Genomic DNA, 288,358 nt, shown 5'->3' on the forward strand with positions numbered 1-288,358 from the left:
CTTTACCAGACTCGGCCTCTTAGGGAGCTGCTGCCACTCGCGTCGGCGTGGGTCGTCCCACGGTCTCCAGATGCCTCCACGACCTCGTCGTGCATTCCATGCCCCATTATCAACAGTACCTGGTCGCGCATCCCCTGCTCCACGACCTCTCCTGGGCTCAGGCATCTCCTTCCCGACGTGGGTTTCTCCACGGACCACGAGTGGGTCGCTGCTCCGCCGAGTACACCCTGGCTGCAGGGGGGCCGCCTGCCATCTCACACCGATTTGCAAGGGAAGCCTCAGCTCCAGTACACCTCCTCCTGCTCCATCTTGGCTGACCCGGTCGTTGTGGTTGTCTTCTCTTAGATATTAATCCTCTCTGGGGAAGCTCGGCCCGGCGGGCACCCCGGGAGCGGGGCGCTTCCCGAGTCCCCCATGCGGCTCCCCCGGCGCCATCTTGAGCACATGGCGCCGGCCCGGGCCCGGGCAGCCGCCCGATCGGGAGCCGGGAGCGAGGGCAGCGCCCTCCTGCTCTCTCCTCGCTCCTGAGCAAAGAGCCCCTTCCCGCCCCTTTGTCTCAACTTAAATAGGGCAATTCGCAGAGGCGCCAATTTGGCTCAACCTCCCCCGGGGGGGATGGGACTCAGATCTGGTGGCACAGGGAGCAAACCCCCTCCCCTGCCACCAGAACACCCCCCCACACATCAAACTATCACATGTGGATTTTCAGCAGATCCACCACCAAAGGGAGATGTTCCAGAGGAACTGGCGAGTGTTAGCCTCCAGCATCTGCAGAGCACCAACTGATGCTTGCTGCTCCTGAAGCTAAGACCACTCTAGGGGAGCAAGAGCAGAGATTTCCTTGACAAAAGCTATTTGATGTCAAGTCAGCTCTTGATCTAATTACTCTTTGGAGAGCTTTGGCACCCGCCGTGGCAGGCACTGGTGCGGGGCGGTGTACGTTGTTGTGTGCAGCTATGACAGTGACATGGGAACACTCGGCCAACAGTCTCTGAAGACAAATCCTATGTGCAAATGGAGAGCAAGCTTAACTCACTTCTTGACTGATGAACTGAACGCGGTGATGTCTTTAAGAACAAAAAAAACCTTTTCTGGCCCTTGTTCCTGCACTTTGGGGAAAAAAGTTTATATCGAGAGATCTCAGAAAAATCCTGTGATGTCTTAAAAGTCTCAGGCTGAGGCCTGTCAGGATATAATTAACAGATGTAGACAGCCACTATCTTGGCATGACTAAGCTAGTTTTACGCCGGATAAGCCCAAATTATATTTATTTTCATTTCACGACATGTTCATAATTTTAATGAACTAGTGTGAGATACGAACAGGAAAACTAGGCACCGTGACCAATCCTCCTCCCTAAGCTGCTGGGTCTGGTATGTTAACGGAGACAGCTAACAAAGCAATTGCACTGCAACGATCTCCCCAACAGATTGAGCAACGTGGCTGGCAGGGAGAGGAGGGGAAGGATGTAAGCAGCTACCGGGGCTGATTCCCTGGGACCAGGTCTGTTATTATCCCTGTATGATCAAATCAAACAATTGTTAACAACAAAATCTTAAGAACACTTCACTTTAATCCAAAAGCATTTGGCCACAGAAACCAAATACTGTAATTAGCCAGAGAAATGTGTATCTCAAGCTGAAACATAAGAAATGTTTTTCACACAGGCCAACACTATGCAAATATGTAGAAAAGTAAGTAGAGACTAAGATGTTTTTTCACAAGAATATACACAGGTAGACAACAGGCCATAATGCAAGTTAGATCTTGTCCAGCTGCGAGGATACAGCTCCTGCTCTTGGAACAGAAACTGCATTTTTCTACCACTGACCACCAACAAGAAGGCTAAGGATGCTCCGCAGTTGTACTTGTGCCTAACATCGCCCCTTTATGGGTTGATACCTGTTCGTGCCAACAGCTGGTCAGATGTTGACTTGCACAGCAAAGGCTTTTCTGTTGCAGCAGTTGTAAACATATACACCTTACTTAAAAAGTGATTATATGGTGTCCTGGGAGTGTAACATTTAAACATCTGAATAGGAAAATTTCTGACGCTGGCTGAAACACAATTCACTTCGCTACACCAAATACTTTGGCAAGGCATTATTTTAACGTCTGGAGGCTGCAGAGAAGATTGAGTGCAGGGTCAGACTCAGCTCTGACCGTAGATGGAAGGACACAACGATCAGATTCGGTGCTGCTCTATGACACAGAGCAGAGCTACACATGTAGGAGATGGGGAGTGAGGAGCACTGAAGAGGTAACAACCTGCCTTCCTCATAAATCTATTAATTGGTTGTAACCCAACATTCCCAAGGTTCATTGCACCACCGGGATGTGTAAGAATTCCCCATTCGCTCTTGCAACCGCTTTACTTCCTAGGCAAGCCATAGAGCATCCTATTAATAAGCTAATTATAACAACAGTTGCTGCAAGCTTAGACCTTAGGTCTACTCAGTTCAGCATCTGTCCCCAACAGCGTCGAGAAGCAGTTGCTTAGAGACACGTAGGAACAAGGTAATACGTTTGATACTTCTCCCCCAGTACTCTCTCAGCCCCCAGACTCTGTTAGCCCAGGGGACCTCCTTGACCAATGTTTGGTGACCCTTTTCCAGAACACTTGACCTGTTTCCTCTTGGAGTTGTGTCAGCTTTTAGCATTCACTCTGTCTTTTGGCAACGAGCTCCAGGGGTTGCATGAAGAGCTGCTTCCTTTTGTTTGTTTTAGTTTGTTTGGTTTGTTTGTCAGTTCTGTAGCTACATTTGAAGCTCCATTACTCACTCCCTCTAGCATTCCTTGCTGTCTCTTGCTACCTTCCAACCCTTTTTGTTTAGGCTGTAGTCCTCTTATATAACCTCTGTGGATGATCAACATCAGAAGTCACTGAAATGTGACCCAGTATTTCTGCTCAGGATTTTGAAAGACCACGAAATGATCCATCAAGATTTTACAGCAAAGGTAGTTTTTGGTTGCACAGGCTTGCAGGTCTTCAGTCAATCCTACATTCAGGGCAGCTGTACTCGATTAAACTCATAGGTGCGCGAGTTTAACTCAGAAGTTATCCAAAGCCCCTAGACATGTTTTTGGCACACTGGATAATTCACAGCGTCCCTCAGCAGAGAGAGCAGGAAGACTTTGAGTACCTTAAACTGCTCCCAATCCTTTAGGATTGGGGCCACTGGTGGTACCACCACCTGCAGCCTAGGCTCTTCTCTCCCGTGAATAAAAAAAACCACCTCCTGTTTTTCAAAACCTGAACCAAAGACTACCCCATTCCTCCAAAGCAACGTTAAGGGAGATCCCTTTTCATACATTACACTAACCATCAGAGCCCTCCCACCTGTAAGGTGCCCCCATGCACTGTCTGTTTTGCTTCTAGTCTCTCATCTTAGCCATGCAGTACCATTTTTATGAACTTTAAAAGGCATGTAGGTCACATCCTTGCTTCTCTGAAGCCTGTGTAAGGTTTGGGGTCGACTGCAGTGAGGTGAGGACTTGAATCACGGACACCCTTAGTAAAACTCTGTCAAGTAATTACATGCTACAATGGAAAGCAATCCATTACAAAACAGCAGAAGTAAAACTCTAGCCAGGGAAATAAACAAAAAGCACCACTGTCACTAGAATTTATTGAGGCATTTTCAAGGCCCTCAAAGAGATTTTATTTTGTGACAGTTTTCTATTCAAATTGTAATCACAAGGCTGGGTGTGGAGTAACTTCTATTTGGCAATGCAGTCCTGGTGAGACGGGAGGATGGGAGGACGAGTGTGTTAACAATCACAAGCAATAAGAGAACAAAGAGCCTCAGACCAGCCCCATTGAGATGTGAACATCAATTTGAACATTTTCCCCTGAGCTGGGAAAGAGAAATCACCATTAAAAAGTAAAAGCTGCCCAGAACGTGCCTGCCTCCACTTTAGCCTGTTTTTTTTTTTTTTTTTTTTTTTTTCTCAAAATTGCTTATGTGTGAGGGAAAGGGAAAGGATATGAAGAAGTTATTGTGAAACCTACATATACCTTTTGGGCAATCAGAGACTGTATCTTTCATTTTTTGGCTTGTGTATTGTCTTGTGGTAGTTAAGTTTCATTTCATCTCATTGTTTTGAGAACTGCTAGTGGTTTTCATGCATGAAACTTCAGTCTTCGGCTGCCTAATTTGGGGACTTTAACTTCAGAGATCTCCCCTCTGCAGGAATCTCGCATCAAGCAAGTCTGCAGGTTTCATAGAGTGGACACCTGCTCTTTAGGAAGGACTTCACCGAACATCACTTCTGTGAATCTTACTGACAGGTCAAGTCATGTCGGCCCTGGTATCATGAAAGCGAGTTTGTCCATGAACTTTGCAACAGGGAATAGCACTAAGTAATGGGGAATGGCACCTGAATCTCCATTTTGGATCTGAGTGAAATCATTAAAAAAAATATCTCTAATCATGCTTGAGTCTTTCCTTTGACTGATCCTACCTCCTCTGGTGGCCTGAATCTCAATCATATGCCTATACACGCCTCTGATTTAAGTTTAATTAAGGAAATGCACCTGCAAAAAGATGCAAAAAGCTGATCTGAGGGCAGATGAACCATCCATTGAAACTGGTGACAGCAACGGGAAAGGTCATCACAGCAGTTCCAGCTGGAGAAAGAAGGCTGCAAAACTAGAAAAATTTTAGCTTGTTCCTCCATAGAAAACTGAAAGCAAAATCAAGATTAAAAAAATAGCAAAAGAACAGCTTATTCTGGGCTTACTGCAGCTTATTATTGGGCTGTTGCAATAAATCATCATCCAGTTTGGCTGCTCAGCTCATCTGAAGTCAAAGGGAAAGACACAACATTCCTGGGATTTGTCATGAGGCGGTTTGTCACATCTTCCCAAAGCTTACGTGAGGAGGAATGAGACAAGCTGCAAGAGGCCAAGCGTTAGGCAGAAACCATTTCATTCCCTCCATCCTTTCACAGCATAAAATATTTCTCACCATAAATCAGCTCTGATTAGTTTATTATGGATGTTTAGGTTAAGCGTCTCAATTGCTCTTTTGTTCTTGGGAATACAATCTTATTTTTATAGATATTTATTAGTACAGCTTCTAGACAGCTGATTTCATTTCCCATCTCTTTGTTTTTGGCTCTGTTGTGGGAAGGATGGAGTCATAAAAATAAAATACCCGTAGACATAAGAAGCAGGACAGAGGCTTTTCTCTCTATTGGCCACACTGACACCACGCTGCATGGTTAACAACGGGAGGACGAGAAGTGGGACTCTCAGCTATTCTTTTCCTGCAGACCTGCCACATTTTTGGAAGAAAAGTAGTTAGCAAGGCAAGCCTTGAACCATCTCTACTGCATCACAGTTGACCTAAGATGGGCTGGGTTGCTGAAAAAATGGTGTGCAGGAACACGTGCTTCTAACTCATGTGTAGGAAAGACTCATAGCATTGTCTATTTTAACTTTTTAAGTTTCCCTGATTTAAAATCACTGTACTGCAATCTCCTCAGTAACTGAGGTGGGGATAGTGTGATCTGAGCAGAAGAGTGGTGCTCTGCATTGCTGAGCTCTCTCCACTTTCATGTGCACAGCTTCATGGACAACTAGGGGTAGACAACTCGCCCATCCTCAGTCACCCGTACTATGTGATGGTTACTACCTGCCTGTTGATGGTTACTACCTGCCTCTTGTGTCAGCTGTAGAGAATAATTTACCAGCAGTCATGGAAGAATCACCACAGGAGAAGTATAGATACGGCAGAGGTTGTTTGCTTCAGTTTTGAACCTTGGTTATTTAATATCAGGGTTCTACTATGCGTGCCAAGTATCTGAGCGCTCAGCTTTACACACCCATTCCCGAGGACCGGTCCCAGTGCTGCACTCACAACGTTTACACCTAATATAATATTCGCACTTAGCTCCCGCCACAGCTGCTGAGAAGAGGATGGGGTGAACTATACTTCAACATGTCTGCTAAAAGTTCCCTGCAGACAATGTCTAACGAGGTTTTGATTTTCCAAAGTAAACTTATGGCAGCTCATATGAATGTGGGATCCTTTCTGCTCCGACCTCTCCCCATGCAGAAGGAGCTTGCACTACCTGCGTGCCAGCCGCCTCGTGGGATGCTCTGCGGGATGCTCCACAGGATGCCTCCATGCGCAGCGGAGAGAGCTGGACGGCGCCACAGCTAATGGGGCTCTGCCTTGCTGAACCCCAAGTGCTAGAGCAGTTGTGCTCGGCGCTGGGAATGCTACCTCCAGGCAGTGTTTCAGTCTAAACATACTCATAAATGCCCTTTGGGTTATAGGGTTTTTGGGATGTGGCTGTGAGACAAAGTCTGGGAGGGATGGAGCAAATGATCAGGGTGCGCTCCAGGGCTGCCAGCGGCCTCTCCAGCAGGTTACTGGAAAGGATAAAGATTAACTTTTTCCCTCTATAGGAGGGGAAATTAACCATATGCTTGCTATGTGGAAATGGTACCAGAGAGCATTGCTAGTACTTGCTTTCCTAAAAGGAAAGTCAAAAGTGGAAAACAAATTCACCCAGATGATGTGGGAAACTCGTACGGCAGGTCTCTGAATTACCCAGAATATCAAGAATCTCAAACAAATTAATCTGTGTCACAGCAGATGGATTTGTGCTTGATCATAGTTTTTCATATTTTACAATATTTTTTTATGACTACTTAATATACTTATTTCTTTGCTTATCTGTCTCCTTAATTGTTTGTGGCATAAAAGCTCTTCCAGTGTCCTTGTAAATAAAAATCTAAAAGTCAGCTTCCTCTTTGAGGTGACTTTGCTTGATATCTGCACGATACAGGAGGAACAAGCAGCAGAGAAGGCATCAGTAGAACGTGCCTTTCCCCAAGTGCTGCATGGGCAGGCCTTGGGGGTCCAGATGTCAGCTGTGCCCAGGTGATACACAAGGGACCAGGTTCAGATTGCCTACAGACACATTGTTGTGCACTGTGACTTCTTTGGCCCATCACCTCGAAAGGGTCTGATAACTCTGTATGTCAAGTACTCTGAACCACTTCATTGCTCTTGGGAGTGCAGAAGCCACAACAATGGTGCCTACACAGCCACTCATGGTGATCTACCCAGCTTCAAGCAGCCACAAGCTTCAATGTTTGCCATCTACGTTCCCTCATTACTCATGGAGAAAGAGAGGGCTATAACCTGGGGGCAAGTCATCTCATTCCAAAGACAGGTAGGCTGAAGATATCCCACTTTTCTTTACTGTCAAAGGCACTGGGGGGACTGTCTTGGGCTGAACATTTTAATAAAGCCCAGATAGTTTTCCACTCACTGATGTCCCTCACGTGCAGCAGCTTCCCACCATTTGGGATACTGTGTTAGGCTGATAGGTTGTGCTCAGCATTCCTGGGCTCACTGCGGGAGACAAAGCCAGCTTGGTCAGGAGGACTCCAGCACGGGGTGGCTGAGCAGCTCCAGCACTGCGGGATGAACTGTGCTCTCTTCCTTCCCAAGCTCCACCCGTGCCTCACCTCTCCAACCAGAGCCTCTGGGTACAGTCTTGTAGTTTTCCCCACGAGTTTGGCAAAAGGGGATGAGGTGACTTAATAGGGTAGGGCTTTTCCATGACACAGGTTTTCCCTTCACACTTCAAAGCATTAGTAACAGCCAAGCACTGAGGAAGCGTTAGCAAAGCTGTGCCTTAGTTGGTTTTCTTTCTTTCTCACTTGACAATGAAAATAGCGTTAAATTTAAGAGGTTCTGGGCAGTGATTTTAATTTCCCTCTGGAATCAACTGTCCATATGGGGCTTCTGAATAGTCCTGTAAATGTATTTTACTACCTTTTCATGTTTTGCGCAGTCTGAGCAGTCTGGAGGTGAGTCTGGAGGACAGCATGCTACTGTCTCCAGTCTTTTCTGCTTAGAACTCTGGCTTTTGCTGAAACCAAGATAGAAGTCAAAGAAGATCTTGTAACAGCCCAGAAAGAAAACCAGAAGCTAACGGGCTACATGAGAAAACTGGAGTAGATTCTTTGATTAAATCCAGGGCTCATGCTCAACCAATGTGAATCAGAACCATGCTCTAGAAATGAGTCAGGACTTCCAAGTGATATTTAATTAAGCAAGAAAAGAGGGACAATGTGATATTGTTTAATTTACTCAGAGCAATGTACACGCTTCATGCTGTAGTGCTGACTGCTACATGAAGAATATTATCACAATAGTAGTTGCATAAAGCCAGATAATTAAATATGAACCTTCATGCCCTTCAGGAAGTACTAGAGTGAATGTCTACCTCTTGACCTAAATTTTCCCATCCGATATTCCTCTCAGTCTCTCTCAAACAAATGAGAGCTCTGTGTGGGAGAGGACCTTCACAAGAAAAGGACAATAAGGACAGGAGTTTCCAGCTTAAATATTAAAATCGTTTAATGTATTTGTTTCCTAATTGTGAAAACTATTCCAGCTAGGACCCACTGGTTTAAGTCTCAGCAGAGGCATAAAACTAAGAGTCAGAACAAAACCTTTGGCACTTGGGGTACATACAAGCACTGAAGACAGAGAGACATTTGCAGTAGGATGAGACTGCAGCATTCATTAGTGGTGCTGCCAGGCGAGTGCAGAAAGCTTCATAAAATCCCAGCAAACAGAGCGATTTACATTCAGAACTATGCTATTTGTATTAAAGCTTATTGGAAGATGCAGATGAAATTTATTCTCTGCTTACCAAATAACAACAGACTGGGCATGGCGTGAGTATTTGCTATGGTTGACACTTCTCTGAGCATCGGACTAGATGATCTTCAGAGTCCCTGTTCCAACATCAACTGTCCCGTGACTCTGTGATATTGTAGGTATGATGGTAAAATCTTCAGTTAAGTATTTCTGAACAAAACAAATAGAGCCATAAAAAAACAAAACAAAGCTATCCTTCCTTCCAGGTCACAAGCCCTGGTCCTCATGGGGGACTTCAACCACCCTGACATCTGTTGGAGAGACAATACGGCAGGGCACAGGCAGTCCAGGAGGTTCCTGGAATGCGTGGATGACAACTTCCTCCTGCAGGTGATAGAGGAGCCGACAAGGAGGGGTGCCATGCTCGACCTTGTTCTCACCAACAGGGAGGGACTGGTGGGTGATGTGAAACTTAAGGACAGCCTTGGCTGCAGTGACCACGACACGGTGGAGTTCAAGATCCATGGGGCAGCAAGGAAACCATTCAGCAAACTCTGTACCCTAGACTTCAAGAAGGCGGACTTCGGCCTCTTCAAGGACTTGATGGGCAAAGTGCCGTGGGAGGCGGCCCTGGAGGGACGAGGGGCCCAGGAAAGTTGGTCCACATTCAAGGAGCACCTCCTCCAAGCTCAGCAGAGGTGCATCCCGATGAAGAACAAGTCGGGCAAAAAGACCAGGAGGCCTGCGTGGATGAGCAAGGAGCTCCTGGACCAACTGAAAATGAAGAGGTTAGCCTACAGAGGGTGGAAGCGGAGACAGATAGCCTGGGAGGAATACAGAGAAGCTGTACGAGTGACCAGGGATCAAGTGAGGAAGGCTAAAGCCCTGAAGGAATTGAATTTGGCAAGGGATATAAAAAGCAATAAGAAAAGCTTCTATAGGTATGTAGGGGACAAAAGGAAGTCCAAGGAGAACGTAGGCCCCCTCCGGAAGGATACTGGTGCTCTGGTCACCCGGGACATAGAGAAGGCTGAGGTACTCAATGAATTTTTTGCCTCAGTCTTCACTGATAAAGCCTCTTGTCTTACCACCCAAGCTGTGGAAAGAACTAGCAGGGACTGTAAGGATGAACCACCGCCCACTGTACTTGAAGAGCAGGTTCGGGAACATCTGAGGAACTTGAAGGTGCACAAGTCCATGGGACCTGATGAGATCCATCCGCGGGTCCTGAAGGAACTGGCGGATGAAGTTGCCAAGCCACTGGCCATTGTATTTGAGAAGTCGTGGCGGTCTGGCGAGGTCCCCGATGACTGGAAGAGAGGGAACATAACCCCCATTTTTAAAAAGGGGAACAAGGAGGACCCGGGCAACTACAGGCCGGTCAGCCTCACCTCTGTGCCTGGCAAGGTCATGGAGCAGATTCTCCTGGGAACCATGCTAAGGCACATGGAGAGCAAGGAGGTGGTGGGTGACAGCCAACATGGCTTCACCAAAGGCAGATTGTGCCTGACCAACTTGGTGGCCTTTTATGATGGGGTGACAACATCGGTGGACAAGGGTTGACCAACGGATGTCATCTACCTGGACTTGTGCAAAGCCTTTGACACTGTCCCGCACGACATTCTTCTCTCTAAACTAGAGAGGCATGGGTTTGATGGATGGACCACTTGATGGATAAGGAATTGGCTCAATGGCCGTACTCAGAGAGTAGTGATCAACGGCTCGATGTCCATGTGGAGACTGGTCACGAGTGGCGTCCCTCAGGGGTCTGTGTTGGGCCCGGCCCTCTTCAACATCTTTGTCGGTGACGTGGACAGTGGCATGGAGTGCACCCTCAGCAAGTTCGCCGATGACACCAAGCTGTGTGGTGCCGTCGACATGCTGGAAGGGAGGGATGCCATCCAGAGGGACCTCGACAGGCTGGAGAGGTGGGCCCGTACCAACCTCATGAAGTTTAACCAGGCCAAGTGCAAGGTCCTACATCTGGGTCATGGCAATCCCAGGCACAATTACAGACTGGGTGGAGAATGGATCGTGAGCAGCCCTGAGGAGAAGGACTTGGGAGTACTGGTGGACGAGAAGCTCAATATGAGCCGGCAATGTGCTCTTGCGGCCCAGAAGGCCAACCGCATCCTGGGCTGCATCAAGAGGAGCGTGGCCAGCAGCTCGAGGGAGGTGATTCTCCCCCTCTACTCTGCCCTCGTGAGACCTCACTTGGAGTATTGCGTCCAGTTCTGGAGTCCCCAACATAAGAAGGACATGGACCAGTTGGAGAGGGTCCAGAGGAGGGCCACGAAGATGATAAGAGGGCTGGAGCACGTTTCCTATGAGGACAGGCTGAAAGAGTTGGGGCTGTTCAGCCTGGAGAAGAGGAGGCTCCGGGGTGACCTTATAGCGGTCTTCCAGTACCTCAAGGGGGCCTACAAGAAAGATGGGGAGAGGCTGTTCAGGAGGGCCTGTTGTGATAGGACAAGGGGTAATGGTTTTAAAATAGAGGGAGGTAGATTCAGGTTGGATATTAGGAAAAAATTTTTTACCATGAGAGTTGTAGAACACTGGAACAGGTTGCCCAGAGAGGTGGTGGATGCTCCATCCCTGGAGATGTTCAAGGCCCGGTTGGATGAGGCCCTGAGCAACCTGATCTAGTTGGAGGTATCCCTGTTCCTTGCAGGGGGGTTGGACTAGATGACCTTTGAAGGTCCCTTCCAGCCCTAACGGTTCTATGATTCTATGATTCTATGATTCCTTCCCAACAAGTAACCTGAAAGTCATTCTTTTTCTCCAGGGCATTAATGAACGACTCACCTCAGATAACATTAAGGCTGCTATAGCCATTTGACAAGGTCTGAAAATTCTGGAAAAAAAAAGCAATTTCTGGTTATTGTTATTCCTTCTGACCAGCAGGATTAGCAGGCAATTCGAGATCAGACAATACCAGGCATCCACCGCAATCCTGTTTCCCAAACAGAATGAATTAAACAGGGTCAAGCATCTCTGCTCAGTCCTCATCCCCCCTTCCCATCAATATTTAGGCCAAAAGTGCTCTCACTTTCTTTTCCTCTCTTTCTTGCCATCTCTCACATGCTCATTCTCAAGCTGGATTCCCAGAGCTTTTCCTGGCCATACTCTTGTTTTTTCACTGCTTTACTGTTTCTTCCCCCCTGTGCTTTTCCCCTCTCTGTACAGGCATAGAAATCTCCACGACACAACACCCACCGGAAACCTGTAATCCCATATGCCTTACTCATGTGTTGTTTAAAGGTGGTGGCTGCCTTTACTTCAAAAAAGAAACAGTTATTTCTCATAAGCCTTCCCAGACACACATCATCAACGGGTTTCATTGGAGTTCCTACTTTTTGTGCCAATGCCACTGATGAAAATGCTGAATGGGATGGGTCCCAAGACTCATCCCTAAGGACCTCCGCAAGTTAGTTGTGGCTGCCCCATCCCTGGAAGTGTTCAAGGCCAGTTTGGATGAGGCTGTGAGCAACCTGGTGTAGTGGAGGGTGTCCCTGCCCATGGTAGGAGGGTGGGAACTAGATGATCTTTGAGGCCCCTTCCAACCCAAACCATTCTATGATTCTATGATTTAATGAAGAAATCTTTTTTCAGCTTGTTATTTTCCTTTTTAGTAGTGTCGGTTTTAGAAATATACAGTGTTTCATTTTCCTTACACTAGCAGATTAACACTGATAGATTTTATGAATTAAATTGATTTTGGAGTGCAATTATAATAGCAGGGAAATAATTTAATGGTTAGAGAAGGATGAAAATTCAGATGTTGACTAATATTACATGGAAAAGAAATGAGACGGAGGATGAAAGATCACCAAAACAAAATTTAGGAAAAAGATTTGATAAGACCTCAGACTTTGTGAAGGGAGTTAGAAGAAAATTAAAGCAGAAAGATATTTAGCAGAAAAGTGGTACTAATCCCTGATGAGAGATTTGATGCATTACTGAGACAAGAGGGAATAAAAGATGGTTTCCAGAAGATGGAAACCCCCTCCTAGCTGCTGCTCTTTCAGTAGGATAACCAGCTCCTAGCACATTTTTTTGTAAATTAGTATTGCTCAGATGTTCAAATATATTACCTTCAGTCTCTAAGCAGCCTGGACATGCTTTTATCGCATTGCTTTCCTACCATTCTTACTTCATTGTTTCCACATTTTATTTTTCCCACAATGAAGATGGTAAACAAACAAAAAAAAAGTAGCTTTACCTTAAGCATTTAGCAGCATCTGAATTCCCATATGTAAAGGCGTTTTCTTTCTTCAAATACCTCCAGGCTGCTAGATCAAACTGCAGAAGTTGTCAAAGCCAGCTAGACTATACTAAGCATTTCCAGGGAATCACGTTTATACACACAATCACTTATATGTTACAGGTACAAAGCAAAGAAGAACAATATATCTAACATACATGTATATACACATCAGTGTCTACTTTTAGGAATAATATTGAGAAGGTAGTTAAAATAGTAATATGTATTGCCAAAACATTATCTCAAAATCAAAATAATACTTTCATCCCAAAGACAATACTTCATACAGCACTTCCTCAAGAAAAAAGGTGGATTTTTTGGTCCAGAACAATTTTTTTCTCTCTTGAAAAAAATACTGTAAATCTTTTGGAACTAAAAGATTTGCTGGATAAACCCAGACCTCAAATGACAAATTGTTATGCATGGAAACATATGTTCTGTTTAAGCAGTTACATTAAAGTACAAAACTCTAGACGAGTCTAAACCTGTAATGAAAGATAGCATGGTTTTCCTCCTGTAAAATGACTACATGTTTTATCTTCCCCAAAAGTACAGTTTAAACTGAAGAAAAAAATTTACCTGGGAAATCATTTGCAGAGTAGTATCAAAGAGAAGTATTAATTAAAGATGACCTTTGAAATTTGATCTGCGTTTCCTAACTTGGCTTAATTTCCTGTCTTGAAAAACCATTTGCGAGTGTGTTTCTCTATGTTGTCTTCTGTCACCACTAAAATATTTTGGACAGGGGAGAAGCAATTGACTGACATCTCATGTCAAGCTACTTCATGTGACAGTTTTACAGGCACGCCTAGAAATCATGGCCTTCCAAAAATTGAGTTAGAAAATCATGCTCACAAACTCTAAGTTTAGTAGCTCTGCTAAATTGAAGGATGAATGGAGTGAGGCTTAAGTCCAGAACTGTTCAATGTTTTCATTAACAGTCTGGATTTTAGCAATGGAGAATGAATTTACTGCGTTCATCCATAATACCACACTGAGAAAGAATGAGCATTCAAAGTCATCTTGACAAACTAGAGAAATCAGCTACAAAAATGGGATGCAAGTCAATATGGTTAAAACCCATAGGGGAAAAGTCAGCTGCACAAACACAGAATGGAGAAAAAAGTTACTGTCCAGTCACTGCATAGAATAATCCAAGGATTATGGTGGGTCGCAGCATGAACATAAACTAGGAGACGTTATGCTATTGTGAAACAGGTGAACGTGCTATTCGATATATGAATAGGTGCACTGTCTATTGACTCTCGAGGGAACCCTTCTGCTCTGCAAGCTTTGGAAAGCCTCTGCAGTCGGAACTCCATTGGCATGGAGGGATAGCAAAGGTCCCAGTTTTCTCAGACTTAACCAAGCAGCACTGAGTTTCATACTCATTTAGTAGATTTAAAAAAAATATGTTATGAAGTGTTATTACTGAGTTCCCTTCCCAAACATCACAGGTAAGTTTGAAACAGATTTTACTTGGCTTGGTCAATGAAGGCCATTGGGTCTACTTCAATGCATTGGGATCAATGTTCTCACTTCTCGTGGACAAATACGCATCATAAAGTTTTACTGAGTTTCTGCAGCTTTTGCAGTACTACCTCTGCTCTCACAAATGATTTGTGCTCATTTCGGTGTGTCTTTCCTCTTCAAAGCTAACTGAAAAATGGAGCCTTATCAGCAGAGAAGCAATAGTTTCTCACATAAATCTTCAGAAAGGAGCATTTCGCCAATGCTTCTTATATGGTTGTTGAGACTGACATATTCTAAGTAGGCTTCGAGGGGAGAGAAGGTGTCCTTGTGTATACAAACAGTCTCAGCTGACTGGGAACAAGCCTCATACCATGGCTACCCTAACTAGATGACACACCTGTGCCTACACAGTCCAATGTATGTATCCACCGTCACATAATTTTCTGCTCAACTTCTGGCTTGATTCTATAAACCTCAAAAAAAGAGAAAAGAATAAACATTCTGACAGACTTCATTACATCTGCCGACTGTGTGTAACGTTTCCTATTTACATAATAACATTTTACTATTAGGAACCAACAGTTTCTTGAAAGCAGAGTTTTGCGGGATGTTCGTCTTCATTTACCTTCATTTTCTGCTGCAGGCACAATTAAACCAAGCTCTTATATTTCAGGTTAAGTCATGGAATATTTTCACATTAAAACTGAAACTATATACAAGCTTTTGCTGAAAGCATTGTCAGATCAGCACTGGAAGATTTTAAATCAGGCAACGTCAATGGATGGGTGTATGAATAGGTCTTTTGTGGTCCTGTCATTTTTCAGGCTACAAAGCCTTTGCAGCCAGCAAAATATTATGGCCATTCATGTTTTTACTGTCTGATTTATAACATTGTCTCGAAGTCCTTTGTGAATTTAAAATGCTGTGACCATGTTTTTCAGAAACGAATGCTTGAATGTAATACTCTTAGATCCTCATGTAGGTTATTAAGTGAGGCCCTGATCCTGCAAATACTGACATGGATGCTTTTAGTTAAATATAGGACTGAATTTTGGCAGAATCAGGGCCTAATTAAGCTGCCATTTCAAAAATATCAAGTAGCTTCCAAGCAAGCACAGAAGCACGACTATGTTGCACGGTCCTGCTGACTTAAATGGGATACTCACATCTTTAAAACCCTGTTGGATCACATTCTTTCTGAGACAGAACGACTGGCTCCCTCTGCCTTAAATGAGAATTGACTCAGGCTCTTAAAATTGCAAAGCAGAAACCTGATGTGTGTCCTTAGTTCTGTATGCTTCCATTTCGACCACGGAAGTTAAATACGTGTTGCTAACCTTTTCTTTGACAAAGACTTAAATCTAAACAAAAGCATCAGCTTTGGGCAGGAAAAGTTCATGCATTAACACACTCTGCTAATTAGTTCCTGCTAACTAACACACTGCTAACTAGTACTCATAGAGTGTCTAAGCAAATAAACCAAAAATTGATGTATTTTTAGAATGCATTTTATTTTTTTAGAAATCACCTTAAGAAAAATGATGAAGTATCAAAAATGACAATTTTAAAGGCTATAGGTTTCTACATAAGGTTAAAATAGAGTCAATATTGACTTTATAAGCACTTTACTCCCAAAAGCAAGAATACTTTATAATGCATAACGTCACAGAGAACCTTTAAGTAAAAAGTGAAAGGACATTTCTTTGGATGCTTCACATAAGAAGACAGAATTATAAACTCATAGTTTAGCTATATCTCATATCAGACTTGGAGATGATCTAGCTAGAGAACGTCTAAGCTGAGCTCCTGAAGAAAGGGGAAGTATATAAGGTAAGTACAGTGGTAGCCTTAATTTTCTTTACATCTGACTTTTTCTCTGGGGACATCTGGAAACCAGTTGATTCTGGATACAATCAGCAGCCAGAGACTGTTAGGATGTAAAATTGCTATGATGGTGCTCTTCTTCCCCACATACAGGTGATAGAAGATCTACACAGAGGCTAAACTGATTTCAAGGCCATCACAAATCAAGCCTAGCAGACCAAGGGTCTACAACCACATGGTGAAGAATGGAGACAAGTGCAGTGCAAGAGGATTAGAGCAATATGTCATTGAATACCACCTCAGAGTAAGATTTGTCTCAGAGTCTATAACAAACTCTTTTAGTTTTATAGCTTATCTCTATCAGAAGCACCAGTGTCTCAGTTTCTCAGCCAACACATAGCTAGATGTCATCAAAGAGGTCCTCTGGCTCGCAACTGTTTTCCAGTGTTTCGAGAGACATCACATCCAGGGAATGCTTGTCCAGTGTCTTCTGTGAGGCCAGATCAGGTCTGGAAATACAAAGCAAAGAGATTTGAAACAAATTTAGATACAGATATAAACAATTTCAACACATACACCGCCAAGGTAACCATTTAATAGTGTATTTTGAGCTTTTTGTTAAGCTTACATGTAAGAGAAAAGTGCTTTTTTGTAAGATCTAATTACTTGCTGAGATGGCAATGGCAAAACAAACAGATGAAATTCAGCTTATAAATGTCAAGGCTTCAGCTATGTCGTACAATTTGTAGGACCCTGAGAGTGACCATTTCACCCACAATTTCCACATGGAGAGCTCAGGAGAGCAGGAAAAATGCAGAAAACATACAAAAGGATCTGCTCTTCTACTACTGCACAGGATGATGGTCTGTTAACCCCTCTTTATTTTTAGCCTGGTGCTAAGCATGTGTCTGTTGCCCATCATTTGACATGGAGGCATACAAAGAATCAGACGGAGCTGTCTCAGAGGTCCACACCCTGAAGGTGCAAGCCTCTCTCCAAACAGTAGAGCAGAAAAAAATCAAGGCAAATGAAGAAAATCCTTCCATAATACATGAATCCAGGAATGTGGGGACTTTAAAATCTCTGCCCTTCCCCTATATTTATGTTCTATTTGCTACAAATGTATGCAAATATAAGCACTCGCCATTCACTGAGATGTGTACGCTGAGGTGCAGGTTTCCCCTCAGATAGCTGGACACCCACGGAGTCCTACCTAAAACCTTCATGCATGAATCAGACATCCATTACATTGAATGACATGCTCCTCTGCACCAATCAGTCCTATTTAGCATTCCTTTGACTGTCCTCATCGAAGTAGATCATTGCTTGGAGAAGAGAAGGCTTTGGGCAGACTTCATAGCAGCCTTTTGGTACCAAAAGGTGGCCTACAAGAAAGTTGGAGAGTGTATTTTTGCAAAGGCATGTAGTAATAGGACAAGGGGCGATGGCTTTAAACTGGAAGAGGGGAGATTTCCATTAGATCTAAGGAAGAAATTCTTCACTCTGAGGGCGGTGAGGCACAGGATCAGGTTGCCCAGAGAAGTTGTGGATGCCCCATCCCTGGAAGTGTTCAAGGCCAGGCTGGATGAGGCTTTGAGCAACCTGGTGCAGTGGAAGGTGTCCCTGCCCATGGCAGAGGGGTTGGGACTTGATGATCTTTGAGGTCGCTTCCAACCCAAATTATTCTATGATTCTATGATTTAATGTCTCCTGCCTATACAAGCTCCTGATGTTTGCCAAAAGCAAACAAGATGTTCACTGTTTTTCCTCTCTCTTCAAGACACCATTCTGGTAAAGACAGCTCTGTGCTTATGCCTGGGAAGGCAAGGTACCTCGTGTTTCCAAAAATGGTGGCATTTGCAACAGCTTCTAATGCCAATAGGAATTAATCTTATATGTAGAGGATGAATTCACAAAAAAAAATCTTTAAATCTTGCACAGACAACTTTACTTTTGTGAGCTTTAAGAGGAGAATTAACGATCACGGATATGGACGTTTTCGGTGGCAAGACATTCTCTATATCACTAGCTGCTTTGAAAATAAGACATTGTAATCTCTCAGTCTTGGCTCAGTATGTTGGAGGGAATCGGTGTAGGAAGCAGGCAGCAGACCCGATGTGCTTGTATTGTAGGATTTTGGACTGCTTGGAGTTTCCTAAGGGTTGATGGCTTCATGCCCAGGTATATTCTACTGGTGTAATCCTGACAGAAGGTGAAAAATTTGTATAATACCAAGGCCAACACATCAGCCACCAGGATGGCAAGAACTAGACAGAAGCGATGGGAGGAGTTTCTCTCAAATGTTGCCATATGAGGGCTTAGTGCAATGAGGCACGCAAAAGCAATCTTAATTTTCAGACTAATTCAAGCATTTGCCTTCAACAGCTCCACGTTGTAGAGCCAATACAGGTAATTAAATTCAGCACTTTTTTTTCCTTTTTAAATTTGATTTCAAACAAATTCAGAACCAAGTTTTCCAGAACTGCTACCTAGAAATCTCTAGGGAGCAGAGGTTTTTATAAAATACTGCACTCTTAAAAATGCAGAGAGCTTCCTAATACCCCAGGCACCGCATGATTCACAGCCTCTCACACTTAAAGTTTGTCAAGCCCTTGGAGGTTCAGAGCTCTCACTATGATGCTTCCTGCTGTGGACCTAGGAAATGATTTTCATTTCGAGATGGAGTGCCCCGTGCTCCTGGGTAATCTGCAAAAGCCCAGTAAAGGCAGAGTCTTGGATGCCGTCACTTTCTAAGAGCTCTCCACTATTTGGAAAGGTTTCCTCATCACTCTATCCATCACTCCAGTTCTGCAAACCACTTTAAATTCAATGTACTGGTATATTCAGATTATGATAATTACTTTCTCTGGGAGTCTAACTAGCTTTCTCTGCAAACTCTTCCCAAGTGCTTTCCATCAGGTCTGAATAAATTGTGTCCAAGCATTTTTTTTCCCTTTGCTATGAAGTGACATCTAAACAGACGTGTCTCATCAAAAGTCCCTTGGACTAATTGTGAAACAAACCTGCCAGAGTCGGACCCTTAGCAACAATGACCTCTGGTCAGCAGGATCAGATCACTCCATGCTGTCCTGATTGCTAGCAATCAAGTTATTTGTGTTCTCAATTTTTTTTTTTTTAAATATAGCTAGCCTACACAGTGTGACACTCAAGTTTACTTATTGAAGGTGTGTTGTTCTTACCTTTCTAGGTCTATCTAAAGCATTAAGTCTCCAGTGAGAACACATGTAAATCGCACAGTGTGGAGCCACACACTGATCGTTTTATTTAATGCTGAAATGTCTCATCAGTAAATAAATTAGGCTGTGAAGACCTCTGTACCACCACAGGCTATTTCAGGTACTGGAAGTTTTTTTTAGAGCATATGGTCCAGGCATATAAGACTAGGAATATAAGACCAAAAGACTTCTGAGACTCCTTATTTGTTGACTTTGAGGCTTCACCTCTTCCAGCATTTTCTGATTTTGAAAAGTAAGCCTGACAGTGCTTAAGCAATGTCAACAACAAATTTATCCTCATTGGCTAAAATAACTGTTTTCAACACTATACATAAGATCACATCTATAAGCCAAATCACTGTTGGGTTTTAACATTACACAGCTAGGATTATTAAGCTTCTGTGTTCTCGTAGCAACATAGTCCTCATTTAATATCCAAAAGCTGTAATACCACACCCGTGAATAAACTCAACTACGCTTGCAAAGTGGAAGCATTAGGCTCTTTACATGAAGTTCATAAGTGACTTAATTTTGGTTTTAAGACTTGATGATTCCTATTTGCTTGGCAATTATTCACTGAATTCCAACAGCTTGCTTTGTGCTGTGAAATTATTTTGAATCTTATCTTGCATTCTCACTGAAGCTGTATTACCATATCCTGACGCATAATTGAGTTAATTTCTTTAAATTGCAGTGAGTTGTATAGTCCTCGCTTGCCAAAAAGCCTGTAAGTAAGGCATTCTTCTTGAAAGTTTATTCTTCTGTTGGATCACTTTTTGAAGTCTTGCCTTTTGGTAAACTTAAACTCCATTAACACATCTGGAGAACTGCTGACTATAAGAGATCATTTCATATTTCCTGACATTTAGTTCAAGCCCTTCATAAATTGAGACAGAAGACCAGATCCACAGCTGGTGTGAATCACTGGAGCACTAATAATGTCAGTGGGGCTCTGCTGACTTACACCAGCTGAGATTCTGGCCCGAGATTTGGAAGAAAGTGGTTAGATTACTCGATATTTCTTTCCACAGCTGACTAAGAGCCATAAGAAACAAAAGACATGCAACAATTTAGTACTTAACTAAACAGCACAGAAACTCAAAGCCATGCAGGGTGATGGTTTTGCATAGCCTGGGAGAAAACACACCACCTTCTTTTCCAGTAGGACATATGGACAATCAATGATGATTGTTTCACCAATGTTTAATGGATGAAACAACAATCCCAGTTGTTTCTTGTGATAAATTACTCCCGAGTTACACAGACCCCAGAGAAGATCTGTACAACACCGTTCCTGTTACAACAGACGGCCAGTTGTATCATCAGAGATGATGTTTGTGAAGCAGTATGAAGTAGAAAATATCCTCCTACGTGACTGCTACAAATGACATAATTAAAAAGAGATTCCTACTGGTAAAAAGATCAAACTCGTCGTTGTGCTGAAGGAAAATCAGGTCAGAGGCTGCAACATCATCACAACTTCTCATCTTGAGGTAACTTTCTGGAAAGATGAAAAGTTCTCGCACTCAGCTATGCTTGTATAGCCAGCTCAACACGTTGTGGTTATGATTTTTCTCAAGTTTTTGTTCTCGTGCAACTCTCATAGGATTTGAACAGAGAAATAACCTTGTGAATTAACATAGCTAAAAAAGTTTCCCAAGAAACTTAAGTAATCTAGGAGGCTTACTTGGAACATTACACTATTTTCCTCATTTTTTTAGTATTTGAAATGATCAGTTCCAATCTAAAGCTGGCATTTTACTAAGAGAGGAGATTTTAGCTCTCCCAGAAGATGTGTAGCAGGGTTTTCGGAAAAGGCTGAATTTCTCAGTGTGTCTATCTTTCCTTAGCTTGGTTTAATGGTTCATTTTTGTCATTAATCTGAGAAAAATGATGGCTTAACACCTTGAGTAGATATTAATACAGGATACAATCTGATCTATACTTTCTTCGGTATGATAAAAATAGGTGGCAGCAGCAGCTCATAAACAGAGAATTGGTAGTCAGTACAGCATTAAGATAAGACCAAAGGTGAGGCACCTCAAACACTAACGTATACTTGCATCATGACTGACAGGGCAAAAGAGAAACTTTTGTGCTCCAGAGATCGTACTTCTAGTTAGTCTACTCTGAGAGAAAAACTTGGACTCTGATTTATCAGCAATCTGCTGTCTTGGCTGTATAAACGTCATATTCACAGAAAGTCCTCAAAAGAAAGGTACTCATCAGCCTTCATTATTAAGGAAGGATTATGAAAGGAACTTTGAGTAAAGCTCATGGCTATAGAATCATGGAATCATAGAATGGTTAGGGCTGGAAGGGACCTTCAAAGGTCATCTAGTCCAACTCCTCTGCAAGGAACAGGGATATCTCCAACTAGATCAGGTTGCTCAGAGACTCGTCCAACCTGGCCTTGAACGTCTCCAGGGATGGAGCACCCATCACCTCTCTGGGCAACCTGTTCCAGTGTTCTACAACTCTCATGGTAAAAAATTTTTTCCTAATATCCAATCTGAATCTACCTTCCTCTATTTTAAAACCATTACCCCTTGTCCTATCACAACAGGCCCTCCTGAACAGCCTCTCCCCATCTTTCTTGTAGGCCCCCCTTGAGGTACTGGAAGACCACTATAAGGTCACCCCGGAGCCTCCTCTTCTCCAGGCTGAACAGCCCCAACTCTTTCAGCCTGTCCTCACAGGAAAGGTGCTCCAGCCCTCTTATCATCTTCGTGGCCCTCCTCTGGACCCTCTCCAACTGGTCCATGTCCTTCTTATGTTGGGGGCTCCAGAACTGCACACACTACTCCAGGTGAGGTCTCACGAGGGCAGAGTAGAGGGGGAGAATCACCTCCCTTGAGCTGCTGGCCACGCTCCTCTTGATGCAGCCCAGGATGCGGTTGGCCTTCTGGGCCGCAAGAGCACATTGCCGGCTCATATTGAGCTTCTCGTCCACCAGTACTCCCAAGTCCTTCTCCTCAGGGCTGCTCTCGATCCATTCACCACCCAGTCTGTATTTGTGCCTGGGATTGCCACGACCCAGATGTAGGACCTTACATTTGGCCTGGTTGAACTTCATGAGGTTGACACAGGCCCATCTCTCCAGCATGTCGAGGTCCCTCTGGATGGCATCCCTCCCTTCCAGCGTGTCGACGGCACCACACAGCTTGGTGTCATCGGCGAACTTGCTGAGGGTGCACTCCATGCCACTGTCCACATCACCGACAAAGATGTTGAAGAGGGCCGGGTCCAACACAGACCCCTGAGGGACGCCACTCGTGACCGGTCTCCACTTGGACATCGAGCTGTTGACCACTACTCTCTGAGTGCGGCCATTGAGCCAATTCCTTATCCACCGAGTGGTCCATCCATCAAACCCATGCCTCTCTAGTTTAGAGAGAAGAATGTTGTGCGGGACAGTGTCAAAAGCTTTGCACAAGTCCAGGTAGATGATATCTGTTGGTCGACCCTTGTCCACCGATGCTGTCACCCCATCATAAAAGGCCACCAAGTTGGTCAGGCACGATCCGCCTTTGGTGAAGCCATGTTACATAAAAATATACATACATATATTTATATATATACACATATATTAAAATATATATACATATATATATAATAATAATATATATATACATATATAAAAATATATACATAAAACCTTGGCCTTGAATAACCAATGCCCTATGGTGTCAGCTCTTGGGAGACATTATATTGACTGCCTATGGCTACTGGCCAAAAAGAAGAAAGTTCAACTGTGAAAAGAAAAAGAAATGGTGTAATGGAGGAGGGGGAAAAGCCTTTTACATGAATAGATGAATCAAGAACACTATCTGCATACAGACCTCTTTAAAGCTGAATATTAAAAATGTAAGTAGACTAATTTGAAACCACATGTGATTAAAAACACGATGATATTCCCCTTTACAGAAATGTGACAATGACTATGATATAAGGTAAATTATAAAGGTATATTTCTTTTTAATTCAGTTTAAAATGGAAAGTGCAACACAATAATTGTTTTAGGTTTTGGCAGTACTATGAGTATTCAACTTCCAGATATAGTCTACTCTGGCATTTATTCCTAGAAATAATAAGAAGGCAAACCCATGCATTTCTAATTGATCTTTCAAAACGTAAATCCCAGCAAGTCATGAAGAACTTGCTGGATACATCCACCTTCATGATCTGAAATTAGAGTTGATAGACTTTTCCCCGAGTTACATTAGTGAAGAAACTGAAATTTTTTCTGCCAGTTTCAATCATCTGAAGAGCAGTGGTGTCAGAGATCATCAGAGCCCAAGCTGTAACTGGCTCCAACACAAATTCACAGAAGACAGAGAAAAATACTCAAGAAACAGCTGAAAAGAGTGGTTTCTAGTTTAAGGGATACTGTCTCCATCCCTCTTAGAGAACCTTCCATGTGTGGCATTTTCTTATGCTCAGTGTATTAAGCAAACAGCCTAGTCTCAGTTAAGGTCAGCAGACAGATGATAAAGATGATGATGATGATGATGATGATGATGATGATAATAATAATAATCTTGTTCAATTACACAGTTAATGAAGGATATTTTCAATGCAGCAACCACAAATTTAATGTTCAGCCAGGGAATCAATGTTCATTAATAAGCTTCTACCTCTGGCTGGAAGCCAAGCTGCAACTGCACCTGCATTCATCACAACCACTGTGCAGCAAGGTAAGTCTGGAATCCCCTCAATAAACAAAAGTTAAAGCAAAACTTCACAAAAACAGGGCAATTGCTAAACACTGTCTTAAGCCCTTGCAAGTGCCATTCTTTGTTCTCTAGAACTAGAAACTATCAAATTGGAGATAATTTTGATTTATGCTTATACAATTTTTTTTTCTTTACATATCGATGGAATACTTCAGAGGAAGAAAACTGAACTGGGAAGCCCTTAAACATCACAGAAATTGATATAGAGATTGCAGCAAGAACAAACCTGCAAACAAGTCTGCTACACTGAGAAGACACTCATATATCTCTTAGTGATACAACTTTTAATATTGATACAACTTTCAATGACTGGTCTAGATCCGTTCTCAAGACTATTAATCATCCCCTCTATTTATTTAGTCCTATGAAACAGATGGTCTAAAGATTCTTAGAAAACCATACGTAATGTCAAAAACGGCTGCACAGACAACATGTCACGTAAATGAACAACGCTGACAGTACTTTTTTAGGGACTTGTATCCGTTCAGTTGCAAATTCTCAATTACTTCAGCTGGCATAGGTGCAGGTCCTTATTTAAAAAGAACATTCTGGTTTAGTAACATAAATACCGTCTTGTAACTTTTCATCTGATCAAACGCACTTGCAGATGCTTACTAACAAAGATCTACTTAAAAATGTAATAATAGATGCCACTTATAAGGAAAAGCCTAAACCATGTTTGTTTTAGACAAGTGGTACACATTTCTGTGGCTCATTTCCACTTAAGCTCCTTCTTGCTTAAATAAACTAGACCACATTCACTTTGAGGAACATACTAGCACCACCGCCTTCACTGGGAAAAACACACAAATCTCTTAATCATAACTACAAGAGTACATAGTAAAGGAAAACTTAGTTTGTTTAGGAATTTTGTCAAGGTCTTTCATAAATCCAGTACATTGCAAATTTATTGGCAAATGCTAGAAGACATTTCTCACAGTCGTTAAGAGCTATTTATCACTTATACATTTATATAACACCAGCACCGGCTAAATTGTGTCATAACCCTTTTCCAGGCTGTCAAACCCTGGAGCTGCTTTCTCTCCCTAACCCTTTCTTATCCTCTTAGGGCGATCGCACAGTAGCCGGAGACCTAAAGGGGCAAAGAAAAACCCCTGTACCAACTTCTCATGTAGGAAACGTGCACCCTCGTGCTCCTCCATCTACTGTCCCTGTGGACAGAAGGGGTCAAGACGGCTCTTGCAGCCATCGCACAGTGCTGGAGTGTGGAGGGACGAGTTCTCATCTGAAAATCAGATGGCAGCGACAACAGCAAAACCAAGTTGAATCAAATCTCAAAAATAAGAGCATTTAATTGGAGGAGAAGCCATCAACCCTAAAACCTAGCTTGTGCTTCAGATCTCCCACATCTTTTCCACTCCTCTCCAGTACCGAGGTTCTATGTGGCTGTTTAAATCCTAATGACTTCAACAGGAACTAAGCACATGCTTAAAGTTAAGCCCGTGCTTACAAACTTTCCTCGACTATGACCTCAGCTTGCAACTCGCTGGGGTCCATCCTTTGCATTGATTGCCACAGAATGAAACCCAAAGCTTCACAAATTAATAACCTTAAAATTATTCTTAAAGAAAATCAAATTAGTCCAGCATTCACATGATGAAAAGTTCCCTCTTGATAATTGACTAGGGTACTATGATACCTTTCCAAAATAACTAGGTAGAGCTAAAAAGATCCTGCTCTCAGGAGGATGTAGGAGAATCCATGGACGTAATCCTAAAAATGATCTTTTAAAAGCTCCTGTGACTGAAATAAACAAATTCTTTCTCCCTGCTGAACAATTTGTAAACTTATTCCTGGGCACCAGCAGAAAGCTATTACTGCCCAGATTACCTATGATCCACAGATCTCCTTGGCAGGTTTTGGATCGGCTTATTGCAGAAAACTGCTTTAGATCACTATAGTATATGGATATGACTCATGTATTTTCTAATGAGAAAATGCACTTAGAGCAGCAGTGAGTTCTTAACAAACCTGGGAGCAGTAAATTGAATAAATTGGGAGTAGGTTTCAATTTACAAGTTAAGGTAGATCAGATAAAGTATAATAAGCTTTTTACCCCTCCTCTCATAGGTGTCTAATAGGTCTCTATTGAACACAAAATTATTATAGTACTGAGAATTCTGTCTTTCTTTCTGCTGTCTCTTAACTCCTATTTAACCTCTCCTGTGCTCCTCCTGGCCCCTCCCCAGATGCAAATCTGAACTCATTCATAGTTTTCTGAAATAAGATCAAATCTTTGATATTTAAGATCACACCCCTGCCTACAGTGACACCTGTGCGAGCTGAAACATGCTCAAACAGCAGTACCGAAAGAAAAAAGGAAGAAGAAAAAGAGAAGGGGGACAGCACATCTAGCTCTCTGAAAACACAAGGAAAGAGTGAAAATAGATATAGCTGGCTGAGACAGAACTGAGCCGGATACTGCAACAGCCAGTGTTTTCTGGCTAAATGAGCAGTTCTCTGCATTTTCATCACACCTTACCCATCCCTGAGACACCTCCCCAGCCCGGGCAGAGAACAGACATCAGCTTTGTCTACCTAATGTCGAGCCGAGCCTATTCCTTACTTTGGGGTGCATAAAGCAAATGAATGTGGGCTGAAGAGCCTTGGTTTGACTTCTGAAATTCTTAGCTTGCTGGTAATACTTCTGTTTACTTTGGACATGTGGTTAAGATGCTTCAATAACCTTCCTTTTAAAGACCTCATGTATCAAAATATCTATTTTGTGGAGTAAAGAAGCCACTTTCAAAACCTATCTTCTGTTATTGTATGGAGAAGGAATCATCTGTGGCTCATGATGCAATTGCTGTAAGACAGTCTGTACAGCAGGCTTCAAAAGTCACCTTTTCTCCTTCAAAACCCCAACTGGTCTCCATCCATCCAAGCTCTCAGGGTCTGCCTAGGCAGCAATATCTGCTCTAAGTATTTTACCAGGAGCGTTTAACAATAGACCAAATAGCCAAGTCATTACTTGTTCGGTAATTTCTGCAAAAGTCTAGACTATAAGATTTTAAGAAAGGTTGTACTACCTCCAAAACCAACAAAACCCCAACTAACCAAAAGGACAGGACTGGCCCTGTGCATTTCCTTCACAAAAATTCTCATTAAAAGGGGGGTTTTCTTCCTAATGAGACTCTCTACTTTTTATTTCCGTAAATGGTCAAATTCACAGAAAGGTTCTTTAGTCCTTAAATTTCAGAGATTTCCTTTCTTGGCAGAATAGTTTGCACACATGTTGTACCAGGATCAAGGGACAGTCTCGGCTGACTCATGCATGCAGGGACCTTCTCCCCTCAGTGTTATGGTAACAAAGGTCAGAGACTCAACTGGTGCTAAACCATCACCAGTCACACCCCAATGGGCTGTGACTCTGCTGGGATCACTGCAGATCTGACCCAAAGGTGGAAGGGAGGGGAGCCCAGAACAGTCACCCGTCAAGACCTCTCTCTCTGCATCAGCAGGCCACCCATCCTGGTTTTGAGAAAGGAACGGAGACAACCATCGGACAGGAGTTACAAGACATGAATTACTGAGCAAGGCAAGTTGAAAGGTAGCAATTGTATTTTAAATGGAAATTTCCAATTACTACCTTTCCACAAATAAAGGCACAGTTTCAGGGAGCCCATGTGCCACGAGTCCCTCTGCCAGATGTTCCTTCTCAGGCACCAGGCTTTCAGAGGCACCTAGTCAATCAGGAGATTAAGAGCAGGGTCTCAGATGGACTTCAGGCTCTTCAGGCTGGACTATCAGGCTCATCGATGCCATGAACCAGATGCATAAATGCAACCCTGAGAACATGCAATGCTGGTGTCGGACAGCCCAGCTCCTCCGGGCTGCCATGCCACCATGCTCACCATTCTGACTTGGAGAGATCACCTTACGCTTTACGTTCCAAGGCTGCTCAGCACCTGCCTTACTTGGCATTAGGCATGGACACCTGCAAGTTTTATTTCACAAGCAGCGTAACTAAAAAACCATTGAGCCATTTGGTCACTGTGACCTGCGTTGGGCTGAAATCAGTGCCTTCCTGCAATGAAGAAACAGGCTACATCAGCCAATCTAAAACAGGTAATGAGAAAGATAATTTACCAGATGTCTACAATGTGGGAACAGCTGCCCTGGGTCAACCTGAGGTAGCCCAGAACCCTGTCTGAAACATGGGCCAAGAGCAGATGCTCTTCAAAGAGTACAAAGTGCTTTTCAGTCTCCAACCATTTGCAGCTTGGAGGCTTCCTAAGCCAGGCTTGACTTCTGTGTATTCAGTAATATTCAGTGAATTTCTCTTTCACAAAATGGCCCTGTCCCCCTATGGGCTCACATAAACTTCTAATGTTCCCAAAATCTTGAAGAAGCTCCATGGGTAATACACAGGAATGGGAAAAATACAGCAGAAAACATATAACAGAATGGATGGAGAGAAAAACACGACAAAATTGATCAAATACCAAAGTACAATAATTTCCTTTACAAAGCTATTTCAGTACCACAGCCTAAGCCACGTTTTATCTTCAGTTGTGATATCTTAGTATAAATCTGAAGTACCTCCATCAAAGTTTTCTTGCACTAGTCTGGTTCAAACCAGCATTTGAACTGCAAACTTTATAAAATTTTAATCTGTAGAGACCCTTTGTAAATTTAGATAGCCTGCCTTTTTGTGAGTTTCAGCACAGTACTCTAAAGGATTTTTTTTTATGTTACAAATGCATTAAGAGAAAAGGGAGCGCCATCCAGGCGGGCAACTGGGACTTTATTAGGAGAAGATAGATGTCAATCAGAGTAAAATAATCATGGCACACATGTGAAACATGTTGCCTGTGTAAAACAACCCAGTGTGCTATACAGAAGAATCACTGAAAATGCAATTACACCTGCATCTTGGGTTATTGGTAACAGGTCCACTTATTGGAAGCCCATCTGGTTTTATCCACGCTACAGTACTTGGAAACAGGAAGAGAGTAATGCACATTTTTCAAGTACACCTGCTCGCCTGATGTCTCCACTTTTCTTTCCAGAGAAAAAATAAGACTTGATAGTAGGTTTATAGTCCAATGTTGTAGGGAAGTCATTGTCCTCTGTTAATTAAAGATATGACAGTTTTTGCATTTTGAATAGTGATTCTGTCTGAAATAGGTATTGTTGCAAAAGAGAGAGAGGGAGAGAAAGTGAGAGCAAGAAGAGAGGAGTTCCCACCTGAAACATAGCATATATCTGCCTCAGTCCTGGCATAAATTCTCATGATCAGAAGGAGCAGTTCAGAATAGTAGGGATGGATGCAAACAAATTAAAAGACCTAGCTGTTTAAAAAGTTTCTGGTTTTTGTTTTTAATAAAAATGGCTGTTTGAAAAGCTTCCCAATAAATCTGGCAGAGAGCATTTCTGGTATCTCTAGGAAAAAAAAATAAATGAATTGAGAATTCAGTCTGCAGCCTGGATTTTCAGTTCGATCTTAGCTTAGCTCTCCTTTTAATAAAATCCGCTTCTTTCAGGGCAGAGTTAGACTAAGTTGTTGGTGCTTGTTAAACAATGGTACATGGAATTATCAAAGCTCTGTAGCTCTGAGGACTCGTTTCAGGGGTGATGAGTTCCCCCTTTCACTCATTCCAGCAACAGCAGAGGGTGAGCTGCAGTTCCTTCCATGACATTGCTGGCACACAGCCCTCCTAATCCCCCAGTGAATCTTCAGAAGAGCTTTATTATTAACAATACGTAGCATAACAATTGACTGTATTGTACATACACATACATACCCTTTCCTATTCAAGATCGTAGGTCTGGTCATACAAGATGGGAGCTATATTTTGCTTTGCGTAGGTTCTTTGTACACAACACACTTATATCAGCCTCCCAGGTCTTAGCAGGAGGTCAGTGGACTGTATTTTTAACCTATTCACTTTCCCCCAGACATGTCCAGACTTACTAGAGAGACAGCTGTCCAAAGTATATGGCTAACTTACTGCTTTTTATCTTTTAAAGCTAATGATGGAACAAAAACCAAACAAGCAAGACAGTCCCAGTTATGTGGGCTACTAGGTTTTGACACAAACCCGAAGCAAGGAAACAAACCCAAAGTACACTCTGCTCAGTGGTTAAGTTTCGATGGTGATAGGTTGTGTGTTCACCTTGTATGTAACTGCCTCTGCTTTGTTATGTCAGGTCCATGGCATTCATTGTAAATGTGTGTCTGAATGTAAGGCATACAACAGAATCAATATAGAAATTAATAGGTGCTGACATATTGACTCCATTCACATTTTTTAAACTATAAGAATATTTTAATGAAACAATAAAATAATTGATATTGATCCCTGCAAAAGTCATGATACAAGATAGATAATTGGTACAAAGCAGCAAACTGGGAAGGCTGTTTAACTGTGAGGCTCTTTAATAACCAACACAGCTTTTAAAATAATTTATCGACCAGGTTTCCACCAGCCGCTATAAGAAGAGAAATCCATTCTACCTCTTCATACTCGGTATTGCTAATTGTAATAAGATATTCAGGCAACAGTAATAAAAGCTCATTCTAAATCTGGTGGGAACCAATGAAGGCAATTACGGTAAGGGCTCAGTACTGTCAAACTGTCAAGTTTCAAGCTTAATGTAATTCTTTAGAGTTTACGCTTTCTCTATTGCAGAAAAAAGACTGCAAGCCATTTTATGTTGAGAATGCAATGAGACCAAGGAAACAGACCACGTAACTGCAGAATGCCGAAACACTATATAAGGCATCAACAAAACTGTATGTCATGCCACAGCAATTTTTCAGGAAGAGACCTGTCTTGAGCTCTTGGATATTACCAGCGAAAAAATATGACATGGGTCTTGAGGTCCTTGGTGGGCTGCAAGAAATTTCAGAGGTATAGGAAGCATATTCTTTTAAATTTTATGGATTATTTCTGTTTTTCTAGGCTAGAGACATGCTCCATTGTGGAGGAAACAATGCAATAATAAAAAAATAATAATGAGCCATTAGATTTAGTCTGAATACCATCATTTATCAGCAGGACATATTCTGCCTGAAATTCTTCCTACAGCTGCTTGTGAAAGCAGCACTGATGCTAACGTCCTACACACACACTTCCAAGTCGCACGAGCTTTGTCATTACAAAAAACGTTGAACTGCCAAAACAAGTTGTATTCTACGCCCTACCTGTATGAAGCTCAAGCATGGCATGGACAGTGGCACTGAAAATACGGCACCTAACGTGTGTCTCCTCTAACGCCCAGTGGAGTTAGTTCCACAGCACCAAGAGACTCTTCAAGAGACACAAGTGTGTCACCAGGTCTATACATCAACTCAGTCTTCATCTCGTCAGCTGAAGCTCCCTGTGATATCATCCGGAGTGACGACTGGATGCACCAGGAGGCAAATGTCTCGCGGAAGACAGATGATGTTACCAGTTCGTTTCAAATATTCCATGGAATAACAACTGTCCATCAAGTGAACCTGAACTTGAGTGGAACTGCTGGCATCAATAATGATGCAGGAAGTCAACTTCAGTGGAAAAAAAAGAAAATCACTTTGATTTGTTTTAATTCTACCTTGAGGGAATTAAGATCTTTTCTTTCACTGTGGGGCCAGGTGCATTAGAACTTTGTGAAAGAGAGTACATCACCGAGCCACACAAGGGACCAAGCTGGCATGATGGAGACCTAGCAGAGATGCATAACCTTGGCAGGAATGACAGCAGAAGGAAACCCCAGTTCTGGACCTAGGAGTGTTAAAGTGCCATCTATACTACCAATGTCACATCTGCTTGACTCCAGCAAAGAGGAGGTGTGGTCAAACTATAAATAAATCATCATGGTGTATGAAGAACAACTGAGACTTTGATAAAACTAGTATTAATGACTTTTGCTAGTGACAATTGCTGCTTTTTTATTTTTTAAAAACAACTTTCCTCTGCTAGCCAAAAAAACCCCAACAAAAAAATCAAGCATTGTGTTAATCTCTTACCTAGGAGACTGTTTAGGGAATGAATTAAAATAAAGATACCCCTGAGCACAAGGGGGAGAATGCAGTAAACATAAAAGCAACTGATGGGCATAGTGTCATTTGCTGCTCAGGGATAAGATGCCTATACCTACAGAAAGGGAGGCTGTTCAGACTTAAACTACTTCTGTTCTTTTTTGCACAACAGATTAATGAACAGACAGGCACATTTAACTGAATCCCTCTTCGTAAGAGGAAGTGCTCAACACACAGAAGAAGAGTTGGTAGACAAGGCATAAAGAATAAAACTCTTATTTGATTACTAAAGCTGCTGCAAAACCAAGGCAGAAAGAAATACTCATGCTCCCAGATAGAATTTGTATAATAAGATGTTATTTTGCTTCCTGTAAGCATCCTAGAGTTGTTCCCAGCAAGACAGAAACAAGCAGATTCAAAAGGCTTGGAACTGGGCTGGAGGCTTATCAAAATCACCCAGCTCTTCTCAAGCCTTTAAACACAGCAGAAAATCATGAAAGCATACACCCCTTGCAAGATGTCTGTATTACTGCTTTTAGAAATGAGAGAGGGGGAACAAACAAATCAGCCATCCCTCTTCTACAGAGTGGGATGAAAAATGGGATAACATGAACACTCAGGACAAGGCTTTTGAAGTGTGGATCAAAAAAGCAATGAAGCCCGGGGGGCAGGGGTAGAGGAAGGAAAGTTACTGCTTTATCATATTGAGTCATTCATCTTCAGCATTTCTGTGTGTTTACTACATGTCGGCAATCACAAATTAGACAACAAAAGCGTGATAAAACTAGCCATTCCTAGAAAGCACTTCTTACAGACGATGCTTAATTAAAAGGTGTGGGTTTTTTTCTTTTAATTGTTGGCTGAAAGGACAAAAACTCTAGTGAAACTGTCTGGCAAGCAGTTCAGATCAATATGAGGTAAATAGCAAGAAGTAAATCAATAAAGGGAAGAATGAATCCAAAGACACTTCTCTTTAAAGCAAAAAACCCCATGTGACTCAAACTCCCTCACAGATACTGCCCAGCCTCATTGGAGCTGACTGGCCTCCACAAGGCTTAAAGCTGATCAACCACTGTGCTGCTAAAATGTCTTAGAAAAAAAAAAAAGGAAAATAATCCTGTGCAGTATTGCATCATTGTGTGAACAGCCTTCGGGGCTCCCCCCTCTCTCCATCCCATGATCTGGAGAAGGTAAAAGCAGCTGCAGAGGCACACAAGCCACAGGGCTACCCCTTAGGAGACCCACAGGATGCCCTCCACCCCAAGGCTCACCAGCAGATACCACCAGGACACTGCTCTGTGTCACCACACAATGGCACTTGGCTGCTCCATGGACTCTGTTAGTTCTTGCCTGCACCACCAACATAATACCCATCCCTACTTCAACGCTAGTATGTACGAAGATTAAAAATTGAAGTGTAATAAACCCTGTGAGGGGTGAGGCAGAGAAACGTATGGGTCTCCTGAGGACCACTCAAAGTAATATGAGTTTGGACAAAAATCACATTAATAGAGAGGCTGTCACTGGCAGAGTCAAAGTGGCTGCTGGACAGAGGTGTGCCGATGTCATACTACGTAGTAAAAGCAAGTTGTTATTGTCATGGGTTTGGAATAGTCACATTGCACATGTGTGTCTAAGCCGTGGTGCCTTATGAAGCCTGTCCCAAATGAGTGCCAAAACCACCTATTTCCCACCGTGCCTCGGCTGGTGGGAATGCATTTCATTTATTGCTTCCACCCTCATCGTACAGCAGGCCAAATGGCAAAATCCAAGCGCTGCCTCTGATGGGAACAGGATCACGGTAGCTGGCTGGCATAGACTCAGTATGGGTACAAATCAGGAGAAGCTGAGTCTGGGCCAGCTACAGAATAGGCAGCTTTTGGTGGCAGGAACAGTTTTCAAAGGTTATGTACACCACACTCTAGCAGAACCTCCAATGGATGATGTATTGCTACCCTTTCCAAACGTGAACTCCCTTAATGGAGAAGCGAGTCCCAGAATCACTAAAGGGTTTGCTGAGTTAATGTGTTAATAGTGCTTCTTTGTGCTATAGGAAATTAAGAGAATCTTCTGAAAAAAAAAATAATATCAAAAAGCCAATCCTGGGAATAAACACACCCAGCAAGGAGTATGGCAACCCTAGCACAAAAATTTGTCAAGACGTCTGTTGAAAAGTCGACTAGGAAAAATCATATAGAGAAGAGTCCTGGTGTGACTGTTATTGCAAAAAACCACCGTGATCAATAATGTATGCTGCACTAACAACTATTTTGCAAGTCCAGATTTCAACCCTACCATTCAAGGGAAAAATAGAACAACCTTAAACAGGAGATTTGGAAACAAGCTCTTCCAACACATCTTGAAGTCGGTTTGCTAAGTAACTGCTCAGCCACCCTTGCAGCCTCTCAGCTCCAGCAGTCGTCGCATCTTGCAATATCCTACCTCCACGAGAAGTCAAGGGAAATAACTGTGGCCCACCGACCCCCTGAACTTGTGCCCTACGTGACAGCTGTTCAGGGAGCTCTGTAGCACCAAAGGTGTATTTCAAAGCCTGACAGTCTCACGGTATCTGAAATTGGAGATTATTGAGCAACTTCCATAAGGATATGTTCTTGCCAAGACTCCCTGGAATAATCTACATCTATGAAGCTATTTAGATGTATAGCCAGTTGGGAATTTTCTGGCTATGTTTTTCAGCCAAATCAAAGATACGCACTAAATATACATCCATGTTAATTTTAAGAAACATTGGGAAACTAAAGCTTGGGTTCATAAACCAATGACCTAATTATACTCGCCCACATACAGCATTTTTCTTATTTGTGACAGATAAAATAGCTAGCATCCTTTACTGAAAATTTGTTGTGCAATGTCACTGTTGCCAGTGGTACTCTGGTCTTTCTTAGACATGACTATTTCAGAAACTAAACCACATACATCACCAGGAAGTCGTTAAGTTCTCCCTCAAATTTAACTCTCTAGTTTTTGGAAGGAGATGTTAAAAAAGGCTTACAAGCTAGAATGGTATGTGGCACTGTTCAGCGTAAGTCTTACATTCAATATTAATGAACATTGCAACATACTGCACCTGGGCCAGACAGGGTCTAATCTGCAGAGGATAGACAAAAGAACCCAGGCAGGACTTAGTCTGATGAAGCACCTGCATCTTGCTTGGCACAGCTCTGAAGTTGTTACTAGAACTCAACACCACCCCCCTTGTCTCCTGTGCCGTGCAGGTGAGTGTCTCGGTGGGTCTCAAGACCATCTGGAAGAATACAACAGCAGCTAACCATTTCTAGTAAAATGAACGTTTAAAGCTTTTAATTTGGCATTATCAGAAAGTGAAATGCAGATTACACTCTCTTTTGCACCCAAGCTTTTAAAAGTGTCCTCCCCATCGTGGAACAAAGCCGTTAATATTTCCTTTTAAAATATACCAGATATATCACTGTATAGTGGGAACTGTCTTAACACGTGAAGGGAAGACAGACATTTATTTTACATGTTGGCCAGACAAAAAAATACAGATAGTAAAGGCCAATTTAAATTCGTTTTTGAAGAGTCTTGTCAGAGAAGTGAACAGACGAGTTGTTCTGTTTGCTGCTGTGACAGGACAGTCTTTTTTCCTCAGCTTTTTCAGCTTCTGTCATACAGTTGAACTCGTATTTCTGGGTGAATACACTAAAGAGAGTCTAGAGGTAAATATTAAACCAATAACTGGAAGGTTAATATAAAAGCCTTTTCTGAGACCATCTTTTACTTAAAGCTAATTAAGGCTTGAATTTCTGTGCTGCTGGAGAAGAATCTAACAAAACCAAATGATCAGACATGCCTTTCTCTATATATTTGTATGTTAAAGAAGCATGTAATGAATATCACTTGGAGCAAGTCCTCCGATCTGGACAGCCATGGCTTTAAGTTTAATGGACATTTCCAACAGAACTACAGTTACCTCAACAAAAGACATGTGAAAATAACTTTGCATATGTTTATCATAGCAGTGCATCCTTACATGCTATTTTTCAACCCAAACGGTTAATTTAGAACAGAGAGAAGTGTGTCTTGGTTTCTGTCACGATAAACACTTGTGACATATAGTGCATAGAAAATAATCCAAAATGACAAAATTGATTTTGGAAAATGACATTCACTAACACAGCTAGTGGTGAGTAATTCCAGGTTGGGATTTACCAGATTTGATTTGAACCATAAACTATTTCTTGGTTTACAGCTCTACGGAATAATACTTTTATGCAACTGTGGCAGATTTCCCATACAAAAAACTCATTCTAAAGACATAATTATTTCCTTAGACTAGTAAACAGTATCCCATTGTACTGATGACATTGTAAGAAATGCATTGGCTTTTGATGAAGGGGATTATCATTGAAATAAAGACAGATCACATTTTAAACTCAGTTGGATTAGTTGGCGTTAATTTTCCATACAGGTATCACGTTGGTTGTATTTCCTATGGCTTGATTTTTTACAGATGCGTTTCACAGAGTAATTAGGATCTCCCGCTGACAGACAATCCTCCACTTCTGTGTTCCCCTCCCTACACGCACTCTGGGTACAGCATGTGGATGACTGCAAACATCACAGGCAGCAACGGGCAGGAAGCGCCTTCAGAAACGCGTCTGCCTTTACCACCAGTCCAAGGACCGAATGGTTTCGCCTCCTTTCCATCCACGCTCTCCAGGCACAGCTGAAATCCAATGCTGTCAGTCTGCACCAACATTCATTTTTCAGCACCTTTCATGGAACGATCGATCAACTGATTTTATAAGGATTCCAATGAACGAAAAAGCCACCTTCCTTATTCTTTCTGGTTTTGGTCCACGTACTCCATTTTCTACTGGCCTCCCCTTTGATACTGTTCTCGATGTTACAGTCCCTTACTGTCGGTGCACGAAGAGCTGAGCCAGGATTACAAACTCCTCTGACTTTGGACTCTGCCAAGAGTGTGAGAGCCCAGCATGAAGAAGCAGTTCAGTGATCCAAAGTTCCTGTTGCCTAATCAGTCCTTTCACCCTAGCCAGGAGGGAGTCATGCCTCTGCTGTGGTTTTGCAAAAGCCCATGAATTATATAGCAGTACAATGAGCTATCAATTACTGACCCAATTTGCAATGCTGGGAATCAAATCCCAAAGAATCTAAATGATCAAAGAAGAATCGTAGGTTGCAAATTTTATTGCTGTGTTTTTACTGGAACATAGTTTACTCCTCCTAAAATCATCCGCATTAACACAATACTTGCATGGTCTGGAGCTGTTTAAACAAAACCTCATTCCACAATTCAACATTTCAAGGAAATTAGCCAAGTACTAAGACAAAGCATTTTCTTAAGAGTATTAGAAAAAGTAGGAAAAGTTTTGAACATTTAACTTTTGTCCCTGAAGCCTCAAACTCTGGAAATCAACTATATAGCTTATCTTTCCTAGACGAAGAAAGATATTTGTAATGAATTTTACAATTCAATGAATTAAAATTGCTATACAGTCTGTTAGGGATTACCAAACCAGTGCAAAGAATTCACTGTTACGTCAAACCTACCACTAAATTTCTTGTGCATTTACCCACAGGCATTAGAGAAGAAATAACATTTTAAGCTGAACGAAAACCACTCATTCCAAAGATAAGGACTTAATTTAACCATCAGAGCAATATGTGAAGGTAATAAATCAGCTAAGGGGATGCATATAGAATAATGCATATGCAGCAATGAAAACAGCACTTGGTTTTCATTGTTACTTTCCACTCTACACGCTGTTGATGCATTGTTAAAATCACTGGAAGCAGACAAAGCACAAACTTGCACTCATGTTGGCACAAGTGAGGTTTAAATGGATGAATTTACAGAATTTTTTGCTGCCACCAGCCACAGCTTTCATAGAAGGAGCTTCAGAAAGGAAAGAATCTTTGGTCATTTTCCAATGAATTTAAATCTGCAGGAGAAATTTAGGCAATACCAGACCATAATTGCAAAACAACACCTCCTGTGAATTCTGACAAGGCTTTGCCTTCAAGCATCACACCAAGCAATGTCTCTGACCCATAACAGCGGGGACGGTATGAAAAACGACCTGTTCTGAAGAAGGCCAGGACAGGTATGTCTCAGCAGCAAGACGGTCGAAGTTTTCAGGTTGGTGTTTTATTTTTTTGATTTTTGTGTGTGTGTGTGGTTTGTTTTTTTTTCTGTAGTGAATGGACAAAAATTTTGCTCTTTTTCTTCTCTTATAATAGTTTATTCTTCTTGGTGTTGTCAGTAGGGTCCTTCACAGTAATGGGTCTCAAACTTATTAGCCTTCTCTGAGAACACTTGCTTCAAGTTGCATGAGGCCTCAAGCTTTTTGCTGTAATTCTGCACACTAGGATCTTGCGCATTGATGAAAAAGGAAGGGACTTTGGATGAAATTCCACTCCACTAGTCTTAACTTGGCTGCCATAATCCTACTGAAAGCAACGCTCCTGGAAGCGGGAACCTGCAGTAAGATTCAAAGAGGTGAAACTCCTTCAAACATGCAGAGAATGCACTTCTGCTCAGTCCAGACAAAAAAAGGACACAATGGATTTAACTCATGATTTGAGAACACAAAAGGAGTCAGAAAAAAATATGAAATTGAACAGATGGATGCATATACCAAAGCACAGTAAGTTCTGTAGGATGTGGTAAGGCCAACGAGTAGGCTATTCTACTGTACGCCAGCCACAAAGATCTAACTAATGGCTTTAAACAGTTACATAGGGATCTGAACATAAGGACTAAGACAAGGTTCCCATCTTTGGCCAGCGACCAGTGTCAGACAGACTTACACATACTTTTATAGTCCAGAACGTTGGGTTCTTTGCCCCTTGAGCCCTTGTGCTTTCGCATCTCCTGCATCCCTAAAAGTAAAAAGACCCTTAGCTTCACCTGGCTGACTACTGTTAGTGTGTGGTGCAAGAGAGAGAGACAGCAACCCCAGAAAGCCACTATTACAAAGAATTGCAAATACAGTTCACAAGAGCTGGAAATCTGACTCCACAGAGGATGTGGCTAAAAACCTGAAGAATAAATTCAACAAAATGCTCAAATTAAAAGACATAAGCAGACTTTTTACAAAATACACTCAACTGTACTGATCTTACAAAAGACACATAAATGCTAAGAAATGCTATGGTTGAAACTGAAAAAAAATCCTATAGCACTATTGTCTGTGCGCTGCTGCTAAGACAGAGACACGATTACTCTCTTGATTATAGTTCAACTAGTTGAAGAGCCCTACTCCCACTTGCCCCTGATGGAAGGAGAAGCAGCGCAGAAAGTCAGATATGTTCTTTCCTACTGCCCATTTTAAATAGGTTTACAAACTTGTTCATGCATCATGCTTACAGGATCACTCTACCTGCATGATCTAGCCACGCTTTCAGACTCACTAAAAGATAACAGAGCTGTGTTCCTAAGTGTCTAAACCATGAGATTTACGTTCTCCAGTGTTTTCAGTGCTTCAGAAAACTGTATCCTTTCCTTGCAACAGACCCATACATTAGCATCACTTGAAATTTGCACAGACATATGCAGATGAACCATGTACTGAAAATACTGCAGAGTTCTTTCTACACAGACCAAAGACGAGTTTTTCAATCACAGTAACTCATTTCAGCAGAGCGTACTCCTTAATGCAGATGGAGACACGACCCAGCAAAATAGGTATCATTTGAACTGTCCGCCCTTAGTGAAATCTCAACTTATATCATGTTCTGCTCATCTGATCTCAAAACATTAAAGTGTGATTGCAAGAAGCACAGACAGGGAAAATGAGGTAACACCAATGGAGAACACAATTTTTATTTATATAAATAATTTCTAAGAAAACAATGTGTATGACAAGGAAGCAGGATGTCTGACAACTAAAACAGAACTTTGCCAGACTTCAGTGCTTGCATCCATCTCTGTATACAAATCTAGAGCTGTACTGGCCTTCCTGCATGCACAAGCTAATTCACCTCTCTATTTACAACGCTTTTCCAGAGTATAGTATTAGATGATGGGTCTTTATTTATCTGTAATTCCTTACGAAAGACTGAGGAGAACCAAGCTCTCTGTTCTTCTGCCACAGAAGAACAGTTCCTCATCACTAGCATTTTTGCAGTACAGTTTTAAATGAAGCAAGAGATGCTGCTTCATTTTTCTCTGGAAATGCTGTATTGCAAGCCAATAGATATGACTGACAATTTCTTAATATATTGTCCAAAAGCTCTTTTTCATTTCAAGTCATTTTTCTTAATCCCATTTCTCATATTACAGTTTCTGCTTCGTGTTGATACCCTTCAAGTGCTATCAAATGTTTCCTTTGTTGTCCTTTAGCCAGCCTGTATGTTTTTAACCTAAAACCATGCTCCAAATACATTTCCTCTGTATGCTGTTCTTCTCTTCATCTCTCCAGCTGTCAATATCTGTCTGCTAACGAGGCTTCAGCATCCCAAGTGACAGCAGATTTCTGCTTATTAGACTAACATTGAATTGGTCTTTATCGCTGTCAAATCAGTATTCTAAATTCATGCGTAATGTGCTGTCAGCTGCTACTTTAAAGTCTCTTTTGGCATTACTGCTTTCCAAGGTTTCTCTCACTCATAGGAATCTGTGTCTCAGATTATTTTTGCCTTGATAGGCTTGCACTAATTAATGTTTCTAAAATGCTTTTAAAATGGAAAGCGCTATATAAATATTAAGTATTCTTATCTGTAATAGGAAACATGCTCCACTACCATTGTCACATAAACTTCACATCAACAGACTTTACGCATAGTCCTTGGTCATGGGCACTTGATTTCCTAAAAAGCATTACAAACTGAATACTTTAACCAGAAATATTTATGTGTAGGCTATGTACGAGAGCTAGGGCACGAATTGTATGTGTTACACACACAAAATATAGCTCAAAGAACTGTATTGTTTATATATTTAATGTAAACAAACTTAGTTCAGTTTGCAATTTTGCATATGTATTTTATACCGATATTCACTGTATAAACACTGTCTTACTGAATTATTGACTGCCTAGCAATGTCTGGTGCAGGGAATTGTTCAATACTGAATGAACTGATGTTTGGCAAGTTTAGAAGCTTAGGTATTAATTATTCCAAAACCAAACAAAAAGCCCCTTGTACTTTTGCTACCTAGCATTTCATGTATTTGAGTTTAACGTGTGTCATTTCAAATGCTCTGCCCCACAAAGAAATGGAAAATATCTCTAGCACCTTTAAACCACAGGTAATTAAGGAGACTGCAAACTGCCGTTATCGCAGAAGATATCGTGCAGCATCCATTCTCACCCCAGGAGCTGGTGTCTCATGGTGCCTTCAGGGACTCACAGTTCATAGCTTGTGGGTTTATAACACAAAGCATACGCCCAAGGGGTCGATGAGTGTTGGGGAGACAAAGGAAGGAAATTGACCCAGATAATTTGTTAAAGCAGGCATTAAATATGTTGGCGAGGTTTGTTCTTCCAAGATGCTGCGTTCTTGGTCCCGGTCCAATAAATCACTTACCATAGAAGTCGATGGAATTATTCAGAGATTGGAAAGTTAAATTTGTGTTTACATGTTTTGTTTGGTTGGGATCGGCACAGTCAGCACCCTCCTGGATTGGCCTACCGTTTAGCTCAGGATTTTTTTGAGTCCACCAACTTTTGACTCAGAAAGCTCTGTAACAAATTTTCTGCAAGCCTCACTTCAAAGGGAGGTGCATGGCATATCTTCCCTTCCACCTGTATTTTTTTCCAACAAACCTATTTACTACGGGTCATATTCCCTCTTTTTCTGGACTAGTGTCTCTTTCCAAAGTTCAGACCAAAGAAGAAAAACCGGCACTTAATCTTCTTGAAGACTATAAGAAAGCCATTCTATCCAACCATCGAATGTTTTTGTATGACAGCTTATACTTGTTGAAATATAAATGGTGATCCTGAGTTACTGAGTGAAAGGTGTGTTCTTACTATTCCTTTCCACAGGTGGAGGCTGATACACCTGGGTCATATTCGCTAAACCATAGTTTCAGATAAACAGCCAGCAGATTGCTTATTTTGGAGATTGTTTAGGCAGAACAGCACACAGCCAATGCACCCGTCACACTACCACAGGACCAAAAAAGGTGTGTTTGCCTCCCTTATAAAACACAGAAGGGAGCCCTAAACTCGTATAAAATGTCTAGACTCTGGATAAACAGTCACGAAAGCCAGTGCTGTTGCTAGTTACTGAATTGCCACGAAGACGAAGCTGTACGTTAGCAGTACAACGGTCACGTTCAAGGATGAGAAGCAGGTTTAAGATAATCTTTGCCCGCCAGAGATCTGCATGGTCACCTACAGTCCTCAAGATGCAGCCACAGGACTCGTTCCCCGGGCTCCACTCACCAGAGATCTTTGCAGCCAACCCGCAGGTGATCCTCAACCCAGTTCACTTCTTGACTCAAGCATGTATCACCTCGTAGGACTCAGCTGGAGTAGACAAGGATTTGCAATACCTCTTATCAGCATTATTATTATTTATAACGGTCAATACCAGCCTCCTCAGTGGCACGACAAAATGCAGCTCATCAAGTTGCAAGGCATCCCCTTGCAGTTACAGTGTGCTCATGTAATTCACGTAACGTCTTTATGAATTCAAGACAGTCTGCACAGACACAAGGGAAATTTAAGATGAATCTATAAAATGTAAAGGAAAAGGGCATACTTTACTGGATACAGATAGTGTATTTCAGTAGTACAGTATACTTGATAGTTTCACTCTGTTAACTCAATCATACAAGTTCAACCTGTTTTATTTTCTACAAATTGATACAAAATTTTTAGTTGAATATTAGCCTTTATACATTTTAGTGCGTTAAAATGGCTTCGGATTTTGTTTCCTGGCACAAAGTATATAAACTATGACAACGTGGCTTTGGAAAAAAGTTTCCTGTGTTCTCATGATTACACAAACAAAAAGCACAAACAATTTTTACTTATACTACTATTTATAGTAAATGAGAACTACGAAGACGCTAAGGACTACCACAGTTGGTTTGCAACGGGTTTCTGTGAAAGGGATGTTTGAGGTGATCATAGCATCCTCAGCAAACACACATGGAAACTCATAGCCACTTAAAAAATGATACTGCTACAGAAAACAAATCAGTAGTAATTACCTTCACAGGTAAGGTCCACCTCCTACTTTCTGTACTGCAGGACATACTTATAAAAAAAGCCAACCCTAACACGAAAGAAAAGCACCTGCTGCTGTTTCCACAAGCAGCAGGTTTAAAAGACCTAGAAACTGGGACAGATTTGAAACAATTTTCCAAGATTTCGTCCAGGAATGTCTGTTCTCTGGCTGAAAACCAGCTGGGCTCCTTGCTTGTAAATGTCTGAGCAATCTTTAACCAAATTGTCTGGTGGGCATCTGTGACAGAGGGAAATATTCAGAAGAACTAGGAAAACAAAATCAGATTCATATACACCAGTGACCAGAGCAGAAGCTGGAACTGAGATTTAAAGACATAAAAAGTGAACAAATGCACAGTTTCATTCTGCTCATATTCCAAGTTACAGAGGCATAAACAGATAAACGCAGCAGGAAAATCAGTTTGCTTTTACTGCACAGTAAGCTCTTATGAATGACCACTTCTCCCCACCACATTTTTTAAAGAATAATTTGTTCCTAGTCAAAAAGCCTATATGCCAAGTTTCAGCACAGAATAAAATTTTTTACAGTGGAGTTATAAATTTTTGAAAAGTAGGTTCTATGTACTCACAAACACTTAACCGTTGCAAGGGCAGCAGGTGTCACTATAGCAAATGATGTAAAGTTCAATTTAAACATCAGAGAACATACTGAAATACTTTGTAAATTGCCACAGGTCACTAACATTTTATATGAAAGAAAAAAAAAAAGAAAAGAAAAACCAAACTCCTCTCTGTAACATTTAATTTTTCTCCCCACAAGGCAAAGTAAAGAAAACACAGACACAGATTCTTTGTAATTAACAGCACTGTGGTTTTACGGCTAAACATGGGCCAAGAAGTGAAAAGTTAACAAATCATTAGACAACATACATTGCGCTGTATGAGAACTGTAGCAATCTGCAAAATAGCTTGGGATACATGACCATGAGGTCAACTGTTTTCAGTAGATAATTGTACATATAAGCATCTTTACCTCACGGACAAGGCACGCAATGTAACACAGGAATATTCTGGCAGTTTCGAAACAATTATATTTGCCTTCTATGTTATTTAAACAAACAAGGTCGCTAATCACAGTTATGATTTAAACATTAAAAAAAAAATTGCGTGTGTTTTCTCTCCTCCTCTCCTTCCATTTTTGTAAAAGTCACCATAGTTTCCATAGCAGCTGCACTGTTTACAACACAATGGCCTCTTTCCCCTCCTTGCTAAGACTCCTTGACGTTACAAAGCACTTTAACACCTACTTAACTTTAAAGCTAGAGGGCTCCTATGGGAGTGCTGGTACTCCATGCAGATGTTTTGCTCAATTTAGGGACAAAGAGAGAAGACACCATGTAACCTGAAGGAAAAGGAGAAAAGGCAACTATGTGTTTGCTGAAGGATAGTTCTCCTTTCCCAGACTGCCCTTCTACTAAAGTGCTCAATTTTCAGTATTGCCTCCAGGTTTCACATGGAAATCCCCGCTCCTCCCGATCCAGCCTTTGTTTAGGTTGTACCTGGTAGTGCTCGAGCCCTATGGATACTGCACACTGATGAACATTTTACTCTATGTGTTGTCGCCATCGAAAGCTCAGCTGAATAATTTACAGCAAAAGCAAGTTTCACCTCCAGCATGAGGCACCCTCTGAAGTTTATAGGAGCAAACTCAAGAAAAAGAAAAATATAGTCTGTGGGGAGACTGGGTGTGGGACGGGAAGCGGGCAGCAGCTGTGAGTAAAGTCCATTGCTTTTTTTCCTTGATCCTTCCTTGGTTCACCCAGGGCTGCCAAGTACCCCCAGGAGCCAAAGACCTCTGTCTCAGGCAGCTTCACCATCCACAGCAGTAGCTGTTGCTCCTGGTAGCTTGACCTCTCAGTTCAGCCAGGATCTGCAGGGAATCGCCCGGTCAAGTTGCAAACACTGCTGGAATAATCAATCTCATCTCTTCTGTACTAGGAAAAGCAAGCAATCCATAGCTTTCAACAGCGATGCCCGAAGCAAGCCGCCTGCTCCACCTGTGCCTGAAGCTGATACTTAAGCTCTTCCTCTTCTCAAAATGAACATTTTAATCTGAGAAATATGAATATTATCTGTTAGGCTTTTTTTTTGTGGGTTTTTTCCTTCATTATAACAAGTCTGGCCCTGATTCAACAATGCACTTAAGCATGTGCTTAATTTTAAGTAGATGAATAGGCCTGTTGAAAAACTGCTCCAGTTAAGCATAAAATTGATAATGTACTTCAGTGTTTTGGATTACGCTTTAATTGCAGGAAAAGTTTAAAGCCATATTGTATAGCACTTAAACATCCACCCACAAGCAAGTTTATGCTTTTTCTTAAAAAAAAAAGTTATACTACTGCTCCCTACAAGAATCAAAGTATAGTGTTAAAGATCCCTAGGATGAAACCAGTATTATCTTGCGATGTGATAGATGTACTGTAAAAAATGACCTGTGATTTTTCTGCTAATCTTTGCTGTCACAGACAAAAGAGATTTTTTTCATCAGTCTTGATAAGTCAGATTATATAGTTTACAAATACCAGTACCGTTAGGGTCCTTTTTTGCTAACTTGTTCTGTTTTCAAATCCCGAATGCAGTAAATCATGTAACCACAATTCCAGACCACTCTGATGTCAGCACCTCTCACATGCCTTACAGCAGACTTAATTTTTTTTAAAGTGGGAAATTATAATTCCTTGTATCACTATCCTCCACAGCCTACTTTGAACAAGAAAACAGTATTTTAGTTTTATTGTGAAATATCCTGAATAAATATCTTAAATGGCAAACAAACAGCACAAACATGAACATGGAATACGCATGACTCTTCCCTCCCTGTGAAGGAAGCATCTATCCAGACAAATTTGGCAAGAAAGGAGATGAGTTCTGGTCTGAGAAGTACCATCCCATTCAATGTTAAAGCCTACCATGGTGAATTTCATCTATCCTTGTGAAATGACAGACAACAGTCTTGCAGAAATCTTAAGCCAAATCTGGAAATCTGAAGCGCTTTAGCGTATTAGGGAAACGTCACACAATAAGACAAGCCCAGAGACGTGCAGAAAAGAGACATCTTCGCAAGGAATTCTTTCTAGATATGAAGACAACTGTAATGTGGATCAGGAATAAGTACAAATACAAACTGTTCACGACAAAGGACAAACTTTGGTACTAGCATGAATAAATATGAATTGGTCATGAAACATCAAGCATATGACTGAAATCAGAGAACAGGAGGGATCATGAAGTTCTCAAATTAAGGAAGATGATTGCTATTCAGACCTAGCCTCCAGCTGCCTTAAAGTCACCACTTCTCTTTTAGTGCAGATTAAAATAATGTGTCTCACTGCTGATGAGGTCCTGAGTAAGGCGCATCATCTGTGCTGGTTACAGGAAAATATTTATGGGGTAGTTGATAGGAAAAGCACACAGCAAGAGAAAGGGATAAAAAGGCCAGAAGACATTTCTCTCTGCAGCTGTCAGTAGGAGGCTGCACACCAAAAAACTGCTCCAAGAAGTTTTTGCAGCGCTTTTTTCTCAAGAGACATGGATACAATGATACCTATTCAGTAGTCTGAGCCTCAGAAAAACAGAGAATTATACTTCTCTACTTCTATGTGCAGTTCTCTGCTCACATACATTGTCAAACGGCAAACGAGACAGAGAAAGAATAGTGTTTCTTTAACAAAAAAGAATTATATCTACTGGGACTCTCAACACGTTAGAAATGCCAAACTTTTATTCATAGCATCTATGTAGTAAGACTTCTCAAAAGATAAAGAAAAATATTTTATCAGCCTGAGTCAATACTGGACTTTCTCATCAAACACTGTACCATTTTATTCCTACAGGGTTGCCTGAGAACTATCGTTTGAAACCACTGCCATCACATAAATAACTTTTTAAATTATTAATAACAAGAATTTTCTTGGCAGTTGGAGTGGGAACAGTGTTTACATATTGATCCCTCCTAAAGCAGTTCCACTACAGTAAGGTAACTACCATATGTTGCCATCTTCACAAACAAGTTCCCACGAGTTATAAAAACCCCCACATTTCTGCTCATGGGCTGTGCCTCTCAACTATCTGATCTCTCTCTCCTGCATTACAAAAGACTTTTTCGTGACACTTCTGTATGGGAGGCATGCAACTATGCTAGTTTTCTTTTATTTGCACCAGTCCATTAGATGCTTCCAAACTAAGCTGCACAGTACAAATACTGCCCAGGGTAAGAGAGAATCAACATATCAAGACTTGATAGTAAGTGATAAAAAGATTTTTAAGTGGATGTAAGGTAAAAGATATTGATGGTAAGACTGCAAAATAACATCATCCATTGATTGTTTTAAAATTCAAGCAGGTGTAATTTTTTTCCCTCAAAAAAACACAGTAACAAACCCAGTAAGACTTCAGGGAGCAAAGGTATTACCATGTAGGTACCATTCAGAAAAAAAGTCCCAATAGGACATTTCAATAACATTTCTACTCAATTATTTTTGTCTCTTTTGAACTGCACATGCTTCATACCAGATGCAGTTGTATCAGTATCTTCCTTAGACGATGTCAAATTGACAAGCTATTGCAGTCAGAAAGCAATGAAGAAGAGATCCCATTATTTTCTGTGCTCATGAAGCAACAGAAAATAGCATGGGTTTTGATACATGCACATGGTTGGGTGACTTAGATTCGAACCATGAAGAGTATCATTTCTGACACTGCTTTAGGTGCCACAGCAAAGCATAGTCATTGTAGAACGAGACCACTACGGCTGGCTCTTTTGCTCGACTGAGTATAAAATCAGTGAGTGGCGACAAAGGGAAGCACGATAAATTAGAGTGATGTTATTAGTCACAGTCTCGTATTTCATTAATTTTATGGCTTGCATGGCTGAGTAATTTTCATGCAAATGGGAAGGACTAACATCTTAATTTCATTCTGAATCAAGTCATTGATTTATCTTACATTGGTATCCTTCCACCAGTCTCTTCAATAAACTGTATATGTGGGAGTGGGGAAAAGCAACTGTAATAGGAGTTGGCTCACACAATGTAGAACATTATTTCCTCTGATTTAGGCCAAAGTAATGTACAATGCAATGATCAGACATAACAACACTTATGCATGCTAACCCTGAAAGTAACAGAAAAGTAGCACGAATATTCAATGCAACTGCAAAAAGCCAAGACATTTACATGTAGTAATCTGCATTGCAACCAAAAGACTTACCCTACTGTATGACTTAACCGTTATTATTCAGAAGATGCTTCAACTGTTTCCTCATCATTCTACAGCCAAATGGAAATAATAGATGCTAGAGCGTAATCACATCTGGCAATTGATAAGAATTTTGAAAACGCTCTTTTTTACACTCTCATTTGATAAACAAATAGATTTTCACCTTTGGATATAAACCAGACTGTATTAATAAAGTAAATTCTGTGCAAAATTGTTTGCTTGTCTTTGGAATTGACAGGTATTTCAAAATTTGAAAGCCACATGGCTTTTAGTGTACAAAGCACCTTGTAAATACTCCAAAAACTTTTTTTTCAGCTAAGCGACACAACTACAAAAAATACCCTAGCAATTTTTGCTACATAACCATTCTAAGCAAACATTGAGGCAGGTCTAACTCACTTTTCCCTTCGGCAATATCTGAAAGAAAACGAAGTGGTACATATTTGAAAGATGAATGCCTTAAACTGACAGTCTTTTTATATAGTTGCAGTTCACTGAGATGCAATAATGAGCTGAGTTTTCCATACTTGATGGCAGTGATATTAAGACGCTCGATTGTGAAATGGGAAATTGCATGAAATACAGAAAGATTCATCAGTATCTACTTTGAGGTGGAGTTCTCTTTCATTATGAATACTGTGCCACGGACATGTAATCGCACCAGCTCAATTGTACATCCTACACCAACAAAAACACTTTGCAGCACTGCTATAATTTTCTTGTTGATTTACAAACTGACTGGATTTACATGAAGTCAGATTTAAAAATTCTTTTGTCCAAATAGGCTGTTTTTTATAGTTCTGTAGTGGTACAATAGTCTTCTCTTACTTGGCAATGACATTGTGCTTCTTTTCTCACCATTTTTGTCCTTGGGCATTGAGTTCACTGTGGTTTGAAGTTTTGCGTTGTTTACACCTAAAAGCTCTCCATCTCACAGTGAAGTCCAGTGTCTTAATTCCTCTGAACTGTAACACATAAGTGCCTCTGAGATGAATTCATCTGTTCTCTGAAGACTTCACTGAAACTTTAATTCTCCTGTCTTTGGCTCTGTGTAGTTGTTTTCACTTGTTTAGTTTTTGTGGTAAATCAAGCAGCTTTAGTTGCAACACTTTTGTGGTTAGTATGGAAAGACTTCACTGAGGAGGAAGATTATGTGGTAGTTACAGAAGTTCTTATCCTCTACACTATACTGTCTTCTCTCACAAATTTATTGCAGCACTGTTACTGCATAACAACTACCCAAAAGTGAGAGCTTCTAGAATAAAGGAATGAAACATTTTCTTATATTTTTTTTTCTGATACATAGAAAACCAGTAGGAAGATATTTCCAAATTCATTTACAATTACTGAGAAAGTAGTATTAATATGAAGGTAATAAGATAGCTGACATTTTAAGAATACAAATAACTGAGACATCTACATTGAGTTAAGATAGTATCATTCTGTAAAGTGACTCGGTAGGATAGGTAGTAAAATATAGGATGCAAATTTCAAAAGGCATCAATCTCTGCATTACATGAAGTAAAAAACCAGCAAAGTCCAAAATAGCCTTTCCTGTACATAAGGAATTTCACCCCTTATACTACTATTTAATGTTTATAAATGTAAACTGAGTTAAAATGATGAAATATAATTTCAAAGGACATTATAATTTCTCTCATCCTTCTCCTTCCTGTGTTGTAGTCTATACCTCTCCGTACACATCTTAATTCAATGCAGAATCTTGCAAATGTTTACTCCTAGGTGTAACTCTTAGTATACCGAGGAGTCCCACTGAAGTCTGAGGAGACTGCTAAAGAAAGGAGTATCCCAGGAGACCAGTTTAGACTGAAGAATGTAGACAGGGTGTTTAGAGGGTGCTGCACAGTGAATACAAAAACTGCCTGATATTTACGTTGGTTTTGTAGAGTATTCCCTAGCAGTAAAGATAGATTTCATGAACTGAGGGGCAAATTCAATTTTAGTTCAAAATGCGTCAGCCTGCTTCAGAAATCTCAGCTCTACATGTTTAAGAGTAAAATGTAAATGATTATCATTATTGTTTTCCCATGAAGTCTACCGTTTACACACTCTTTAATACAGATCTGTTACTTATGCAACTTCTATTATACTCTTCTTTCAAATCAACACTACATTTTTGAAGCACAGATTTCAGATGGTCAGGTGAGAAAATATGAGGGTTTTATTTTCAAATGCATGGCACCCACCATGAACCCAGTTTAACCAACAACCCGAGAACAATAAAAATGGTCTCAACTTCCACTGGAATCTTCAGTAGGACCCGGTTTTCAGAAGGTTTCTTTCAGAAAGTTCAGAAGATCTGTCATGGTACTCTGTCACGAGAATTGCTTCTGTTGACATTTCAGTGGGTGACAAACTTTGTAAAATACGGGTTTGTTTACATATACTGAAGTTTTAAAGTAGCTGGCTGTGAGTCTTCACAGCAGAGATTTATATTAGCAACACATCTTCCACTACGTTCAGCATTCCCTGTGCTATTTGAGAAAATAATGGCAGAGTGGAAACACATTTTAAACGGAGATGAGACTAGAACAAAGAATCACCTCACTCGTTTGCTAGAAGTGATGGAGGAGGAATATGTGGTCATCATAACCCCGGCTATGGTGGGTGCTAAGAGGCAGCTGAGAGCTTCCCATACAAACGCTGTCTTTCTTCCATCTGATAAACCAACATTGTGCCACTGAGAGCGCAAGAGCTACCTACGCAACATCCAAGGTCGTGTTACACCCACACCAAACAAGTGAGGGGAGTTAAGTACTCACATTGTATAAAATACATGTTTAACCAGATGACTCACTGTATCCTACAGAGGATAGTAGGTGAACAAAGTTTCTCTATGCTTGATAGCTTGTAGGAAAAACAAGCAAGTAAATCACGAAGGGAAAAAGAAGTTGTAGTGTTCAGATAATGAAACAATTACCCACTTCAAAATAATGAGAAAAGCACCTTCCACTAGGAAGGAAACTAGGGAGTTTCTTTTATTTTTTTTTTCTTTTTTTTTTTTTTTTTTTTCTCCCCTGGAAATATGTTACAGCCTATATTTCTTTTATTCTTTCCATTAGTTATTTTAAGGGCTACAGATGATTCTTCTGTGAAACAAAACGAAGATACATGTGTATTTTACACAGTGAATCAGAAAAGACAGTTTAAAAAATGCATGGCCTTATGCCTTGAGCCTCTACAAACACTCTTAAACAAGCAATTCAATGCTTTTCATGTCAATCATATACAGAGGTCTCCAGTGTCTCTGAATTTTATGAGCTGTTGCTCATTCCAGTCCCAAAGGCATCCCTACTAAATACAAGCTTAATGATCCTAGAAAGTATGGTTGAAAATTTCTGCTTTACAAAAATGTAAATTTAAAGCACAACAGTAATAGAAACTAAAGAAGAAAAAAATCTGGCAGTTTCTCATTAAATGACATTTTTATGCCCTTAGATATGGGTAGTCTTTGTAAATACTGAAATACACACTTTGGTCTTGGATGGATGAAAACGATGCTCAAAGACATCTGCAGACAGTAAGTGACATCCCCTTAAGCCAATGATGATTACAGAGTACCTGGATTGTTTTATTCCCACTCTACTCCCTTACAACACATAATGTCTCCAATTTCACTGTATTTGAAGCCATGATAAACAAGAAAAATTTCTGTTATCGGTCAAATTTTACATACTAGCTCATATTAAGTTTCCAAAAACTAACCCTACGGCAGACTTGGAATTTAAGTTGCATTTTCCCGTTATATTAAAGATGGGGATAATCCACAAAATTTGTGCGCTGCCCTGAAACTCAGTGCGCATGTATAAGCTGTTTCACTGAGAAAAAGATACCACTAAGAAGCCAAGTTAAATCACAGATATTGACTCTACCTTTTTTTCAAGGGACTCAGAGGGTGAGGAAATGAAATATTAATAATGCTTTGGAGGGCAATGATCAAAGAAACACAATAGATCAGCAGAAAAAGAGAGAGAGCAAATGGCTATATCTATTGTGTTACAGAGCCTGGCATCAGAAAGCTAATTTGGTACCAGGTCTGTAACATTGTGAAGAACTTATGTCTCCATTTGCCATGACTAGCACTAGACCTGTTTGAAATAAAGTTAAAATGGCCTTTAAAATGTGTTATCCGCTTGCCTCATTCTCATTCTTGCCTTAGCTGTTTTTTAAAATTTATTTGGAAGATTTGGGTCAGAGTATTCAGCTGATACAAATTACTACACTCCTCAAATTCAGTGATTTACATAAACTAAAGTATCAGATCTAACGAGGAAGCAGAAATAAACCAAAGAGATTTAACCTTTTTTAAAAAAAATAAAAACAAAACATTCTGTGTTACCAGCATGGCAACTCTAAAAATCAAATGACCTATACCAACTGACTTGAAGTTGTCAGCACTTGCATTTCACCTTTTAAGGCACTCTATCCTACTTTTCATCTGATATACAAACATAAAATACTAGCATGGATCATCATTCTTATAGTACTCCTTAATACTTCACATGTAAAAGCATTGTTAGGATGGTACAAAGATATTTAAAATTCTTATACGCTCATAAAAATATTTTTATTACAAAACTGAGAAGTAATCTACTTTTGCAGAAGTTTCAACTAATACAACCTATTAGAAAAATAGGTATAATTGACAACCAAATCAGAACTATAGCAGCTGATACGGTTCCTAATATTATGAAAATATATCCCCTAATGTTGATGCACATAATATTACACCAGACAAGTGGAAGAACTAGAGCTATGAAGAGTCACTTCCTGGCATAAACAGAATAGGAAACCTTTGATATTAAGATTTCTTGCCTACTGAGACATGTAATAAAAAGTACTAACCAAGAACTTCACTTTCACAAAACCAATCAAATTTGCAATTGCAATACCAAATTCTTCTTAGCTGTAAGTAGTAAAAGTAAGATTCTTTGTGGTGTTCCGCAAAAGACTTGGTCGCCCCAACTACAGACCAATGTGGTGGGTATTTGTATAACATGGTCATCATTGCAACTGCTGTTTCACAGACTTCTTGGCAACCTCAGCAGAGGACAGTGCAGCATTTAGTGTGTCAGACCAGTCTGCAGAAGAAATTTAATCCTGAATATAATTTAATTTTAATCTATACTTCCCATCCTTTCTTAAGTTAATTTTATTTCATCAAAGCAGCTCAAATAAAGAAAATATTTAGAGGTCAACTCTGTTGATCATATATGCAAGTGCATTTTTCGGTTTGGGTGCATGCTGTAATTTAATTATTATAGACAGCCTTATTAATTAAACAGTGAATGTGCAGGAAGCCTATCCTCTAACAAATCCACCAGATTAGTAGAAGTCTTACTGCTTTTTTTGGTATTCTTAGATTGGTCTCACTATATCCTAGCGATCTCCTGATAAGTAAATTTTATCCTTTTTCATTTTGTTTTCCTTATCCCATTCCTCCTCCCTAACCTAAAATAGAGCTCTGCATATCTTAGGAAGTATGTGAAATATGGCATAAAAAAATACAGGTCCGAAAAAAGTTACTCTTTCAGATTTCCTGTTCTCTCAACCTCATTGTAGACTTTCAGACAATGTGAATTGAATAGGTACAGGCTTTAGCCACAAAGATACCACTTGCTCTCACTTCAGTCTTCTGATTTTGATACAAAAAGAGAACAAAAAAAAATATCTTGTGTCTGTTTTACACTTTTATGGACTGGGAAAGCATGTTCTTCTTAAGTTTTGAATATGGAACATGGCTCTGAGGAATGATCCAGCTAAGAATTAAGGGAAAAGTACCAATAACCTCTAGGGTGTTTCTGCAGAGACTTTACTGATACCACCATAAAGAATAAAAATACCTCAGGGTAAGCATATGGCTTGTAAGCGCATGTCTGCTAAGATATGTTGTTTCTCTAGGTACTGTATTTGTATCGCAAAATTCTGAAACAAATGAACACAAAAATAGTCCTTATCTTTACAATACATGTCTTTCCCGAACAATATCCAACCAGTATCACAACAGCACAATCAAAGTTTGTTTAAACTCAGAAATATGAATTAAACAGCATCTCCAGGTCCTTATTAACATACACAATCAATTCCCTACCCAAACTCTTCAGTTTAGTTGTTAATGTTTCGAGTTTTAAAAAATCTGCAATTAATTTTTCAACAAAGATCCCTGCAAGCTAAAGCTGCCATGTGAAAAAGAAACAGACGTAAGGGAGGGAGATGGATGGACAGGGTCCAGAGTTTCAGCTATTCAGATTTTGAAAATGGAGTTAGCATTGGTGTTGAGAGCAGAAAGGAAAGGATGCTCTCAGCTCCATCAGGAGCTGAAGGACTGAGATGCGACTTGTGATACACAGTTCTGCCTTTCCTTCCATACAGCTCCTTTGCAGGCAAGCTATTTCATAAATACTGACTTAAAAAACAAACAAACAAACAAAAAAACCCAAACAAAACCAAGCCATTTTCCTCACCAAAACTGAAATCCAGTCACTGTTGGCACAACACCTTGGGACAGAGAAACAAATGCTATTTATAACATCTAGCAGTAACCTCATATAATCATGTATCCAAATATATGTCTTCAGCTACAGCCTTTCCCTAAAGCGTTCAATCCTTTTAAAGACCCATTTTTTGTGGTAGCAGTTAAAAAATGTTCCTTCTACCTGATTAAGAGAACTGTTTCATTCCCTAAAGGTATCAGATGTTACCTGTCAGGAACAGAGACAAGAATTGAGCCTTGTTTCACAGAAGAAATATTAAAAACACTAGACAAAATCAGTGTCTCTGCAATAAGTTGATGAAATACAGCATTTGGGAAACAGAGCTTTGGTTGAAAGCTGTTGGCTAAGACTTAATCCAGGAAACAGTAAAACCAACGCACACACGCATTAAAAAAAAAAAAAAAAACAAAAAAAAACAAACCAACAAAGAAAAAAACCCCAGCAAGCTGCTTGGAAAGGCTTTTAGAAGTTGATAAAGGCTATCAGCAAAGGCTTGTGTTCTTTCACAACTGAAGAAGTAGACAGACTGGGAGTCACTGTGTCTAACCTCTCCAAACAGAACAACGCTGTTGTTTTTGAGTGCTGACACAAGGTGAGGGCTGTAGCAGAAGCGACCTTCTGTACAGACTAAGGGAAGAAACAAAGCTGTTTATAATTACTATTTTTATGAGACCAGTAATTTTATGCCTGATAAGTAATTAAGAAAAAAATCAAGGGAAGGAGTGAGGAATTCTATATCTCCTGTGCTGTAGGTCTGGAGCTTCTGAGGGGGTGAAGGATGAGTCAGACCATGACTCAAGGAGCTGTCATGCCAGCACAGGGGAAATTGCAAGCCACCTTCTGTCCTGCCCTCAAAGTGGGTGATCTAGTCTCAGCAGCGCTGTAATGTTAGTCATCCGATGGCAATAAATTTGCGGAACGTTAAACACTCTTTGCGATAAACGCACAAAGCCGTAGAAATAGAGAAAGGATAAAAGAGCAAAGAAGGAGCAGCCATGTGGATGCTTTTGCATGACACGGACCTTTTCAAAGGTTGTTTGGCCATCCACATGTAAGAACAGTGGACAGGAAGCACCTCCACACCTGATCACAGCCTTTGAACCAGACATGGATTACGTTTCAGCCTGGGTCTGGACACACCAGACCTATAACCTCACACCTAATGATCTTCATTAATTTTAAAAATAAGATTGCTTCTGTGACTTCATGTTTCCAAGTAAGGTAAAGAACTGCAGAAGGGTGGAGAAACTGTATTCCAGCCACAAAGCACAGCTCAAAGGCATTAAAAAAATTGATCAGAAATTCACATGTTCACAAGGATAAGACCAGAGAAACGGAGCAGTATTACAAAATGGCCTGTTGCAGCCCCAGGGCTTGTCTGCTGTGAATAATTTCTGGATTTTGGCAGGAACACATGCTAGTTTAATTTGCTTCTGCAAAACTTTGTTTACTTGCAATTCCTTCTTACCAATCAACAAGCTGTTTTGAGCCACCACTTCCAACATTGTTAAAACATACACGCGAACCTGGAAAGGATTTAGTGTATGGCTGCTCCATGGTTTTCCTCTTGAGGGTATATACAAAACAAAGGCTTTACAGATCATAAATATATCTAATATGAAATTCCAGATTGAGAGCTATCTGTCTAAAAACACGGTCAGGAAAACAATGAAACAAATGAAAAGCTTTAAACTTTACACCATTACCACGAGAGGAAAAGAGCCCTTATGCTAGGACTAAATCAAACGAGTCGATCTAAACTATATGCAAATAAATTTTTGCCAGGGACAAAGATTTAAATTCATCAGTTCTAGAGTTATTTGAAACACTGAAAAAAATTCCCACATACAGTTTCTAGGAAAAAAAGTCCCAGAATGGGTATCTAACTGTGGCAGTAAGATAAGACTGCGAACAAACGTACAGCTGCAGAGTGAAACTTACAAATTTAATTATGCATGATTGCTAAGGACTGGGTTTGCTGTTAGAGTAGTATCATTATTACTAATAAGTGGAGCAACCGTATATCTAATTTTATGGCACCTGTAACAATAAAATTCTTTGATGTACGGCATGGTTTTAAGAAAAAAATAATCATTCATTATGAAAGAAAAAAATTATACTTTCCAGAATATCTTCTGGTTTCAGAAACATATCCAGTTGTGACTTTCTCTTCTCTATTCTCCATCTGTTTTTTTTCTTAATCCAGTAAAATACACCAGAACCTTCTAACACTCAAACTTGAAGTAGATTAAAAAAAATGTGTAGTAAACAAAATGAAATTACTAAATTTTCCATCCAGGATATACAAGATGCTTTAGTCTGTGTCAGTTACAAAGGAATGTAAAAAGTAATGTGAGAAAACCTTTTATATTGTTCTTTTTTAAAAGGTAGCCTTTGTTTCCCAAACGGGCAAAACCCCCAAAAACCTAATCACCTGGAAAAGATAAAAAACATAAGGATTTCTACTGCCCACAACTTTAGATGAAGCTCTATTGAGAGTGCTTAACCAGCAAAAGGAAAGGAAGGGCAATGCAAAAGCCGGAAAAAAGGAAATAGTGTGTTATCAAAGGACTATTAATTGCTCCCAAAGTAAGAGCCAGTGATGATCTTCTTCCTTTATTTACTTGGACCTTCAGCTGTCTAATCAAAGAAACGTTGTGTTGGTTGTGCTGAAAGAAAACTGTACCTTTTGTTTCTGTTATTGCCCACTAGACCTTTAGGGCTTTCATCGGATTGGTTTTATAGCTCACTACTGCACTTTAGAGAAGAAAACGAGCAGCAGACAGCTCCCAGTGTCAGCTTATATGGGTAGTAAACAGGAACAGGGCTACAGAGCATCACTCAGCCCACTGAAGTTTTGCGGCTGTTATTACTTGGTTGGTCCTTCCTCCAAAGCTGAAATTTCTAGTTAGAGTAAATTTACTGCATTTGGAAATCTGACTTTCTAATTACAATTAGCTTTAATATTCAAGCCAACAGACCAAAAAGCTAAACCAAAACATCTTTCCACATGGAAGATTTAGATTAGGGGTTTTAAGTTCTTGCATTCCCTGCTCAAAGCAAAGCAGTTTGGTATGAACTACATTTCCAGTGGCTCTCTTGCAGCTAGTACCTGGCTAAGTAAATAAAAAAATGGTTTTACTGCCCTGCAGACCTCAATGTATTAGATTTTTGTCTTCAACTCTAAAACCTGGAAGAAGAAAAGATGGAAACACATCTCCTCCTTTTGTCCTTTGCTCCCTACATCCCTCTTGTACAATCTGCTTACCAAAGTGTGCCCTACCAAAGTCATGAAAGTATAAAAGTATCATGTCCCCCTTCTATCCAGAGCAGTAAGTTTTACAATTTGCCTGCAGGCAGAATAGGAACAAGCAGCTTTTCAAGGTTTTTAAGGCATAAAAGAATTCTTAAACCAGCAAAATAATTTTGGAAGAAAATTTCTAACTCCTGCTGGAGAGAGTAAAGACGTTCCAGATGATCTGTAAATAATATATAATGTATGCTGATTTTTTCCCCTAAATTTGCTCTATTATGCCTATTTAAGGCTTTCTCAACACTGAAAACAGAGCCTATTTCTAATAACAGATGCCATTAAAGAATGCACGTGCACTGGCTGAAAACAACCGCAAGCACGTTTCTCTGGGCCTGTAAGACTTCATAGTTATTTCTGTCCAAGATGAGGCCTACAGGAGTGAAGAAAACTTACAATATTTTGTACCAAAATTTTTTATTCAAGATGTTTACTGGACTGCAGATGTTACAGGTTTATTTCTTTCCTTAAATGACAACTGAACACAGCAAACGGTTCCCCCAGGAGTTTGCGAGCCAAGGCACATACGAGTATCCCAGTAAACGTCTGCCTGCATCCATAGGAATCCAGATACTATTAAAAAAATCCAGTCTTAAGGGGCTGACGAAGCTCACGCTTTACTGGACCTGACCAGAATCCTGGCAACTCAGCAGAAAACGGGCATATAGAAAAAACACTTAAAAACCAGGCAATGTAGGAAAAAGCTTGAAGGCGACAGCATCAGCTCCGGGTCAAAACACCTTTTACCCCAATTGAAGAGCAGAGCAGTGAGATGAAAGAGGGGCAGTTGGGTGCACTGGAAGCACTGAAGGAGCAGCGACAAGTCAGGAATATTAGAAAATAGAGAATATTAGAAAATAGAGAATATTAGAAAATAGAGAATATTAGAAAATAGAGAATATTAGAAAATAGAGATCAGACAGCTGAATGCCAAACATAGTACTTGCACACACACAAAACAGATAACTTTATCATGTTACCCAGGCGTGGAAATAAAGCAAATTTTAAACCAGATTCCTTTAGTTCATTTGGCTCCAAACAAGCAAAATGCTTAGGTTTCTCAGCTCCAGAGACTTTTTAAAAAGCTGATCAGGCTGAACTATCCCTCTTGGTAAGCTTATAGAGCAGGACATCTACTTGATAAAATAACATTTTTCAAAGGTCTGGAAACAGTCAGGATTTTCTACTGCTGAAACACCCAGGAAGAGCAATGGGAGAACAATTCCACAGGTGGAGACTCTTGTGCTGTAAGACTACCTTTCCCAGGTCCAGCTTTGTCTCCTCTGAAGCTGGGGAAAGGTGGAGCACAATAAGGGGCAATTGTAGAGTAAGAGTGTCATTCAGGGACTTATGCAACACCACTGCTCTTTAAATTCACTTATTAAATGAACGGCTTATTTTGCAATAATTTATCTGTGTAATCAAGCTTATAGCAATGCCTAGAACACAAGGACTGTTAGTACCAGGGTGACTAAGCCGTCCACTTACAAAAGCCAAAGAGAGAAAGGGGATAAAACCTGTGTCTGAGGAGGGGAAACGTTCCACGCTGAGAGCACGGAATGGCCTTTTTCTGAAGAATGATGAGTGCTCTGCAGCTGCCCTGACCTCATTATATTCACTCTGCTGAAATTCAAACTTCCTAATCTGACACTTTCTTAGGAAGGTGAAGGAAGAGGTTTTTAAACTCACCAGTCACGGATGATTAGAGCTCTTCCTTCCACTGATAATTAAGGGGAGTTAGACGCCTAAATAACACTCATGCTCTCTAAACCCTCACTCCTAGGAATGCAGCTTCTGGCAAGCGGTTTTTATGTTGAATAATTTCACCTGCTCATTTTCACTCACCACCCCTCTGAGCTTCAACAGCTACAGTTCAAAATGAGAGATCACCTCTGGCAAGCCTGAAACAGATTAGTGATAAATTGCTTCTCCTCCTATTAAGCAATTTTCAGCACATTATTCGGTCAATTCAGTAGGTGACCATTCTCCCTAGGAAGGCATGGGGACCTGAGGGAATTAAGATGAAAGTTTTTTTTCTCCATAGATAAACATGGTACATTTTTAATGCATTAAGATCCTCATCTAACTCTAAAAAAGCCAGATTGCTCACAACGCTCTTTTAATGGGAATCATAATGGTTTACCAGCAAGTACAAATTCAAAGATAATCCATATTTGAGAATTTAGTACTTATCCACAGCTGTATTGAAAGTATTGTCTGCCTGCCATCAGCATTTTTGAGCATTGTATTGTATTGTTGTTGTATTATTATGCTTCCACTAACTTAAACTCACTAAGGGCAAATCCTCACTAAGGGCAAATCCTGCCTGACTAATTTGGTGACCTTCTATGATGAGGTTACAGCATTGATGAATAGGGGAAGAGCAACTGACATCATCTACCTGGACTTATCCAAAGCATTTGATACTGTCCCACACAACATCCTTGTCTCTAAACTGGAAAGACATGGTTTTGATGCACGGACCACTCGGTGCATAAGGAATTGGCTGGATGGTCGCACTCAAAGAGTTGTTGTCAATGGTTCAATGTCCACGTGGAGGCCTGTGACGAGTGGTGTTCCTCAGGGATCAGTACTGGGGCCAGTGCTATTTAACATCTTTGTTGGAGACATGGACAGTGGGATCGAGTGCACCCTCAGCAAGTTTGCAGATGACACCAAGTTGTGTGGTGTAGTGCACATGCTGGAGGGAAGGGATGCCATCCAGAGGGACCTTGACAGGTTGGAGAGGTGGGCTGTGAGAACTTCATGAAGTTCAACAAGGCCAAGTGCAAGGTCCTGCACATGGGTCAGGGCAATCCCAAGCAGAAGTACAGGCTGGGAGGAGAATGGATTGAGAGCAGCACAGAGGAAAAGGACTTGGGAGTACTGTTGGATGAGAAGCTCAATGTGAGCCGGCAATGTGCACTGGCAACCCAGAAAGCCAACCGTATCCTGGGCTGCATCAAAAGGAGCGTGGCCAGCAGGTCGAGGGAGGGGATTCTGCCCCTCTACTCTGCTCTCGTGAGACCCCACATGGAATACTGTGTTCAGCTCTGGAGTCCTCAGCACAAGAAGGATATGGAGCTGCTGGAGCGGGTCCAGAGGAGGGCCACGAAGACGATCCAAGGGCTGGAGCACCTCTGCTATGAAGACAGGCTGAGAGAGTTGGGGCTGTTCAGCCTGGAGAAGAAAAAGCTCCGGGGTGATCTTATTGTAGCCTTCCAGTACTTAAAAGGGGCCTACAGGAAAGCTGGAGAGGGCCTTTTTACAAGGGCATGTAGTGATAGGACAAGGGGAAGTGGCTTTAAACTTAAAGAGGGCAGATTTAGATTAGATATAGGAAGAAATTTTTCACTCAGAGGGTGGTGAGGCACAGGAACAGGTTGCCCAGATAAGTTGTAGATGCCCCATCCCTGGAAGCGTTCAAGGCCAGGCTGGATGAGGCTTTGGGCAACCTGGTGTAGTGGAGGGTTTCCCTGCCCATGGCAGGGGGGTTGGAACTAGATGATCTTTGAGGTCCCTTCCAACTCTAACCATTCTATGATTCTATGATTCTATAAAGTAGCAATGTAAATATTTATGCCCAGTGCAGTTCAAACTGGTGGTTTCAGTGGGACATCACACGGGTGATGATTGCTTCACCACGCACCAGCTTGAAGCATCACATTCCAGCATCCTGTTCTTGATGTCACTGCCACTGTTCCCATTCACACCAAGAGTGCAACCTACGCTTTAAAATTCTGCCATAAAAACCCTTCCCTTAGAAAGGAGACGCATTCCCTTCCAAATCAACAGTGGCTTCCTGAGAAGGTGGGGTTTCTCAGAAGAGCAAGCTCCAGAGACATGATGGACCTCTGCTACACAACTGTATACAAGACCTACTGTTCTCGCATCCACTGTCCCTGGATTCTTGCAGTCTTTCAGGGAGCCACAGGATGCAGAGGCTTCCTATCTTCACTTGTTTCCGTCCACTTCAAGGGATGTCATAGGCTAAATTCTAAATCAGGATGGAATTAGGTTGTTGCCACTGACTTTTGGGTTGACTTTAAGCTTTTGCAGATTGCCTCTTATGAAGTTATCTTTTGATGAAAGTCCTAATGGTTTGTGTGACCACAGGAAGAGAGATCAGTAATTATATTTTCCATCCTTTTTCTTTCACGTTGGAGAATAGAATGCCTTTTTGTTTCCCCCAAAAAAAACCTTCACACTGTGTGTAAGAAATACGGATGAAATTTTGCTTAGATCCAAAAAAGAACTGTCTTTGCCAAAGCCCTGCAGGTTATACATTATGAAAATAATTCCTGTGAAATACATAATACAAAATTTAAATTTTAATCCACCAAAGTCAAAATCTAGCAGTTTACTCCAGCTCCATGTAGTTTTGGCACTGTCCAAGACAAAAGCTGCATTATGAAACAACAGAGGAGTCAGTCCTCCAGAATTAATATTTTTACACTCACCTTCTTTCTGGCTAAAAATCTCAGAAGGGCATACACACGATGACACGGAATGATTAAAAAAAGAGGAAACCAGAGGCCCTACAAAAGTATTCTAGGAGGTAAGCCCACTGCAGCAGCTCAGTATGCACCTGACGGATGTGTTTATAAATAAACCATTCAAAGGCTAAAAGCAGGTCCACCTCCAAATGATTTTTACAACTGATGAGACAAAGTGAGGAGGCTGAGTCCATACATCAAAGGAAAAATATTTTTTTCAGACTTGATAAGTATCTATACTCATCCATTTAATTACACTATATTGATCATGTGTTTGCTATGAAGAATTTTTTCCCTAATCTAAGTGATCTTCTTTCTATAGGCTCATTCTCTTCTGCTCAGTACTCTGTTAAGTATATTATTTTTTTGCAAACAATGAGCTGCATGTAATTTTTTCATTACTAGAACAGCAAATGGATGCGTAAGAAATCTTCAGTCGCTTTCTAGTTAGGGCTGCAAAGGCACCAAAACATCTGTATAGTAGTTCTGCATCATTTAATGTCATGAATAGTTGTACAGTGTACTAGAATACACGGTACAATAAAATTAGTCTAAGATATCTCCGGTGCATTCAAAGAGAAAATATTTGTGTTTTCTGAATGTAAAGAAAGAACTGTAAACTGAAAACAGTTAACCTTCTGTGTTGATTAATAAGTCTAGGGACCACATGCCATGCATGCAATATTTATTATTCTCTTCTTTGTATTTCAGAGGTAAGTATATAAAATACCTGAAACACTATAGCAATTGTCAGACTGGGCTTGGAGATTATGTAAAAGACAACTCCATTGACAGGAAAGAGACTATAAATAAAAACACGTAATTGATTTCATTGATCTGCCGCCCTCTGAACACATAACTCATCAAGGTGTTTGAGAACATTTAGATGCCTTGTTTGAAAAGCAATCCACGTCTGTCAGTAATTTGAATTTCAAATTTTTGCATTAGCTTCAGGGAAAATCAGTGGGTGTACTCAGCCAGCCAGAGGCATGAGGAAGAAGAGATAAGAAACATTAAAATAGAAAAGCAAGAAAAAGTGTCTATTTCAAAGTGTGTACTGTTAATAGGTTATGAGACAAAAAGAACATGCATAAATATTCCAATGATAGGGTTCACAGTTTAAAAATAAATTTAACTCAGAATTCAAAACAACTTTAGCAGACTTTTTGTTCTAGCAAATACCTGTTTTTTCAGTTCATGAAGTATTTTTCCCTGATTTTTTAATGCAGACAAAATACACTTTATTTAAGATTTAATATTTTGTTAGTAAAATCCATACTTATTTGGCTAATTATCAGTTGCTGGCCAATGACAACAACCAACAGATTATGCCTGAAATGCACAGAATATACTTATTTGTTCTGAGATAGGCTTGAGCCTACAGTAATTGCAGAAAGGTACTCAGGTATTTTGACACTGTCTCGCATGACATCCTTGTCTCTAAACTGGAGAGACATGGATTTGACGGATGGACCACTCAGTGGATAAGGAATTGGCTGGATAGTTGCACTCGAAGAGTTGTGGTCAACGGCTCGATGTCCATGTGGAGGCCAGTGACGAGTGGTGTTCCTTAGGGATCAGTACTGGGGCCAGTGCTGTTTAATATCTTTGTTGGTGACATGGACAGTGGGATTGAGTGCACCCTCAGCAAGTTTGCAGATGACATCAAGCTGTGTGGTGTGTACACGCTAGAGGGAAGGGATGCAATCCAGAGGGACCTTGACAGGCTGGAGAGGTGGGCTGTGAGAACCTCATGAAGTTCAACAAGGCCAAGTGCAAGGTCCTGCAAGTGGGTCGGGGCAATCCCATGCACAAGTACAGGCTGGGCGGAGAATGGATTGAGAGCAGCCCTGAGGAAAAGGACTTGGGAGTGCTGGTGGATGAGAAGCTCAATATGAGCCGGCAATGTGCGCTGGCAGCCCAGAAAGCCAACCGTATCCTGGGCTGCCTACAAAGAAGTGTGGCCAGCAGGTCGAGGGAGGGGATTCTGCCCCTCTACTCTGCTCTCGTGAGACCCCACCTGGAATACTGCGTTCAGCTCTGGAGTCTCCAACACAAGAAGGACATGGAGCTGCTGGAGCGAGTCCAGAGGAGGGCCACGAAGACGATCCGAGGGCTGGAGCACCTCTGCTATGAAGACAGGCTGAGAGAGTTGGGGCTGTTGAGCCTGGAGAAGAGAAGGCTCCGGGGTGATCTTATTGTAGCCTTCCAGTACCTAAAGGGAGCCTACAGGAAAGCTGGAGAGGGGCTTTTTACAAGGGTGTGTAGTGATAGGACAAGAGGCAACGGCTTTAAACTGAAAGAGGGGAGATTTAGATTAGATCCAAGGAAGAAATTCTTCACTCTGAGGGTGGTGAGGCACTTGATCAGGTTGCCCAGAGAAGCTGTGGCTGCCCCATCCCTGGAAGTGTTCAAGGAGAGCTTGGATGAGGCTTTGAGCAACCAGATGTAATGGAAGGTTTCCCTGCCCATGTCAGGAGGGTTGGAGTAGATGATCTTTGAGGTCCCTTCCAACCCTAATCTTTCTATGATTCCATGATTCGAAGTAGATGTATGCATCAATGTACCATGGTGAGATAAATGCCTGACTGATCAGATTTGATGAGGGATCCTACAGGCACTGACTTGTGATGCAGCTAATGCAGTGCTGCGCGGTCCTTGGTTCGACCAGGAAATATCTTGTTCCATGGATTTCTAAAGGCTCCAGGAGGTCTTATACCTACAACGGTTCACTTATTCACAGCTGGTAAGAAGAGGTTCTTTATTCTTAATCAGATCTGTACAATGATAAGCAAGGAAAACTTCTGCCCCACTACAACCAGTTTGGGAAGTGTCTAATGCATGGGAAGTATACAAGTAGCTTTCGAATCTAGGTATGAGATTAAAGGGATGCAATGTAAATTGTAAATTTTGAGCCAGCTTCTCTAGCAGAGGATAACCATGTATTGTACATCCTATTTATTTGTCACACACAGAAAATGCTTCCCCAGTTGAATGGATGGAGGATTTGACTAGCCTAAGTAAAAGACACAGATGGACTGGATTGTTCCCCTACAGTTGCCACTACCTCCTTAAATCATCCCATCATGAATATAAGTAGGAAGATAGATAAGCCATAGCTCAGCTGAGACCTCATCTGTTTTCTTCCTTCAACCAGAGAAAGCTCAGTAACCTAACTGCAGTAAAGGAAGGCACACCAAAATATTCTGTAGGACAGTCTGTAGTTTATATAGGATAGCCACCTGCCTGAAGTAGGAAGGAGCAAGAAGGAATTTTCCTAGGAGGAGGAGGCTGGACTAGGTTTTCTACTGTTTTCACAGCATCGGAAAAAAATGAAGTTGCACAAGATGGATATTATTGAAATTTTGTCATAATTTGTTACTTTGGAAATCTCCTAACAGTTAAAGTCTAGTGTGGCCGAACAGCCATCTCTCTAATGTGGAACATATGACAGAAGCTGGTGTGCCTAAAGAAATGGTCAGGTCCAGCCAGCAACAGGACACAATTTGAGCTTTGAGAAAGGAGGAGGAAACTGTTAGGCTCTACAGCTCCAGGCTCCTAGCAGGTTGCTTAATGCAGTCTCTAAGCAGACCAAGAATTCTTCTGTCCCCTATCTATATCCATGCACTGCTTATGCCTAATTAGCATAATTATGCCTAAAACATAATTATGTTTTCTTCAGAAGTGCTTTTTAATAAAATTGAAGCCTGCTGCTTAAGCCCTTGTCACACATCTGTGCCATCCTGGTGATGTCCGTTCATTTATAATTAAACACTAGAGAGCTTTATGATCTGTCAGTCATCATTGATCTAGTAGGTTGTCCTGTTTATCCAATCAAACAGGTATACATTTTCAACATATTATATTTTTTCTTGAATACTTGCCTGGTGCTGAAGCCCTGTACACACTAAATTTAATTACATTTATGTAATTAATGTGTACGTTTAATTTACACACTAAAACCTAGAACAAAATACTTCTGAAATCAAGAAGCGTTATAATAAAAACAGTACCTTCAGAGTTGGTATTATCTATGAGTTCTCATGTAAGCTTCATATACAGATTGAATATGGAATTGCTATTGTTTACTTTAATGTGGCTTAGTCCTTTAGTTCCCTTTTGAGTTAATATAAATTTTATTGTAATTTATCTGACAGCTTGGTTACTGGCAGGAGAATTCATTTTGCTGAAAGATGAAGAAAAGTGAGAAAATAAAAGAAGTACTGTATTAAAAATAATATAAAATAAGGAAGGAGAATGAAATAGTATGAATTTAAATATTCTTGTTTCTAAGAAGAAAAAGACATCTAGGGAGATATCTTGCTCATGCATTTATAATAAAACTTTAATTTGTAAATTATACCACTAATATCCTGTCCTGCAGCACAGATTCTTTCTCTGGCTAACCAAAAATTAATTTTGCATAGTGCAAAATGGTCTTTTGAAAAAATAATCTCTAAAAACAACAACCCATCTTCTTCTCTAAGGCTTGCAAATTCTCCTCTGCCAATAGATCCATGATAACACTACTGGAGAATTGACATGTTAATAATGTCTATAAGAACAAGATGCTATTCCAAGATGCTACTGACAAGGTTACAAGCTGCATCAAGAAAAAAACTTGGAGCTGTGGATCTTATATTTGTGTTTCTGTCTTGTACATCTAAATGTTAAGGTGTAACTGCTCAGAAAAGCAATCTGACTTCTCTTTTCCTTCACGTATACTAAGGCCGTCACATTTTGCTCTAGCAGACAATAGAGACTGTGTTACAGGAGACAACATGCTTTTGTAAGAACATACAATGGAAGAATAATATTTGGAGATGTCAGGTGATGGCAAGTTAACCTATACACAGGTGCACCTTTATGCAGACAGTGTTAGGCTCCACTTCAGTTCATTTTCTGAATTCCATGTCAAATTGACTAAGTCTAACAACTGGAAAGTTTTCAAGGTGAAAAGCACTTGTCAACATGACTCAGCCAAGGAACATATTTAAAAGCAGAGAACTCAATTACATTTGGAATGTCTGTGCCCTGCTAAGGACAGCAATTTTAGGTGTGACAGAAATTTTAATGATAATGATTTTGAAGTCCTAAGACTCAACTCTTTAATGCTCAGGTAACAGCACTAAAAGAAATCCCAGAAGAATGCTTTAAAAATAAATACAATGCTTAAATATGACTCAGGACAGGAATATATAGTAAAAAAGTGAAGATTTGAAACAAAAACGTAACAAGCCAGCTTAGATTCAGGAAGATTCAAGTCATTTGAAAAGCTTGCACAGACTATGCAAACTTACCTGGCCAACAGCATTCACGCCTGTTTACCATTTATAAAAACTGACAGAGAACTTTACTAATACAAACGTTTCTCAAATAGCATTTTCTTTCACTAACATATTTCTCTATTGAATAGAAATACAACTTTTGGTTGATATACCATGAAGCTCAAATGGTGTTTGGAAAATTCTTCTCAAGCACTCAGTGTGTCTCAACTTTGTTCTTAAAGGAGATCTGCTGCTGATTTGAAAGTTGGGCTAACTTTCAAGGCATTTGAAAACTGAAATTTCAAGGGTCTAAAAAAGCAGGTCATTTTGCAGTCATTTTTATCTTGTTGGCTGTAAAAATTCTAACAAATGCTAACATCAGAAGATAATACAGGCCAATGACACATATCATATTCAATATGACCTATCTACATATGAGCTGTTTTGTTAAAGGGACCTGAGTAACAGAAAAGTTATAACTAATGAAAAAATAAGTTGTATCTTTTTAGCTTGGAAAAAGGAGAACATGTCAGGACATAGGAATCAGAGCAGAACTGGGAATGGTATGCAAGAAACCATGAAAAAGAGGAGTGTCTGGCTAATACTGTCTTAGGGTACCATGAAACACTGACATTTTCGTAAATCTAGCCTAAGAAAAGATTATAACAGCATCAGAAAAATCTCAGCCTTGCAAATCACTTCATTAGAGACACTGTCAACTTGGGATTGTGGTCTCTGGCAACGTACTGCACCAAGTCATACTGAATAAACAGTCTGAGAAGCATTCATACTTCTGTCCTAAGATGTGATGGTTGATTTGGTATTATTTAGAGCAGAAAAGGTGCAGATGCATATCAGGCATGCAGAGGCCATTGTTACATGTTTCTCAAGTGTTACGCCGGATAGGAGAAAGTAGGAAGACAAACAGAAGACCAAGAGGTCTTAAACAAAAGAGTGGATAAAGACTCAGTTGAGCAATACTGTATTCCTCTAACACTAAATCCCGTGCCACTACAACGTCTCCAGCTCTTACGATCCTATCCCTGTTTATTTCAGTGCCTTGACATAATTTTTCCAAGTCTCCTGCTATACAGATAAATGTTTCTAATTTCCTCACCCTCCTACGGCAAAAGAACCATGACCCTCACCTCCCCTCCAGCGTGCCCTCAGCTACCACCCAACCAAAAGTGCTCACCGGCAAAACTGATGCGGTGTGACCATGGGTACATCATGAGAGCTGTGGCCACGCTGTTTGTCGGGCCAGTGGTGGTACACCTGACCCCATGGGCAGTCAGACCAGTAAGTATTATCTGTGTTCAGATGCATCAGCCGTCACCTGCTTGCAAAGGGGCAAAGAGGACGTCGCTCCTCAGTGGCTTGTTGGCCCAACCACCCACTGTTGCTCCCAGCTTTGGGAATTACAACACATACCCTGACGGTAAGTTGCACAAACTTGATATATACTGTAGAAAGACTGTTTTGCTCCCTTCTGCTCCTATTCTTTCCCTTGCTTCTCTCCCACACCACGGTCACTGGTTGGGGGATACTGGTTTGGAAGTTTTCCTTATACTAGCTCCGGGATCGCTCTGAGTAACATTGATAAAAAGCTGATGTTTTTGGCTCTTTTTAAAATTTTGAATGTGGAGCTCATAAAGTATTTTGAATCCTTTGAAGAGTCAACAGGGAACTCATCATATCCTGATGATACTTTATTTTTATTTGGAGAACTTCTGTTTGTGTTTTCAAATCTGTTTCTACTTTACCTGATATAGCTGTTCAGATTCTATCACTTTAGATTTTGCCAGCACACTGGGTATAATCTGTTTTTCTTCTCATTGAACATCTTCAGGCAATGCTGTAGCTACCCAGCTATAACTAAAGGGGAGTATTTACATACCGAGGGCTTCTTTCTTAACATTATGTTTCAGTACAGCTTGACAGTGATACAGTACCTGAGCACAAAAATAATTCTGTATTTGTGACGAATGGCAAATCCAGTAGGTATACTCTTTGTAGAAATATTCTATTATTTAGTGGTATATTTTAGTCTAAAGGCTTGAGGAGTTTCTTTACAAAAATATATAATTTTTCAGGATACTTTAAAAAAAGTAGATTTTTTTTTTTTTTCACGTAGTTTAATAGTTACCCAGAAAGCAACTCTAGAGAGGCAAAAGCAGTAATAGTCTGGATGGTTCACATCACCACTAGAAACTAAATTACATGATTTATCATCACTTTACTTCAGTTTTACACTCGTGCAACTTCAAGGTTTAGCAAGTTGCACTGGAACATTGAAGTGATGAATAATCTACCATACTCCTCTCTGAGCAAAAAATGACCCCTGTGAAAAGATTCTCAAGTGTTGCTTAGGAATCTAGGGAGTGGAGCAGGGCAGATCACAATGTGAATTATGTGTTTATAACAGTTTTCTTCCCGTGGCCAAATAATAATTCATAACCTGATAATTTCAAATAGTACGTGGTTAACTTCTCAATATGGAAAAAAAGCTATTTTCTAAACTTTTGTTAAATTCAGTGAAGCACTCTGAAATAGATGTTCTAAAACTCAAACTAAATTTCTTTCAATCTTCTTCTAAAATTACCACCTTCTTCAACAATCTTCTCACAAATTGTTTTCTGAAGTTAAATAACCTTCATCTTTTCTATAGAAACACAAGGCTAGAGGTACCATTTTTTAATTTAACAGATGCGTTTCTTACTTTGATGCCAAATTCTCTTTCTGATATCCACAGAAATGGTAGAAGTAGTACACAAAATATTTCTATGCTCTTGCATAGTTATCACCTTTTGAAAAAGTGCTTTAGAAATCTCATCTATTTCTAGAATGAAACCTAGAATGAAACTTACCTTCATTAAACAGTGGTGTTTATATGCACATTTGGCCCTTTTCCTCAGTTTTAATCATTATTACTGTGTCCATTCGAACATACAGGATGAAATATTGATGTCAATGGCTAGACTATTGTCAGATTTGAATTCACCTTTGTGCTTCTACATCTTTTGAAACATTGAGCTCATTTTGAAAGGAGCCTTTTATCTCAATTCTGCTATTTAACGTGCATTACAACACGGACTCTTTTGCTGATCATTTTTGAATATTGATCATTTCCCTTCACTTTTATACCAAGTCCAGTTATAATAGTTGCTATACAGTTAACAATCTGAAGAGAATACAAGCATGTAATTAATTTTCAGATTACTGTTCATATGTACAAGCTTGAATGATGCAATAGCTACCTGATAATTGTTATGAATAGAAAATAATTAATAAATGAATAAAATAAGGGATTTTTTAAAGTGTTATTAAGTAATTAAGGAAATCTTCCAGCAGTATTCTATGTAAACAAGGACTGTATTAATCTAATTCTGTACCTCCTGCAGCTTCTAATAAGCTCTTGTTTTTATTTATGTTCAAGGAGGTTGAAAGGGTAGTTAAATTATTTTAAGAGAGACATAATGTGAAATTTGTCCAACTCATTTCTCGCATTCTACAAGTTTTTAGACTGATGCATAAGAATGTGCTATATACCCTCACACAGATGGCAGAACTCATCAAAAAGGATACTGATTAATGTCATGCTGAACCCTGATACAAGGTGACAGAAACAGATTGAGTCCTCTCAGCCGACCATGAAAGCGCATTTGCTCCTACCATATCTATTAGTCGCAGTGTATAAATTTATGAAAATTTATCCATACAGATCAGATCTGGGGATCTAAATATTATTGAAAATCCATTCACATGGTCTTAAAGTGCTTAATGTACTGCTTTGGGGAAACATATATATGTTACAAACAGGAAAACAAATGCACAACTCAGTGTGTCTCACCAAGTTCTCTCTCATCTGTCTGCTCAGTAATGTGCCAAGTGTCATCTCTCACCCTTTTCCGTACTCCTATCTAGAGCTTCCCTTGCTCCTTCTCCAAGTCATTTTGAAAGATCAGCCTGCCTTGTGAGGCAGAAGGTACAGGATTAAAACAAAACTCAGCACAAGTCTCCCTACTTGGAGCCCTTTTTCCCTTGGTTTTCCTATGTTCTTGCATTAGATTTCAAGCACTCTGGAATAGGAAATGTCTTGTTATCTGCATCTCACTCAGTTTCAACAGCATCCCTGCCAACTATGAAACACTGAGTCTAATGAACCTGCCACAAAAGACATAAAAGGAGATGGGAGAGAAAGACACAGAAAACGTTACTGAATGTGCCGCATATTATACGTTATACACAGAAGGTCTAGAAGGTCATCTAAGTCTAATGTAATATTTCTCACTGGCTGGATGTAGGTCTTCACAGTCAACAGTAATCATTGAAATTAAACAGGTGAAAAACAAACACGCAATCTAGATATAGCCTTCACTGGAGGAGTCTGGGGCTGCAAAGTCACTGTTGGAAAAGTAAGTAAAAGGATTTAGTTCTGTGGATTTTATACACTTATTTTAAAATAAAGAAATTGAAAAGTGTAGCTAATTCTAAATGGTAGCTTTTTAGCTCTGTTTTTCTTTTTCTTTCTTTTTCTTTTTCTTTTTCTTTTTCTTTTTCTTTTTCTTTTTCTTTTTCTTTTTCTTTTTCTTTTTCTTTTTCTTTTTCTTTTTCTTTTTCTTTTTCTTTTTCTTTTTCTTCGTGGGGGATTTTCTCCAGAATGTTTCCTGGGGTCCATAACGAGTTAAGGGATTACTGGTCTTCACAGACAGTCGTGTTATATGAAATACTCTAGTTTAATCCAGTAAAGAAGACACATTTCATGATCAGTCTAATGAACAATAAAAACAGATATTTGAGGCAGCTTTATCTCATTAATATAGCCAAGCTTTCATCTCATTCTCTTCCATGCTATCTTTGACATCAGGACTGAGCTGGCAAGCATGGTTACTTAGGCTTGCCATCAGTCTAGTCTTAATCTCCTGCCAATGTGGATAGTCAAAATCTTAGGCATCTGCATTACAGGCTTCTTCCTATTAAAAGTAATGTGAAAATAATTCTGCCTGTAGAGCTGGTTTAGGAAGTGGAGGTTTAATTGACAACATTGTCAAGAGCCCTTTACAGAAGTGTTCATAAAGAGAGTGTCCACGTTTGCTGCTGTACATTAATCACAAGGATGTACAAGAAATTTTAAATATTGCCTTTTTTATTGTTTTAATGCAATCTCCTTTTCTTACTTCACAGCCTTCCCCCTAAAAGACTGAAAATATTGTAGCTTGGTCTACATCAAAAGCCAACAAACATTCCAGCACTGCTGGTTAGCTCAACCACACACAGTCTTTCCTCCTTCTTACTGTAATTTACTCCTGAGGAGCAATTCTTTTGCCTCCCACATTAAAATACCCCAGCCGGGATCAGAGTATTTAACAAAATAACCCGCAGCGCGATGAATTAAATTATACCAACCCACAACCTACCTATGAGAGGCTTAAAATATAAAATTTAGTTCAAACACCATTCCAATATAAATCTTTGTTAAAAAGGCAAGAGAAAAAAAAACACCAAAGCTAATGGAAGAAGATATTGTTTCCATTTTTTAAGCTATCCTCTTATAATCTCACAGTTACCAGTTTCACTGAAATACATTACAGATGAATCATTTGAGACATATATCTCACTGGATTTGTCACAGCAATAAAATCCTGCTCTAAAGAACATGCCCTGAGAAAACACAGGGTAGAGTCCTGTCAGTCTTACTGAGTAATAACTTCTCCATCAGCAGTCAATTATTAGGCTATTACTAGTGACAAAAATCGGTGAGATGTGCTACAAACCAGAGAGCTGAGCGACTTTGCTCAGGAGAAATTGCAGCCTCGGAGGTCAGCAGATAATGTTCATTTTTCCCTGCCCTCGGGTTTTCAGTCTTCATATTTTCCCGTCTTTCTCTGGGGAGTCAGGAGAAATGGTGAGTGCAGATACCAATTCCTTGCACTTTCCATGGAAATAAATCATCCCTTCCCACACGGATGGTGGAAGCCTAATTATCTACTGCTCAGTTAAAACAAACTCAGTGCACAGAAAGTCAGGGTGACAGCAAGAGAAAAGCAGCTTTACTGTGTTGTATTTATTTCTGCCTTAGTCATTCCAGTTGAATATGGAATTAATCTAGATTTTTGCAACTTTTTTTTTCAAATATTGCTATGCATTGTAACTAAAGGCTTCTATCCCTTTTTCCTCTGACGACACCTTGTTTTTGTACAGCCACGAGTCACATAACACAGGCACTAAACAAGCTCTTCTTTCTGCTCCAGCCTTATGCAACCTTAAATATTCACAGGTGATTGTTCAGAAGAGGAGTATCACTTATCAAAGCTCCCATCGGGCCACACAAAGTTACAGCACAATTTTCAGTATTTGCACAGGTGAGTCAAAACAGTCTGTCTGGTGTGACCAGTGACCGACTGCTGCTGCCAATGTCATGCCAAAAATGGAAAGAAAGAAACCATTCCAAGTGTAAGAAAATGCTGAGCGTGACTGAAACACAAAAAGGACTTAATTCAGCTATTTAAAAATTTTTGCTTTGATTCTTATATTAGAGTCTCAAATGAACCTGACTGTCCACTTCTAAGAGACTTAACCTGTTCACATTTCAGCCTGAATGAGTTAATGATAAAAAACTTTCTATACTCTGCATTCCATAAATTTATTATGGCAGGAATGAACTTAACACTCCTGTACACGGACACTACATTGACTCACTGACATACTAGTGATCATGGTGCTTTGCCACATCATGCAAGGCTCCGCAAGTTCCCTCCAATTGCATTAAATAAATACACTTAGTGAATAAAAAATTGACATGTCAACATGAGCTCTCAAATATATCTTTTTTTAAAAGAAGGTAACTGTGGTGTAAACTTTATACCCCCTCTGGACCATGGAAGGTTATGGTATTACTTCCAGTGGAATCCAAATTTCACTTTGTTAAATCTTTATGAGAAAGGATTACTTGTTGTATGAGACAGTAATACTGATGTCTATGTGTAACCCTCTGAGAACGCCACATTCCAGGACAAACCTATGTTTTTGCTACCTGAATCACTGGTGGTGGCAAACCACATTTTAAATAAACCCTGCATTAGGACTTATAAAAATGTGAACCGCAAGCAATAAATTAAACAAATGCAGAGAGATGATCCCTGGGGGATTCCTGGCACACCACAGGCTCCGAGTGCTTTTAAAGGGGTGGGAGGTTATCAAAAGAAAGACAAGTCCAGCTTATTACAGTAGTGGAATATAACGCTAAGAGCTTTTTTTTTCAAATAAATGATCTATACTTATGAAGACTGTAAAAACCTTTTGAAGGTACAGAAAGAGATAAGAGTGTGAAAACAAAACCCCCCACATTTATCATTAACCAGTTAACCAAAACTACGCAGCTGATCCTACCTACAATCACACGCGTGAGTAACTGTAATCAGACCCTTAAGTCAGGAACAAACACTGAGTGTGAGGACCGTAACAATCGTATTTGAAGTAAAAATGACATTCTCCCTTTGGCCTCTTCTGATGGAGCAGGTGATGGCATTTCAGGTGGCACAAAACCCCCCCGGCAACTCCTGGCACTTCCAAACACCCAGTCAGCAATCTGAATATGTTTTTTCACTTCATATGGATGCTTCTGAGGAACCCTACGTATATATGGAACACTTCGAGCTCTCTGAAAAAGCACTGATATGTAAAAAAGAAAGATTTAAAATAGTGGTGGCAAAGATCCTATCGAATTCAGTGGGGCTATGACTGCATCTCGATACTTCAGCAAAACCAAACATACTGAAGTCAAGGGAAAGCATCTCTTGTCTTCATTTTAAACATAGGGCTGATTCTGCCAGTCACTCAGTTTTATTAATCAAACAAGAAGTATCAAGCCAGCAGAAGTAAAATTTCAATTAAAAAAAACCCCAGAATGTACAAAAATAGACTTATATATACGAAACTGAAATTTTTGACAAGCAGAATAACTAATAAATCAGAATCACAGTGCTTGGAGCAAACATGTATTTCTTTACAGAAGAGGCAAGTAAATACCTGGTTTTGCTCAGTCAATTGAATTAAAAGTATTTCTTAACACTTGCTTCTCAATTATGAAGCATTTTCTCTGTAATAACATTTTTAGGTTGTCTCAACTCTCACTCTCAGGAGAATCCAGCATATTTGCATCCATAATAAGGTTCTTCCTGTATTTAAGATGCTTTCCCCCAAACCACTTCTGAAATTGTACATATCCTCAACAGTATTTACACATTCAATAGCAAAGAAATTATAAACACTATACAACAGATGGAATGCATTACATTTTGAAACCTACAGAATAAATTAAAAGAAATTTTTGAGTCTTATCCAGTAAAACCTTCCTCCTAGGAAGCCCATCTGTGAACGAGGACCATAAAACTAGATCCTTTATTAGTAGGAAATAAGAGACAGAAAAAAAAAATTTGCTTTTCTAACCTCTTAAAAAACCCTAATTTTGATAAACCAAAGCAGAAAGATAAATTTTTACTTGTGGAAGCAAAGTAGTAATTGTAAGCTATACTAGAAAAGGAATCTCTTTCCTGATTTACTTTTGTAGTAGTTAACAGAGACTCCAGCACTGGTTGGGTTTCACTGTACTCTGTGACTATAGATTGTACAAGCTACACAAAGTATTCTGCATTCAATGACAATTCTTAATTTATGAAATTATATTTAAAAAAATTATGATCTTCAGTAGGTACTATCTTCTCTCAAATAGGTTTCAATACTTTCAAAGTGAAACTATTATAGAAACATCCAATTATTTATAGGATTAAAGCTGACAGGCCATACACTTAAGCCTCTATATTGAATGCATATTTTGCATAGCTGATAGTGTTATTCACATGCAGTCCCCTGAGAGATTTGGGTAATGCATCAATAAGCATAATTTCTAACTGTGGATTGAGAGTGCTCTTATTAATTTCTCTCCTCCGAGTATGAAATGCAAATTGTGAAAAGGAGAATTTGCATCTTAACTTGGCTTACATATTATCTCTGCTTTGCACCTGAGGAAATATCCAGATACTAAGTTACAGTTAGAGCTTCACCAATACCATCACTGTTTACTGGAATCAGAGTTATTTTATTTTATGTCCTGACTCAATCATGTTTTCAACTTTAAGAACTACCCTTTGTCACATTTTAAAAATGTGTAAATTGCGAGCTATAGTTTGACTGTTACCAACTATAAGCAATATCCGTCTGCCCAAAGAAGCATTACCTTTCATTGGGTATCTCAGATTTGAAAAACAACCTGCTAGAGAGCTGGATAAACCCGAGTCTTGGCAATTCACTGATCAACTAATTATTCCAAATTTCTGCTTTATCCTAAAGAACATCTTTATCTCAGCAAACAATTAAACAGCTCATTATAAACCTTGTCTCACAAATCCTAGTTCAGTTCTTTGCTGATCTCATGTCTATACTACTTTTGCTAAGCTTAATATTATCCAAAGCATATTTCCAAGTTTCATTAAAAACATCGATTTAGTCCTTGAATAAATCGTCATAGTAATACTAGATGTCTATATAGATACACGCTATTCAACTCCTTTTCCTGCCACTGCACCCACACATAAACCACGAGAAAGGCAGTACTCCTTTTGCTCTAATTTCTATGTTAAACAGATTTTTATTTGCATTCTTCTCAGTATTCTTGGTCATATCTAAGAACATATTTTCATTCCAAAGGACTACAGAATTGCTACATAACTAGCCTCAACATCCATAAATCTAAAATATTTGCAGAAATATAATCCTTTCTTTTTTCATGACTCAGTATTAACTTTAGATGTTCTTAACTTAAAACATAAACAGTATTTTCTTACCATACTTTAAAATCTTAGGAGAAATACATAAAAGATATCATTCCTATTATGTGATAACAACGACTGTGTTGAAAAACACTACTTTCAAAAAACAATCTGAAAGCCAAGAAGAAAAAAAAAAACTTGGATGCTCTCCTTTAAGTAAAGAAGTACTTCATCTGATTTAGGATCTCGTATCAACTGACTTACGATGCAACAATATAAAGGCAGCATTATGCTCTTGATGTTTGGTTTCTAACCGCCTTTTCATTGCCTGGCAAACATGAAACAAGCACTGACGATGTCAGCAAAACTTGAAAATGGAAAATAATTCTAAATAAGCTTTAGTTTGTTAAAGCAAGAACTGTGAGAAACGATTTTATGTGATAGCACCTTAAAGTATTTACATTACGAGTAAAGAGTCAAATCTTTCTGCAGGTCTGTGCAAGAGGACTCAGAAATAAGGATTCATTCGTGCATTTACAAATGTGATCACAATCTGTCATTTGATCCTCCTGCCAAACAGAAAACCATAACATGCTTCCAAGGGCTGTACATCTTCCATATTTGTGATGGAGCATTTCCAAAGGTGAAGGAATTTGGAGGTTAACTTCCCGCCTCCCCGTCGCCCCAGCAGGCTGGGGTGGTTTGCTTGGATTAGTAATTTTTTGCTAAGTGACACAATACTGGAAAACATTTTGGGCAGGACCCCAATGTACCACCGGTTTAAGATACAACCTTTTGCACCATGTAGGTTCCAGCCTTCCGTCAGCACAAATTACCGAGGAGGTTTCATAAAAAGAAACATCTCTATTTTTGAACTGGATTATGATACTAATTCTACATCTCCCTACTTTTGACAGGCTGAAGAGAAGTGAAAATTATTAGCCAAGAAAATTGACTGAAAGTTTGATTAGCAGCTGGCAAAAGACTTAAGACGAAGTTCAAAACCCAAGAACTAAGCAGGAACACTGAGAAAAATAATCAGCAAAATCAAAATGATTACAGGTTGGCTTTTGTAATGTTCCAGGTAAATGGAGAGATCTAATATCTTCTTATCTAATCAAAGAATTAGCATTGCCACTGTATTTTTAAGTACAGAAAGGATTAAAAAATTGATTCCAGTATCAAGCAATATCACATTTGATTTCTGAAGTCACCACGAGATCATAGAGAAACACAGATCTTCCATTGTTAGATACACCTTCACGGTACTGGAAGGTAAGTCACACGCCAAGCAATGTTGTAATCTGTAGGGCAAAGCCACTGTTTAAAAGGAATTCATACATACTTAATGCAAAAAGAAAAGCAGGGATGCAGACTGACAGAATGGATTTTTCATATAGTAAGCCTTAAAATTTAACTAATTATGTTACAGCCAAGAAGAGTCACACTTCAGACTCAGCTCCGACTTGATTCTGTAAGCATGTTAGAAATGGTTTGCACAGTATGAAAAACATAATGTTGCTCTGATTTTTCTAAAATTTGCCTTACTTAAAGGAATTAAAAATATCAATATCCTCCCAGTCTTTCCCTTACACACAGGACTCAGATATTCATACGCTGAGGATTACTCAGCCCAAGGCCTCTATATTCTCCTTTGCAATCATTTGGCTTTGTAGGTTTTCCTTCCACAATCAATATTAAAAGGGGTGAAATTGTATTTCAGGCAAAACCAGCCAGACTCTCAAAATCAAACTGACTACAAACAATGGGGAAAAGCATTGTTCATTGTAATATACTAGACTCTAAAAGAACACAAGAATTTGACATTTTTCTAGAGTGTTATAAAAATATATATATATTTTTTTACTAATAAAACAGGATTGTAAGTTTAAACATTTCTTGCTGGCATCAAGCCACAACCTTCTATGTTAAAATGAGATAATTCTCTTGCTGATTTAAACAGAAATCTTTTTAATCATGGGAAATGTCTTTGTAGTCTTCTTGTGACTGTGTATTTAAACAGTTTATTATCCATTGGAAACGACAGATAAAAAGGGAAAAATAGTTATTTTCAAATCTAACCATAGGTCTTAAAAAGAAAGATCAGTTTCTGAAGAAAATGCCACCATCACATGGCAGCTCTGAGGTAATTCTATGCATAACTAAGCACCTCTCAGATCATGTGAAAAAGTTTTCAAAAGTCAAGAATGACAAGAAGACAAAGACTTTTATTAAGTGTTATAAATTCAGACCCCCTTCTGTTTAAGAGAGACTTCTTTTTTATTGCCACTGATCTTATTTTCAAAAGAAATCTACTCTGTCTATTAAAAACAGTATTGTCAATTAGTTTCCACTGAAATTAAAAAGACAGAATCACAGGATGATGAGGCTGGAAGGGATCTCTGAAGATTGCCTAGCCCAACCTCCCTCCTCAACGACAGCAGGACCATGCCCAGTCGGGTTTTGAATCCTTCCACAGATGGAGGCTCCACAACCTCTCTGGGCAACCTGTTCCTGTGTTTGACCACTCTTACTGTGAAAAAAGACACTCATAATGCTACTACTTTCTGTGACACTACTTAGATGAAGCTGTTCATCTTAGTTTGACACGTGCTATAAACGCATCCTCTTTGCCTGCAGGGTTATACAGTAACCTACAGAACATCGTTTCAGTAGGCTTCAGCCTATTTGCTTAAAGTTATCCAAGTTGATTAAAGAAAAGAATTTTACGACTGTCACTTTAAAGGTGTATTAAAATCAGTAAATCATTGGGCCTGACAATTTAATCATTCACATCTATTCAGAGTTGGGTAAAATCACTGTAAATGACTATACAGAATGCAACACAACAGTACTCAGCCTGAAATATAAAACTGCACACAAAAACACAAAATAACCAAACCACAAACCTTCCAACATTGGTAGGTATGAGAACATTTCAATACATTTGAAAACTGCTTACTTTTCCTCGGCTGGCAGTTCAGTCTCGTAAGTAGCCATCTTAGCTCCTGTCCCAGCAGGCTTTGCTGTCCTTTGTCTTCGCTTTCTTCTTGGAGCCGTATCGATGACATCTGGGCTGCTCAGAAAGGAATCCTTTCGTTCTGGTGCTGCCAAAAGGAAAAGGGCCAAAACTGAAGAGAACTTTACCAGACAATTCATAAAATATTTTTTGGTTATTTTTATTAAAATCTCTATACAGCTAAGATAGGCTCAGATTTGACAGCAGCTGTTGTCAAAACAGATGACATAAAGGGAAATTCCAAAAGACCAAACAAACTAGAAAGATAAGCTTCCCTCAAAAACTTTGTTGTCAATGGAGAGAAAGATGGGCAGTTATAAACCACAAGTATATTGATGATCTTCTCATTCCTCCTTGTAGAGTCTACAGTAACAGAACAGGTAGCCTATAGAGCCCAGTTTCACCTACCTTAACTGAGGTAGTTAACCCAGTCTTTTTCACCTACTGAATAACTGAGGAAGATGTGCACGTGGCACAGGGAAAGGAGCTTGAGTGTTCTGCTTACTGAATGGCTTTGTTCAGATTCTTGGTTTGCAGTGTGAAAAGCAAGACACACCCAGAACAAAAAATAAATAAATAATTTTCAATGCTGATTAGCATAAACCCTTGAGAGAAGCTTTATTGCTGTGATCAAGCACTGTATTTTGTAACGTACTAGTCATTCTGCTACCACGGACCTCCGGGCAATAAATCCTTACAGGTTCTGCTGGAGACTCCCTAGAACAACAGGCAGAAAGACTGATGGACAGCCTGATGTCTGTTCAGTGAGTCAAGACATTATCCCTCTGGAGCAAACCCAAGCATAAAAAGTGTTAACATCACCTTACTGCTCTGCCCATGGAGCAGGTGCCTCGAGTTCAGACTAAACCTCTCAAAGTCACAAAGAGTAGCTGCAATCCGAAAGGAAGACAGTGAGAATTCCTAACACCTCGCAAGCCAAAACTGGATAACCTGTCTAGGTTTCCAATGACTCCTCTGCTCAAGGTAAGTAAAGTAAGCTCTGTCCAGGTTCGTTGACTTACAATTTTAATTCCCATCATTACTGCATAAACTATTTCATGCCTGGTTCACATTTATATTATCATGTAAATTCATAAAAGATGCATTATCTACACTTAAAAACCAGTCCCCTCTCTGCTTTGACAGTTATCGACTTGAAGCTCAAATTTTGAGACAACTGGATTCTTCCTTAAGCTAAACCCCTCCCTTCCCTTGCTATTAATGCACTCAGAAGATACGTAGATATTGTTATTCCAGCTATCAACATTCTATAGCACGCTTTTAGTTGGTATGCCTGCTTTAAAATAAAATCTTTAATTACTTTGAATTTTCAAGATAATGACATCCAGAACAGCACACGTTTCAACCGAAATATATTAAGTAATAATGTGGTGACTGAGGCTGATGCTACTACGGTAACTTCCCTGATTAATACTTTCTGTGTGTTTTAGGAAGGTTTAATCTTCACATGGATGAAAGACACCATAATTTGAGTCTCAATACCGAGGGTTTCCACAGAAAGTAAATAATGGGTCCTATTTCTTCATTCTTTTCGCAGTTGTTATCTACGTCTACTGAAAATGAAACAGGAAGAAAATATGCAATCCACAAGTAACATTTACACTGTTTCTCAAAAAAAAAGTGTTTCTGACCAAGAACAGTGCTAAATTAAACATGTTAATAGAGGCTCCCTAGAGCCAGTGCAACCACCGCTCACAATGAAGCATATGCTTAAATATCAGAACCTCTTAGCTTTTACCAACATGCACTACATACTACTTCACAGACTTACAGATCTTTTTAGGGTGACAATAGGTATTAGCTGACATGTTTCCAAGGCACAAGCTAATTAAAAAGGTTCAAAGTCCAGTACAGGCGAGATACATTGCCTATAATGAATGCTGAAAAGGGTTAAATTACAGCCTAATTCTCCACACTAAACTTTAACTAGCTATGCATACTTTTCCAGTGCTAAACATTGAAAATATGTTCCTGAATGTTAGATACTATTTACTGGCAACATGTTCAGGGTAGTATATCCAACATTTACACTAGTACTATCTTATATATTCCAACATCACTTCCTAAAGTCAGTCCTCTCTTAATTAATTCACATAAAATAATTTATTGTCAAGAACCAAACTTGAATAATTTTGCTATCATGGCTCTTACCTTTCCTTGTTGCTGTTCTCCTCCCACACTCTCTGCTTGTGCCAAAAAGTGGATCCAGAAGTTAGCTACATATACAAAACCTACATAACGCAGATGTTAAATAAATAATGTCTCGGTGGTTTTACTTGCGTAATATGCAATATTGCTCATGGCTTTCAGGCTCAGCATTGTTTACTGTTTAGACAGAAATCCCGTTTGTCTTCTACAACAGTCCCACTGGTGCTCAAGTGAGAAAAATGGAAAAGAAATATTCGTTTTTGCGGCATACTGCATTTGTGCTAACTTCAGGCTGGGAAAGGGTCTCAGTTTTCTACTAAATGTCTCAATCTAAGCTTTCCCATGAAAATAAATTTTGTTCTTGTGACCTATTAAAACCAAGCAGAATAAAAAAAAAACACCACTAAATTATTCAAGTAAATCCCTGCAATAAGTTAACCATTTCAATTGTGAGAATGTTTTTTAATAATACCAAGAAGGTGGCTTCTCATTCAGACAGCCTAGAACGATGCCTTACAAAAAGTAGTAGACTGGCTCATAGATAATCATTGATCACCATAGGCTTGATGTGGGTTATTTTGGTTTTTGTTTGTTTCTTTTAAGTCAGACTACCTCTTAGGTTAGAACTGCTATTCATTTATAGTACTTGACTGCAAGCCAAAGAAAGCTTCAGTAAAATATTATTCATTGCTTGTCACAAAATCATTCCCTTGCTTAAGGATCTTGCCATTTTCTCTAGGATGGTTTCTCTGGGAAACAACCAGGATGCACATGCAATTACTGTCTCTCCTGCTTCTGCCCTTGCAGAGCATTGCTGGCAGATAAACTAGACTGAAAGAGGACAAAGTGGTCACAAAAAAACGACCTAAAGAGCATCAGGACTGCTTGTGACAGCTGCTCCTCAAGCCACGAAAGAAAAAAAAAAAAAAAAGAGAAGGAGCAGAATTCATCACTTTAATCCTTGACTATAGTGTAACTTCAGTAATTATGTGGTTTCTCAATCTCAGCCTAATTCCTAAGGGTTCACCATAGCTGATAATAATTAGCATCTCTTTGACATTCTCAGCAGAGAGTCTCCTAAATGAATGGGTATGGAAATGAATGTGTCTCACTGATGTAGGCAATTCCTGCAAAGTAGGATTAAGTCATTCTTGACAGGCAATTTAGGAAACATCACTTCTACCTATACTAAAGTTATCCTGTATATACACATTCTGGCCATAACTAGAGATTTTTCATAGGAAATAGATCCATTTAGATCGCTCAGAGATCCAAAATTAAACATCGGTTCATGCATATGCTTCAGAGAAAGTAACAGGAATGTGTCACTATTTTAATTTTAGGAAAACAGTGAGAACCATTCTCCATTCCCTTTGTTCTGTTCTACTTTGCATTTCATTCTTTGTATAAATTTGGGTTTACTGTATCATAATCCTCCTGAGGCCTAAAGGCGGTTAAGACTGCAGTTCTATAAATTCTCTGTCAGTTAGTTATTAACGTTTATTTTTATAAAGAGTATCTCCATGGGAAGTGTTTATGAAGACACATTTTAAAACAACTCCAACAAAAAGTTTAGATCCAGCTATATAAAATTTATAAATTGTATCCAGTTCAGTAAGGAAGTTTACATTTCACCCTGCTAGACTGTATTACCACTAACAAAGCATCCTGAGTCTTAACATGTAGACTTTTCTATTTGCAAAGCCTGTTCTTTTCCTGATGTCATTCTTTTTCAAAAGCTTTTAAAATACAACTCTTTTCTTTAATTAAAAAAGCTTATTTCAAACCCACGGGAAAACATCAAGTTATAATAAAAATCTGGTTGACATACGGTTTCCTTCTCAATGCTTATTTATTGGAGACAACTCAGGTGCTCATCTGTTACCACTTCACATTGTCTTGAAGATGGCCAAAAAAATCAGGGTAAATTTGACAAGCAAATAATAAGCTTGGTCAGGAAGCATGAAAAAGTCTATTTTCATATATCAAAATATCAGAAGGGGAAAAAAAGAATGTGCTTTTACAAATATCTGCAGAGACTCTGAAGGGGCTCGTTAACTTTAATAATAAAAGCCATGATCGCTAATAGAAATCCCTCTTTTAAAAATACTCTGATATGGGATATTTCAATAAACCATACGTACTTCATCAGATGAGATACTAATTTCCAGTAATTCAAAACAACGTGTGTTACTAAAAATACTTTAGCAATGCCATAATTCGAAGAAAGTCACTCGTTATAAACATTGTCAAAACTTACGATTTATCAGTAACCCAGCAATCTCGAACATCCTCGCAGTATACAGCTGTATACGATACATGTGTAGTGTTACCAGCCCCTAAAAACTAACACCTGCCTTATAATACAAACAGAAAGCTTCATAATCTGCTCAAATCTTTCCTGACATGGGTCAGGTAGAGGCTCCATTATGAAAAGGTGAGGCTACGAGATGCAATTTTGATATATGAAACCTACTGACAGATACGGTTGCTTTCCCTGCTTTATTTTTTTTACAGAAGCAACGGCAATGTTGGCCACTCACATGCTGCGGTGGTTTTTGACTAGCCAAAGGCTGTTTGGTGATGAGTTAGGCTGCTCAGCAACAGCATGCTCCAGCTTTCCAATGGTCTACTGAAAGTTCAGGTTTCTTACGCACAGTAGAAATCCTTTTCCATCTCTGACTCTCGAATCTTTTTGAAACTCTTTATTAATGCTGCTCGATGAGGCTAATTTTTGTGTACCATGGTCAGATGCGCTATCGTCTAGCAAAGCAGCACATCTGAGTTCAGGCAAAATAATTTAAAATGTTGTCGTCTGAGAAGGTTTAGATGAGCTCACTGTCCCGGGTGTGACTGTCTGCTGGAGTCATTCTCTGGACTCCTTCTATGTCCTTTTTGGATCATCTGTACCACCCAGGGTGGAGGTAGGAGGCTTCTGAACAGTGTCCCCAGGAGACATTAAACAGCATGCAGGTCAAGTAAACAAAACAACATATCAGACAGACAGAAGAATTAAAAACATGAAGCTAAGAAGAGCATTGGAAAAAATTTCTGGGCTGTCATCTTCTGATTCAACATGAGGTAGTGGAGACCAAAGTCATTTCTCACCAGCCATGTGAAACATACACCTCATGCCTGGAATTCCAACCGGCATCGTTTTTGCTCTAGTAGATTTTTCTGGTGTCTACAGCTCATGTTGCTAAGCCTGCCCAACTGATCCAGGTCCTGGCACTGACAGTGGTGAGCTTCCAAGTATCACCTCCAAGGTTACCCCATATGTTCAACAATACTTACTATTATGCCTAACCCCTGGCTGCGTGGATGTGGAGCCTGATATTTGAAAGCCAGTCCTAAAGGAGACTTTGAATAATGGTAATTAAATTACTTACCGATTTCAAATCAGTAAGAGATTATTTTGTTAACCTTGATGTAAAATGGTGACCCGTAATGCTATTTAGAATGTGAAGATGAAGTAGCATAGCTATTTATGAGCACTTTGAAACAGGTCTTCTGAATTAATACTATGAGTAAGTCTCAAATCCCTCAGGCACGCATTTGTAAGAACTATAGCTACTCCTGTGCTAACTTCTTCACTCAATACCAGTATCTCTTGGATCATGAAATATGTAACAGTGACTGAAAAGATCTGTAAACAATAAAGCCTTTTGCCTTTTTTAATTCATTTTTTATTTCTTTGGATATAGCGCTGTGTTGCTCTTGTGCTTGAATAGTCCTCAGATTAGCTAGTCTGTCTCCTGGAAATGTACCTAAAAGCTAGCTGGTTTAGAACATCACCATCTTGACACACATATTTTATTCACTAAGAACCCTGCAAAGATCATGAGGCCAGAGAGATCTGCCTCTGTGTACTGAAGGTAGTCTTGAAAAACAAGTGAGTTGCACTTGGGCCATAAACTACCCAGTGCCCTGAAGTTGCACCACAGTGCTTTGAAATAGCTGGATCTTAGGCTCTTATGCCATGAGAATGATTTCTTTTCCCATTAAACAATTTTTGAGAAAATCAATACAACTCAAGGGAAGCCACAGGCTGCAATAACTCTGGAAAATGTATGTTTTCATAATGATGGCATTTTATGGTGGACAAATTACTAACCTCTACCAATAACTTTATTGTGTGGTATATTCTAAGGTGCCTTAAGATTTTTTTAAATTCCATGATACATTCCATTTTTTGAGGTATAGATATGTCTACTTTAGGTTGAGCAAACATTTCAGTTGGAAAAATCTAAAATAAAACTACTTAAACAGGACCTTTGCCTGCCTATATTTCACTAGATATTAGTAAAGAAGTACAATAATCTTTAAACAAACACTACATTCAGATTAGAAGCTATTTTGTTACTTTTATTATTTATAGAGCAACATAAATATGTGGTCCTATCTGGGTTTTTTGAGAGACAAAAAGACAGATTTCAAGCTTTAAGTCATTTACTCTAAAATTTAGTGACACAAGCACTATCTCCCTTCATAAAGATACACAATTTTAACCTTGGAACACAAAACAGCTACATTAAAACTGTCCTAACATGTAAGCACACATAACTAATGACTGGATAGAGCATAATCATTCAAAATTTCATCATCAAAGGAAAAACGTTGAGAAAGCACTAAATGCTTAAAAGGAAACGGAGCATCTCCTGCAGTTTATACAGCGGTTCTACATTAATAACAATAGCGTTGGAAGCAGCCACGGGTGGCTGCTTACTCCCAAAGTTATTAACATGCTTTTTACCTCTGGTATCCCAAATCTAATTCTGTCTACGGTCGTGTTAGTTAGAGATGACCATTACTAGTGGCTGCTTTGTAGTTAGGGTGAAATGATTTGAATTTATCACACTCCTAGGGAATGTTTGTTACGTGCCTATATTTGAGCAAGACTTGTGTACTCAAGCACGGATAAAATCTTCCAGAATCAGAAGGTAAGTTTAACCATTTTTTCCCAACTCCACAATCTTCTGGCATCCCATACTACAAATAATTTTCTAAGTTTCAAAATTATTCAACACGAGGTCCCGCACTGCATTCAGGGGGACACAGGATCTGTTCCTGATCCTACCACTGCCCTTGATGAATATCCACACTTTGGTTCCTTATGTGTAAACCATGAGTAACGTTTACTTGACTTTATAAAATATCTTGACACTGAGGAATGAAAAGGATCACACAAGCAAGGTCCAAAGGACAGAGGCTCCTCTGTAAACGTAAGAGAAGCTAAGAAGTATTATTATTCCTGCAGACCCGAATTATGTGCATGCATGTAGGGAGAGTAGGGAGGCTAATCTTCTGTGGAGGAAACAGTGAGTTTTAGGGTGGGTAGGCATGAGGAAAGGTCCAGTTATGTCAGCCAAGGCTCAGTCACAAATAAGCTTGGGATCTAACAGGCCAGCAAGCCATTCTGATGGCCAATATGACTCTTCAGCATCTGCAAGATTATGAAGTGTTATTACAATCTTCCAACTAATGTTGACAGAAAACAGTCAAAACAATAAAGCCTAATTAATACAACCGGACAGTACTACTGTTCAGTACTACTACAAGATCAAAGATCATGTCAATATTACAAACCGTGTAATTAAGAAAATAGATTTAGACACTCATGGATCAAAACTGTGGCGTTTTTGTTGGGTTGTTAATGGGTTTATTTTTATTTAAAGTACCTCTTTTAAAGAGTAAACCACTGCCCAAAGTATCCAATGTCTCAAATACCAAAGTTAAAAACTAGGAATTTAGACGTGCCTCTGGGAGACATCCTCAGAAAAGCCCATGCTTTGCTCCAGCATCCTCTGGGCTTCAGTGATGACTATCAAAAATTTTGGGTGAAGTCTATAAGACTTAGTACTGCCTTCTTTCCCATCTAATCCCCTTTCCTCTTTCTGCCTTTAGCAATATTTGAGACAAACTGAGTGTATTGTGGTGACTGGTAAAAGGAGGTCATTGACAAGAAAGCGGCTATACAAGGTCCCTGACAGAATTACAACAAAATCCAAACTCCTTCCTTCTGAAAGCTTGTTTCATGAGAAGCTCCTGCCCTTCCTGAATAATCTTGCTACAGAAGAGATTTTTAGAATATTTGTATTCTGCTTTTTGTATGTATATACCCTTTTTTCAAATCTAAATTGCTTTAGATCTTACCTTTCTATTCTGTATTTTTTAAATTTTGTATAACCAACTGACACATTTCCAAACTCTAACATGCATTTTCTTATGTTTTCTGTGAAAGCAAACTGACCTGAGGTCTCAAATGTCATTCACGAGCAATAAAGTTCTATTTACACCAACAGCTTTCTTGATTCATTTGTTTCTATTTAAATTAATATAAAACCTCCACTAAATAAAAGATATACCATGAATATTATCCACAAATTGCTCTTAGCTACCTGCTTTCTTAACACAGTGTTTCTAAAAGGCTTTTCATGCTGTGAATTTAAAGACAGCATTTAAGATGTCATTATGGCATGTCTTTATATACAGCTGCCATTAAGGTCTTTATAATGGATTCAGAAATGATGAACACAGAAGGTGCATGTGTCTCAGTCAGACAGGACATTAACGTTTTTATGGCAGATGCACTGGCACAATTTCAATCAACATCACAGGATAATTTTGCTGTGGAAAATGCTACAGGTAATTTTGGTTACTCTAAGAGGTTCTGAGAATATATTTAAAGAAATTTAAAGATCTCAATAAGTACTTTCGAGAGCAGCAATACATTAATATTTATTATAACATTTACTGAGCAATGAACATGAAATCTGATCATGTATAAGACATTACTATACAACGAACAGAAAATTATCAATTAACATGTCTCAATCAGAATCAAGAGGTTGGTTTAATCCATAACAACTTCTATTTAGATGCTTTTAAATATTTACAATGCAGTCCCTAAGACACATACATAGCAGAATTTTACCTTTTATTCATCATTTATTATTCATTGTGAATAGATTAGAAAACTTATGGTAGGACTCAGGACCTGTGTTTACATTCTGACCTCGGCTGTTTTTCTTCATCAGGTCCCTGGACATCTGCATGGCTCTCCTGATCTGGCTGGGCTGTACACACGTGCGAAAGTCAGCACAAACAGACCATGGCTGAAGATGTAGTTAGAAAGGAGCTCAGCTTCAGAAGCTTTAACCTACATCATGAAACCATCCATGAAACACATTGTTATTGACAAGCTGGAAGATATTCAGGGAAATTTTAAAGGGTAATGGTGAAAATGAACGGCACAGGACTGTGGCAAATAGCCTGGCCCCAAGTTAATCAGACAATAGAGATGCACAGCCAGGGTGCAAGATGAAGTAATTGTGTGGTGTGATGGTAAAAGTCACAGCCAGACTCGTTATACAGAACTGGCTCTGCTCCCCTGGGATTCACTTACTCTGGGATAGTCTTTCCATATGGCAAAAACTCCACTCCTCAGTAAGCAAAAACAGGATCACGCCCTGAGTTGTGCTAATGTTCCATGTATCCTTCCCCAGCCAGGGTCCCTACGAGTCACCACGGCCAAGAGGCACCACACTAATTCCTTATTAAAATGGGAAGCACAGGTTTTCTGGTTATCTAAATCACCAAACCCACTCGATAACACAAAACAGTATGTGCTTAGGCCGAGGAAAGACACTATTTTTTTCTGATAAAGAATCTTACTACCTAGCCTTTCTGATATTCAGACCAGCCTTTTGCAGTGTGCAGCAATCTGAGAAATTAATTAAGGGCAGTACACAGCTTGGACTGGCAAGGCTTCATCAATTCCTCTACCTCTGCATCAACATGCAGTGATTCTTAAAAAAAAAATAAAAATCTATATTTAGGGTTGCTTAGTATTTTATGCAAGCTCAATATATCTATATGGAAGAAGAAAATACTTTTCTATATTTAATGTATTTTGTAATTTCATTACATCAGGAAATTCTCATGCACCTTAACCACCAAAAATTCATTTAAATGATTAAGGCCCTGTGGAGATTTAAACACTTCCTGACATTCCTCCAAAACAACAGTCACTGTAATGGTAAGGTGGTTTCATGATAAAAAGTAATACAGTTTCCCTATAACTACAGAAAGCTTAAAGAAAATGGGTTTTAAATACAAGGGTGTAAATACATGCTGCTTTCCTCACCACAACACAGCTCAAGCCTAAACTACAAACACTGAATTTATCCGAATAGCACTCCAGAAGATGAGTGAAGGATGGAGGCCAAAAATGCCTCCTTTACGCAGGGAAAAAACAGAAACATGTATGCAGGTCATTCAATGTAAGCGCAGAGAAATGCATGGAGATTAATTATTTCACCTATTCTATTCTGTCTGCAAGAAAAAGTAACTTTGATAATCTGTGAAATAAAAGAGGTGGGGAAAAGACAGCATGGCAACATTGATCTTACAAGAGAACTGCAAAACGTCCAGAAAATGAATTCACCAAATGGCAATGGCAGATTAAAAACTTTTGCATATTTAATGGTTCCAAAACCTGCTCCCAACACTTTTAAAGAAACAGGAAAAGAAAAAATCACTATGCTAGAACCAGTAACAATTTAACAAACTGATTTAGACTGAAAAGATTTTTTCCTCTGGCACCTTGCTGCAGGAATAATATAAAGGGATGACCACTGTGATATAAACCACATACTAAATTCTAGTGATGAAATATTATAAAAACATTCAAAGAAAGAATGTTAGTGGGTTATTTCCAGCAAAAATTGATGAAGATGTTAGAAAGCCTGCATGATTTTATAATGATAATTTCTAAAGAACCAAGAGAAAAAGAAGTGTTTCAGACTACAAAGACTTAACAGAATTACATTCACGAACAGTAAAATCAGAGTAAGGTCACTAGGTTAAGTGGCTGATGTGTGGGATGACAGAAAGACATAATGAGGTTCTATAAGCAGAAAACACTGTATCGTTTCAGTTTTGATTCCTTCCAAGAAAAAAAGAAATGTACAACAGAGAATCTTGGTATGATATTTTCTTACATTACAGACTACATCTTACAAGCACTCCAGCTATCCTAAATAGTACTATATTTGACAGCTTGATCCTTAGAAATAATAATGTTGATATTATTTAATGCTTGCACTTTTGCCTGTAACTAATATTGTTTCTAACCATCAAAATACTTGTCTAAAAAGACATTTCAGAACCTGTAATTTTCTTTTACAGGAATGGATTAATCATTATTATACTGGGATGGCTGACTTAAGAGAAAATTTAAAATCACACAGAGTTCCAAATCAGACATTTGAAAAAAACCAAAACATTTTCTTTCCTTGTCTGCTCAAATTTAAGCAAGGAAGTCTTCACAGTACTGCTCTCAGTCCCATGGTCTCTGGTACTGACTTATTTTGGCAGCATGCCTCCCAGAAAGACCAGCTCTGATTAGACTCCTCGTGGAGGAGAATACTATGCAGAAGAGTAAAAATGTCAGAATAAGGTTCAAAAGCAGAGAAAGATAGATCTAATCTTTGCCTATGTATGCCCCGTTGTGCACAACACCCTCTTTGTTGACCAACAAAAAACACAGTAAAACATCCAGGACTGGGCACAAAATACTAATGTGAATAACGGCTGTTAAGATGACTAACACTTTTATTACATATTCAGAATTGAACACTCTGGCCAGAAACTGAGCCAGAATAAACCAGAGTAGCCTCTCTGGAAGTTAATGGAACTATAATGAATTACACCAATTGAGAATTCAGAGTATTATTCTGGGATAGCTTGCTGGTGAAATACACAAAACAAAGCAAAAGACTAATTGCATGCTGTGCATGAACACAGCCATTTTAAATTGTATTTCCTGAAAAGGCAGCTGAATAACATCATTACCTGAGAAACACCTGGAATCCTTCACCATTTTTTTCCTATAGTAAATGCTGTACATAGTAATTTTGTACCTTTTTTTGAAATTAGACAAAAGGGCTTACAGTTGATTCCTCTTTTTCTTCCCCACAAGCTCTGAATTAGCAAGGAAAAAAGCATCAAGACTATTCTGTAAAACATACAGTTTTAACTCATTAGTGCACCACACCTATCCCAGAATATGAAATTCCATTTGATACAATAAATTTTTCCCAACCTTGGAAAAGTCAAACAGAGTCACATGGCCAGACCACTTTGAAAAGGACATTCCCGGATGCCTCGATGGGCTCCCAGCCTTGCAGCTGGCTGGTCCCTGGACCGCTGTGAGACTTCATGGTCACTCATCAAGGCAGCCGTTTCGGAGCCTCTTGTTTTGGTGGTACAAACAGGGAAATGCTATGCACCTTCACGATTTCCTCTCAGTACACTTTACTACAAGATACCTGTTATTTACTCTAAACTTGTTTTTACTAATAACAAGAACCATGTTGATCTTGTTATCCAAGGATATGTAAGGAAAATAAAGCCACCTCCTCTTTACCAGAAACGGCGTCCAGAATCCTTCCTACCATAAATCACCGTGTGAGCTCAGCGGTTCAAAGTGCTGATTTCTCCCAGACAGGGATTTTAAAGTTCCTCAGATCCATGTGCAACAAGGGGATGATTTATTCGTAGATGCGGCTGTGAACTGAAGTGTCAGTGTATTTCTGAACGGCAACAGCAGCAGCAGGGATCCAGCCTGAGGAATCGGGAGACACGGGTGGTTCAACTCTGAGGCACCAGACTGCTGGAAGGAAGGGTTTGGGTTTTGGTTTGCCTTCTAATTTCCTGCCCTAGATACAGGATACAGACATAAGCACAGGTCAGGGTTAATACACCGTCACCGAGATAAGGGTTAAGACTGACAGACCCAGTGGCTCCTGTTAACAAAATCTCTCCAGTTAACTTCTCTCCAGTACCACAGTATTTTAGCAAGTTACTGTGAAGAGGAAGAAGTGGGAAATAGCTTACACCCACCAAAAAGCAGTGCCACTTATTCCAATCTGACATCCCATTTTGTAAAAAAAATTAAATGCAAATGAAATTGATCTGTCCTTTACTTCATGACAGGGAGGTTGGATTAGATGATCTCTGAGGTCCCTTCCAGCCTATGCCATTCTATGATTCTATGATTCTCCTACTCCTCGCTGCAGAACGATGGGGCAGCACAGAGTGAAACAGGCACGGTTCCTTCCTTTGAGCTCATAAAAGAGCTGCAAAATCCCTAATCTGTACCACAGATTTATTACCTTGCCTCCCGCCAGGAGACAGGAACTGTGGGTTCTACCCTGGCCCCGCTAAGGCACATATGCCCCAGATGCTGCAGTCTCCCTGTGCCCACTCCTCTCCTTCCAGCGGAACAGGGACTTGCTGACAGACAGTCTCCTGCCCAGGGGGAATTTACCAGCGAGTTATTTTAAGGCAACTTTGCATTATTCATGCAGAATAAATTCTCCTCAGTAGGCCAGAGACACAACCCTACTAGGGCTTTAGATTTAGAAAACTATTTAATGTATTTTACTCACAAAATATAAACATCTCCTGAAAGTGCCTGCTTATCTGGATGCTCAGTACAGCTCTTCAATGTCTATGCCACTTTAAACAGAGGAACTTTCGCAGAGTTGGTCTTTCTCTGTGCATAGAAGTAACTTTAACCCCCCAAACATCAGCCAAATCTCACAAGCAAGGCATACACTGAGGGATGATATACTACCTACAATGGGATGACTGTATTTCTTCTATCCTTAGTTATCCTGTCATGGGAGATAAGCAGGGAAGCAATAAATCACCTCCTCTCCTTAGCTTTCCAAAGCTTAATGACCTCCAAGGTCCAGCATGAAGTGGACAACACTCTCCTCCTCTCAGGATGCAGTGAGAATGATGCTTATTGCAGGAAAGTTGGACTACATGACCTTGAAAGGTCCCTTCCAACCCAAACTGTTCTATGATTTTGTGCTTGTTCTCAAAGTAATGTGTGATTTTCCGCCTATTATTTTCCTAGATTACCAAAATGTAATTACGCTACAAAGCCAGTTAGGAAGTCCTCAGATATTTAAACATCTTTTTGATGTTCACATACCTAGAAAGAAGGTTGTTTTTTTTTTTTTTTTTTTTCACTAGGCAATTTCTGAACGAAGTGTTGTAACAGAGTAAAGAATAAACCTTCAGTAAGCAGTTTAATAGCCTAGCAAGTAATATAATTTACTCACACAAGTACACAAATGCAAGGCCAATCCCAGTTTTAACCTTGCTGATGCTTTGTGAAAAATGACTGACATCAATCTTATGGTCCAAATATCCTAAGGATAGCTTGAAAGCATTCATAGCCCTTAAAAATTCTCCAGTGACAATCTTCTAATCTCCGCCTTCTTTCACAGGCGAGAGACTCCTGACATGGTAGGTTACATGAGAGAGATTTGATTTTACCCTTGGTCTGATGTAGTCAATGTCATCAGCCTGCAATAATTGGGGTCAGCTGCTCAGTGTAATAGTTAGCTGTGCAACACCTTTCATTTCTTTCTCAAAAAAATCAGTTTAGATGCAGGCAGGTGGGAAATCGAAGATCACATTTCCATCATTTACAACCCACCTCCACCTCTGATTACAGTAAAAAGACAGATGTATTAATGTCACAAGTGCCAAAAATCTTTATCAAGTCCTTGGTGGCCAGAAGCACTTTTTACATCTCCCTAAAAGCTATAAGCCTCAACTATTTCTTGGAAATACAAACCAGAAATTCCAGAAAGAAAACAGCTCTCTGTTCCCCACTTTGATGAAAAGATAAAACATGCTCATGTGAGAAGTTTTGCAAAAGCTAAGTGCACAGGAGGAGCTTATCCCTCCTGCGCACCCAGAGAGGATGTGTATATAATTTTCTTCTGTATCTTCATGGCAGCTTGTGCTTGTTCAGTGGTTTGTTAATATTGTCAGAGCTTACAAACACTTGGCAGAACACAGTACTAAATGTCACTGGTTAATGCAATGGTTTTAAACATGGAGGGACACACAAAATAACAAGACAAAAATAGGGCACATCATATGAGAATGAATGACAGTGCAGTGTAGCAACCGAAAATTCATTTAATCTAAAGGTCCATCTGCATTTTACATCTATGTAAAAATTCCCAAGTTTCTCATCTTCTCTATAATTCAATGTCAGAAGCGGAGCTGCTCTCTCACTAAGTTTCAGTTCAGCTTTCTACACAGACTCCAAGTCTTAGATATCAAACAGTTCAATATAAAAGCAGCTTTAATTATATTTTTCCAATTGATTGTATTTCAACAGCCATAATTACCAAAAAGCTAAGCAGATGTTTGCCTAACTTACCATCACACTTCCCCTGCCATTAAATCAACAGCCAAGGGCATTCAATTAGATCAGCAGTAAAGTCACTTCTGTTCCTGTGCCATTTCCTCAAAAATTGACCATTCATACTCCTTTCTCCTCTGTTTTCCCCCAGATCTTTCGACTTTCTTGCATGGAGGATACTCGTCAGTGCTGTTCCTCCTCTGCTTGCGAGGCATGTGTTGTATCTCCTCTGACACCTGTGGCTGCGGACTCACGTTGATTTCCAGTAAGCCAACTGGCCACATCAGTAATATTCCTGAAAATCCACCACTTAGTTCTTATGTGCTACTCTAGCACAGGCAAGACAAGAGCCTTATAAGTCAGTAATAAATCACCACTCAGCGACCTGAGTATCTGTCTGTAATAATTCAGTCAGACTCCTAACACTGATGGTTAAGTTGGGAGCTATATCCTCACAATAACTTGCCTCTAAACAGTATAAATTTCTTTAAAGGAATAGGGCTAAGCTATGCCAGTGAGAATTTTCTTTTTAAAATCAAGGTAGGTGACAATATCTGAGCTGACCTTTTTGCTGAACAGAAACAACACGAAATCAGGTGTCATTCATAAGCACCTTCAACTGGAGGACAAATATCAACATGTTTTTCACCTCCCACATAAAGGCTCATTTCTCACGGAGCAGCCACACAAACAAGCAGCAGTGTTTTGCAGGGAGGTTTATTAAGCACACCTTGCTACACGGTTTAAAACAAGTGAGCACTGGGAATTGTGACTCAGATTTGCTGTTGTTCAAGTGAGGAAATCAGGAGTCTTCAGGCAGCCTACAATCAGTCTCAGTTAAAGCAAACTGTAAGTGACAGGAACAAGTAATGCTAATTTGAAGCAGTCTTTGGATGCAGATGAAAGCTGATGCCAAGCAATTAATGTAAGTGATGTTTCACAGAAAAAGGCGAGGCAGGTGATTTTTGTCTAACAAAAGCCCTTGTTACTAAGCTTTGTTTAACACTAGGACTAAACACAAAGGGAACTGTTCTATGCTGTGTTGCAATTACACACCAAGAAAAGCAGTCAGGTAAAAACCATACACACTGGAGATCCAGACACAATTCTGTTTTGCAGATTTTGTGGGATTTTTTTGAAAAGAAATTGGGCAAGAAAATTACTTACTGCCAAGCATCCTGTTCATATGGTATATCCATTTTTTTTTCTTTCTCCTATCAATACGGTGTTTCTGGAAATCCCAACAAAAAAATGCTGCAAACCTTTCACATTTAGAAAACAGGAGTCATTGGAAGAACAAAGTATCTCAATTAACAAGGGACATCCAGCAGTCCACAATATGCAACTGCTTTGGAAAAACAGCGTTTCCATGAGATTTTCCCAAGGTTGCCTTTGGGGTTCTCCCCTTTGAACGCTCTTTCTTGCTGCACACAACCTAGCAGTTAGATTCTCTGTCATACAGTGGAATGTATGCTGTCTCAAGTACAAAGGCATGCATTTTGCTATTTGCTTCATTTACGTTCCCCTTAATATACACTGATGCAAGAAGGCAGTGTCTCATGTCTCAGACATGTGTCCCAAATCTTCTCCCTTTTGCTGTGAGATGTACTCCTTCCATGTCTCCTGAGCCACAGGGCAACTTCAGGGAATTGACTAAGTGTTTTTATAACGTGTTTTCTCTCTTCACCTCTTAAAGCAAAGAAGAGAGCAGTGAGGCATTCACCTTCATGAACATTCTGAAAGTCTTGTTTGAATTTAAAGATTGCACATAAAATGTTCTGATGCTTTCAGCAGAACTGATGAGCTACTAGTGAGCCATATCGTTAATGATACTGTTCCTAAAACAGGCTAAGTTTTATGTGTAACTAAATAAGTTAATATTTGGCGAGGTGTAATGAAGTAAACTACTTTTGAGTAGTGAATAGACAATAACTTTATTTTGCATTTAAGGTTTTGCATTTTTTCTTTTAAATTACATTAATTTCTTCAGCAAATGAACTACATTCACAAAACACAGAAATGGTAGAACAAAACTAAAATAACGTCAAGCAACTGAGAAGAGCCGGAATGCCAACATCACCCTTATGCAAGAATTCCTGGAGGTTACAAACAGGTTAACCCCTTTGTTTCGCATAGTGTTTCTCAACTCCTACTCCAAAGCCTTCCGATTGCCTGTCTCCTATGTTTCCCAGGAAAGGTCGTAAGGAAATTGCTGGCAATCAGATACTTATGACCCGGCCCTTCTCTCCCAGGAACCTGAGTAATGAGTATCCTTGTGAGAATTCAACTCACGGCTATAGGTTAAAGAGCTATTTTTTCATGACTGAGACAACAGGTCACAGTATGGCTGATTCCAAACAAGCACTGCTTTTGCCTTATTGGAGACAGTTGCAGTCTGCAGGATCAGCAGATGGAAATTAGCACCGTATAAGCAAAACCAATAGTTTAGCCAGGTAAACAGACCTGGAAGTTCCAAAGTCTCAGCTGCTAGAGCAGAGCTGGCACTGCTGGGAGGTGTTCTCCTACAAGTTGAATTTATTTCTCCATTTGAAATAAACAGGTTCCTTATAAGAGACAAAAATTAATTTACTGCCATGAATGGGTTAACTAATGACAAGGCTGTAGGCAAAAGAAGGTGCATGGTGAGAGGAGGATAAGAAAGAAAAATTAATGTGGTGGCAGGTATCAAAATGACACAAAATGCCCCTGATTTGCAAAAAGGAGGTGGTGGTGGTGGTGGTGAATACAAACCACTATTTTCCTGTCAAAAGCATATGTAACAGGGATTTGTGCAGTATCGGGAGTTTTACCTAGCAATCTACAGACCTCAGATCTGAAGAAGCAAAGTTACACCAACATAAAAGTTGATGTGACATGCAGCTTTATATTAAGTTTAGTCTCTCCTTTTTTCCTGCATTCAACGTTTTTCCAGCCAGTTCCTCCTCTCCAATGCGCATTTACTGTTGTTTTCACTCAGGCCATACGGTTCCCTGAAGATGGCCAAAACTGAACACAACAGCTGCTCTGCAGAAGTTTGAGTATAAGAGATTTGAGTTTATTGGTCTTGCTTGAATTGGTTGCATGCAATAACTTTCCAAGCTATTGATTGATTAATTAATGGAAGTTACTTTGGTCATTCTTGAAACTTGAGATTATTAGCTACCTGCACAGTGCCAAAGATTCACTTTTGTGCTAAGACAGTTTAGTATTTTTACTAAATAAAAAATAAATTGTCCTCTCAAACTAAACAAAGGAGTGCCTTGGCAGTAAAGTGGAAGGCATTTGAAATCGGCATAGTAAACTGATTTTCTGCCATGGATATCAATACTGAAGACTTATTTGTTTTGCTTTCCAAATGACTGAGGCAGTTATTTGGTTAAGAAATTCTATTATGGAATAACTAGCAATTTTTAATTTTTGTTATATTCTTGATATATTCCAAAATACTGGTACATATAAACATATGCTAATGTACCTTTTTCATTTTAATTACGCTGATTTTGGACACAATATCTACACAAAGGGCTAAGACCTATGTTTTAATCTACATTTCTTAAAAAAAGACTGTTAAAAATGGGTACCGATTTTAATTTCTATTTACATGTCCAATTGCATTCACAAATTTCTAGAACCATGGGTACCAAACAGCTCACTGAGGATTCAAATTCTGTTTGTATGAAAAGTGTGATGTTGTGACTCTGTACATTCTGACAGAATTGCTAATGAGTTATAAATGAGTTATTAATGACATTTTTATAAGCTAGAAGGGAATAAAAGGATAGCAGCTTGACTACAGGGATACCTTCTTGGGAAAGGTGAATTACTAGGTTCAAATTTGTGAAGAATACAAAAGAAGGCCCAGTGATTTCAGTATGATGATTAGTCCCAGGTGATTGAGATTATATTGACTGTTGTCTCACAGGAATACCAGAAAAGCAGTCATTAGGTAAAGACTTGTGAACTGAGGTTGAAAAATGCAGAAACATTAATCCATCTCTGACCATGCTTTTATTTAAATCCACCCTTTTTAAAGAAAAGTTAGATCTTTAGCTTCTAAGACAGAGGAGTCATATTCAGGATGCACAGACCCACATCATAATTTTATCTGAACATACAGCTTTAAGATAGATATTTAATTTAAGTACAGTAAAAATGATCGTGGTTTAGAACACACACTGCAAAATACTAGAAAGTGTTTTGCATCTGTCTCCCTCCAGAGGAGGGCCACGAAGATGATCCAAGGGCTGGAGCACCTCTGCTATGAAGACAGACTTAGAGAGTTGGGGCTGTTCAGCCTGGAGAAGAGAAGGCTCCGGGGTGATCGTATTGCAGCCTTCCAGTACTTAAAGGGGGCCTACAGGAAAGCTGGAGAGGGACTTTTTACAAGGGCATGTAGTGACAGGACAAGGGTCAATGGCTTTAAACTGAAAGAGAGGAGATTTAGGTTGGATATAAGGAAGAAATTTTTTACTCAGAGGGTGGTGAAGCACTGGAACAGGTTGCCCAGAGAAACTGTAGATGCCCCATTCCTGGAAGTGTTCAAGGCCAGGTTGGATGAGGCTTTGGGCAACCTGGTGTAGTGGAGGGTTTCCCTGCCCATGGCAGAGGGGTTGGAACTAGATGATCTTTAAGGTCCCTTCCAACCCTAACCGTTCTATGATTCTATGATTCTATATATATGTAAAGCTTTGAACCTCAAGAATTGCCATTTTGCTTTTTACAGTGTTAGCAGTTGTGATGTTATATACGTCATACCAGAGTAAAATAAAGCAAATGTATGAACAACTATGCAAATAAAATGAGGCATTTGTAAGCATGAGGAAACACATTCTCTGTCTGTTTCAGGTATGCTGGGTTCCAATCTCCGCTTAAAACCAGCAAAAGACAGAGTTTACAATACTTTTGATTTGGCATTGTATCTTTTGTTCCCTTTAATTTATACAGTAAGTCAAAAAACTACTAAGATGCTGCTGACAGCTCCAGTTTTGACAATGTCTCTCCTCCATCAGGTCACATGTGAGGAAACTGTCTTTCAGAGTGTGCAACGTAATGTGTGATCTCCTTGAACACAGGCTTTGTTACTGATAGTTTCTTTATGAGATCATTTGGCCCTTCCCTTTTCCCTTTCCCCTTCCCTTTCCCTATAAATGCCTAATATTCTACATAAAACTTGTATATGCGATGAATGTAGTGTTACGCAGATTGAGGAAAAGAGTCCTAGAGGACAGCCTTTCAACCTAAAGATGAAAAAGAACTTCTCAGCTTTCCAGTAAAATGCTTAACAAAAAACTGCTTTCCAAGAAATCTGGCCGGATGACAAATTATTTCCGTGGAATTTGTGTATCAATTAGAGCTATCATTTAGGGTTGCTATTAAGTAAAGCAAATTTTTCTAACACAGTTTTATCAGCTTACCTTCAATATCTTTTAGATTCATCTATGTGCTATTTTAAGAATAAAAGCTAAAGGACAAACAGCAAAGCGATTTTACGACAGCACCTATTACTTGTGATGGACATAAATAACAAAAATACCCAGTAAAACACGCAGGATTGTAGTGGAGAGAAGGAGGGAATTAGTGAAAAAAAAACCAAAACAACCAAAAACCCAAACACAAAAAGTTTAGGGAAGTATTACATCCATGACTTTTAGCTCACAGAGCAAAGATGTTTCCTTCTTAATCAAAGGCTCTTTAAAGGATTAAAAGAGAAACCAAATGCTTTTATACTCTTATTTTACATTGTATAAAGATTTTGACTTTTTCTTTAGATGTAAACTATATTTCCAATCAAGTATTCACTGGGTTTGAAGAAACAAAGGGCTACAGGAAGCAAACTCAAACAGGTAAACCAACTCTTAAATCTAGCAAAGATCTACCAGACTCAGTGTGAAGTTTAGGTGGGAGACTGCAATTTAAAAACAAGGATATATGCTATAACCTGGAAAAGTAATAAATCAAGGAAACAACCATAGGTTATAGTGCAATCTTCAGCAACCCAGCTTTCAATCAAGATAGGCTGTTTGCTTGAATGAGACGTTGTAATACAGACAGGAAGTAATTAAGAGAATTATTACAATGCATGTTACACAGCTGGCCAGAGTAAAGGTCTTCCCAGCATTTTGTCAGAAAGCCACATTCAAAATTCAGAAGTGGAAGTTTGTTGCTGCGCAAAAAAAATCAGTGTGGGTAAACAGCAGTGGAAACTTCCAATCGCTTGAGTCACTATCAGCCATGACAAAACACACATGAAACATGGAATTTAAGAAGATGACCTACAAAATATTAGTCTTCAAGTGAGAATTGCTATAAAGTGTGCAACAGCCTAAGGTTTCAAGTCATAGCAGCAAACTTAGCTTGAATGTGCTGCTCACTGAACACAAAACTCTGTGGTCTGCAAGAATCCGCAGTATCCGGGCTTTGTTGGTTGCCACTGATATGCAGCCTATTCAACAGCTGAAGATAAGGGCTTTATCCTAATGTTCAGGATTATAGAGACTTGCTATCAGCATCCTTGCAGGAACCATTTTTTCTCAAGAACCAATACTTCTCTCTGATGAAAGGATTCTTCTCCAAGAGCTGATACTGCTAAACCCAAGATCAACTCTTCTTAAGTACATCTGTATTTCCAAGAGGGAAGGGAATACAAATGCATTGCGTTATTTGCATGTGAATTGCTTTATTTGTTTTCAGTATACCATGAAGTATACTTAAATATTTTTGACGCCTTTTCCTCCTTTCTGATTTACATGTCTATGTAGAACCATTCAGACACCAAGAGCAACACCTAGCTTTGTAAACACACACATGAAAATTGTCATAATAAATGATGTGAACACAAAATTTAAAACTGCCATTAAATTAGACCTGATTATTAATTACACTAAAAGCAGTTAAACCATAATGTGATAAAGTAAAACATCCTTTATTCTCGCAAAAAAAAAAAAAAAAGAAGGGGGGAGGGGAAGTGTCTAGCTCAGTTTTACCTTTCAAAAATAACCCCCAGGAAAGGCAAACTTCTGACTGTACCTTCTGGTGAAACAAATTATGACCTGCAACTCAAAGAAGAACTGTTTAGAGCAGGCATGTGGCATGAAGTTCATACTGAAAACCGCGTGGCAGAGCGGTTTCATTGGCAGGTTTGCATAGATGAAAATAAAGCAGTCTTGTCACTGTACATTGCATTTGGTAATTTTCACGGTCCATAATAGATGTATTGAAGCATATTTTGGTACAAGAATAACAATTATTGCTAGTTCTTTTCATTACAAGAGATGCCAAAAGGGCCATTACACTGCATACTAAACAAATACACACACAGTTTGTGACATAAAAGCACAAGAACAAACAAAAGTGTTAGAACAGGGATTACTCCAGGCAGGTTATTGATGACTGGCAGAAGTTTCCTATTTACTTGATAAGCGGTTATTCTTTAGCTATTTATTGAAGGAGGATGAAACAGAGCGGGGCTGTTTGTGGCACCACTCCAGCACCACTAATGCTACAGTTTCACAACTGATGAATTACAGTCTCAACCCGCGGGTGTGGAAATAGGTCTTCAGTAGTTCATGAAGAAGAGAAAACAAAGAAAGGGTCCCACTGAATTAGTGCTGTCTTATAGATGGTCGAGTTACAGGATTTTGTAAAGGAAACAAGTATCAGAATGTGCACGCTCACTGCAAAAGTGCCTTGACTCACAGAATTTATGTCCTGCTCTACTCTAATTACAGCCTGTTGGGTACACGTCAAATTGGTGTGAAATACGAGCAAGAACAGAAGGAGGCTCTGCATTTCCTTTATGTGTCCCATAGGAACATGTTGGTACTCCACACAAACACAATGAGGATTTGTTATCTCTGTCTCATGCTGCTTAATACTTTCAGGCTCTTAAGCCATAGTAAAGTACAATACATTTTGAAGAGAAGTAGAGGGAATATTAGAACTCCAGCAAGCTGAGTACAAACTTATAGATGGCTTGCTTCCTTTCAGGGAAAACCTGTTTATTCATGGAAGAAGATAAAATTTATAAAGGTACTGTTTCATTAATGGATTTGATTCTGATTTTTTTTTTTTTTTTGAATGACTGGAACTTCATGTTATGTGTTCCTCTTTGCACGGATATATCAAACCTAAAGAAAAAACACAAAATAATTCCACCTCTGTTTGAAATGTTTGTTGCTGAACTGTTTAAACTAGCTTTGTTGTTAAGTGGAGGAATAACCCCCCCCAGTATACATGGAAGTGCATTAAGTTTTGAATTTCCAGCTTGGACTGAAAACGATTCTAAAATCAGTCTTGCATTTTAACTTAAACCTGATAAAGACAGTTCTTTTTATGATTTAAGCAGAGCTTTAATTACACTTAAATATGAAGTTCCTTCATATGTAACATTTAATAACATGCGGATAATATATCAACAAACATTTTTAAATCTTATATTAGTCAATGCTGTTGTATGTAAACTGCAGTGGTCATGACGTACTCTACTTTTTTTGATCAATCTCTAAATTTAGTAATCTGCAACAATTTTACCAAAGCTTAAATTCATTACAATTATATCAGTGTTATTATATCACCCCAATGAATAAACAATGATTAAATTAGAGGCAATCACATTCAGCTACATCACTTTATATACCGAAGCACATACAATAAGAAGGTATATGCAGATGTATAAGTAGTTTTGATAATTTTCATTGTAATATTTGAAAGTAATACCTTGTTACTCCCTCTTATAACAGGATTTTAAAAGGGACATATACTGATATTTGTGCTGTAAACGTTGTTTTTTTTTTTTTACCATGGCACTTGGTATAACACAGAGTGAAAGCAGTTTGTCAACTATAAATGTTTTACAGGCACAAAATCATCAGGTTATGGGGAAAAAAAAAGAAAGGATCAATATCAAGTTTCAGAAAAAAGGTATCCGCAGCTTTAAGGGAAAGGGAAATTAGATTATTCCTTGGGATGAACCATTTCCAATTATAGATGTACAAAAATATAAAATAATAATTTAAGCCTGAAGTCAATTAAAATGGTCAAGTTCTAAAACTCCTTAAAACAGGCTTTAAAAGAGAAGATTTCATAGATAGCACTTTAACTGCACAACACGGTCGGGTGCTGTTATAATAGGCAATATTTTTTAATAACTTTGATCAAAGCTTATTAACCTGCAGCATCAAACCATCAGTGGTTTGGACTTCATAGGAGAACTAATTAAATTTAAAGGGCCATAGCCTCCTGAAGGCATAACATGCAATCCCAAGGCAGGAACTTGAGTGAAGGAGATGAGAACATTTGCATAGTAAAACAGTGGAAAATGGCAAGGTGCTTACTCTTATTTATTTTGGGCATTAGAGCGACTTTATTGGAACCAATTTTGAATCTCTCCTCATCATCAAACACGTAGAAAAATATGAGCACTGAAAGTCTGAGGATTCACTTAATATGGAATATTTCCATATATGTCCAGAGGGACCTTGACAGGCTGGAGAGATGGGCCTGTGAGAACCTCATGAAGTTCAACAAGGCCAAGTGCAAGGTTCTGCACGTGGGTTGGGGCAATCCCAAGCACAAGCACAAGCTGGGCAGAGAATGGATTGAGAGCAGCCCTGAGGAGAAGGACTTGGGAGTGCTGGTAGATGAGAAGCTCAACATGAGCTGACAATGTGCGCTGGCAGCCCAGAAAGCAAATCGTATGCTGGGCTGCATCAAAAGAAGTGTGGTCAGCAGGTCGAGGGAAGTGTTTCTGCCCCTCTACTCAGCTCTCGTGAGACCCCACCTAGAAAACTGTGTGCAGCTCTGGAGTCCCCAACACAAGAAGGACATGGAGCTACTAAAGCGAGTTCAGAGGAGGGCCACGAAGATGATCCGAGGGCTGGAGCACCTCTGCTATGAAGACAGGCTGAGAGAATTGGGGCTGTTCAGCCTGGAGAAGAGAAGGCTCTGGAGAGACCTTCTAGCAGCCTTCCAAGTACTTAAACAGGGCCTACAGGAAAGCTGGAGAGAGACTTTTTACAAGGGTGTGTAGCGATAGGACAAGGGGCAATGGATTTAAACTGAAAGAGTGGAGATTTAGATTAGATATAAGGAAGAAATTTTTTACATAGAGGGTAGTGAGGCACTGGAACAGGTTGCCTAGAGAAGTTGTAGATGTCCCATCCCTGGAAGCGTTCAAGGCCAGGTTGGATGAGGCTTTGGGCAACCTGGTGTAGTGGAGGGTTTCCCTGCCCATGGCAGGGGCGTTAGAACTAGATGATCTTTAAGGTCCCTTCCAACCCTAACCATTCTACGATTCTATGATTCTGTGTGGCAAGAAACACAGAACATTAAATTTCATTTAATCCAACAGATTAAAGGATCATGAGATCCTTCCTTATCCCAAGAAGCAGTAACTTCCACTGATTTCAATGTGAAATATGACTAAGGAATTCATGTACAAGACAAAATAAAATAGAGAGAAAGCAAGTTAAATGCAAATTGGTGCCCAGTAGCCTTGTTTTGTCTATAGGCAGCTACATATAATAGCATTTTAACTGAAAATAACAGCAATAAATTGTAAGTAAAATACTTTCTTCCATTGCTTATTTCCCATCTGCTATAGTATCCTTCATATTCATTATAGATTTCAGTATATAACATCTTTCTCAGCAGCTGTCAAACACCCGGGAAACGAATAACCTTCTCTTCTCTGGTCATCTTCCAAACACTGTGAAGAGGGAAACTATTACCCTTCATCTACCTTTCAGGCTCCTGGGAAGGAAGTAGAAAGGGGCAATGTTTATTCAATCCTAACTCCTGTTTAAAAAGCTTTCTGACATATGGACCTCTAAAGTATTTTTTAGTTAATAAAAGGCCTTCATTTATGTCACAAAGACATGAATGCTAATCATGACATCAAATGATGTCTTCTTAGTTTGATAATCTTTCTGTCATTTTAGGTCCCCTAGGAGAAAGGACTCAATAGCTAGAGTAAATAATAATAGTAAAATTTAGCACTGAGCAGAAGAAAGTGGAATCAGTATCAGCTGCGTAGTGTTTTGGATTGTCCTTAATTGCAGTAAGGATTTCTGCATTCTAAAATGAAGAAACTTCTTGCATTAGTGTGGTGGCATCATGCTGAGTCACCAAGTTGCTCTTGTGAGCTAAGAGAAATGATGACTGGTAATTTCCAGCCTTTTTTTTTTTTTTAATTTTAAAGAAAAGAACACACACATACAAAAATAGGTCCTGTTGGCAACAGGATACGAAAAGAACTACAGTCTTAGTCCAATCAACATCTCTCTGTAATCTTTCCAAATGTGCTCTAGGTGCTTTCCATCTGTATGTATCATTCTTTCTACTATGGCAGGACCTAGTGGTCCCAACCAAAAATGATGACCCAGTCAAACGACAGAAAATAGGAGATATTTGATTAAAGAGTTGAAGTGAAAGACTAGATATAACATGTGAGGGAGGAGTGAAACAATGAGACAGCACATCAGCAGTCTCAAGTGAGAGGCACCTGCACAGTTCCTGGAATTTTGTTGAAGTACCAATAGTGAAAGCAACAACTATACCTGGTTTAGGTGGCTCAACTAGAATCTTACCAACTCTGGAGTAAAATACATAACTAAAAAATCCAAAACCAACCTCCCTGCGCTCCCAAGAAATAGTCACACCTCCCCATTCATGAAGAACTGCTTAATAGTAGGAGGATTTCCTTCCTGTCCTCCTTCCAGAGCAGAAACACTCTCAAATAAAAGCTCATAGGGACCTGGCACATCATATAGAGCAGCTGTTTAAGTACTTATTAAACTGAAGTGGAAGCAAGAGTTGTGTGTCTTTTTCAGTCTCACAGTCACAATCCTAACCAATATGTCAAATATATTTACCCCATGTTCATGGCATGATGGGCAAAGCTGTTGTATAGGAAGGCATACAGTATTATTTATAAATGTTGTACTCTGTCTAAAAGTTGTGCTTCTCATATACATAAGTTGTTTTCCTGATTGCTTTACAATAAAATACCTACTAATTCAATTTAAATTTGTTCTTTTACAGTACAAAGCATTAACTACATCAGTGTGTAGATTAGAGACAAAAACTACCATGTTCCAGTTGATTTTGGCTTTAAGCTATGAAGTAGAAACTGCTACCAAAAAGCAAACCATAAATCATTTTGAAGGAAAAGAACTCGGGAGTGCTGGCTGATGAAAAGCTCAACATGAGCTGACAATGTGCACTAGCAGCCCAGAAAGTTAACCGTATTCTGGGCTGCATCAGAAGGAGCGTGGCCAGCAGGTCAAGGGAGGGGATTCTGCCCTCTACTCTGCTCTCGTGAGATCCCACCTGCAGTACTGCATTCAGCTCTGGAGTCTCCAACACATGAAGGACATGGAGCTGCTGGAGCAAGTCTAGAGGAGGGCCACGAAAATGATCCGAGGGCTGGAGCACCTCTGCTATGAAGACAGGCTGAGAGAGTTGGGTCTGTTCAGCCTGGAGAAGACAAGGCTCCAAGGAGACCCTCGAGCAGCCTTCCAGTACCTAAAAGGGCTACAAGAAAGCTGAAGAGGGACTTTTTACAAGGGTGTGTAGTGATAAGACAAGGGGAAATGGCTTTTAACAGAAAGAGGGCAGATTTCAATTAGATCTAAGGAAGAAATTTTTTACATTGAGGGTGGTGAGGCACTGGAACAGGTTGCCTAGAGAAGTTGTGGCTGCCCCATCCCTGGAAGTGTTCAAGGCCAGGTTGGATGAGGCTTTGGGCAACCTGGTGTAGTGGAGGGTTTCCCTGCCCATGGCAGGGGGGTTGGAACTAGATGATCTTTAAGGTCCCTTCCAACCCTAACTGTTCTATGATCATACCTACAAATGGTAGTGTGAGCACCCAAACCCTAAATTTTTAGGTAAAATTTTAGGTTACAGTTTAACTGCTATTGTAGGGAAAAGACCTCTACACAAAATTTATCTGAAATGGAACAAAAAAATGTAACTGCCTGCTGCGCAGGCATTGAAAACCTACCTGATAGCCTTGCTGAGTATTCATGCATGAGTAAACTCATTTTTGTAGAAGACACAAGAAATGGTTTTATTCTGTGATTTATCTGCTGTTATAGAGGAAAAGCTGTCATAGTACAGCCGTTGCAATGCCCAGCATAACACAGGTTGTGTACTCCAAGTTCATGCTTCTTTGAACAAACTCTTGTCTTTTAACAAAAAGTATACCATCGTCATTTCAACACTGGCAGTGATGGATAGAATCCATCATAACTCACTTCAACTGTTCCGACAGTTAATTATCCTGTCAGGACTGGTGTCCCACTTTTGTCTTTTTCTAATATTAAGTTTCAGTTATTCAAGTTCATTAAACATCTATACCTGCTGGAGAGAAAGACAATTTACATTGACATCCTTTTGTAATGTAATTTCTTTTAGACCATGAAAACAATGATTGTTTAAGATACTTCTCAGCATTTCATTTAAATAATTTGCTTATCCCTCCACTCTTACGACAATGTTATTCTCTCCAACTTCCTAACACATTTTTCTTCAAATCTAGATGTCCAAACTTGACATAGCACTCCATCAAGGAGCCAAATCTTATCTTGACTCAAAATCCCACAGTTCCTTTTGCCATAAACGTGCAAATCTGGTTATTTTCACACTTAATGTCTTCTTTGATTTCTTTTTTTTTTTTTTTTAATATTTAAAAATCATTGTTTCTTAAGGCAACAGTGTCTATATGTTCTTTGATTTCCAAAGTAGCCTTATGCTAGACCAGTAGTTGCCTATCAGGTCAGGCAAGTAGCACTGGGCAGTTACAACCTGATGAGAGGTCAGGCAGACACCAACAGAAGTAATGTGGCCCACGCTGGTTCCTGCAATGCCAGGCGGGACAGTGCAACCGCCCCCAAGAAGAGGAGACATATAGAGCAGTGCGCAAATGTTGTCCAAGTAGCTCTTGGCTTAGATAGGTGGGTCCACCTAGGGAAGACTATGGCAATCCCTGGAGGTACCCAACTTTATGCAGCAGAAGGAGCCAGACAAAGCAAATCCTGAGAGACATTGTTGGTTTTCTCAAGTGAAGCGTAGCTGTCAAAGGACTGGAAATCATGGCATTATGCTGCTTTAGAATGCATATATTTTGTTTATAGTTGGTGTATCACAAAATGCAAATTGGTTTATACAAGTTATCTTCAATTTCTTACTCCACGGACACAAGGACTGATAACTTTCCATTTTTATCTTGAAATAGACATACTACCTTATTTGAGAACACACTTAGGTGTTAATTTCCATGTTATAATTTCTTGAATAAAATGTGGTGCAGCATGATATCTTACGGAAGTCAGTCTATTGCTTTATTAATTTTACCTTCATCAGCCAGCTGGTAATCTCACCACAGAAGACATGAGTACCTAGTTTTCAACCTCTGGTTTCTGCACCTCTACAAAGACTGTGATTAACCATTCTTACTCTTTTTCTTAACATTTTTCTTCATTGAGTCTTGTTCCAATATTTGCATAAGATCAACACCAGACTGATACACTCATAACTGAATTTGTCAGTTCATTTCCTTTTTCTTGCAGTAATTATTGCAAGCTTTTTTCTAAATCCTCTATAATGCCCTCAGTGCCTTGAAAATTCTAGAAGAAAAACAGTTAAGAAAAATCCTCGGCCACCTTTTTAAACTCTGCAGTTCAACATATCCTGAGTGGCCAATTTTAAAATGCCTAGACTTCACAGCTGCTGATTCAGGTCCCCCTTAGTTTCTAGAATAGAATTAAGTTACTTTGCAACTACATCTAGTTCTCCCTTCTAAACACAAATCAAAAGCTCTTATATCGTTGCACTAACAGGCCAATAACAGCTGTATACATGTTCTCAACTGACTTGAAGACTGTTTGTTGGCCTTCTACCTCCTGGCCTCAGATTCTTTGCCTTTATATCATGTGGTTTTCTTCAGTCATCTCCTGCAGTTGCTACTTTTCATTTATGACAACCAGCATCAGCTTTCCACTTTTTAAATTTTGGACATGTACATACACAAATGCACACTTATTATGTGCATATGGGCACATATACACACCTGCCTTCACTTTCCTTGAAAGTAGTTTTAAATTATGATCTTCTCTCTTGATAATAGCTTTCACCAATATCTACTAAAACATTCTCGAAGATCTTCTAACTTTCACTGACTCCCACAGCCAATGACCCAATGACATTCCAAATCCAAAGGAAAATAGATGTAATGTTGGACTAAGGGATAGGAAAACTAAGATAAACAGAAAATTTTGAAACATTATCTGTATTATCTTTTATGCCTTACAGCCCTTGATGCTTGATGTAGCTATTGGCTTCATTATCGTGCTCATGTCACTCCAGCCTCAATTGCTGTCTTCTTAATAGAGACAGTCTGCCTCAGACCTCTTTTTACATGTGAAAATCCTAGACCACACTAAGATATTCAGTTCCTATCTGTGCTTTTCTATTGTTCAAGGAAAGAGAAAGCAGTATATACAGGAAGAGTATCAACTCATATAAGTGATACTCATTGTGCAGGTTCAAGAATGCCACTACCATGAAACATGTGAGTGTGTTACTCGAAGGAATAAGTTTATAGTCTTCATATTATTTGCAAATGTTGCAGTCGGAAGAACTCCCTAGTCATGATCAAAATTGTAGCCCTCAAAGGCAACAGAAAGCACAATTCTGTTTACAACTTAAATAAAAATACAGTTGCTATTTTTTCGCTATAACATTCATCAGTTCAGTCTCTCTTGACTGCCTGAGTAGGGCAATGGGTGTTTGTTTTCATTTGTAAATACATACGACTATGTTAAAACTTTCACTGAGCTAGTTAAGCCCTGCTGAATCTAGCAAAAGAATCAACACTTTCCACTTTTCCTTGCCTTTTTACTACAGTATTTCCCACCACGTAATTTGAACTGACCAAATATCACTTGCAAGCAAAGATGTCTGAACTGAAGAGCATAGTACAACATAAAATTATTTCTTTCCATGATTGCAACTTTCTCCATTTGTCTGAAACTCTGCCTACTTTATATTACATCAGAAAGTCCTCAACAGAGAGGCTCATATGAGCTACAAAGCTGAATACCACTGGTATCAGGGTCTTGAACAATTCCGGCTCTCAGTATGCACAGTAAACTGTTGTTACAAGTTGTTGTCTTGATTACCTTTACCTATGGTGGAAATAGAAAGCTCCAGTGAGAGAATCCATAGCAAACTTGCAGAACTGAAGGGAAGTTTATAAATATATATAAAACCATATGGCAAGTATCAATGCAGTTTCAAATAGCATTTGTCCTGTATATCTCCACTAGTTTGCCAAAATATGCCAAAATTTCTTATAATTCACAGTGATATCTTGTATTGTAGAACGGGCAATTGCTGTACCCTATATGCTTTACAAATCTCTAGTCCTGGAAAAATTAGTCAAATTAAGTTTCACGAGTATCTTCATGAGGCCAAAAATTCACTGACAAACTAAAATTAATTCTGCTATAAATACATTTTTTCCATTTATGCACATAGCTATTTTTATAGCTGTTAAACCTCCTCTCTTTCCACTTTTTAAATACTGTTGAAACTGTCAGGAACTACATTTTACATTTTAGCAGTCATTGCACACACATCATGATTCCTAGAATTTAAAATGGAATTGTTGATGGTTCAGATACTGTTAGACTGTCATTAGCTCTGGAAAGTACATAATTTGTCATTTTGGAAGAAATGACAGTACCTTCACTTGTACAACATGCTTTTAAACTTCCTCTCTCTAATTTGAAAATGCCAGTATTATACTCTACTTCAAGAGAGATATTTTTAAGGCTTGCAGGTTGACTTGTCACAGAGCAATTTGTCAGGTAGCATTTTGTCTTCGTTAGAGTATATTCACATAAAGTGACTGGCCTGTCCGTGACACATTCTGACTTACCTGATGGTAATGAGGCCTGTGTTAAATTTTCACTTTCCTCATCAGTGCTGCCATCATAGTCATTTTCTCTCCCTGTAGCTGTCTGAGTGGTAGCTATACTATCCCTAGGAAAAAAAAAAAGCACATCTTTGACATCTATTATCCCTACAAAGAGTTTATAATTATTAGGCAATGAGGCAATGCAAGCTAATAGACATCAACATAAAGTCCCCATGTGGAACAGCTTAGCATATTCACATACAAGGACAGATAATAAAAGGTAAGTTATGATATAAAATAGCAAACAATTTAAGGTGTGTTGTAGTATTAGAATGATTCATCTTCTCTGGATATTTTTGAAATAAAAAGTACATAAAACCATTTAGATTTAGATATTTTTGTTTCCCAAAGGACAAAAGGAATCAAATAATTCAGGGAGAATGCATATGAAAGTATCACCTATGGAAACAGCAGAGACATACTCTGACTGGAAAATCAACTGCAATCTAACAGAAAAAAAGGATAGATTAATAGAATATTTAGTTCTTGCCTACAGTATCCAAAGCAATATGCTGCTATTTGCAGTGACGCCACAAAGAATCCTTGGCTTTCTTGAGTGTTAGTGTTGTTTTGGATAACCAAGCACTTCGCCAGGAAGAACTGTCACCCACTGTTAGAGCCAAAGAAATGGAAACTAAACTGAACTAAACTACGCAACAGGTATAATATCATACAACTTGGGAAAATTAAGAAATACCTTGTGCATTTGGCATCTGCTGCAGATTCTCTAGCTTCGTTCAACAACTTCTGTAAGTTTCTTATCTTTGCCTTCTTTTCATTCAGCACCAAAATAAACCGGTTATAGAGATCTGCCTCTAGTTCTTCTTTAGCTTCCACACATTTTTCCAGCCTACAATGTAAAATTAACTGTTACATTATTTCTTTTTAAAAGTCTGTGTTTCCTGGAAGAAAATTCTGTAGTGAGGCCAGCCTTTCTACCACAGGAATCCCCATACCAAACCACGCGTGACTAGTCCAGCATCTTGTGTCTGAAATAGGTGAGAAGCAACTTTTTTTTTTTCACAGAAAAATACAATGAATTTTGGTACCAAAGGGAAAGTTTCCAGGGGGAAAATTTTCTCTTCATGCTCTTTTTGATAGGTTCTTGCATCTGAGACAACTAAAACTTAAATAGGCAAGTGTTCTTTAGTTTCAATTCTGAAGTTTCTATGCTTCACCATAGCAGGCATACCTTAGCAGGATATACATAATGAGATTACAAACAGATACGATTAAGTTTGGCAGGTCCCAAATCTGGACCACACACTCCAACTGGAAATATATTTGAACAGGGGAAAAAAAAAAAAAGAAACAAGAAATAGGCAACTCCCCTCCAATATGGGCTGAGATGACCACCAATACCTTGGGCAAACGAGACAGCTCCAGAACTCCTTCCTTACCAGGATTCCCCAGGCAGAAGTGAGTGGGTGATACAGACCTTTGCCTGAGAGTTTTCCATCAACAGCCTTGCATATCTTGTTCTGGTGAGCGAAACCAGTTCCTGGCAAAACTCAACAGGACACTGCAGCAACACCTGATGGCAACTGTAATCCCTTACAGGCATTCAGACAAATAACAATGCTAATAACTCCAGTGCTGCAGACTCCGGTTCAAATTACACAGATACAGAGCTGAGATCTCAGTACACTCACAGCCATCACTAGGCAGATTTTTGGTTTGATTGTTTGGTTTTGTTTTTTGTTTTGTTTTTTTTTTCCCCTGAACAGATCACAGTTACTTGGTAGAGGACTAAACATTTACAATATATATAAAAATGTTTTAAAAGCTTTTATTTCACATCTTCAGAGTAAAATATTATTCATGTTTTTAAAGGTTTAATGTGCACCTGTAGGAACACCAATGTCGGTAAAATGAAGCACAATGGAAATATAAAATTAAGAATATGGATGTCTACTGTCTCATGAGCAAAGCAAACCTGAAGTATAAGCAAACACGAGCACAATAAATGAAGTGACTTATAGCAAATGCGATCCTATATTTACTTATTGTATTTCATAACTTTCCAGCCCTTGGGTTGAACGGCAAACATTTTGATAGTTGTGTTCATAACAAGCTAATAAACACCTTGATAATCTTACTGATCATGTGAACGACAGTATTACAGCAAATACCCATAACTTAAAAACAACATTAACTTCATCAACCTGTGCAAGGTTGGTAAAAAAGTTTAGAAGGCTTCCTTTGTTATTAAACCCAAACATATAACAGATTTAAAAAATATTAATTTATAAGGTAAGAAACTTCAACAGACTTCCTATATAAATAGCGATCATTTTGTTCATAGATCAAAACCATACATGATGTAAGAAGAAAGACAATAGAAAATAATCTCATGAAGTATTAAGTCTACTGTGCAATGCTTTAGGGATATGCTTGATAGTTGATAAATAATTCATCTAATTTAAATGCAAATAGCAGAACATCATTACCATATAGATCGGTTCAATAATTCCTAAATGAAAGATCATATGTACTAATCAAGTACCAGGAGAGTTTCCACCTACAAAAGGCAAGTTAACTGTTTAGTGGGGAACAAATAGACAATTCACAAAGAATCATAAACCTTAACACAGGGTCCAGAGCGTCTTGATCAGCTCATAGAAGGAGAAAGGTAAGGACAGAAATTGCTTTCCACTTATCAAGTAGAATTCAGCCATTAAAAATAAGACTAAAAAGAATTATATTACAGCTGTTGGGTAAATCGTCATTTACATGCTTGAAATTAATTATGTCTGTATACATGAAAGTGGAACACAAGGTTTTTGTGCAAAAATGGTAATCCTGTCTGTAACAAATCTTACAGAGAAGGCCCCTCTCCCACACACAAAACAATACTAACTAAGGAAAGTGCTTAGTACTGTGCCTTTACTTTGCCAATGGACTGGTTTGTGTCAGAGCAGCTGAAGTTGGTTTAAATAGTAACATCAAGACATTTTGCTGACGTGGCCAAAAAGGTGTCATACGAGATCACTTCAGTGAGGCCCTTGAATCCTGCAAAGACATCCACTGACAAAAATCCACATCGCTGTAAACTCCGAATGAAGTAAAGTTGATGCTCTCTGGATGTTAAGCAGCACAGTACAGGAACCCATTGCAAGACTAGCCAATTTCTTCAGCCTTTGAAGCAAAATATTAGCATCTCAAAATACAAATACTGACTATATGCATAGATTAGAACATTAACTCTTTCCTGTACAGGAAATCAACTAGTAGTATGCCATCAGTTAATCTTATATGATTGTTTTCAATTACATGAACACCTTTTTTGATTTTTTCCTGTTGTTTAAAGTAATACATATATAAATACATTCTCCAGACATAGATATGATAGCGATTTGGCATAACAGTCAATCAGTGCAAAACAGTATCAAAATAATGCTATATTTGCTAATTATATGCCTTTAAAAATACACTATTATAAGGCACATGATGATACTTAAAAACTGAATAGTAAAAAGCAACAGTCCTCTGCTGCTTGGGAACAGGGATTCATTAATTATGCAGAACATATGTGTGTGGGGGGTGGCTCTGGCTGTAACTCTGCATAGCCTTTAGGATTCACTCAAGCATGCATTACCTGAATTACGTGACCACTAAGCAAAGCTGGCTGGGTTTCATTCCAATACCTCATCGGTTACAAATACAAACTTTAATTGCAATTCATCACATGCTTGTGCCTGTATGTGATTTGTCTCACTAAAATACCATCTCTCTAGGCCCAATAAAGAAGCTGCTCATCTCAAAGACAACTTTCAAGTACAATGAAAATAAACGGAAGTTAATGGCTAGAGCGGTGCAAGTCTTAAGTGCATGTGCTTTCCAACTTCTATATTCCTGGATCTTTCTGTTTCGTTAGCGTAATGCTTTTATTGTGCCAGGCACACCCAGGTTCACAGCCATCAAAAAGCTTGCACAACCTACTGAAAGCAGCTAGTATTAGGAATAGTTACGATTAGCAACTGAGAAAATAAGGTAACTGTCCAGTTCTAAGTGCTGCCTAAATGCAGAGCAATTGCACATGCTTCACTCACAGAGGTTAATATGAACTATGCAACTTAATGTCATTTATGTATTTTCCACACTCCAATCCTAGAAAGAAAAAATTCGACGTCTCTGCTATTTATCCTTGTCCTCACTGCTCTAAAATGGTCTTGCAGCACCACTCTATTACATTTCAGATTACCCTTTCCCCCAGCACTGGCAATGGTATTGAATCTTGATGAGCTACTGCTGAAGAGTCAGTTTCAAGCACCAAACTACCTAGCCTGCATTTATATCAACTGTCTGTTGTTTAAATATACTGCCACTATAGTTGAACCCAATATAAATTAGCAGCTATTTTGATTTTGGCTTGTTGATACTCATTTTAGACGTTTGATGCAAATTACACACCGCACCCAAACAAGAAATTTAACTTGTGTTTTATTGGCCAAGGAATTATTTTGCTACAGATTATTATTACTTTACATTTACCATCTTAATTATTCATATGAAATAAAAACAACAGCTATTCTGTCTGATAGTTTAACTCACTGATCCCTGAGGTGTGCAAACACGCTTGCTCCCAGAGACTCACTTCTAGCATTTTCAAGATAATTCTTTTGAAAATTTCCATAGTCTCTCTATTTAGATCTTGCCAGATAGTGTCTTGGTAGTTTTGATTTTATGTTTTTAGATCAAGTGCTGAACAATCTAGCTAGCCAATAACTCTCACACTGAGGTCACCTACGTATAGGTCATTTCCTAAAAGCAGGGAAATGTTCAGACAGGTAAAATCCTACACTTAGGTCATCACAACAAGCAAGACAAGGAAAATTAAGGGAATTACAGCTTCAATCAGAAACACTCCTAACACCTTAGACGCTGTACAGCTTAGACTAAAGTGCGTAAGTAATTTAACAATTTGATCATGCAGGGGATTTCTCTTCAAAGGTATTTTTGGATGGCTCCTGCCTTTCGCCTTTATGAGAACCTGAATTGCAGCGGGAAGCGGCAGAAGCCATTTCTGTACCTGCCAGCACCCAGCTGTTTGCAGCTGGGTGGATTCGCTCATGTACATTGAGGCAATTGCCAGCAGCAGATCGGGGCTGGTATTCAGCCCATGGATTGCTCACTAGGCAGATTTACGCTGCTGAATGAAACTTGCTTGCCATTTTACAGACCGAACGGAAAGCAGAACAAGTTTACACCTCAAGAGACCCCAGATTGCTTCAGGGCAAAGCTGCTGAGCTGAGCTCACAGAACCTTCACAATGGTCAAGAAAATTAGACTAGGGAAATGGAAATGGGATGATTGAATTATTCCATCCAGTGTCCCATGCTTAAACTGAACACACATAGCTCTTGGAAGTCTGTCTGCAAGCTATGTTTTAATTCTAATGAGGTCTTGAAGAAAGAGATTTTAAGGAAAGGGAACGGCAGGGTCTGAAACTCTGAAGCTGATGTGCCTTAGCTGCAGGCGAAGAGGGAGCACAATTCACCACATCACATGCTTTTTATTTGGTATTTTACCACTCAACACCGCTAGTGATACAGAATGCAAAGCCTGAAATTCTGTCTACTGAACAAAGACAGCCCAAGCTTTTCTTCTGCTCCAAGAAACTTACACCACTAGGTCCAGCATTTGGAGCCAAAAGAGCAAAGAGAGACAGCAGGGTAGACTGGGCTGTGACAAAAAAAATGTAAAAAAAAAAACACAAAAAAAACCCTAAACAAAAAACCCAACGCTGTTTGAATAGAAATTATTTTTATTCTTCATCTAGCAGACATGGACGAAGTTTGGTGACCATACAACTTTCAGCATTTATTTTGAAAAATCATGTTTCAGCTAGTCAGAATATAAACATACTGAAGAAAACCAACAGCTTGAATACACTGCTTCCGAGAGCATGGGCTGTCAGGCAACTGTGATTTTTTTTTTTCTCTTTGGGGTTACTCTTTAAAAGTGCCACACCACCATGGAAATTGATACAATCACTAATGCCTATTACACATTAGCGTGTAATGCAGTGCAGCATACTGGTTATACAATACGCTATTGTTCAATAAACTGTTAAGCAGTAAAACACTACTTAGAAAGGCCATATGCTTGTCAGGCAGATTGTCAGGAGAAATTGTTACTCATTTTAATGAGAGGGAAACAAAACCAACTCCTCCCAAAAGTTAGCTCTCTTTTTCAAGGTAAATTAACGCCAATTAGCTGCATTCTTTCATCAATCTTCTTAAATGTGTTTTTTTCAGATAAAGCTATAGAAAAACAAGATAAATCTCTGACTTGCATGTGCTAAGTGCTTTGTGCTAACTGAAATAAGCATAGATTACTTCAGACAGTGTGTAATGGCAGACAATTCAGATCATAAACACAATGGCAATTATAAAAATCTCTTGCAAAATAACAGTACTTTTCCCTATAACAACACAGTCATTTTCCAATTCTGCTGCTGCTTTGACATGGCAAACAGATTAGAGGAATGGCAACTTATTTCCTACTCAAAAATGTAAATAATTTAAACTGCTAGTCCTAATAAGCAGGAAATGGAAAGGAAATAATAGAAAGGAAAAGGCTTCCTGAAGAAAGTGGAGAGGATTCTACAGAAAAGAGATAATATTTCTTCTACGTCGTAATGCTAAAACCAGCTTTAATTGCCAAGTTTGTAATACTGCTTGCATCTTTGAGACAGGAGGGAGACCCACAACTACATGGACTGCAGATAACTGAGCTCAAAACACTTGTCAAGAGAAGAAAAATTTGTGTACTCCTTTCTGTATGTGACTTCAAAAGCGCTCATCAGTGAAGCCTGCACTGACAGCGTAAGTATTTGTGAATTTCTCAAGTATCACCTGTGAAGCACTTTTAAACTTACCGCTTCTCCACATCACTCCAGTTGCTGAAAAGCCTTTCATTTTCTTTTTGTAGATGCTCGTTTTTTGCCTGCAGTCTTCCCAGGCAGTCCAGACAGTAACCAATCAGCTCCTTAACCACCTCCACCGGACTCGAAACTTTCTGTAGCTTCAGAGATCCAAGTCTAAACTAGGATACAAAGAAAGAATTAATTACATCATTAGTTCTAGAAAGATCACAAAACCTCGCTCCCAATAAACTTGAATATATACTTAACAAGTATAACAAATACTTTACCGTCCTCCAGTCCAAAGTGATGTAATAAATTTGTCGCAAGAAGATTTGTGGAATATGTGGAATAATCTCCACATCCAATATTTATGCAGCGAAGATGTCTTAATGGTCACCTGTCATTCGATAGGCACAGAACGTAAGCACTGACATACTTTCTAAAGGGCAGGAAAACAGATGCCACGCAGCAGATGTAACGTGATATAACAACAACCTGCTTTTCTATAGATCAGAGGAGGTCAGTAGTATAAAGGTGCAGCCACAGGTTTTATATAAAACGCATTTTTGCCTCAGGAACTGAAAACTTCATGGTATCACTAACATGTTCTTGCCATCTGCCCTATGAACTAGCTGAAGTAACTTGCTGCCTAGTCTGGTACCCACAGCAGCAATACAACCACATAAACATTACTGATAAAACAAATGAACGTTAATTACCTTTGATTTAAAGTAGCACTACAAATGCCTCTCTATAATACTTGCATCCACCTGATGGATGAAAACTAGTCCAAGAGTTTTCCCCTTCAGGGCTCAGACAGCAAGTTCTTAATAATAAAAGGAGTCCTTCAATTAAATAGGTAGCCTGAATAATTCAATGACATTAAAGGATAGGATCTATAATGAATAGTTGTATTTATTCAGTAATACGGATGTTATACAGAATATACAAAAGGTCTGAACAGATTTGTTCTGCCTGATCTGGCAGAAACAACAGAAAACTGTTGTTTCTATTATTTTAAGGGGAATGGTTCAGCCATTCATACAAGAGTATCAGCTAAGCTATAACCGTGCAAAGCTGGATGAAGACACAAAAATATTCAGCACAATAGTTTGAAGCAATTGATGAAGAATACTAAGGCTGCTTGAAATGGGTTGCACACATTATCTTAAGAGAAGCAAATCTGAAATGAAGGAACTGACATTGGTGCTCTGCAATGGGTAGATGATGGGGAATCTGAACTACCTTAAGGTACACTTCTCCAGCTGATAGAGCCTACAGAAGTCATAGAGATCTTTTCTGATACCTCTCCACGTCTAGAAGCATCATCATTTGCCTGGCTTGACAAAAAATTAGCTGAGGGAGCAGATCCAGAGAAAAGCAGAGTGGGCTGGATGACACAATCCAGACTTTGGCGAGTTTAAACTACAGCAGAAGCAGATCTTTCAGGAAAGAAGCATCAAGATAACTTGGCTTTGCTTGGAAATGCCTACAGAAACATCGAATTGGCGAGAGGTATGTGGAAGGAGAAGGGGTCTTCTCTCACATCTTGCAATTATTAAAAGGATTGACATAACCCTTGTGGCATTTCCCTGTGAATAGAACTATTACTCATCTTTTCAACTTGAATACACAGCAATAACATCTTAAAAAATAAATACATGTAAGTGGTACATGCTAGGGAAGAGTTCAGTCTGTGTCATGGCACCTCACCTATTAAAATCAGAAATGCCATTTTATTCATTTTTTGCCTCACTTCAGTTCATTTTACTTGCGAGGGTATGGAAAATAACTAAATAAAATACATTTGCGAAAAAAATGTGTAACGTTTTTAACACTTTTTAAAAAGTCAAGTTTTCTACTATTATACATAAGGTTTTGCTGAAAAAGGCCTGTAAAAATTGCTCATAAAGATTTTAAAGGCATTGTTTGCAACAAGTAACAGTCCTTGAACATTTTATCTGTGGAAGTCTCTGCAACAACACGTGATACCATCATGAGCTTCTCCAGTAAGGTTAATTTATCAGAAAATGCAGTAAACCCAAAGGTTTAATTTCAAATTAACCACTGATCTTTCTTCTAAATTCATATGCACTGTCCCTAACATGTTGTTTTTCTTTAGCTTACATACATCTGATGGCTATAGATTAAAAGATGCATATAAGTTATTTTTGGAAATTAGATTACATTATCAGTAATCCACAGAGTGACGTGTATTCCTTGGATATCACACTTGTTGTTTGACAGCATTAACAAAGACGGACATTCACGTAAAGGAAACTGTTTTTCATCACTTGCAAGCCACCACCATGCTATACGGATAAAGAATTCATGCCACACTTGAATACTAGCTGCAGAGATAGAGAAGCACAGTAGCACAGATAAATTGCAACACAATCTTCTACTTATACTGTGGAGGAAATAACAAGAAGAGTACATCTTTTTGTCTTATATTTTTAACATAATTGAGATAAAGTAATAGGTAAATATGTTTAACAGCATTGTCCAACTTTTAGTTTACTCAGCATAAAAGAATAAAATAAGAATAACCCTAAAACAGGTTAGAGTGAGTAACAATAGATTTCAGCTGAAAGCCTGGTTCCACTCACAATCAAGATCACACCAAACACACAGCAGATATTTCAATAGCAATTTTGTAATTATAAACAAACACCAGTTCAGCCTCTTACTTAAACATACTACATAAACCAATACTGCTAGTGCAATGCGGAGTTTTGAAATTGCAAAATACATCCTCATCTTCATGGACTTCTGCCATGAAAGGATTTTTGAAAAATTTGCAAGAACAAACAATGTCCTTATTTTTGTAAAAGCTGATACACTGGAAGAAATCAAACCAGGTTTTTGGGCATGCCACCTTTTTTGATGAATTCTCAAAACAGAGAGAGGGAGAGGTCATGCTGCAAAGAACGGAGCAAGAAATAGATGTCAGCCTGATGAGCTTTTGCTGACGTTGAGAGTCAATCAAGAGGAGGTGCGGGACAGATTTGCCACACTGCCATAGGGACACAATGAATTAGGCTGGCCATCTTTTTAGGTGTTCATTTCAAAGTCCAACATAGCAACAGTTAGTCTTTAATTCAGTCTTTATACAAAGCGATTGACTATGACGTACTTTCTTACATTAATCTTCACTGTACTGTTTGTGTGTCTTATACACTGTGATCTGCAGATCATTTCTAGGAGGCCCACACAAGGCAAGCAAAGCATGGCCATTTGCAGGAGGCTTAAATTTATTAGGCAGGTGCTCACATATTAACCAAAAAAAAAAAAAAAAAATTACAAGGCTTCTGCAGAACAAGTATTCTTCTGTATCTTTTCCCCTCCCTCTGTTGTCTAATCTTAACTTAGGACAGTTGTAGGAGCGAATGCACTGCAGCTATCTTCAGCACCTCAGTGCAGAAAAACACGGGATGTTTAGACACAGTCCTAATTAAGACAAAAATAACGTGATACTGGATATGCTGTTTTGTTTTGCCTCCTTCACACCCAACGTTATACAAAGCCTACCACAAAGCCTTCTTAGGCTGTTTCTTCAACACGAAATTATTCGTTACAACGAGCTATTACACCGCCTATTTTACATACAGAAACGTTGGCACTAACAATAGTAACATTGTTATCTGAGCAAATTACAACTGATTGGCATTTCCCCCTGTAAAGAGTCCAGTGCTGAGACACTGATAAGCCGCAAAGGCAGCCAGATCCATCTCATTTCCAAGGCACCAAGGCAAAGCATGAGCCATTTGTGAAACTGTGAAGAAAATGAAATCTCAGGACAGTTTTGCTCTGAAGCCCTGTTGGCACCCCAAATTGGAAAGCAATCTGGTAAAGGAGCAGATTTATAAAATAGCACAATTTCAGATCCAAGCATTCTAAATTTGGGACAGACATGTAATTTGCAGCACTGATTAAGACAGAATTCTGTTAAAACTGAATGTCGGGGGTGGGGGAACATAAAAACAGGAGGCATTAGTTTTTCCACATATTACTTAGTTTTTGCTTGTAACGAAACCAAGAAATCTTCCAGTTATTTGTCCTTTATCACACCAAAACCACAGTAGTGAAACTGGAAACGATTCTAGAAAGATTCAGTAGAAGTGGGTAAAGATCAGGATACCATAAGAAACAGTAAACTGGGTGGGATATCAAGATAAGTAGATCTTGCTTACTGCACGAGTGAAAGCTTAACATTAACACTTAGCTAAAGTAATTTTACATGTAACATGTCTGTGATTTGGATCACGTTCCCAAGATGAGCCTCATTTTGTAAATTCCTGCACATTGCTGCTCTCTAGATCAATTTATATTTCTTGCCATTCTTCCAGCTGCTGTAGCTTTAGCTTTGTATCATCTGCAGATGTAATTAATGTGCTTTCTACTTCCTGTTTCAGATCATTCAAGAAAACATGTAAAACAGTGAAGCACTAAACACTTAATTTACACAGAGAATGAGCAGATCTGCTAGAGATCCCAGTGGACAACAGATTGACTGTGACTGATATACTGCTCCTCTTCAAAATCTGTTTTATTGTTTGTTGGGATTTTTTTTACATTTTTGTTTTTTAAAGACACATGAAGATGACTATAGAACCATTTAGAAAGTTGTGTTTTTAATCAGAAATCACATTCATCACTTATCCATTAGACCATATTTTAAGCTTAGAAATAAAACTAAGAATGGCTTATGACAAAACTGTCATTTTCCCATCACCTCTCACCCTGCCCACTGTTTGGTTCTACAGATGAGGAAAGAAGTGATCTCGACCATAAGACAGAAAATGTTTTGGAAGTAAACCAAAAAGCTTCTCAAGTAATTTTTCTTCTAGTTATTGATGTTTACAGTAAGATGCTTCATATAGGAAAAAAAAGTCACTAAAATATGAGCCAACACTTTTTTTTCCACGGAAAATTCTGAAGTTATATGAAAATTACTTTATTCTATAGAGATGGTGGATTTTAATTTTGCATTCAAAATCTATCTATATACACACTATATAATCCTTGCACTATTACATTGCACTAGAAATGAGAGTTATCACATCTAAGGCAGTAAGTATCAAGAAGCCACTTACACAGCAATGCCTGCAAGCTCTCTCTTCTGAGGCAGAATCTGAAGCTATATACTAACAGTGAGCTAATTTCCAGTAACAACGATTTTTCATTATGACATGCTAGTCTGTAAGAAAAGAAAACATTTAGGCTGGAAACTCATTGCATCTGTATTGCGGACCATGAGTTCTCTCTATATTACTGAAGTATCCTGACAATCCTTTATAACAGTATTTGTTATCCAAAATATATTTAAGGAATTCCATACTTCCACAAGCTAGAAAAAAAATATTTATTCAGACAGACAGATTTTGTCTTTTCTTGTCCTGACAGACTACAGCAGCTATATAGTGGTTCTCCGTCTCTCTTCTATGTCATGCACTTAAATCTTAACCTATAATACTTTCCTTTTTCCTTCTCTATTTTGAAAAGGATTTAAAAAATCATTTTTACAGAGAGTACACTTACAGATACTTAGGTCTGATTTTGAAATGAAAATATTCCTAGTGTGTAAACGAATTGATGGTGTTTTAATTACACAAGTCAATCTACAGCCTGTAACAGACTCATCTCTAACTCTCCTCACTCATCTTCCAGTTTTCTTATACCACCAGAGTAGGACTGCGACATTCTTGTGTTTTGCTTCTAATCATAGTTATTTCAAACTCTTAACAATCAGCTGGGTTAGCATAGTTAGTAACATCTACATCCTTGCAGACAGATGCTGAATCCTGCAAGGTATTGTCTAAGTAAATGTCCTTTCACCAGGGAAATATTATCAAAGAATTTGAGGAGGGGAAAAAAATTCCACAGCAGCCCACCAGCACAGAGCAGCTGTGCAGTCCCTTTCTGTCTTTATCAAGACCTGCAGTTTGTAATAGCAGATGTGACCCCTGTGCTGAAGCAGGAAAGCCCTGCAGACCCATATAACAACGGATTCTTTTGTCATTCTCCCATCCTGAGCATCTCTCAACGCCTTTCCTACACTAGAAAGGAGCTGCACTGGGAGCTCTATTTCTACGATAGAGCTCGGTCTCACTAGAGCTTAGTCTATCCATGCCACCTATTAATTTCAGTTCAGCTGGGTCTTTGGGAAACTAGGGAGGATGGAGGAGCAATCAGGGTGGTTTTTATTAATAAAAATCCCACAGTCTGAAACCATATGTTTTCAATACTCAAAACGCCATCTCAATAATCTCAAAAGCCAAACTAAAACAAATGCTTTACTCACTTATTTTTCAACACTTGCACAAATTTATACCTAGAAAATATTGCTAAGACAAGATATTAAAAACTACCAGCTAAAATATCCTGGTCACCTACTGATGACCTTGCCTATGGCTGGTACTGAAAGTAAATTCCTTACCACAGAGTTAGAGATTAGCCATAACATACAGGACATCATTGAATGTTGCATGAATTCAAAAGCAATACGTCTCTTACAAGCTTGCATTACAATAGGTAGTGTAAGATACAGCTGCTTTCTTTTCTCAGTTGAGAGCTGGAACTCTTGCAAGACAGACAGGCTGTGATTTCCAAAATCAGCCTTGCTACTGCCGGTTAAATATCAGCTACCTCTTCTACTCCACATACACACAGACTCTGAACTAAGATAGAACCAATACTCTAGATAAAAGTAAGTTTTCAACTATGAAAATACCTATGAATTTAAAAGAGGAAAATGTTAATGAAAATTCATGTACAGGGTAAAAGAATATGACCTACAAATGAACGATGCTGACGCTTAGCTGCCTATACAAAGAAAGTATTGTTACAAGCTTGAATCTGGAAAGCATTATACCATTTTTATTTCTTAAGTCAATCACTGAGAGGTCTTGATTTTTTAAAGCTGTGCCACTATTATCTCCAGGGAAATCATTCAACAGTAACCATGACATCCCTGGGTGTGGTAATAAAACAAGTACACTAGACTTGCAAAACACAGTGATGACAACATGAAAGTAGAAGTTGCTTTTGTAACAGCAAACTCTAGGAAGCTAGAAAAATTACAAAGTACCATGGAAGCCAAGAAATCTTGCCGTTACATCAGTCACTATAAAAATACGATCACCAATTACAAAAATCAAGTTCAAGATAAAAATCCTGCCTTTCTCCACTCTTGCCTTTCCCTCCTGAAATGTTATTTATGAGAAAAGCATTACTTCATCCTCAAAAAATAGTATCTTCCTTCTCGACGAAGGCATTATATCTATTCCAGAGCAAAACAGCTGACATAAGCGATCACTGTCTTTCTCAGGTTTTTACTACACGCTGCAGAAACCTTCCACATAAATTGCCATCATATTAGCTCCACATCAACTGATGAAATTCCATCTGGTTTCACTATTTTGTATGGCAGGGCTTCCCAAATATTTTGGAGAGTGCTTTGCCGCTTCTCACACCCTCAAACCCACACAGTCATGGCACTGAGGCCCTCTTAGCAACTGGAGTGCAAGGAGGCCACATCTGTACAGTAAACTCAGCAGAAATTGGGAACATCGCCAGGTACTAGTATTTATATACGTCTAATCACTAGAATGGCTGAAGCGTGTCCCTGGCTCATGCCAGTGACCACCTCACCACTCTTGTAGGCACATCACAGGAGTTGGAGCATCCCAGGGACCACTCCCAAAGAGGCAGTTTACATGCAGTTATCCTCTTCTGGAGGCTGAAAGAGTTTAATAGCATGGACATAGACTGTTTCCCATCAGTTGGCCTCTGAAACCAGGATAGCGTCTGGGAACATTCCCAGGAAATTTTAATTTACTGGTGCAGAGGCAACCACAGCAGTCCCTGGAACACTGCTCTATCAGCTTTGCAGCAGAAGCCACTGTATTTTACTAGATTAAGAAGGACCAAGGCACACTGCAGAAGGAGGTCTCAGGTTTCCCTTTTGATGGAATATCTGGATCCTGGGGAAGAAGGCAAAAATAAGGTTGACGAAGGCTCTGCCTCTTACAAGTTATTCCATCTACTCTCATCAAGATGTACACTGCAGCATTGGCCAGACTGGAAGCAGATTGCTACCCTCAAAGTTCTTCACAGAGTCATTGACTGGAACGGACCTTTGGAGGTCTCCAATCTAACCTCCTGCCCAAATCAGGGCCAGCTCAGAGGTCAGACCAGGTTGCTCAAGGCTTTATCCAGTTGGGTCTTGGAAATGTCCAAGCATTGAGACCCCACAACCTCTCCAAACAACCTGTCTCAACACTTTACTGGTCTACTAGTGAAAAACATTTCCAGTATATCCCATTGGAAACTATGGCTTGGATTTATGTCTGCTGTCTCTCATCCTCCTAACATGCGTCACTGCAAACTGCATGGCTCTGTCTTCTCAATAACTTCCTTCGAGTTACTGAGAGGCCACACCTGAAGCCAACTCTTCCCCATGCTAAAGCAGCCCTGGTCCCACAGCCTCTCCTCATAGGGCAAGTGCTCCAGTCCCTCATCACTTGGACAGCCCTCCATTGGATTCATTCCAGCTGATCAGTGTCCTCCTTGTGCTGGGAACCTGAAACTAGATGCTGTATCAAACTAACGCCAATTTAAAAGGGATAGCCCCTTCACACGGTCTGCTAATTGTGCTCTTGTTGATATGGCCCAGGATGCCTCCACTGCTGCCAGGGCCCAGACTCAACTCACTGCCCACCAGGACCCATGTCTTTACCTTCAGACCTGTTCCCCAGCCCCATCACCCCCAGCCCATCCCTTTGAAGGAGCTCTCTTGGCCCTGGGCAGGGCTTTGCATTTGTCTCCTGACTTTCATATGGCTCCTGTCGGCCCATTGCCTCAGTCTTGTCTCTCTGGGTGGCAGCCCTGCCCTTGAGGGCAGCCACTGGTCCACTAGTCACTCCAGTTTGATGTTAACTGGAAACTCAATGGACATGTACACTATCACTCCTCCAAGTTACTATTAAAGATATGAAACAGGGTAGGTCCCAAGAGGGACTACTGTTGCTCTCCACTTGTTACTAGCCTCCAGGCCCACACAACCCACTAAGCACTGTCCTCTACGTCCCATCATTCAAAAAGTTTTCGATGCATTTAGTTCTCCACCCATTCAGACCATAACAGGCCAATCTGGACACAACACTGTGGGAGACAGTGCTGAAAGCCTTGTCACAGTCCATACAAATGGCATCCTCTGGTCTCCTTTCAGGCATAAATCCAGTTGTTTTATCACAAAAGGCATGGTAGATGTAGACACAGTCTGCATGGTCCAGCATGACTACATTTGGTAAATCCATAACAACAGCTCCCGACCACCACCTTGTCTTTCATGCGGACAGAAATATGGTCTGAGAGGTGTTGCTCCATGACTTTCCCAGGAATCAAAGTGAACCTGAACAACCTGTAGTTTTTCTGAATATCTGTCTAGTGTTTTTGGAAGACTGGTGGAAAGTCTGCCATTCTCCAGTTGTTCGGGACCTCTCCCAATCTCTGCGAGCTTTCAAATTTGATAAGGAGCAGTCTCATACAGGCCAGCTCTCTAAGCATCCTTGGATACAGTGCATCCAGTCCAATAGACTTGGATAAGCTGTTATGGTAGAGAAAACAGTAACACAAAAAGCCAGCTCTGATCAGCAGTCTAAATTTCTTATTCTTACTTGTATTTTCCCAAAATTCATTATAGTCCTTGGAAGCACTGCATCTTGACTCTCCGGAGTATTTGAGATCATTCTCGCAAGAAGCTCTCAACACAAAATCCCACTGCTTTTTTCAGAAGAAAGAGGAGGAGGACTTCTTTGAAGACTTAGATATTGTATCAAAATCTGAACATCATCTTCCTGAGACCTCACTAAGGCCAGCTTGCAATCACAGGAAGCACTATCACATAAACACTCTCAAAAAGGAATCAAAGTTTTTAAAAGAGTTTCTTAATCTCACCAGTCTAGCCGGTAAGCTGTTTGGGACATTTTTTTCTAATTTGCCTCCTAAACACACACATGCCCAACTTGTATCCATTTGCCCTTAGACAGACACTGCTCCCTAGCTTATAGCATTCTTCTCCTTCTTATAGATAATTATTTTTGTCTGTCAGTATGTTGAACTAAAGCTCAGCGTTGTAGTTTCGGCTACGTAGAAGTTAGGTTCTCTGTTCCTCATATCATACAAGCTTCCTCCCAACTTCAATTTGCATTTCTTGACTGTGGATGACCTGAACCATACACGTAATTCTGAATATATATATCATGATTAAGTAGACCATGCAAATACACAGAAAATAGACATAGAACTTATGTGACATTTGCAGATCATCAATATTCAGTCTATTCGCACGTTTCATTTCTTTCTTTCACCCTGCCACATTTACCTTGTAAGACTCACCAGGATATGAGGATTATCTATATTTCAGGAGACCTGCTTCTTCAGAGAGTTTTGGGATAAAAAACAGTAAAAGAAAATAGTAAGCGTATCAGATATGGCTTAAATACCCCCTTTTTTAAAAAAGAAAAAAATAGAGAAGAAGAAAAATGTAAGTCATGTAGTAGGTAAGAGTAGTTGTGTGGGTGCCAGGATGACACCTACTGAGCAAGAAACTAATTGATTTCTTTCATGAATAACATTATATCTACATGTCTTTCTTTAAAGCTTTTGGAAAATGTCCTTGTTTAATCTTCGCATTCATCAGAAACATCATGTTTCACATATCTATACAATCAGTTGCTTCTGTGAAGCTTAATCCTACCCATGCTGAAACGGTCTTTAGCTACAAAATTTTGACAGCTGTGACATGGTCTGGTCAAGATCTATCCAGGCTATGATTCACTACCATAAAGTGCTCTGTAATCAAAACTTTTCCCAAAACTTACTCTAAAAACTGTTGCTCATAAGAACACTTCCTCCTCCAACCTTAAACCCGTATATATCAATGATAACCAAATCATATCTTTGTAAGAAATGAGACACATTTCAAAAAAGCCATGAACTGAGTAAAGTTACAGAGCATTTGCACTAAAGCAACATTAATATCTCAAGGTGCTAAGCTACAGAAAGCTGCTACTAATTTTCCCCTCAATTTGCTGGACCACTATGCAACTGAATCCCTTAAAATTAGAAATACACTCAATACTAAAATGCACTGCAGTGATAATAATCAGAACTGGTAATATTAGGTATTTCTTCCAATTCTTCCTCAGTGGTAATCAGATACAATATTCCCCTTTATTCAAAAAATCTGAGCAATTAGAGTGAAAAGGCCAAAGGCAAAGCTCCAGAAAGATCAGGTGAGCTATTTATTAGAATACTAAATATGGAACGGGCAACTATATATTATAGTTCCACAAACAGTGATAACAGAGTTGTGATTACGTAAAGAACAAACAATTCAAGCAGTTTATTGAATTCGGGATGAAATTACTACTTCAGTATGCAAAAACTGGCAGGTTTGCATTTTGTACATACATCCAAGTGCTTTATCTTCCTTTATGCTTCTTCTCTTTTATCATTCCCTTCTATACTTCAGGCAATACTGTCCATTCAATTCTCTACTACCAGTCTGCCTCTGAAGTGAGTTTACAAAGACAAGTGAAGCAGGACATCCTTAAAACATCATTTTTTCATCTTTTTCCACATTAATTCAATGGCTCCAGGAATAATCAGATACGTTCCTACCTCACTGAGTAGCAAGCAGGTCTGTGAGCAATGGAACTACTGAAGGCTGGTTTCCCAGGGTTTTGACTCTTGTGCTAGATCCCCTAATGTTTAAGAAGGTGAGAAATCCAGTCAAAGTGAATTTTCCCTTATTTAGTGCATTCATAACTTCTCTTTCCCATGAGGATTTGCTAGTGTCTAATAATACAGTTGATCTCATTCCACAGTTTTTTCCACAGCAGACATATGAATAGGGTCTCTCTTCTCCATCCAGTCACCTATTTCCATGAAACCAGTAGGAACCTGATATCTTTGAGACCTTTACTCCTGTCAAATCTGTTTGAAATTGGCCAGTGGTTTCAAAAGTTATTGAGGGGAAGGGGGAGGAGGTAAGAGACGGGCAGTCAGCAGAGGCACACAGCATGATCCCATAAGCTTTGTTTCCTTAGGAGGCAGGGGAAAGCACTTGCATGTTTTATTATTTTAAAAACTGCTCTAAACGAATTAGGAAATGAGCTTCACTTGGAGATCTAACTTGTTTTCTTCCTTGTTTTTTATGAAATTTATAGTGTGACAATAGACTCTACATAGAACATCTGGATTCAGGGCTTAAATACATGAACAGTTCACAACCATGTTGATTTAGATTTCAGAGAAAAAGCCTAATAAGATAGCTTAAATCAGAATGCATTTCCCACAGGCTAAGAACAGAACATGGGCCATTACCATAAATCAACTGACACACAAACTCATCACATAGCAACTTACTTGTGTTTGAGGCTTGAGTCTCCCAATAGTACGAAAGGATGGCTGCCAGAGATTTTTAATTTAATCTGCTGGTATTTTTTGACAAATATTCTGCATTTATGTTCACGCTTCCAACTCAAAAATTATTTGAGAACAAAGTTCATTGAAGGAAAATCTTTCCAGTAGGAGTGTGCTCTTTTTCTGAATAGTTAATCACAAAGTATACATAGCATGAACACATAACACTGAAAAATCCTCATGCAAACCTTTTGACAACCTCCAGAAAAGTTTCTACCAACGTTATAAAAAGTAGATCTAGATAAATGTGCTTTTAGCAAAATCTCCAAAATAAATGCAAGGCTTGCAGGAGTGCTTGTGATATTACTGTCAGTAAAAGTTTCAAGGTAACAAAATATGAATGATTAATATTTCCAAGATTAAAAAACCACCACCACATTAGGCTTTAGCTGCTGCATAATGGGAGTATTTTAAAACTACCTGTCAACTGATCATATTCTTACATGTGAAACCCAGACTGCAACTTTCTTTAAAAACTTTAATAAAACATAACTGAAATGTCTGGAGTAATAACTGTCAGATATGAAGACAACTTGTCTTGGGAGCTACTTCCCTTCAAACATTGACCTTTACGTTTGGGAAGTAATGGAAACTATAAAGTGCTTCTTGAATACACCCTTGGAACTAACATGCCAACATTTCACAGTAATTTAAGTCTGACTCCCCTGAATATGCTTGTACTCTGACGGTTAACAGTCAACCATTGCACATGATTTTTTTGCTTGGAAAGTAAATGTATAACCACGTGAGTAAGCATGAGATAATGCCTAGACCGAGGCAAAATATAAAAGTGTTCCCAACTAAGTACTACAAACAATTTTCCAGTGTGAGTAATAACACAGGATTCGTTTAGAACAACCATTGACTGTTTCAGGGTGGATTTTTACCCTTTGTTTACAACATCCTTTCAGAATGTTGACAGGCACTTGCTGAAAACCTTTCAGATTCAAACATCTGACTAAATAAAAACTTCATTGAATGGAGTTATTTTATCCCATTCAAGAAAACAAAAGATTGAAGATTTTCCTCTATAGTACTAAACTCACCTATCTGAGCTATGTGGTGAACATTTGTGTACACTGTGCCCCACCCACAAACATGGAAATACTCAATGCATCAGAAGATGTATGCAGTGAATATGAGAAATCTCAAGTAAAGCCAAAATTCCAAGCAGTGTTAAGTACACAGATGGACATAAACATTTCTATAAATTATCAAGATATGAATAGCATATTTCTTTCCATCCAAGAGTCTAACAGAGATAAACAAAAAAGTCAAACTCCTATTTTCATACAAGAAGAAAGAAGCATCAGCTTGGATTCAGGAGTGAAATGCATGTGAAATAAACTTTACTGAGTTACATCTGTCTACACTTATATTCCTTTTGTTACTGTTCGATTTCATCATCAGCAAGAGACTTCCCCCATGCCCTTTAAGACTTAAATCACTCCACAGATATGCAGAGAGTGAGATCCTACACACAGAAGCTAAGACCTTCTAGGCCTCCTCAACAAACACCTCTTCTACCTTTGTGCAGCCATCTACACTGTTTTAACTGCCTTCATGACATCTTTATTTTATGTAAGCATTTAAAAAAACTCCAAAACCAAAGAAGTATTAAAAAAAAAAAAAAAAATCGAGGAGTATTTGTCTGAATTTCCTTGTAAAACACTGTCAGAGATGCAGAAATTTGACAACCAAAACTTGTTCTAGACTTTATGGACATAAAATGCTCTAGTAAGAGCAGGACATAATTTTTTACAGCTATCAGATTCTTGCTTGGTTGAGTGGGAGTTGTGTGCTTTTTTTTTTCCCCTTTCTTTTGTCACAAGAATACTCCCTCCAACAACAGCAAAGTGTTCGCGACCACAGAGCCAGATGGCACTATCCTAACAAGGACTCACCAAGCAAACCCAACTCACTCATGAAGTTATAACACAAGGAAGACAGTTCAAGCTTGAATGATTTACAGGTTCAGTAGCAGCAGCAGCACATCTTTAAGTCCAAACAGAGGGAACACCTATCATCCTTTGAGTCATTTTTCTCAAAATGTCTGCAGGAACCAATGTATGACTCCATTCAGAACTACAAGTCCCAGAACAAAATTCCTCGCCTTCCACTCAACTTCCTTTTGATATATGCATCTAAACAGAGGGAAATAATGAAACAGCAGCTGCAAATGACTTGGGAAGTTAGGGAATTAAGATGTCATTATTAAAAGTAATTTTTAACTGCTCTAGGCCAGTAGCAGTTTAACATCTAATATTTATGTACAGGAATGACTTGGGAAAACCTTGTATTTCGTATTATCCAGGCTAAGTAGCAGCTCACAACATGGTTTTGGCCTTCAAGGAGGATCTACAGACATTGAAGTGCTGCAGCGTGTCCAAAGAACAGCAGCAAACCTGGTGAAGGGTCTAGAGAAGAAGTCTGATGAGGAGCAGCTAAGGGAAACGGAGCTGTTTAGCATGGACAAAAGGAGGCTGAGGAGAAACCTTATGGCTCTCTACAACTATCTGAAAACAGGTTGTAGTGAGGTAGGTGTCAGTCTCTTCTCCCAAGTAGCAAGTGATAGAATGAGAGGAAACGGCCTCAGGTTGTACGAGGGGAGGTTTAGATTGGATATCAGGAAAAATTTCTTCACCAAAAGGGTTGTCAAGCATTGCAACAGGCTGCCCAGGGAAGTGGTTAAGTCATCATCCCTGGAGGCATTTAAAAGACGTGTAGATGTGGCACTTAGGGACATGCTTTAGTGGTGGACCTGCCAGTGTTAGGGTAACAGTTGAACTCGACGATCTTAAAGGTCTTTTCCAACTTAAACGATTCTATGATTCTACAGCATCACTACACTTCATTCCGGGATGCTAGTATTCAACTCTTCTTACTACATAGATACTGCTTTGCTCCCGGGCTCCTTAAAAGAACAAATTAATGCACAGAAAAAAAAAAGATAGTTTATTTCTCAGAGGTTTCTTTACAGTCAGAACAAAAGGGAATTTACTGCAATCTTGTTTGTCTTGTTTATACTCTGGGCATGAAATTAAGGTTTCCCTTCTCAAGCCTAGCATTACTCAGACTCATTATGATAAGAGGAAGATTTAAGACTAAGTACTACTGCTAAAAATATTGTGTTACACATTCTACCGTGTAAGAATAATTAAAATATGACATTTTTATTCCATGGGTAAAGGTCATTTCAGAGGACTGACTGATCACACATCATTTATGACTGATCAAATGACGTTTTATACACTGAATGATTCAAGGTAATTACTAAGTTGATACGTCAGATCCATTCATTGGCACTACAAACTCAACTCTTGCAAGTAATATTTCCATATGGATTCTTATCATGATAAAAGGTGTAAAAAGTTTTGAATTCAAGAAAGTCACATTAAATGCTTATAAAGATCAAATAAAAATTGATTTTTGTCTGAAAATTCAAATCCACTGATTGACATATATTTACGTACATATACAAAGATAAAAAAATCCCTTATCTACAAACAACTTAATGCTTCAAATAGATGCAATTATAATGTGTGTCTTTTTATAAAGGAAGTTTTTACTGAGATAAAAAAGTTGGATTGGATTCAATTAGAAAATATTCTCCCTGAAATCTTATAGATTCTCATCTGCAAAATAAATACAGTCTAACATGTTTATCTGTTAACAAAAGTAGTTGCTAGCAATAAAACAAAACATTAACTTTTTTCCACATAATACTATTTTTAAAAATTGTCGTCACAAAGTATTTAGAGAATTAATGTTTTCGGAAACCAGGACAATCCTGGAAGAAAGAAGGTATTTCTTTCTCACATTCAGAATTCTATACAGCATGACCGACTACTTCAAGTGACGACATTTTACAACACTTTAATATACAGTATTTAAATTCAGTAGGATCTGAATTCCTGAATCAGTCCTACACAAGCTCTGCACACTACTCGGTTCAGAAAGTCGTTTCTATTTTTCAGATGAGTCAGTGAATTAAGTTCCTTCATTATACTTGCAGCAAAAGATATGGTGAATATATTTTGTACCTGGACTGATACATCATCACTACGATGGTTACAAACCATTAGAAACAAATGGCAGTAGTAAAAGTAATCAAGCCAATTACTAACGTTTCAAGCAACAGTGCTATGAAAGAACAGGGCAGACCACCTGCTCTTCCCACCCTGTGTGGCTGGATTCGTGCACAGCTTACCCTGATGGCACGTTTTTCTCCCCGATGACTGCTCAGGCAGGTGGCAAGATACGTTGCAGCTGCTGGTTAGACTACGAGCTCAGATGAAGCATCATGAAGCCACAACACCTGGATCCACAGGTCGCAGTCACATCAAATTATTTGCACAACACAACAGAGGCAAAAAACTTTCAGGAACCCAGGGAAAAGAGTGAAGGCTCCTTTATATTACAGTGCAATAAAAAGCATGAGCTTTACGCATTCAAACCTGGAGGCATGGAAGGAGTTCCTCTGGACAGCCCCAGCAGCTTGTCAGACATTTCAGAGGCCAACAGCAGTACGCTCTATTTATCGCAGACATAGCTAAATGTGGGAAAGAACTAAAGAATTTTGTTTCACCTTTACCGCAATTTCAGTAGAGGGAATCAGCATTTCTCATGTCTGTTATATTTCTGTATTTTATTTTCGTTATTTTTACATGTCAGCAAAATAGTGCAAAAGGGAGACTCCATTGATTTTCTGAAATCCCAAACTCTATAATAGTAACAGTAGAAGAACTAAAACTTTCTTATGAATCAGAAATTGGTGGATTTATTTGGTTTTTGTTTGGTTTAGGGCAGGGGGATGGTTTGAAGGTTTTTGTTTTGGTTTGTGGGTTTGGTTTTTTTTGGTTTTAAACATTCACATTATCTTTTTCCAGAATCATAAAATACTAGCAGTGGAGTACCTTAAAGAAATTGCAATTGAGCCAGTGTTGTTTAACATGACTAACAAACAAAGCAACAAAAAACAGTGCATATAGTGAGGTGGCAAACAAGGCAAAACTCGATAAACTCAACATATTTCAGGTAGAAATGAACTGGAAAAGAACACACACAGCAGTAAATACAAGCAATATTCAAATACATAGAGACAATTTTTGCCTTAAAGCTCAAAACATCTCTTAATATCACGTTAACCATCAGTTATCAGCATTAAAACCCGGTATGCTAATATGGGTAAAACAAAACGTATGGAGACACTGTGTCTGTGAAGAATCACTGTACTACTGAAAACTCAATAATTTTTCAAGGTAGGGTTCTGGTTCTGGTGACTTGGTGATCTGTGTTCTACCCAGGAAGCTGTGATGAAATAAGTGACTCAAAGACCACCTTACATAGACAAATGCCCAACCTAGAAGACTATACACAGAGCAGTAAAATGCGTAATTTTGTATTTTTTATTTTATATCAGTATTCCACTGTCAGAGGGACATTGCTCAGTGAGACAATGGAATGTCCTGAGCTAATCAGGATCCATTATGTTCATGTAGGTTCTTTTTTGACAAGGATAAAAGAAGTACTTACATGGTCTGAACTCTCATTGGGCAAGTAGTTAATCTCCATGTTGCCAAACATAACTTCGTCAAGGTTCCCAGCAGTCTGGTTCACTGCATGGTCAGTTAAAAATCTGCAAAAACTTGTTGGCTCCAAATAAAATCTACATCTATTCCTCACTAAGGAAATAACAAAGAAAAGATCCACCACTATTTCTGAAACTACCAAATCACTAAAATTGCTTCCCTTTAGAGTAACACAATGATTTTCTTAGGTATGTACATGGAAGACCCATGAAACTGCTCCTTTAAGCAAATCCAGTCTTGTGCATGCAAAGCACATGGATATACCTGAAAAAAACTTTTGAAAAGAAGCCATATCACATTCTGGGACAGCTAGTTTAAACACATAAGACGTGATTATTTATTCTGAGATGTAAGCTTAAGGAAGTAGTGCTTTCAAGCTCTATGTAGCTGAACTGGAACGACTAGTAGCATGAAATAGCCCAGACTACGAAGAAAAAAGTGTAAAGCGACTATACCAGCCCACACAAACACAAGTGAGAGATGAACCAGAGCAGCAACACAGCAGACTGGAACAGCTCTTCACTGCCAAATCTCAAAGCTGAAGAACTTGTACTTAAAAAAAAAATTAAAAAAAAGCAGAGGCGGGAAGTCAACATCTTGCTCCTGTCTTGCAAAGTGAAGACTATTATTTCATGTTTCACAAGACTAGTATCTTATACTCAGTAGTCAATACCACTCAGACCAACCTCAGAGCTTGCTAGATTTTTTGGCAGACCAAGATTTAAACAATTATTAAAATAAATAAAACTTAAGTAAAGATGCTCTACACTGCTAAATAATTTATTTCCCCTTACTTTAAGCCAGCTGAAAGCAATGGTGGTAATCACAGCTAATGTTGCTTGAATAACAAGGAGCAAAAGAACATAGGTAACTGCTATCCATATTTCTGTTATAATATTAAATATGTCAGAGCGTGCTGAGACTTGCAAAAGCAGCACGTTTATTCTTTCTATATTTTGGTTTTATCTACTGAAGTGTTATGATTCAAATATGTTGGAAATCAAAGTGAGAATGGTACAATACTAACTGAAGGTGGAGATGAAATTTCCAAGAAGGAAAAAAACTGATAATCATGAATGACTTTTCTATGATGAAATCCACCTAAAAGTAGTCTTCCATAGCAAATGAAGGAAGCTTCACTGTTCAAATAAATTGGACATACTTAGTCTTCATAATCCACAAGTATAACTTCACAAACACCTGCCAATCTTAACTCAGGTTCTATAGAGACAGTAAGTGGACTAGTCCAAAATACCAAATGCCTACATCAAGAGCTACAAATTACTTTCAAAACAAGTTCAAACAGAGAAAAGGTGTTAAAAAAGTTACCAGAAATTGTACCAAAGTGCAAAACGAACATTGCTTCTCCCAAGTTTTCACACTCTCATCAGCAAGACTGCATCTAACAGATCTGAGCACTTCTATTTGGAAGACTTCGCAAAGGGCCAAAAGAAATAACAGCAAGTTGTAAATTTGCTCCGGAGAGCAAATGAAGCTATTGCCAGCATTTCTCTAAGGGATAGTGAAGCAACTGTACACTTGCAAAAAGATCCTAAATTGCATTATATGATTTACAATAATTTTTCTGAACCTTTTAAACTATTTAAATATGAAATATTTAAGTTTTAACTCTGTAACAGAAAATGGTCTTCTAATCATGGTAGCAGCACTATCCATCTCTTTGGCATTTTTTAAGGTTCCATCATCTCAGTGTGCACCTGCTCATATCTGTGTCTAATATCTAGAACCATGTTCAACTTTCAATGATACCATCCACAACAGGAGAATAACTGCTACCAAAATAAATCTGAGCAGGATCTCAAGAGCACCTGCTCTCTCCAAAAACAACATCCATGTGTACAGAATCATCTCTTGTGTACAGAATTAAGTAGTTACTGCACACGGCATCCTCAATTCGTCTTTCTAAAGCCTAACCCCAAAAGATCATAGCCATGAGCACCTGTGTCACGTCTGAACAAGACTCATGCAGCTGCTTCCAAGCAAGAAATGATAATACCAACTGAATAAAGCCTCTGTAGCTGTAAAGATTACAGAGTATAATGAGTATATCCAAGACAAGAAATAAAGCTGTTGTTTTCATCTAAAAGTTTGAGGAATTAACTGAGATCTTATATGAAAGTAAGTTTCACTGACTTATACTTTCACTAAGACTAATACTTTAGGGTAGTATTCTATGAAAATCATAGAATTGCCCCTAAAATTGTGAATTGCAAAAGTGGTTTTAGGGACATTATTCTCTTTCCCCTACATTATGAGGCAGCTCTCATCAACAGAGAACAAAACATTTTTGTCATTTGCCTCCCAGGAGAAAAGACAGCCCTTTGCAGAAGAACTGCAAGATAATTCATGTCAAAACTAGAAGAAATCATAGCTACTATGAAAACAAATACTGTATTTCAAAACCTACTGGGAGGATCCTATTGTGCAAGAGGTCAGAATAGTTAGTGCTTTTCTACTTAAGTTCAGTAACTGTAGCTAAGGATCGATTTATTTATAAAAATGAGAAAACTTCTCTATCATACCATGATTATTTCCCTTTTCTTTTGTAAACCAGTAATGTAAGTCTTATATACACGTTTCTTTTTCCTTCCCACTGGTTCTCAGTTAAAAAATAGTAATTGAAAAGTAAAATCCAAAGAAGATGATTCTTTTCATTTTTCTCCTAGGAGAAAGTATTGCTCCTATTAGGAGCAATATTGAAATATAACATATTTAAATAAGCTGTAAGTAAAACAAACATAACACAAAACAAATGCTTAACCATAATGGTCAACTTGTTCAGAAAGCAGTCACTTTCCGACACAGAAGTTAGGAAGCTGAAGTGCTACAGAAGGAGAGGAAACAATTCCTCCCAGCCCTGGAAAAGCATGTATCATAAGGACTGTATGGTCAAGCTCTATGGAGCTGCGAAAAATAAGCCACAGGCATATAGTAAGGGCAAATATCTGATAAGCTGGGTAGAAAACTTGGGCCTGGTTCAGGCAGCTTAAGCCCTCACGTCTACTGTTTCACTCAGTCAGACGCCGTGGATTCAGAACCAGGCAGCAGGCGTGGGATTTTGGCTGAAACCAGGCTGCTGAAATCAGATCTTCAGAGCTCGCCACACATCATCCTGCACTGCTAACATAAGTATTTGAGCTCTGCAGTTGTATTTCTACTGAAAAAGAAAACAATTCTTAGTTCAAAGGAAGATGTGATACCGCTAAACTCTTTTTTTTTTTTCCTTAAATTGGATTCATATTATTTAAGACTGTGATTTTGGAAAAGACATCTGGATGGTTGAAACATGGAATCTCACCAGTCTTTAATGCTGTTCTAAACTGATAGGATGCCTGCCCACATACAATACATTGTGAAGTCAGATGCTAGACAGAGTCTCATAGAGTAAAAACCTACGAATACTGGGACCGGATTACAGCTCTAGCCCTCCTTGCAGTTCACACTGACTCAGCAGCACCAGTGCCCATTTTGAATGCTGGGTTATCACTTGATGATGTTCACAGGTAAGCGCTGCTCAGGTGTAGGAAGCTAGTGTTTCACAGGAGGAATAAGCCTTGGATTCCTTCAAAGCTCATGCTCCAAGAGCAAGCCCCTTGTCCCTTTGTCCTGGTTTCAGCTGGGACAGAGTTAGTTCTTCATTTAGCAGTGAGAAGACCTCTGTGTTTTGGTTTGGGACTTGCTCTGAGAAGAATGCTGACAGCACACTGATGTTTATAGTTGGCACTGAGATCTCAAGGACTTTTCAGTTCCCGTGTTCTTGCCAGTGTGCAGGAGCACAACAGGATAGGGGGCAGCATGGCCGGAACAGAGGGTCCACAACTCCCCTTATGACTTGAATTTAGACTTAGGATTGAGGGCCAAATTGGACAATTAGTATTCCATATCATGCAGCGTCATGCCCAGTATAAAAACAAGGGTCAGTTGGAAAGAAGGGCTTTTGCTCTTCCAGGGCTCTCATTCTCGGAGTGCTCTACTTTCGGGCCTCTCGCTCCTCCAGGATTGCAGTGTCGGGACTTATTTGTTTTGAGATCATTAGTCCAGGACAGGACGGGCCTCGGTCAAAGGGTGGTGAGCAATTACACCGTACATCACTCGTTTGTATATATTTATCATTGTACATATGTATATACTCATATATTATTAGTAGTAGTAGTGTTAAATTGTTCTTATCTCAACCCACGGGTCTCTTTCCATTGCCCGCTTTAATTGTCTTCCCCATTCCCTGGGGCTGGGGGAGGTTGAACGAGCGGCTGGGTGGCTGTTACTTGCCACCTGGCCCAAACCACTTGCCACCTGGCCCAAACCACAACATCCTTGCATTTCCTCACACTGCCAAGGAGACAGCTGTCTCTGCAACATAACCTGTGGTTTTGTACAACCTAATTCAACCTTGTTCTGAACTTGCTCCTTTTCCTCCTTGATGCTTCCTTACACTTCACAATAGCTCACAGCAACTTATCAATCTTATCATAAGAAGGCTTTAAGTTCAAAATCAGAAACTGTACGTAACTTTCTGGAAGTCTTGATCCAGACCATCACGTTTTGCCTACTTGTGACTGCTGATGTTTCCAGCAACTGAAATTACTGCTTGAAGTCAGACATAAAGAAACAACAGCTATTTAACAATTCCTGCCAGAAGGTACTTACTTCATGGCGTCAGTAAATAAAACAGACTAATCATTTTGACCATTGTCGAACAATATTGCTGACAGGGGCCTGTGGTGTTCATCTGGTCCAAAGTTTGTTGCTTATTTACATCTTATCACCTATATCATCTTATGGAGTACACAGGAGTTTCCTAGATACTGTCTGTCCAAATACTAAGCCTACTAATGCTATTTGGCCCTACTCGGGTTGTAAGAAATTAAGAGGATTACAATTTTGTGGCATTAATATTTTAAGTGCTGGCATCACCACGATTTCAGGGAAGGTATCACATAACTTCTGGGAAATGCTTAGAATTATGACAACAAGCTTCTCTGCCACTCCATCATCTCATAGAATACTCGATGCACAGGCAACCCCCTAAAAACCAACAAAAAAACCCATCAAAAGACTAATGCAACTTTGTTTAATATTAATCATATTCCAGAGCATATGGGTTTAGAGTTCCATTTTCCATAACATCAACCAGTTTGTAGTTATAATGGACTCAGCCCTATTTCAGAACAAACGCATGTTTACAATGTCTTACAATAATATGCCAGTCATGGAAGGGTTTTTGATGTCAAGGACTCCATTATATGTTTGGGTGCAAGTTCAACAACAACAGCTGCTCTAGATTTAATGAAGGTAGTACTCAAGGGACAGACATTTCCTGGATTTATTTATGGGGGCTTACAGAAAATGTTCAATATGTACCAAAATATACATTGTTCAGAGAGTTTCATGCTTGAGAGTGAAAATCTCAATGTTTGATTCATAATGGTTATTTCACAAGGGCTTACAGGAAATAAAACTGTTTGTTTTAGTTGCATATGGCAAAATGTTAGAAAAGGAAGATTTATGTTCTCCAGCGACAGTGAATGTTTTGGGCTAATGTGTCATGGTTACCGTGGACAGAAAATAAAGGAATATTATTCACGCACTACTCTAATTCACAGACATCTTAAAGTCTAGTATCAGCAAATACGGGCAGTAATGTGAGATGTCTTTTTAATCTTTCATGTACTCTTACATCACCTTTTAAATATAGGATATACCACCTATGTAATTTTATCATTTCACCTTTATTGCTGTTTTCAATTAGTAGGTAATATGAACAAACAGCCAAGACATCTGCTTCTACACTAGACTCAGAGTAAACCAATAAAATGTAAGGTGATACTATATCAGAGTATTTTCAATATGTTTATATGCACGTTATTTTTAATATTATTAAAATAACATGTGTCCACCACGGTATACTCACAAAATTATTTTCTGTTTCTGCCTTTCGCTTCTCCCCTTACTGTGCGTATCATCAGACCCAGAGAAATTACTCAGGAAGTTTTGTATTTTGATTTGAGACCCTTGAGTTAAACAGCACTTTAACAGCAGTTACACAATACTTAAGAAGCTACATGATCTCTAATTGTCTCAGTGCAGTTTTCCACCCCAGCTTATGCTTTTTATTCTTGCTAGCCTGTAATGACACATTCTTTTGAAACAACAACAACAAAAAAATTAGAGCATCTTCCCTTTTCACTTGCATATTCTTCAACAAAAGAATAAGACTGACTGAAGTAACAAATGGAAAACAATGGAGCTGCCTATGTATTACTAAAAGGTCAGAGAAATTAGTAATATGGGGAACTTTGAGAAAGACGAACTTCCGAAATTTGATTACAGTGCCTCTTATGTAAACAGAAGTCAAAATGCAAATTTTAAAAATATTTTAACTTTTGTTTTCTTTTAAGATTTCAATACCTTTCCATACGTGCATTGGTCAATGCTTTGAAAAGCGGCACTACTATCTATGGGTGCATACCTAGTCTGTCAAAGTGTTAGTTTTTCACTATTTTGGCTTATCTTTTCTGAATTTATGGACATAATAATATCTGATCACACATTACCGGTTGCTATTGTGTTTCATTACATGCTGTTTCAGCTATTAGGGTGTTAACTGGAAAGATGACTGAGCAGAAATAAATGTCAGAATACTACAAATGCATTTTGTCTGGCTGTTGAAATTCTTCAGTTTCAGCATCATAGTGCCTATTCCAAAACCCTTTCCTCCCATACTCCAGGCTGCCAACTCTGTCTTCAGGAAAAAGAAAACAGAAAATACCCCGCACACACCCTGTCATCGCAGCAAAGGATGAACTCCAATACAATTCCAATGAGCATAACTATCTTGTGACAGTTAAAACTCCAGGAAAGCTACAGTCCTTCAGCTGTTTCTTAGGCCTCACAAAGCATTAGAAAACACTGATATGTGTATGCAAGCATGTCCTTCATTGTCTTATTTGCCACGAACCACTTTAACCGTGAACTATGAGACTCAAAAACTAGATGTTTGTCTTTCACTTTTTCTTTCCAATATTCCACTCTTTTTCACCCTTCCTCCAAAACTTAATTGAAACACTGCTTTTGCCATAAACTATTTCCCTCTCACATTTTCTTTCAAGTTTCTTTATCAGTACAGATGAGTATTTTCCAAATTGAAAGTAGTCTTTTAAAATTGCTTAAGAATCCTTGCCATTTCACTTTTTTAAAAAAAATAAACTTAGAAATAGAATTTAATTCAAAACAAATGTTGTTCTCAACTTGTTTCTCTTCTAACATTTGAATTTAAAAAGTGACAACACACGCAAGATATTTCATGTCAACCTGAAACTGAAATTTTTGCAGTTTACAGTTGACTGAGAAATCAGCTATCTGCAACATTTACATTTCCATAGTTATAGAAATTATTATTATTTACCTTGAAGTTAACTGAACAAGCATCTTCTGTGAAAAGATGGTCTAAAACCCGCATGCATTCAAATTTCCCTCCAACACCACAAATTTGGATTAGAGATTCTTAGATGTCACCGAGAAGGCATATTAACAAAGCACAACATTCATTTCCTCATGCTCTTTGGCAGCACCAATGAGCACGTCTCCTGCCTTTACTCACAGTCTCCTCAGTTTGGACTCAAACACGTCTTCAGTTGTCCACCTGTCTTTTTCCTTTTTTGGGGATTTGTCCTTTCTCATTTAAACACTTCAAATCATTGTAATTCAGAAATAGGCATGAAGGAAGGAGTTAGCAGTGGAACTGGAAGGATAAAAATACTGTTCACTTTTTTTCACATTAAACTTTAACATTAATAACCCACCAAAAAGATCCTAAGACATCTTCTTTGTGATACCCAAATCATAATATCAGTCTCAAATGAAAACTTTCTGAAACAAGTGTTAACTTCAATTTTTTTTCTACATTTTTGAGCTTTTAAAATTTGTGTTTATCCATAACTTTCATGATGAGGACTCTCAAAACAAATAAAGGTAAAATTCTTACTCAGCTAGCCAGCTGTGGGAGCTGGGCTCTAAATAAACAAACAAACAAATCAGTAAAAATGTACATGCTTCCCCTTCAAGTCCTGTGTATTACTGTTTAGGTTGGATATTTCTCATACCAATAATTCTTTTTCTTTAAGACATGATCTGAAAAAGGGGTCTAGATGTCACAGTAATGCACGCAAACTTCATAGAAAAAAATAATTAAGCTTAATTAAAAACTTTATTCTTAGGTCAACACATACAGGAAGTAGACTATAATGTCTAGCTAAGCCCTGTGATTTTTTGGTTTTTTTACAGGTTTCTTTCTTCTCTGTAGCACTTAATTCTAGAACAATTATCCACACCAAGAATCCTATGCAAACCCAAGAAACTTAACATTGTCCCTATAATCCTTATAATAGTCTGAATCTATTTTTCATGTATAATAATTCAGTTACCTACATCAGAAAGCTAGTCCAAAGTCTATTAATTGACTTTGCACTTCAGTTTCCTGAGAAGCAACAGAAAAGGGCAGAAGACAGCAGCTTTACTCCAATTTGTAAATAACATCAGTAAAAAAAAAAAAAAGTTAAATTATTTTTCTTTAATATTACTGCTCAGCTTGAATTATTCTCTGCATTTAGTAGGGATAAATGAAAAGTAGGAGTTACTAGTGGCCATTAACTAATTTTTGCCCTTTTTTGGAGCTGGCTCGTATCACTGGATGCTACACCGCCTAGTGCGGAGTGACTCAGGGCATCAGGCAGCATCAGTGAATCACTGGATTTTTAGTGGAACTTTTATGATGCAGCTGAGACTTTTCCTCAGGTTTTTCTGCCACTCCCAGTAGGTCTCTCCTCCCTGACAAGGCAGAAACACTCTTCTCAGAGATTATCTTCTGTCAGTAGGGTTGTGGCAGAATTCTTGGCCTACTTAGATCCAGACTCCTAATTAAGCGTCAGGCACTTGTTATTTTATTCTGCAATGCTCATCTTACCATTTGATTATCGCTACTGAGATTATAACTCAATCTTGCAGAGACAACAAAATAATTGCTTACCTGAAGTTCTGGGTATGTGTAAAAAAAATCCTCAATTCACAGGTATCAGACTTTCTTTTCAAGTTGGATTGTCCCTCCTGTCAAAGGGTGTATGTCAAAGGATGAACGAGAATAGCTCATATGCTAATACCATCGTTTTCCACAAAGAGGTTATCAGATCACTCCACTCAAGGGCCACTAATCCATCAAAGCTTTCTCACTATCCCATCACAGCCTGAAGGCGATGGAAGATTTCTCCAGGATTACTGAAAGGTAATTCATATTGTTCCCAGTTTTGCAGCTCATGGAGCACAAAGAACCACGAGTGTGGCCCTAAATGTTACAGTGCTTCATACAAGCAGGACCGCGGCTAAAGAGCTCTGCACGCCCCAGTCACCTTCACTGAGCAGAGTTATCATCAGAGCAGTTCAAGCACAAACCTTCAACAAGCACTACTCTGGAACCGCTCTGAATGGAAACACAATCTTAACCCATGTAACTGAAGCGAGCTCAGAAGATGTGTATGTCTCATATTGAGCTATATACAACCATCACTGTGATGTTTCTCCTTCCAAAAATCATGCCCTTAATGCAGTGTTTTGCTTTTAAGTTGATGTAAATTCCCCTATTCATTCAGAACTAGCCATTGGTTTCTACTGCACCATTTATTTACAGCAGTCGGGTTTGAGAAGGAGTTGCACTACATTTCGGCCCCGCTGAGGCTCAGAGCACAGTGGTCTCTCTACAGTTCTTCAGCCAAGCCAAGAAAGAAAGAAAACGTAAGTTCTTATGAGCCTTAGGAACGAAGTTGAGAGGAACTTCTTTCAAAGACTGATACTTATATTCAGTAAGACTGCTAGCCTGCAACTGAGAGTCAGAGGCAAAGGCTTTAAGGCAACTGCATTTAAAAACTATGTTAAGGGTACACATCCCGAGATACCATTAAAATTTAAACCAGCTGCTTTCCTGCAGATCAAAAGACTGTGCACCTTCTCCTGTCGTACAAGTCAAGCAGCAGAAAACAGCCTAGGTATGGGAGTCAAGATTACTTTACAATTACTCAGTGTCCAGATACCCCTAAATTAACTGCATGTTTACAGTGAGTGGCTCAAAAGGCAACAGGGCACACTCCGTATCTGGCTACCACTTTATTGAGAAACACCAGCATCTGGCCATCTGCAGTACATGGCTGTCTTAGGTGTTGCTGTGCTTTTCTTCATAAATAATACAGCTGCTGTATATAGGACCCGAGGAACATACAAGGTTTTCCTCTTCAGTACCCAGACCAGGAGGAACTAGATCCGTTCAGGTTAATGGACATAGCCTGGACACAGACATGAAAAGTCGGATGAATGCAGCATCTGGGCTGTGTAAAGATATGCTAGGAAAGTTACAAATACAGAAGAAATTCTTTTTAAAGATTAGCATGGAGCATTTCCGAAGTAGCCCACATTAGAACACTACAATTACCTCAACATACCAATGCAAGTTTCAAAACCAACTTAAATGATATACAATAAAAGCGTGGAAAGAGCAGTCATTCAGTATTTGATGGCCTATAACCAGAGCTAAATAGAAGTCCTTCATAACTCAGGAACTTGGTGAAGAGAGCACTGCTGCAAGCTTTTCCACTGCTATTGTCCAGTGGGTGAGTAACCAACAGGAACCACCCTGTCTTGGACCAGGCGCTCGCTTCCCCGCCTGCCAGCTCAGCCTTGCCTCAGCAGCAGCAAGCATTTTTAAGGTACATATGGTCGACTAAAGACCCAGCTTAACTTCTTTTGTTTGTTTGTTCATGAACTTGGAGTCTGGAGGGGAAAAAAAACCCAAAACTAAACACGACAACATTTTCAGTTAAGTTTCTAAGATCATCAGAGCCATCCTCTTGCTCTTTTTTTTCTTTAATTATGCAATCGCCTTAAATCTTCACACAATCTTTCTTACGTATACTGAAATATAAACTTGTATGAATAAAAGGCAGATGGGGAAATATCAGACATCTTACACAAATATTTAGTGCTGCTGCAAACCAGTGATCATACTCTGTAGAAGATAATCTCGTTAAATGAACTAACTGCTCACATATTGTGAATTTAAGAGAGAGTGTATTTTTTCACTTGTTTATTGTCTGGTTGCCACAGCAATACACAGCCTGTTTGTTTTACATGGAGACTACATTTGTTAAAGGCACTTTTTTCTCAGCTTTATACTGTACATGCACTGATGATTTCAGGCCAAAGAGGACGCAGGACTCCGAACGCACAAAACCCAAAAGAATCCAAAATGAACTTTAGCCAATCCCAGTTTTAGAGCACCAAAATGTCAAACTACAGCTGCTCTGCCTTGAAGGGATGTACTGCCCAGCTTAACCCAGTCCTTGTCTCTGTCTTCCGCAGAGGAAAGCTGATGACCTAATGTCAGTTTATCTCACTAATGTATGTATCTCAAGAAGTATCCTGCTTTACGTCCTCCTTTTGTCACTTGAATCTCTGACTTGCACACGAATACAATCCACTTCAGGAATAAAAAAAAAGGTGTTTACACAATTTTTGAAGACTTTGAAAAATATTTACTATTTCAGTATGTAAATCAGAAAGCCTAAAAAAGTAAATATTTTTTTAAATAAACCACAAAAACATACACTATATGAAGCAACATATAATTTTTTGCATGGATGTAATATAATCTAAGTTTTTTAAAAAACTCATACTAAGCAATAAAAATACTCCATAAATTTAAAAGATAATTGTGACCCTACATTGACAAAAAATCACCCATTCTTGTTCTGCTTATGAAATAAATGCAACACACAATTTCCCATGCAAAATACTTTAATGCCAAGCAAACTGCAACTGACATTAGCTATTGTAGTTTTCCACAAATCTTAGATTCATTCCAATGGAGCTACCTGTGCACTAGAGAACATCACAGCTGATCTTTTGAAACTTTTGTCTTATACTACTTACACTGATGACAATGTTATTTAATACTTGCCTTTCTATACTTAATGGCAGTATGTCACTATGTTCCCATCTGATTTTTGAAGCATGGCAGTCTGTGTTCACCATACTCAATCTAACTCAAAGGTTTCACAACTGCATTCCTTCTGTAATCCTACTTCATCATGGGATTACTGAGAATGCATAACTAAATGATTGAATTGCTTTTTCTTAATAAAACATAACATTTAATATCAGAATTTTCATTAAAAACCATACTAAAATATTATCTTTTAAATTCTTTAGAGATTAAATTGTAAATATATTTTTTAAATGCATTTATTCTTCCCATAGAACACAGGAGAGGGTACTTGCACGCATTCACTTAAAAATCATCTTAGCAATGGCATGAAATTCATTGCTATTCTAGCAAAGCAATGAATAGCATGATCTGTGTTACGGACAATATTTACAGATGCAAATCATAATGATACGTAAGCTTTAGACGGCAATTCTGGCTAATAGTCTGGAAGTGAAACTATTAAAATAACAGAAAATTTTGACAGCGCAGTCCTCTATGCCATTAAATTTCATTATTAAAAAAATAGCCTTTTTTTTTTTTTTAAAAGTGACTGTAAAAGCCAAAAATATATACAGAGAAATATTGTTTATTGTTTGAATCAATGCATTTAGGAAAAAATACAGTCAATCTTCAGAGATAAAGAACTGTGTACCTGAAATGCTATGCTGCAGGGTTCCCAACTACACAAAACTTAATTAGCAAAAGATTATTTTTCCCTAAACTTCAAATCATCTGTATTATAAACTATCACAGCTACAACTGAACTACTTTAAATGCACATATTCATTAATAGTTCTGCCACCACCAAAAGCTTATTGGGACAAAGCAATAATTTGCTTTTCTAAACGTCAAAAAGCAACTTCAAAATACAAGTATCAAGACAGAAAAACCTATCAATTCCACTTCTTAAATCTAACTTTTGCCCTTCACTCAAATCACTCTCTGTTATCCAACACCAGAAGATTGCTCAAACACAGGCAAAAGCTACAAGCCCAAACTCCCCCTCAATCCCTTTCAATAGGGCTCCTCTAAGGAAACTTATTAAAATATTTCCCCTACACTGAGCATCTTTTTCTGCTAAATTCTAAAGTTGCTCAGGTGTCTTGGTTTTTCTTGAAGAGATCACATCATTCAGCTTACTTTTGTCATAACATCAAGAAACTGCCTAGTTTCCTCACGATAACCTACTGCCATTTCCACCATTTGCGGAATGCACTTACACACTCCTATTTGTTCTCCATGTCAGTCTAAGTGATACTGCATTTCTTCACTATGCAGATGATAAGCCTTAAAAGAGATACACGAATGAAGAGCTGTATCACTTCCTAGCACATTTTAAAATGTTTGGTTTCTGATACAGTTTTCATGTCTTCATTTCATTCTGTCTTATCTAATTCACTAAAAGGCTGCGGTTTTTAGGTGGTTAAGAAAAAAGAGAAAGAACAATCCATAAGGCTGTGACTTTTGAAGAATGTTGTGGGAGGGGAAAAAAACACTAAATTACTATGAATGAATAGTTTACGCTGAAAATAGAGGATACACTACTTGTTTCTCTATTACTTGCTGTAGGTAAACTTACCTAGGTTCAGCTTCCAGCCATAGTTCTTTCCTGTGACTTACTACGCTTCATTGAAAAGGCCATTGTGGCTTCTTGCCATATATACAATGTTTTTAGAATTATGCTGAAAAACACTGAGGCAATAAAACAGAACACAATATCCTAGCACAAGTCTAAAGTGCTCCATATAATAAACTATCGAACTCCCAACTCTTACTTATACAGCTATGCAAAAGATGGATCTTTTCAACTCAGGATCAGAGTGGGGGGTCTTTTTAAGCTGTTTGCCCCCTGAGATCCCAAAAATCTTTTTCAGAGCTGCTACTTCTAGCATAATCATCCATTCCTTATTGCTGCATCCTTTGTTTTACAAATGCTTTTACAATGCTCATACCTGAACACTTCCTATCTACAGTAGTGTCTTTAGAAATGAACTACGTACAATACTTATTTCAGACTTCATGTATGGCACAAAAGTAAGAACCACAGCTATTACTTGTTTCACTGAGTCTTAAATCCTCAGATATTTTGTGGCAATAATTAAAACCAGCTTTCACGTAAAAAATGGAAAACTCTAGTATGTTACCTCAGAAAAGTCTACTGCAAGATCCTTCATTCAGAGATTTCCTTAACAATTCTTTCCTCACTTTTTGGTCAGTCTAAGTGATCTTGACTTTCTTTTCTTTGTAAACGACTAACTACAGGAATGTAAAACTTGATCCTCTCCTAAGGCATTGTGAGATGCAGGGTTTTTTTATAAAGGAAATTTACCAGCAACAATTACATTTTCATTCTGTAATCTGTTACTGTTTTCGCAGACATGTCTATTACTTTAATTCCAGACAGACTACAGCATAGGCAGCTTTAGATTTCAACATGGACAAGTGGGACAGGATACCCATTGTATGCTGACAGAACAGTAGCACATTTTCAAGTCTTCCATAACTTCCCAAGGATTTAGCATTAAAACCTTACTTGAGCAAGCCAGAAATCAGTTCAGCCAATTCTTTTTGCTCTCTTGGACACAAATTATTTGAGGAGGACGATAATTTAAATGTGCTCATCTATGTAATATCTTCCTTAGTAACTAATGGATTGTCTTTGTGACACATAAATATTTTTGCTTTTCAGATTCAGAAGAGAAATACTAATGGAACATCTTGGCCTGTTCTGAAGCAATGGTAACAATTTTTTCATCATTATTCAGTAATAGAAATACAATAAATCTAACAAGAACATAGGCCTAGTACGATTCACAGAAAATTAAAAAAACCCAAACATTTTTTCTCTTAATTCTATTGGTTGCAGATCTTTCCCTTATATCATTCTTACCCTGATTTTTTTTTTTAATTCACTTTTTTTCCATTTGTTCGTTCATATATTTAAACTCCCACTTGACCAAGAAAAGTCTCATTTAAATGTGGTTTCTTAAGAAAAAAATTTGACCATCTAAATGTTCTTAAACTGGTTGATATAGATCTGTGTTCTTCATTCAACCCTCTGCATGGTCATTACTACCCTTCCTGAAAGCAATACAGGATGAATCAAGTGAATCAATCATCAATCAGCCTTTACATCTGTGTACAGGAAATCCACCATAACCAGTACATACAAAACACACAGCTAAAGAAAAGAACTCAAAGGTATTTGTTTTGTTATTAAAAAAATGCACCTTCCTTCCCATCATACCAAATTATTAATTCAATCTCCTTGCTTCTGTAACATTTTAATAGCTCATTTCATGGCAGCCATGTAAAGAAGGACAAGAGTTTCGTAACTTCTAGAGCGATGGGAAGACAGATACGAGGTTAGCTCTAAACTCAAAGAACTCCCATGCCGCAGCCAAGCATGCTGCCAAAAGACCACAGATGTATACCATATGAGCAGTTCAAACCGTGATACTGAAGGGAAGCAATGAAAATTCTTTGTTTATAATGCACTCATGTAATTCTAAGGTGTAACATGCATCAACTTGATATTTTAGTTGTTTTGGTTTTTAGTTTGGTAATTTTATAGCTATACTAAGAAATAAACTTCAAGAAAATAACTCTAGAAGCAAGATAATAGAAAACTAGAAAGTAAAAACAATGCAGAAGGAATGAAAATTATAAACAGACCATGAAAGATAGAATCAGTTTTGAGCTGATTCCTCTGTGAACAGCAGTTAGTGAGAAAATATAATTACATTTTTATTTACTAAATCCAGACACTAATTTTATCACAGTGATTTTTTTGAAAGGGAAGAGACAGACTTGCTTTCTCTTGTTTAGAATAAAGTTCCCAAGTTACAAGCTATATGCGAATTAAGACCTTTTGCCTTTTGATAATTGAAACTATCTGCAGACAGAGCCAAGAAATAGCTTCTCTAATACTGCTAAATTGCATATGACTAATCCAGGGGAGTGGGGTGGAAAAGGAGATGGAAATCTGCCTGGGCTGAGTCATTGTGAAGACATAGTAAAGAATGATTGCCGAATAAGTCCAAAGCTGTTGAGACATAAATTGGCTGACCTAGTGGCCAGTTTTAAGGCTCAGCACAAATATGAGAACCAAGCCCTCCCTTGATATCTTGCACTTCCCCTTTCAACAAATGAAACCTTTGAGTTGCATTAGTTTTGTACCGAGGCATAATTTTCAACTGATGAGGAAGCCACATAGCTGAAGTGATCAAAATTTAGAAACTTCAACTGAAAAGCTGCTACTTCAGCTGACTGTGAATGTTTGTTTCAACAGGATCCAACTAATGGACTGAACAATAAATAGTATTTGTGAAACCCAAACTCAGATGTAATTGTGTTTGACAAATAAGTTAAAAGTTCCAGGTTCTTTTTCTTGGCGATCTATTCTACTGCTGTCTTAACTACCGCACATCACTCTCACTTATGTGAACTTTCTCATGGAAAGTTTGGAATAAGCAAACAATTAACTAAAAACACAGACTGAGATTTTTCAGAATATGTTCACAAAGTCTCCCCAAAGACAAGCAGGACAACATGCAACTTGATCAGTTTTAAGAGTCATCGTGTAGAGAACTAAGAGAAATTAATTTCAGAAAAAAAAAAACCACAGTATTTTTTTAGTGTTATTTCTAGCGGAACTTTCAACAAAAAGCTATTTCATTTGTAGACAAAAAATGTCCAAACTGAACTGTCTACAAGTAACAGCTGTAAAACTATCTAGTGTCTTAGTATGCCACTGCCTGCAACTGTTGCCATGTCTATCAATTACAACATTGCATGAACTAAAAGAAGAGAATACTGGCATGTGGCTTAAAACGCTCTGAAATAATCAGTCCAATTGTTTATCTACCAGGTCTTCTAAATTTAGTTTCCATGCCCATGGGAAAGAACTGATGGAAACTCAGGATCTCGCCTATCTTCCATAGGTGTCAAGTTGATAATGAATGGAAAATTTAGGACCTGTGAAACAGCTGCGCATCTAGTCTGACCAAAAGATAATCCTTGAAAACAAACACTGAAGAAAACCAGATCCTATCTTTTAAACAACCCTCCTTAGGCCTATGAATACTTAGTTTTCTTCACTGAAGCAAGCAGCTGGAATCTGTAACAGAATGATCTCCCAACTTAAATGCCCAACTTCAGTGGAAATCAAGAGTTTATTCATTACAGACAGCACTTGGGAAATTCTTAATTGTTGCAAAAAACCAGTATGGGCTCGACCATTTAAACCTTCATGTTTTAATGGCACTTTTATCTTCTGTATTTTAAAATAAGGCTTATAAGGAAGGGGAGAAGAAAAGAGAAGAGAAGAAAGGCCACCACACATATTAAAAAAACATTTTAGTGAAATTGAGAGGACTAGCTGGACGACAATCCTCTCTTCTCCTCTCCCTTACTTTAAGGATTGTGCTGAAGGGAAGATCGTGTGGAGAATCCCTCTAACCCTACACCTGGCACCTTCTAGAGGGTCTTGATTTGATCAACAAAGAACTTGCCCGGTGTATCTGCTGAAGAGATTATTTTGCTTAGACTCTGCTTCAGCCTGCTACACAAAATGCATACTGAAATTTTAACATGTGCAGATACTATAGTATACCACTGAGGCAGGGGGTAAGCTTTCCTGCAGGAAAAGAGGAGGGGAACTTAGAACAGATTGTGATGTTATCATCAAGTGTTTACTCTTTCTTCACTTATATACTCTTCCACTGCTAATTTAAGGTGTCCACTTACACAAACGGATTATAAAATAGATTAAAAAATTGATTATCCAAGGTAACTTATAAAAACATACATTCTTTTAGAAACAATTGCATTTGAGATAGTTGCACAAGGTTTTCTGCAGAGTTAAATCAAAGAAAAAGTGAAGTAATTTGCTTCAGAAATCTAATCAAAACAAGAAGGTTGTAACAGTGCTTATTAAAGACATCCATCACTCAAGAGGTAGATAAAATCTCCCACAAATCTATACCTTTCAGGTTTTTTTGAGTCTGCCCTCTCCCCCTGCAAAGCAATACAGACTTAGTCAATGCCTCTCTCCATTTTTTTTTTTTTAAAAACGTCATAGTATACTTGTGATTTACAGAGACAAGTGCCTCAAGTGTGCCCTTGGTGTAGCATCTTCGGTCTGACCAACAAGCAATGACAACACCGTATCCAGTGCATTGCCCCAAAATATTATATCCCCATTTAAATGAAAGAGGTGTGCCATTTGCCTGGATCTCAGGATTCTGCCTACCTTCAGTTTGATGAACAGGAGAGAAACAACTGGGTAGCTATAAATTTAGAAGACTATCTCTTATAACAAATGTTCATGAAAATGCTTGATATATGAAAGAGCTTGCAATACTTCAAATTAAGAAGCCTTACCAGTCTTGTTTTTCAACACTTATTTTTCTACCCTTGTGAGATTGTAGCTAGACTGTCCTGTAAGAAATATTCTGGAATTCAGACAATATATCATCCGCAAGATGACCAGCAGATGAAATACAAAAACTTGAGTCTACCTAGTATTTTTAAAAATAACATATATACCATAGCTAAGACAAGTATCTCCTTATCAAACCAGGTTTACTGGGGCCTTACCAAAGTAACATCTCCCACTGTCTTGTTTTATAAAGCAAAAATATATGTACACTTTTTAAAAGGTATGCTCCTTCAAAAAAGACCACATAAGTTGCTTAAGAGGTTAAATATAGCTTCACAACAGTAATTACAACTTGTGCAAGCTTCCAGTGGAGCTTCTCAAGAAACGCCAGACCATTTCAACTAAGACAACCATCGCATAATCCAAGCTGTGTTAATGTAAGAGACAGGATTAGTTTCTAAACTGGCAAATGTTTATAGCTTGGGTGTTAACAACAGTCAATTTATGTTACTTGTCAGCTATAAGCTGTTTTTGAGCACTACCCAAAAGCTTTACTAATAAATACAAGCAGAATGTGGGTCTGCATCTTGAGTTGCACAATATTTTGAAAACAATAATTACAAGACATTCATTAAGGATTCAAGCATCCGTTAGAGAGTCCTACCATATAAATGTTAGTTTTCCACTATAAATTTATTTTTCTGAATTCTAAAAAACAGCAAAAACACTTCTGTAATCTTTAGCTTATTTCCACTATTTGTTGAAACTTCTTAAAATTTATGCAAGCAATCCTTCTAAATTCAAAAGACTACTAACCTGCAACTAGGCCAAAATTACTTAAATGACTCACAAATTGTTTCTCTTAAACAAGAGGGAAGAAATTTTATTTAGTTTCAGCACGATACTACTGAAAATCTATAATTTACACCAGTAATAAAGGATATGGATTCATGTATATCAAGGAAATAGAAAACTTACGCTTAGAGTCTTAGTTGAATCAGTACTACTTGTCTATCCAATAAAACTATTTCCCACAATGTATCTCAACACTTAAAAAAATAATTTCAGAATCTTATATATTTTTTCCTCAGTTGTTACTTTAACCTTAGAGCAAAATATGTATTTCCTTCTCAAAATCAATGCATATTGCTGCCATCCTGAATTAAGCCCACGGAGAGCTCAACAGCCTGGTCTATCTGGGGTTTCCATCACATACCAATAAGTTGTATCATTCTAGCTCTCAAAAAGAAAGAGTGTATACTATAAAGACAACTTTGTCTTACTAACCATTTTCCCTTTGGAGGCATTGAAAACAAAAAGGCACAGAGGTTGTACGTCACCCACCAGACTACCGAAGCGTTAACAGTTTTATGCCTTAGTTATGGAGAAACTCACAAGAATTTTTTTAACAAATATTAATAAATTCTTTACCATATGGAAGTATATTTCTTTCCAAAGTCACGGTCCAGATTATGTTCAAAGTTGCAGCTGAAAAGAAAATGCTCGTATGTTGTGGAATCTATGTGTTATTTTCCTAAGCCACAAAATCTGACATCTAGGGACTTTTTTTTTTTTTTTTTTAATTAAAGTAGCTGCCGTTTGTTGAATTACATCACTTTCCATGCTCAAGTACACAAGCTTCTCATTTTGTAATTTGTTTCAATTTCTTTTGTATTCTTCCTTGTATGGTTAGAGAGTTACAATTTAGGTAGTAATACTCCAACTGAACAGTCTACAGCAGTTACACTTCAAGTCACACGCTTGAACTTGTAAGGTAAGCTCCTTCTTGTCATAGTCCAGAAACCACTGCAGGGGAAAAAAGCTATCACCCAGGAAAAACTTAATGTATCTAGAAAAACATTAAGGATGGAATTGTGGATTCAAGCTCATCTTATGCTGAAGAAATGCAATCAAAATTGAAGCATATGTTCCACGGGCGGCATATTCAGTATTGGAAAAACTCGGCCAGATGATGAAATGTGCCCCTGCCTCCCCATACAAAGTACTGCACTGGGCGAAAGAAAAGTCCACCCTTCTTTGAAAAAGTCAGCATAGAGGCCAGTACCAAGACTGGCTACGTACAACACCAAACTGTCACTGAACCTTAAATGCACAAGCTACCAAGTTGAGTCACTCATACACCACAAAATACAAGTATTTCTTTCTGTAAAAGTACAGAGAACTAAAAACTAATTAACTAAAATCCCAGACTGACATATAACTGATAAACATTTGATTGCACCTACATTTTCATAAAGTTCTGAGATGAACTGAAAAGAAGCATGTCTTCTGGTCCATCCAGAGGGACCTCAACAGGCTGGAGAGGTGGGCCCGTACCAACCTCATGAAGTTCAACCAGGCCAAATGCAAGGTCCTACATCTGGGTCGTGGCAATCCCAGGCACAAATACAGACTGGGTGGTGAATGGATCGAGAGCAGCCCTGAGGAGAAGGACTTGGGTGGACAAGAAGCTCAATATGAGCCGGCAATGTGCTCTTGCGGCCCAGAAGGCCAACCGCATCCTGGGCTGCATCAAGAGCAGCGTGGCCAGCAGGTCGAGGGAGGTGATTCTCCCCCTCTACTCTGCCCTCCTGAGACCTCACTTGGAGTATTGCGTCCAGTTCTGGAGCCCCCAACATAAGAAGGACATGGACCAGTTGGAGAGGGTCCAGAGGAGGGCCACGAAGATGATAAGAGGGCTGGAGCACCTTTCCTATGAGGACAGGCTGAAAGAGTTGGGGCTGTTCAGCCTGGAGAAGAGGAGGCTCCGGGGTGACCTTATAGCGGTCTTCCAGTACCTCAAGGGGGCCTACAAGAAAGATGGGGAGAGGCTGTTCAGGAGGGCCAGCTGTGATAGGACAAGGGGTAATGGTTTTAAAATAGAGGGAGGCAAATTCAGGTTGGATATTAGGAAAAAATTTTTTACCATGAGAGTTGTAGAACACTGGAACAGGTGGCCCAGAAAGGTGGTGGATGCTCCATCCCTGGAGACGTTCAAGGCCAGGTTGGACGAGGCCCTGAGCAACCTGATCTAGTTGGAGATATCCCTGTTCCTTACAGGGGGGTTGGACTAGATGATCTTTGAAGGTCCCTTCCAGCCCTAACCATTCTATGATTCTATGATTCTATGTCAGCTGTGGTAAATTTAACAAGAAGCATGTAACACAAGTACTTTCTGTCAACCTCTGTACCAGACGTGCAATCACACAAAGAACCTCCACTCACTTAAACATGGTGGTATCATGAAATTGTAAGTCTATCTATGAAGGTCCAGAAGCTCTCTGACAGGCAGACAAACCTGTCACTAAGTCAATTTCAAGCTCCTCTTTTTCTCTTTCAACAAAGAAAATCTTAAGACTCCTTAGACAGCTGTATGATAAACTGTGAATATGTGTCTGGATTGATTCACAATTAGACATCCTGATTTTAACCAGTCTAAAGTCTTAAAATTGCAATCAGAAAAAAAAAAAAAAAATCAGCTTCTAAAAAAACCTGCTTTTAAGGCAGAAAGATCCAGGGCAGTTCTCTCAACTGGGTCTAGGAATACTGGGATTAACTACCTCAGCTTTATCAAGCACTACCAGAAAATCTGATGAGATATTTCATTTCCGCCTCCACTACTGACTTTCATAGGGAAAATAAACCACAAAACACAAACCCACAACAAGAAATAAGCTTGTCAATACAAGAGGTATTGCTAAGACAAAATATCTTTATTCAGCATAAAAAATTACTAGAAATTAACAGAAACACTCTGAGCATCATAAATGCAAAAGATAAACTCCAGTAATTATGTCATTCAACCAACATTGTATCAGTTTTACACCTGCTTCTTGAATATCATCTGCGATCGCACACATTTTCAGAATGCTACCAGGCACACTTCAGTTCCTGGCTCCTACTAAATGATTTAACACTCAAACGTGTTTTCATTCTCTATGTGTTCTTTTAGTACCAAGTGCAAAAAGCTAGTGGAGCTTTAACACAATCCAGAAATTGTTCCAAAAACATGTGGCGCAAAAAGCTCGTGCTTCTGTAATATGAAGGAAGGAGCACAACAGATGCGAAATGCTTTAGTGGAAGTTTCTGTTGAGACAGACTTGCAAAAATGGAGTTTCCTAACAAATAAAAGATAGCAGGCAATTCCTCTAGGCTTGCAATTCTCCATGATGACTCCTGATTTGTGATCATTACCCTGAAGCTCTTTAAATGATCTGGACTCTGAATACTATACACAGAAGTAAGACAGATCATGGATAAAGGTACTAGTTCCAGAGATGCGGTACCGTCTGGAAGCTTGTTACCCTGAACGCAACATGATAGAGCTAGGAAAAATATATGTGTAATTTTAATTTTGGCATCTTACTGATTACGTATACTACTCTTTCTAGCCTTTCGCTAATAGTGGTCTTGATTAAAGACCATTGTTCAGGAAAGGAAGCACATGCATTTCCAGATGGCATAAACATGCTGCAATGACTAAACAACATTTGACGAACACATGCAGCTCTGGCAGCGCACCAGAAAGAAACCACTGCATTCATGTTATATAAGTACTGTCTAACAAACTTGAGATAAACCACACAGCTACATTAGGATGGGTAAAACGTGGGAATACATCGCCTTCCAACTCCAAGGTTTAAAATCAGTTAGTAATAAAGGTGAAAAAAAAAAAGTCACATCATCAATTTTAGATATCAGCTTGTCCAAGAAAAGTTAAAACCAAAATAAGTTAATTTTCCCTCCACTTGAGAAGTGGGTTTATTTTCCTCTTGAGAAATTCAGATATCAAGGATGTGTATCTGTTTTCTTTATTGTCATGTTTGGGTTTTCGGGTGGAGTGGTGCCCACTTTTCATGTTTGTGCCACAGAACCTACAGACCTCCCACCCCGACCAAAGAATATAGTGGCAAGAAAATAAAAAGTGGTATGTGCCCCAATTTTTTTTTCCATAAATCAAGATATTTAGTCAGAGAATGGTCTCAGTCTTACCCTGTGGTAAATACTATGTAACTTAACATCTTTCTGGCATTCTAGCCACAAAGAAAAAAGATGCTTTAGCAAAACGGATTTAAAAATTCTCAAGGACCACAGACAAAAAGGAAAGTGAAATTAGTACGGTAAATCAAATGTACTTCCAATATACACAGTCAGGCCTTCATCAAGATTTCAGAGGTGACATGTACGAGGTTCTTGTGAAAGCTGTTGAGCCCAAGTGTTCACCTCATTGTTCTCACTCTCAAAAGCAGCGTTCTCATCCATTTCTAATGCCCCTTGAATCTGTTCTGACACGTAAAAATCAAGGTGCTGCCTGTCTAAGAGTTAACAGACAAGTCCTGTCCACCCACCCCTCCCACACACAATCTGGTGGAATTACTTTTATCACAAATTAAGAATACCTTTACCTTGAATAATTTGCACTCTTTGGTACCCTCAATCATCAACTTGTTCAAGCACTATCTGGTTATATGTACTTCTTTATGTTGTTAGATATTATTAAAGTTGGACATGAACACTGATTTTCTAACAAGATATAAAGCGATAGAGCTTAGGATAAACTGCTAAAATCGATGAAAATTACGCTATTGCAAGATATATTGTATGCTTGCAGAGAAAGCAGAGAAACAAACTTTTCATTACTAACCAAGTAATTTTGGAGGCAACAGTGGAACAGCTTTTGTTGGTTTGCGTCTTTTACTCATCCTCTTTCAAGATAAACGATTGGTACATGAAATTTGTTTTCCAGAGAACGGATGTTCTTTTTGCAATCATGCTGTTCTTATCCTCAGATTATATCACTTAAACAAGAATTTTTAAACTGTAACTATGTCAGGTAGCTAATACGAATAACATACCCACTTCCACTGGTTAGCACAATACTCTTACCACGTGTCCAAATAACAGCCCTATTAAAATATCCTTTTCCCAAATACATTGAATAATTCGCTCATACCTTGCAAGGACTCTTGAAAGCATAACATCTTAGTTATGTAGTTTACAGTTTTTTCAAGCTAACTCACAAGTGTACCAGCAGGCTAATTCTTCTCTTGAACAAGAGAATTCACATTTAGTTATTTAAAGCCAATGAAAACATGATTTTGACCCTCATCATAGCTAACAAAACCTTCAACTGGGTCTCTCAGAAATATAACTAGTTTGTTGTACACCAACTAGTGTGTATAAAAATAAAATATATACTAAATATTTTAAGGCAGTTATTTAAAAATAAAAAGTACTGACAGAACACAAACACAGACAGATCTCAAAAGTCAAAATTTTCTTTATAGGTAATCCTAAAAAATCCGCAAATGTGCCTAAGCACTTGAGTTTTTTTTGTTGCTGACATGCCATGAGAACCACTTTTGGAAATATAGCAGTTGTTTTCTGGACATCTCCACACTAGGACAAGTAGGGATGGGAGTGACCAGAGAGAGATGTTTCTTCTCTACCTTCAGTCATGGACTTTGTTCCAGCATGCTCACTGTAGAAGCACAGGTAAAGTCTCAGTGAAAGGGAACCAGAGAGGAGACAGTTATGCTATCTTATGGCGAGCAAGATCTAGAAGATTAAGACAAGATCCAGACAGACAGTTGCTTTACAATAAGCACCAAACCTCATGACTGCCTTCTAGTTAACTGTTTTCAGGTTGCAGACAACTGTCATTATTAATAAACAATATTACTAACTTTCCTACAGTTTGGGGGGAAGGGTGACTTTACAGAAATCTTCCTTGTTCAACAGACGAGAAGCAAGCTACCATTTCAGTGGGTTCAATAATTTCCATTGACGCAGGCCAAAATTTTCATCTTTGATTATAATTAACACGTGTGTATATTTGAAATAACCCTTTAAACACCCTTTCATTTGCTTTTCATTGGTATTTGCATTCTTGTTTAATGTTCTCAGTTTTGACCTATGTCCTAGACAACATCTCATTATTTCTTAATGAGGTTAAAACTGCATTGCTTAATGTCTGTCAGTATACAATCTCAGTAACACAAAACCAAAAACCTGAAGTGAATGCCTGATTTAGAACACCAGTTTCTCAAAGCAGGTACCAAGACTACACTGTTTTAACTCCTTTGTGAGCACAGGGAAATAAAAGATGACAGTAAATTCTTCTATTTTCAGTTGTTAGCCAAAAAAAAAATTAAAAAAAAAATTATCGGTTGTGTCTGGGTTATTTAAAAGAAGACACGTTCTCATGATACGCATGGTTGTTCAACAGAATTTTTGTTTAGTTTAAACAGTAGTTTAAATTGTGAATAAAACAGTACTTGTAAAGGCTAGATAAGCTCACAATTTTTCTCCATGTAACTTCAGACTTCCAAGTTCACCACATTACCTCAGGCTTAGACCTCTCATCTGGACTAGAACTTTTACTTGTGCTGTAACTGCCAAGCAATAGCTCAAGTCAGTAAGTCTCTAAAAGCTACGTTAGATGGTGCATAAACCTTTTTTTTTTTTTCCTTTCCCTAAGAGTAATTCAGTTCAGAGGAGAAAGGTAGAGAGTCAGGCTAGAGCAAAAGAGTATGGTCATGATTTTTCCAAATAAATAGCAAAAGCCATCCATCTAATCTTTCTAGGATGGACTAGCTATACATAGAGTAACAAATTCTCATTCTAGTTAAAACTGAACAGCTACAGAACGCAACTGCAAAGTAACAAGTTCAGTATGAAGCCATGAAAATCTATTTCCTATTGCTTTGTGAGTTGTATAGCAATCAACCAAGTGCACAAAGAACTAGTATAAAATATAACAAGTAACTGAAAATTCCACGATGTTGGTAATTAGAGTTCTGCATTAAGCCATTTTAGCTAAGTTAGAATTTTATCGCAAGCTAAACTGTAAATATATTAAGCATATTTGTTGGTGACATGGACAGTGGGATCGAGTGCAACCTCAAACACCAAGTTGTGTGGTGTTGTGGACACGCTGGAGGGAAGGGATGCCATCCAGAGGGACCTTGACAGGCTAGAGAGGTGGGCCTGTGAGAACCTCACGAAGTTCAACAAGGCCAAGTGCAAGGTCCTGCACATGGGTCAGAGCAATCCCAAGCACAAGTACAGGCTGGGTGGAAAACGAATTGAGAGCAGCCCTGAGGAAAAGGACTTGGGAGTGCTGGTGGATCAGAAGCTCAACATGAGCCGGCAATGTGCACTGGCAGCCCAGAGAGCCAACCATATCCTGGACTGCATCAAAAGGAGCGTGGCCAGCAGGTCGAGGGAGGGGATTCTGCCCCTCTACTCTGCTCTCCTGAGACCCCACCTGGAGTCCCCAGCACAGGAAGGACATGGAGCTGCTGGAGCGGGGCCAGAGGAGGGCCACAAAGATGATCTGAGGGCTGGAGCACCTCTGCTATGAAGACAGGCTGAGAGAGTTGAGGTTGTTCAGCCTGGAGAAGAGAAGGCTCCAGGGTGATCTTATAGCGGCTTTCCAGTACTTAAAGGGGGCCTACAGGAAAGCTGAAGAGGGACTTTTTACAAGGGCATGTAGTGATAGGACAAAGGGCAATGGATTTAAACTGAAAGAGGGGAGATTTAGATTGGATATAAGGAAGAAATTTTTCACTCAGAGGGTGGCGAGTCTCTGGAACAGGTTGCCTAGAGAAGTTGTGGATGCCCCATCCCTGCAAGTGTTGAAGGCCAGGCTGGATGAGGCTTTGGGCAACCTGATGTAGTGGAGGGTTTCCCTGCCCATGGCAGGGGCGTTGGAACTAGATGATCTTTGAGGTCTCTTCCAACTCTAACCATTTTATGATTCTATGATCATCCAATAGTGAAGAGTATATTTCATACACTATTTTCTAGTAAGAAAAAAAAGGGCACAACGACCTATAAACCTGTCAGTTTATATGTATACACACACAATTATACAGCTTGTACCTGATAATGCACATCATTGATAAACAGCTTATATGAAGTAAATATAGGAATGTAGAGACGCAAGAAAAAACTAAAATTATATATTTATGTTTTTTGATAGAAACTACTACTGAAAAGCATAACTTTGCAAAGCAGAGGACCTTCTCTCACCTAAGAGGTTCCCTTCTAAGCCCCACGCTGTATGTAGGAGACTAAATCTGATGATATTTACACAGCTGATTTCAATGTGATGGATGTTATTTGCTAATACAGGCCACGACAGCAGTTCCTGAATTGGAGAATGCAGTTTATTATTGGAGAAGATGAGGACAGATGTGTGTAATTTTTCTTCTCCTACTGATATCTCAGTGTTGGAGGGTTTTATCCCCACTCCCTCCCAATATTGAAATCAGGTTAAAAGATTTAGAATAATGTAATGTTACAATAATCCGTATCGAATGAGAAGGAAAAAACCTGACAGTTTCCATATTCCACTTTTTGGTACCTCTGCAGCGCCTAAGGCATTAGTAAGGTTCAGTTACCACAAATCAGCATATGCTTACATATTTATATTATACTAATAACCTACAGGTATCAATTATGCACCAAGAAGACAACATGAAGACAATATGCACTGAGAAGACAATGTGCTTGTATGAACAGAACAAAAATCTGTATCTCAAAAAACCCCAAAACTTAGATTTGTCAGAGAACAGATGCAGAAAACCAGGATTTGTATTCTGAAAACCCCCAAAAAACAAACTAGTACCAGTTACATTTTATAACCAGCAAACCAACTAAAACTAAATTTTAAATGAAACATAAAACACTTTGCAGGAGCCTCTGAGAGGAATAATAATTAAAAAAAAAGACAAGATGACAAATCATCTTATATGGAAGAGCTTTTCCACAGAATGATACTATCCAGAAAATTACTCTTGAAATTGTATGCTGTATTTACCTCTCTGGGAGACATATTTCTGTAAGAGAACCACATTCAAGATCTGAAAAGCAGAGAACCTACCTTAAAAAGGGTTTTCCAGTGATATTATATTTTAGAACAATGCTAAATGAATGTTTGACTCACCAAAAATTTCAAATATATAGGTAATTTGGCTTTCAATTTTAAATCTCAAATCAAAGAACCCTAGACTTTGTCCTCCATGATAAAAACTCCAGATGCTCTCTGACATCTTAACAGTCAGTAATTAGCATTCTGTAAAATTCTAAGGTCAGACGCAACAGTTTACAGTATTTATAGCAAAGGAGCAAAATTACAATAGTACTGTTTCACCAGGAAACAGTTGACCTTGCTCTGCTTATTGGACAATGACATTTGGAACTTGTTCTCACTTTTCAGAGCAAAGTTCATTTCTATGTCAGAATCACTAACATACAGTGACTCCATAAGATAAGTGAACAAGCAAAGATACATGTATAACAAACTGCTGCAACTTAAGCGAAGAAAACAACAGGAAGTGTAACACCTTCCTCACTTCAAATCCTACAGTACCTTATTTCTGTATCACACTACACAAAGATACTTCTGTATTTTCTGGGTTTTTTTTAAATGCTAGACATCTCAAATTGGCTCTTTTCTTACATTTCAAGACAATTTCCGTATGTAACTACAGCAGAACTAGTACATGTGTTGAAATCAACTGGAAGCATTTACTCGAACCTTTGAGGGTTACAACATACACATTCAATATTTTATACTGGTAAAGGTTCTATTTTAGTGAACACAAAATTTAACAAAACATTATTATCCTGAGCTTGAGGGTCTTCCTATGTCTTTGCAGGTAGAAAGACAAAAGCTTCCTATGGAGCTGCAAAAGCATTTCTGAAACATAGGTGAGATTCTTGCTGTTCTTCAGGCTCTGACTGTTGTTCATTCTTACAGAGAATATGGGATTAGAATCCTGTAGTGAAGTTTTAAAACACACACAGTAATCTTTTTTCCAGACCATCTACTGTCCTCTTTGTTTTTCTTGGGAAACGAAGACTTGTCAATATGCCATGATTTAAAGATTTTCCTCTTAAAATGAAAGCATTTGTACTCAGCTGTACAAGTAAAAGTAAGCCTTGATGTCTACACAGAGATTTGAAATGCACAGCAGGTATGCCAAAAGGGAAAATCTGAAAGAATTGAGAGGAAGAGAGGGGAGACAATGCAATAACATCAGGAGGGGGAAAGGACAACTGACAATCTTTCTTTTATAAATCAAATCAGTATCTGTTATTTCACCATTTTAAGAACATTTTACAGCTATTTTAACATATCTAGACCATCATTGTGCTGGTGAAATTAGAAAATGCCATTTATAGTGTCATTTATAATAGGCTTTAAAGCAGTTAAACTACTATTTTTGTTCAACTGGATAATTTCAGTTAAATCTGCAAATCCTAACAGGTAGAGAGAAACTGAAGGAGTATTTATTCATTGCAACCTTTGGTTCTTCCTTTTTCAACAATCCTTCATTTTCAAAGGGATATACTACTGGTGTTTTAAATGTACTTCCCACCAATACGTCTTCAAATCAAGAAAAATCTTACAATCACATAGCTAAACAAGGAAAATAGCATAACTTAATTCTCCAGGACTTTTGTCAAATATTGTACACATTATTAACGTTTGAGGGGGGAAAGGACTTTTTTTTTAAAAAAAGCTTTTCTTACCTCAAAGCTACAGAAGTGATCCACTGCATTTAAAGTGTACCTACAAGACCTGAAGAGTTTATAAAGGTACACATCAGGTGAGATGGGGAAAATCATGCAGCACTTGGAAGTCTGAGATTACACAAATGATAACATTTGATGTTTTTATTATATAAGGCACATTAGTAAACTATTTTTACACAAGGCTTCTGAGAAACTCATTAAGTGTACACTCTTAAATCCTGAAGTACATAGACACAAATGATACAGAAGAGTCATTGCCTTTACACTGACCTAAAAATTAATCATTTCATCCTTCTGTCTTCTCAGTTGAGCAGTTAGTCGAATTGCCTGGGAAACAATTTGAACTCTCAGTGACCTTTGTTATCCAAACAACACATCCTCAGTGGTTTAGAGCAAAGTAACTATTCAAACCTTGAACTGAGACAGTTTGGACAGCATAAAGAGCTCTACCAATTCTATTTCGCTCGTTTAGCACGCTGTGTAAAGTTTTGGTTAGCATGACTTTCTCCAACTATTTTTAACTTGTAGTAAACTCATGATGAACTCACAGAATCGACCACGGAAAAGCAGCCACAGGAAACGGAAAACACAAGTAACAGCATCTCTTCCATCAGCCTAATTAGCAATAGTACTGTATCTAAGGTGGAATTTCTGAAGCTCACATCCTCCCTGTTTATAAATTTACACAAAAGGCAAGAAAAAGAACAGAGCCTGTCACATTACTGTAAAAAAAGACGACTGCTAGCACTCAAATAATTGTTTATCAAAGGATATTTAATCAATTTAATTGCCAGGACAAAAAAAAAACCTCTTGCCGGATTTCCATTATTTATTATATGTGTAGTGACTCGCAAAAGTACTTGGAAAGATTTACTTCCAAGTGGTCACCTACTTAGATCAAGCGCTAAATCACTGACTCTGTGCTGGTGTTTGTTTAGGTGGCAGCAGTTTAGCTGGCCCAGCCTCAATGGCCCCTTACTGAGATCTCTGTGTGTGTGGCCCATTTTGCACTGCAGCTGGCTTGACACACAAGTCCCACTGTATACCAAAGCCATTGTTATTTTAATGTGACTCTTAACAGTCTACTTTGCCCTCACCACCCTAAAAACAGCTCCTAGCGGCAGAGTGCTGAACGCCCTACGGCAAAGCCACCTGTCATAAGGAAGATAAATCAAAAAACACATTGGAATTTTTAAAGGTGTAATATTTTAGGCTCAGCTACATCAGGCTGAGATACAGCTGGAACAAGTATTTATAAAACTCAGACAGCATTTTATCTTTTTTGGTCACTATTTCAAGAAGATGAGTAAGAAAGTACTAAAATCCTTATGGGCTTCCCTTCATTCAGATGATGATTCTTATTCTGATACTTTTAAAATTACCTGCAACTATGACACTGCAATATAAACATGTTACATAGATATCACCTCCAAATCAGATATGAATTATTTGTGACTTGGGGAAGTTTTTCATCCATTCAAAAAAACCCATCAGCATCTAAGTAAACACATTCATTACATAAATCTTTCATATACATCATTACTATATATTAATCATTATAAACACTTCTAAAAGGATCTTGAGAGAAAGGTTTGGTTTCATCCAACTAGAACAGTGATGGAGTAGTTGTAAGCATTTACTTTTAAGCATCTAGCTTTGTGGTAGACATCAGTTCATGGAAGGAACTTACCTGTTCATTAACTAAACAACAGGTGAATTAAGACTGTACTGTAGTCTTCCGTATATTACACAGATGCTGTAAATGACTCCCCTGATCTTTACTTATGCTGGTGGTAAAAGCTATACAAAAAACTGTCAAAGTGATTTCGCATCTGGATGCAGCCTGCCTTCTTACACCCTCCTAAGTTGTGACAGGTCTCCTTGGCCTTCAAAGCAGGCTCTGGCTAATAAGCGTTAAGTTCAGCCTTCATGAGCCAGTACAAAAGAGGGGGAAATAATTTAGAGGAACCACAGACAACTTATTTATTTCCATAAGTAAATAAGGGATAATTATTCTTCCCTATCAGCTAGGAAAGGAAAACCAAACTGATTTTCAAGGGCTTGTTTGTAAGCCTACCTCAATGAGATGTTTACAATGCCAATTTTCATTGCTACAGTGGAGAATCATCTGTCAGACTTACCACTGTCAAATGTTCCATCTAGACTACAAAAGACACAATAAACTTTGAACAATCAACCTGTGGCACCTAATGAGGGATGACAAACCTCTTCTCATGAGGCAACTTGCAAAAGCTACATACTCCACCCTATCACTCTTCAACTTGTGTGTGTCTGTTTGTAAACACGAGTTCCTTAGTGAAGGTATTTATTGCACCATAGACCAATGGAGCTCACATATACAGTAGTCTGGGCAGGAAAGCAGAGATTCACAGGTTTTTGGGATGGACACCGCCTATTAAGTCATCTAATGTGCTATACTACTAATGCGGGATAGCTACTTACAGTGCATATTCCTTTCCTTTGTCCAGTCAGTTTTGAAGTGACTGACGCAATGGGGCTGCTACCGCTTCCTCTGGCAAACACTTCAGCAGTAAAACAAATTTCAACATCAGAAAATATTTCCCAATAGTATGTCTACATTTTCCTTCGCTTAACATCACTTCATTATTTTTATTTGCACTCCTATATACCACCCAATACAGTTTTGACACATCATAATATTTTAGGGAAGCAGAACTTTACCAAGCTGCTCCAAAGAAGGTAAAAATTATTTCAAAGACCACAGTTTAGTACAGTTATGGAAACAAAAATTCAGTATCTAACACATTTTATCATCATCAAGTGACTATTATCATTCACTAGTCCAACATCACCTACAGATACTCTCTACTAGAAGACTGAAAAACAAATATGCCAGTGCACAATTAAAAAGAAAGAAAAACATTTAGAAAAACAGACTATTGAAAACAGAGTATTTCAGATTCACATATTCACTAAGTCCTTGAAAATTACATGTGTCTATAAATTATATAATATATATACATATAGTATTACAACGTTAGTAATTACCAAGCTGAAAATTATGCTCATCAAGAGAAAAATCAAGCAACACTGGTGACACAGATAACTTTACTTCACATCAGTCAATAATGATTACATTACTGATTTGTAACACTAAACAATGCTTTTTAAGGCTTACAATTTTAAAGACTAACTTCTGATGCACTACCATATGAAAACTTTTGTTATTTATCACAAATTAGATCTGCTTACCAAGTTCCTAGTCTATATGAAGCATGCTAATCATGTACAGAGTATGCTTCACATGTGCAAGAAACAAGCATGAACAAATATACCAAGATGGTGTACTCGGATGCAGCAGTATACTTCTCCCACACGGATGCAATATACTAAAAAATAAGTTGTAGTTAACTTCTCTTTTTCAGCTTCCTCAGACACATTTTCTTTGTTAATTAAAGTAACAAAAATTAGTATATACCATACTATTATTAACTAGTGTGAATTATAAATGTATTGAGAAAGATATTTGAGATTATTCATGTAAACTAAGATATCTAAAAATAAATATGAATTTTCTTAACAACAAGAAAGAATAAGAAGTAACTTGTCTTACAAGCTGCAAGAATTTACCACTGTGAATTCTTTAAGATGCTTTTAAAATGCTCATTCCGTTTGGAGTATACCCATCGTGTACCTAAACCTCACAGACTTTTCAGCCAGCAAATATTTATAAACTGTGTAGACATCATTTGCACATAAGGGCCCAAATTCAACTGAATCTATGATGTATTCAGAAGAAAAAAGGCAAATTATTTTGTAGAAATGCTACTTCTCGTTTCCGGTAGGAATTAGTGGTTTATACAGACTGGATGGAGAACAATGGCAGAGCACCGCACCGGACATTACTGGTTGAGATGGACATAGGTGACTGACTACTGGCGATCAACATCATGCTGTAGGTAGGTTTCACTAAAATTAATTAAAATAATCAAGCTTGTGTATACAGGCATGCATATACACCTAACAAAAGGCATATTGTTTTTCCAAGAGTATAAAACTTATTCTTAGGCACCTGTGCACTCACTGGGTGAAAAAAAATGCCGTAATAGATGGCTGCATGAATTAATAATCATTTTATAGCTTACAAAGTATAACAATGCATTTCAGAAGCTTTGGGGTTTTTTAAATAATGTGGTTAACACTTTTCAGTTAAGATAAAGCAAAAAATTCAGTATTCAAACAAAACCAATCACATCTTCATGAATACTTTTCTGGAATGTCTTCTTTTGTTATATATAAAATGACAAAAACACTGGTTTAAGAATAGCAATCTTCTAATTGTTCCTGATAAACAAATGGACTTTTCTCACAATGGTGATTAACAATATAATGAGGTAGGAGAAGTGAAGTAGGAAACTTGAAAGTAGTACTATGTACACTACTGTCAAAATTGGAAATTATGTTCCTTTTCCTTTATCCCCACACTTTTAAACAAAAATATGAAGACTAATTACACCTCTCAGTTTGACTGAAGGTAGCACATCTAACAAAAGAAATGCAGTACAGTTTAACCAAAAGCTCCCCTCTCTCCACACACACATTGCCATCGTCATCCCGTCCTGTCCCGCTCTGCCCCACAACGCTCTTCCCAAGACTGGGAAGACTGTAAATTGTGTATACATACAGTTGCTGAAATAAGAAAAGGGAAAGAGAAAATATTCATAACTACTAAACAAAAGACATAAAGACAAATACTCAGTAAGAAAAATAAGTACTGTTCAGAGATAAACACCGAACTTAAGTCATGTTTAAATTGCAGAGTAGTTTCTCTAGGCTCCCTCTGCGGTAAACGTACGTTTAGCTGAACTTCAGTCCTCTGGATGTACAGAGCCCAGAAAGATTAATTTCCTAATCTGATGGTGAAAGACATACATCATGGATACTTCCACAGAAAATTTGCAAAACGATTGAAATATATTCTCTTACAGACCTGAAAGCTATCTGTAATTCTGACAAAGGCTTTGGCAATTGTATTTGTAGGCATTAGTTTAGTACAGAAGGAAAAAAAGGTGCATTTTCACCCACGAAATTACATCTTTTCTAAAAACACTCTTTTGACACCCAAAGCTAAAAGCATGCATAGCACTCAAGACACTTTGTATTTTCAATTTCTTTGGCCAGATTATTATTTTCCCAAATTGACATAAAGATGTTTTCATATGAATTAAATTTCTCGTAAGCCTTAATTGATGGAAACCTATATTAGATGGGCCCATATATATGAAGATATTTTCCTTCAATAAAAAAAATATTATGTATTTCATCTGTCTGGTATTTAGAATATATTATGTGTGACACAGACAAGAAAAACAGGATTCTTAAAATTACTGCTCTGATTTTCTAAGTAAAATCTGGTCCCAACCTTGCAATCCTGATGTAATATAGTACTTTTGACCTAGACCCTTTATGAACAGCACTGAGCCCTGTGTGCTCCCAAGAAGTGTCCAGAAGAGGGTATAGAGCCTGTAAGGCCTTGGGTAAATACACAGAAATATTGATAATGCCAATTGCAAAACTTACATTACCTAACTTTTGGCACTTCAACCAAATTGTGGTGAAATTTCCTATACCACACAAGGAAAAAGGCCTATAATGAAGTACTCGTAAGGAGCTGAACTTCATTCTACTGAATCTCTCTTCCTCTGCTTACTAAAATGAAGCCAAGACTCTGACTATAACCATGTAAGTGAGCTGCTACTGATTAGGTAATATAAATGCTCCTCCTCTTTAAAGTGAATTTTTCCCCATCTCATCTAAGAGATACATGTACATGAAATATATACATATTCCCATTTCAGGTTTGTGACCAATTGCTATCCTGCATTCTTTGTCTATTTCCAATTTAGAGGACAAAAGTATTTCCACTGACACATCCCAGAGAAGGTAGTTTCTTTGGTTTGTTTTTTTGTTACAAGTCAGACATCTCTGCTAGTTTCTTACAAGGTGATACCTGCCAAAATTAACCAAATGAGGTGCAAAACACAGGCCAATGGTCTGAAGCAGAAATCTTTTTAAATGAAGCAGGTAGGACAATCCCTAGATACTTTGCTCCCAGATACAACTCCATGCTAGATTTTTTCCCCAGGTGAAAAAAAAGATATGGCCAAAGACACTCCTACTCTTCTGTGTCTGCAATCTCATCTCCATGCTCTATCTGCAATTTTCTTCCCCTCAATAATGCCAGAGAAACTGATTGCAGAACTGTGCCCTGAACTAAATCAGTGCAATTTACATCAGTGCAATTTTAAAGTAGTGCTTTTTAAATCCACATTATTTCACTAATGTAACTGAGTGGTCAGTCAGCCCAACTACTATCCTAGCATAACTGAAGCTGTGACAAACCTTGGGAAAGGCAGAGTATTAATTTTTAGGGAGTTCAGGGTGGCAGGAAGAGTACAAGTAAGGATGATTACCTTAAATCAGCTTCTTTCCCAGAAAAGTTTTAACACCAAACCACAACCTTAAATAGACAGAAGTGTCTACAGATACAGATTATACTGGTTTCTTTCTTGCTTTAAGACAGTCCTTTCCTTTGCAGCCAAGAAACCAACACGGAATCACATCCCCAGTTGTAATTTAATTCACTTCAAAGCAAGAAACAATTTCACTGTTAGCTTCCAAAAATCTTTAAATTAATAGAAAAGCTCATTTTAAAAGTATATTTTAGCATTTAAAAATAATCTTACTTAAAATTTAATATTTTTCCTTATTTAGGTGAGTATAGAGAGAGAAGAAAGAAGAAACAAGCAAAGAACAAATCCATTGAAGGCTGGAATTTAAAAAGGAAACATACTTCCTAAGTTAGGGACTGAAAACAAAGTTACAGCTTATGAAACATAGCAGCTTAATACTAAACTACAGCTCCAAAACATAGGCATACCCTGCTTAAACAAACACCAAAACATAAATCATAGAATGGTTAGGGTTGGAAAGGTCCTTACGATCACTTAGTTCCAACCCCCCTGCCACGCACAGGGTCACCTTCCACTACACCAGGTTGCTCAAAGCCTCATCCAACCTGGCCTTGAACACTTCCAGCGATGGGACAGCCACAGCTCCTCTGGGCAGCCTGTTCTAGTGCCTCACCACCCTCAGAGGGAAGAGCTTCTCTATGTCCAATCTAAATCTACCCTCTTTCAGTTTAAAACTATTACGCCTTGTCCTATCACTACACTAAGCCAAAACTTTAAATAGAGAAGTAACACTCTTATCCAGTAGCATTTAAAAAAGTAACACAGAAATAGTTCTATTGATACCAGGTTTTCATAGGAAACCACAAACCTCATTCTAGTTTGGCCCATGGCAGAGTTCACAATATTCATTCAATCCGAAATGTGTATCACAGGTCTATTTGATTTTAAATAACGTAATAAAACATAGAAATGCATCAAGAAGGTCCTTCTCATACTTTAACAGACAAATTTAAACATTTAACTATACTTACAGAGCCATCTTTCAGATTTCTTTCATAGGAGAAGTGGCACTCCATGTTTTCATCATCTCTTGAAACAGCAAAGTTATATTTGCCAGCTGATTCTTCTCCAGCTATCAATGCTTTCTTCAGTTCTTCCACATACTTTTCTCTATTCATTTCCATGTCAGCAGCCTCCCTAGAAATTTCAGCTTCAGGCACTATCAGAAAGAAACGTGAGAAATAAATAGTCATATGTGTGTGAACATGTATATATACTTATATGCACATACAGAGATACTCACACACCTTAAGGGACAGACAAATATTAAGACGCTATTCTTTCCTTGACATATATCAGTGTTCCAGACGCTAATGGAAATGTAGAAGGAATTTTGTGTTTTTTCCTAAAAATTAAGTTCTGTTCCCTTTTTTTCCTGTCTGAAAATGATTTATTGCTACTAGTCCACAATTTTACCTGCCTGAAGTTATTGACAATAACACTACCTTTACAACAAAGAGTAGAATGTTTTAACTATGACTTACTGTGCCCTCTCAGTTCTCTTTGAAAGCAGGTAATCTAAATACTGTAAGACAACAGATGCAACTGTCTCCTCACATACTCTTGATCCAGTTTTCAGAGTTTGTAACTTACAACCTCAAAATAAAATAAACTGTTGAGTTACAAATGAAGCTACATCTAGAGACTTGAGAAACCATGTTTTACCATTCACATTCAGGGACCACTAAACGGGGGATGTGTCTCCAGTTTTCATTGCATCAGGTCTATGAAGAAAATTTTATTCCATTCCTTTGAAAATGAAGAATGGCTGAATATGGTCTAGAATAGGTCTATATAGAAGTACTCATTAAGAATCATGATAGCCTGTCTGCTTCTGATCATTTCTTTCTTCCTAAATCTTCTTTTCATTAACCATCAAACCGAAACTGCAGCTTACCAAGACTAGGAGTAGCAAGAAATAGTTCTTAGTTTTATCATGTAGGCTCCTAGTTTTTTTCCTTTATTTTATTTTACATAGTGTTTCCTCAGTACTTTTAGAGATCAAATGTTAATCAGAATAATGACCTCAGTGAGGAGTGCAAAATTTCTTGCACAGACAGATATAAGCAAAGACTCAAAATTAAAGTTAACATAGGATGAGTATAATGTAATGCAGGCTTTAATGTGCATCCCACCAATACAGTATTTTAGACTGTTTACTTAATCAACAGAAGTGATCCTTTTCTTCTGACCAGTCTTCTGAAGAAGACTGCTCTAGATTGTCATTTACCCCTGCCTGTTCTTAGACTCTTCTAGCATTTGACCAGCATTTGAGGGCAAGATATGCAAAAGGACACCAGTTTGTAACAGTCTGAAAAAAAAAATTTCACAAGAAAACCTCAAACCAAGACCATCAAAAATCAATCCAAAAACCCCAAAAAAACCCCACCAAAACATCCTTCACAGAACTGCAAGTGACTTAAAAAAGTATCCCACTTAAAATCCCTACTAATAACCATATTTCCTCTCTATACAAATGCCTTTGAAGATAGTTTCATATTGAGACATAAGCCGGCACATGTATTGAAATCACACTGATAGAAATAGAACAGCATTTCAATCAAAAACGAGCCTGTTCAAATTGCCTCATTTTTCTCCAATCTTCTTGACAAAGTAGCTAACCTCATACTGCAAAGGAGGCAGTTAAGTATCAAATCAACCCATCATATAAAAATACAGCAAAGCAGTAAATGTAGAATGATTTGCTATGTATAGTTATATCCTTACACACTTCAGGATTTCTGGATTCTGCCCCTTCAGTAGTTTTAGCTTATTTTCACAGACTGAAGAGTGGTTGAGGTTGGAAGGGACCTACTGGCAACACTCTTCCTAACGCAGCCCAGGAGGCTGTTGGCTGCCTTTGCCATAAGGCCACATTGCTAGCCCATGTTCAACTTCTTGTCTACCAGGACGCACAGATCTTTTTCAACAAGGGACCTGCTTTAAGCCAGTCTCTCAAGACACCAGTACAGGCTGCAGCTTATTCCTCCCCTGGTACACAGTTTCATGTTTCCCTTTATTGAATTTCATGAGAAACCTGTCAGCCCATTTCTCCAGCCTGTCCAGCCAACCCAATCCTCTATCAATCCCTCCCCTCAGTTTTGCGTCATCTGTTAACTTGGTGAGGATGTACTGCATCATCATCCAAGTGATTAATGAAGATGTCAACAGTACTGGACCCAGTACTGACCTCTGTGGTGTATGACAACTAGTAACCGGCCTCCAGCCTAGACTTCACGCCACTAATCATAACCCTCTGAATCTGGTTGAACTCGCTGAGCTCAGTCCATTTTACTGTTCACCTGTTCATTCAACTAGCCCATACTTTACCAATTTTTCTCTGAGGATGTTAAAGGACACAGTGTTTAATGTCTTGCTAGCTAAAGCCAAAATAAACAACATCCACTGCCCTCTCCTCATGCCACAAACTAGTAATTTCATCAGAGAAGATTATCGGGTCAGTCAGACACGATTTCCCCTTTCTAAATACATACTGACTACTCACCATCTTGTCCTTAATATTTTTTGAAATGGTTTCCAGAATTATTCCTCCAACATCTTCTGGTTGACCAGCCTCCAGTCACCTAGATCCATCCCTTTATCCTTTCCAAAGATGGGAGAGACATTTATTCCAGTCATTAAAAACATTCCGTGATGACTATTACCTTCCGAAAATAATCAAGTGGTGTCACAATGACAAGGGCCAGATCCCTCAGCACTCCAGTCAGGTCCTATGGACTTAGGTACATCTTCTTAAGATAGTCTCTAACCTGACCCTCCTCCAAGGGTAAGCCTCCTTTGGTCCTGACCCGCCTACTGATTCCAGAGGCTTGGGATTTCTGCAGACAAATCTTAACCAGCAAAGACTAAAGCAAAGAAGGCACTGAATAGTACCTCAGCCTTTTCCATGTCCTTTGTCACCAGTTCCCCTGCCCCATTCCATAGCAGGCCCACATTCTCCCTCACGTTCCCTTTTGCTGCTGATTAGCCTGCAGAAGTCCTAGTTGCCCTTCACATTCCTTGCCAGATACTATTCCAGGTGGTGTCTGGCTTTCCTAACCCATTCCTGCATGCTTGGTCAGTGTCTCTATATTTCTCCCTGGTCACCTTACCCTGGCTCCCACCTCTTGTACACTTTCTTTTTACATGTGAGTTTAGCCAGGAGCTGGTTGTTCATCCACGCAGGCCTCCTGCCACCTTTGATTGATTTCCTGTTCCAGTGAGATGAACCATTTTTGAGCTTAGAGGAGGTGATCCTTGAAAAATCAACCATCTCTCCTGGACCCCTCCACTCCAGAGCCATATCCCATGGGATTCTTTTAAAGAGATCCTGGAAGAGGTCAGAGTCTGCTCTCTTGAGATCTATGGTTGTTATCCTGCTTTTTACTCTGTTCTCTCCTCTCACAATCCACCTTACAATCCTCTCACAATTCCACCAACTCAACAGTCAGCAAAGGCTGTCTCCAGCTTTGACCTACCCAACCAGCTCCTCCTTGCTCATAAGCAATAGCTTTTGTAGCCTTCCTCTCTATACATCTTAAAATATAGAAAACGTGATCTTAGACTTAACTGAAGGAGTTCTTGTTGGGTTTTTTGGTTGGGAATTTTGTGCTTTTTTTCACTTTTCTAATAACAGATCACAATAATATATTAGGTCATCCATTCACAAATACATCAGCTATTCATGCACACAAAAGAGAAGTACTACCTTGCTAATTACCTTAAGTGATTACCATATGTCTGCAAAATCTGATAAGGCAGGTCAGACTAATATCCCATTCCATTACTCTGTTTATAAGACACAGGCAAACAGGTAGGCGAAAAAGAAGATGCAGATGGCAAGAAAGAGCCACAACGTCCCCACTGCAAGGAAACAAACAGTTGACACAAGGACAAACTAGCCTTTTCTGTGGAAAATCTGAGCCTGCAGATACACTCAATTAAAAGGACAAACTAGTGGGTCACTATCGCATTAGTTATCCCCTAGCACTAGGCATTTTTTCCTAAGCAGATTCAAATATATTAGGTTCTTTTAAAGGCTAGAAAGCAATGAGATGCAAGAGAACTGAACTGCTTTGGACCTAGTGATAAGAGGGGGGAAAAAAAGAAAAAAAAAAAAAAAAGACTATAATTAGGCTCAACAAATATCAGCAAGTCAGTCTTTATGAAATGTCAGGCCTATGGCAGTCTGAAGTCTGCCACAAAGTTTCCCATGTTCTCTTTAAGAGACAATGCTTAAAATTGAGCATTCTCTGCTCCCCTCTTCCGTTAAAGATACAAGAGGAAACCTGTCATACTCATACTAGCTTAACATAAAGTAAACGGACAAGGCACGACACACAGCATTTTTTCAGATCTGCAACATTCAGCAGATGTCAGAATTGCAGAAATGTCATTATACATTAAAAAGAACACAGCAGTGCTGTGGAGTATGCATTAGAATAAACCAGAAATAAAGTAGCTTCCTAATCAGTATTCCTAGATTGGAGAAGATGCTTCTATCCTCACATTTTAAGTTGAATTATCTATGCTGCAGAGAAGGAAAAAAAGTGCAGGAGGATGGAAAAAGAGGCCAGGGAGAAGCGTGGCATAGTATAACTGTATGTCCCTATGGATTTGCAAACTCAAGATATGTGCTCTTTGTAAAAGCTCTTTGGAAACTATTCTGCTGTCCATTACAGCAGATGTAATAGACAATCACACATAGATGTTTTTGTAAACAGCCTAATCTGATGAGCTTTAGGGTACTGAAATACTCTGAGACACCTAATTCAAAACATTTATATTTTAGTATCACCATTTGCAGAAGAAGTTACACTCTTCAAATTTATTCCTGCAATCCAACAAGACACATCTAAGCAGAGCAAAACGTAAGCAGCAGCCTTCTTAGAATCACAGAATGGTTAGAGTTGGAAGGGACCTCAAAGATCATCTAGTTCCAACCCCCCTGCCATGGGCAGGGAAATTGTCCACTACACCAGGTTGCCCAAAGCCTCATCCAGCCTGGCCTTGAACACTTCCAGGGATGGGGCATCTACAACTTCTCTGGGCAACCTGTTCCAGTGCCTCATCACCCTCTGAGTGAAAAATTTCTTCCTTATATCTAATCTAAATCTGCCCTCTTTCAGTTTAAAGCCATTGCCCCTTGTCCTGTCACTACATGCCCTTGTAAAAAGTCTTCTTAACTAAGTGGAGTTTAAAAAGCTTCTTGAAAGGGAACACAGGACACAAAGAGAGATAGAGCACAATGGATAAAGGTGTAACAATACTTTTTGTCACTGCATGGACATCACAACCATCTTTTTTCTAGTATGCAAAACCCTTTCCTAATTCATGAAGGGAGAGGGGCTAAGACAGAGGGTCGTGTATATAGCCAGCTAGTACTTGTCTTACAAAGAAGACTTTGAGTGCAAAGCCACGCTATCTCGCTGCAATGCTGCATCACTGCCTCCTTCCCTATGCACCAGACACATCTGCAACTGGCATACAGGGACAGGAACAAGAGCAAAGCAGCACTGCAAAGATGAAAAGACCTACAAACAAGCAACTGGTAAGGCAAAGTCAGTTGTGCATTAGTCCTCACACATTAAGACTGACAGGTATGAATTTCAGAACAGGACTTGGTACCGTTGCAAACAGTGCTGCAAAGCTGGAGGCTGTAAACTTACTCTAGGCATTACTCGGGCTATCAGCTCTTCCCTGCCTCATTGCAAGCCAAGTCGAGCGTTCAACCCTCAGCCTCAACGTAACTGAACTCATTTAAGTATCTCAAATGAAGTAGTAAAAGTATTTCCTAAAATTTTTAAAACTTATTTGAAGCATGAAACGGATGTTATGAGAAAGGCTTAAGACTTCAACAATTGCCAGCTGCAGCATTTCTAATGTTCATACAAAGAACGATACAGTGGAACTACTGTCAGGAAAAAAAGTTAAGCTTACAAGCCAGTGAAGAATTGGGGCTACAGTGCTGATCAACATTCACCTTGAAGAGCTAACAATTCCCTACAAATAGCAAGAACTAACTGGGAAAGGCAGGCAAGAAATTTACCATCGAAACATTTATATTTTACAAGCTACAACTACCAATCGTTTCCTCATTAGCTAGCTTATTTCTTATACAGGACACTAGACAGAGTTGAGAGAGAAAAGGCAACTAGTACATCAGCAAGCCCCTTAAGTCCCCCAAAACAGTACAGACAGAAATGCATAATCCCTTGCAATATGAGGCAAAGGGAGGTAGAAAAAAGTATGTCAGAAATACTTGCAAAAATAAGTGTCTGTCTAGAACAATGATTTCAACACAGAGAACAATTAGATAAACTTTTAACAAAAATAAGAAAGCTAAAAAACCAAAGACACTAATATACTGTAATAGAGCACTGTGGGTTTTTTCTTCTGTGGTGTCTGCACATGTTGCATGTTCCTTTATCTTATTAAAATAGTAGAACTGATCAATCTTTAGAGAAACATGAAATGTATAAATTCATATATCTGTAGTTCTTTAATCCAATATCAAGTGAATACGTTAGATCATATTGCATATTTGCGCACTTCTCCTCCTCCCAAGATTTGAATTTTTTTTTTTTCCTCCTTAAATAAGACTCCCAACACTCTTCATCATCACACTAAATATACAAAACCCTTAGAAGACAACTCCATCAGCAACTCTCATTCACTTCTTGGTAGGTCTTGCCAAGCAAAATAATCCACAGTATGAGAGGGATTTCCCAAAGTAAGAATTTTCTGACCACTGCTTTCCCTCCTCCCAGGTTTTGAATTTAGAATCTAAGCAGTCTCAAACATGATGTAATAACTTAGAAAAAGTGATTAAAACCAATGTTGACTCTATAAAAATACAGATCTGTGCAGTAGAAAAGCCTCATGCACAAGAACTTCAACTCCTAATGGAATTATTCAAAGGAGTAAAAATTCAATAGGGATTCCTTAGAAAGGGATCAGATTCTTGCAGAAGAAATAGAAGCTCTCTTCTTTGGATGAGTACCCAGTGCTCATGCTAAACTGTTGTGGGTTTCTTTCTTTCTTTCTTCCCTTTTAATACAGTGAGGTCATCTTGCTTTCACTGGTCCTCTGTTTAGGGAAATGATCATTCAGCCATTCTGCCAGATGCAGGAAGTTAACAAAATGAGAACTGTGTTTACGTATTTTTTCTATACTCTACCAGTTATAGTAACATATGTTTTCCTTCAGAAAATAAAACATTTAAAAGAATCAGCTTTTCGTGAATTTTAAGCTGAGGATTTTAAAAGTCAAAGAACAACCATAAAAGCTTTTAAACAGAAAAACTAGTGTGTTCTATTAGTTAAGTATTTATCAATGTTAACATCCTTTTTGTTATTTTGAAAATGTATAGTTTGACTATCCTCCTGTCATATCACAAAAGAAAAACCTTAAGCCCAGGAAAAAATATTTTATTGTCCCTTCTCCTTCTGAAAAATTCACCTGAGTACATACAGCTACCTTTAATTATTAAGATTTTATCAAACCATTAAAAACACATCTGCAATTAAATGCTTCTTGAACTATAATTTGCAAATGGAATTTGCACAACGTATTTGTTCAAGGATCTGGAGAAGACACATAAGTGGTACTCCAATATCATTGCAAAAAATTATATTCTTGAGAAAGAAGAAAACATTGCATATCCATATGCTAAATGAATTAGTATTAGGTTTGACACACAATCTTTCCAGATTTGAAAGATCTCTAAACACATCCCAGAAGATGATGAACCTTACCTCCTCCATCACTGGGGAGAGGTGATACTCGTAAAAAGCTTTTGATGCAAGTTGTAGGTCACAGTTTAGGAAGTGTTTTAAAAAAAATAATGAAAAACAGTAACAATTTAAAATATGTTTTTTAGTTTCCATTATTACCTGTCCCAGTCCATGCACATTGACCATCACTAAGTATTATACCAAAGCCAGTGCCTAAATCTTTTTCCCATGATACTTGTAGAAAATAGGTTGCTTCTGGATCAGAAACTGGATGAATCCTGTTCAAAGTCTTCTCCATTTTCCAGACACCTGTTTAGGAAGTAAGATAATCTTGTTATAACCCATGACTTATTTTCCAGAAGTGCTTAGCAGTTTTACATAACTAGCTTCGGGAAAAAAAAAAAAAAAGATTCAAGTATAAGAATACTTAGGATTTTATTTTATTTTACTTTCCTCCACAAATTCTGTTTTTCAGAGAACTGATGATATTTCCAAACAGAAAAATGGATTAAAATAAGTAAGGTTTAAAAGAACAGCCAACAATCAGATACATTTGAATAGCCACAAATTAAGAAACTAAGTGTCAGGAAGCTGGGGAACAGAAAATTACAACACATAAGCACTTCCTCATGGCTATGTTTTTAACTTACTGTCCACTACCACCCAACATACAGCACATGGGAACATAATTCAAAATAATCAACATTAATCTGGAAGACTTGTCATGTGAAAGCATGCTACTAAGCTTAACCGCAAAGCAGACGTTGTAGTGAATGCCAGCAAAAACCAAAGAAATTATTTAGAAAAGTGGATGCCGCGGAGAACAAAATTTATGACACTACAGCGAATTTTTTGCTAAATATCAAAGCCCCTTGGCAATGTAAACTTAATGCCTTCTAAAGAATCCCACATATTTATACATAGTCTAACCTGACAAAAATGAATCCTCACAATACTCAAGAACTACAAACCTCCATTTGGCAATTTGCTCCACAGAAATAATGAAGAAACAGTCAATTCTGAAGTTAACATTAATATACAGTATTTTCATTAAGAATGCTTCATTTTGTCCAGTACTTAAAGAGCTTGTTTTGAGCTTTTAGATTTTTTTTTTTTTAGAAGAATGAAGTGAATGAAAAACGGGTACATTGAATAAAGAATTTTTATCACTAACTTTTATCACTAAGTTGCAAACCAACCATAATATAAAAGAGAACTAACGGAATGGTTAGGCTTGCAAAACAAACGAACATGGAAAAAGATTACACAAGGAACCGCAGCCAGCAAGAACAAAGGACTATATATATATTTAACTTCTTAACCTCCTGATCGTAAGACTTAGGTAATAACCAGATTGAGAAACAATTGTGAGACCACCGCAGAAACACCAAATACACAGGCACAAAAACTGAGGTCAACTCACGGGCATCAAGAGGAAGACTACTTACTTCCTCCCTCAACCACCAGACGACCACCAAAACTTCCAGAGAGGCTGGACTGCGCATGCAGGCAAATATGTAAAATAGTTATCGGAGATGACATGAAAACGTATATCGATTTTCAGAAATGTAATGAATATGCATAACCTCATGTAACGTGTTGTAATCCCGCCTTCAACCGGGGCTCCCTGGTGTTGAGAAACCCAGGATAGCCCAGTGCTGTAAAAAAAAAATACCTGCTTCCTAACTCCGTAAAACACGTCTTAGGAAGTTATTCTTGATATTTCGAGTATCGACATGTTCACTCATACACTAAAAATAACACGTAAAACGCAACTGAGGCATTTAAACTACATTCACTGAGCCCAAAGATGCTTGGACAGATTAGGTATGAAAAGCTCTAAGTTTTCCATCTAGAGTGTAGCAGTAAGTAATCATCATCAGCCACCGTTCAGTCCCTGCGAGGACTCTTGTTCTTTAGGTGGAAGTAGAGGGAAGCTCTTTCTTTGCTCACAGACGTTGAGAGGCAAATCTAGATACAGATTTATCTACCATTGGCCCCTCAAAAAGCTGGCATTTTCCGATTAGAAGGAACAGTGTTAACTGCCACTGAATGCATGGTGTTTCACCTTTGCTCAACTATGCACCCAGCAACACTTGAAAATGCCTTTCCCTTGTTCAGACAAGGACAGAGTATTCAAAAGCAGCAAAATATATGAATATAAGACTTGTTTTTCAAGCATAAAGCTGAATTAACAGGTAGACAACAGCTGCATTGTCAATAATACAAACATTTATTATAAATATCAATAAAGTTAATGAAACAACACATTAACTCCTTCCAACGGCTAATTAAATCACAACAGAGATCAGTATGGACTAACAAACAGCATTTCTAAACAATAAGAGGAACATCAGGTAAAGTGCCTGCTATGAATTCCAAGCAGAACTTTGGCTAAAATGTGTCACCAGGCACTTCCAGCATTTCTGACTATCCATTACATTTTGATCACCAAATACTCGAAGTGCTAACTTTATTTTTCAGCTTAAAGCTTAAGTACAGATAAGCACCATAACATTTCCCTCTTCAGAATATTATTCCAGAGTTCAGGATTCAACAGCTGTGTTAGGAGTAGAAGGAGGTTAATTATGTACCTACAGCTAAGCACCATAAATTCTCACCAACAACAGTAATAGAGACGACTTTACTGTTTATATGTATAAACCACCACTGCTTATACTATTACAGATGTTATACGCTGCACTTCTAGTCACAGAAAATGTACAAGAAACTAAAACGTTACTTAAAAGCAATATTGAAAAATTAGTTTTAGTCCAAAAATATGTCTTCTAGGTCCATCACCAATCAACCAGCCATTTCTGAAAAAGTACAGTATGTCTGTGCACCTGCAAGCAAGAACAGAAGATGAAATATTTGTGGCATGGTGGCCTGGAACAAGGCCTCTGCAATGAGTGGTTATAGAACTAAAGCCATTTTAAAGACTTGTAGTGTACCAACTGCCTGGTCACGGGTCAATAAAGAGCACAGAACAGGAAGCACAGGTAACATGTAGTATGTTTAAGCACACGGGCAGATTCCCTTTTGCTCTGGAAAAAATAGGGAGTCTCTTCTGAAATACTTTCATGGAAGTCCCTCTCAGGAAAACAATGTTTTTAAAAAGACTTTAATTACTCTTTTTCACTTAAAGATTGTGAAACTGTTGCATACAATCCAGAGAGCCAGCATACAAGGTACTGATGCATATACATAGTTCAACAGGGAGTTTTTGCTTGTTACCTTTGCTTCTTATCACAAAGCAGAGCAGCATTCAGTGAAAGTCACCTGCACCAGAGGCTTACTTTCTAATGTAGACTGTTTATAACACAAAGCAAAGCAAGAGAGTTGGATCTTCTATTATATGAAGATAATGAAGCGTCAGTCCTCAGTCAGAAAAAGCAATTTCAAGAGTCACAGGAAAGGAAATTTATTTATTTAAAGATGCACTAACAAGGTCTCTAAGGCCTGAGATGAAGTTCACCTATCTAATACTCTGCTTCTCAGAACTATCTTCACACATTATGGTTTCACTGAAGTGATGTGGAACAGATTAAAATGGAGATTCTGTTTAGACACCATTCTTAAGCGGTCAGTTGCCAGCACAAGGGATGAGCCAGTTGGCAGAACTGAGAAAGCTTCCCCATAATTTGTTTACCTGTGGTAAAACACAACTTAAATAAAACCAAACATGCTGAGGAGATACAACACAGAAGAATGTTCTGTATTTCATAATAAAATGCAAAATACAGTTGTCAAGCTTTTCCTCACTTTATTGTGCATCTTTGAAAAAACAGTTTTATTAGAGAGCATAAAATGAAAATACCTTTTCTCCCAGCTTTTATCTCCTCCATTGTGCTCGCTGACCTTTTGAGAGGACTATTAGCTATTACTACATGTTCAGAAACTGCCTTACAAAGCAGAGCTCAGCCTTGCTTGAGATCTCCTCAACTGTTTCAACCCATAAGCAAAAGCTCAAGAATTCTTGGCTGTATATACTGGCTGTTACTTACTTCTCTTCAAGAGGAACAACCTTTATTCGTGAAAATTAGTCTTACCTACACAGCATGTACAAACATCACTGCAAACAAAAATATTGTACCTTACTGCTTTTTGAAATCCCGTTTGTAAAAAACAAACAAACAAACAAAAAACCTCACAAATTCCCCTTTCCAAAATTCTCTCAAAAACACAACTCTTCCAGGCTTTAGTGTAACGTTGAGTAAACGGATAAACCAAACAGAGGTGAAGTGTGAATACAGCAAAAAATAGCAAAGGAGTTACTTAACTATTTAGCAACTAGCAATTACACACACACAAAAAAAAAAACCCAAAACAGAAACTAAATCAGAGCATTTTCCTTATTCATTTACTATAAGGTGAGTGCATGCATCCCATCCACTCTAAATGCAAAACTTGATAATGTATGTACACTAGCGTATTTCCAAAATAAGAATTTCAGGGAGAGGCTACTAACGAGTGTTCTCTGCAGGAATGCAGAAGATTGAGAAGACATCTCCAAGAAATTTGACTGATCTACACTTCTTTTGTCACTTCCACAGGAGAAGATGTCATACACACAAATTGGAGCTATCGTACCATCAAGGCTGCAACAAGTTTGGTCTCACTGTACCTGTTGACATCGTTATCTCCCAAACTCTAAACGTAGATTCCATACGTGAAAAATTTATGTACATTTCAATCTAGTATCTAAGCAACGCTTTAAAAAGGGTAATTATTTAACAGGATAATTCATTGTCATAACCACCACACATGCAAAATTCCAGCCCACAGTCCTGCATGTGCTTGTCTAAGAATCTACCTTTTCACTTTCAAAAAGTAGTCCCAGTAGAAATACTATTAGTAAATTTTTTAATTAATAGCAAACTATTTCTCTGTTGTGGCTATTGTCTCAAATAATCCCCTAACACTACACTTACCCACTGAAGCATGAAGAGTCACAGCTCTTTCAAGTATTCTGGGCCAGACACTCAGCCAGAAAACTGAAGCGTTAGTTTCACTTTTCACATCTTTGGGTGGAAAGATACGGACCTAGTAAGGCTATATTAATGTTTCAAATGGATAAAACAGCGAGCTGAATTTTGGCACTCGCTATTCTATAGTCCAGCTAATGCTGAAGCTTATAAAAAAAAAAAATCATTGTATAAAACAAGATTATTTTTATAGCTATCGAACAAACTAAATGACTGAAATCAGACCCTCACAATTGCAGTCTAAAAAGCACCTCTGAGTCTATTAGACCGGAGAAGTACCTTTGAGTGCTGTTCAATATTCAGCAACGCTGTCTCTGTAGGCTCTTTCCATTCACTGTCTCAATAAAATGAGAGCAGTCAGTACTTTCTTCCTCCCTTAATTATGATAAAGAAAAGCTGCAGAGAAACTGATTGATTAGGGCCATAAGAAAGCCAGTGTTTTTCTCCTTAAGGGCACAGGAGGTCACATCACATATCAGCACCTCACCGCGTTAGAGCCGAGGATCTGAGACAAGCTTGCAGGTGGGAACAGTTGAGTCCCACCCCAAATCTGTAAATCAGAGGCTTTATTGAGGCCTTCGAACAGTTGAGGATTGAGCTGTTTATCTTTAGCACTTTGTCCCTTTGGTCTTTGGCTTCTATGATCTATATTAGGCAATGTTTCTTTCTACGGAAAAATCAGCTGTTGGCTGGGGTGCAATTGACTGGAGTCTACTCTCTGAACAAACAGCGTACACAGTTGCTTCTGAATAAACAAGACACTTTTAAAATTGAGTTACAAAGAATTTTATATGTTGTTTTGGATAGCACTAGGCATAGACCAAAAGCCAAATCTTTTAAAAGCATCATTGATAATATTTTGAACTTCAGCACTTTATTTTTTTTTCCATGCAGACTAATGGCTTTTCTTCAAATTGCTTGGGCTGCAGGTGTTCCAAACTTCAGCAGCTATGCATGGAAGGCTACTTACAGATCAGAAAGAGCTACTATGTCCTTCTAACAGAGCAATTAACTTAAGTGCTTTCTTGTTGAGAAAAACAGGGAGCTATCCACAGTGAGTTCAGAAGAGAAGACCAGCACAAACAGCACACTGCTATTGAAGTCTATAATTTGATACCTTCTGTCATTGCTTGACCACAACATACACTACGAATCAAAATCTAATAATCAGAAGAAAGTGAATGGTTAACCTATAATCAGAGAACAGGTACTATTCAGGAGATGCTGTACGTACTTATAAATGCATTATTTGAGATTTAACCAGTCAAGAACAACTCAGATTGCTCTTAAAGATTAAAAGTAGCTATTATCACATTTTCTAACAGAAGGAAATAAGATAATATCTATATTTATTAATATTTCTAGAGATATATTTCATACAAATTGATATTATCTCAGGTAATTTAAAATTCCATTAACTCCAATACTTCAAGAGGAAGAGCATTAAAATATCTGACAAAAACTTCAACTATGACTCAGTTAATCTAAGATCTGCTATTGACCTAATAAGAACTTCCTCTTTTTTTTTTCTTTTTGGAAGAACATGACTGGGCCAACAAACATCAGGAAAAGAATACAGCATTTTTCCTATCTCACAATAAGCCTCCCATTCCCTTGGCCACAATATTTGTTTGACACCGAAGAAAGATCCAAAAATAACCTTCAGCTGGAACGTAAAGATACATCCGAAGACCAAAGAATACAAAAATTTTCAAAAATCTTTGTTTCCTAATGAAATTCAGGGGGTTAACATACTATTATATTACATGCAACCTAAATTGTATGTAGTTATTCTTTTGTTTAACCTTGTTCTGTATTAAAAGCACAAGGATGACAATTTTGTCAATAATGTAACTTTGTCTTGCACATAAAGGAAACGAATCAGAAATTGGCAGTGGATATGAAGAAGTGATTGAATGACTTTATAACTTTTTGCAGACGGCGAATGGTCCATTTTAAAAATTCAGTCCTGCATGACAACATTTGATCAAGAGATTGACTTCAAGACAGCTGCAATCAGTATTTGGTCCTCATGGACCCAACTGCAGAAGCAAGACTCACATGGTTAACGTTTGCACTGCTTGCTTCCCACTGTTCCGTGGCAGCCACAAAAGGATTGGAAACATGCGCATACTTTTTGTGCAATTGTCCAAAAACAAGCGGTCTTGAGCTTGTCAGACTCCATGGGCCAACAGGATATGCAAGATTTGTCACAAAAGATCTGGAATCTACGATAAGGAGCAACCCTTGTCAGACTTATTTACTACAGTCACTAGCTGAAAAATGAGGAGAAACAGAAGGAAGCAGACAGTCAACAACCTTTATAGTAGGAATCTTACTAACAAGCTTTGATCTTAATTGTAGCCTGGAGCAAAGCCCACCCTGGTGTCTTTCATCCTCTTGAAGTCTCAGACCTAACCCACTACCAACTCCAGGCATCCAGGCTTGCCAAGCTTACTTATAAGCATCTATATAGGCAGACAATTTAAGCTACAACAAGGTTGAGAGAAGAAAAAAAAAAAAAAAGGCCTTCATATATTAAAACAAACACCCAAGTGGGCAATTATACTAGTATATACTAGCAAGCAAGGAAGTATCTGGATAGCACTCCAAAAAGAACAAACCTTTCTTCTTCACCTTTTTGTACAAAATCTTTCCAACACTAACAGTTCAGTGTTGGAACTGACAAATCTTCACTTTCCATAATCCACCAGAATAATCTTATGGCTTCCCTAGATAAATCAGGATACACTAACTGAATATTATAAACCTGTAAAAAATAAAATTAAGTCATACAACTGAAATATTTCCTGACGAAAAAGTTAATTTTAGTACTGAAGTTACTAAAAAGTGTGTATAGAGCTAAGCGAAGATCAAAGAAAACCACCAGACCAGCTTCAAGTGGGCAGATCTGAGACGGAAAGTCAGCAGGAGTGCCTAAGAAAACCAGACTCACTACCTTTGTTGCCTCTGAGAGATGCGCGCCCCAACAAACATTTGTAACTCTCCTTTAGCAGTAGGACATCCTGGCTTTCCAAGGCCCTACCGAAGTCAATGGTGGCACAGAGGCACACCTGTTTTGCCTTCCCTTGAAAAATGTAACCTTAGACTATTTATTAAGAAAGATAATTCACTTTCTCAAAAAAAAAAAATCATATTCTAAATATACATCAGTTTCCCCATAATCCCTCTGAAAAGACAGCACTAAAATAGTTATGTTTTGCAGATAAAAGTCAGAAAAAGGAAACAAATCTGTACAATCCTGTCAGACAGAACTTTTGAGCCTGCACATGATACATATACAATCAGTAAGAACCAAGATTCAGGAATTCCTGGTATCTCAGTCATATTTCCAAAAGTGTCTCTGCAGTTTTCAGCAACTTAGTAGTACCCAGTTGAGTAAAATGTAAAAAAAAAAAAAAGAAAAAAAAAAGAAAAAAAAAGAAAAAAAAAAAAGAAAAAAGAAAAAAACCCCAATTTTTAACTGCCCTTCACCCATCCAAAAATACTCAGATACATATGTCTTTTTGATATATGTTTGGATAACGTAGTAGTCTGGTTGAGGTATCATCTGTTTTCCAAAACACTGCCTTTTTTAGGATTAAGTATGATTAGGAGATTCAACACAAAACAAATCTGTCCTACAGATTTCCTTTGTTTTCCATTCGTCAGTCCCCATATAGACCTATTATAATCCTACTCAGTTTGTCATGTTTCTGTAAATGTTTGACTTAACATCACCGAGCAATGGATTCCACTAAACAGACTGCTTTTTTTTTTTTTGAATTTGAAATAAAGTCAAATTCAGTACTCATTGAATCCACAATAGCTCCATAGGCAAAAGTAACAAACCTAAAACATGGATAAATGAAACAAAGAAACCGGTGTCAGTCAGATATGGATAGACGTAATTCTATATGTAAAATTTCTGAAGAGCTTTGAAAAATTGAGCCCAGTAACCTGGAAAAACAAGTTTCACCAAATGTAGCCACTTCAGTGGGACAAGAACACATATAAATATGAAGGCTTACATATCCTCCTCTCCTCCCACCTCTACACCCAAGGTTTTTCAAAGAGATGGATTATTTTAATTTCACATCCCTGTCAAATTAATAATAAAAAATAGGCTTAGACTCCAAATTGCTTTATCTTGCTAAACAGTTTCCTAAGGCTTTTTCTTTGAAGAAAATTCCTGCATAACCCTGTCTTCACTGAACAAAAGTTTTATTATGTTTTTCTTTCCATTTGCTATTTATCTACTGGAAAAGACAACATTGATCTCCTTGAAAACAAAGAGTTCATGCTACTTTAATTTATGAATTTAAATATTGTAATTCATTTTCTTTCATCTGTCCCCCACAGAAAAATAATTCATAAGACATTTTCAATGAACTGGGATATTCACTTTCAGTGCACTTAAATTTCAGTTTTGCAGCTCTTTATTTAGCCATGTTAAACACTTTGCATTGAAAATTAATAAGGTTTTTTGATGGATTAGGCTGAGCAATCAGAGTTTGATGATAATGCAAAGAGACGTTTGTCCATTTCTATCTACACTGAACATCAATTTCAACTGTTTCCACAGATGGGCACAGCTTCAGCTTCGGTTCTTTAATCTGCCTTGAATGCCAAGCCATGAGATTTGATGGATCAGGTAATAAGACAGGCACATATACACAGGGTTATATGATGCTAGTGCCCCATGGTATAGCACCTTCAAAAGAGGCAAGACACCCACAGAAAAGTGAGGCACCAGTTTAGCTGAGGCTTTGTGATAATGCACATTGGACAAACCAAAACAGGAGAGAAGCACCTGGGCGACTGACATGCCAGTATTTTAGCAAGGAGGGGGCCTAGCGCACAAGTCCCACAACCTCACCGAGCTCTGAGCAAACAAGAGCCTTTGTGTTTTTTTTTTAAAAAAAAAAAAACAGATAAAATAAATAAGGACACAGCTCCACTAAACAGATAGGAAATTCAGTGGCCACTGACACTACACCCTACGCAATCACTTACACACCTATCAGCTTGCGCTCAGTCAGCACTGTGTCTACACACCACATTCAGAAAGGAAAGAGGACATAAAGACCTTCACAAGAGTCACTTTTCCTTTTACATGTAAGTCTTATACGCAAAAATATAAAGCTTTTCAAGACATATCAGCTCACTGCTTTTCTTAGTTTTCTTGACACTTTCATGCGGTGATTTTTTTTTTCCTTACTATGGGCTAGTAAAAAAAAAAAAAAAACACACAAAAAAAATCAAAACACCAAACCAAAAACCCTACTTCAAAAATTAAACCCTTACCCAAGACACTTGATGCCAAGCAGGAGGTCTACTTAAGGAAGCCAGCTTTTCAACATTAGTTTTCCCCCACAATTACTACAGAATGTTAGCTTGCATTGGAGTGAAAAGAAATTTGCAGACTAGTATGAGGACACTGCAGGGGCACACCAGTGGAAAAACACCATTGGGACCTGAACTAAGAGGGCAATTAGGTACTCATTAGGAATATAGTATGAAAGTGCTTTGATACTGCACCAGTTAGACACAGTTTTGAGATCTTAAAGTGTAAATTATTACAAGGAAAACGTGGAGCATCGGTGTAGAGGTCTCAAAAGTTTTGGTTTAAGATTGTAAGTCACTGCTTTCCCAGGTAAGCTAAATCATTTCTTACAGAATGACGACATAAAAAATTGGAGGATGGGGCAGAAATTGAAATAGAATAAAAGAGAAAAATATTTTTAAAATAAGAATCAGTTAAGCTTAGGCTTAACTGCATGTTGAGTCACGCTTCATGTTGCTGCTGGGCTTTCTGACTCCCAACTGCAGAAGCTAAACAGAACCACTATGGCATATCACCATCTGAAACGAAACAGTGAACGAACGAACAGAGTGACTCTGAACTAACGCAGGTAACGAGCATAAAAAAACCCAGCCCCTTGTGCAGAAGAGTCAATTCTCCACAGCTCCAACAAACTGTTTCAGTACAGTTTTAGACACAGTACACACACTGCTTTTTCTCCCCTTTCAAAATTGCAAGTACACTTACTTGTTTTACATCATCAAGTACCAGAATCACAACATGAACCTTGAATTAACAGTACATACTAAAAAATTCCTCCTCTACCTCATTATTTAAAGAAGAGGAAAAAAAAAAAAAAGGTATTTTTAGGACCGTCAAGGTTAATAAAACAAATCCCCGGAACAGACAAGATTAAAGAAAGATTATAAAATATAAAGGACAATTTTCACCTATATACTTCCCCGACCAAGACAGAGGAAAAAAAACCTCTTCTCTCTAATACTGCCTTCAGGAGATTATGAAACAAGTCAAGTAGGTTCATTACCAAGACACACACAAGAATGCTTCAACTAGTTCCTTACCTCTTATCTTGAAAAATAATTACCCTCTATGATAGCAATGTCTAGATTTCACTGAAATTAACATTTCTGCCCAATCTCCATTATACTTATGGCCACTGTATGCTGTATTCTCTAAATTAACATTTAAGTTTCACAGCTGGAGAAGTTTAGTATAAGCCCACACAATACAGTTTGCTGCCTCCAACTAAGCTTCCCTCACTGGCTCAACACAAATCTCGTCAGGTTTTTGTGAAGTTTCTACCATAAGCTTGACACAGCTGACGGCATTTGGAAAGCCCCATGTTCTCTCTTTCCTGTCCAGCTACTGTGCTGAAAAGGGTGGCCTCTAAGATCCTTTTGTAGACCTGTAAACAAACAATCCCTTTCATAATCATCTGAATCATTTCTAAAAACAAATGCAGCCTGTGATAGGATATATAGCCTCACTCTTCCTCTACTTGCATTAATTTTTCCACCCTAAGATGGCAAGCAATTTGGCTGATGTCTAGATCAAGAACACAAAGTTCTCAGTCTGTGCACATAAGATCAGTCTCCCTTTTTTACTATTTTTTTTACAATCTCTGCTCTATCTGCCTGATCTGTTGGAGGACACCTCTTCCCACTAAATTTACCTAGATTTACCTAGAAGTCTGCAAAACAGATGCAGAAATATTCCAGTAATTTTCCACATTTTGGAAATTTGGAATTAGTGTGCCTTAGAATACAGTTAACACCAAAGTCTCTTGCTTAAGTACAGTCATAATGATTTTTCTTTTAATTTGGAACTTTTCCTGTAAGAGATATTCTTTATGTTGACTGGATTTAGCTGGGTTAGATTAGCAAACAACAGTAATTTGTTTAGTAATTCTCTTCTAAATTTCGCCTTAGCTTCTGTCAACATGGTACCATATATAATCCATTAAGTCTTTTATATCTTGACATATCTTGTACAGCATTACTGTTACATTATCTGATACTAAGTTCCACTAATGATCTTCAAATTCGCAGGAGCCTTTTGCCAACTTTCCTTTTTTTTCATTTCATGTAAGAGACAAAAGAGGTGAGGAAGACTAAAATCCACAAGGACATCCCGATTACAATCAGTAGGAGGTGAAGGATATTGTTCTTAACCCAGAAAAGGGACACTGCTTAAGGCAGCAGAGGAACCAGGGATGGAACTAGAGCAAACCCTACTTTTAGTGCAAAAAATTTCATTTAATGAACTATTTAATGGTACTTTGCAATAGCTTTCTAAATTAGATTCTTTGTTACTTAGTGAAGTTAGTCCAGATCTAACTTAAATGTATGTGCATATTATTTTATTTTTTCCCCACAATAACAGCAAGCACTACACACTTTTTGCCAAATACAACAGGGAAGAAATCACCCCTGCATCCTATTAACCTTGAAGACATAAATAATGGTTTGAGACCTTGAAAATCTCACACTAAACTCCTGGCGATTCCACCTACTCTTCAAGGATGTGTGGTGCTTTTTCATTTGGGACTCCTGAGCTCCACCATAATCCCTTAAAAACATTCTCCACCTACTGCTAAACCATAGGCGACAAGAGGTAAGGATTAAAATTTCTCATCTTCAAGTGGCACTGAAAGATAAAAGGGCATCAGAAGTAAGTACTGAGACAACACAGCAAGTGATCCTGTAAGGCTCGCTGCACATGAAGCATGTAATATGTAATACAGTGAAGCCGACATGCAGTACAGCAAACCATTTTAAATTATCTCATCCACACTGCAGTGGAAGTTTCTTGGTCAAATCAGACCACCATAAGCTATCCAGCGTTCTCGCAAATTTGGTGGCAGGATAAGACACCAGCATCAGCAACACAAAGATTGTGTATGTCAGAAGACAGGCTAGGGTCACCTGCGTCATGCACAACACAACTATTTCTACAGCAAGGCCATGACACCATTTTATTTTTACAACAAGCTGGAGTGCCTTGCTAAATTGTGCAGTAACCCTGGCATCAACCCATTAGTTGTTGGCAACTTCATTTTTTTTTTCCTTTTTAAATAATACTTAATGGAAAAGCTTTGTTTTGCGAGTTGCAAGTAATGATTTACATGTACTTGTTTTAGTCCAGATAAAAACTTGAAATCAATGGAATTTAAATGTTGAGCCGATTTTGAAAATCCTTTATGCACCTGTGTATACAATAATAGTGTTTAAAATCTAACTTGCTAGGTTTAGTTCTTAAGTCCTTCATCAACAGATACATTAGAATCATCTTGCAGATCCAAGATGCTGCTATTCTGTTTATTTCACTGTCAATGTCAAAATAACTCCTGAAGCGCCTGTAATGCCACAGCTTCATATAGCAAATCATTCTAAACACTCTGTATAACAGTAGTCGAAAACATTGAACATATAAAGTAAAAGGCAAGTGCTTTCTCTCTACAAGCTGGACAACATAGCCATCATCATCGGATCCAACAAATGAAGGCATCCCAGACCCCAGACTACAAGTACCAGCATCTGCATGTCCCACACCAAGTATCATATAAAAGCCTCACAGACTTTCAAGACTCTAGTCACCTCCTATAAAACAACAGCCTGCACAACTCAGAGTTTTATCATACTGATAGAGGACAGCAACTTGCATGAAACCTGCCATGAAAAGCAGAAATTTTAAGGTATAGGTATTCCCCTCATTATATGAATACATTCCTTATCATACATCACGTGACACAGTTAAGTTTCTATAAAATGTATGGCTACAGTACGAGGTTAAAGCACTCCTCCCAAGCACCTCTGATGGGAAGACTGAGGACTTTTATTCTTGCTCGGAATAGCTGCAACCTTCAAGCATTTCACAGCTATTGTGGTTCATCCTACTGTAGTGAATACAGCACACAATTTTGCTAGGTAGCAGAGGGAGGCAGGAAACTAAAAGTAGGAGGAGACATACCTAAGCGTAGATAGCTTTTTTGCAAAATGATATTAGCAAACAAAATGCCATGTTCCAATATCATTGCCAGCACACAGAACACTCCCTGCTCACTACATGTCTGCCTGAATAATGCATATCCCTCATGTTCCACTGCTTCCATATTCCAGTGGGAGAGCTAAACGACTTTGCAGCTGTAGCAACTATGCAAATAAGTTTTTATGCATTCCTGCTTATAGTTGAAGATAGTAGGAACAACAGAAGTGGATATGACGTAAAAGCAAAAAAAGAGCATTATCAGCTTTTGCCAATCATGCAAAAAAATGGCATTTCTCAGAAAAAAAAGCCCTACATTTATATCTTATTTGCAAATTGTTTTTTTCACTTCATACATGCACATTTGTTACGCACAAAAACATGTTTATATAGATATACCTGTCATGTCAGTCAACCGTCTGTGATATTTTTAAACTATCTCCTTCGATCCTCCTACTTCTTATGAAAACTAAGAGACACGAGAAGCTAAATACTCAGCCCCTCACAGGCAAGTTGACATTGGTTGGCTATAATTCTTTCTGCATTTGAAAACAACCTAGAAGCTTAGTCTTTGAAGCCACCTTATTTACCTTTCATTATACACAAACTCCTTCGTATGGCCTACTGCTTAAACACTCAAGGAACAGTAGGCAATATTCTCACTGGCAAAACACAGCACTAAAAAATTTCTTAACATATATGTACTACAAAGCAGAGCCAATACCATTAAACCTCCTTTAAAAAAAAAAACAAAACACATGAAAACACAAAACCAACACAGAAAACCAGTATTCATCATATGGTTTCATTTATCTGTTTGAATACCGCTAAATAGATCAATATCATAGAATCATAGAATCACAGAATGGTTAGGGTTGGAAAGGACCTTAAAGATCATCTAGTTCCAACCCCCCCGCCATGGGCAGGGAAACCCTCCACTACACCAGGTTGCCCAAAGCCTCATCCAACCTGGCCTTGAACACTTCCAGGGATGGGACACCCACAACTTCTCTGGGCAACATGTTCCAGTGCCTCACCACTCTCAGAGTGAAAAATTTCTCTATCTAACCTAAATCTGCGCTCTTTCAGTTTAAATCCATTGCCCATTGTCCTATCACTACACACCCTTGTAAAAAGTCCCTCTCCAGCTTTCCTGTAGGCCCCCTTTAGGTACTGGAAAGCTGCTATAAGATCACCCCGGAGCCTTCTCTTCTCCAGGCTGAACAGCCCCAACTCTCTCAGCCTGTCTTCATAGCAGAGGTGCTCCAGCCCTCGGATCATCTTTGTGGCCCTCCTCTGGACTCGTTCCAGTAGCTCCATGTCCTTCTTGTGTTGGGGACTACAGAGCTGAACACAGTATTCCAGGTGGGGTCTCACGAGAGTTTAGAGGAGCAGAATCACTTCCCTCGACCTGCTGGCCACGCTCCTTTTCATAGATTCATAGATTTCTAGGTTGGAAAAGACCTTAGAGATCATCCAGTCCAACCATCCCTAATCCCCATTAAACCATATCCTCAAGTAGATCATCCACCCTATTCTTAAACACATCCAGGGATGGGGACTCAACCACCTGCCTGGGAAGCCTATTCCAGTGGCTGACAACCCTTTCAGAGAAGAAATACTTCCTAACATCCAACCTGAATCTCCCCTGACTAAGCTTATACCCATTTCCTCTTGTTCTATCACCCAACACTAATGTAAAGAGCCCTTCCCCCACCTCCCCGCCATCTTTTCTCAAGTATTTGTAGGCTGTAATCAGGTCTCCCCTCAGCCTCCTCTTCTCCAGGCTAAACAGCCCCAACTCCCTCAGCCACTGCTCATAAGTTTTATTTTCCAGCCCCTTGACCAATTTAGTTGCCCTTCTTTGGACTCGCTCCAGGAGCTCAATATCTCTCTTAAAGCGAGGGGCCCAAAACTGGACACAATATTTTGATACAGCCCAGGATACAGTTGGCTTTCTGGGCTGCCAGCGCACATTGTCGCCTCATGTTGAGCTTCTCATCCACCAGCACTCCCAAGTCCTTTTCCTCAGGGCTGCTCTCAATCCATTTTCCACCCAGCCTGTACTTGTGCATGGGATTGCCCCGACCCACATGCAGGACCTTGCACTTGGCCTTGTTGAACTTCATGAGGTTCTCACAGGCCCATCTCTCCAGCCTGTCAAGGTCCCTCTGGATGGCATCCCTTCCGTCCAGCGTGTCCACAACACCACACAACTTGGTGTCATCTGCAAACTTGCTGAGGGTGCACTCAATCCCACTGTCCGTGTCACTAACAAAGATGTTAAATAGCACTCGTCCCAGTACTGACTCCTGAGGAACACCACTCGTCACTGGCCTCCACGTGGACATTGAACCATTGACCACAACTCTTTGAGTGCGACCATCCAGTTTAGAGATAAGGATGTCGTGTGGGACAGTATCAAATGCTTTGGATAAGTCCAGGGAGAATGTCAGTTGCTCTTCCCCTATCCATCAATGCCGTAACCTCATCATAGAAGGCCACCAAACTAGTCAGGCAGGATTTGCCCTTAGTGAAGCCATGTTGGCTGTCACCAATCACCTCCTTATTTTCTATGTGCCTTAGCATAGTCGCCAGGAGGATCTGCTCCATGACCTTGCCGGGCACAGAGGTGAGACTGACTGGCCTGTAGTTCCCTGGGTCTTCTTTTTTCCCCTTTTTAAAGATAGGGGCTATGTTTCCCTTTTTCCAGTCATTGGGAACTTCACCAGATTGCCACGACTTCTGAAATATGATGGATAGTGGCTTAGCAACTTCATCTGCCAGTTTCCTCAGGACCTGTGGATGCACCTCATCAGGTCCCATGGACTTGTCCACCTTCAGGTTCTTTAGATGGTCTCGAACCTGGTCTTCTCCTACAGTGGGCGGTTCTTCATTCTCCCAGTCCCTGCCCTTGCCTTCCGTGACTTGGGCCATGCCACTAGAGCTCTTGCCAGTGAAGACTGAAGCAAGGAAGTCATTGAGAACCTCAGCCTTCTCCATAGCCTGGGTGGCCAGGTCCCCCGTTACCTTCCGGAGAGGGCCTACATTTTCCCTAGATCTCTTTTTATCACTGACATATCTATAGAAGCCTTTCTTTTTGCCCTTGATGTCCCTGGCCAAATTTAACTCTAAACAATTATATTAGGAAAGCCAAAGCCCTGATAAACTCCTGCTTTATTATTACTCAACACACAAGAATGCATTTCCAGCCAATTCCTGTAGATACTACCAACGGAGCTATCTCAGCCACCTGTAGTTGATTTTCCATGACATATATTAATTAGGAGAAAAAAATACAAGGGAAACTGGAGTACCATCATGTGAAATCTTATATTTCGATCAATATCCTATGTGCATCACAGTTGTATCCCAAAAGACATTGTCATGCTAGGTATACTACCTTTGAAATGATGACACTAAGGCTCCCACAAGATAATTAATGATCAAATTGCATTTTTCCCACAAAAGCAAAATATGCCTAAAGCATTTTAATACAGCATGTAATCCATGAAAATTCTTCTTCAAATAGTTGAGACTGTTGAAAACTTCACTTGAAAATTACATTTCTAGGATAAATAAAAAAAACATTTTTGCAATGATCTGCGATGGATTTCATATGTGGGATTATCAGAAATAATCCAAGTATATAACAGTACACAAGAATCATTATATAGGGCATGTTTGCAAGCAAAGCTACTGATCTAGAGAAAGCCACCTGACCACCTGGAAGCAGGCTTGACTACAATGCGATTGAGAACAAACAGCTGCAGTCTCCTCTGCAGCTACAGAATTAGTTTTTCAATGTCAGTAACTAATCCTTATTGAGAAACCAAAAGTGAAACCAAAAAAGAAAACCAAACTAGTTTTCTTTTTCCATCTCAGAGACACGTAACCAATTTCAAAAGTACTATTACCTCTAAAATCTAGGGACATGGTAACCATTAGAGGTTGAACTGTTTGTTGCTTACAGTTGGAAGTTCTTTCACTTTACAAATCTACCTTAATATGACATTGATTAAAGACTTAAACATCAGGTTACACTATGTAATAAGGCTGTTCTCAGAATTGTCTTTCTGCATTCTAATTGAATTCCACTTGTCATCCAAAACCTTGATACGTTAATAAAAGAAATTGACCCAGTGCATATAATGCACTAACAAAACAGAAGTAAGAAGTATGAACACGTTATGACAAAATGACCACACATCTTGCTCATTACCTATCAATAGATTAATTTGCAAATTAACGAACCTTCATAGTTACTAGATTTACACAATCTCCAGAAAAATAAGAACAAATCTAAAATCAATGATACCTGAAATCGAGACAATAGAAAAACAAGTTGTACAAGAAAACTCATCTTAAATTCTACACCTGCTTATGTTGAAAAACATTCAATTTGCGTTTTGTGATTGCGCGTCTGAAATGGTAATTTCACAGAGAACTCAAAATTGTAACTACCAAAGTTACTACTGCAAACGAAGTTGGTCTTTAGAAGATAGTAACAGCATTGTAAGCGGATTCTGTATGCGTGATTCAGTTGCCTTAAGTACCTTGCTTTAGTAGAATACTGCCTTCACTGCACTATAAAAACATGTTTTATACCCCTACTCTCATTAACCTGCAGCCTCCTACAGCAGCTCTGGAAGTATGTTAAATATTATCTTCTTCTGGTAGGATGTGAAATCCGCTTCCCCTTACCAGCGGAAAAAGCAAAACCTGTCCTGCACTCAACAGACAAGCAAATACAAGCTGGCCCCAGTACTGAAAGATACAGACTGACAGACATCTCAAAACAAAGCCATCACCTTTGAAAGGATTAATGCTTTTCAAGTTCTGGAAGACAAAGTGTACTTATAAAAGGAGGAACACATTGTTAATAGAACTTAAGAACAGAGGTTTGTTGTGACAGCAACACCTAGGTACTTTACCCTAAATACAAAATAATCACAATAAAGTTCTTCCACAGAACTGGTCAGAACACATGTAGTCTTCACTTCAGTGTCTCATGGGATCAAAGGTAATTCTTTAAAAAAATTATAGTAATCTCCTTGTTTAAAAAACAAATGCCACATCTTTTTTATAGCAAGCCAAAGTGAAGGCCTATCCCTTTCATACGGCTTGATGGCAGAGCAGGTGCTGTCAAAAACAGATGCCAAATGCAAAGAGTAACCATGGATTTTAGTAGCCCACCTTCTCTTATACCTGAGTATAAGAGGTCAGCCATGTAGAACGTTTAGCTCTTTTAACAATTTTGTGTCTTCATTTACACGAAAATAGACTGTGGCCATGCCAAGGAAATGCACTACCTTTACCCAAGCATTTTCAACTTGATGTGTTAAATGCAGTTACAGAAAACGCAAGATGATGAGAACTTCTACGAGGAGAAAATAAAGAAAGAAAGCAAAAATATAGAGACTAGACTGGAGCAGAAACACCGGGCTCTGCTTGATCCATTCCCTCTCAGCTATCTCCCAAAGAGAAGCCAGTCTGGATTTTGCCCTAAGGAAGAACAGGACCTTGACAACACAAGGAGATGCAACTTATTTTAAAAAAGCCCCATTAAGACGTTATTTATGTTGTTTACGTTTCACTACCAAGGGGCTCATCCCCACGTCTCCGCCCGCAGGGACCGGGAGCACTGAGCTCCACCCGGAGCCAGGACCGCGGCCTCGCCGCCATGCCCAGGGGCTCCCTCAGACACGCATCCCCCCCCGGCCCCCGCCCAGACCACCGGCAAACGGCGGCCGGGGCACAGAAGCCCACGCATCACCCGCTGGAAATCGACGGCACGAATTCAAAGAAAAAAAAAAACAACAAAAAAAAACACTTTTTCGTCAACAGGCGGGGGCCGACCGGCCGCGTTGCCCTGGGCCTGGCGCTGGCGCCGTTACGCGCCCGGCGTGGCGGGGCCGGGCCCCACCGAGCGGCCTGTGGCTGATACCGGGTCAACGCAGGGGCCGGAGCCCCGTGACCCAGAGCTTAGGCACCGGTGACAGCCGATGGCCCCGCGCTCGCCGCCGCCGACACGGCGGAGGGGGCGGGGCGGGGCGCCGCGACCTACCTCCTCCTCCGCCTCCCGCCGCCGCTTCCGCCTGCCCGAAAGGGCCGCGCGCCTGGCGGCCGCGCCGTAACCAATGAAAAATGCTCTTGCCCTTCCGTCCCGCCTCCCTCCGGAGGCTCTGGCCAATCAGAGTCCCTCGCATCGGCACTGACCAATCCCGACAGTGGCCCCGCCTGTGCCGTCTCAGGGGGCGCCCCACGGTCGCGCTTCCGCCCCGCCCCTGCCGGCCGGAAGTGTGATGTGGCTGAGAGCGGGTCGCCATGGTAAGCGCGGGGCGGTGGGCGGGGGACCCCTGCTCCGCTCCGCTCCGCTGCGGGGTCGTTGTGTGGGACCGGCCCTGGCCCCGGTCCCGGCCGCCTGCCCCACCCTCCTCCCCCACCCGCCGGCACCGCGGCCTTCCGCGCCTCTGCCGAGCGGCGCTTCCCGGGCCCGGTGGCGCCCCAGAGGCCCCTCACATCCCGTCCTTTGAGCCCCCTCTGAGGCCGAGGCCCTCGCCCGGCCGCGGGGCAGCGAGCCCGCGCGAACGGAGCCGTTCAGTCCCACTGTAAAGCCTTGCTTAGCGCCTGGCCGAGCAGTAGCGCGTACCGGCCATGTCCGCGCCCCTCGGTCCGTTTCCCGCCTCCAGCCTGATAAGTTTTCCATCCGTACCGGCCTAGCCCGCTGTGTCCGTGGGGCAGCAGACCTGGCTCTGACCTGCGGTGCGTTGTCGGGACAGTATTTCTGTCTCTTCTGACCCTCTGACTTAATGGGCATGTTGTTTGACGCCTTGCTGCTTGAGCAGTAAAAGCTGAATCCTGACATTGCTCTTCTCGTTTTTCAGGAATAGCCTCAGAGCCCTAGGTGCGTTTACTAATGAGAAGTATGAGTGATGTATATGGAGTTGACTTAAAAGCGTATTAGTGTTGCCATTTATGTTTGCTATGGTTTCTGCCTCTTTTTCATTCTATGTACAGAGAATATAAACGAAGTGTTTGTATTCGGGTTAGACGTAGAGCTGTTGTGTGAAATAATCTTTCTCAACTAAAGCAAAGATCTTTCTATGAGCAGTGCAGGTACATGATTTTAAAATTGAAAGGTAAGACAAAGGAATAGGTAAGAGAGTAAATAAAAGGTTTTCCTGTACAAATAAAGGTTGTACATAACTTTGACTTCAACACAGGATAATGTTAAGATGAGCATTTTCAAATTTTTTGGGGGATCACAGAATCGTTTGGGTTGGAAGAGACCTTTTAAGATCACCTAGTCAACCCCCACTGCCATGACTAGGGTCATCTTCTGCTAGATTAGGTTGCTCAAAGCCACATCCAGCCTGACCTTGACAAATTATGCATCATCAGTGATGTATGCTGTACAACTTCCACTGAATCTTTTTGTACTTCCCACGTATTTATTAAAAGATTAATATCTCTTGAACTTTCTTATGGTATAGTTCAAAAAAAGTTCCTAGGCTCCAGATCTTGTCACTAACAGGAAATTGCTGGAAGTCGCTCATCTGAGCATTCCTTGACAGATCTTTCAGATGAACCTGTTATAATCTGTGGCTTCAAGCAGTGAGCGAAGAGTTTTCATGATAAGAGGCATAAATTATTATAAGATCTAAAACGCACATATAGAAAACAAGAGACAAAAGAGGAGTATCTCACTTCTAATCATTGCCTTGAAAAGGCAGATACTACAGAAGTATGTCACCACGCTGTCCTTCATAGTACTTAAAAGGATTTGAGATTGTAGAAAAAAGGTGAGAGAACCTTGATGATCAGTGAGACAAGCACGTTGCTCAGTTTTGCACTGAACTGTAACACAAATGTTTAGCAAAAAGAATATGGAAAGCATATGAGATCTTGTGCGAATTGTTTTCTTTGCTTTTCCATGTTGCTTGTTATAAGTTATTGTGTGTATTTCAAGGAACCTGAAGTAAGGTAGAATCTTTCATTGAGATTTTTCTCATGGTTTTGTGTCAGAGGAGATGAAAATAAGATTCCTCGGTCTTGTGGTGTTTGAATTTCTTCAGGGAAAACAATAAGTGTCGTGGCATGTCCAGGACGTTAGATTCTCTGTGATGCTACCACTGATGTCATGGCTCTTTGCAAAAAAAAGTTGTTGTCTTGTGGGATTAGCAATCATGAGCTGTCATTAATGATGCCTTCTTTTGAGCTCACACTTGACTGGGCGGTAAGAAACAGCTGCTCCATTTGTGTATCATCAAATGGAAGAGAGTAGAGCTACACTTCCAATTATTCTTTCCCTAAAAAAAATGAGCTGCAACTGTGGCAAGCGAGTAGCTCTGTGAAGAGCTTAATTTTTGAAGTATAATTTCTGAAGGACTTTATCCCTTGGAACTTTCTATCCCATTGTCTGCTGGGCTCCCTTACCACATCCTTACTAAGCAGGTCAAAACTTGTGCTGGGTGAATGGCCAGCTGCTGCCAAACAGAATATGTATATGAGCTGGCTTCTACCTTCTACCTTTACATGGGAAGCACAGTTTATGTTTATTTTTTTCCTGTTCACTGCCAGTGGGTAGAAAAAAAAATACTATTTTGACTTAAACTGACTTTGAAAGTAGGTGGAAGCTGCCTGATGGATTAAAAACTTACTGGAAACAGAAGGGATGCAGTATAATGGCACAACTGCTTAATTTATTTAGAAGCAGAATATGTATTGTTTACTTTCACAAGTCGTGTCAGTTTATTGTGTCAACTTTTGAAATTTTTTGTCTGAAAACTCAACGAAGCTTTTCCTAGTGGAGTTGAAAAATTTTTCGTGTGGTGGATGGAAAAAGAGAAGCAGCCTGAAGTAACATTAAAATTAATAATGAGCCTCTCACCTGCTGAAGGGTGGTCTTCACTTTCCTTTGTAGGAAAAATGTGCAATTGCAGCCAGATGTGAGTACGCATACAAGAGACATTTTAATAGGTATGTTTCATGTCTGTGATTGCACTTCGGTGATGAAGAAAATAAAAGAATTGCAGAAAACTTCACAAAGATGGCTTGTTTCCCATCACCCTCTAGTTAGGACTGACCTCGAGCCCCACAGTACTGCAGAAAAGTTGATTTGGGAACTTTCCATGAGGACAAACATTTCTGTCACAACCTTTGTTACTGTCTTAGAATGGTGTTTATAGAAGGAAGGGAAATTGCTCGTATAACCAATTGTAAAAACATTCATTAGTAAATATTGATCCAAACCAAGCCCTTGGATATAAACATACCAGAATCTGAGACACAGTTCTGCAAAAGAGCTTTCAGGAGTCTTCAAGTACAAAGTTTTGTGTTTGACTTACTCAAAGTTAAAAGGAAGAACCAATCCGGATTCAGATTTGCTAATAGCTTTGCTTTTATCGTGGCCTAAAGGCAGAAAGGATTAAAAGCATCTAGTTCATTTTACACTCTGAAGGTGTCTTTGTGTTGTGAATTTTTTTTGGAATAATGATGGACAACTTTGTGCATGTTAGTATTACAATGTCATCAGACATTGAATTTTTTGAATAAGAAGCAATTAGAATTTCAGGGAGTTACAGATGCAGTAACAAATTTTTCATCTGATAAAGCCTTTGCTACCTAGCTAATCTGATTTTGCTCGGAATCTGAGGATTTTACTCTTACGCCAAAGCTGTAATGCAAAAGATGCTAGGACCTCCCTTGCCACCGATCGTGCAAGAGCTGAGTTGCGTCCCTGCACCGAATACTTATTGACCCCCATGGCAGCTCTGGCATGCCCCTAGCAGTAGGAGCAAACGCCGCTAATTGAGGAGAAAGCAAGAAGGATCTGCTCTCCATGCACCTTTCCTCTTATCAGGATAACAAGATCGTTAGAGATTTGAAAAGGAGAAAGGAAAGGACAAACAGGAGATGCAGTGTGGCTAGGTAGAGACAGTGAAGTATGTTGTTTACTCTACTACGCTGATAATTGCTGCTTAGTAAATCTCGTACCATCTGTAACTGTACTTGCAAATAGTAATGCTACTGTGGAGTAGACGTGTTGTGAGTTACTACTTAAAGTGTTCAGTATAGATACTTCTGTGTCAGTTTAAAAGAAGATATGAAAATATATTATCAGTATTAAACTATTCCTTCTGCCATTGTAAGATGTATCTCGTGATCTGATTTGGGAAGAGTAGGATTCAATGAGTCTACTTTTAGAAATTTCACCACACACCTGAACAGTTCAGGAATGACACTAGTTGTGGGAAGCCATTTCCTTGCTGAGTGCTGAGCAGTTCTTTTTAAGCATCCTTGGCATTCTGTCTACTATTCAACATCTTAATTTTGTTCAGTAATAGCAAGAGAAGTGGTGATCACGTTTTTCCGCAGGCCATTTCAAATTAGTAATAGGCTGATTATACATTGTAGATTTTCCACTCATCATCCAAACTCTAAGCTGAACAAAAAAGGAAATTATCATAACATAGTCAACGTCACAATTTTGATTTTTTGATTGGCTGCAGCATTGCACACCTGCACATCCACTGTAATAGCTACAGTGTTGAATGCGTTTTCCTGCTGATGCACAGACACTTGTTGGTGTTCAAACTCAACAAAAGCTTTCATTTTCAACTTTGCAACCAGGGAAAGAAGGTGGAAACAGCTGGTGTCTTGCTAAAAATGTTACCCATCTTACAGATGCTGAGAATCCAAACCATGTACCTGAACTTTGCCAAACAAGAGACCAACAGAGCTGCTGAAGGCCTCAGTGCTGTGGGACATCAGAGACTTAGCAGAGCTTTTCATTATTTCTTGAATAACCAAATATATTTTTTCTGATAGAAAAGTATTTATTTTTCTTGTTAAAAAGAGATGGTTCTTCTATTAATGAACAAAAAAAAAAAAGTATATACTGTATACATAAACTTTTTTTTTTAATTTTTAGGGAAATTAGAAGATAAGCTTTTTGTGCAGCCTTTAGAACAGACAGAAAATACTATCTCTCTACTGAATGCGGCAGCTTCTTAGACTTTTTGTAAGGATGTTCAGGAATACAGTTCAGCCTTGAATTGCACAGGCTTTCTGTGGGGATAAGAAACAATCAGAGAAATAGAAGGCATGTGTATTTTTCCTTTTGTGCTATGGAGCCAAGCTCTAGTTAGTTTTTGATTCTTGCTTGTGAGTTTGGGATAATAGTAGAACTTTCTTTCACTGTAACATTTTCTGAAATTTGTTGAACACTGGCAGATAGAATGTTAGCTGTATTGCAAATTTCAAAGTAAACAAAGCAAAAATACTTCAGTATCTTCCTTTTGAGAACCTAGATTTTCTTCTGTGTCAACATTCAAATTCCTGTAGCACCTTCTATTATAAACTCATGCTTTTTGTGTGCGGCTTTTATTTGAGTAAGCATAGCATCTGATCCAAACTGTGCTGGCATGTTAAAATTACTCTTAACCTCTTCCATTCACACACTCAGTTTTTAATGTTTCTTAATATTCTCTAGTAAATTTGAGGCAAACAAACTAAAGAGTGTGGTGCGCAACTTCAGAAGGGAGAGTAAGCTAATTTGACAGAAACCATGCTGCTCAGTTATGAAAAATAAACAAAATGGTACAAGTTTATAATTAGGCATAGTTCTTCAATGAACAGCAAGAAATCAGAAATTATTATGGGAGAAGAAGTGTTTTTATTTACGTGGATAATTTTTCTCCTTCTGTTCGACTAGCTCTTGAAATCTCTAGTGTACAGATTTTTAGGGCAAGAGAGACAAAAGAGCTACAAATCAAGATTTATGTCCTTTTAGAGAGCTCTGTGGCAGTGGCCAAATATCACCTACTCTGTTCATAATTCCAGAAACTACTGTTAGGTTCCCTATTACTCTGGAGAACATACTTAACTTCAGCGTCCTGCAAAGAGGCTTATATAAATTATTCCTGTTATGTAATGGGGAAGAAAGCAGAGAGAAAAACCTCTGTAAATTTGCAAACTATATAATCTGCAAAGAAGACATGGAGGAATAGCTATCTTAAGCTTTTACTGCCACGTCTAACATAGATTCATGTTTGTTGAGTAAATATATGGACATACACACCTATATATTACAGTAACCTTGATAAAAAAGCTTAATATTGTAACTTTGGTTTTTATTGTAAGATTTTTTGGTGAAATGCCACATCTGCTAGCTGCTTACACCAAAAATTCATTTTTGAAACTTTTGTCTAAGTAGTGGGTCAAAGAAGGAGGAACTGAAGTAGGCACGCAATTCCAACATCGTCACCTTGAGGTGTCTTTTCAGTCTTGGTCTGTGGATTTGAATTGCAGTAAAAAAACTGTGTTAAAGTCAAGAGGGCTTTTGTAAGGGAGGACAACTGTTTCCATCTGTTAATTCATTGTCTAATTGTTTAAAGAGATTGGTTTTAAACAGATGTGTTAGTCTTCAGTTGACTGAAAAGCTTGCCATTTAAATTAGACAACATACTTCAACAAATGTCTAGGGGAAGGATTCCCTATTACTCTATTCAAGCCTTAGCCTAAATTTATGCATGCAAAAACATATATTTTAGTCAGAACTTTTACTGGTTTAGACAGAAATGTGATTGAGCATCAAATATTTTGCTTAAATTCCTTGGAAACTAAATACTGGGGTGAATATGCAATAAACTGCAGAAAACCCTAGTCATGTTGGAGCGGCCAGTAACTGCTAACTGGACAGTATTTGGATACTTATTAAGCACAAACGAGTTTTATCTGAAAACCTCTTGCTTAGTTCTTTAGTGTAGTTTTGCCAATAAACTCTTCAAATTTAACTGATTTGCAAGTTTTGTATTTTTCTGCAAGTTCGAATTAGCATGCTACGTTTAAAAATGCTTATTTTCCATTCGTTTTTTATGAGAGTACATTTGGCAGCAGTTGGAAAACGAATTATTTCAGAATAAACTGGAAAATAGTATACTGTCCATGTTTTAATTAATTTTTAGCAATTGCTTTGACCTTCAGGTTGGGAGTAGTCCTACATGGTTTACTTCTTACTATTGTTTTCAGTATTATAGTCCTAAAAATTAGATTTAGACTGAGGAAATAAGAATTGCAGTACCTAATGCAAACCTTAGATAATACAAGCATTTTTTCTTTCAGCTTTTTAAGGACCTCTTCATTAAAATTTCATGTAGACTGATTTCACTTTTCTATGATGGGGTTTGAAGCCTACATTACTATTTTAATATAGGCTTTTATATTTTTATTGGCTCTTGCTTAACCACAGTTTAGCTATAGTGCAAGCTCTTGCTCACATTTTAATATGAGAAAGGCAGCTAAACAATTGAATGTCAGCTTTTTTCTTTGATTCCAGAGAACATAATCATCCATCAATTTTATAGTATTGAGGAGGATAAAAGAAAATAAAACTGTTTTAGAAAGAATTCTACATTCTACAGCATATTACACAAATGCGGTTTTCATTTCTTTAGAATATTCCAATAATTTATCTGTGTTTTCCTGTGTAAATTGATTATGATAATAGTAACCGTGGGGCAAAGTTTAACAACTTGCTGGCACTATGATGGCCTCTCTTTTTATAGCACACACAGATGAAATCATGGTCATGCTGTAATCAGAGATAGAGTAATCATTTTGTAAATACTTAAACTCTAGAGAAGATTAAACCTTGGTTTCAGTGTTAAGTCTGTTGAGATAAACTGGGAGAGCTTTTGTTTTAGGCTTTCTACCAAGCCAGGGGGACAACAGTATGGGGTTTATGCTCTCCTCCTTCATGTTTTTTTTCTCCTTAGGCCTGTGTTACCAGGTGTTTTATCTTAAATGAAAATCTCTGAGGCAAGAGGAAATTCAGCAGGTCCTTCCATGACACATATAGTTGCATCAAAACTTAGAATGTAATTTATTATAGTGCTCCTCAAGGTTTGCATCATTAAGTGTTTCATAATTCTGTGGTGCTGTCTGCAAACACGTGGAACAAAATAGTATCTGAATCAGAGAATGTAGGAGAGATGAAGCAAATAAGGACAGAGATAGATACCATATGAAGTCGTTGTCTATGGCTGTTATTTTCACTGTAGAAACAAGTTCAGGATCAGTGCATCTGTTATGGCTATGTCTGCTTAGGCTGAATACACATTTCCCAGTGATCACTAAAACTTTAGGCAATCATCTGAGTGCTGAGTGTGCCTTTCCTTTCAGCACATTGAATTAAATACTCTTATAAAAGTGCAAAAGTTGTTGATAACCAAAACTCTGAGTTGTCCTTTTTTTTTTTTTCCCCTCTCTCTTCTGCCCACGTATAGTAAATTTAATGCTGACTAAATTGCAGGAGAGAACGTTGTCTATAATCAGGTTGACAGGGGCTGAGCAAATGTTATGGCCTATCAGGATTCCCTTTCTCGACTCACAGGAAATTTTTCACTCTACATCAATACTTATTAAAGTTTATTAAACACTTAAATTACGACCTACTATTCCATAGATTTCTTTTTACTCTGACTGCAAGCTCCTTCTTCCCTCTTTCCTCAGCCCAGAGAAAGGAGCTGTCACACCATCTCCTGCTCCAGTGTTGTTGTAGACTCACTGATGGTGTCTTCCAGAGGCAACTGGAGACCGTTTCTTTCCTTATAACTCCCTGTTTTGCCCCGCTGTCTTCTGTCCTGACAGCTACACTGTTCTGATAGGAAAATATTAAAATGTTTCTAGCTATAACGTTTGTCTTCTAACTACCAAATAGTTGCATGAGTATTTCTAACGCATACCACTACTGCTAATCTGAACACAAGAAAACTTTAAAGGGTGTTCATTCTTTATTTCTATGGTGTAGTATATGAAATTATTTTTATTAATATATGATATGATCAGGGAAATAATATTGAGGCTTTTTTTAAGATTTAATTTTGAGAAGTATTTGAAAGAGCCTTTGGGCATGTAGCTCTCAAAGCGAAAATCTTAAATTTCTAAAGACTTATGAAAAAACTTGCTGTTGCAAGTTCTGCTGAATATAATACCTCCGTAGTGCTGCAGGTGATGTGATAGTGCTCCACAACTACCTGGAGACAGCACAGAGGAGGAGGGGGAAAGAAAGTGTAATTACCCAAGTAACACAGAATGTAACTACTAAGGTGTTTCCACCATGTCAGAAATGTGCCAGATGCAGATGTAGAAAATTTCAGCATGTATAATTAAAACCACAGCTTGCACTGTCTAAACCAAGAATAAAATACCAGTCCTGATTCTTTTCTGCATTTGTAATCTGAGCTTGGGGTAGTTAGTTGTCTTTTCGTCAGAATGTGGACACAGTCTAAAAGATAGCATCAATTTCTCCATGTGCTGAAATTTCTTTATCATGGGAATGAGGCTCATAGGATCGAGACTAAGGCAGTCAACCCGTTTGAAAAATTCCAGTTAATTACTTTTGCAACAGAGGGACCCAATTTAACCAAATGAACTGCAACCCACCTACATTACGACATTTTCCAAGTAGCCTGGTATGTGAATGCAGTATTTTTTAAAAGGATTCCAAGTAATGTATGACTCTTATAGCAGCTTTTAATTACATCAGTTCAGGCAGCTGGATGTAAATCGCCCTTTTTTGTAAATTCAGCTGGGCCGTAAGAATTACTTCAGATGTGAAATGGGAAGCCATCCACTTCAGAACTTTCATTTCCCATGTAAAATTATAAACAAATTTTAAAATACACACGTCTGTCCTTTTAAAGTGACTGTATAGATAAATGTGTAATTCAGAGGATGTTTCAGTGGAACGGCGTGTGTAATTACAGCGATGCCCTACGCTGTGTATCTGGAGAAACGCATGAAGAGCCCAACAAAGAACAATTATATACTGCCCTTATTGATTGACTAATAACACATTTCATGAGTATACGTTTACAGTCCCTGCTGAAGAGGAAGCAAGTGTGCCCTTCTGCCAGTTTCGTATGTTAAAGTACCCGATACAACAAGGCTCCTTGGGAAGCAGCTGCAGGAGAAAGCTTGCAGGAATTCATGGGAAGCGAGCTCTGGCAGACACTGTGCTGTGAGATGCCGAGAGCAGCTGCCTGTCCCAGAGGACTGATCAAATTAATCAGTTGATAGGGAGTATCTGGCTTTGCTGAGAGGCAGCCGCTCCTGGATCCGGCCCCGTCGCGTTTCTAGACCTGCAGGAGCCAGGAGGTGCTGCCGTTCATAGGTGGTAAGAATTGTCTCTTCAGGGGCATTGAGAGTCTCCTGGTTTCTGAAGTTGGCAAAAGCTTGTGCCTAGTACAAAGGCAAGAGTCTACTGATAATCATGGGCAGTGTTTTGTCCTTCGTGAATAATCTGTCCATTATTTAGGACATGGTAGAACAGAAATTATGACTCAGCTAGCTAAGCTAAAATTCTAAACTAAACGTGATTTGGCAAATGCTGTGGCTCGGGAAAGAAGCAGGTAGCCTCACCTTGAGGACCCGACGGCTGGCTTTGGATATTGGATCACTGCTCCACTTGTGTAGTGTCGTAGAATCCTAGAATGGTTAGGATTGGAAGGGACCTCAAAGATCGTCTAGTTCCAGCCACTCTGCCATGGGCAGGGAAACCCTCCACTACACCACGTTGCCCAAAGCCTCATCCAACCTGGCCTTGAACACTTCCAGGGATGGGGCATCTACAACTTCTCTGGGCAACCTGTTCCAGTGCCTCACCACCCTCAGAGTGAAGAATTTATTCCTTGTATCTAATCTACGTTTACCCTTTTTCAGTTTAAAGCCATTTCCCTGTGTCCTGTTACTACACGCCCTTGCAAAATGTCCCTCCCCAGCTTTCCTGTAAGACCCCCTTTAAGTACTGGAAGGCTGCAATAAGATCAGCCTGGAGCCTTCTCTTCTCCAGGCTGAACCTCTCTGTGTTCTCATTCATCATGGAAACTTTCCTGTGTGTCAGCTGCTGTGTGTAGTTACTGTTTACTCATTACCTTTCTCCACTGCCTGCCTTCTCTCTGCATCCTAATAATCACATTTTCACCCTGTCCCTTTTTTGTCTCTCAGGCTATTGTCACAGAAGGGGCATGAGGAAAGAGGGAACTGGCATAGGAATTTTGCTTCTTCAGAAAGATGGCTGATGCAAGAGGACTTCTTGCAAGAAGTAAAGGAGAGAACAGCTCCAATGGCTAATTCTGCCTTTGAGGGCATGCCCTCGAGGATGCTGAAATCTCTCATACAGGCTGTGGAGGCAGAGTTGTTCAGTTGCTCCTCGAGCCTCTCTATGCCATTCCTTCTTAACAGGTGGCCTGTTGGGCCATGTTTACTTAGACATTTAAATTAGTTTGTGTATCTAGCCCTGTCTAATGCATGTATTCAGGCTGGCAATTGTATGCATGTTCTGGTATTGCTTCTGACGGTTCGTGGAGACTTCTGTGTAAGCTAAGGGTATTTATTTTTTTTGTTACAAGGTTTTAGATCTCAATATCAGGAGGGTTGTGGATGTTTTAACAGCTTTGCTTCTACTAGAAGTTCTCGGTTTTCTCTCTTAATTTGCTGTTGATGCAATACTGAACTGAAATAATTGTGATTTTCTTTTATAATTCTCCTTAACTATTGAGAGAAATTTGGTTTTCGGAGCTTCAAAACATTAGAATTTTGTGACATAGGAAGAAAGCGCACATAGATCAAGAGATGTGCCTCAGGCTGTGGAAATGGGAGCTCTGATGTGCTCTTAAATCTCAGCGAGTTCTGCTTGAAGAAGGAAACTGGAGTGTAATATCCCTTCATAAGTGCTAAGTATTTACGCTTAATTAAATACTGCTACTCAGCCTTCTGGGTTGAGCAGTAGGAAAAAATAGGAGATATTTAGACACAAATTCTTCAGAACTCCAGAACAAAGAGTGAATTTATTGTATTTGCTTTGCTGTTTTTTTGGACTTCAGACTAAACAGGATTTACAAATGATAGTAGCTGAGCAAAGGGAAAATAAGGCTGTTTAAAGTAAGCACTTGCCTCCTACACTGCCTGGTGCTGTTAAGTTGACCAAAATGTCTGTTGAGACATGCTAAGTTAAAAAACACCTGAAACAATAAAACTGCAGCTCTATGCTTCATCCAGCTGAATTATTTTCACACTGTAAGAAGAATCTAAGTCTTAGATTTGGGACTGATTATTAGAAGCTACAAATCACAAGGACTAGTAGACAAATATTTCTACTGAAAATTCTGGTGAAGTTGTTTGGAAAAAAAAAAAAAATATTGGCATGGTGATGTAGTACCTGCTGGAAACCAGCATCAGCCATCTTTCTTCTGGATTTTGTACTGGGTTATGGCGTTACAGCAGCCCTTATGTGAGTACCTTGTCTCCCATAATGCTGATGCTTCTGGGAAAGATTGCTTTACATAAGCAATGATAGTGGCTTATAAATTTCATAGATTCATAGATTTCTAGGTTGGAAAAGACCTTAGAGATCATCCAGTCCGACCGTCCCTAGTCCCCCATTAAACCATATCCCTAAGTAGATCATCCACCCTATTCTTAAACACATCCAGGGATGGGGACTCAACCACCTCCCTGGGCAGCCTATTCCAGTGGCTGACAACCCTTTCAGAGAAGAAATACTTTCTAACATCCAACCTGAACCTCCCCTGACTAAGCTTATGCCCATTTCCTCTTGTTCTGTCACCCATCACTAATGTAAAGAGCCCTTCCCCCACCTCCCCGCCATCCCTTCTCAAGTATTTGTAGGCCGTAATCAGGTCTCCCCTCAGCCTCCTCTTCTCCAGGCTAAACAGCCCCAACTCCCTCGGCCACTCCTCCTAAGTTTTATTTTCCAGCCCCTTGACCAGTTTAGTCGCCCTTCTCTGGACTCGCTCCAGAAGCTCAATATCTCTCTTAAAGCGAGGGGCCCAAAACTGGACACAATATTCCAGGTGCGGCCTCACCAGTGCCGAGTACAGGGGCACGATCACTTCCCTGTTGCTGCTGGTTACACTATTTTTGATACACGCCAGTATCCCATTGGCCTTTTTGGCCACCTGGGCACACTGCTGGCTCATATCAAGCCGGTAGTCAACCAACACCCCCAGGTCCTTCTCCGCCAGGCAGCTCTCCAGCCACTCTTCCCCGAGCCTATAGCGATGCTTGGGGGTTTTATACCCCAAGTGAAGTACTCTGCACCTAAATTAATGATTAAAGAATATATTGGCCACACAAGACTCAGACTAGTTAAAAAAAAAGTTTGTGAGATGCACTTACTGTAAGTTACTGATATTTTAAACTTCAGCAAATAGCCAGGTGTTGTAGTACTTTCTCAAAAATTGTTACTTTTTACTGCCAGTAGGCAGATTAGTTTTACTATCAAACAATAGAACTTTACTTCTCCATCCTAAGGCAATTCTTCTATTTGTCTAGCATTTTCCATATAATTAGAACTTCTAAAAAAATATTTTTACAGTAAAGATGTTTTAAATTTAAAATCAAAAGGTGAGTTGAAAATAAAATTCATCAGTTATCTTTTTGTAGTTCAGGTGGGCTTAATTGTATGTATGTCTACAAATCTGTTGAATTTTGGGTGTAGTCTTCATAAAGCAGTGTATTGGCAATCCTCCTGTGTATTTTTCATTATTCTCTGTCTTGGCCACCACTGGTTTACTTGTCAAATACTCTTCACCTCAACCTTCGCTACTACCACCATATTCTGTTGATGCAAACCGCAGTTACACGTATTCTTGGCTAAGAGGGAACATATGTTTTCTGTAACTCTTAGCCTGCTGCTAATGGGTTTCCACAAACCGGCTTTGGAACAGGTGCCTGGGAGCAAAACGATAAGGTTACCATTTTGCCTACTGTTTCTTTACCCTTCTTGGGATGAATTGAGAAGGGAAAACTCTGTTCTTCCACCATGGTGTGCAGTAGGCTGAGTTTCTGGCTCACTGACATTGTAGGTTTCTTCTTTTTCTTTTTTCTTTTTTTTTTTTTTTTTAATGAGTATTGTCTAGGGGATCACCTATTTTCTCCAGCTTATGCAGCAAGGGAAGTTTTGTACTGCGAAGATGTAATTTTTCTTTTCTAATTTTCTCCCGTAGTCTGCCATCTTCAACTTTCAGAGCCTACTGACTGTAATCTTGCTGCTCATATGTACCTGTGCCTATATCAGATCCTTGGCTCCCAGCTTACTGGACAAAAATAAAACTGGGTATGTAGTCTGATCATTTTAAAGATACACAAGCTGTTTGGTTTTAACTGCAATGTTTTAGTATCTTCTAATGGTGTGTGATAATACAAATCCTATTTTGAAAAATTTCTCTTTTCTTTCAAGATAAAAATTTTCATTTCACGATAGAATGCAATAAGGTATTTGCAAGCACTTAGTTGCAATTTTATAGTAAGAATTTGTTAACTGACAAAGCCAGCTAATACTGCTTTATTAGTTATTTTCTAGATTTGCAACTTTCTTATTAGATACTTACTAAAAACACAGAAATGAGTAACAGAAAGAAAACATTTTCCTACATACGGCTATTGCTATAATTATTTATTTTTGATTCTTAGGGTGGATAAGAAAACATTAACAGCACAGGCTGGTTTTTTGTTTGCTTTCAAGAGAGGTGTTTTGGAGGTGCAAGTTTGAATCACAACTTTAGCTGTGTTTATTTTTTAAATAAGCCACTCTATCCTTATGTATGGTCCCTTTAAGTCATTGTTTTGTGTTCTCTGAGATGAAGGAATTTGTAGAAGAGTTTTTTGAAAGCTTCTACAAAATCCAACCTATTTTTTTTTTTTGTCCTTTGGTCACTCTAACTTCATCTCTCACTTTTATTCCTAAAGCATATGTTCCTAGGTGACCAGTGTTTTTGTCCTTTGTGTTCCCCAGTCTCCTGGAATGTGCTTAAGATTGCAGGGCCAACACTACTGCAAAACAGTTTTTCTCTGCTGTGCTTGGGAGCGCAATTTTTGGGATGGTGGAAAACGGAGACAGGCACGGTGCCGAATCTGTGCCACACTTACCTTGGTAGTACCCATTCACCTTGTGGCTTACCAGATTTCTCTGTGCTTCAAGGAATGTGTCTGAATGTTGAGTGCAATCGGCAGTGTGCAGAATTCTAATTTAAATGCTGTGGTTTTAAAGTAAGGATTGGGCAATTTAAACTAGAAACCACTGAGGCTGTCCGTAGTATTTTAGCAATACTGTCAACTAAGGTTAATACAAAGGAGATAATATTTATAGAAGTAGGAGGTAATTCTGGCTGGTAGTGTTCTAGCTGGAAAAAACAGGCAGGCTTTTGGGCACTGGGTGTTTGACTTGTCCACTTTTTCCATTAGGTCATTTGCTGTTCAAGAAAATGTTTTTTTCCTAAGTATCTCCTGTCATTTCTGCATTTAATTTTCAGAAAAAGAGTGAATTTTTAAGTAGACTCTTGTCACCAAGAAACTCGAGCATTTGTCTTCTGAAAACCTTTGTTACAATTAACCTCTGGAATTGCTGTTTTATGACACAAGTTTTCTTTTAGCAGTGTAGGACACCCAGAGTACATTAGCTTTTTTTTCATTTGGAGTTCTACCATGAAAATGCTTGTGTACTTTCATATGGGGCTGTGAGGTTGCCACTGACATGAGAGATTTCTTCTGATAAAAGTAAAGATGGAAAGAAAGGATGACTTCATGAAAGATAGGGGGTTGGGGAGCAAGGGGAATTTGGGTGTCTGCTAATGGAAGATAACACAATAGTCAATGAGGTATACACAGTAAGAAGTAAGAATATTTATTTTACTGATTAAAATTTTAGTGCTGTTCTTGGCAAGGAGTGTTTCCTTTAATCTGGAGCTACTCTGTTTATTCTTGAGGCAAATCTGTCTGGAATACAATAGAAGTCTCTTCATAAAATGTTTTCAAAGGGTGCTGACACAGTGGAGGAGTTGGGCGTTTGATCTGTAGGTTTGTATTTATATAGATGTTGGACATAGTATTTTATTTTTTTTTTATATATATACGTATGTAGACTACTTTGTACTGGAAAATAAAACGTTGGCCTGGAAGCAATGAAATTTGTTTCCTGAATGGTAGATGTTTACATGGAGCTCATATGCTGTTAAACCTCTGTCCCTCTTCACTAACATATTCCATGCTCAAATGGAAATGTCTAGACATACTGGATAAAATAAATTCTAGTGATATTTCATTTTACCACAGAGATGATCTTACCTCATTATTCCCGCTCCAAATTAATAGCATAAAAAAGTAGCAATAAAATATTAAAGTGACAGAGAGGAGAAATGTTGATAGTTACTCACTGTATTTCTGACTAAGTGAGTGGTAACTTCGGTGAAGATTTAAATCTGTTGATAGTAAGTAAAGAAACATGTTTCTGTTGGTTGAGAGACTGTGTTGCAAAGTGATGTCACCCGTCCTCATAACACTGTATTTCATCCCGTGACATCTGCTAGAATGTGTCTTTTCCTACCAAGCCAAACAGAATTTTAAACCTTCGTTTTCCCTGATGCCTCTTGAGTGTTTCCATGTGCTTTGTCCTGAGCAATAGCATATAAGGTTGTGAAAGCAAGTAGAGATTTACCGTTTCTTGCTAGCTAGAGGAGAATGCGTACCACAACATAATTCTCCCTGCTGAACAGAAAGATGTGTTAGCTTGTATACAGTGGAGATTTCCTTTGGCTTGCCATAAGTGTTGCGGTGGGGTATCTCTCACACTCCCTTCTGCAGTGGCAGTGAGGTTGCCTTGGAAAACACATGGGGCTGCATTTTGCAGCATTCCCAGTCTAGCAGCCAAAGTCTGAAGCCCCACTAACCCTTTGTCATCTTACTGGGTTCCATTTCCTTACGTATTTTGTTCTCCAGATAACCAACGTCACTTTCATGATCAGTGCTTTTACAATTAGCACTGAAAGCCAGGACGGTACAGCAGCTCATGCACATTTGACTGTGGCTGCCAGAAACAGGTATGCAAGCCAGACTGACGCGTTTCACCTGCATCAAAACAGGGATGAAGATGTACGCAAAGGGGAGAATAAGGAACAGAGCAATTACTTTGGGTAGTTGCTTCAGGAGGAATTACTTTGGAGCAGTTTCATTCAAGGCAACGTGGTTTCTGTAATAGTCAAACAGGTTTTGACTTGAAGAGGTGCGTGTTGAGATGAACAGTAATGGAAAAATTCAGGAGAGCAGAAGGCCTGAACAGGCTTTTCTTCCAGTGTGAGCTGCCCAGAGGCTGTGATTGTAGCTGTTTAGAAGGTCCAGATTTCTTGCTTTTGCTCAGCAGCAAACTATGTGGACAAACAGATGTACTGAGCTGTTCCAATGTCATCACGAGCCTCTTTAAAAGGTACTGTTGTCATCTGTTGGTAGGCTTGTCAGTCCTCACGTCAGTGGTGACTTGAAGTTCATAACTTGTTAACTGCAGTAAGCGTAGCTGATGAAACTCATATTCTAACTGTTTTGTACCTGCCATATCAGAAAGCAAAATCAATATTTTCACCAAAAAGAGGATTTTCTAGGGCTAGGAACAATGTACAGTACTGCTGTTAAAACTTTACATTGTTACACATGGTCAATAAAACCCTGAGAAGGCAAAGAAATAGCCTTGCTGAGATCATGAGGCGAATTCAACAGATTTATAGACGGCCCGAAGGAGTTAATATTCTTTTTCCCAGATAAGATTCTTCAATTATGCATATGGAAAGGACAGTAATGTTTTATTTCTTAGAGTTTCTGGACAAGTTTTTATGATGAGAGATGGCAACATGAAGTGCTAGGCTGTGGAAGTTTTTGTGTTGTTTTTGCAGCATGCTATCTGTAAGTCTTAATTTTACAGAAAGTAACTACAGTTTCAAGAGTCTTAAGCGCCATCCACACAGTACTGTGGGGCTGTCTGTGTTGCTCTATAAGATTTATACATTAATGCCTTTTTTACCTGCATGCATCTTCAAAAAGTGCAGAGATGTCTTCAGGTTATTCTACTGCGTGACCTCTTAGCCTGGAGAAGTGTGATAGTCTGCATGCGGGGATTATTACTTCTGCTTGTGGAGCTATATAAAAGCAGAAAAAAATGAGCTTTGACTATAGACAAATACTTTTGGCTTGAGGTAAAACTATCTAAAGCACAAATGGAAAATCCTGTTTTCTAAAAGATGAAAATGCTGGAATGCTGTTTGCAAGAAATTGGTCAGCAGGAGGTATATCTGTCAAAAAGCATTTTGCTTTGCATTTGAAAACCTCAATCACTTGCTGCCTCTTGGAATGCTTAGTTCTCACCTGCCTGACACCAGGCTTTTGTTTCAGAAATAAAGGGGAGGCCGCTAAAAGGATAGAGGCATTGATGCCAAAATAAACTAAGACCATAAAAGAGGCCATAAAATAGGAAGCAGCACAGAAATTCTTTTTTTAAAATTGCAGGATATGTTGACTGCTGAAGTACACGGGAGCAAGTGGCCCAAAGCTACCTGTCTGCATTTAAGCAGGAAAATATAGGCAATTGCTAGAGCCCAAGTAAAGGGGAAGACAGATAATCAAACCATTGTGGGTATGGGTTCAGAGCACTGTGGGAAAGCGCTTGGAGAACTGCCATCACAGCAGGTAGTAGATACAACCCCACAAATAATATAGACTGAAGTTTCTGCTGATAAACGTATCAGGAGAAGGAGGAAAAATAATGAAGGGTTTTTTAGTCCATAAATCTATGAATAGACAATATAGTTGAATCCAGATGTTTTTACTGCATTGCAACCAGTCATACTACGAAGAAAACCTTCCTGTAGACAAGCTTTCAACACAGTTGTGACCAATGTTTTAAAAGCTGAAAGCTGGCTTCTAGTTCAGGACGCTTCAGTATTTGTTCCCCTCATCCTTCTCAGATTCTAAAGCAGCCCCTGCTCTTGTTCCTCTTGACCAGTCAATATAAGATTATTTTAGTTACAAAGAGAATTTATAAATTTGTGATATATGTGCTGGTATATCCCTTTGGATGTGCTCTGAATGGTCGAATCCTACTTTTCTCCTTTGTTATTTCACTTGTGAGAATTAACATCCTGAGTAATCAGCATTAGAGAGACATGAGCAAGGTAAGCCTTGGTAAAAGGGTAAAAACAAACCTGAAGAATTGTTTTGTTACTTATTTCAATGCAAGTATTTTGTATCAGATTACACCTATGAATGTGCTCTGCTAGAAAAGGCATTTTTGTCTGCTATCACTAAGGGAAATACAAAAGAGAGACCACAAAGCGTTAAATTTAAAGTATCCAGGATTATCATCTCTCATACCTGCAGGAAAACTTGCTTCAAAATCTTAACATAAAAAGTTTCCCATGTACAATGACATGCAGGCCTGTTGGTATTTCCTACTCCGGTATTTTTCTAGTTCTGTGTTTTTTCTTTACATAATTTAAAGTAAAGTCTTGATTCTTTAATGTAGAATGTGGAATTCTGATGAGATCTTTAGATTTGGAACACAGACTGAATAAATGTATCTTTGTTTTTCTTGCATGCAAAAAACCTTGCTAGACTTAGAAAGAACTTTACCACTGGTGTAGTTTATAGCCTATGACCCTCTGTGCAGATATCTGGTGTTTTCTGATGCTGAGAAGAGTGTCAAGTTGACAAACTATGTTTGGATTGTTTTAGCATAGAAGAAAGAACATCAGTTGACTTAAATTATTTTATGAAACCAAGAGCCTAATGAATTTATTTTATCTTTACAGACTATTGGGAATATTCTGGAAATGCGCCAGGATTGGTAATTCTTTTTCTTTGAGATCTTTAAGACCAGTGCTTTTTCCTAGAGTATGCATTATTTATTTGAGTAATGTTTCTTTGTAGCAACGAAACCCATACTCATACGTCAGCTTAAAAAATGCAGGTTTTACCTCCATGAAATGTAGTGAAGGTGGGGGCGAGGTATGACTATCTCACTTAGCATCATGGAAGCCTGCATTTTCTAATGTCAATTCATATATATGGTGGTGTATTCGCAAAAATCTTTTGCACTTTTTGCTATGTGAAATAACTGAGGGCATGCTTCTTATTAACATACAAAGAAATCAGTGATTCCTTATGAACTGCTGTCTATTTGAAATTCTAGTGAACTACTGACAAAAGCCAGATATTTACCTTATAGTGATAAAACAACATGGAATTCACAATGCAGTAAGGTTCTGTTTGATCACGAATGTCCTTTTACTGTACTTCCTTTAGTAAGCTTCTGTGCACCTCTGAATTACACAAAGCTGCTGGTGTCAAGTGGCATCTACATGCAGGCCGATCAGCTCTATCTGATTTTAGAAGTTTTCCCGTAACATTGATATTTATGTTTATTTTAATTCTTACTCAGAATTTATTTTGAGAAGGAAATGGGAATATGCAACGGAAATTCAGACTTAGCATTAAGATATATCCAAGATTTTTAAAAAATTACAAATCCATCATCAAAACAGTGTTCTTCAAATTACATTATTAATGCAGAGCAGAAACATTGAACTTTTAATTCAAGACCTTCCTACTTGTCATTGAAACTAAAGGAAAAGTGTAGGGTTCCCTTTTCTGCATTCTCAGGCTTTGAAAGAGACATGACGTACATTTTTCAGAATGTCAAAAAGCATTGATGCAAAAACCAGGTTTTTGTGAAGACCTGTTGTTAAAATGATTGCAGATATTGTCCTATTTAGATAATAGACTTAGCAGAACCAATTTTAGCATTGTAATTGAAAGATACTGGCAAGGTGGCAGCTGTCAGAAATGAGTTTTGAGCTATACCAGCAAAAACAAATGTAAAAGTTCATCTGCATTAAGGTTTTTTCAAGGGTGAAAAGAACACCTTACCTTACCTTCCCATCTTCCTTTTAGTTAATTAAGTGCAAGTGTATTTATCAGCTATGCACAGCAAAAAGTTTAAAAACTATTTAAAAGAGTACAGAAGAGGTTTTATGATGTCCCTGTCAACTTGATAAAGTTAAGAACTGCAGTTCATCTGGAATATAGTCTTGCTTTCCCATCATGTAGTGACGTTAACATGTCTGCGTTTGCTGCATCCACAGTAATGCATGCACTCTTGTGCTTGATACTGAACTGCTTTCTTTTTCCCTTTTTCATGTAAAACACTGATTTCTTTTCGACAGACATGTAGAGTGGTCCAATTTGACTTTCTTTTAGACTGACAGATGAGGAGATAGCATCTTAACTTTTCTCCTGTATGTTTCCTTGCATAACATTACCATATCCTCAGTATGGGAAATGGACTTTGATGATGATTCCTATCATTTCATTTGTGTTAATCACAACAACATGTAGAAAGTGTAGGGTTTTTTAAATGAAAATGCCTACTGGCTTCCTTTACGTTTAACTTACCCAGTATGTTTAAACAACCTTTTCGCATATGCATAAGATTTTAATAACCACCAAGTGGTTACATATTTACAAAGTTGTGCGAAATTATGTTTAATCCTGCCACATGGTGATTTCTCTTTTAAGAAAATTAAGAGCAGGAAAGTATAACCCGTACGAAAATTGTAATACTCTAAACTGTAGGAGGTGGACTTCCTCAAAAATTTATTTTAAACAGATGTGAAACTGCAGACATTAATTCATTCAGTTATTTGAAGTTTAATTAAGTGTATGCCAGATCGTTACAACATCTTGTAATGTCACTGTGGCAGGCACTCCTGCTTATGGGAAGTGTCACTGCAAGTATTTTATTTTCCTTTTGCTGTGGAAAGTTCATTTCTCCTGTATTTGAAGGACTTCTTTTCTGAGGATTACACCTTAATGCTAGACTTGGGAGCCTTGGCAGGTTTTTTTCTTTAATGTTTCTCTGAAACTGCATCCCAGAAAAGATGGTTTATAGTGCAACAAAAGACCTCACACAGCACAAGGAGCTTGAACTTTGTCTAAAGCAAACAGCTCCAGCTCTGTCTTTATGCTTTTGAATGCTTAAAAGCAGGAATCTTTTCACTTCAGAGCCATTGCTGTGTTAACAGTTTTGTAGGCTGGAGTTATCGTGCGGTGTAGAGGATTCTGCTCTCCAGAGAGAAGTCAGTGGATTCATGAAGAGTCATGCTTAAGTAGAAGAGTAAAACTGCCTGGCTAATTAAATGGAGGAAGTGCCCATATAAATTGGTAGCAGTCTGATTAATATTACTAATACACCTCTGATTGTGTTAACAGTTCCCTACCTAAGATTCTTTTTTTCTCATAGCTTATTTGATAACACTAATTTGAAAGAGTCAGAAATAGAGGTGTCTGTGCAACTTCTGTAATCTGTTGACCAGTTTTATCACTAACCTGAAAATCTGTGGACCAGACCCTCACCACATGCCAACAATGTTATGTCTCTCTAGCAGGGAAAAAAGACAGGCATCTGGCCACGTCTGGGCCACTGTGAGCTCCCCAGCCAGTTAGCTGGCTCCTACACGATACCATGCATAGAAGATGCATGCTGCATATAGCAGCTGTCATGGCCAGACAGCATCGAGCTGCACCTCTTCTCAGCTGACATGGAACAACCTTTAAGCAACGATAGCCCTTACCCAGAACTGGGAACAGAGCCAGTAAAAGATTTGGTGTCTTGATCAGCTTTCTGATTCCTGCCTCCTTGACTGTCTTTGACACTAAGAGAGGGCAGCAATAAATTTAATGTTTTTTTTTCATGTTTTCCTGTAAAATGCATCTCAGAAAAGGTGGTTTATAGTAAGATAGAAGTCCTTGCATTGACCTTTGCTTACAGCAAACAGCTCCAACTCTGTCTTTAGGTAGTAATATATCCCATCTTACATCTTAGTTTTCCCACTCCCATGCATGTTTTCGCCAGTACTCAGCTGTAGTTGTAATAGCGTTTCTCCACCTAGAAATGTTTGATATTACTTTGCATGTGCAATGAGCAGCCTGGATCTGTTTAGTCATACCTGAGTTTTTGTTTGTTTTTGTTTTTTCCCTCCACTCAGGTGAACGGAAGAGCCCCTACGTGGCTGTGTGCTGTGTTGTGATGGCCTTCAGCATTCTGTTTGTACAGTAGCAACTGGAGAGTGTCCCCTACACCCTACTACCAAACAGCAAAGAATGGAAGAACTTCTGGCAGGAAAAGACGGGAAAGTGTCATCAAGTCTCCTCTTACATGTTGGATAGCCTGTCTTTTAGTGGACACCTCTCCCTCCTGCAAACGGACCATCGCATACTGTATCAGTGATCACAGTGTAACTAACTCTAGACAACATGTACTTATTAATGTCAAGTCAGTACTGACACTCCTGGTGTAACTCTTGAAAGGGTGTCTGTTCCATAGCTGAGTTTCAGGAGAGCTTTTTCTACACCGTGCAGTTGAAAGGGCTTTTAATTTTTTCTTTGATAGAAGTGTTTAGTGAAACTTAAAAATGATCATTCTAGCAATAGCAATAAGACCACTCTTACAAGAATGAAGAACATTGTGACTCTAGGGTATGTTTAGGAAAGTATTTCAGTTCTGAACAATTCCTGTCATTTTGTGAAAGCTATACTCGCATACTTAAAATATGACCTCTGGCCTAAGTTACGTTGAGCTTTTCTTGTCTAAACTTTAAATTCTTCAAATAATCTTATCAATATTTTTGTTGTTAAGATACGTATAAAGACAGGGACCATAATTGTAATGATGTCTGACTAGCTGCTGAGAAGGCATAGGTGTGGGATTCAAGAACCTGGACTACTCTGTGTAAAATATAATATGTATTAATTTTTAGAGATCTAGGTCCCAGGTAAATCATTCCCCAACTTTTTCCGTATTGTGGCAAAAAGATTCTAAAGGTTCCGCTGCTGTTGTTTTGTGTAATGCAAGGTGGCTAAATCAGCTAAGTGAACAGTTAGCTTCTTAGGAGTCTGCAGATGAGGAAGTTGCATGTAGAAAACAACTAAATTCAGTTACACTCACTAATAGTGAAGATTAATTGCCTTTAATAATACCTGCTGTTAGCATTTATTCTATGATTTTGCAAACTTTTAGTAATTTAGTAACTGATTTTAGTAGTGCCTGACAGGTGTGTTTACATCAGACAACTGCATGAACACATATTGACTGCATTTGAGAGAGTTGCCTGTCAGCAGTATTGTTTGTTGTTCTGAATAGGTGTGTGATCAGAATGAGCTAAGCTGGCAATAAAACTCACTGAAAGGTACGTAACTGTTGTCATTCTTGTTTGAAAAACTTGTTTGATAGATCCAAATCGCTCTGCATTTAGAAAGAGAGTGATTATTAGTTATTACCTTTGCATTATCTCACATATAGCTGCATATCTGAATCGCAATCAGAAGTACTTGTCCAAAACTCTTTTCTAATTTGGAGCCAGGAAAAACGGACTTCTCCAATTTAGGCCAAATAAATACCTCTGGCTGTAAAGAATGGAAGTATAAACCAGACAGGTTCAGAGGAGTACAGAGCTGTGTGATGATGTCCATACTGTCCACACGTACAAGCCTTAAACAGTGCAGGACATCTGAGGAGAGGCAAAATCTATTTCTGTAACTTTAAATGTGGATACTGCTCCAAACATAGCATCAAAGCAATGTATTTCTGGATTTCAAAGGTGCCATTCCTAGACTAGGGGAAGGGAAATTCCTAAGGAGTCTTGTTTTTTGACTGTCAGGTATATACATGTTTAAAATAGGCAAAGAATCATCTGATAACTTTTTATATTAAGCAATTATATTCTAGTTTTTAATATTTATAGTACTTTATCATAACTAATGATGTTTGTACGATATTCACACATTTCCAATTCATCCAAAGATACTCTAGTTATCAGATTAATTCATAATAATATCTTAAGTTTAGCTGTGACTAGGAATATCAGTGAAACAACCCAAGGAATTTTTTAATTCTGAGAATCTGAAAACTATTGACTTATAGGAATTGCACTGAAAAAGCCTTTTCTGTTCACAGCATTTCATCATTGAAGAAGTTCAGACAAATGGGCCGCTTACTGTTTGTTATTTGTTATTCAAACTTTAAAATTATTTCTTATAGAGCAGTTCTTCCATTTGTCCTAAATGCATGTCGTTGATAGATAACATCGTAGTTTGGTGGTTTTTTTCATTTTCCATTTTATATTGCATTTACAGAATATTCATGGCTTACTAGCTGCATGGTTGCTCAAGTTACTTTAGCTGCAAAGTAAATAACATATTTCTCAGCTGCTGCTGGCAATGCATAAGTTCAGCATCACTAGGTTGTATGCAAGCATTAGAAATTACTGTAGGCAGAGATAAGTGTCATCTATGGTGGGCCCACTCAACACTTGCCTTTAGTAAAAGTAGCTGAAAATATGATCTTTAAACCGTGACAAACTTCAGTTGTTTTGAAATGACTACTTTAGGCAGGTGTTTGCCTCAGGATGAGTTCTTTGTTTTTCAAAGTACTGGGTTTGAAGAGATTGATACCTCATCTTTTTTACTAAGATATTAAGAAAATACTGTTTGTCCATGTTAGAATCTTAAAGCCATTTGTTGTCTTTACTTTTTCTTATGCAAAAGAGATGTGAGAAACCAAGAATACTTTGATATTTGACCAAGGTGTAAATGCTGCGAGAAGGCAGGGAAGAGAATAACTTGGGGCACATGCACTTTGCAAAGCTTTACCACAAGTCATCCTTAAACTCTCAATCTGAAATGTGTTGTTTTCAAAGAGCAGTAAATAGATTGCAGTAGAGCTCTGTCAGAAGAGGTGTCAGGGAAAATAGTCTTTTTTTGCACTTAGTCTTTGTTCTGAGTCCTAGAGTGAGTAGAGAAGTGAAATGCTTACTACGAAATTATTTAGATGCTAAAGTAGCCTACGATGGCAGATACACGGTTGTAGGATTTGACGTAGGTTTACACAGTAGATGACAGCTATCATAGGTGGCTGAGAAGACAGGAGCAGGAATTTCTGGCTGAAATACAGGAGCTTAGGACCACAGCAAGTCTGTACATTTTATCCTGTGTAGAGGTGCTAGCAGGTGCACAGGAAGTGAATGGAATAGTGGTTAAATATGACTTAGGCTATAGTCGTAGCTACTACTACAGAAAAGTATTTCCATGTTGGGACTTCTTCCTTCTATCTAAACAACATTATGGGTGGTGGCTCTAACTCTGTCAGGCTTTCCCATCCATACGCCTTGTGTACCTTGCAAAAAGGTAAAGGTGGTGTAGGCCGTGGTTTTAAGTGCAGCTCAGGCAAGGGGTCCTGTCTGGTTTTCTATACTATTGAGAGAACAACAAGAATGCAGAATTATAGAAGAGCATTTTCCTGTAAAGCAGCATACCTTGAGTCAAGATGATACAACTTGAAAAAAACCTAGTGTTCTCCCTTCTCAGAGTTGCATGAGCAGAAGGAACAGGTACAGACCCTACATCTTGTGTTTGGCACATGACAGAGGCACTCTCTGCAGCATTTTATGTTTGTGATTGAAACTTGTACAGACATACCTGAGCCGTCTGTGGATTGCCGGAATTACAGGCAAGAGTAGGAGTCCAACTGCAAGCCTTTTTCTTCTCAGTTACCGCTGAACTGAGCTGTGTGCTGCCACAGCTGTAATGCTATTGCTTCACTAAAGGTATAGCAAGCTAAAATTTACTAAAATAGCACAAATTTGAAATCTTTGAACAAAATGTGGCAGTCTGCTGTATGCAAATCTAAATTTACTGCTTAACAGTACAATAATTAATAAATTAGTGCAATAAAACCTGAAACATGATGTGTTCTTCTTTGAATACGCAGAACATTTTATACCTTTGCATGTTCTTGCTGTGAATTAATGGCATATTAACTTTCATCCACTTCTGCGCTCTAAATGACCTCAAATTCAAAGCAGGGATTTAGGAAAACTGAATTGAAAAGCAGTAATAGCCATGTTGGGAAATGAGTAAAGCATGAGTAAGAGATGGGATCACCGTAGAAGTCTGATGTTCTGGAGAGACTGAAAAGCGAATGGGCAGACATAGCTAGTGGAGGAGGAAAAAAAAGGAGTCCAAGGATGACTTGAAGATTTCATGGTTTTGGAACAATGTTATTGTTCTAGGAATGCCCTTTCTACCTCATTAACCGCAGCCAGTGGAAATACATCATCACCAAGAGATGAAGTTGCAGTGTGATAGAGGAAACAATTGCTCTTTTAGTGCTCTGAGGCTTTTATTATTTCGCATTGTTCACCAGCTGAAACAATTCATGTTGCCTGTGAAGAACAACACGATTCACAATAAAGCAACCTGCAGTTGTTATCTACAGTCCCTAGAAGCGGAGCAAAGCACTAAATGTCCCATTTTGCAATGGACAATTAGAAATACCGTGAGGATTACTGTCGCTTTCGGTTTTATGGCTGCTATCTTCCCACTGCCGAACCTCCCAGAATATGCCTGGATCTCTGTCGGAGTGCAGATCCTTGAAGAGACTGCACGAAGAAAATCCTGTGTAAATAAGGACTGGAGCTCTAAAGTTAGGCCTCAGGGGCAGAATGCCCTTGAAGTTAAGGATAAGAAAACTATGCAGTATGATAAGGGAGTAGTGTTTGCTTAGAGCAGAGCTTCGCTAGGCGGGTGTCTGTTTGAAATAAGCTGTTAAATATGACAAGCATATGTATCATCCAATAATGGTGTAGAAAAGGTGTGGTCTCAGGATTATTGGCAAATACTGTCTATATAAGCAATAAGAACTGCGCAATAAACGAGACTTCCTGCAGCTAACTCATATTGAGTCGTCTCAGTACTTCTCCAAATCCCTTCTCCGCAGTATGGCGCCCGAACAGGGACGGGAAAAAATGAGCTGGACTCATCGTTTCACTCGGGACATTTATTACTTGTTTTGAACGAGTGTTATTTTAGCGGAGAAGGGACGGCGACCTCAGGCGGCCCATCGGGGAAAGCCGGGCGGATCTACCCAGGCGGCCTATACAGGAAAGCCGACGATCCGCAGGATCCATTAAGGCGGCCCATCGGGGAAAGCCGTGCAGATCTACATACAGGCGGCCTATAGGGGAAAGCCGGAAGATCTGTAGGATCCACTGTCGCGGTAAGACGATGGAACGGGACGTTGCATTGTCGTTGTTGGGAAGCTTCTTAGAGAAGTGTGGATTAAAACTTGGAAAAAGATATTGGCCCTCCCTGATTGCAGGGGGGTATGCAAAAGATATTATCGGAAACATGAAGAATTAGAAACCAAAGGAAAGAAGAAGTAAGCGACTGAAGAAAAAGAAAAAAAAAAAAAAAAAAAAAAAAAAAAAAAAAAAAAGCGACAACTGCCTCAACAGGAGGAGGTAAGCGACTGGGAACAATGGGAAGCATGGCTTTAACAGAACATAAGTCTGTAGTTAAAGTGCTGACAAAGTGCTAGAGAAACCAGCACTATTAACAGTTCTGACTTGATAAAACTCCCGGTACTCCTGGTTTGGGTATCAGCCCATGTACCGGAGGCAAGCTCTTCAAATATATACATGACAAGGACTTGGGACACTACAGACGTTAAACTTTGGCGTGCAGCCACCTGTGGGGATGCTGCTGGCCTGGAAAAGTCATCATCGAATCTTTTGATCCAGGACCCCGAACGAAAGACAGACTTATTTCTTTCCCCCTCTTCCAACGAAGTCGGTACACTGGCACCCCCGCGCCGCACCGCCCACCGCGCCCGGCGGCGCCCCGGGAACGCCGCTGCTGCTGCCGGCCGGGGCCGCGGGCGGCGTTTGCCTCGGCGCTGCCGCCCGTGCGCGGAGCGAGCCGCGGCTGGACGGGACGGAGACGCGCGGCGGGCCCCGCTGCGCCGGTTCGTTCGCAGCTGATGGTCCCTCGGCGGGAGGGGGCGGCGGCGGTTACGGAGCGCGAGCGGCCGGAGCTGCGACAACAACAACAACAACGACAACAAGGGGGGGCCGGCACAGGGCCGCTGGGTCGTCATCGCCACCCTGCCCCCCCGCCCGGCTGAGGCGAGGGAGGGCTGACCCCCCCCCCCCCCCCCCGGCCGCTGCTCCCCCCCCACCCGCCGGCCGCGCCTGGAGAGCGGCCGCTTGGCCCCTCCCCCCCGCCCGGCTGAGGCCCGGGGCCCAGGTTTTACCGAGAGAGCACATCGTAACTTGGATCGTCCCGATCGGCATCGCGGGAAATAACTAATCCTCTTCTGTTCCAGCAATTTGAACAGTTAATATCAGTGTTGCAAAACCGTAAACGTGCATATTCCATTGTACATCTGCGAGCGCACACCACGCTGCCAGGGCCTATAGCAGAAGGGAGCAGGCGAGCTGAGCCTCTCACGAGTGCAGCTCTGGTACCAAACTCGCTCATGCAGGCAAACATCTTGCATGACTGCTACCATCAGAATGCTAACGCCATTAGGTGACAATTTGGTATAACAAGAGAGTAAGCCTGCTCAATCGTACAATTGTGTAGTACCTGTCAAAATACGATCGTGCCACCAGTGAATGGTGTTAATCCTCGTGGTTTACGCTCGCAGGAACTTTTGGCATACACTTCTTATCAGACATATGTATTTTTGTCATCATAAGGTATTGAGCATGTTATTGGTATTCCTTACAATCCTACTGGGCAACTGATCATAGAATACGCACATGGTACTTTGGAGAATATGCTTTTAAAACAGGAATGATGGGGAAATCTCCCAATGAAACAATAGCTAAAGTGTTATAGGTGTTAAATCTCTTAAATCAAGAGCTAAATATTTTGGGATGAATAAAATGTCACTCATGTCAAAATCAGGCACAGGCAGGGTTACAGCAAGTAGCTTTCCAACAACTGACTGAATTGGCTAAGAGAGCATTAAGACGTGTCCCTGATTTTGGGGACAGGGGACGCTTCCTTTGCTTCCATTCGGCAGGGAGCACAGGAACCTTATGAGCATTTTTTTTTTTTTTTTTCTTCTTTGATCAGCTACAAATGGCAGTTCAGAGATAAACAGAAAATCCGGCTACTGCAGATGTGTTGGTATTCCAGTTAGCCATTGAAAATGCTAACACAGGCTGCCAACAAGCTCTTGATCTTATCGGAAATCGGGCAAAAACGATTGCAGATTTAGTAAAGGCGTGTCACAATGTGGGCTTGAAACACTATAAAGCAAAATTTTGGGAACCAGCTAAAATCATTGCAGCTTCAATATTTGCACCAGGAGTTGGAGTGGCACAGGTGTTAACTACACTGAATAAGTTGGCTTGTTGGCTTGCAAAACAAACTAATGCTACAGCTTCTGCTTTATCAATGCTCTTAATTGACAGGATGGTTAAAATCTTTAGTAAAGCAGGCATTATATTGCTAGTAGTTCTTCTATGCATAGTAATAATCACCCCCTGCCTATTGTCACGCTCCCAGCGAACGGTACAGAGTACGGTTCATCAAGTAATGGTCATAGAAAAACAAAAAAGGGGAATTGTGGCATCATACACACAGTTACAGTTGGGGTTTGACCTTGATGATTTAAGCCTGTGCTCTTTTCTGAAGTTGGGAAACACCGATAAAGAGGATGAGAAAGAAAAGGGAGTGTGAACAGCTGGTGCAGGGAGTGTGAGAAGTTGACATGAGGAGTTTGGGAAGTTGATATAGAGTGTGTGAGAAAATGATGTTTAGTTTAGCAAGTAAAAAATAGCTCCTTTTTAGGCATAGCCAATAGTAAAATTAAAATAGGTGCGTGCACTATTGTTTGTAATCAATCACAGTTGGGCGAGGGCCGCATAGACACATCGTGGCTAGAGTAATAATCTATAAAAGCTGCCTGTATAACAACAATAAAGGCCACTCTGCTATCACAAAAGAATTTTGGACACAGACAGTCACAGCTGCACAGCCTCCTTTAACAGTAATCATTAATGGGAAGGCTTTTCTGGCCTAGTTGACACAGGGGCTGATGTATCTATAGTGAAAAATCCTGACTGGCCGCCCTCTCGGCCTCTGATACAAGCCCTGGCAGCTGTGATCAGAGTAGGTGGAACACAGATCCCACAGCAGAGTGCACAGACCTTGTTAGCAGTAGGCCCAGGTAACAAACAAGCTATTTTGAAACCATATGTTTTTGATGTCCCATATACATTATGAGGTTGGGCTTTGTTGAATCACTGGAATGTGAGGCTAACCTCAAATTTTTAGCACGTCACTGATGTCCAGCCCTGACTCAAGCTGGCAAGCCGGTCTGGGTCGATCAGTGGCCATTAAAAAAGCGAGCGGCTGGAGTGAGCTCAAAAATTAGTCGACGAACAGCTCAAATTAGGACATATAATTCTCTCCACTAGCCCATAGAATACTCCAAATGTTATCTCAAAGAAATCAGGAAAGTGGAGATTTATGTTAAAAGATTTAAGAGCTATTAATGCAATCATTTCACCAATGGGTGCTTTACAACCGGGTGTACCAAATCCTACTATGATTCCAGAATGTTAGCATTTGATGGTGATTGATTTAAAAGATTGGGTTATTTCACCTTTTTACTTTTTATTTATTTACACCCTAACGATTGTCCTAGATTTGCCTTTTCAGTTCTAGTGCTTAACAATGAACGACCCACGCAACAATATCATTGGATTGTACTGCTTCAAGGAATGATGAATAGTCCTACAGTTTGTCAATTGGTGGTAGATGATGCTCTCTGTCAGGTCAGACAGCAGATCAGGCTCAGCAGATTGCAGGTGCCTGCCCTGACCGTCAACATATTGTGCCTTCAAATACTCCAGCAGGAGTAAATCTAACAGGTTTATGTGCCAATGAATTATGGCAAACTGATATTACTTATATTCAATCATTTAATCGATCTAAATATGTGCATGTAACTGTTGATATGTTTTCTGCCGTTGTTGTTGCTACTGCTCACACTGAAGAAAACCATGGGAGTACCAAAGAAAATCGGGACAGACAGTGATCCAGTATGGTGCCTTTTTACAGGATTGGGGAGTGACGCACACTACCAGTATCCCTCATTCACCTATGGGACAAGTGGTTATTGAATGAATTCATTTAACATCAAAACAAATACCTAACAAAAAAAAAAAAAAAAAAAAAAAAAAAAAAAAAAAAAAAAGGGGCAGTCTTCCGTATATTTCCCCACAAGAGTTAAATTTATTAGGATCAAAATTTGTAGGTAGTGCCAGCAACAACCACGTTACACAAACGTGTTGTTTTAATCTAAGTGACCATGGTGAGTCCATCCGCGAACAATTGCAATGGCTTGGAGAGCATTCGGGGAGAATTGTGGTAGAGGATTGTATATTGATATGTAAACTGTCTTTATGTTTCTTATGATTTAGTATATTACGTGTGTGAAAGTTGCTTGTATATATGCTTTGTGTCTTTTCTCCGATCGGAAAGTGTATGGATTCCACCCGTAGCTACTGGAAGGAAAAGAATTGACTGGTACCAAATTAATGACAAAGAATTACTAACTAGACTTAGTTGTGAGCACGTAACTTTGAAAAAGGAAGCTAGGAGAAATATGTTACAACTTAAAAAATCCGCTGTTGGCCAGCAGAGCACATACCTGGCGGCCTTGTTGCACGCACTGGCCACGCGTGCAGCAACGCCGTGTCAGTACCTTTTTCATAGACTCTGCTGAGGGTGAAAAGAGATGGCTCAGAGCGGAGCGGAAAGAGGCTGCAGAGCACACTGTGTGGATAAACAGGGGACGCCCTGAAGGTGCCGTGCCTGCCTCTCTTCTCTGCGATGACCCTGCTGAGTGACACCCTCCTGCTCAGTGGAATCTTGGATATAGCAGAAATAGTAAAGCCCTCGGAAAGGGAAGTAGTATGCTAGAAACTGCTTTTGCAAGGCTGTACCAAAACAACATGCTAGTAACTGGGGTTGACAGTCTCGTGCACAGGGTTTTCTTCGTGCAAGAAAAGAAAGGGGGAATTGTCGGAGTGCAGATCCTTGAAGAGACTGCACGAAGAAAATCCTGTGTAAATAAGGACTGGAGCTCTAAAGTTAGGCCTCAGGGGCAGAATGCCCTTGAAGTTAAGGATAAGAAAACTATGCAGTATGATAAGGGAGTAGTGTTTGCTTAGAGCAGAGCTTCGCTAGGCGGGTGTCTGTTTGAAATAAGCTGTTAAATATGACAAGCATATGTATCATCCAATAATGGTGTAGAAAAGGTGTGGTCTCAGGATTATTGGCAAATACTGTCTATATAAGCAATAAGAACTGCGCAATAAACGAGACTTCCTGCAGCTAACTCATATTGAGTCGTCTCAGTACTTCTCCAAATCCCTTCTCCGCAGATCTCTGATTGCTGCTTGCAGTTAAAGACACCCTTTTCATTCTTCTCAGTATCTCCCCAGTAATCAATAAGGGTGACAGAGGCACGACGTCTCCAATTCTATCCCTTTTGCATCAACGGGAGAGCCCACCATCTATTGCTTAGAAAGGCTCACCGTGATCTCGTCATTCCTTCCCCTGTTCTCCCTTTGACGCCTTAACTACTCTCTGGAGAAAAAAAAAAAAAAAAAAAAACAGATGAAAAGAAAACCAACATCTTCCTAATATTTTTAAATGCTAACCTTGGTAAAAACCACCAGAAGCCAGGAAAGTGTGATCTAAACCTGCTTCTCATGCTCATGAAGCGACTTTACATTATCTAGTCAAAACATTCCCAGTTAAGCAATGTTTTCCAGCCTATTTTTTTCCTGCCTTTTCTCTTGTTTTACTTGAACATTGTTAGTCATTCCAGGCACAGTTGACAATTGCTTTCAACATACATTACAAGGTCCATATAGGTTCCACATGTATTTGATGACACTTGGCTAGCTAGAAAAGTAGTTTTCCCTTAGCTCATGTAATGCAATGTAATCAGCATGATGGGTATGGAAGATACATCTACACATTGAAAAAAAAGTTTTTGAACACGTGGCCTGAATTGCTTGCTTGACTACAGTTTTTGTATTTTATAAATAATACCTTTTTTCATGATGCCCTGAAGTCATAAGCAAGGCAAAACGCATGGGGAAATATGTCATTCTGCAAGACCTGCTGACAGTTGGGAAAAAACACGTGCTTTTGGGTAGGGAGGATCTTCTTCAGGTCCAAAATGACAAATCTCACACAAAGAACTAACCTGTACTCAGCTTTCAGTTTGCCAGCTGTTTCAAAGCTGAGGGGCTTGAGTGCCCAAAGGCACATCTGTTTTTTTCAGTCAATCAATATCTGAGAAGATGAAATGTATCTCCAGACAACTTTTACCTGAATTTCATGACCTGTTCTTTGTCTGATAGACCACAGGTAGCCCTCAGTAAGTAACCCCTCACTTTGCAGTGCACCTTTCTGTTTGACTATTTGACAACTGGAGCCCAAGCTCCTCTGAGGGAACATCAGTCATGACTGAGTCTTCACTCAAGCTTCAGAGACTTCTGAAATAAAATAGCCTTTGGCACTGCAGCTCACCCGTTGCTTCCTACTGCACAAGAACCAGTAGCTGTAGGAAGATTGTCAAACACTTTGTTAACCTAAATCCGAAAGGCCTTCTGGAAGGAACGTGTTATTAACTCATGTAATTCCCACCAGCGTGGGAGTGAAACGCCAACATTTTCTCAAGGATCTGGGTATAAACATTTCCAGTGACAGTACTGCTGCCAGCTCCTGGTAGGTCAATAGAGAAGGTAATTGCTTAATGGGCTCCTCTGTCAAATGCAAAACTTTTCTACAAGAGCATCTCATCGCATCACATCATTTCCGTTACTTGAAAAGGCTCTTTGGAAGCTATACTGCGAGAAAAGAGGTTTTCCCGCCAGCTTAGCTAAGTGAGTGGGAAGCAGTCGGCGTGTATCTCCAGCATAACCGTAAGAGTATCCAGCTGCCACGTCATTTCAGTAAATTGCTGTGTTTGTGTAGGTCGGTTAGTTGTAGACCAATTCACCAATTTGGGTAGGCCTGATTCAAACTCTACAGTATACTACTGATCTCTTTTTCTACACAATGGAAGTGCATAGAATTCAAACTCACTGCACCAGCCTCCTTGACATCCTTGCATCATCTATTTACATCATACGTAAACTAGGCAGAGGAGCCTACCACATCACTTATACCGCGTGACAGCATTTACTTTTAGCAAACTCTGTGATTAAAATACTGTATTTTCCCCTAAAGGAAGACAAGAGTGTTTTAAAAGAGTAGAATTATATATGGTTTCATTTATTCTGCAAAGACTTGTTTTAAAACACAAAAGACTTGTTGTTTTAAAGCAAAGTCAAGTCAGGTCAAAATATAAAAGTACCCTTTTCAATTCTAAAGTCCTCACAGCTGGTCATTCCCACATGCAAAAACTTAAATAACCTTTCAGGGCTGTAGTAGGTCTAATGAAAAGTCCAACAAAATGATAAATGTATTTGGACATAAACGTCACACCCAGTGGAATTGAAAGGAAATAAATAGTAATTTAACAGTGTTGGCAAGCTGCTTTTTTGACTGTGTAGCACCACCAGCATATTTTACGTGTGTATCACAGTCGTGAATAAGCCAGACCAGACACACATTCACAAAACAGTTTTGATTTCCTATTAAGCTACATACTTATTTTCCTTCCCCCACCCTTTTTGGCTAATAAGGGAAGCCAAGGGAACGCGCTGATCTTCATCTCTTTGGAACAAATGCCAACCCCAAATTGTCATGATTGATTCTCACAGACTGGTAAAACTTCAGGAGAGAGAAAAAAAATCCCGTCCTAATGATAAACTGTTCTTGACATTTGAATGGTTTGTTATTTACTACGGACATAAAATCCTGATACCGAAGATGGCCCTTAAAATGGTCATCATCGCTAGCGATGTGCCTGGGGCCAGAGAGCTTGAAGTGGGTTCCTCATTCAAGAGGAGTTTATCAGCATGGGATAGTCAGCGTATTCTTCCCCATACCGCTTCCCTGCCCAGAACGTGCATCTGCCTGCCAAGGAGCAAGATGTGACATCGATCTGATAGTTTAATGATACTGCTCCTTAAGAGACTGGAGGCATGGAAAAGATTTTTGTTTCTGGATTCATGGTGGCTTCTGGAAGTGACAAGAATTGTCTCCTCCTCTTCCCCTTGCAAGGAAGAACAAATCCTTTGAAATCCTGCTGCTTCAGGTCTTTGCCTGATCTGTTGGTTTGACCACACAACCATATTGTTCATAGCTCTCTTGCTCAGATTCTCACTTTTGCTTTTACAGCCATTTAAACTCTTTCCTTCCCCACCAACACATAGAAGCCTCTTCCTCCTTACTTTGTCCAGTCACAAACCCAGTAACAGTGGGTTTGAAAGCAAGCTTCCCCTAAACAACTCTCTTCTCTTGCATGCAGCTCTTCATGCATGTAAAGTGGATAGCTTTGGTCTGTAAGACGGCATCTTCATTTCAAGTCCATCCATAAATAACTTCTTTTGAAATTACACCTATAGAAAGCCAGTTAACCAACTCGTCATGACTTGACAGCACCTGGTGACAGTTTGTTTACAGAAGACAGAGCAAACGTCCGTGATACCACTTCATGTTCAGTTGAGGCAAGGTACTATGTAGCTGCACCATGTCGTGCATACTTAAGCCATAAAACCTTTCTTATCCAGAGTAAGCAGAGTGGAGTTGATTACGATGCAAGAATCTGCACAAAACTTAAGGCACAGTTCTTCTTCTGTGTCCTTGGGCACTGGAAGCTCCAATCTTGTGTCTAAATTTGATCCCTCTGAAAAAAAAAAAGAACAACTCTACTGATAAGCCTCTGAACTTTGGGGGAGCCTAAACAGAGAGATATGTGTACTCAGCCACTCACTTGAGCTGCTCAGTCCAGCTCTGCCAAGGAAGAATGCCTCCTCTCTGAGAGCAGAAACACAGAATCTAATTAAAAAGGGAGGAAGACCCAACTGGTTAAGCTACTTTCATTGTTTCTTCCCATTTATCATCTATTTCCCACTCCTGTTTTTATCTGTTAGATTTTAAGACTGCTACACTGGTGCAGCCTCTTCCTAGCACAATACACTGCAGCTCTAGAGAACAAGGCATTTCATGGTTTTCCCTGTTTTTCCCTTTTCTAGATCTGAGCTGATGATCTTTCTGGCTTGTAAACTTGATGGAGTGATTCAATGTGTGCTCTCAAGAATCATAACAGTATAGACTATTCCCAAAACTCATTCAGACAACTCATCTCACATTTGGAAAATAAGTTTTAGAGGAAAAACAGGTCACAAAACCACAAAAGTGCTCCCTATGACAAGTTTATTATATTTATTTAGTATGCCTTGGTGAGGGGCTCTGAGTTGTGCATACACAAGCAGACCTCATTGCTCCTTGTCATAATAAAGTACAACCACAGAGAAGTGGTCCAGTGCCATGACCTGGGTGCAGGAATGGAAGCTTGGTCCTCTTCACTTCCATTACCAAATAATTCACTATTCTTGGGGAGTCATTTATCAACTCCTTGCTGAGCCAGCAGATTGTGTCCTAACAAGCCCAAAACCACCACCTGCCCTTTATCAGTCTCAGGGTTCGGAGTGCAGATGGAGAAGTAGGAAAACAAAGAGCCTTTTAAAACCAGTTTTAGCACCATCATAAGCAATGTGTGACTACATAGAGCGTATATCTACTGACTCCATGTCTTGCAAACATTGACCTGGCTATTGATCTGGTTATTCTCCAAACCTCCCTAACCTTAGCATTTTCCCCTGCAACTCTTCCTCAAGCAGAAAGTATGTGCTCAATTGGGGATGGACAAATTCATTTCGAAACCACCCCAGTCACTCAAAATGAACAGTGTGAAACATGCACCATTCACAGACCAGAGAGAAGGGACAGGGATGGAAAAAAAATGAAATACTCTGAAAATCAACACAAGGAGAAGATGTTAGAGCATGCAGGGAACAAGTGGCATGGACTAGGTTACCTTTTTGTGCTGCTTCAGTAATCCAAAGCATTTTGCCATTCGCCTTGGACCTAGCCAGCTTCTGGGTGGGTGCTGCAAGGTGCCTCCACAAAGGTCTGCAGGGCCAAAAGGTGGGAGCAGTCCCTAGAGAGGAGGTGAGCAGCCCAAGACTCAGGAAAATGGAGAACCTGTGTCTTCTTTCTGGGTAAACACTCAAAGCAGTCAGCGTGACAACAGCTTTTCTGAGTAGAATTATCAGCCAGATTGCATCACAGATCGAATTCTCTGGACAGAGCTTGCTACTTTGTTCTTCAAACGGAGCTTGCTACTTTGTTCTTCAAACCATGGAAGAGCCATGGTGGTCTGACTTCAGCTCTCAGGGGATGTTATGCACCAAATCCCAGGTCCCAAAGGGAACTTGTAGCTACCGAGACACAAGCCTTCCGGATTGCTTTCTTATATACGCCTTTCACCTAAGTCCTGCCATAGCCAGGACAGTAGCTCTGGATTCCTCATACAGAGATTTTACATTGGTAGTGTGAGCTAGTTCTGAATACCAAGTTTGTGTGACCTTGGAGATAATATTTCAGAATACTTTTGGCACTGTGTAAGATTTCATATGTTTAAAGCACGGCTCTGGTTGTTTTTACCCATACCTGAAGTCAACCAGTACTTTTGAAAAGAGGTCAATTTTGGAAGGTGACGTTAGTGAACTTGTGAGGAAAAATGAGATTGAGTAACCTAACATCACCCAGCACAGAAAGGGAAAATTCAATTCCATGTTTTTCCTAGATCTGCGGTGCGCAACCAAGCTATATATCATCTTAGCCCATAACACCATCATTATACATCTTCCAGCCTCCTCAGTGACAGCCGCAACTTCTCATCCTTTTTTAACCAAATTCACTCCAGTTTCCCCATTAAGTGGAAGACATGCAGGACCTCTGAGAAAAGTCCTGTGTCAACACCGTCTGCCTGAGCTGGCAGCAGCACATCGTTTGGTCTGCCAGTACCAGTGAGGCCACCTGAGGTCCAGGAATTGGGCAAGGTTAAAGTGGAATCTGCTTACACAGTATTAAACTGGCAAAGATGTACAATAGCAAGCTCCAAATCTTAGTGTCAGTCTTGTTTGAACTTTCCTTTTATCCCTCTAAAACCAGTTCTAGAAGCTGCATTACACCATTTGATCCTTGGAAGTGCCTGAACAACTTCTGTTACCATTCATCCTAATATATTTAAACAGATTCTGAAATTTCTTTTTTTTTTTTTTTTACATGCAATCTCAAGTATTTTGAAAATAGAATAATTCAGTCTAAAAATAGTCCTGGTTATAGCAAGCATACAATTCAGTTGATGGGGAACCCGGCACAGAGACGATTAGAGACCTCATCAAAGCAAATTGGTTGATTTTTTCACAGATGGATAGATTTGCTGTAAAGCTATTCCACAGCCCCATTGGAAATATTGAGGCATCTTCACATGAAGCTTTTAGGAGTCAGCAAAAAAACCTCTTCATCAAATTATGAGTGATCTTACTTTATTTGTAAGGTTTCCTCTAGGTTGCCCGGAGGAGCTGTGGCTGCCCCATCCCTGGAAGTATTCAAGGCCAGGTTGGATGAGGCTTTGAGCAACCTGCTGTAGTGGAGGGTTTCCCTGCCCACGGCAGGGGGGTTGGAACCAGTTGATCTTTAAGGTCCCTTCCAACCCTAACCATTCTATGATCCTATTCTATGATTCTATTTTAGGAAATTGTCTGCAATGAACTCCTGAGTTCTCTTCCAGCACTGAATTCATAGTTGACCCTGCCTGCTCTTTTGTTGCAAAATCCTCATCAGTTTCCTTACAATTGATGCATTTTCTTTTCATCATTCTGATGGCACAGAGGAAATAAAATGGCTCCGAAAAGAAAACAAAGTCCCTCAAATCCCCTGGTTGCAAATTCTAGGTCATCCCTTTCCCCCGTTATCTGCCGACCGAGATCAGGGAGTACCCTGAGCAGAGAGGGTGAGAAGAGTATGATCCAAACAGAGATCACGCTGGTGTGGCTCCTAGTGTAAACTGGGACTAGGGTATTTCTTTAGCCAGCAGATAGCAGCCCTTATGCTGCTTTAATTCATTGTCCACACCTGCTCCTCTCACCCTGGAGCAGGAACCAGGGAACCTGGAAGGCTACTGCACTACACACCCCAGCATCCTCTTCATTGGTGTACACTCAGGTATATGGAGCAATTCAGCTACCCGTTAATGGATCTTTAGACCTTTTTTAGAGAAGGACGTAGACCTTTTCGCATTCCACAGTCTGAACACCCACTAGTTCTACAGGGAGCAGCATCCAGCATTAAACACACAAAAAGGAGCTAGCAGCTCAGGACAGGAAAGGAATATCTTATCCAGCCCCAGTTCTAGGAGAGCCGAGACTATTGATAGACCACTAGTTAACAGCAAGTAATGTGAAGAATGTTCGCTAAATTGTATTCCTGCAGAGAGATACACTCGCTGAAGGAGAGGGATGTACTCCGAGGCCTTCTGGCCAAGAACTAGCTGATTTAAACTGTCATTCAGACCTTAATCATTTAAACAGTAATAAAGTAGGGTACCTTTCAGAAGATATTTTATCACTTTATCACAGATTATAAATACTATTGTCAGGTACTATGCTACTCTGCTATGCTGCTGCTGCGGAAGTTGGGCATTTCCACCTTCCAAGTCATTATTTCTCAATTGCACACCTACCTGGTACAAATGTGCTTGGGTTGCCTAAATCAGCTTTACTTCCAAAAACTTCTACTCCAACAGACTGTTTTTTCATAGATTCATAGATTTCTAGGTTGGAAAAGACCTTAGAGATCATCGAGTCCAACCATCCCTAATCCCCATTAAACCATATCCTCAAGTAGCTCATCCACCCTATTCTTAAACACATCCAGGGATGGGGACTCAACCACTTCCCTGGGCAGCTTATTCCAGTGGCTGACAACCCTTTCAGAGAAGAAATACTTCCTAACATCCAACCTGAATCACCCCTGACTAAGCTTATGCCCATTTCCTCTTGTTCTATCTCCCATCACTAATGTAAAGAGCCCTTCCCCTACCTCCCCACCATCTTTTCTCAAGTATTTATAGGCCGTAATCAGGTCTCCCCTCAGCCTCCTCTTCTCCAGGCTAAACAGCCCCAACTCCCTCAGCCGCTCCTCATAAGTTTTATTTTCCAGCCCCTTGACCAGTTTAGTTGCCCTTCTTTGGACTCGCTCCAGGAGCTCAATATCTCTCTTAAAGCGAGGGGCCCAAAACTGGACACAATATTCCAGGTGCGGCCTCACCAGTGGCGAGTACAGGGGCAGGATCACTTCCCTGCTCCTGCTGGTCACACTATTCTTGATACATGCCAGTATCCCATTGGCCTTTTTGGCCACCTGGGCACACTGCTGGCTCATATCAAGCCGGTAGTCAACCAACACCCCCAGGTCCTTTTCCGCCAGGCAGCTCTCCAGCCACTCCTCCCCGAATTTCATTCGCTTGGAAAGCTTTCTTCTGAGAAATAAGACCTTTATTGACATTTTATATTGGCAAAGGTATTAATACTCCCTATTTGTTATTTCAGGTAGGCAGTGAGGAATTAGTAAGAACCACTCCAAGGACAATGAAGAAGGACTTCAGAGCCTTGGGGCGCCTGGTCAAGGGATCAGGAGCACAGGTCATGTTCTCCTCTATCCCTCCAGCTGTGGGCAAAGATGAGGGATTAGGCAGGAAGTACCAGCAGATTAATACCTGGCTCCGAGCCTGGTGTGTCCGGCAGGGGTTTGGGATTTTTGACAGCAGCTGGATCTGCATGAGGCCAGGTCTGTTAGAAAGGCATGGTAATAGCCTGTCCCATAGAGGGAGAAGAGTTTTGGGAAGGGAGTTGGCAAGGCTCATAGACACAGCTTTAAGCTAGGTATGAAAAGGGGTGGGGATGAAATCAGGATCACTGGAAGGGAGCTGGAATGCAGTATGCCAGTGCTTGTGGGGGAGGAATGCACTAGCAAGATCGCGCAGTCTTGTGAATTAGCAAGGGATCAAGGTGTCACGCCAGGTTGTAGACAGAGCACAGGGGTTGTTGAGGGGTTGGTTACTGTGGAAACATCTGAGCATCATCAGGGGGCTCCAGGTACCTCATCAACCTCAAATGTCTCTATATCAATGCCCGCAGCTTGGGCAATAAACAAGAAGAGCTGGAGACGCTTGTGAGCCTGCAGCGCTATGACCTGATTGGCATCACAGAGACATGGTGGAATGACTCCTGCGATTGGTGTGTTGGACTAGAGGGGTATAAAATGTTCAGGAAGGACAGGCAGGGGAGATGAGGAGGGGGTGTTGCCCTCTATGTCAACGAAAAGCTAGAATGCATGGAGCTCCACCTGGCAAGTGATGACGATAGAACCGAATGCCTGTGGGCCAGGGTGAAAGGAAGGGTAGGGGACTTTACAGTGAGAGTGTGCTACAGACCACCCAATCAGGAGAGCCAAGTGGATGAGGCCCTACATAGGCAGATAGGAGTTGCTGCTCGTTCACAAGCCCTAGTCCTCATGGGGGATTTTAACCACCCTGACATCAGTTGGAAAAACAACACGGCGGGGAACAAACAATCCAGGAGATTCCTGGAATGCATTAACGATAACTTCCTTATCCAAGTGATAGAGGAACCAACGAGGAGAGGTGCCATGTTAGACCTCGTTCTTGTCAATAGGGAAGGGCTGGTAGGTCATGTTGAACTCGTGAGTAGCCTTGGCTGCAGTGACCATGAGATGGTGGAGTTTGAGACCCTAAGGGCAGCTAAGAGGGGGAAGCTCAGCAAGCTTGAAATCCTCGATTTCAGAAGAGCTGACTTTCGCCGCTTCAGGAACCTCCTTGGTAGTGTGCCCTGGGATAAAGCCCTGGAGGGACTGGGAGCCCAAGATTGCTGGTTGACTCTTAAGGATCACCCCCTCCAAGTTCAAAGGCATTGCATCCCTAAAAGGAAGAAATCAGGCAAAAACACCAGGAGACCTATATGGATAAACAAAGAACTCCTGGCTAAAATCAAATACAAAAGGGGAATACACAAAGCATGGAAACAGGGACTGGTAACCTGGGATGATTACAAGGAAGTTGCTCGTGTACTCAGAGACCAGGTTAGAAAAGCTAAGGCCCTGATGGAGTCAAATCTGTCCAGCGATATTAGAAATAACAGAAAAGGATTTTATAGGTATGTGAGAGAAAAAAGGAAAATGAGAGAGAATGTGGGACCTCTCCAGAAGGATACAGGTGACCTGGTTACTGAGGACATGGAGAAGGCTGAAATATTCAACAACTTTTTTGCCTCAGTCTTCACTGGCAACCACTCGAACCACACCACCCAAATCACAGAGGATGTTGGCTGGGTCTGGGAGAGTGAAGAACCACCCAGGGTAGGAGTAGATCAGGTCCAGGAACACCTAGAGAACCTGAAGGTGCACTAGTCCATGGGACCTGATGAGATACATCCACAGGTCCTGAAGGAACTGGCGGCTGAACTTGCTAGGCCACTAGCCATCATATTTGAGAGGTCCTGGCAGTCTGGTGAGGTTCCTACAGATTGGAAAAGGGCAAACATAACCCCCGTCTTTAAAAAAGGGACCAAGGTCAACCCGGGAAACTACAGACCAGTCAGCCTTACCTCTGTGCCAGGTGAAGTCATGGAACAGATTCTCCTGGTGGCTGTACTAAGGCACATAAAAAATAACCAAGTGGTTGGTGACAGCCAACATGGCTTCACTAGGGGCAAGTTGTGCCTGACTAATTTAGTGGCCCTCTACGACAAAGCTACAGCTCTGGTTGACGTGGGTAAAGCAACGGACGTCGTTTTCCTGGACTTGTACAAGGAGTTTGACACTGTCCCACGTGACATCCTTGTCTCTAAAATGGAGAGACACGGATTTGACAGATGGACCACTCGGTGGATAAAGAACTGGCTGGATGGTTGCACTCAAAGAGTTGTGGTCGATGGTGCGATGTCTACTTGGAGACCAGTGTCAAGCAGTGTTCCTCAGGGGTCTGTTCTGGGTCCAGCCCTCTTCAACGTCTTTGTCAGCAACATGGATGACAGCATTGAGTGTACCCTCAGTAAGTTTGCCGATGACACCAAGCTGTGTGGTGCCGTGGACTCACTTAAGGGAAGAGATGCCATCCAGAGGGATCTTGATAGGTTTGAGAATTGGGCCAGTGCTAACTGCATGAGGTTGAACAAGTCAAAATGCACGGTCCTTCACCTGGATCGGGCCATCCTAGGCATAAATACAAACTGGGCACAGAGTGGGTTGAGAGTAGCCCTGAAGAAAAGGATTTGGGGGTGTTTATAGATGAGAAGCTCAACATGAGCCGGCAGTGCACTCCTGCGGCCCAGAAGGCCAACCACATCCTGGGATGTATCAAGAGAAGCGTGGTCAGCAGGTCAAGAGAGGTGATTCTCCCCCTCTACTCTGCTCTTGTGAGACCCCTCCTCGAATACTGAGTCCAGTTCTGGTGTCCCCACCATAAGAGAGACGTAGATTTGTTGGAGCGTGTTCAGAGGAGGGCCACAAAGATGATCCAGGGGCTGGAGCACCTCTGCTACAAGGACAGGTTGCAGGAGCTGGGATTGTTCAGCCTTGAAAAGAGAAGACTTCGGGGGGACCTAATAGCTGCCTACCTCGAAGGAACCTACAGGAAGGCTGGGGAGGGACTTTTTACAAGAGTGTCCACTGATAGGACAAGGGGAAATGGGTTTAAGTTGAAGAAGAACAGATTTAGATTAGATCTTAGGAAGAAATTCTTCAGTACAAGGGTGGTAAGACTTTGGAATAAATTGCCCAGAGAAGTTGTGGATGCCCCCTCCCTGGAGGTGTTCAAGGCCAGGTTGGAAGGAGCCTTGAGTAGCCTGATCTAGTTGAGAGGCGTCCCTGCCCATGACAGGGAGGTTGGATTAGATGATCTCTAAGGTCCCTTCCAGCCTATGCCATTCTATGATTCTATGATTCTATTTCAAAATAAAATATGGTTGTTTTGGAGGGAAAAGAAAACTTTTGTATACAATACAAACATAAAGAACGATGCTTCTCATGCAACTTCCATGTCTACAAAATTTACCATTCGCAAATGTGTGTGATGTTACCAGATGATACTCATAGGGAATGACAATAAAAGTATATCCAACTGCATAATATCCCTCTTCCAAAAGTGCTAACTAATCTTAGCTGTCTTTGTGATTTACAACAATACTAATGGAAGTCATTTAGCAACATGCTCTGGCAAGCAAGAGCATGTGGGCTAGGGAGAGGGAGAAAAATCCTACACTGGAGGAAAAGTATGCATGCACTGAAGGGATGAAGAAGCACGTAAACATAAAACACATGCAAGTAGAATTAAAACACTCTAGTCCCTGGATTTTCCTCTGTGTTTGCATTTTAAGAGTGTCTGGATGTCTATTAATGAGTATATAAATTAGGTTCACTTGTACTGAGAATTAGTCTAACAGCTGTTTGTATATGAAATATATATATATTTGGACCCAAACAGCACCAAAATGGTTGTAAGGTATATCTTGGGACCCTTCTTCAACTGATATGAAATTTTTCGAGCATCATTTATGTCAAAGGTGCAAATATAGCCTCCTGATTCCGCTTAGCCCTATTTCTGCTGTTTTGTAATAACAATGCTCTGTTTTGTGTTAATAACGTTCCATTATGTTTATCCTTGGAAGCCTCTCTTCTCTCCCAGTTTCATTTTCATGTGCAATGCTACCTTCTCCTCAAATGTTAGTTCATCACCAATTTATTCCTGCAGAGTAACTCTCACATAGCACTATTTCTGCTAAGTCTAATAGAAATAGCATCTCACCTGAAATTGTCACAACCACTAGGTTATTTGCCCAGTGTTTTTCTCCCTTTCTAAGGGAAAACCGACAGCTATTGAAGTGTACAAGATAGATATCTGATACTGTTGTTTTTCTAGCTGTAGCACTGAAAAAAGAATACTGATTTTTGTTTTCTCAGGGCTTTGTTTTTGTTGACCATTTTTTCTTGCTCTTTTGTTTCCTGCTTGGTGGGCTCTTTTCCACAAGCAGCTTGCAAGACAGAGTCAAGGAAAACTGTGAGGCCACAAGGGAAATCAAATGGCATAAGTACCAATGACACAAACAGTAAATGAAAGTCTTTCCTTCCTCAGGCCCTTTACATTTCTAAAGGCTTGGGTGAGTGAAATGCTAGGATAAATTAAATATAATACCAGTGGATTCTGCAGAAGTTAAATAGATCTCTATTTACGCACCTTCTTAACTGCAAGAAAATTAAAGACACTACAAATGGGAAAATATTTCTCTTTCCTATTACATTTGGTTGAAAAAGAGGACGTTTTTCTAGACAAGCATGAAGGGGAATTTTCCACTAAAAAGAGACTTGACTGTGATTAGAGAAGGGGTAGGGAATAAATTGAACCATAAAAAGTTGCTGCCAACCTGCACGAATGTTATGGCTAATTGTCAAGATTCAATCCAGTAGGAGAACAAATGCATGGCTGCTTGTCTCTGATCGGGGTCTGCAGTAGTTGGCAGAGGACAGAATACTACTCGTCCAGCTGAAACAACCAGCTTCTTTTCCCTGTGAGTGAACTTGTGAACCATGACCCTTTCCTCACCTGTGCACAGGACAGAAGTCCCTGTTGCTGTTCGGCAGCATTGATCAGGTAAGAAGACAAAGCTTAAGAGGAAAGGCCACTGTCCCAGCCAAAAAATCTCATTTCTTCTGCTCTCTGCTCCTACAACATCATCTTGAGAAAGTGCATGACTCTCTGTGATTCTCCAGCCCCAGGCTCTTTGCAAATAGCAAGTTGGCTACCACATTGTGCATAACTAGAACAAAAAGGCAGATCTGCTCTTCATACAAATGTTAGCAGGCCTTTGTTTACCAAATGTCCTTTTGTTAGTAGAAGCTTTCGTCACTTGCACTGGAATAATGAAGGAGATGCAAACTACAGCATAGCCTTACCAATCTATTCTCATGAAGAGCTCAAATGTCAAGTCCCCAGCTGTCTCTCAGAGAAATGCATGCAGAGGAGGATATGAATTATCATTTTAGAGATGCTATAGAGACTCCTAAATTCTCATATTTTTAAATTAAAACATCTGTTAACAATGTGGCAGAAGAACCAGATCTATGGGCTGGTTTGTGATTCCATGTGACCATGATAAGGCTGTTTGAAAAATGCCCAGCCTCATGATTAGGTTTTAATTTTGTCAGGACCAGATGGTAGCTGTGCGAAATCACTGTTGCAAGATGAAATGAAAACAATTATGAAGGAATGTCTTATATCTTATCATATTTACTCATAATAGACATTTATCTGGTGGTCTGGGCATTAAACCAAATGATTTCAGTAATAAAAATACATACGTATTTTGAAAGTTCAGAGTTCTTAAACCATTAGGTCTTCACTGGCTAAAATGAAGCAAACTGGTTTTTTGGATTAAATGTCATGGTAGACTATAACCTGTACAAACCAACGCTTTTCACCAAACTACCACAAACCTCAGCAGCAGCCAGACTCTACCTTTCATTAGGATTTCTCAGCAGTGTAAAACTGGCATAATTCTTCCTTAAGTTACATATTTAGGAAACATTTTAAAACTTCAGACATTTCCATCAGAAATGCCAATGCTGCCAATAAGTGTGAACAATGTTTCTATCTAGATTAGTCACCTAGTGGAATTCCTACCTAATGACGTAGTACTACAAGAGCCATCAATTGCATGAGATGTCTCAAATGCAATAGACTTTCACATGCTTGCTCCTTATGACGCAAACTCTGATTTAATTTTAAAATCTGAGCTTCTTTGGTGTTTTTCATCCCTTCTGCTTGGTCTCTTTGTTATTCTTCTTCCCCAAAAGTGTGTTTAAAGGTTACTGTCATCTTTGCAAATTCATTTGATTCTAGATTTTGGAAAATGCTAGGTACCTAATACCAGCTAGAAAATACAGATCAATATAACCTGCAGTAGACATTATGAAGGTCTTCAGCAGTAGAGATCACCATGGGTTCAGTATAAGGGGAGTAATTAATTGCCAACCAGGACAACTACTTCCACTTTATAAGCCTCAGGCATTTGAGCTATCTGCACTGGGCTGGTGGGTATGACACAGGACCTGCGTCTTCATGGAGCAACAGCCAGAAGAGATACCCAGAGTTACTGTGGCCAGGACAAGACATGGACGTTTAGGCAACAAAAACCACACAAGGCATCTGAAACCAAGACAGGTTCTGATGAAACACCATTTATGACAGGAGGTAGACTTCTTCCTCTTCTCTGCAGAAAAGAGTTGCATTTCTGAAGTGGATTTTGTTCCACAGTAGGATAACACAACAGGTTGAGGGGGAAAAAAAAAATAATAAAGATTTTTAAAATCCTTTTTTATAACAGAATAAGCTGAAACATTTTAAGCAATTGAAGAGAAAGACAAGGCCAAAGATCTGACAATCTTGGATGGAGAGTGGGTAAGCACAAAGAAGTCTCACAGAGTCGATGTTACAGTGGGAATGAGAATTTCATTAGAAGGGTCACTCGGGTGTTGGTGGGCTAACAGTCAGGAAAAATAAGCCTGCTGTGGTAAACCTTAGTTTCACTTTGATTAACCAAGGCAGAGTGTCTTGATGACTAGCATGTGATGAGAAACAAGGTCCAAGTCCTAAGCAGAAGGACAGCAGCAGCAGGAAGGCACAGCATTGCATGCTGTATCTGGGTACGTAATTCAGCCTAAAAGGGCTTTCAGAAGTATAAGTAAGTGAAGAACTCTCAGAAACCTGTAAGAAACCATTTGAAAGTAATTTTTCTTAAATGCTGGTGCCCAAAGTCTGGGGACTGCAGGAAAATCAAGGTCAGACTTTTCACCCCGGCTACAATCTACAGACCTGTGTTTCGGAAGGAAAACAACAGGAATGAAAATGACAGCTAAAATGCCAGGTTTTCTTGAACAGCAAATGCGTATTTGAGCACAAACAAAGCTGCACTGATTTATACTGCTGACTCTCTCCCACAAGTACAGCTGACATAAAAGACTCCCCGCTTAAGAGTGCCTAACAATCCCCTTCCTCCCTGCAACACAAAACTGGCAGGAAATTCCAGCTACCCAAGAAGCTGAACTCCTGAAATGAAAGCTACCATTCAGAAGAAGTTGTGCAAGGGAACGTCTAAGCAGTATCTGCATCATAAAATCTTTCAGATTTCCCTTGGAGGGATTTTGTCATAGGACAATAAATTTTCATACCTGGGTTTCAGACACATTAAATCCAAACATATCAATATCTTTGGCCTGAAAACATAGGTGTGGTTCTGATTTCATATCATTTGTACCATAAATCTAGGAGAGGCATTTCCGATGCAGGGAGGTACAGTAAGATCAGGATCACACTGTATTTGAAGAAAATTCTAGAATACTTCCTAATATTGTTTTTTCTTTTTTTTAAATCCAACTTGTAAAAGATAAGATAGATGTCGTAATGTTTTATGAACGTCCACAAAGCAAAGACTGGAAAGAAAATCCTTGCATAACAAACCTGCAGATAATCTTGAACCCCAGAATTTAAGACTGTTCTCTTGTCAGTATTTCCCTGTGTTTTTTTTTTATACTAGTAGGTTGTTTTGTCAATTCTTTCCCTACAGTAAATCCTATTTCAAATGATGTGCCGGAAAAACATTCTGAAGAGTAAATCACTCTAACATCCTTCAGGACTTGAAGCTTCAAGGTGGGTCCATCAATGAACTGCTGGCTGGGGAGAAGTCTGAGGAGATGATTTTAGGCCTTCGCAAAATAAAGTGAAAAATTGTGTGATGCAACTGTTATGACATATGGCCAAAGACATATGTATCCTAAAATATTTCACATTTATTCTGGGAGGAGTTTTCCCAGAAGAGTGTAAGCTTATGCCAGTGATAATGCCAGATGACAAAGGTATGAGCCTCACATACCAACATTGCAAATCCATTTACAGTATAGATGAACCCTCATTCCTATGCTCAGCTTCACTGTTGTTCTTAACTAGAAGGATAGCTACATGTACCCACTCTTTTTCTTTAATCTTGTCTAGTTTGCCAGCCTCTTCAGCTTTAAAATCACAAGAGATGGTTTGTGGTTTTTTCCATGCACTTAGTAAGATTGCAAACTATCTCTCTTGCTGTCTTTATCTATCCATCTTATTAGAGTATTCCCCAAGTTGCTTCAAAAATAAAGTGGTAAAAATGAACAGAATAATGAAGCAAATGTGAGCAAAGGTATTTGTAGTTTGAAGCTGCCTTACGATATTCCTAGTCTATTTATTGTGAAGCATATTATTTTCCTGGTGAAGAAAACGGATGACTCCTCTATCTAAAAGGCAATTTGGAAGCAGAGCCAGGTGACTTTAGTCACCAATGACTTAAATCACCATTTCTACAGATTCCTTTCAATATGGACTTTTAATATGTGCACAATAATTCCGTGAGTCAGTGAATAAACTGATTTTTAATACATTTGTAGGTGATACGAGACAGAAAAAAAGATTTTGAAAAATTTATATGCAGAATATTTATATTGGCTGGCCTAAATTACTACAGTCTAATGTCAAATGTTAATGACATGAACTCAGACAGAAGTTCTTGGCTTTCTCAGCAATGACACAGCTTTCTCAGTCATGTATTAAGCAGGTATTAATTAATGATAAGGTGTTAGTGGAAACAATTAGCACCAAACTCCTTACTGAATGTTTTACAAGCAATACATAACATTTTTTTAATGTCTCATCAGAGAAGGGCATCTCAGCAACATGTATCACTATTGTGCCCATCTTGTCAACTGGACTGCGTCATGAGATGGGGTTGAGAAGACCCCGTGTTAGATATATGACAAGATCTGATCTAAGTCAAGATCTAATCTAAGTCAAGACCTAACCTTTTCCTAGGCAGGATCTAACATATACTTTTAAATAGAAATTCCAAGGCTAAAAATGAATATCATACAATGATTTGCTCCATTAATTCAGACATTCGTGAACTCATGCTAGCATAAGACAGTTGCATGAATTTTTTCACTTAAAACATGAACCAAATTTAGATTTCTTAAAATGACTGAAATTAAATCATACCGTGCCATGATTTACCTTATTGCTATTAACAAATTTAAAGAAAATTTAAAACATAATAGTCCAAAATTCCAGACATAACGTAATAGCAAACCAAAATACCTCCTTGAATGGGGAAACCGCTTTTCTGATCTCCTGAAAAAGTCCTAAAGGAGATTTAGCTGAGATTTGTTTTGAACTGTCAGGAACTCTTTCACAGGACCTATCATAAGAGGCTACTGATAAAACCTCCACGGGCACGAGGTGAAAGTCAGAGTAGAGCCATGGGTCAGGACTTGCCTGCAAGATGGAGAATCATGAGCATCCGCAGCCAGAAGTGATAAGATTAACAGCAGAGTTCCTAGGAGCCTTCTGCTGGAAGAGTCAGACGGAAGATAAAATAAAATGATTTACATTAGTTAAGTCTAGTGATGTCTGCAAAAGGTTTCAGAAGGCCCCAATGCGCGTGCAATAAAAGGCGTCCTGGGAAGCATTATCTGAACTACTCATAAACCTCACTAGCAAGTTTCAAGATACAAGTCAGACATCAATTCTCTCCATATATCTTCCTTGCTCTGCATAGGAAGTACATCCACAACACTAGTCTTTCCTTTACTCGTGAGGTCTTAAAAGGTACCAAACGCTATAAGTGAATATTAGCACACACGTGAGGCATAGGAGTAAAAAAGGTTACATTTTGGCAGTCGTTTTCATGGTACATTTGGGCTATCCCAAGCAGCTCTAACTTGATTCTCACCCAGCAATAGAAGGTATTTACACTTTTCTTTTGTCAGTCTAGATAACTTGCTCTTTTGGGCCAGCTTTTTTTCCTGTTCTTGGCTCCAGCTCTCCCCTTAGTGAGTATTATAAAGTTCAACAAAAGAAATCCAGCTGGTTGTATGAAGACTATATAAATTAAATGGGAAACTTGCAGCATGCCAGTTTTTCATCTAAACAACATATGCATTTAAGTCTGGATAACAAAAGCTCCTATGGCTTCAAGATTTAATTTACAGGCACTTCTGACAAAAGACACTGCAAAATGTTAACAGATCTACATTTATTTTATCTCAAAGTAGCTTGGGGCAATACAAACCTAAAACAAGGGGCGTCCAATAGTTAGCATCTGAGAGACCTAGAAGTCTGCTGGTCTTTTAAATACTTTCCTCAGAAAGAAACAGGCTTAAAAACTAGAAAAGCTTGTCACCTTCTCTTCAAGCTGAGAATCAGAAGTCAAAGCATCCTGCGTCTAGGAAATGTCTTTCCCCAAAACAAGTCCCTCAAGTCCTCTTTTGGTCTTCAAACACTTCATTGGCATAAAAGAACCAGAACAAAGATGACCATTTTGTCCATTTTAACCAACTGAAGCTTTGCCCAAAAAAGTTCTGTAATGTGAACCAAAACATGAGGGAAATACTTCAATTGGGAGGTTCTTAATATTTTATACAATAGGGAAGCAGTAATTTGTAAAAATCATTCCCTCAACAGAAGGATGGAAGAAACAGAAGGAAGATGTTTTATTACATCTCTTCTGTCTGTTTTAGATAATATATAACAACACTATCTTGGAGGTTTTCTGTCATTCTTGCTTCGTCTTCTCTTTCTTCCTCAGCATAATAATGCAGGACAAGAAATATAGAGAAAAGGCAAAAATTACCTTATTTCTTCTTTATCATGATTGTGTATTGTACTGGAATAGGGCATAGTCTTCAAATTAGGTTTTAGAAAGTTAAAAATAAACTTTTTGTCCTCAGAGGGATTTTTCAGAGGATTGTAGAGGAGTTAAAAGACTCTCACTGAAATTTTATAGAAAGTAGTCCCAGTCACATTTATGTCGTGGGTTTGGAAAACACCTGCCTCTGTATCAAAAGGGACTATACAACTTCTTTTTAGTCTAACAAAATAGAAACAGCAACAGGTGAGCTAGTAGGACTACTCTTGCTTATTTGCAAGAGACCAGCACTGATCCTAGTTGTCTCAGAAGACAAATGTGTTTTTTATGTTCTTCAGTAAAATGCCCATGATTTTGAAGGTACATTCATGGATTGTGAAGAGTCGTTCCAGTACTACAGTCCAAAAACCAAATTCTGCTCTGTGGCATCCCCAGTGAGAGGTGCCCTTTATCATACATGGTCAGCATTAGTCAAGACAAATTAAGCTTCTCCTTTCGTATCCACAGTTCATCCTCCACATCACCACTTTCCTTCTACCATTTTACCTGAGTCTGAGCAGAAAATATTTTGAACATTCAAAGAGTAACAGTCCCTTTCAATCTGATAGGAAGTCCATACTGCCACTTTTCCTAAAGTGTAAAATCCTGGACGAAGAGAAGGACAGGCAGTTTTGTGGAAAGAGTCAGAGTTTCACCCAAAATTTGTCATATCTGTGAATATTTCAGATTTTTGAAGGTATGTATTATTTAGAATTTTCTATGACATTTCTTCTTTTCAACTACCCACATGAGTTTCCAACAGCTCACTGTCTTTGGTACTAGCTATGCCTGCTGTGAGTTAATTATGATCAGTGAGATAATACAAAAGGTATTTTGTTCTGAGTCAGTCAGCAGGCAAACCCTTTCTGGCACAAATATTACTGTGAGTGAGAAATGGGAATTTTATTTTCCGTGAATTCTCTGTTGGTGAATTTTGGACTAGGTAATCCAAGAATAAAAGGGACAGTAACATGATTGGAATAAAGTCACTAAAATTAAGCAAATATGTGCAACATTGGACTGGCTCTTCTACTATGAGGGCTAAGCTTGTCATATTTAAGCATATAACTAGGCTCAATGTGGCTATATAGCACTCCACTGCTTCAATTAACCTTCATGGCAGGGACAGGCACTACCTCTACAGACCATTAGCCGCACACTGGCATCTTCTATGGGCTTTGAGACAAATCTGGCAGTGTTAGCTAATTTAATTCACAGAGAAAGTGATCTTTGAAGTCTTAGAGGTCCAAATGGCCGCTAAAATGGGAGACAATTATTTCCAGATCTTCGTGTCACTCTTGGACTCCTCAGTACTAAGGTACTTTCCAGTTCTGGAAACACCCAACACGTGTTCACGTGACAAGAGGCTACCCTGGCAACTTGCCTCTGTATCCCAATACCTTAGCACTGTGATTCTGGGAAGAGCTGCTAGTGGGAAAGGCTCACTGGGGAAGTGAATCTGTCAAGGAAGGAATTGGAAGAAGTGGGAAAGTCTGAGGTAAATGAGCTAATCACAAGGCAGAGACAGAATATCTTCCAGGATAAGAGTCAGATCCCTTATTCCAAGGAAAACTTCTTATTCAGAGTTATAAGAAAGTGAATCTTTACCAACATCGGATGAGATCTTGGTGTGAGGAAGCTCCAAGCACCTAAAGGACATCAAACAGTAAAGATAATCCTTAAAGATTCAGTATTCCTACAGAGCAAGACTCATGATGTCTGCAAAATATAAATGCTGCCCACTCCTCCACCCCAAATTCCCCAACGCTCAGTGGTGTGTCTCTTTGCCACTGACTTTATTTTGAAAAAAGTAATGTTCACCTTTCTTTAGGGGAAACACACCAGTATTACATGGATTTCCTATCTATCTACTTTGAAAACTTGTCCTACAGCCAAGATGGATCGATATTTTTTCTTATGAGGAGTGCTGATAGCCATGCTCATTAGAGCATTTGTTCTCATTAGGCACTCTCGTACTAAGCAGAATACAGAAAACCAGTATGTGTCATCTTTCCCATTCTCAGCTGCTGGTATGCAAAGAGACACGGCACTTGGAGGAGAGTAAACTGGAAACGTTAACTGTTACACTGACATTCATAGACATGTAATTTCTGCAGGATATAGGAAATAATTATTTATTTTTACTCCAGGCTTATCACAGAAAATTGAGTCTTTCCTCAGTTCATCAAGAAGAAGATACAGTCTGCAGGCAAAGGCATACATTCACTAAGAAAAAAAAAAAAGTGGGTGCTTTTTTTTGTTGTTTTTGGAGAAATTAAAACAAGGACTTCCCTGTTGCTGGCAGTGATGTCATGTCAAATAATCTGGTCATTGTAAAGCCATATCTGGTCCTAATTCCCAACCCAACACCAGATGTTTTCAAGGCATGTTCCCTTGCAAGTCTACTTCGCTGGAGAACAATAAGGCAGAGAGTTCAGCTTCCATGTTTTGGCACCTCATCATGGTTGTTAGAGAATGGTGAGAGGGATTTGAGACCTGTAATGCTGCCAAAGGCAGCTACAGTGGCCAAGGCGGGATTTACAGGGGGGGTTGATGTCGCGGCTGCAAAATCATTCCTTGGTGAGGCTGGGGCAGCTGTTCCTGACCCAGGGGCAGCGGGTCCCTCTCCCAGAGCATCCCACGAAGGCATAGCAGGATCTGGCACCTCTCCAGCCAGTGGTCTGCAACACCCGGCCACTCTCACACGGATCGAGTTGTGGGAGACTCATGCCTCCAGCCAAACTCCAGTGATGTGGAGGAGCTGGTCTTACCAATGGGACAGAAGATGAGAGTGTTACAAGCAAGCCACTGTGCTGTGGATCAACCCCTCATCCTAAAAAGTTCTTGACAGTTGGCGTCATGACTACTTTCCCCATGATGTCTGAACAGGTGCCCCTGGGCAGCCCTCAGACTGGGGGTGGCACAGCCTCCAGAAGACCTCCAGACTCTGCTTCTGGCTGAATAAATAGTGTTTTCCTTTCTTCTGCCTCTTCCTATCCAGCATGGCTTACACGAACAGCAAAACCGTGCTAGGGGCGTCGGGGATGACTGACCTCACTCTTATGTGTGATCCCTGTATAAGCAGCAAGGAGCATGCTTTCAGAGCTCCTTCACTGAAAAAAAAAACAGGTCCTCACAAGCTCTCCCCGTGTCACACCAGAGGTGCTGCTTCTCCTCTCCAGCCACAACTCTCTTCCTTTCTTTCATACTCTTGCAGAGATCAACCTTACTGCTAGTGCCAGTTTCCAGCACCCACTGTGTGTTTTGGGCTGTGTCCCACCCAAAGAATGTGTCATCTCACCTCCCACAGAAAAATGCATGAGGGTGTAGGATTTTTCTTGCCACAAAACTGGTGTCTTTTGCATGATGTGATGATGGTCATGTCAAGTCCCCAGAGAGGCCTACAAATAAGCAGAAGACTTCTTTTGTTGCTTCAGCTTCACATAGACTTGTAGTGTGTATTGTGAATTAGGACTGACTTTCCTGACCGTATTTTCAACTATAGGGATGGTGTAGTGATTCCCATCAAATAAATTAGAGCTTACTGACACCTTCCCCCACAACAGGGAAAATGCTGCTCTTTAGTCTGTACAATACACTTAAGTTCCCATACTGCTTCAGCAAAAACAAATGATTTTATTAAATCATCCACGTAAAATCTTGATTTGAGTAAATCAAGAATCAGACATAAAAATGAATCACTTCTCATCATGTCTTACACAAGAAGGAACCCAACTGTTCATGAGTTATTTGGAATATGAAGTCTTCAGAAAAAATAGAGCAATGCTGAAATGCGTATGGCTCCTTTCTTAGTGATAGAAACAATTTAGCAATATCCCCTAAAGCCTGAATCACAGGGCTGTAAAGTAGATGAAGAAAGTTGCAAAAATGGACAAATACACCTTGTGTTGGTAGACGCGATGAAGACATGTACCCTGTTGGTCATATAGGTGCACAAACACCCGTCATTTTGAAAGATCTCTGTTGTGATACGGTGTCTTGGACATGAAAATTGGGTAGGTCGACATGAAATCAGGTTGACACAGGCTCGCTCTGCCTTCTCTCCAGAATAAAATGAGCTTGTTTGCTAAGCAGAATTTATAGCTGAACTATAGATACCCGTACTCTATACAGTCAGAAGGGTTTTTTGTAGCTACAGAATAGACATAGTCCAGTCCTGCCTTGTCGTAAGACATATCCTTAATGATATTCTGCTTAAAAGCATATAAATAGGCAAATCATTGAGTACTCCCATGAAGTTTATCAGCCTCTGACCAAAGGCTTTATAGGTGCTAGAAAGAGACTAAGTGTACTAATTGTGAATTGTCGTTAAAGCTGAATGCTTAAACTCGTCTCTTTTTTTTTTTCTTTTGTTGCACTGCAGTAAAAAATCTTCAAGTCCCAGTTGAGTCAGGCTGTATTTTACTAAGCCCAGTAAAAGCAGTAGGACACCACCCTGCTGAACAGCTTACAGAAAACATTTTAAAGGGCTGGAAAAATAACACTTTAAAGAGCTATTAATGAGAGCTCAACAGCACAAGGATTTGCAAAACCCTCATGTCTGGGTCTAGATCCATCTGCTAAGTGCTACTGTTAATTCCACCATCATTTCTGCTTCGTAGAATCATAGAATGGTTAGGGTTGGAAGGGACCTTAAAGATCATGTAGTTTCAACTCCCCTGCCATGAGCAGGGAAACCCTCCACTACACCACGTTGCCCAAAGCGTCATCCAACCTGGCCTTGAACACTTCCAGGGATGGGGCATCCACAACTTCTCTGGGCAACCAGTTCCTGTGCCTCACCACCCTCTGAGTGAAAAATTTCTTCCTTATATCCAATCTAAATGTACCCTCTTTCAGTTTAAATCCATTGCCCCTTGTCCTATCACTACATACCCTTGTAAAAAGTCCCTTTCCAGCTTTCCTGTAAGCCCCCTTTAAGCACTGGAAGGCTGCAATAAGATCACCCTGGAGCCTTCTCTTCTCCAGGCTGAACAGCCCCAACTCTCTCAGCCTGTCTTCATAGCAGAGATGCTCCAGCCCTCGGACCATCTCTGTGGCCCTCCTCTGGACCCGCTCCATGTCCTTGTGTTGGGGACTCCAGAGCTGAATGCAGTATTCCATGTGGGGTCTCACAAGGGCAGACTAGAGAGGCAGAATCACCTCCCTTGACCTGCTGGCCACACTTCTTTTGATGCAGCCCAGGATAAGGTTGGCTTTCTGGGCTGCCAGTGCACATTGCCGGCTCATATTGAGCTTCTCATCAACCAATGCCCTCAAGCTCTTTTCCTCAGGGCTGCTCTCAATCCATTCTCCACCCAGCCTGTACTTCTGCTTGGGATTGCATACTTCAATCTGAACTGCTTCAATCTGAACTTCAGTGTAGTGAAGGAGAAGGGTGTTTATTTCCCTCCAGAACAAGAGGTAGCACCTGCAAAAGCCTCCTTGATGTGACACATCACCAGCTCCCCTTTATGATAACAGATCTCTCCTTCCAAATTCGAATGAAGCTTCATCCAGTCATCTGAGCCATAAAGAAGAGGTTCATTGAGCATGAAGTAAGGCACATCACTACACTACTTGGCGATTTGTATCATTTGCACAAGCCTTCTACTCAGCTGCAAGCAGCGTACCAGCTCTGCCAGGCCAGCCTGGCGCTTTGCCTTTCCAGCTGGGCACTGCCATCGTACATTGCAGCTGCTTCTCCAAGTAAGGGTAATTGCAGGAATGAGGGAAGTGTCTTGTCCTTAGGCTATGGTGAGATGTAAGAAAAAATTTAATTACTTGCATCTGGATCCTCATTAGGCTGACATTCGAGTGGTCCTGATTTGGATCAGGAGAAATTTCACATCAGGTCCTGACCGTTCTCACAGAGATACAATAACATTTCAGTAACTGTGTGAATCGAGCTACGCAAATCTTCTGCAAAAGCAGAAATTCCCACCAAATACTCTGACATATGAGATTTTTAGTATAAATAATTTTGTATAAAATATAAACTGTTATTCTGTGTCACTGATAGCTGATAGATTAAGTTCTTGGTGGAAAAGATTGTTTTTCCTTTAGGCTCAGTTACTGGGGAGAAAAGAAGAAGGAAAAAATCCTCAAACCAAAACAATGTAATCATCAAAAGAAATAGAGAAGCACAACGGGTCCACAAATGGTTTCTATAGGAATTGCAGCCTCTAATTCAGGTCTGACTGGACTTAATCTTACACTGATACCTTCTCAGCATCCACAAAACCCACCTATGACATCGTTTATGACTACCTGGGCACACACAAGCACAAGCCTTGGGGAACTAACAGACTTCCTTGCTGCTACAAACTACAACGTGGTTATGGTTTCCTTATCTTCTGCTACTCCATCTCTCTTCCCCTCTTTCCCACTACCACGGATGGATCACCTCCAATTGCTCCCGTCTTGTCCAGGATGTCATGCTGGCATGCAGAAGACGTCCAGGTCTCCTCACAGATGCAGGATGAAGTCTATAGCATATACTTGTACAGTGCACACATATTCAATCACCGAGAACAATGTCATGGACAAACAAGGTTTTTCCTGGCCTTGCAGGGCACTGAGGCCCACCCTTTGCAGTTGCTTCAGCTTATATGGCTATTGTCTTCCCTCCCCTGCTCTCAACATTGTTTTTTCCCCCCTAATCAACACCGGAGAGTGAAGAACTCTCTCTCCACCAGTTCCCGTGCTCCTGGGCTCTGTCAGGGCACTCGGACAACCCCTGTCAGCAGGGTGACAGAGAACCTCCCCACAGTGAGCTTATTAATCCTCACACCACCCCAACGATATGGGCGGCTATTATTATCCTCGTCATATGGGAGGGAACGGAAACTCTTCGAGATTAAGCACCTCAACCCAAGGTCAGGCAGGAAGCACAGCCAGGCAGATCTGTTCATCTCTTGTTTCTAGGGCCTCCTGAAGGAGCCAGCGATGCCTCCCCGCAGATGGGAAAAAACTCATTTCATTTGATAGTCTGTATTTGCACGCACACAGCTGCAGGCAGACCCGTAGAGATTTTAAAGCATTAAATTTATTTGAGGAAATCAGAGAGAGTAGTCCTTCAGTGCACAGGGCACAGAAACACGCATCTTCAGATCAGAAAAATTAGTCTCAGTGTTGTCCTAAAACTTGGGTTTGTCACCCGGTGTGCAAGGAGCCAATTCACACACAGAGTGGAAGCAATTCCTTTCATTACATATATACATATATATGGGTGTCTGTCCTGAGACAGCACCCTGAGGCTCCAAATCAATGGTTATTTATACGCAAAACATTAACATATTCATCTTTCTAATATTTACATGTTGTTATTCTGTTAAATGATTGGTTAAGATTTCTTCACCTAGAATGTAAATTAGAATGCATCCTCAGTTTCCTACTTCTATTGTTCTCTTTTGAGTAGATGGTTTCATTCAGGTAGGTGGTTAATGAGTCAGTGGTCACAATATGCCCCTGCCAGGATTACTTTTCCCTGCTTGTTACCTTCTTTTGACAGTTTCAGGCTGTTTTCATGGGTTGCTGAATAAGCTAGTAATTCATCACTTCAAATTTCTGCTTTAGACAGATATATACAATGGTGCATTGTTTTAAGATCCTGGTTCCACAATTTCCCTAAGTCTGTTAGATTTAATTTCTAACCCATCATGTTTCAACATCATCAGTAGAATAATCTTGGGCAGATCGTTGACTTTGCCTCAGCTCACTTTGACGGTGATGTTCACCATCTGTAGAAAGCCATACTGTCTTAGGTGCTTCATCTCTTGGGACGGCCAGGTTGTGCCCTTAAAATGGCTTGGTGCAGAGGGGAAGAGAGCAGCCAAGGATGCATCTCAGGAGGTCGCTCCCACCTTACATGTGGTGCACCCACAGGGTTTCCTGTACCCTTCTGCTGCTCAACTGCCCGCTGACCCAAATCGCTCCAACTGAAACCGCAACAGGTGAAAGCTCCTATCATATCACAGAAGGGACCAGTGTCAAGCAGAAGTGTGAGAAAGTGTAATTCTGAGGGCAGGAGAGAGATGTTCTAACCCCATTTATTTATGGAAATCAAATTGCTCAGTTTCTTTCTACCTGCATTTTTTCCACCCGTGAAATGGTCATGGTGGCTGCACGTGTTTATGGCTATTGCAGAGACTTGCTTTTCCACAACAGAATATTCCAGAAGTTTAGATTTTATTCTGCTTCAAAACAAAAATAAAATATTGAAACCTCTTTTTCTTTTGTTGTTGCAAAATGAAATCTGTGTTTTATTGCCATGCCTAAAATCAAGTGACTTAAGTTTCAAAACTAACGGCAAATATAAAATTAAGGCACCTTAGTATGACTGTATTTGAGAAAGCAGACAGACATTTAATCTTTCATGAAAGACTTCAGCAAGACATTTGCCCTCTCCACCCGGATAGTTTGATGCAGTCCAGATGTTTACTGCATGATGGGTGTGTACCTTCTGTCTCTGACGAATAAACCAGCCCAGACATCCATGGGTTTCTTTCCTTTTACAGCGTAAGAGGATTTAAACCTGTTTTATCCTAGTCTGTCTACTCACATTATCATTAGAGATGGGCAAATCACAATAGGAGTGAAAGGCCAGCTTAGTGTAACACTGAAAGTTTTGTTGCCTAGGCAAACTCAGCCAAAACATTCACGTATTCAAAAAGTTTTAGATTGCAAGAATATCACAAACCCGTCGTTTTAAATTGCTGGCTTTGCAAAAAATATTCAGGGAGCAGTGTTTCTTACATATTTTGGTGCTTAGTTTGAGTTTTTATTCCGAATAGGTAGAGGTGTACAGCAACGACAAAAAAAAAAAAAAATTAACATCATCTGAATCAAACATTTGCCACTCTGGACAAGCTTACGTTTTGGTCTGAGATGTGAGATGAGTCACACTTCATCTCACGTACTCAGCTGTAACTAGTATGTCCTTTGTGCTGGGTCTACAGCTACTTTACTTACCTTTTGCTCTTTGGAAACGTGCATCCATTTTATTTTCATGGCAGCAGGAGCTGTCAGAACTGCCAGTGTGCTCTTTCAGTGCTCACTCATAGGATCAAAGCTGTTGTTTCTTGTTCTGCTAATAGAAGGTACAGGTCATTGAGAAAGTCTGTTGTTGCTTTTTACGTAATGACAAATGCAGCACAGATGAGCAATGGCGTAGCAGACGTTCCTCTGTTATACCTCAACATTCCTGGTGTGGCACACTTGGGAATACGGAAAAACAAGATGATTAATCCTTTTATCAGCATGCCAGCTAAGGGCTGAAAATATCTTCCTATCCTACAGTAATCCAACTTCCAGTGCAGAGTAAAGTACTTCATATGACATATTTGTTATTTCAAGGTAAGAACATGTCTAACAGTGGTTACCAGAGAGTGTCAAACATGCTGTAATTCCTCACCTCAAGACCTCCAAAATTGTTCATACGCTCACACTTTTTTCATTACATACAAATTATTCTGCAAGTTTATTACAATTCCAGCATTATATTGAATCCATTGCATGACTGCGTATATCAAGCATTTGTATTCAGCTGAAGAGAGACAATGTTTATGTCACCATGCTCACTCTGTACATTGAAAATGGTGGAATGATAACAAAACCAAAACTTTCTAATTCAGCTAGTAATTAACACAGCTAATTGCTCTTTCCCTTTCGGACAGATCATAACTTGTGTTTTTGACCAAAACCAATGAAATATGCAATTAAACAGAAAAGCCCCAATATTAAAATAGATTTTGGCTACATTCTAGATTAGTTATGCAGAACAAAGATGTTGTCTGGTATGCATTAGCAAACCCAGGAAGATGCAGAGTGATAAAGCTACCAAATCATTAATGATAATCTTATTGTCACTGCTAACACTGTCAGCTGTAGTAGTAAGAACTGACAAAAATACACGCAAAAGTAGACAACCTCCAAGTTACATTCTTATAACTAATAAATCATTCATGTAGGAAAGGAGGAAGAGCAAACCAATGAATAAATTATTTGCTTGGCATTTCATAGAACCTGTAGAATGCCAGAGCAACTGAATTATCACACATACAAGTAAGATAAGGAAATAAACCAGAGCAGAGTAGACAAATTTATTCCTAGTGTCACTCAACACTCTTGAAATGAAGAGTTTCATAAAGGATAAATTCCTACTGTTCTGACTGTAGTGTGGAACAGAAAGACCAACCCCGCCTCCTCTATTAATTCTTGTGTTATCGCATTAGTAATGAAGGGGAAAACTAGAGAAAGGGTGGATAATAGTGGGCACATTCGTGTAAGTGAATGCCCTATAAGGCCATGCTCTATCATGTTTGAAAGCTTGTGGAAACTGGGAGAGGTCCCCCTTGAGCGGAGAATGGCAAATCTTGCATCCATCCTCAAAAGAAGATGGAAGGACTATCTGGGAAGCTGTGGGAATGTCAGCCTTTTGTCCATGGGGAAATCACAGTGCAGGTCTTCTCAGAACACGTTTCTGGGTACAAGAAGGAGTAGGTGGATATTTGGAGCAGCCAGCACAGACTTAAACTGAGCAAATCATGCCTGACCAGACTGATTGACTTCTGCAGCAAAATGACTGGCTTTGTGGACAAGGAGAGAGCAGCTGAATGTCTATTACCTAGACCGGAGGAGCGTGGCCAGCAGGTCGAGGGAGGTGATTCTGCCCCTCTACTCTACTCTGCTCTCGTGAGACCCCACCTCCAGTACTGTGTTCAGCTCTGGAGCCTCCAACAGAACAAGCACATATAGTGATAGGACAAGGGGCAATGGCTCTAAACTGAAAAAGGAGAGATTTAGATTAGATCTAAGAAAGAAATTTTTTACAATGAAAGTGGTGAAACTCTGGACCAGATTGCCCAGAGAAGTTGTGGATGCCCCATCCCTGGAAGTGTTCAAGGCCAGGTTGGATAAGGCGTTGAGCAACATGGTGTAGTGGAAGGTATCGCTGCCAATGGTAGAGAAGTTGTTATTCAGTGATCTTTAAGATCCTTTCCAACCCAAACCATTCTAGGGTTCTATAATTCTATGGCTACTGTATGTAGTTTTTGCTCCCTCAGCACAAGACAGTGATCAGGTGGAACAAATCCAGCAGATCATCATCAAGATGATCAGGGGCTGGAGCACCTGCTAAGGCTGAGAGAGCTGGAATTGTTCAGCCTGAGGAAGGGACAGCTTCCAGGGAACTTAAAAGCAGCAACTCAATGCCTACAAGGAGGTTATCCAGAAGACTGAGCCGGCTTCTTCACAGTGTTGGCAGGATGAGAGGCAACAGATGAAAATTCAGACAGGAGAGGTTTGGCCTGAAATAGAGAGAAATATCTTCCTTGTTAAGGCAGTCAAACATTGGAACAGGCTGCCTGAAGCATCCATACCACCTCCAGCCTTGGAGGTTTTCAAGACCTGTCTGGAATAAGCCCTACCCAAACTGGTCTGACCTTCAGACATGGCCGTGCTTTGGGCAGGAGGTTGGCCCAGAAGTCCCTTCCAGCCTGAATGATTAGCCTTTGATCCTATGAATTCTCCAGGCCTTTACAGGAGATTGACTTCAAAGAGAAACACAATGCTAGGCTTTCTGTGGAGAATCAGATATAGTAGAATCTCACCTTAAGTGTATTTCAAGATATTTGTCAAAGAGGAATAGGTCACAAGAGATTACTGAGACGATCCCAATTCTACATTTTATAAATTACAGCCATTGCACAAAAACTGGCACAGTTGTACCTCTCCTCCATCAGTATCCTTAGTTTCTGTCTTAAAAGATATTGCACACAGGTGAAGAATGGGTTGTCCTGGCTGAGCGCTATCAGGAACAAGTAAGTTGAAGTAAACAGAATATCACCTTATAGCTGTCATCATAATAATACTGTCCATTGAAGGGAACCTGGAAAACAAATATAAAAAGGAAAAAGGCTCAATTTCACCATACAAGTAAGTGGAACAGAAGAAGGGGATAAATTAACAGTCATATCCTCTACTGGGCCCAGACATTACCTGATGATAAGAAATAGAACCACTCAGAGCCTCCTTCCCCAACTTCCCTATTCTTAAGGCCACTGTGGACAGTATAGAAACAAGCTGACACTCAAAAGTTGTTTTCAGAGTGCTCTAACCTAATTCGTGCTGAATGCCCCTCCTGATTACTCTGCTTGTTGTAACCGTCCCCATTGCAGTATCTTCTCTTGCCCCAGACACATGTCCAAAGTGTGTGTGTGTAAGGAAGGGGGAAGCAAGAACCAGCACGCAGCAGTTGGTTATATTCATTTTAAGGGAATACCCAAACAGCTGTTGCCATCAACTTTCCATTGACAATAGCCAGAAAAAATAGAGCAGAGGCCAGGATATATTAAAGTGTTAACTACAGGCTGTTATCTATGCTCTGTAATTTTGAGTGCTATAGAAACTTGTATGCTTTTCTCCATCACACTGCTGTTCTCCCATGCCAACATGTACACAGCAGATTTTTGTGTTTTAATCTCAAGCATGTCATTGCTAACTTGCTCTCTTGAAAGTCAGCTGCTGGGGTGGGAAACTAAGACAACCAGATGTTTTACTTTTCATGCTGAGGAAGTGAAATTGGAGATCATCTTCCTAAGCTTTTTATGGAAGAAAGTTCAGAAATACGGGGAAAGCTATACTTTTAACCCTGCACAGTTTAAGCACCGAATCCAGTATTTCATAATCACTAGTTTAAAAAAAAAAAACAAAGGAACAAATAGCGTAGATGGAGGGAAGGAGGGGGATTACAGGAGGAAGAAAATGGGGTAAGGATCACCCTTCATTCTTAGTTATGTCTTGAAAACATATTATCTTTTTCATGTAGTCTAGGTAAATCTCTATTTGCAAATTACTGATTTACAAGTCCAACAATGTTTATATTTAGAACAAAGGTTTCTACGTCTGGCCTTCAAGAGCTGATACTACAAGGCACTCACTGCTGAAACGGATACACGCCTTTTATTGCAAAATGTCTGCAAGTTGTGGCTGGCATCTTAAATACAAGTAAGTACAGAAATCCTAGTAATTTTCTTGCAGACTTTCTTTTTTTAAAGCATATCTGACAGTCTTCAAAAGGGCTATTGCAGTATTAAGTCAGAGGGAAGGCAGGGGTAGGAGGTTTTAGGCAAGCAGCCTAGAGTAGGGAGGTTTCATATGTTGCCAGCTCTCAGCAATAAGTGCTGCATGAAGGAACACTCATACCATGGCCCTATTTAGTTTCTCAATGTTATCACGAATGGGAAATTAAACATTTTTTCTCACAATAGAATACATTTGCTGGCTTGCACCCATATTCTTTTAATTTCATTTGAGCTAGCAACAAATCTGTTTCTCATTTGACTGCAGCTTCTTTCTCATCTGTATCTTACATTTTCGTATCGTACTATGAGTGAATTTATATTTATCGGCAAATGCTGGCTCCAACCAAAACTCTCGATTCAAATGCCATTCAACTCTGGGACTGTTTAGATTTAAACTTTAGTCGAGATCTAAAGTTTTTCAGTTGACCTCTGTCTTTGAAATAGCCTGAATCAAATCCCTAGAGCTAAAGACCTCTGGACTACTAAGGGATTGAAATATGGATCCCTATCAAATTCACAGCCTGAGCTCATTTCTTGGAGGTAGTGGTGAGATCCAGGCATGAAGCCTCATGTGTGTTTTCTATCACTCTTTTGCTAATGTCCTTAACATTAATTTACCCACCATCTTTTCAATTCAGATATGCATATTCAGATCTTTCTCAGACTTCTGATTCAGCTGCCCCCCAGAGATGCTCCAAAAAGAAAATCAAAAAGTGACCCTACATTTCAACATCGGCGTCAGCAGTCACATTGTTCCATGGAGACAGGGAATAAAGTAGGCCAGAAAAATCCAAAGAGCACTTGTTTACCATGTTATTTGTCATGTGGCCTCCAAACTGCATAAGAAGGCAGTCACTATAAAGATAAAAAGTCCAAAATCCCCTGTTGGTATGAAAGACCCCGTGAGTATACAAAACAACCACTCTGGGTCTGCTCTTAAATCTTCTGGAACAGCTCAGGGAACAGCATGGGAGAGGTCCCAAGCTACTGAAAGGGGTCGTTTTCATGCACAGCAGGAATGACAGCATATTTGACCAAACTGAAACCAGAATAGGGCAAACAGAGGGCAGCTTTTCTGAGCTCCCAATTCACTGCCTGCCTTACTAATTATAGAAAACTCAATCTTTTTCTTCTCCAAAAGAGCAAAAGAATAAGTGTTAAAAATGCATACATTGGGAAGATAGCAATCTATGGTTTCTCGTATTTACTTTACTTTTTAAAAACTCCATGCCACTTTTTCTAAAAAATATAGTCTGTTTTCAACAGATGACCCCTTAATGAATATTCCTGATGGAAAACAAAAACAAAAACAAAAACAAAAACAAAAACAGAAAGCAGGCTTAAGAGGCTGTTTTTCTCCACTGGTGATGTAATTATGAGACATCAGCCCAAGGGAAAATTGTCAAAGGGAATGACAGGAAGAAATATTTTTGATCTCAGGGAAAACGTAAAAAAATTTGATGCCAAAAGATGGCATTTCTTTTTTTCTTCATTACAGAAAGCGTATTTGTCCTTGCATTATAAAAAGTTCATTTCTTTTACCTGAACATATAGATTCACTGAATAAGTAGCCTGAACTGATTTAGGCAAAGATGAAGCCCTTTTGACAGTAGTTCTGCTGCTTAGTGCATTGACTTCAGGTTGTCCTTGTCTTTACCTGCATAGAGTTGTGGATTTTTTCCTCGAATATACCGTAATGATTTTAATCAGGTTCTTTCTAGAAAAGATAGTAGAGGTTGGTTATCTGAGTTTGCATATGAATTTTTTTTTTAAGATTTTTTGGAAAATCTTTTTTTTTTTTTATCCCACAGTGCATAGTGAAAAAGGGAATCTCTTCTCTCCTTCCATTGTGGTCAAAAAGCAAGGAAAAAAATTTGGATATTTCCACATACCTTTTTTTTTTTGGCTAAATATGAATTACACTTGTTTTTCAGACTGCTTTTGTGTGGCACATGTCCCTGTAAGTTTGAAATTAAGTTGCTGTTACATAAAACTCGCAGTCTCCGCCTGTCACCCTGCTTTACTTTACCTGTGTACAGACTGTTGTACAAGAAAGGGCCTCTGTGGCTAAGAAAAAGCATAAACAAGAATACCCAGCTGGGACCACTGACCTGCCTCTGCATCTCCTGTGGTTTTGATTCCTCTCCACTTTTGAAAGGACATGCAGTCACAAGGTAGGTATTGTTACCTCTTCATGACGTAAAACTCTACCTACAGATCCAGTCTTATTTCTTATCAGAAAAGTATTATTTTTTTAAAGTATTCAGAGTAAAATGCACCAAAAACAAGTTTTATTTTTATCATTTACTATGAGTTATGTAGAAGTGACAACAACTATGCATGTACAGCATTGTTACTACTAACTTCATGATGGGAGAGATTGACACATCTTACTCTTTTTGTTAAATCTCTAGTGGAAACAACAAAAAGTATTTATAAACTGTAGAATGAATTCTGGAATATCTCAAAACTGATACTTTGAAAGTGCGTTCTTAGACCCTCAAAAAATTACTTAACCTACAATGACTTAGAAACCTTCTGGCAGAAAAAATAATGCAAAAAACTTTTTAAAAACTAAAAAATTATCTATTTGCTAAATCGTGGGGAACGGGAGAGGTGCCTGAGGACTGGAGGAAAGCAAACGTCACTCCGGTCTTTAAAAAGGGCAGGAAGGAAGACCCAGGTAACTACAGAACGGTCAGCCTCATCTCCATCCCCAGAAAGATAATGGAACAACTTATCCTTGGTGCTGTCTCTAGGCATATCAAGGATAAAAGGGTCATTAGGGGCAGTCAACATGGCTTCACTAAGGGGAAGTCGTGCTTGACAAACCTGATAGCCTTTTATGAGGACATCACCCAGTGGGTGGAAGATGGTAGAGCAGTGGATGTGGTCTATCTTGACTTCAGCAAAGCATTTGACACAGTCTCCCACAGCACCCTCACAGCTAAACTGAGGAAGTGTGGTCTGGATGATTGGGTAGTGAGGTGGATTGTGAACTGGCTGAAGGACAGATAGAAGCCAGAGAGTAGTGGTCAATGGGACAGAGTCCAGTTGGAAGCCTGTATCCAGTGGAGTCCCTCAAGGGTCAGTACTGGGACCAATATTGTTCAACATGTTCATCAGTGACTTGGATAAAGGAACAGAGTGCATGGTCAACAAGTTTGCTGATGACACTAAACTGGGAGGAGTGGCTGACACACCTGAAGGCTGTGCTGCCATTCAGAGAGACCTGGACAGGCTGGAGAGTTGGGTGGGGAGAAATTTAATGAAATACAACAAGGGCCAGTCTAGAGTCTTGCATGTGGGTAAGAACAATCTCATGTACCAGTACAAGTTGGGGACTGAACTGTTGGGGAATAGCACAGGGAAAAGGGACCTGTGGGTCCTGGTGGACAGCAGGATGACCATGAGCCAGCAATGTGCCCTTGTGGCCAAGAAGGCCAATGGTATCCTGGGGTGTATTAGAAGGGGTGTGGTTAGTAGGTCAGAGAGGTTCTCCTCCCCCTCTACTCTGCCCTGGTGAGGCCACATCTGGAATATTGTGTCCAGTTCTGGGCCCCTCAGTTCAAGAAGGGCAAGGAACTGCTTGAGAGAGTCCAGCGCAGGGCCACAGAGATGATGAAGGGAGTGGAGCATCTCCCTTCTGAGGAAAGGCTGACGGAGCTGGGTCTCTTTAGCTTGGAGAAGAGGAGACTGAGGGGGGACCTCATTAATGTTTATAAATATGTAAAGGTGACTGTCATGAGGATGGAGCGAGGCTCTTCTCAGTGGCATCCAATGATAGGACAAGGGGAAATGGATATAAGCTGGAACATAGGAGGTTCTGCTTAAACATGAGGAAGAACTCCTTCCCAGTAAGGGTAGCAAAACACTGGAACAGGCTGCCCAGAGAGGTTGTGGAGTCTCCTTCTCTGGAGATGTTCAAAACCCGCCTGGATGCATCTAGGTGGTTCTGCTCTGGCAGGGCGATTGGACTAGATGATGCTTTGAGGTCCCTTCCAATCCCTAACATTCTGTGATTCTGTGATTCTGTATTTAAATTGCTAATCCAGCAATTGATGGTACTTTAATAATAGATAAGTTACATCTCATTAGTTGCTATACGTTTTTACTGTAAAATTCCTGGGAAAGAAGGGGCTGATAAAGGACATGTCATAAGCCGACAAAGTCAGAAGAGATAGCGGGTACATAGTGAATTTATTAGGCAAAAATTTAAAGCTTTTTTCAGAAAACTAAAAAAAAAAAAAAAAAGACAGAATTTTTGTTTGTTCTGGTTTCATTAGACAGTGCATTTTATTTGTGGTACTAGCTGCCACAGATGTTGTGGAGACCAAGAGCATGAGCAGTTTTAAAAGGGATTAGAGAGATTCACGGGAGTGAGCCTGTCAGTAGTTATTAGGGCATCTGCTTATAATAACAGAAACACTATAAATCCATATTTCGTCTGCAGTAGCCTTTTGTAAGCAGATAGACCCTCATGGACAGATGGGACCTCCAGGCAGCTCCTGAGCCTTCTGATTGCCCTCCAGCTGCTCTCAAGCAGTATGACATCACTACATGACAACACAGCTCTCCGTCACTTCTTACTGACACTGTGCCTTTCTGTACGTTAGCAAAAATGAAGATACGCTAAGGACACTGTGTTCCTAATCGCTCGCTGGGGGAGGCTACCGCTGGAAGAGGACAATAAAAAGTCCGTGTAAGTTAGTAATGAGTGTGCTCCAAATGTCTAACGCACTGCACTGGGATATCTGCCATCTGCACCCTGGGAAGGGGATAGCCATGGCTGTCTGTGACTTTGCATGTGCAGTTCTGCTGATCAGGTTCCCAAAGAGCTGCATGTCGGAAGGGAGGTCGGAGAAGACTGAGCCCCCAGCACGTATGTATCCTAAAGCTTAGTAAACTGATTCCTTGTTGCTTCTTTGGCACAGACTGAAAACCTTTCTCAGGTTTCCCGATTACTTTACTGGTCTCTATTGACATGCACGCACAGCATAAGGCAGCACATTAAGGTCTAGCCCAACGGGTGCTGGAAGCAGTCCAGCTGTACCACATTGACCTCCAAGTGAGCTAATTTACCCTGCATGCGAAAAGGTCCTGCCACATTGTTTGAAGAGGCGGCTTCCGGTAAACCATCTCTTTGCTTTGTACCACCTCATGTGCTGTAAACAAGCCTCGGAGAAACTTCCCAAAGATGCCATCTCTATCCACCCACCTGTGACTGCTGATCTGCCGTTTAGCACCAGCACACTATAATTGACCCACTGACCCCGGGGTTAAGCTCAGTTTGGAGAAAGTCCTAGAGACCACCAGCAATCACCTCAATTTTTATTATTGTCTCCTGCTGTGCATCTCTTCCTCCACCCTCCTCCCGCTGAACAATAGAGCAGGAGAAGGCATCACATGCCCCACTGGTAAGGACTAGCTAGCTTTGCCTAATCCATTTAATTTTCAGCAGCCCTCCTACTGATGACAGCATGAGAGCTGAGACTTGCCAGAGGACGTTCTAAGCTTAGCAGAATTATTCTGCAGCTGGAAACTCATCAGATCAGCAACAGCATTTTGTACCACTGTGTTCCATTTTAGTTTTTGCATACAGCATGAAAAAGCAGCACTACACTGAGTGGCTTCCACATATAAAATAAACTGTAAAGACGTATGTGGAGCAGTTCTATTCAGTCTAAAGGTTTTCTGAACACTCTGTCTGCACTAACCTATCACAGAGGCATCTTTGAATGAGCATTAGTACCATTTCCTAAACCAATCTCATTGTCATATACAATTTTAAGGAAAAAACATGAAAAAAATCCCAACAAATCAAGAAACCCCGCATTCTTTTTCTTTTCCTTTTTTTAAAATATATGAACGAGTGTTCTGTCCTTTTCACACATTTTAAAATGAAAATGTTTTGCAGGAAGTACACTGTTGGGTCCATTAACACTCTGGCTTTAGCCAGATGCTAAGCCAGATGCTGGCTCACATGTACTCCTGTGATGTACTCCCCTTGGCAAACTGAAAACAAGTTTAAACCCACAAAACAGGAATCTTGCAAGTCATACTGACCAACATAATGTAGTTCAGTCCTATGAGACATTGGGTAATTCTATTGATATTTGTGGAATAAGAGGTTGCTTCACTCATCATTGGCTTTCATCCCTCTGCAAACAGTTATTCTGAAGTCTCTCATGCGAAGAAACCAGTTTGGCATCAGGCACTGAGATGATTATGAGACCATGGCAAAAATAATTTCACTGAAATTTATCACTTACACCATGCCATCCAGTATAATCTGCAATTGCAAGATTGTACTGAACTAATCAGAAGGATTATAAAATTTAAATAAATTTCTGGTTTACTGTGTACGTTCATTATTGACCGAAGAAGGGAATAATTGTGACTGTATAAAGAATCAAAAGAATACATACAAAAAATAGGATTCTTTCTTTTAAACATGTGTCTATAAAATAATACCTGTGAATAAGGCTTACAAAATTGGTATCATGAGAAGGAAAATAGAAATCAATAAACAGTGTGCAGAACCATCTGGAAATTAAAGATCTTTCTAGTCAATAGGACTGCAAGAATCTATTCCCCTTCCTCCCCCCCCAAGCTAGCTATCTGACAATAGGATGAACTAATGTAACAGAGGAAAAAGAAATCCATATCCCAAGAGACAGAACAATACAGATAGGAATAAAATGTAAGAGCAACCATGCTGAGCCTGGCCAGAGATCCAAGGAGCCCAAAACCAACACATGGCTGTGGCCAGGGACAGATGCTTCAGGGAGGAGATTTGAACCAGGAGGAGTATCACATGGCCCATCTCCACAGCTCCTGCCCATCAGCACTTTGGAGCCTCACTGAGCTGGAAGCAACACTTGGACCATCCCGTCTAGTCACAGTCACCAAAAGACATCCTTTGCAAATTTGTCTAATTCTTTTGAAACCATTTATACTTTTGGCCCCTATCGTATTCTTTGACAATAACTTCCACAACTGTATGAGGCAAGGCTCACGCCTATTGATTTAAGAAAGACATATCAAGGGAAAGAATTGGACATGGATTTGAGACTGTTTTAATTCTCCACACACACTGGTTATATGAATAACCACAGAACAATTAGTTGTAAAACTTGCTATTCAGAGATTATGAAACAATAAAGACTAAATCTCACAAGCAACCATAAAAATACCCAGCAGGATAAATTAGACTGAGTAAATTAATAAATCTGCACTGTTGATCCCATGACTGTACCTGGATCAAGATCTTGCACCAACAGATCCGTGAAAGGTTTTTATCCATTTTATTTGCATGAACTGCCATGGGTATGTTGCCCAACATTTGTCATGAATTTGTACATTCAGGGCAACAGAAAAGGAGAGATGAACGTTGTTTTGTACTCTGTACAGGCTAAACCATTCCACAAAGCATAGCTCTGAACGAGAGGCCGTGGTTAGTGTCACTGTACCAGGTACAGCCCCAGGACACCATTGCTCAGGCAGCACCTGCATCACAACTCCTGGCCTTCTAACTTCTAACCCTGACACCGGTAGCACCTTTCAGCTCTCCCAATCTAATTCAACCCACAAAGAGAATAGACCTCCGTGTCTTAGAGGAAGCAATTCAGTGGGCTTTCTGGTTTGTACATTTTGGTGAAAGATTGGAAAACCGGTGGATTTTTGTCATGTCTATGGCCAAACATCTACATCCCTATTCAAATATTGATGGCCAGACCTAGGAAAAAGCTTTGTTAGGAGGATTTTAAAATCCAAATTGAATCCTCAGAATCTACAACCAACCACACAAACAATTTTCTTAGTAAACCTTCCCAGCCACCTAAAGTGTCTTGTGCTGCAACAAGAGCACCCCAAGCCTTTCTGGGCTGAGCATCTCAGGGAATTTTTATACCTAATCCTAAGGAGCACCCTCAGACTCAATGTTCTCTGGCAGTTGCCCCTGAGCTCACCTACCGCCCAAAAGATCAATTTTCCCTGAAGTTTACTTGTGTGCTGCCTCCAGTTGGGCATTTTTTCCACGTTATCAGTGATCTGGGTTCAAACTCCTACCTCTGAAAAGGGCTACACCAGCTAATACAGTGAAACCAGCAGTACTGCACACCAGTCATCTATACAGCTACATCAATCTTTATAATCAGATGAAAAATACCTTAAAAATAAAAGGCAAGCAGGACTCAGTGTTATGCAAGTAACACAAATGTAAGAATGGCACCTGGGCTGTTATGCGCAGAACTGTGTTTAATCCAAATACGGCAAAGCACAATAAATAAATGCATACTCCCTAGAAGAGCGCCAGAATATAGCCCACTTCCCATCCAGGTAAAACACTGAAATATTATTTTGATACTAAACCATTAAAAATCTTCTCAGGACCTTTTGACTTCAAGGGTACTGTACACCAAGCCATTAAACCAAAATAAAACTGGGAAGTTATTTGGTATCACTCAGTTGTGATTCAACAGAGATTCTCATAAACAACAAAAAAAGGGATCATAAATATTAACAATGTAATTTGGTGATATAATTCCTCAGTACTGCCAGAGTGACTAAACTTTCCGCTAGCAGACTCCTGAGACAAAGGAAAGTGTTCAAGGCCAGGTTAGATGAGGGTTTGGGCCACCTGGTGTAGTGGAGGATTTCTCTGCCCATGGCAGAGGGGTTGGAACTAGATGATTTTTAAGGTCCCTTCCAACCCTAACCATTCTATGATTCTATGATTCTAAATCTTCAAATTAAGTGCATGAAAAGGAACTGGGCTGTAACATTAATAACCACCAAAAAAAAATCTCTAAAGCAGGTAGATATTACCCAGGCTTAAGACCAAACAGTTCACATTATCAGAACAGGAAACCCTAAAAGTTTGCTGGGACTAACATAGAAGGGAGTGAAAGTAACTCCTCCCTGCATCTGATTAAAGGAAAACTAAAGCCAAATATTTCTAGGGTTACAGTTCTACCAGCAGGCTGTATCACTCATTTCACCATGGCTCACAAGAATTTCAAAGCTATAAAATTCATTGTTAACTCTAGACTTCAAATGTTCTTCTGTATGAACAGTATGTATTTGAAGACCTTTCTTCAGGCAACACCAGTTATACTAAATAATGTATCAAATACAATTAGCTTCTTTTATTTCCGTATGTTTTTTAACAAAGAGAAAATTCAATATTTAAATATTTTAAGTACTTCATTCATCACTTTGCTTTCAAAGTTTTTCTACAAAAAACTGGCTGAAGGCTAAGCTATTTTCTTCACGATGTATATTAAGACCAATGTTGAGTACCAAAGTTACCCTGAATAAGGCCTCTTCTATAATCATAGTATCATAGAATGATTTGGTTTGGAAGGGACCTCAAAGATCATCTAGTTCCAATGCCCCTGCCATGGGCAGGGACACCCTCCAGTACATCAGGTTGCTCAAATGACTTATTGCAGTATTTTGGTGATGCAAAGTTGGCTTAGAGACAGTAGTGTTCTTATCAGCATTTTGTGTGTACTTTGTACTAATGTAAATGGGAATCCAAAATGAAACTTAAGTGTTAGCTTTTTTTAAAAAAAATAATATCTAAAATCATAAACTCACATCAGATAATCAGACCTGTGAGATTTATCTGGTGCAAAACTTCAGCCAGCGGAGTGGACTGTTTTTGTCTGACAAGAAAGAAAAAAAGGTTGTTCACATTTATACGTTAGTGTGTTACAGTAAGGACTTCATGTGTTATGAGGCAGATTGCTACCACTTTATAATTTAAATGATGAAATAATTAGCTTGTCTAACAAAAAATTAAAAAGGAATTCAAAGGAAACTAGCCAGAGGCAATTATTGTATCGGCAGTAATATCGTCCTTTGAAAACAGAAAATCTACTTTTGAATGTCCTGTGGGCTATGGATTTGCTTCTGATGTCAATGGAAGGAAAGTAAGTTTCCCTCTTGCTCTTTGAAGAAGCACAGTTCATCACTGTCTTATCTGACACGTAGTCATTATGCTTTTTACTGAAGTCAATTCTTTGCTTCATGGGAGGTGCTCAGCAGAGCTCTTGCTATAGAATAAAACCAACTTTCCTAGAAAAGTAACGCTGAAAGAAAAATGGAATTTACCATTCCCTAAAGATATCTCATTCTGAAAATTACTTGGTAGAGCCAAACTTATGCTTGCCTAATTGAAGCCAATTCCATTTGCACAACAAATGCTTACAGTTTCCCAGTTAGGTTTTAACATCTAGCTTTTACCACCCACCACGCCTATTTTAAATAGCAAATTTTCAGTAACACTGTTTTCTTCAGTGCAGATTCTACAGCCTAGGAGAAAGATTTTCAAGTGGAATAACAAAGAAAACAGTACAATTGTTCGATCATTCAACAAAACTCTCCTCAGATTGGTTCATATTGTGATTTATTTTTCCTTAAACATGAAGAAGTAGCCTTAGCAGGCTATTCAAATACAAATTGACAAAATTGCACACACACAAGCAGAAAATATCAGTGTATTGCCATAGAGATGAATCTAGTCCTGTCACTTTATCTACTCCTCCCCCTGCATATTACTTAAGCTGATGACACAACTGCAGCAGTATCTCTGGGGATTTGATAGCACCCATGTCACTGAAGCTATCTGCACCTATCTGGCCTGAAAGATTACTTGTACCTAGATCCTTCATGTGGTGCTCAGCAGAATAATGTGTATTACAGTAGGCACAACGCCCATTCCTTCCATATCCAAAACAGCAGGAGGAAGGAATTATAGAATCATAAAATGGTTTGCATTGAAAGGGACCTTAAAGATCACATAGTTCCAACTCCCTGCCACGGGCAGAGTCACCTTCCACTAGACCAGGTTGCTCAAAACCTCATCCAGCCTGGCCTTGAACACTTCAAGGGATAGGGTATCCACAACTTCTCTGGGCGACCTGTTCCAGTGCCTCACCACCCTCACCATGAAAGTGAAGATTTTCTTCCTTATATCTAATCTAAATCCATCAGGAAACACGTCTATCCCTAAAGGCAAACTTCAGAAAAAGACGAGTAATTCTCAACAACAGCTGAATTGTTGAATGAATAGTCCCATGTGCCTGGGTAAACTTTGCTTGCAATCTCTCAACTTAAAAAGTTTATTTATGCTTCCTCCCGCCTCACTCCCAATCTTCTCATTCCTTTGCAGCTGTTGCCAGTATTGGGTCCTGAAAGCACAGGCAAGAATTCGAGATAGACTGTGAGATGACAGGATTTCAAGTCTAGACATAAAGGATTAAATCAAACTATTAAATGTTCTTGATGGTAAGAATGAGCATAACAACTTTTTTCTCCAAAATTAAAAAAAAAAGCACACAACACAAAAACCAAACAAAACAATCAAGAATGCCTTAGCAAGAGTACATGGCATATAATGGGCATCTGCGCTACCTAATAGATAATTAACCAGATATAAGAGATTTCAAAACCATTTAAAGATACAATGAAATAACCTTGTGGTGGGTTACTAACCAAATAAGCATGTCCGATTTCAGAAAAAAACTCCCAAAACAACACCCACTTATTTATTTATGTTTTGTTTTGCCCCTACCTTTCCTTACCTCATCAGCGATTCCCCTGTGGGATCATTTCCAGTTTTCAGAGGACTGTCAGAACAGACTTCTGGTTTCCTCACCAAGTTTGGACTCTGAATATGACTCCCTGAATGGCTCCTGAGTGTCACTAACAGTTGTCTACTTCAATAAATCTTTGAAAAAGAAAACAAAGATGCATTGTTTAAATGTGCACTGTCACTGTAGAAGTAAATAAGTGCGATTAATGTTTTGCTTTAAAAACTGTCTGGTTTCTGTATTCAGGAAAACCTGGACTATATCTGTTGTTCAGCTGAAATGTAATAATACAAGCTGGTTATAAAGGAAGTTGTTTACACAAGCCACTTTCCAACGTTATTCCTTTCCTCTCTTCTCCGCTATTATTTATTCTAAATTCTGGTTTAAGTGGATTAGATTTCATCCACAACCAGTATGTGATTGCATATTGCCACCATGCCAGCTTCTGCTAGAACCTCATTGAAATCAACAGCTCCTCACCCTTCTGCTTGGCTTTCCCCCCAGCCCCCCGCCAATGTTTCCCTTCCTAAAATAATTATGAAGGCATCCTAGCATTATTACATAAAATGTAATACAGAGCATGGGTAGTATCAAATCACCTGCATATGGCACAAAAACATACTCAGATCTGCAGCAAAATAAAATCAGCAAGATTGCAAGCACAAAAATCAGGAAAGGTAAAGCTTAAAATAGTCTGTGCCTATGGTTAAAGACAGTATCATAATAATAGCAGTCTGTCTCCACTCTTCAAGAAGAGCTTCTGACATAGTTCAGATCTGGGGGAAAAAAAAAGCAAGCTTAAAATGTGACATCGTATCTCCATGTGGTGTGAGTCATCACATTAAGACCTTTTGAATCACTTAACAGCCAGCCTTGCCACTTAAGGGATGAGCAGAACTGGCAGAAGCAGGCAAACTGCTGCTGCATTGTCAGCAGCCGCACGGAGAGAAATGGGAGGTTTTACAATGGTTTGCTGAGGAAGAGAAGCGGTGCACCCTGGGTGTGCTCCCAGTTCCAGAGCAGAGCGCTCTCCATGCAGCACACAGCTTTCTACCCCGTCGCGGTCTCTTCTGCTCTCTTCCTTCCCATTTCCACCCTCTTTGTCATGACATTTTTTTTTCCATTGATAGTATCCCTGCCCGGTTTCCATATTCCCTTTCCAAATGCAACTGTTCCTTGTTTCCATTTTGTTTGGCAACTTGATGTAGCACAAATCTCCTTCCTTCTTTTTCTCTCCCTGTCCTGCCCTCATGACAAGTGTCTCTCATCTACTGTTACCGTCCACATCTCTGTGCTCAATAGTTTGACTTCTTATTCAGCTAAGCCTAGCTCTTTCCATATACTTCTGATCCTTATCACCTCTGTTTCTCTTCTTCCATAGCACAATGGTTTGCAGTTGTCTTCTTGTCCAATTCAAGTTTGTGTCACGTTTTCCACTTCTCATCACCTAATCCCTTCTCACTCCCTAACTTCCAGCTTCTTCCCATTCATCGTTCATCCTCTGCCCAGTTTCCACTTCCATCCCTTCTTCCCTGGTCTTCTTATCAACATCCTTTTGCACTTTCATGCCATCATCAATGTCAAGCAGTCTCTGCCATACTGTTGGAGGACATCAAAGAAGCACAGGAGATGATAGTCATTTTTACTGTATCTAGTGTTCAGCCAAATCCAACTATGTAGGATATTACAGGTGAAACTGTAAAGAAAGTAATGCCAAATTCTGGGCTTTGACCCGTTCAGCATGCATAAATATCTTCACCATTTCCAGAGTTCTAATAACAATCTCTTTAAAATGTTTACAATTAATAAACTTTTTCAAAAGAACATGCATCATAAAAGGAGCTTTTGCTGCCAGCACTCAAGTTGCTGGAACTTCTCAGAGAAAAGTTGCCAGAATTCTTCTAACAAGAACAAAATAACATGCTTTTGTTCATTCTTGTTTTCTGAAAAAAACAGGCATTTTCCTCATAATTACGGTTAGCCTGAGGCACACATCTCACCTGGAAAGTTGAAGTTCAAATGATTAATGTCCAGCAGAGTTTAAGCAACAGGGAACCAAAAATGTTGAAAATACAGACACTCTTAATAAGTGGTGCAGCTAGTCTCACTTTTGCTTTTTACGTTTAGAACAAGAGTCTGTATGTTGGAAATAAAACACAAGTCACAGAATTCCCAAGATCTGAGCCCATTGTAAAAGCCACACAGAAATGCCGCCTGCATTCTCCTGAATGTGCTGCAGCTCAGTTTTCCAGAAAACATTTTGCTCGTCTGAAAATAGTGTTTTTCTTAGACAGCATATAAGGCTGGTGTCCTCTGTGTCTTTTATGCTACATCCTCTGTTGTTCAGTTGAATGGAAGCTGTCGGTGAACTCTCGAGGCCAAATAGTGCCTTACTTAGATTAACTGAGGCTCTAACATTCTGTTACAAAAATATAACAAAGCGAATAGCATCCTTTTTTAAAAACAGTACAAGGGGAAAAAATAGCCCCACCTCTCCAGTCTCATTGCTTCTTATCTCTGACAACATGTGCAAGAGGATGCACCACAGTAGCAGAGAAGTGGAATGGGATTATTGTATTAAGACTCTATTTATACCGCAGAGAGCAGCAAAAGCTATCGTAATAGCTGCTAATGGAAGAGATGTTATCACGTGTCCTTTGTACTACCAAGGTCTGCAAGCTCAACTTAAAATCCCTGTATTCAGGTCTACCTCTTGGCAAGTCTAATGCATCCTGGCTATTTACTATGAGAAAAGCTTGTAAAGAAAAAGACCTTTACTGCTATGTTCCTATATTCTATGGTAAATATTCCATATTACCCAAGTATCCCCGAAATAAAGACTTACAGCAAACAGAGTCGTAAGAAGTGAAAAAATGCTAGCAATTTTCATCTTTCTTGCATTTTGTAGCATCTGACTCCCTACCTTTATGAGGATTTGATCTAAGAAGGTACTACGTGCTCTGATACCAATCAAAGAAATAACTTTGCCATTAACTCCAAATGTAAACATATGTTCAAGCTATGTGAAAAATCAGAGCTCTAAGTTTTAGGCAAAAATCAAAGTCCAAATGACAGTTTTCCCCTGAGGTTATAAGTAATGTGCTGTGAATAACACAACAGCCCAATTTTCAGAAAGGATCGAACAGTAGGTCATGTACAAGTTCAAACTCCTTTGGTAATGTGGAAATAAGGACAAGCCAAAGAAGTCAAGGCTAGACAATTAGACAATGTAGAAGCTACACATAATAAATAAAAGACCAGCTATCGCTTTCCAAAAAGTAACTTCTAGATCAGTGAAATTCTATTGATGTCTAGGATATTCCACAGATTACAAACACATTTATTTGTAATCATTTCAACTAGTTTCCCAGAATCACATAAAAGAATTATTTCAGAGTTACTGCTTTAGATCCTATTATTTTCTGTAGTCTCAATGAGACCATCAGAGAAGTTCTGTGAACAGAAATAAAATTTTTGAAGTATACAAAATACAAGTTACTTATTTGTTGCATCTCAATTTATTCTCATTGGAAGCAATAGTTGTCAAAGATTAATTGAAATATAAAACTCCCATGGTCTTAAATGCCTTGGATTTCAGAACACCATAAATCTCAAGGAAGTAAAGTACTGTCTCCTTCCAGGTGATGTGGCAATTGCAGACAATTTAGAAGTCAGGATCTGCCACTTTTTTTCACCCAACTCAAATTATGGGTACTTTTATATCAACTAGAAATCTAAAATCCCACACTGCTCCTGGAAATATTACGGGTTGTGATCCTGTGGTTACAGAACAGAAGTCCCCACATCGGTGGCAACAAACACTACAAGTAGAACACTTAAATCCATGTAGCATCCTTCAAATCAAGCAGATCATATCAATTACACTGTTATTGCAAGATTTTGCATCTCTAAAACAATGTGGGAGTATTCAGCAGAGAGGAAGCACAAAAGATTCTATACTTTTTTTTTATAAACACCTGCAGATTTAAAGAAAATTTATATCCTATGAATTTTTGAGCCATCAATACAAAAATACTAAAATCTACTCTAAAATTAGGAAAATGCTAGAAAAACATAATAGCATTTTTCCAAAAGGTGCCTCAAGTTGCTTCATGGGGAAGCATTGCATTCTACATGAGCTGTGATCTCAATCAACAATTTTCAACATCTTTTGACTCACTAGGCCTACTCCAGCACAACTGCATTTAGACAAAAGGAAGCAAAAGCTTAAGCTCAGAAACTAATGTATATCTCTACGGCTCTTAAACAAATGTGGCCAGAGAGATCCCTTATGACAGTACAGTGTCTGTGTAAGTTTATTTTCTTTCTTTCTCAGTCCCAAGGATTTTCATCCCTTACAACTATGACAATTGACAATAGCCAACAAATATCTGCAAAGGCTCCCCAAGTTTAGACAGAATTAATTCTATTTTCAATCAATCCTGTTTGCAACAGTCTTAAATATGGAACAAGCTAAAATTTGCATTACCATTTTTTTTCATCTGAAGTGATTTTTTTTGACTAGACAGAATTCGAGAAAAAAAGTCCAGATACAGTTTACATTTTTGTAGAAACAGATTCCTGGGGGTAAAGACAGGTGAATGAAGGTCTCATGAAGCAAACCTGAGCCTGGTGTGCAGTCAGGTTTACATCTGTATCATGCAGTATTGTATCAGCAAACTCAATAGTTATCAAAAACTATTGTAGATGGTTTGTGTGGTATAAAATGATGTCTCTTACTCAGGAATGTGCCAAAATACATATTTTCTTTCATTTTCTCATCCTCAAGGATACAAGGAGACAGAGCAAGGTGAATTGCAGTTTCTTTTGTATTATCAATAGACTGCTGAACTCAATGCTTTTATCGTGTTAGGATTAATGCACTGGTGTCTATTGACTGTTAGTGCACAAATCCACTGATATTAGAAGCATTCTTTTAAATATGCATTTAACGATGGGATTGATTTGCTTATAGAACTTCCCCTACTGTTTAGAAATAATAAATTAAGTTGAACAAAATAGTTTGACGTTTAGGAATCAAGCTCAGTTTCCAAGTTGCACAAATAGGAATTTTTTACCTTTTTTTCTCCTCTCACTTACTTGCAAATCCAGCAATAAAATTTATGAACAGCATTGAAATATGATAAAGACAAAACCCACAATTTAATTATTGCTTCCAACTTCACAGAACAAAGTTGCAAGAACTTATTAAGCCGGCAATCTTCCACACAGATTTCACTCTCTTAGCTTTATATTCTGAAATAAAATTATCAGAATAAAGTTTTTTCCTTTACTCTTTGACAGTAATCCTTGTGTTGAGTCCCTTCATGAGAGAGACTGTGGTATATATTGAATGCTCAGAAATCTCTCTATGAACACAAATTTATCCCAATGATTGTAGTCCTGGAGGGGAATCAAAGCATATGCAGTAAAGTAGCAAAAGCACTTCCTGGCATTTAAGACTCACTAGTTCAATATGAGCAACTGGTTCGAAACTGCAAAGAGGCATCTCCCTCCAGCTAAGTCCTTCATTGGGTTTTATTCGATAACGACAAGATGAAAAACTTATTTTAGACCTACTCTAAGAAATGAACTACAATCCCATTGTAACAAGGCATCATGTTGGGTCACCATGATTCAGCCTATCTTGATTTCAACATTAAATTCCTTGGGTTAGTGTAATAAATAATATTATTTCCTCCTCCTACCTTTAAAAATATCGTCACTTAAAAACAACTTCCATGTAAACATATATTACGGAAAGAATCCTGGTAAAGCTTTTAGGTCAATTTTTCATCCTGATGCAATCTGAAGTATTTTCCCAGATTACAAGCTAACTCCCTTGTTCTATTGAAGTAATCACTTCAAATGAAGAGTTTCTGGGATGGAGTGAACCACAGTACAAACAAACTCACAAAGAAGTTTTAAAAGCCTAATTGTAAAAATATTATCTTTTAAAACTTTTCTTAGTGACTCATAATAAAGTAAATTCCGCTCTTCATTGTGTAAGCTGTGATTCCCTTTGAGGTCATGAGTGTGAGTACCCAAGAGGACATTAACCAAAACGTTGGTGAAATAAATTATTCGTAGAATTTGCAACGCTAGTGCATTTCGTCCCTCACCAAAGCCCAAAATAGTCTTTAGAATCTTTGCTAGTTCCACTAAATCACTTCTATTGACAATACTACAGTCACACTATAGGGAAAAATACCCCACAGGTATAGGTGGGAAATACATTATATCTTCCTGTACATTTTAACATGCTTATTAATTTAAATCCTAATTTGGTATGTCCAAGCTGGAAGTAAAGCACACCAGTACAAAATAGTGAACCATCCTTCTTACCTGCTGCCGAACCCTGGCTGTGGCCACATTACCTGATCTCTCACTGTTGCCTTCCCTAGGCAAGAGAGTTTTACATCTCTGCATACAGCTGTTTGAGCAACCTTGAGTCTGGTTTGTACCTGCAAAGGCTATGTAGGAAAAGACACCAAATTTGAAGGCTTTGAAGGGCTTTGAGACTTACTAAAAGGGTTAAGACCTCGATAGCATGCATGCACTTTCATACATTTTATAAAGCAAAACAGAAACTACCATCTAAACTTTTGCATGAGAGGGTTTAGCCAGCAAGTAGACTGGAGTTCAACGCCCTCTTTTAGACTGACTGCATTTAGCCCTACCTTTCTCAGCTTCTTAAAAAGACCTTTAATCATTAGGCTACAGACAACACAGATGTGGGTGGGAGTACAGATCAGCACCAAGAGTGTTTTTCTAGGAGTGCGCCAGCCACCAGGCTACACAGCTACATACCCAGAGAGTGTCAAGGGAGACACTGGTCTTGCGTTACCTGCTGCAGGGTGATGGAGCACCAGCACAGCCAACAGATGTGGAAAAAAGAGAACCTCTCTGGCTGAGGGGACAACTGAACTGATTGCTCAACTTCCTGGAGATATTTTCAGATGTGAACATTCCAAAACAAAATTGTGAGCTATTTAGTGGGGAAGAAACCCACAGAAAAAACAGCAGGTAATTGCATGATAAAATGTCAGGGCTCTAGTAGCAGAGAAACCTTATATCAGATTTGACAGTGGAATAGTTTTCTTGGGGGAAGTCTCACTGATTTTGAATGTAAATTTGTTTAGAATAATATCAAAGTTATCTCCTCCTTCCCAATCCATCATTTTTGTCTCTTGATTCACCTAAGAGAATATATCTGAAGTATAAAATAAAGGCAAGAGACTTGGAAGCGATCACACTAATTTCATGATAAGTTGAGTAGTCTCA

At 39.4% G+C, this 288,358-nt stretch overlaps 2 protein-coding genes across 2 annotated transcripts; one reads left to right on the plus strand and one right to left on the minus strand.

Annotated features, from left to right (window-relative positions):
- Nucleotides 1–16,591: 16,591 nt before the first annotated feature.
- On the minus strand, nucleotides 16,592–203,906 carry XRCC4 (X-ray repair cross complementing 4). The gene is made up of 8 exons (XM_086629505.1): nucleotides 203,883–203,906; nucleotides 183,677–183,826; nucleotides 175,754–175,941; nucleotides 120,222–120,388; nucleotides 114,036–114,188; nucleotides 113,300–113,403; nucleotides 80,898–81,042; nucleotides 16,592–16,703 (listed from the first exon to the last, which is right to left on the minus strand). Exons 2-8 carry the CDS (start codon nucleotides 183,813–183,815, stop codon nucleotides 16,595–16,597), a joined length of 1,005 nt encoding a protein of 334 aa, XP_086485631.1. The 5' UTR covers nucleotides 183,816–183,826; nucleotides 203,883–203,906; the 3' UTR covers nucleotides 16,592–16,594.
- A 197-nt stretch (nucleotides 203,907–204,103) lies between these two features.
- On the plus strand, nucleotides 204,104–228,404 carry TMEM167A (transmembrane protein 167A). Its single transcript, XM_086629400.1, has 4 exons — nucleotides 204,104–204,145; nucleotides 217,852–217,961; nucleotides 223,474–223,508; nucleotides 226,708–228,404. The coding sequence occupies exons 1-4, from the start codon at nucleotides 204,143–204,145 to the stop codon at nucleotides 226,776–226,778; spliced, it is 219 nt and encodes a 72-aa protein (XP_086485526.1). The 5' UTR covers nucleotides 204,104–204,142; the 3' UTR covers nucleotides 226,779–228,404.
- Nucleotides 228,405–288,358: the final 59,954 nt, after the last annotated feature.

The sequence above is a fragment of the Tauraco erythrolophus genome, chromosome Z (assembly GCF_009769465.1).
Source record: "Tauraco erythrolophus isolate bTauEry1 chromosome Z, bTauEry1.pri, whole genome shotgun sequence".
NCBI lineage: Eukaryota > Metazoa > Chordata > Aves > Musophagiformes > Musophagidae > Tauraco > Tauraco erythrolophus.

Bases quoted from the DNA above. Each gene is read 5' to 3' on its own strand.
- XRCC4 (XM_086629505.1), bottom strand. From the start codon at position 183,815: ATGGAGAAGACTTTGAACAGGATTCATCCAGTTTCTGATCCAGAAGCA. The intron at 114,189-120,221 runs GTAAGTTTAAAA...TTTACATTGTAG, and splicing joins TGGAGTGATGTGGAGAAGCG to GCTGGAAAAATGTGTGGAAG. The intron at 16,704-80,897 runs GTAAGCAGTTTT...TTGTATTTCCAG, and splicing joins GAACTGCCAGCCGAGGAAAA to ACCTGATCTGGCCTCACAGA.
- TMEM167A (XM_086629400.1), top strand. The intron at 217,962-223,473 runs GTATGTAGTCTG...TTATCTTTACAG, and splicing joins CTGGACAAAAATAAAACTGG to ACTATTGGGAATATTCTGGA. The intron at 223,509-226,707 runs GTAATTCTTTTT...CCCTCCACTCAG, and splicing joins CTGGAAATGCGCCAGGATTG to GTGAACGGAAGAGCCCCTAC.